Below are 288,358 nucleotides of genomic sequence, written 5' to 3' on the forward strand. Positions count from 1 at the left end.
TCCCATACCCAGCAGAGTAGAATACACGAATTGGCCAGACCAAGGTCACAGGCCCACCCTTGGAGCCAAAGATCAAGGTCAGCTCCATCAGAGTCATGTGAACTGGGCAGTGGGGAGCAGATGGGTCCTGGGCCCTTCATATGCCTTTTTTGTGGAACTATATCTCCTTAATGCCTTTGCCTCTGGTTCCCAGGTAGATTAAATTGGAGACACTGACGGAAGGATGGGAGGAGCAAGAAGCCAATAAATTGATCCTTCTCTCTGCTTCTGGCAGGTGTCACAATGGCTGTGTCTCTTCTGGAGCCCTACCTTCATCGTCCCAGCTTCTGCTGATCAGACTCACCATAGTTCTGGCATCCACCAGTTGGCCCTGGGCTCTGATGGCATTGCCTCCTTTCCTGGCCCCCAGCCCTAGTTGCAAAAGAGAGTGCCTGCTGTCACTAACTACTGGGCAGCCTCATCATCTATCTTTGGCCTCTCGGCCTTTCCATCATCTGTATAATCAGCTCCCAATATATATTTCACTCTATTTAAAATATGTGGAGTGGTTTCATTGTGCCAAACAGATCCGGAATCTTACAGCTCCGTGAAGGAAAATCCACAAGACAGAATGAATGACAGGCAGACAAAATTAATAGATGGCCACCGTGGATTAAATCCTGGTTTGTTCTTGTGAGTTCCTCTCCCAGGAACTGAAGTTTGGCCTTTCATTCCAGCCTGTCCCTGCTTTATTGTTACTTTTGAATATAACTCTTCTGTGCTGCTTTGAGGGAGATTCAAAATAACAGCAGCAGCAGCAGCCACAAGCAGTTACATGCCACGCACTGTCCAGGAAGTAACTTACATGCTTTACATGTGTTAACTCAGCTCTCATAACGATACTATGAAGCAGTACCACCGTATCTCTGCTTTACAGATGAGTACACCAAGGCACAAAGAAGTAACTTCCTCAAAGTCGAAGAACTGAAGGGAGGTCAAGCTAACACTTGAATCTGACCTTGTAGCTTCAGAGCCATCTACTTTTTTTTTTTTTTTCTCTTTGAGACAGGGTCTCACTCTGTGGCCCAGGCTGGAGTACAGGGGGCACCATGTTGGCTCACTACAGCCTCCACCTTCCAAGTTCAAGCAATTCTCCTGCCCCAGCCTCCTGAGTAGCTGAAATTACAGGTACATGCCATGATACTTGGCTAATTTTTGTATTTTTAGTAAAGACAGCATTTTGCCATATTGGTCAGGCTGGTTTTGAACTCCTGACCTCAAGTCATCCACCTGCCTTGGCCTCCCAAAGTGCTGGGATTGCAGGCATGAGCCACCATGCCTGTCCTGGAGCCTACTTCTTAACCAGGAGGCTCGACTGTCTCTAGAAAAGGGAGGGGTCCAAGGTCTGCAAAGATCCACTTTCCACAGCATTATTTGCATAAAGGTGGAAATCCCTCTGTGCAGAGTTAACGGGCACACCCTACCCAAAACAGCCAGTGTCCAGTCCCCACCACAGGCGCCCACCACCTGGAGGGCTCAGAGGAGGCAGAGACACCATGCAATTTTGTTTTGGGTTTTCCTCTCAGCACCAGTTGCCAGCGATGGAGCATAGCCTGACGATCCCTAATAAACTCTGAGTTATAAAAGGGGATTAAAGCTCTATCTGCAAAAATCATTTGTGGTTTAAAACAATCACCATGCTTGCAAGAAATGTGGTGGCGAATTCTGTGAAAATTGCATGAAAACTATGCCAAACCCTCGCTCAGCATTCCAGTTACTAGAATCCGAATGAAATGAGGAAATAATCACTGGGCTAAGATGATGCCTAATTAAAGCTAAATTTAGCCAACTCTGGTTTTTCAGAGTTGTCACGAAATCTATTTCAACTCAGACAATAGTAAAGGGAAACCAAGATAATGAGGAAAGGGATTTAATCTGAAAGGTGAATGCCATCAATATAATAATTAATATTAAAGCACACAGACACACACACTGGCCAAATGAAATGGCAGCTTTTGCTTGACACTTTCAGTGATTTCACTGTGGCTTTGTGACTTTTTTTACTTAAAAAAATAAAAAGAGCAAGCGAAAAGAGTATAACGCAATACGGTGATTTTCTTGCCATTTTGCGGCTCTCAGTGACCTGGTGGGTATCTCGTTGCAACACAGTGAGGGAGACAGTGGAGGACCCAACTCTAATTACAAGGCAGGGCAGATTCCGGCTCTGCCCTTCCTGACAACTCCATCGCAGGCCTGGGAGTGATGCCACAGGTCTGGCTCTAAATTAGATTGGGAGGAAAGGAGAGACAGTCTGCTCAGGGCACTGGCAGGCCACACCAAGTGAGGGCTTTAGCTCTGGGCTGCCTTCCCCGTGAGGCTTTGATTCCTCCTCGCTTAATATGCAACCCTGAGAAGTAATCAGGAAACGTCTGTGAAGCTTCCAGTCTCATGAAACAGACACAGAGAGGAGAGTGAGATGAGAGGTGAGAGGAATGGTTGATATGAGAAGCATCATTCACAGCTGGGATTCTGACACCCGCTGCCACACACGAGTATAACAAGAATGCCTTCGGCTTCAGCTGATTTTCTGCCTTTTCTCAGCCCTTGCAGGAAGGAAAGGGACATAAAAATCTGAAGAATGATTATGTGAATACTGACCTGCCCTGTATCTCCAGTGAGAACTGAGTGAGCACGGACTTGAATTTCTCTTAGAATTCCCCAATATTCAGTTACAATTTCCTAGCTGCCAAGCACTTTAATTGTCTTATTTACTGTGTAGCGCAATACTAAAAAGTAAGTTTCATTACCCCCATTTTACAGATTAAGAAACCAGGACAGCAGGAAGTTGAATAACTTCCCCAAAACCCACAGAACAGTTAAATGGCACATTTCGGATTGAAGCCAAAGACTGCCAGACTATAGTACAATACTGCCTCCTAGCTACTTCCTTCAGCCAGCTGTCAAAATGCCACCGTGTGTATACCCTGATTATGAGATGTCAGTTTTGAAGATGTGTTTAATGTGGTTTTTAAAATGCAAACTATTAACTTTCCGCTTAAAAAGTCCAAGTAACGAACAAAGGAGACATTCTCAAACGGCCCTGAGCCTCGTCACAATTACTCAAAAAGGAGAATAAATTAGAATGCTCGAAAGAAGTAATAATGCCACACATGAAATGAATCTGTTTTTCAATACTCCCAAGAATAAGATACGGGGAGGAAAAAAAAAGGGTACTAAGCATGTATATGCATATGTGTGTTTATAATCAACTTTAATATTAAGGTGAAAATATTCATAGCCAGGCATGATGGCACATGCCTGTGGTCCCAGCTACTCAGGAAGCTGAGGTGGGAGGATTGTTTAAACCTAGGAAGTGGAGCTTGCACTGAGCCCAGATCGTGCCACTGCACTCCAGCCTGCGTGACAGAGTGAGACCCCATCTCAAAAAAAAAAAAAAAAGAATATTCACAGTCTTTGCCCTTCCCTGACCTCTAAAGAGAATCCACTGTGCTAATCTGACACTCATCTGTCTCAGTCTGGTTCTAAAAGTGGGGTCCACAGAGAAAGGCTGTATGGGCAGAGCAGGGGTGCAAAAAATCAACTAATAAATCGCTCTCTTCAACTTTTTATGAGGGGGGAAGTTTAAGTAATTTAAAATAATATCTATCAAAAATAAAGTGACTCAGGAAAGATACTATTAAATACCAGATGCTCATCACAATTTGATCACTTCAGTACTAAATACGGTATTTTCCAAAACTGGTTGCAATAATTTCTCCCTTCCTATATCCCCTTCTTGCAGTGTAACTTTGACATTCCTCTCATTGAGAGGTGGGCCTAAGTTCTCTTCCACTGAGTTTTGGCAGGCTTGTGATCATGGTAGAGGTGACACTGTGTGACTTCCACAGCTTGTCCACAAAAAGTAACACAGCTTCTACCAGGTTGTCTTCAGACACCAGCTCTTAGATTGGCCACCATGTTGTGAGGAAGCTCAAGCAGCTTCATGGAGAGGCCAAGTATAGATGTTTCAGTTGGCAACCCCAGCTGGGTTCATCACAAGTATCAGTGTGAACTGCCAGATAAGTGTGTTAGTGAGCCTTTCTATGATTCCACACAAAAGCCCCTGAGTCACCCCTAGCCTTCATAATGAGGTTCTAGACATTATGGTGGAGACAAACTGAGCCCTCTGGACCTCCTTTCATGACCCACAGAATCATGAGCATAATAAAATTGTTGCTGTTTTATGCCATAAGTTTGGGGTGGTTTGCTAGGCTGTAATAGCAACGAGAATAAGGTTCCTTCCTCTCATTCTTCTGATACAGACAGGAGACAGGGAAATACTGGGTAAGAGGGTGGTTTCTGGCAAAGGCCCCACCCTCAAGCTTGGAAACCCATGGCCCTAAATGAGAACAGGCATTTCTGTTTTCATGCCCAAAAGTTGTTTTTGGCCCTCCACGTTACCCTATCTTGTACCCATATAAACCCCAAATTCCCTGCTCCACGAGGAGACAAACAGAACAGCAGAACAATGCAGCAAAGAGAAGAGAATGAGTATCTGAATGCCAAGAGGAGTTCAGTTGGGGATGGTCGGAGAAGAGATTGGCCGCTGGATGGCCAAACTCCAGGGGAAGATAATCTTCCCACTCCATCCTCCATCCATCCTGCTGAGAGCCACCTCCACCACTCAAGAAAACTCCTGCATTCATCCTTCAAGTCTATGTGCTACCTGATTCTTCCTGGATGCCAAATAAGAACCTAGCTACCAAGAGGGCACTAAGCTGGTTAACACTTAAGTCGTCCACAGACAGCAAGACTAAAAGAGTGCACTGGAACATGTACCCACTTGGGCTCTGAGAGTTGCAGACACTTACCCCTCAATGCTGCTATGGGGCGGAGCCCAGGTGCACTTGCTTCAGCTCCTGTACCTGCCTGTCTGTGTGCTCACCCTCCCATAAGGGGTTTGAGCATACATGGCAGCTGGACAAATGAGCCACACTCCTGTTGCATGTCCTGCGAGGGGGTTCAGGGAAATCTTCTGTTTCCATTTCTTACCTTTTATGATGCAAACACTGCCTTCGTCATTCTACCTGTGCTCTAATGTAGTTTATATCCACCTTTATTAAAGCAAATCTTATTTTATTCCACCAGTAATTACAGTCGTGTCTACCTGACATCAGCTTCTGAGTTTTGCAAGGTCAAGGACTTTGGCTTATCAATTTCTGTTCCTCCAAAGTATTTGTTATATGAATGAATAAATGAATGACTGAAATAGGCTGCAAAACATCACCACTTTTGACGTCAATCTCATCTTTTCAAATGTGGAGAAAGCTTGATAAGTTTTAAAGCCACTGTGTTTCTGAAGAGTCATTACTTATGAAGCAACATACATGCAATCAATATACCTTCTTAGTCACTATATGAAAAGAGGCTTAGCCAGAAGCCTGGGAATTGAGACAAGAACACTCACAGTTTCTGCTGCAGGTACTGTCTGGGTGCCTGCCACATCCTTTTGTATTCTGAGGGTCTCCCAAGCCCATGTCTATCATGTCCTGCTGCATGTACTTGCAACTCTTCACCTAAAGGCTTGTTCTGAGCTCCTGAGCAGGGCTGGCTGAAGCGCTAAGGGAGTTAAAGTTTTGGAAACAGTCCTAAGCCAATGATGGATGTGAGTTGGAAGATGAATAGCTCTCATTCCCTCATTTCTGGAGTGGATAATTCTGCGGCTCATTCTATATTGTCTCCAAGAGTTTCCCAGCTAGAATGGGCTGTGGCCTTCTGTAGTAACCTTCTCAATAACTCATCTTTCTTTTTCTACTTCTATTCCCCCAATTCCCTACTGATGCTTTTGGGACCACGTCTGAAATAAACTATGGGCACTCAAACCTCTCCTCGGGGTCTGCTTCTGGGAAAAACAAGCTAAGTGGCACAGAAGTCTCATTGACAAGAACTACAAGAAGAAGAAGATATAGAGAGATAAAATTCATCCAGTAAGTTACAATTCCTCCCAACAGATTTTGACAAGGGACGCCAATACACATCTCCATGTGTTGTTGATTAAAGATAATCAACTCAAGATTCAGGCCACAATAAAGTATAATAGACAAAGAGTTCCTTTGTGCATTAGTCAGGACGTTTTTAGCTACAGGTGACAGAAAATGAATATAGACTGGCTCAAGCAAAAAAGAAATTTATCAGTTTGTGCAACTGAAGTGCCAAAGGAAAAGGAAAGACTTCAGGCGTTGGCAGAAACATATCAGTATTATCAAGAAATCTGTTTATCTCCATTGTTCAGCTTTGCTTTTCTCGATTGTTTTTAACACATAAGCTCTTCAAAAGCAATGGGAAGATGCAGCTTCAGATTTCCATTCAACTCAGTAACACCAGCAGAAATAGAAAGGCTCTTTCCAACAGTTCTGTGTGAAGTCTTGGGCATGGCTCTCACTTCCAAACTGAGGACGGCAGCCAGGGTTTTGCAATATACTGATAGGACAGTCTAGGATATGACCTGTCTGCAGTGGGGGGCAATGGTGGAGGTGACTTCCACCTAAATCATACAGCCTAGCAGTGGTCAAGAATGGTACCTTGAAGGATGCAGAGTTGAAGAGGAAGGTATACTATCAGGGAAGCACAACAGACACCCACTACAACATTAAAATAGACTTTCATTTTTTAAAAAATGAGAAAGTAAAGATAAGCAAAGCCAACCAAACAAACAAATAAACTGAACTTTTCAGATACTCAAGGCAAGGAAAATTTCTTCTTCCAGGTAAGTCTCTTAGACCATTTGGGCTGCTATAATAAAATATCATTAACAGGGTAGCTTCTAAACAACAGAAATTTATTTCTTATAATTCTTGAGGCTGGGAAGTTCAAGATCAAGGCACCAAAAGATTGGGTGTCTAGTGGGAATCCACTTCCTGATTTATAGATGGTGACCTCTTGCTGTGTCCTCACATGGCAGAAGGGGCAAAGTAGGTCTTTGGCCACTAACCCCATTCATAAGAATGTCACTCTCATGATCTAATCATCTCCCAAAGCCCTCCCCTCCTATGCCATCACCTTGGCAGAGTTGGGATTTATTTGTTTATTTATTTATTTAACTTTAGGTTCTGGGGTACATGTGCAGATCGTGCAGGTTACATAGGTATACACATGCCATGGTGGTGGTTTGCTGCCTCCATCGCCCTGTCATCTACATTAGGTATTTCTCCTAATGCTATCCATCCTCAATCCCCCCACCTCCTGCTATTCCCCACCTGTGTCTATGTGTTCTCATTGTTCAACACCCACTTATGAGTGAGAACATGTGGTGTTTGGTTTTCTGTTCTTATGTCAGTTTGGTGAGAATGATGGTTTCCAGTTTCATCCATGTCCTTGCAAAGGACATGAACTCATCCCTTTTTTGTGGCTGCATAGTATTCCATGGTGTATATGTGCCACATTTTCTTTATCCAGTCTATCACTGATGGGCATTTGGAATGGTTCCAAATCTTTGCTATTGTGAACAGTGCCACAATAAACATACGTGTGCATGTGTTTTTATAATAGAATGATTTATAATCCTTTGGGTATATATCCAGTAATGGGATTGCTGGGTCAAATGGTATTTCTATTTCTAGATCCTTGAGGAATCACTACATGGTCTTCCACAATGGTTGAACTAATTTACACTCCCACCAACAGTGTTAAAGTGTTCTTATTTCTCCACGTCCTCCCCAGCATCTGTTGTCTCCTGATTTTTTAGTGATCACCATTCTAACTGGCGTGAGGTGGTATCTCATTGTGGTTTTGATTTGCATTTCTCTAATGACCAGTGATGATGAGCTTTTTTTCATGTTTGTTGGCTGCATAAATGTCTTCTTTTGAGAAGTGTCTGTTCATATCCTTTGCCCACTTTCTGATGGGTTGTTTTTTTTTTCTTGTAAATTTGTTTAAGTCTTCCATAGATTCTGGATATTAGCCCTTTGTCAGATGGGTAGATTGCAAAAATTTTGTCCCATTCCGTTGGTTGCTGGTTCACTCCATTGATAATTTCTTTTGCTGTGCAGAAGCTCTTAAGTATGATTAGATCCCATTTGTCTACTTTGGCTTTTGTTGCCATCGCTTTTGGTGTTTTAGTCATGAAGTCTTTGCCCATGCCTATATGGTATTGCATAGGTTTTCTTCTAGAGTTTTTATGGTGTTAGTTAGGCCTCATGTTTAAATCTATAATCCATCTAGAGTTAATTTTTGTGTAATGTGTAAGGAAGGGATCCAGTTTTAGCTTTCTGCATATAGCTAGCCAGTTTTCCCAACACCATTTATTAAATAGGGAATCCTTTCCCCATTGCTTGTATTTGTCAGGTTTGTCAAATATCAGATGGTTGTCATTGTGTGGTGTTCTTTCTGAGGCCTCTGTTCTGTTCCATTGGTCTATGTCTCTGTTTTGGTACCAGTAACATATCATGCTGTTTTGATTATAGTAGCCTTGTAATATAGTTTGAAATCAGGTAGCATGATGCCTCCAGCTTTTTTTTTTTTTTTTTTTTTTTGGTTAGGATTGTCTTGGCTATGCAGGCTCTTGTTTGGTTCCATATGAAGTTTAAGGTATTTTTTTCTGATTCTGTGAAGAAAGTCATTGGTAGCTTCATGGGGATAGCATTGAATCTATAAATTACTTTGGGCAGTGTGGCCATTTTCATGATATTGATTCTTCCTGGGGGTTAGGATTTTACCATATGAATTTTAGAGGGACACCAACATTCAGACCATAGCAATAAGCCAGTTTCTCTGATTTGTAATTGATGAAGCCCTGGCTGATAAACTTACATTATTGAAAACAATGAGGATTCCAGGTGAGATGAAGTAGCACATTCCACCCTGTCTTTCTGTTTTAAAATGTAGCTTTCATTATTACTCAGGCATTGTGGGGCCAACAGATTATGAGGGGACTGCCATGGAATGATAGTTTGTTACTCACAGTTCCCCAAGAGGAGGGGGCACCCTGCCCCACAGGGAGCCACACAGTGGAGCACCAGGGTCATCAGAAGGCAGAGGGAAGAGCCTTCACAGTGGTTTTCATGGAAAAGAACGAGCAAGGTAGGGTCAGGAGGCATAGGATTGACTAGTTCAACAACAGCAGGCTAGGGGTAGAAGGGCTGTCCTGAGTTGTCTGGCATCTGGCCCTGGGGTGATGAGAACAGGTGGATGATGACCTGGAGAGTAAGGGCCCAATATAAGGGATGGTTTGTGGGTATGAGTTTTGGATTAGTTGGTTTACATATAAAAGGTGTGCTCCCAGGGGAGGTGTTTGCTACCCTAGGAATTAGCTACCCTGGAGAGGGGTAGTCCTTCCCCCTCAAATCATCAAGGCCCCAGATGCCAAAGTATCAAGAATAAAGAAAATAAGAAAATATAACTAATATATTCTGTCATTGAAAGCAGCTACACCACCTGGAGAGATTTCAGGTATCAGCTATTTGAGGACTCTGAAAGTAAACAGCAGCAGATGGTTAGGGAAGAAGAGCCAAATTTGAAGCCCTCTCTGGTATCCACTGGTCTGAACTCAATGCAGCCTGAAACCTGGGATAGGCATCAATATGAACAGAGACAGCTCCAGGAGAAGCCTCTAGTATCAGCTTCAGGAGAGGGAGAGGGGCCTCCAAATATTAAGAGAGGGTGGGAAACGACAATTCTCTTTCTATTTTTTAATCTTTCCTATCCTTTTTCCTTCTGTTGCTCCTCAGCCCACAGGCCATCTTGAGGTACTAATGGCAGTGGTTTCAGAGGCAGACACGGAGGCTCCCAGACACCCAGACGTGGAGGCTCCTTGTTGATAGGAGGAGTTGTGGTCCCCAGAGCGTGAGACAAACTTCTGTTGTTTCTTTACTGTCTCTGTCCCCGAATTGTTCCCAGGCATCAACACAGCTGTGGAATATATGGCAGAGGGCAGATAAATAGAGCCCCAGATTTCTGTCTAAACAAGCACACAGGGGAGCTCAGGGAGCTGAGAAGTGTTGAGGACATTCAGGAGAGAGGGAAAAAATTGCTTACAAACTCCTGGACTCATCCCTGGGCTACTCACACCTGGATATGATCCCACACAACACATACAGACCTTAGCACTGAGCTACAGAAGACACGATTGCCCAGGCTCTAGGCTGGGCCCTGGGTGGTGAACACAGGGGACAGATCTGAACAGCACTGCACTGCCAAGGAGTCAAAACCCGAGCTTACCCTAAGACCACAATCTCCAGAGAGCGGGTTGGAAATTGACAACTGAACCTGACTGGGTTGATTACCTGCTAAAATAAAAACGGCAACATTTCCATGGGATTTAAGCAAAACCCAGAGTTTTATAACGTAATATTTAACATGTCCAGGACACAAACCAAAATTACTCAGCATACCAAAAAAACAGAGAAATCTTGATACACTCGAGAAAAGATGCCACCACTGAGCTAACACAGATATTGGAATTATTTGACGAAGACTTTAAAGCAGCTGTTCAAGAAATGCTTCAGCAAGAAATCCTAAACACTCTTGAAATACATGGAAAAAATGGAAAGTCTAAGGAAAGGAATGGAAAATGTAAAGAATGAAATAAGTATTTTAAAACAGAAAACACAATAATAGAAATAAAAGCTCACTTAATGGGCTCATCAGCTGAAGGAAGATGTAGTGGAAAAAGTCCATGACCTGGAAGATAGATTAATAGAATGTATACAGTCTGAACAACAGAGGAAGAAAAAGATAATAAAAAATAAACAGAGCTTGAGCGACAATACCAAAAAGTTTATCATTCCTCTCACTGGAGTCTGAGAGGAAGATAAAGAATGAAGCACGCAAAATATTTTGAAGAAATTATGACTTTAAAATTTCCCAAATTTGGCAAAAGGAATAAACCTACTGAATTAGGAAGCTCGGCAAACTTCAAACAATATAAACCTATAGGAAACCTATGCCCAGACATATAATAAAACTTCTGAAAACCAAAGAAAAAGAAAAAAAGTCTTGAAAGCAACAAGGAACAATGGACACATTACTTACAGGAGAACAATTGAAGTGACTGCAGATTACTCATGAGAAACCACAGAGTTCATATTTCTGCACAATATATAGTTAACGTGCTGAAAGAAAACAAATGTCAAGCCAGAATTCTATTTTAGCAAGAATGTCCTTCAGGAATGAGTTGAAATAAGGACATTCTCAGGTGAATGACAACTAAGAGAATTCACTGCCAGCAGCAGACCTGCTCTGAATGAATTGCCAAAGAAATTCTTCAGGCGAAAGGAAAATGATACCAGAAGAAAACTTGGAACATCAGGAATAAAGAAAGAGAAGAGAAAATGGTAAACTTATCAGAATGGCACATTTCTGAATAAATATAACAGACTACTCTTCTCTTATTGAGTTAAAAAATATTACTCATGGTTGAAAGTCAAAATTATAACATTGTCTAATGGAGTTTTCAGTGTATATAAATGTAGTAAATAAAATAACAACCTCAAAAAGCCTATATATGCAAAAGGTTTCTGTATTCAACTTGAGATGCTAAAATATTTGAAAGTGAAAAATGAAAAGTAGTGGGCAAAGGACATGAAAGACATTTTTCAAAAGAAGACATACAAGTATCCAACAAGCATATGAAAAAATGCTTAATATCATTAATCATTAGAGAAATGCAAATTAAAACCACAATAAGATACAATCTCATATCAGTCAGAATGTCTATTTGTTAAAAAGTCAGAAAATAACAGAGGCTGATGAGACTGTGGAGAAAAGGGAATGCTTATATACACTGCTGGTGGGAATGTCATTTAGTTCAGTCATCGGGGAAAGCAGCGTGGCAATTCCTCGAAGAACTAAAAATAGAACTACCATTCAGCCCAGCAATCTCACTACTGGGTGTATACCCCCAAAAATATAAATTGTGCTACCATAAAGACACATGGATGTGTACATTCACTGTAGCACTATTCACAGTAGCAAAGACATGGAATCAACCTAAATGCCCATTAGTGACAGAATGGATAAAGAAAATGTTGTACATGTATACCATGAAATACTATACTGCCACAGAAAAGAATGAGATCATGTCCTTTGCAGGAACATGAATGGAACTGGAGTCCATTATCCTCAGCAAACTAATGCAGAAACAGAAAAGCAAATACCACATGTTCTCACTTATAAGTGGCAGCTAAATGATGAGAACAGCTGGATAACACACACTGGGGCCTATTGGAGGGTAGAGGGTGGAAGGAGGGAGAGGTTCAGAAAAAAACCCAAAACTCTCGGGTATTATGTTTAGTACCCAGATAATGAAATAATCTATACACCAAACACACAAGTCATGAGTTTACCTACATAACAAATCTCCACGTATACCCTGGAACCTAAAATAAAAGTTAAAATTTTCTAATAAATAAATTGAAAAAAAAAAGAAGTGAAATGTTCTGTATATTGTAATCCCCAGAAGTATTTTTTAAATACTATTTCAAGATACTATTCAAAGGAATATGGTAATAAAAGAGAATATATACATACAAGCTGTGTTTTCAGATCATAATGAAATTCAATTAGAAATCAGTAACAGTAAGGCAGCTGGAAAAATACTTGGGGAAAAATAGAGTAGACAACTAAAATAAAATACCAAAAACAAGTTCAAATAACCAATAAAAAGACAGGAAAGGGGAAACAAGAACAGAAAACCCAGGGAACAAATAGAAAACAAATAATAAAATGATTGACTTAAATCAAACATATTAATATTTGCACTAAAATATACATAATCTGAATTAAAAGATGGATATTGTCATAATGGATTTAAAAAATGACCCAACTATATATTGTTTATATAAAACTCATCTCAAATATAAGGAGGAAAAGGATATATTATGTAAAAACAAATAAAACATAAGCTGAAATGGCTATATCAATGCCATATAACAACCATAAAACAATGAACATGGATGAAGAGGGAGACTATATAATAAGACAAGATGGCACAAAGAAATAATAATTCCAAATGTTTGTACATCTAATGACAGAGCTTTAAAACACACAAAGCAAAAGCTGAGAGAACTAAAAGTAAAAATAGATAAATCCACAATTATAATGGGAAAACTCAACATTTTTTCCCAGTAACTGACAGAACAGATAGATAGAAAATCAGCAAGAAAATAAAAGAACTGAGCAACACCATTAAACATTTGGGTCTAATTGATATGTACACAACATTCTATCTAGCAACAGCAAAATAAATATACAATCTTTTCAAGTGCTTGTGAAACATTCACCAAGACAGACAATATTCTGGGTAATAAAACAAAACTTAACAAATACGAAGGAATTAAAATTATATGAAGTATATTTTCTGACTATAATGGAATATGATTTGAAATCAATAAGAAAAAGTTAGGAAAAATCTCCAAACATGACAATTATTAATACACTGCTAAATAATTTATGTGTCAAAGAAGAAGTTTCAAGGAAAATTATAAAATATTGTGCAGTGAATGAAAATGAAGAAAAATATATCAAAATTTGTGGGCTATAGCTAAAGCTGTGTTTAGAGAAAAATTCTTAGCATTAAATGCTTATATTAGAAAAGAAAGTCTTAATAAATCATGTTTCCACTTTAACAAACTAAAAAAAGGAAAATAAAAACCGCAAATCAATTAAAAGAAAGATGAAAAGAGAAATCAATTCAGTTGAAAATAGAGAGATAATAAAATCAATGAACTAAAAGAGTTGGTTCTCTGAAAAGATCAGTAAAATTTATAAATGTCTAAAAAGACTTACAAAGAAAAAAAAGAGAATGAATATCAGGAATTTCAGAAATGAAATAGGCCATGTCACCTCAGAGCCCAGAGAGTATTAGAAATTATCCAACATGAAATAGAAAATGTGAATAAGTGGAGGAGGATCCAAGATGGCCAAATAAGAACAGCTCCGGAGTACAGTTCCCAGCAAGAACAACTCAGGGTGAGTACCCACTGCATTTCCAAACCAGTTTTCACTGCCCTCAGACCAGGAGATTCCTGGGCTGAAAAGCACCATGGGTTTTCAGCATGGCAGGTTTCAGCTGGTGCTGGGTTGGCACACAGAAACACACAAATCTGGGTGGCCATTTCAACTGGTGCTTGGAACGCCTGGGAGACAGAACCATGCATTCAACTGAAAGGGAGGGGGCTGAGGCAGGGAGCCAGGTGATCTGGCTTGGCGGGTACCACCCCACAAAACAAGCAATCTGAAATGCTCTGGATTGAGAGTTTCCCAGCAAGTGCAACTGGACCCGGGACAGTCCAGCTCAGTGCGGGGAAGGGCGAAGACCACTACCAAGGCAGTCCGCCACTACTGAGGCAGTTCACACAGCAGCTGGGCAGAGCCTGCAGCAGCTCAGCAACACCTCTGCTGGCAGACTGTGAGTAGACTACTCTGTGTGGTGCAGGGCATCTATGAAAAAAAGCAGCAACACAACAGGAACTTATAAATAAAGCCAACCTTCCTAGGAGAGAGCATCTGGGAAAAGAGGTGGTTATGAGTTCTATTGCAGGAGACTTAAAAGTACATGCCCAGAAGGTTTGTATGGAACAATGGAGCTCCCAGCACAGCACTTGAGCTGCTATAAGGGACACACTGTCTCCTCAAGCAGCTCCCTGACCCCTGTATACCTAAAGAGACACCTCATAAAGGAGAGCTCAGAAGGTACCCTTCTGGGACAAAGGTAACAGAAGAAGAAACTGGCAGCAACCCTTACTGTTCTGCAGCTCCTGTGGGTGATCCCCAGGCAGGTAGGGTCTGGAGTGGACCTCCGGCAGTCCTGCAGCAGAGGGTGCTGACTGTTAGAAGAAAAACCAAGAAACAGAAGACATAACTTTATCATCAACAAAAAGGACATCTACTCAGACACCCCATCCAAAAGTCACCAACTACAAAGACCAAAGGTAGACAAAACCACTAAGATAGGAAGAAACCAGTACAAAAAGGATGCAAACACCAAAAACCAGAATGCCTCATCTCCTCCAAAGGGTCACAACTCCTCACCAGCTAGGGATCAAAGATGAATAGAGAATGAATCTGATGAATTGAAAGAAACAGGCTTCAGAAGGTGTGTCATAACAAACTTCTCTGAGCTAAAAGAACATGTGCTAACCCAATGCAAAGAAACTAAGAACCTAGAAAAAGGATTAGATGAGATGCTAACTAGAATAAACAGCTTACCGAAGAATATAAATGACTTGATAGAGCTAAAAAACACAACAAGAGAATTTTGCGAGGCATACACAAGTTTCAAAAGCTGAATCGACCAAGCAGAAGGAAGGATATCAGAGATTGAAGATCAACAATGAAATAAAACAAAAAGGAAAGAATAGAGAAAAAAAGAGAGAAAAGAAGTGAACAAAGCCTCCAAGAAATATGAGATTCTGTGAAAATGCCTAATCTACGTTTGATAGGTGTACCTGAATGTGATGAAGAGAATGAATCCATGCTGGAAAACACTCTTCAGGATATTATCCAGGAGAACTTCCCCAACCAAGCAAGGCAGACCACCATTCAAGTCCAGGAAATACAGAGAACATCACCAAGATATTCCTCAAGAAGAGCAACCCCAAGGCACATAATCGTCAGATTCACCAGGGTTGAAATGAAGGAAAAAGTGCTAAGGGCAGCCAGAGAGAAAGGGCAGGTTGCCCACAAAGGGAAGCCTATCAGACTCAGCGGATCTCTTGGCAGAAACCCTACAAGCCAGAAGAGAGTGGGGGCCAATATTCAACATCCCTAAAGAAAAGAACTTTCAACCTAGAATTTCATATCCAGCCAAACTAAGCTTCATAAGCAAAGGAGAAAGAAAATCCTTTATGGACAAGCAATTGCTGAGAGATTTCATCACCACCAGGCCTGACTTACAAGAGCTCCTGAAAGAAGCACTAAACAAGGAAAGGAACAACCAGTACCAGCCACTCCGAAAACGTACCAAATGGTAAAGACCATTGACACAATTTTTTAAAAAATGCATCAACTAATGGACAAAACATCCAGCTAGCATTCAAAATGGCAGGATCAAATTCACACATAACAATATTAACCTTAAATGTAAATGGGCTAACTGCCTCAATCAAAAGACACAGACTGGCAAACTGGATAAAAAGTCAAGACCCATCAGTGTGCTGCATTCAGGAAACCCATCTCACATGCAAGGACAGACATAGGCTCAAAATAAAGGGATGGAGGAAGATTTATCAAGCAAATGGAGAGAAAAAAAAAAAAAAACAGGAGTTGCAATCCTAGTCTCTGATAAAATGGACTTTAAACCAACAAAGATCAAAAGAGACAAAGAAGGGCATTACATAATGGTAAAAGGATCAATGCATCGAGAAGAGCTAATGATCCTAAATATAGACTCATCCAATACAGGAGCACCCAGGTATATAAAGCAAGTTCTTAATGACCTCTGAAGAGACTTAGACTCCCACACAATAATAGTGGGAGATTTTAACACTCAACTGTCAATATTAGATCAATGAGACAGAAAATTAACAAGGATATCCAGGACTTGAACTCAGATCTGGACCAAGCAGACCTAATAGACACCTACAGAAATTTCCACCCCAAATCCGCAGAATACACATTCTTCTCAGCACTGCATTGCACCTACTCTAAAACTGACCACATAATTGGAAGTAAATCACTCCTCAGCAAATACAAAAGAATGGAAATCATAACAAACAGTCTCTCAGACCACAGGACAATCACATTAGAACTCAGAATTAAGAAACTAACTCAGAACCACACCACACAGTTTCATGGAAACTGAACAATTGGCTCCTGAATGTTGACTGGATAAACAATGAAATGAAGGCAGAAATAAAGATGTTATTTGAAACCAATGAGAATGAAGACACAATGTACCAGAATCTCTGGGACACATTTAAAGCAGTGTCTAGAGGGAAATTTATAGTAATAAATGCCCACATGAGAAGCAAGGAAAGATCTAAAATTGACTATCATCAAATTTGAAAGAACTAGAGGAGCAAGATTAAAAAAACTCAAAAGCTAGCAGAAGACAAGATATAACTAAGATCAGAGCAGAACTGAAGGAGATAGAGACACAAAAAAAACCTTAAAAAAATCAATAAATCCAGGAGCTGTTTTTTTGAAAAAATAAAAAAAATTGACTGGTTTTTTGAAAAAATCAAAAAAATAGTCTCAATCTGACAAGCAAGTCAGATTAATAAAATCAAAGAGAGAAGAATCAAATAGATGCAATAAAAAATGATACAGGGGATATCACCACTGATTCCCCAGAAATACAAACTACAATCAGAGATTGCTACAAACAACTCTGTGCACTCAAACCAGTAAACCTGAAAGAAATGTATAAATTCCTGGACACTTGCACCCTCCCAAGCCTAAACCAGGAAGAAGTTGAAACCTTGAATAGAACAATAACAAGGGCTGAAGTTGAGGCAGCAATTAATAGCCTACCAACCAAAAACAGTCCGAGTCCAGATGGGTTCACAGCCGAATTCTACCAGACATACAAAGAGGAGCTGGTACCATTCCTTCTGAAACTATTCCAGACAATACAAAAAGAGGGAATCCTTCCCAAGTCATTTTATGAGACCAACATCATCCTGATACCAAAACCCGGCAGAGACTCCATGAAAAAAGAAAACTTTAGGCCAATATCCATGATGAACATAGATGCAAAAGTCTTCAATAAAATACTGGCAAACCAATTGCAACAGCACAGCAAAAAGCTTATCCATTACGATCAAGTAGACTTCATTCCAGGGATGCAAAGCTGGTTCAACATACACAAGTCTATAAATGTAATCCACCACATAAACAGAACCAAAGATAAAAACCACATGATTGTCTCAATAGATGCAGAGAAGGCCTTCAACAAAATTCAACAGTGCTTTATGCTAAAAATTCTCAATAAACTAGGTATCGAAGGAACATAAAACAATAAAAGCTATTTACAACAAACCTACGGCCAATATCATACCAAATGGGCAAAACCTAGAAGCATTCCCTTTGAAATCCAGCACTAGATAAGGATGCCCTCTCTCACCACTCCTATTCAATATAGTATTGGAAGTTCTAGCCAGAGCAATTAGGCAAGAAAAAAAAATAAATAAAGGGTATTCAATTAGGAAAAGAGAAAGCCAAATTGTCTCTGTTTGCAGATGACATGTTTGTATATTTAGAAGACCCTATCGTCTCAGTCCAAAATCTCCTTAAACTGATAAGCAACTTCAGCAAAGTCTCAGGATACAAAAATCAATGTGCAAAAATCACAAGCATTCCTATACACCAATAACAGACTTAAAGAGAGACAAATCATAAGCAAACTCCCAATCACAATTGCTACAAAGAGAATAAAATACCTAGGAATACAACTAACAAAGGATGTAAAGGACCTCTTCAAGGAGAACTACAAACCACTGCTCAATGAAATAACAGAGGACACAAACAGATGGAGAAACATTCCATGTTCATGGTTAGGAAGAATCAATATTGTGAAAATGGCCATACTGCCCAAAGTAATTTATAGATTCAATGCTATCCCCATCAAGCTACCAATGACCTTCTTCACAGAACTGGAAAAAACCACCTTAAACTTTGTATGGAACCAAAAGAGCCTGCATAGCCAAGACAATCCTAAGCAAAAAGAACAAAGCCAGAGGCATCACACAACCTGATTTCAAACTATACTAGAAGGCTACAGTAATCAAAACAGCATGGTACTGGTACCAAAAGAGATATAGACCAATGGAACAGAACAGAGGCCCTGGAGGCAATGCCACACATCTACAACCATCCGATTTTGACAAACCTGACAAAAACAAGCAATGGGGAAAGGATCCCCTGTTTAATAACTGATGTTTGGAAAACTAGCTAGCAGTGTGCAGAAAGCAGAAACTGGACCCCTTCCTGATACCTTACACTAAAATTAACTCCAAATGGATTAAAGACTTAAACATAAGACTTAACACCATAAAAACCCTAGAAGAAAACCTAGACAAAACCATTCAGGACATAGGCATAGGCAAGGACTTCATGACTAAAACACCAAAAGCATTGTCCAGCAAAAGCCAAAATAGACAAATGGGACCTAATTAAACTCCAGAGCTTCTGTACAGCAAAAGAAACAATCATTAGAGTGAACCAGCAACCAACAGAATGGGAAAACATTTTTGCAATCTACCCATCTGACAAAGGGCTAATATCCAGAATCTACAAAGAACTAAAACAGATTTACAAGAAAAAAACAAACTCTTCCAAAAGTGGGCAAAGGATATGAACAGACACTTTCCAGAAGAAGACACATTTGAGGCCAACGAACACATAAAAAAATGCTCATCATCACTGATTATTAGAGAAATGCAAATCAAAACCACATCAAGATACCACCTCATACCAGTTAGAATGGTGATCACTAAAAAATCTGGAGACAACAGATGCTGGAGAGGATGTGGAGAAATAGGAACACTTTTACACTGTTGGTGGGAGTGTAAACTAGTTCGACCATTGTGGAAGACCATGTGGTGCTTCCTCAGGGACCTAGAAATAGAAATTCCATTTGACCCAGCAATCCCATATATACTGGGTATATACCCAAAGGATTACAAATCATTCTATTATAAAGACATGTATGTTCATAGTGGCACTGTTTACAATAGCAAAGACCTGGAACCAACCCAAATGCCCATCAGTGGTAGACTGAATAAGGAAAATGTGGCACAGATACATCATGGAATACTATGCAGCCATAAAAAATGATAACTTTGTGTCCTTTGTAGGGACACAGATGAATCTGGAAACCATAATTCTCAGGAAACTGATACAAGAACAGAAAATCAAACACCATATGTTCTCACTCATAGGCAGGTGTTGAACAGTGAGAACACATGGACACAGGGAGGGGAGAATCACACACTGGGGTCTGTTGTGAGGGGCCGAGGGAGGGACAGTGGGAGGGGTAACACGGGGAGAAATGCCAGATGTAGGTGACCCAGGATGGAGGCAGCAAACTGCATTGCCATGTGTGTACCCATGCAACAATCCTGCATGATCTGCACGTGTACCCCAGAACCTAAAGTACAATTAAAAAAAACAAAGAAAATGTCAATAGTGCTGTAACTATTATATAAATTGAATTCATAATTTAAACTTTCCAAAAAACAGAAATCTGCAATTCCAGATAGTTTCACAGAAAAATTCTAGCAAATATTTAATGATTAAATAATGACAATTCTATACAATATTTCCCTGAAGACAGAAAAGGAGGGAATACTTCCCAACTAATTTATCATGATGCTGAAACCAAAGACAGTACAAGAAAAAAAACACTACACACTAATATTCTTCATGGACATAGGATATGGTTTGGCTGTGTTCCCACCCAAATCTCATCTTGAGTTGTAGTTCCCATAATCCTCACGTGTCCTGGGAGGGACCCTGTGGGAGATAATTGAGTCATGGAGGTGGTTACCCCCATGGTGCTGTTCTCATGATATTGAGTGAATTTTCACAAGATCTGATGGGTTTATAAAGGGCTTTTCCTCCTTTTACTTGGCACGCCTTCCTGCTATCATGTGATGAAGGACATGTTTGCTTCCCCTTCCACCACGATTATATGTTTCCTGAGGCCTCCCCAGCCATGCAGAACTGTGAGTTAATTAAACCTCTTTCCTCTATAAATTTCCAGTCTCAGGAAGTCCTTTATAGCCATGGAAGAATGGACTGATATAACATAGATGCAAAAATTGTTAACAGAATTTTAGGCATTTGAAGCTAGCAACGTACAAAAAGAATAATAAATTACAACCAAGTGGAGTTTCTCCGGGGCTGTGCCAGGTTAGTTTAGTATTTGAAAATCAGTCACTGTAACAGGAAAAGTCAAAAGGAAAAAAAGCCATATGATCATATCACTTAATACAGTAAAAACATTGCACAAAATTCGGTATTAATTTATGATTTAAAGAAATTATGAAAACCTCTTAGCAAACTACAAAAAGAAACTTTTGTCAACCTAGTAAAGGACATCATTGAAAAACCAACAAAAATCACACTTAATGGTGAAAGATTGAATGCTTTTGTCCTATGAATAAGAATAAAGCAGAGTTCCTCTACCTCCATTCCTACCCTAGCTGGTGCAGTTAGGCAAGAAAAAGAAAGGAATCCATATTGGAAGAGAAGAAATAGAACTATCCCTGTTGACAGATGAAATGATTGTTTACATGTGTCAAAAAAATAGACACACTAGACACACACACACAGACCCCTCCTAAAACTAATAAGTGAATTTAGCAATGTTGCAGAGAACAAGTAAAAAAAAAAAGTTGATCATATTTCTATATACTTATTTTTAATATGGAACTGGAAATCATGTATTTTTCAAATGCTGTTTAAAATAACTCCAAACATTGAAATACTTATGTATAAATTTGATACATGTAAAGGGTCAATAAAATGTGGATGAAATAAATCAAAGAAGACCTAAATAATTGAAAATACATACTGCACTCAAAAATTGGAAGATTACAGTGTAAAGATGTTAATCAACCCCCAAATTCATCTATAGATTTAATATCAACGAAATCAAAATTCTAACAGGATTTTTTGTAGACAGAAATAAGTGGATTCTAAACGTATATGGAAAGGCAAAGAAAGAATAGCTAGTGTGATTTTGAAAGGAATAGAGTTGGAGAAATCACACTTTTCCATTTTAAGGCTTCTGTAAAGCTGCAGTAATTGAGATCAAGATAGCATGGTATTGGCAGAAAGATAAACATGCAGATCAACTGAACAGAATACACTTCCAGAAATAGACCTACACAAAGATGGCCAACTGATGTTATTTTAATCAAAGTATAATTCACATACAGTACAATGCAGCGACTTGAAGTGTGTAAATTGATGTGTTTTGACTAGTGCACATACCCATGTAACCCACACCCTGTAAAGGATATTCCCATTTCCATTACTTCAGAAAGTTCCCGTGTTGCTACCCTCATAAGCAACTACTGTTTCACCAGTTGAGTTTGTCACCAATGTGCAGAGGCAATTCAATAGGGAAAGGATAATCTTCTCAGTAAGTGTTGTTTAAAGCATTTGGCGATCCAAATACAACAAAATGAACCTTAACCTAAATCTCATACCTTATACCAAATTAACTCAAGTTATACATTTAAATGTAAAATACAAAATTATAAAACGTTTGGAATTAAACATAGGGAAACATCATGATCCATAACCAAAAAAACTGATAAATTGGACTTCATCAGAATTAAAAACTTGTTCTGGGAAAGACACTGGTAAAAGAATGAAAAGACAAACTACAGACAGAGAAAATAACTTACCGATCACATATCCAACGAAAGACTTGTACTCAGAATGTGTTAAGAACTCTTGCAACTCAACATTAAGAGAACAAACAGTGCAATATTTAAAATGAGCAAAAGACTTGAACAGACACTTCACTAAAGGGGATACACAGATGGCAAATAAGCACACGAGAAGATGTTCAACATCATCAGCCATTAGGGAAAGGCAAATTAAAACCACGATGAGATACCCTCCACACCTATTAGAATGGCTGAAAATTTAAAAATATTCTGGCAAACACCATGACCGTTTCTCATAAAGTTACAGGCACATCTACCAGTTGACTCAGCAACCCCACTCCTAGGAATTACCTAGGTGTTACAACATGAAAACTGATCTTCACCCCCAAACCCATACAGGAATGATTATAGCAGCTCTATTTATAAGACATACTGCACTCATAAATGGGAAAACAACAATGTAAAATGTGAATCCTCCCCTAAATTCATCTATAGATTTCACACAAACCCAGCTCTCTTTATAATGATTGTAGCAGCCAAAACCTGGAAACAGCTGAATGCTCTACAACAGCGGAAGAAAGAGTTAAGTCCACACAGTAGAATTCTGCTCAGTGGTAACAAGAATAATAATTTTAAAAAGGACTATGGATACGTGCAACAGCATGGATGACTCTCAAAGACATTATGTCAAGTGAAAGAAGCCAGTCTCAAAAAGTTAGATACTATTTGATTCCATCTATGTGAACTTGTGGAAGAGACAAAATTTTGTTGATGGCTAACGGCAGTGTTTGCTAAGGATCAGGGTTGGGGCAGGGGGTCCTGACTGCAAAAGGATGGCATGAGGAAGTTATCTGGGTGGTGGAATGGTTTTGTATTCTGATTGTGGGAGTGGTTACTTGAATATGTACATGCGTTAGAATTCACAGAACTATGCTCACATACAAAGTCAATTTTACTGTATGTTCATTTAAAAAGTAAAGTTTTAAGAATTTTTTAAAAAGAGTAAAAATGTTTTCAATGAGACAAACGTAACAGGAAGAAAATACTTGTCCAGAATATGTTATTTATTTATTTTCAGTGTTCAAATATTCAGGAAAAATATATTGTGTTTTTTTGTAGGTAAAGATGAAAAGGAAAAAAAATTAAAAAGGGAAAAAGGAAGTATTGCCTTAAGCAGGGGTTCCCAAGCTTCAGTTTCTGTAAGAATCATCTGGAGAGATTTCTAACATTTTTTTTTCCTAGACTTCACCCCATCCTCATTCTCTGAGAAATTACTTGGCTGGAATAGAAAAGGTAAGTTTTCTCAGCTGCATAGGTAGAGACACCACGTGTTCTACAATGCCAGATTAAGACCACACCAGGCTTGTTCCAGTAAATCAAAGAGAGATGCTTCTGGATTCAGTTAAGTCATTAGGATAAAATCTTCCTTCAGAGAGTTTACATTTGCAGTGGTTAGGCTTGTAAAATGAGACACATAAATAAACCCTCCTCCTACCAGCAAAATGAAAGCATTTTTTTCCTCTTCACAGATTGAAGGAGTTCAAGTGAACGTCTTTGAGTTTTCCCAGGCAGTCACCAACCAACATTATCCTTAAAAAATCAGTTGATGATTCAAATGACTGCTCCAAGTTATTGGTGGAACATAAAGTTTTTTTTATTTTGTTGGTTTTTGGTTTTTTTTGGTGGGAGGCAGGGAGAGGAGAGGTTATTGTATAGAAACAACCACATGCGGCATTTTGGAGTCTGGAAAATAATGTCAAAACACAACTAAGAAGGTCGTCTCTTTCCTATAGTTTCAGTTTGATATTAGCCTAACCTTAAAATTCTGTTTTAAAGTAATGTTGAAGGGGTTGTATCTGATTTTTCATATCCTTTTTTTTTCTTTTAAAGAGAGAAGTAAAACAAACTCCTAACAGGCTTATAGTTTCGTTATCTCCCCAATTACCCAAAGTTTTAGAATAATCCTAAGTTTTAACATTCTAATTACTCTAAATTTTGGAATAATGCAAATTAAACTGTTATCTAACTTGTTGACCTTGTAGAAAGAGTGGAAAGGGAACAAGAGCTGGATATTTTGATTCCAGAGGCACTGGTTTCATGACAGTTTTGGGTATGACCCAAAAGTTCGACCCATCAAAACAGTAGCTGTTTTCTCCAACCCACACAGCCACACTCAGGTCAGGTATTGTGAACCAAAGGCACAGGTTGACCCCCAGCCCTGGGCCCTTTCATCAGCCTAAGAGGATGACTTGGGAATTTCAAACATCCAGGGTTGCCACAGCATCGTACCTCTTCTAAAGTGGGTCCCTCTTTGAAGGATGAAAAGAAAAGCTTTTGTTGTACCTTTCAGCAAAGGAAGAGGACTGGCTCAGCAAAAGGGCGGGATGCAGATGGAACCGAAGGACTCACAGGTCTAACCTCTGTTGGCCGTGCCAACCTTGAGAATGGGAATACCCTGGTCAGCAGGCCTGATCCTAAGAGCTATGTTCAAAAGTGCAACACAAGGATGCCACTTTGAAAAACCATCTGGCAGTTTCTTACAAAACTTAACATGCGATCCAGCAATTGGGTTCTTAAGTATTTACCCAGTGAGTTGAAAACTTATGTCTACACAAAAACACGCACACAGATGTTTATCAAAGCTTTATTTGTAATTATAAAACTTAGAAGCAACCAAGATGTGGCCAGGTGCAGTGGCTCAAGCCTGTAATCCTAGCACTTTGGGAGGCCGAGGTAGGCAGAACATTTGAGATCAGAAGTTTAAGAACATCCCGGCCAACATGGTGAAACCTTGTCTCTGCTGAAAACTCAAAAATTAACTAGGTGTGGTGGCAGGCACCTGTAATCCCAGCTACTCAGCGGGGCTGAGATAGGAAAATTGCTTGAACCCGGGTGGCGGAGGTTGCAGTGAGCTGAGATCATGCCACTTCGCTCCAGCCTGAATAAGAGTAAGACTCCATCTACCCAAAAAATAAAAAAAGCAACCAAGATGTCCTTTAATTGGTGAATGGCACATCCATTCAATGAGGTATTGTTCAGTGATAAAAAGAAATGAGCTATTAAGCCATGGAAAGATATGGAAAACCTTAAATGCCTATTACTATATTAAAGCAGCCAATCTAAAAGGCTGTACACTGTATGAGTCTAAGTATATAACGTTCTAGAAAAGGCAAAACTACAGAAATAGTAAAAAGATCAGTGATGGCCAGGGGCTGGAGGAGAGGGAGGGATAAATAGGTGGGGCAGGGGCTGGGCACAGTGGTTCATGTCTGTAATACCAGCACTTTGGGAGGCCGAGGCAGGTGGATCACTTGAGGTCAGGAGTTTGAGACCAGCCTGGCCAACATGGTGAAACCCCATCTCTACTAAAAATATAAAAAATTAGCCAGGCATGGTGGCGGGCACCTGTAATCCCAGCTACTCAGGAGGCTAAGGCAGGAGAATCACTTGAACTCAGGAAGCGGAGGTTGCAGTGAGCCGAGATCATACCATTGCACCCCAGCCTGGGCAACAAGAGCAAAGCTCTGTCTCAAAATAAATAAATAAATAAAAGGTGGACAGTGGAGCACAGGGGATTTTTTAGGAAAGAAGCTATTCTGCATGATTCTGCAACGGTGGATATAGGACATCATGCATTTTTCAAAACACAGAATGTTCAACACCAAGTGAGCCCTAATGTAATCTATGAACTTTAGTTAAAAATCATGTAGCAGGGCTAGGTGTGGTGGCTCACGCCTATAATCCCAGTACTTTGGGAGGCCAAGGTGGGCAGATCACGAGGTCAGGAGTCTGAAACCAGTCTGGCCAGCATGGTGAAACCCCATGTCTACTAAAAATACAAAAATTAGCTGGGCATGGTGATGCATGCCTGTAATCCCAGCTGTTCTGAAGGCTGAGGCAGGAGAATTGCTTGAACCAGGACCTGGGAGGCGGAGATTGCATTGAGCCAAGATTGCACCACTGCACTCCAGCCTGGGCAACAGAGTGAGACTCTGTCTCAAAAAAAACAAAACAGAAAAGACAAATCATGTATCAATATTGGCTCATCAATTGTAACACATGTGCTGTGCTAATGCAAGATGTTGGTAATACTGGAAATAGCTGTGTGCGTTATGTGTAGGTAGGCGTGAGAGCATATATGGAAACTCCCTGTACTTTCCACTCAACTGTTCTGTAAATTTAAAACTGTTTAAAAAAATAAAGTTTCCTAATTAAAAAAACATACACAAAACACATGTGGAGGGCCTCTTGCCCTGGGCAGGTCCCCAGGCCACATTGCAACATCTCGTGGATTTGCTTTAGTTTCCTTGATGCTTTGCACCCTGGGTTTTCTGAACTTCAAAGGTCCCTGGCCACCTGAGGTGTTCATTCGTACGTGTTGACTGTCTTGGCCACCTTCAAAATCACCTGCAGTACTCAACAAGCTCTGCCCACGCCAAGAATGTTTTGGCTTCCCCGACAGGTTTACCCGTAGTACCTTGAGTCTTTATGTCTCTGAGTGACAATTTCCTCATCCATCAAATGGACATAATGACACAATCTGTCTTTACACTTATTCTCATGCAACCCACATGTACCAAGTTCCTTCCTTGTACCAGGCACTGTTCCAGGCACGAGGGCTGCTAATGTGAAGAAGAGAGACAAAATTCCCTGTCCGTGTGGGCTTCCATTCTGGAATGGATTAGTAGGAAAACTCATGGAATTTCTAAAATAGTGTTTGGCTCATAGCAGATGCTTGATAAATAGCAATAACTAGCGGTGAGCGCACTGCCTCTACTGGGACAAGAGCTATCATTTGGGGCTTGGCAGGAAACACCTGTGCAAACCCTATAAATGCCAGCCCCAGGGAGGCTGCAGCAATGTTATGCCCCAGCAGATGGCAGCAGCTGAAGACACATCCCGCGGTGGCCCTGAATGCCCGATAACGGAGGAAGGAGGGATGGTCTGATGAATGAGAGGCTCAGACTGTTATCCTCTGGATCACAACAAAATCCTGTTCTTTCTTCCTGAAAACAGAGCTCCTTATCTTACTGAGTCATCTCTAGCTTTGTCCTTTCAAAGGCAGCCACTTAACCCCCTACAGCAGTGAGACAAACCCTTCCCAGCCCTGCAAGTCAGACCTGAGGTTTCAACTGCTGAATTTCAGAGGAAACATCCTGAGAATTCGGTGGGTTCAGAGGGTCTAAAGTCAAAGCCCTCTAGGGGGCAGGTGGGAATTGATTGTATGAGGAGGAAAGAGGAGAATTGGCTGAAAGGCTAAAGATGCCTCTTAGAGTTCTTCCTGGCTCCACCAGATAGGGCAGTACAGATGCCCCAAATGCTGGGAGGAGCCAGATATCTGGACTGTGATGTGATGTCACCCCATTTTCTTTTTTCTTGAGACAAGGCCTTACTCTGTCCATCATGGCTCACCACAACCTCCACCTCCAGGGCTCAGGTGATCCTCCCACCTCAAGCCGCCAGAGAATCTGGAATTTCAGGCACACACCACCATGCCTGGTTAATATATTTTTCCTTTTTTTTTTTTTTTTTGTAGAGATGAGGGTTCCTTATGTTGCCCAGCCTGATCTCAAACTCATGAGCTCAAACAATCCGCCCACTTTGGCCTCCCAAAGTGTTGGGATTACAGGCATGAGCCATGGCACCTGGCCTGTTGCCTCATTTTCACAGCACAGTGTTGCCCCAAAAACTTGTCTGCCAACTAGATTTGGGCTGAGCCCTCTAAGTTGTGACCCCTGACACTTCACTTGAGCTATTTCCAGATAAATTACATGTCCTGATGCAAGTTGGAGAGGAGTGGTAATTTGCTGAAGGACACCCTGTTGGGCCCAGGCCAGAGTTGAACTGAGTTCCCTTTACTGGTTCTGCTTGTAAAGCTGCATCCCTTTGCCATTAAGTGGGGGGTGTGTGTGTGACTGAAAAGAAAAAGTGGTTAAAATATGGAGTGTAGCCTGAGTTAACTACAACTGGTATTATTACTACTCAACTATAGATAATGACAGCACTGAGAATGTTGAACAATTGGTTGAGCATTTACTATGTGCCGGACACTGGGCTGAGCACTTTCCATGGATTAACTCATTGTATCCTCACACCCAGCCCAGGAAAGCAATGTCATTATCCCCATGTCACACAGGTGGGAAGGAGGGCATGGAGTGATCTGCTGAGAGTTGGTGAGCTGGAAGTGGTAGGATCTTAATTCTGTTGCTTTGACAAGGGAGTGATCAAAGGAGGGCTGTCTTCCTGGCCTCTTGGCCCAGGGGCCTCCCAAGGGAGGATGCTGGAGGGATGCTCTCCTGAGATGGGGCTGTTATAGGAAAGGGGTCCCAATCCAGACCAGAAGTCGCTCTCATCACAACCTTGGTTTTGGTGGAATTTAACTGGCTTCTTTACTGCAACCTGTTTTATCAGCAAGGTCTTTATGACCTGTATCTTGTGCCTACCTCCTGTCTCATCCTGTGACTAAGAATGCCTTAAACATCTGGGAATGCAGCTCAGTAGGTCTCAACGTCATTTTACCCAGCTCCTATTCAAGATGGAGTTGTTCTGGTTCACGCACCTCTGACAGGAGAAGCCAGAACCCAGGCCTGCTGGGAAGGGGTTTGGAGAGAGCATTTCCTCCCCACCTGGCCTGCAGGCATCACAGCTGACAACTTTCGACCTGTCTGCATCCTCAGATAACCTTCCTGGGGAAGGTGACAAATTACACAGGAAAGAGACAGACAGACCAGGAAAACTGGGAGGCAGTGTCAGAAATTGGCTCTGGCTTCCTGGCAGAAGGAAGGGTCCTCTGGGGAGCTGCAGAGCCTGCTGGAAGTGAGTGAACGGCTGCTGGTTCTGCCAGGACACTGGTGACACAGCATGAGGACTTGGAGCAGGAGGGTAAGGGCAGCCAGCGCCCAGTCTCTCCCCACTCCTCTCTGTTCAACATTCTTTCAATGTCCTCTTACAATAACTCGCTCTCCCGTCTCCTACCACACACTCAGACACACACTCAATATTCAGTGATTTTCTAGTATTTTCCAGCTTGCCAGAACCCTCAGCTGTATCTGGACTCTCCCTTCTCAGCATTTACTAGTTTTTTGCTTAGTTAAGTCTCTTGACATCCCCGAGCTCAGTTTTCTCATCTGTAAAATGGGATACTACTACTTACCTTACAGGGTATGGTTCTTGTGAACTTTAGAGATAACAGTACAGTTTCTGATATGTTGATACTCAATACACTGTATTAGTTAAACTTATGCTTCCTCAAGACAGGGTCTCACGCCCTGACCTTCCCATTCCCCCCAAATAACAGCAGCAACAGCAGCTCTGGTTCTGCACTCTGGGTGGGCTTTCTCAAGGAATCAAAAACCAATCAAAAAAACTAATTCCCCAAAAAAGTTTAAATGGAAAACAGTGGTTTAATGTGCTTCCCCTCCAGGGTAGGATTTGCATTTTAACAGAATTTTTCAATGCCTTAAGTTGAATGAGTGATGAATAGAAACCAGGCTGCCAGTGCACACGTGCAGCTCAGAGGTGCTGTAGTGCTGACGAAAACTAGGACAGAGAACATGAGACACTGGCATCTGGAATCACTCCTCCTCTACCTTCTATACACAACCCCAACCAAACCACTGGAGTTAGAGATGCCTTGAGTCAGGGCTGTGCTTTTCCTCTCTGTATTTTTATTTCCCAACGTGTAAAATGAAATCATAACCACCCTCATACCCACGTGCTAGGGTTATGATTGTGAGGATTGAATGAGTCGATGCACATACACCTCTCACTACAATGCTTGACACCTAGGAAGCACTGTACGTGGGTTAGCTGCATAATTACTGGGTTGGCCTTAAGTCTCAGTTCCTACAAATGTGAACTATTAGTGAATATTATTCCTTCCGTTCAAACTTGTATTTGAAGATATATATGTGTCACATTTCCTGAAATCTTGAAGGTCTCTCAAACGCCATTTATATTTAGATTCAGAGGAAGCTACACTTAATCTATACTCTATCGTTAGCATAAAGCAGCTTGCTGCATTGGGAAAGACACGGGGCAGATGATTCAGACCTTGCTGACTGGAGCTGTATGACCTTGGACAAGGTGAGAAACAGGAATAATTTACGGAGTCTTTTAAGGATCAAATGGCATCATGGATGTGAAAGGTAAAAGTCTTAGAAAAAAGTAGAACGCTATTACTAATAACACTGCCGAGTGGACTTCTAGGAAGTGGAGCCAGGAAATTCTTCCTGCTTCTGCTCCCCAAACTTAGCATCTCATACCTCAATAGATGTGGATAGGGTGACTGGCCTGGGGTAGCACACAGGGCTGCTTAAAGCTGGCCCATGGATATGTTTTGGCTTAAGGATCAGAGTATAGAAGGGAAGACACACAGCCTTTTCTTGCTGAGAAAGGAAGATGATAAGCCTTATTCTTGTTATCACATCCAGCCACAGTATGGTGCAGTGGGTCACCAGGATCTTTTAATAGGAGCAGGGTAACTCTTAGCAAACCATGTCTTTGCTTCATTCCATGGAATTTCTTAAACTCTCCGCACTGAAGTTTTCTCATCCAGACTTCTCCCTTTGCCAATGAAAGCTTTTTGCATTTTTTCACATTTGTGAAATATACCACCTGCCATGTGTCTTTTCACATGACATTCTGCTGCCTAAACACTACCCACTCCTTGTTCCTCTTTATTATTGAGATCTTAACTCAGACATAGGTTTTTAAGGGTGAGCTGAGCTTTTGGTCAAGTTAGATTCCTCTAGGCCCTGAGATTTCTTCCACTCCTCTGACATTCCCATAGAACCCTGCTCCTTGTCCTCAGGGCGATTTCCCTTAGTTGGTAATTATACATTCATACCCAGGGTGTGCTAGCTGAAGTATGAGCATAAAGTCTTTGCAGCTTTTACCATCAAATTTATTTCCCCATTCCTTGAATGACTGGGGCTGGCCTTGTAACACGCTCTGACCCATGGAATGTGGAGGCCCTACCCCTCCTGACACACTGCCCTGTGACCTCCATGCTGATCAGCCCAGAAACAGTGGAGAGAAAAGGAGAGAGAAGAACTGAGGTCATGCTAGGTTTTGAACATGAAAAAACAGCTCGTGAAGGGAGACGTAGCCTTGGGAGCTAGACCATCCTTATGAGAGGAACCTTCCTGGATTATTTTGATACCCTTTATTACATCCAGCACCTGATCCAGATTTTAGATTTTTCTCATGCCAGCTCCGTATATGGTAAGATGTATGGGAAGTTTAAATAGCCCCACACAGGCAGTGTGGGATTCCGTATGTTAGCTTGGGCTGCATTCTAGGGGCAGACTGCTACCCAAATAAGGAATTTATACACCAGGGCAATCAGCTTGCTTTTAATCAGAAAGGATTTCAGAAACATTGATTCCAAAAGCATTGTTAATCCTTACATGAAATCCAGAGTCTTTGGTCATTCACAAAATGAACCTTAGAAATATGTTCTTACTGTTAAAGTTAGAGGTTTTGAATTAACATATTAGATGCTGTAAGTGGATTTTCCTTGGGCAATTCAGCGGTAGTCAGGATACATAGGTTGGCCAGAGCATTGTGGAGCCAGTTGTCTGCCCTTATAGGAAGAGGGTAGAAAGTCCAGGGAGGCCTGCAGTGGGTTCTCTTAGGGATGACACTTGCAACTTTGTCTCCCGGTCTCCTGATGCTGCCTCGAGGTTAGTGCCATGCCTACTGCATGCGAACCTTTTAGGAAAGGTGAGGTTAAAAGGGCAAAGACCTGGGACTTCATCCAGCTTACAGAAACATTTTCTATAAGCCATTTTATGCCTTGTATTGAATAAGTATGTTTAAATAATATGTCTGTAATGTATGGGCAACAACTTGGTTGGAGACTTGCTTCCATCACAGCTTGGCTTTCATGAGCAAATAGTGAAAACCTTGATTGTTCTTTTTTTGAAGCTCTTTTCAGATCATGGAACATGGAAGGAAAAGAAGGAAAACTGAAACAATGGCAGTCTTACTGCAGAGATGTGATGAGATTGGCGTTAGGTCTGATAACATGGCTGGAATTTACAGGGCAGAGTTCTAGAGAAGTAGAAGTCATACAGAGAAGAAGCTTCTGAAATCTGCTCAGAAAAAAAAAAGCTTCAGGAATTCTAGACTCTTTGGGAGCCAAGTGACATGTATACAGGACAAGAATCCAGGTGGCTAGGTGAAGAACAAAGCTATGAGCTGAATTGAGATTTGTAACTTGTGTAAAACTGATATATAGATGTATTTTTGACAGGGCTTTTACTCTTTTGCCCAGGCTGAAGTGCAGTAGTGTGACCTCAGCTCACTGCAGCCTTGACCTCCTGGGCTCAAGTGATCCTCCCACCTCAGCCTGCTGAGTAGCTGGGACTACGGATGCACGCCACTACACCTAGCAAATTTTCATACTTTTTGTAGGTCAGGGTTTTGCAATAGTTCTAGGCTGGTCTCCAACTGAATAGGCTGCTTTGAAAATTCTGGGTACTCAGTTTACCCTCAAGAAAGGCCATGTGTTAGGAGAAGGTTACTATTGTCTCGGAGTTAAAGATATTTTAGGTCCTCCCTAACAAATATTAAAAACAAACCTCAAAGGGATCAAGCTGATCCATAAGGAAATTAACTGTCTGCCAGACAAAATCTAATATTATTTAAAGGAAGACAACAAAATCCAGACACTCAACAATGCATCATCCAAAATGCCCAGAACACAATAAAATATGCACAGACACCTGAAGAAGCAGGACAATGGGAAGGACAGAAAATCAATCAATAATTGAAACACTCACACCTGTAATCCCAGCACTTTGGCAGGCCGAGGCAGGTGGATCATGAGGTCAAGATATCGAGGCCATCCTGGTCAACATGGTGAAACCCCGTCTCTACTAAAAATACAAAAATTAGCTGGGCACAGTGGCGTGTGCCTGTAATCCCAGCTACTCAGGAGGCTGAGGCAGGAGAATTGCCTGAACCCAGGAGGTGGAGGTTGCGGTGAGCCGAGATCGTGCCATTGCACTCCAGCCTGGGCAACAAGAGTGAAACTCCGTCTCAAAAAAAAATTTAATTAATTAATTTAAAAAAATAATTGAAACAGATCAGAAAATACAAGATGAAGGAATTAGGAGAAAAGGCTTTTAAACAGCTACTAAAAAAAACCATTATGAGGAATCTCAATAGAGAAATGGAAATGATAAAAAAGAACCAAATTAAAATCTAAAAACTGAAAAATACAAGATTTGACATAAAAATTCACTGGATAGGATTAGTAAGACACTGCAGAAGAAAATATTAGTGAACTCAAAGACAAAGTAATAGTAAGCAGTCAACTTGAAGCATGCAGAGAATAAAAGATTTAAAAAAAAACAAAACTGAATAGAGTTTGAGCGACCTATGGGATCATATCAGATGGTCTAACCTATATTTCAGAATCCTTGAAGGAGAGAAGAGTGAGAGAAGGACAGACAGAAATATTTGTCCCAGCAATTTGGGAGGCTGAGGCAGGTGAATCACTGGAGGTCAGGAGATTGAAACTAGCTGGGTCAACATGAAGAAACCCTGTCTCTACTAAAAATACAAAAATTTAGCCAGGCATGGTGGCATGCATCTGTAATCAGGAGAATCGCTTGAACCAGGGAGGCAGAGGTTGCAGTGAGCCAAGATCACACCACTGCACTCCAGCCTGGGCGACAGAGAAACCCTGTCTCAAAAAATAAAATTGGGGAAATGTTTGTCAAATATTTCCAAATTAGATGAAAATTTTAAACCCATGGATTCACGAAGTTCAGCAAATCTTGGATAAAGTAAAAACACAAAAAAATCCACACTAAGGCATATTATGAAAAAACTGCTGAAAACCAAAAATAAAAAAATTAGGTTACAGAAAAAATCCATTACACACAGATGGACAACCATACAAATGATGCCTGACTTCTTATAAAAAACAACGTGAGCCAAAGACAGTGGAATGACATCTCCAACGTACTGGAAGGAAAAATGCCCACCTGGAGTTCTATGTCCAGTTTAAATACTGTTCAAAAAGTCATTTCCAGGTGAAGAAAAACTAACATTTATCACCAGCAGAAGAAATACTAATGGAAGTTCTTTAGGAGAAGGAAAATAATAATGAAAATCTAAATCTAAAGCAAACAATGAATACTTTAAATGGTAAGTAGCATTAAATGTAAAAGGTCCTTCCCCCATTTATAACTTCTGTAAAAGGTAATTACTGTTTAAGGCCAAAAATAACAAACATCAATCTATTGTGCATGTTATAATGTGTGTATAAACAGAATGTATGTTAACAATAGCACAAAGGGGTCTGGGCATAGTGGCTCATGCCTATAACCCCAGTGTTTTGGGAGGCTGAGGTAAAAGGATCACTTGAGCCCAGGGGTTTGAGACCAGCCTGGGCAATACAGTGAGATCCTAGCTCTACAAAAAATACAAAAGAATCATTAGCCACATGTGGTGGGGTGCACATGTAATCCCAGGTTCTCGAGAGGCTGAGAGGATCGGACTGCTTGAGCCCAGGGGTCAGAGCCTACAGTGAACTATGATTGCCACTGCACTTCAGCCTGGGTGACAGAGTGAGACTCTGTACACAAAAACAAAAGGAAAAAAAAAGCAAACAAAAAACCCCACAACAACAATAAAACCAATAGCACAAAGAATAGAAGAAACAGAAGCATATTGTTTAAAGTTTTTATAAATATTTGTGAAATGGCATAATGCTATTTGAAGGCAGACTGTAATAAGTTAACAGTGCATATTTTAAACCCTAAAGCTACCACTAAATCAAACTATTTGTTGAATGAATGAAAGATTTATTCTGGATATTAAAAACTTACCTTTTATGGAACTGCTGATTAAATTAGATGTGACATTTGTCTTCTCTTGAGCACTTCTATTCAGTGGGATAAGACAGTGGGCAGTTTTCACAAGGGCAAAGAAAGGATGAATGGGGAGCAGGACAGGGTGAATTTTCTGCTTCACTGTGCCTAATACAATGCTCCAATTGTTAGAATGTCAAACAGATTCAACCAGACAGTACTGTAAATTCCAGAGGAAACATATTCCAGGAAGGTCTTCCAGCCAAGACCTTAGCTGGCCTCCTGTGGTGACATTCCATTGAGAAATATTCCAACTTACATTTAGGAAAGGATTAGAATTGACAAAGTGTCTTGGCTGCTAATGTAAACACTTGAAAGAAAATTTCCAAATTCTTAGAACATGACTTTTCCTTCACTTTTAATGCCAGTGTGAGGGTCCACTTCTTGTATTTTATCTTAAGATTTAGGTCTTGATGTTTACGCTGCACGTTTTTCAAGTGCTGTGCAGTGGATTAAGGGGAATTACATTTTGGGTGCAGGGTATGGATATTTTCGGGCAAAAACCAAGCTTTCTTGGTTGTGGATAGGATAAAGTCTGTTACTAGGAGAAGTTTCTATTCATGGTGCAGCCAGCAAAGGGTATATAATCAAAGAATGGATAGATTTCCACAAAGCATTTTCCACTCCTCCTCTTCACAGGAGGATAGATTAGCTGGGTCATAGAGAGGACTAGGAATGGGGGTGGATACCCATTAGAATAATATGGAAAGGCATGGGGTGAGTGCACCCTCCCTTCTTCCCTGAAGCTTCTCCGCCCTTTCTCTAGTCTTCTCAATAGAACCCCCGTGGTGGGCTGTTTGGAATCAGTATAATAGTGTGGATAATTATAATAATTATTTTGCATGCATGTAGCTCCTTTTTCCAAAAAAATTCAAAGGCAACATAAAAAGAAAAGCACAACTCTCAGAACCTTGGTCAGCTTGTAAATCAGGATTCCTTAACATGGGGTTTGAGGCCAAGCATGGCTTTCAGGGTGTTGGTAAATTATTTGAAACGGTTTGGAGAACAAACATGCATGCCTTTTTCCCAAGAAGGGAGTCCTTAGACTTACTGGGGTTTAGCGGGGAGTCCAAAAAAAAAAAGTAAAATCCATTGTTATAAAACATGCATTCCTCTTACAAAAATTAAGAAGACTAAAATATTTAAGTATTTTATGTAATTACTGAGTTACTGAAGCCAAGAGGGAGAAGAACTAGTGTATTGAGGACACATTGTCTTGGTCTCACAATTTATGGGTTAAACATTGTGTACCTATTTTATGGAAATAATTTAAACTTTTCCTGCCCATCATATGGGGCAAAAAAGAAAAAGAAAACAAAAGAGAAAAAAGTAATATTTAGAACTTGAAGAATATATATTCTTTTCTGAAAGCAAATAGCACTAAAATTTCTAAGAGAATTCAAACCAAAATATTTTAGTCCAAGTCCTAATTTTTTCCACCCCTTTTTCCCGCTGTCATAGATAACAGTCCCTGCTTTAATATAAAGCCAGTTCTTCCACCTGCACAGTGGATTCCTCCCAGACTCACCTACCCAACCGCATTGTTCCAGCCATCTCCCCATCAGAAGCTGGTCAACTGTGGCCTACAGGCCAAACTAGCTGGCCTCTGTTTTCCTATGGCCCACAAACTAAAAATAATTTTTATACTTTTAAATGGTTGGGGAGAATGTTTTAAAAATAATGTTTGGTGATACCTAAAAATGATACAAAACTCAAATTTCACTGCCTATGAATAGTTTGATTGGTCCCCAACATGCTCATTCATTTATTTATTATCTATGTTTACTCTCACACTATATCAGTAGAGTTGAGAAGTTGTAATAAAAGCCATATCACCCACAGAGCCTAAAATATTTGTGGCCGGGCGCTGTGGCTCATGCCTTTATTCCCGGGACTTTGGGAGGCTGAGGCTGGTGGATCACTTGAGGTCAGAAGTTTGAGACCAGCCTGGCCAACTTGACAAGACCCCATCTCTACTAAAATTACAAAAATTAGCTGGGTGTGGTGGCGCATGCCTGTGATCCCAGCTACTTGAGAGACTGAGCTCCTACCTTCTCTATCTGAGGCAGGAGAATCACTTGAACCCAGGAGGCAGAGGTTGTAGTGAGCCGAGATCATGCTTTAGACTGGGCAACAGAGAGAGACCGGGTCTCAAACCAAAAAAAAAATGGCAACTTTCCTTTTTACAGAAAAATCCTGCCAACCCTTACCTTACATCATCATTTACGGCTGGAAGGTGATCCCCAAAGATATGCCATGTCCTAATCACAGAGCCCGTAAATGTAAATGTGACCTTAAATGGATAAAGGATCTTTGTAGATTAGGTGAAGGATTTTGAGAAGAGGAGATCATCCTGGATGACCTGGGTGAGCTCTAATTGCTATCACAACTGTCCTTACAAGACAGGCCTAGGGAGACTAGAGAGAGACACACCATGGAGAAGATAATGTGTAAGTGGAAGCAGACATTGAAGAGATGTGGCTACAAAGCCCAGGAAAGCTGGCAGCCACCAGCAGTTAGAAGAGGCAAAGAATGGATTTTCTCCTGGAGGAAGTACAGCCCTGTCAACGCCTTGATTTCAGCTGAGTGGAACTGATACTAAACTTCCAGGCATCAGAAGTGTGGAAGAAAAAAAATTGTTTATTTAAGCCACCAACTTTGTAGTAATTTCTAGCAGCAGCCTCAGGAAACCAATACACTACTGGATTGTTTCTACTCTATCAGAATAGAAACATGCTGTTATGTCTCCCATTAAGGAAGTTCTCTGATTCCACCTCCCCGGCTGGCTACTGTCCCATTTCTTTGATCCTGTTATGGTAAAACTTCTTAGGTGAGTTGCCAATGTGTATCCTTTCCAATTCCTCTTCTCCCATTCCTCTCAACCCCATGCCAGTAAGGCACTGGTCCCCACCACTCTACCCAAACTGCCCTCATCAAGTTACCAATGACGGCCACATGGCTAGATTTAATGGTCAACATGCAGGCCTCATCCTGATCTATCCACCCAGCAGCACTGGACACATCTGACCCTCCTTCTGCCATGACACAATTTGGTCTTTTCACTTCCGGACATCAACCCACACTCTTGGTTTTTTCCGGCCTCACCAGCTGCAGCTTCTTAGTCTCCTTTGCTGTTCTCCTCCTCTTCTCCTCAATGTCACAGCTCCTACCTTCTCTATCTAAGCTTCCTCTACTGGAGATCTTAGCCTTACAGCTTTAAGTACTGTCTGTGGGTCCTAGACTCCCAAATGAATATTTCCAGCTATCCAGACCTCTCTGTCAAACTCCAGACTCATTTATCCACTTCCTGGATGAGATCTCCACTTAAAACAGTGAAGAGACATCTCAGATGCAGCACGCTTGATCTACCAATCTCAGATCAGCCTTATTCATAGCCTCCCCCATCTCTGTTGATGTCTTCTGTGTCCTTCCAGTTTCTCAGGCCAAAAATCTTGGAGTGATCTCTGACACCTATCTGGCTCTCATACCACATAGCCAACCCATAAGCAGATCTTGCTGACTCTCACCTGGATCAAAATCTTACCCCTGCTCACCTCCATCACTGCCACTGTGGTCCCTGCTATGTCATGACATGTTTGGATAACTGCAATACCTCTTGATAGGTCTCCTCATTACACCCTTGCTCCCTTCTGTCTCTTCTCGCTATTGCCCCAGAGTGTTCCTTTTCACTGGAAATGAGATAACACAGCTCTTTGTTAAAAACCAGGCAGTAGCACCCTGTTGTTTTCAGCACAGAAGCTGAAGTGCTGAGCTTTCTCAGATCCTGGACAAGAGGGGCCCCTGTTCTGAGCCCCACACACTTGAGAGTCGTACTTCTGCAACTATCTGTGGTGGTGGACTGGGGCTTTTAAAAATATTAATTTCAGTCCATGTGGATAGGGATATAGCCTCACTCCACAGAACTAGGATACAGCTGTGTTGCATGAAACTCAAGTTCATCGATACCGGGCAAGTTCAACAATACTTGACTGGTCCATAGCTCAGGACCAGTTTGGGCCACAACAAGCCCGGGTGAAGATCTTCCAATTCTGAAACTGCTACGAGAGTATCTCAGTGTTTACTCGCAATGTCTTTTAATCCCCTGTCACAGCTGGGAAACAGACTGCTCTCGGACTGGCACTGGGTTTTAGGCTACGCTGGGGAGCCCTGCTGAAGGGAGCCCTGCTCTTGTCTTTTCTGGCCCCTTGCTGTGGAGTGAGTCTTCAGCAGCACAAGGAACGGTACCCACTGGAGCCCAGGACCACCTGGGAATCATACTCTGGGTATCCTGAATCTTGGAGTCTCCTGCTTCCTGTCTCCAAGTCTATATCTAGAGCCCACACAGGCCTCTTCCACAGGTCCATCCGCCTTACCTCCAGGCCTGAGAGTTGACAAAGGGTCACCTGTCTGTGGTGCGTGCAGACAAAGCTTGGGTGCTCAAGCATCAACCACTAGCTGGATGGCTCTTCTGGTCTAGGTTTTCTTGGATGTATTCAGAAGTGAGAAGATGGTGGCTTGGCTGGGGCTAGATGGAATATTAGTCAGGTTCTCCAGAGAAGTAGAATTAACAGGAGATACATACGTACATATATATATATATATATATATATATATATATGTGTGTGTGTGTGTGTGTGTGTGTGTGTGTGTGTGTGTGTGTGTATGTATATCTCTATGTTTATCTATATGTATCTCATTATATATTTTATATATGTATACCCTATATAGATAAATAAAGAGGTTTGTAAGTAATTGGCTCATGTGATTATGGAGGTGGAGAAGTCCCACAGTCTGGCGTCTGCAAGCTGGAAAGCTAGGAAAGCCGGTGGTGTTCGAAGGCCAGAGAGCCAGAGGGCCAGTGGTACAGATTCCAGACTGAATCTGAAGGCTTCAGGGCTAGGAGTGCTGAGGGCAGAAGAAAATTCCAATGTCTCAGTTCAAGCAGCCAAGCAAAGAGAGCAAATTCTCTCTTCCTTCACCTTTTTGCTCTATTCAGGCCCTGAACAGACTGGATGATGCCCTATCTGTTGGATGACTAACAGTCCATCCAGCACGTTGAGTATGCTATCTCCTTTACTCAATATCAATTCAAGTGCTATCTCATCCAGAAACGCCTTCACAGACACATTCAGAAATAACAGTTAACCAAGTATCTGGGGACCTTGTGGCATAAGCAAACGGATGCATACAATCAGCCATCACAGATGGTCTATGATAGCCCTGTTTACAGGTCTGGTGACTGTGACCAGCATGCTGGTTGACCTAGGAACCCTCAGCTGAGGGAGAAAAGGCCATCATGTGGTCCTTGTCCTTCAGGAGACTACCTTGGACATCTTCACATGGCAGTTTCAGAGTTTCAGAGAGCAGAAAGAGAGGGCAAGGCCAATACATAGGTTAGTTGTCTCTCTCAAGTTAGTTATTGTCTCCTTGGCCGAAGAAAGTCTCATAGCCCAGCCCAGACTCGGTCGGGGAGGGTCTACCAGAAGGTGCGAATACAGAAGGTATGAAAAATGGTAGGCCATTTGTTACGATGTCAGTGTCCGTGTCCTCCTCCAAAACTCATGTTGAAACTTAATCCCCAGGGTCTTTAGGAGGGGATTAGACCATGAGAGCTGTGTTCTCTGGATGGCATCAGTTCCTTATAACACAGCTAGAGGGAGCTAGCAAGGCCCTTTTGCCCATCCTCCTTCCCTACCACATGAGGACACAGCATTCATCCCCTCCGGAGAAAGCAGTGCTCAAGGTGCCATCTTTGAAGCAGAGACCAGATCCTCACCAGACAATAAAGCTGCCTGTACCTTCATTTTGGACTTCCTAGCTATACCCGTGAGAGATGAATTTGTTTAAAAATTATCCAGTCTGAGGCTGGGCACGGTGGCTCACACCTGTAACCCCAGCACTTTGGGAGGCCAAGGTAGATGGATCACTTAATGTCAGAAGTACAAGACCAGCCTGGCCAACATGACGAAACCCCAACTCTACTAAAAATACAAAAAACTAGCTGTGTGGTGGCACGTGCCTGTAATCCCAGCTACTCGGGAGGCTGAAGCATGAGAACGGCTTGAGACCTGAGGCAGAGGTTGCAGTGAGCCAAGGTTGTACACCACTGCACTCCAGCCTGGGAAACAGAGTGAGACTACCTCAAAAAAAAAAAAAATCCAGTTTTAGATATTTTGTTATAGCAGCTCAAATGGACTAAGACAGTATTACTGCAACCATCTGCCTCATACAGATGGACTAAGACAGTACTACTGCAACTTATAGCCCCCTAGACACCTATTTCATTGTGTGGTACTGATGTGGGATGGTTACAGGCATGATAGGTACATTTGTATTTTGGAGATTTGGGTCCTGAGTGTCTCCTAGCCTCTTTTCACTTTGGACTGTTGATAAACAAAGAGCATGAAGTGAGATGTGGGCACTGAAGGGAGCCCCCTACTGAGTATGTTCTGCTTTGACTACTGACACTTACTTCTATGAGCACTTGACTTGGTATGTTTTACATTATAGACCTGTCCTGTACTGCTGTTAAACAGAAAAACTGACAATAAAAATAATTTAGAGAGTGTCTTTTGTGGCAACCTTTAGTATATCCCTCCCTCACCCCCATACTCAGCAATCTCCACCCAGAGAGTGGTGCTGGGGAAGGAGGTGAGTTGCAAAGCTTGCGGGCAGTAGGATAGAACCTGAACTTGGGCATTTCAGGCCACTCTCAGCCCAGCCCTTTAGGTCCTCCTGTAAGGGTCCTGCCCCAAGGGGCTGCTAATTGGATTTCTTCTCTCTGGGTAGTGATTCTTCTCTCTGGCTGCACATGAGAATCACCCGGAGAGCTTTTCAAAAGATAGTTACCTGGACCTTATGCCAGAGAAAGGGAACAGGAATCCTTGGGGGGAGGAGCCCAGACTCTTTTTTAACCTAGAAGCTCCCCGAAATGAGCCTTGCCTGCTGCCATTGGAAGTGTGGAATTAAGGGTCTTCCCCTCTCTCAGAGTTAGGAGGCTGCTTTTTCTCACTCATCCAGAACAGTTTGATGGCTCAGCAGGTAGTGAGAAACAGAAGTGGCAGAAGCAGTGATGGAGAAGATCCTGGAACCCCCAGGCCCTCTAAGTAGACTGGTGGAGACCCTCTGGGGAACCAACAGAGGCGCCATGGCCATACTAAATTACAGACAGTTCTTTTTATCTACCTAACCAGAAATATGCCAGTCTTGGGTCACTGCCAGTAATGTGGAAGCCAGGAGAGAAAGATTCTCAGCTCTCAGCATATCCAAATGAGCAAGGGTGCTCTTTAAGAGAAAAGAAAAGGGGGTCTAGCTTGGGTGCCAATGGAGGAGGGGAAATCAAATAAACCAAATGGGAATACACTGCCAAGAGCAGCGAGCAGCAGCTGGGCACCCACTGCCCCCAGTGCTGTATGGCTCTGGATACAATAGCAGGGCTGGAAGCCGTGGCCAACCCACAGTGGCGTCTGTAGACCTGAGCCAAGGTGGAAGGCAGGGCGCCTGGCTGTAATGCTCTCCATCTGTCCTGGCTCAGTGTGGCTTGATGCACATACCCAGTCCTCAGGGCTGCTTCCCTTAGCCCCAGTCTCAGGCCTGCCCACTCCAGGCCTTCCCACCCTTCACCCAGAATCTCCTTCCTCTCACTCTTGCACGGCAAAACTTATCAGCTCTGTGTTTCTTTCGCTAAGGGACCAGCTAGCAATCTGGAAAGAAAAAGCCTTTGGAGTCAATTCTTCCTACACTTAAATCCCAGCAAGGCTACTTCCTGAACTGAGACTTCAGACACGTTATTTAACCTCACTGAGCACTCATTTCCTCCTCTGTCACCCACGGACCAGGTCTTTGTAACAGATCCTGCTAGACAAACACTAGGTGCCATGATGTATGAAAAACATCATGGGGCCAGGCACAGTGGCTCATGCCTGTAATCCCAGCATTCTGAGAGGCCAAGGGCGGTGAAGCACTTGAGGCCAGGAGTTCGAGACCAGCCTGACCAACATGGTAAAACCCTGTCTCTACTAAAAACACAAAAATTAGCTGGGTGTGGGGGCACATGCCTGTAATCCCACTTACTTGGGAGGCTGAGGCAGAAGAATCACTTGAACCCAGGAGGCAGAGGTTGTAGTGAGCCAAGATGGACCCTCTACACTCCAGCCTGGGTGACAGAGTGAGATCTTGTCTCAAACAAACAAAAAACAAACAAACAAAACAACATCATGGACACACTGCAACATGTGGGAGCTTGGATTTAATCTAAGAACTTGATGATTAAGCCGAAGAAGTTTCTTCTCCAAAACACTTGTATTTTTAAAAGAAAACTATGAGATCACATGAGATCTTTACAGATTGGGCCACTGGAGGTAGTTGAAGAATTAGCTTGGGATGGCTGCTGGCAGGTAGATGGGATCTTATCCAAGGGAGGGCTATCTCTGGAGCCCCTCAAATCCCACCTGTGGACAGGATTTCTCCAAGTGCAGCCTGCCTGCCACCTGTTTTAGACTCGCCCAGGGAGCCTACCCAGGGAGTCGTGGGGAGCCGGGAAAGCTCACTTCTATCCAGCTCTGGCCAGGGTGCTGACACAGTGTGTGTCTGAGAATGTTCCCTACCATTCCTAGGCATGACAGGTCCTGCTAAGGGGAGTTCTGCTTCTACGAGTCACTTTTTTTTGAAACAAGGTTCACTCCTGTCACCCAGGCTGGAGTGCCATGGCGTGATCTCAGCTCACTGCAACCTCTGCCTCCTGGGCTCAAGTGATTCAAAAAGACTCAGTCTTTGCTTCCTGAATCCTCTTGGCCAAAGAAAACCAAAATGATTTCTCAAAAGTTTTTCCCACGTGCGAAACATTCTTGATGACAGGCCAGCCCTGTCACAGCTGCTCTCTCACACCCTGAGGAAACTTTCATAGCCACACTGCCTCACTTTGAATGCAGAGGACAGAAAATGTTCCTCAGCATCATTCTTCCCAAAATAGCCCTTTATTTCCTTCTTATCCAGTGATGAAAAAGGTTAACCAGAGTCTGAAAACGAAGTTGAGAGACTCGTGCTTTAAAAACAGGGGTACAGAGAAAAGGGAAGACTCTTGTTTCTGGTTGTTCTCTCCTCTCTCTCTGGGTACTGCAGGGAGATCCTCTCAAAGCAAGCTCATGGTTCTGGGCAGACTTTGCCTGGGGCATGTACTTCACTGTGACTGAAGTGTCAGGTTACTCTGAGCCAGCCTTGACAGGGGAGTTTGGTTCACTGGAAATCTTGGGTCAGGGGAATTCTGGGGTTCTCGAGGTTCCTTTTATATAGATCCCCCTTTTCTTCATGGGGAAGCTTAGAAAGAGGAATTGGCAGTCACTGCCAAGTCCCATGGATGCCTGAGTTTGAACTCTGTCTGGAAGAAATTACATTCTCCAGTGGGCAACTTCTAAGAATGGCACTTTGAGGGGTCTAACAGTCAAAGCTTTCTGAACAAGAAACTGAACTCTACTTCAAACTGTGTAGGCAAAAAGGGAAGGTGCTGGCTCAGACAGCTGGGAAGGATCCTGGGATAGTCCCTAGAATCCAAGGCAGATGTGCAGAAGGCAGGCCCTCAGAGTTAGAGCTGGTGTTCTCTGCCTCTGGGCTCTTTCTCTCTGCTAACTGGCTGCTTCTGCTTTCTTCATTCTCCCAGGCTGGCATATAAAAGGCTTCCTCCATGCTGTGGGGAGACAGCCATTGTTGCTCCCAGCTCACACAGTAGCTGCTTGTCATCCTGAATCTCACAGCATCTGCATTTTTTTTCTCAGGAAAGGACTCTGATTGATCCTTCCTAGTTTCTGTCATACTAAACGGACCAATCACCATTGCTGGTTGGGTAGTGTCCTGGGATGGGCCAGGCCTGAGTCACGTGCCCACCTCTGGCCTAGGAGATTGGGCTGAATTTCAGAGGTAGGGCATTTGCAGCACTTGCTGGACAGGAAAGTGGATAAAACTGTAACTGTCTACTTCAGGGGCAGGAGAGTTTACTCATAACCAAGTGAACCTGCCCCAGGACACAGAAGGGGGCAGCGAGGGGCAGCCAGAAGTGGGTACAGTGAACTTCCATCTATAATAGTGCTGAGCTTTTAGGAATTTTTTTTTTTTTTTTTTGCTGGAACTGCCCATGGCAAGGCTGCCTAAGAGGGCTTGAAACAGTCTTAAAAAGAAGGCAAGCAGGAAGATCTATGATTGAGCCCTGTGTGCTATTTTTAATGGAAAAAAATATGAAAAGAAACACCCAATAATGGAGGAATGGTTAAGTATATTACAATGCATACTCACAACAGACCATGGTCAGGAGGTTTTAGTGTCAGAGTAAAATAGTTACATGATAATGTTAAAAGCGAGAGGTAGGAACCAAAAATTCAAATGCTCTGTGGGCTTAACCATGTGCCTCCTTCTACAAAAAGGTAAACTGAGAAGCATACCTGTTATACACAATTACCTTTGGGTTGTAACAGTATGCCCCCTCTATGTCCTTATTTCTTCATGCATCATTTTCTTTTATTTTATTTGAAACAGGATATTACTCTGTCACCCACGCTGGAGTGCAGTCGTGTGACCACAGCTCACTGCAGACTCAGCTTCCTAGGTTCAAGCAATCCTGCCTTAGCCTGCTCGGTAGCTGGAACTACAGGTGCATGCCACCAAGTCCAGCTAACTGCTTTATTTTTTGTAGAGACAGGGGTCTCAGTATATTGCCCAGGCTGGTCTTGCACTCCTGGGCTGAAGCGATTCTCCCACTTTAGCCTCCCAAAGTGCTGGGATTCATTAGGAAAAAAAGATAACTGTAATGGCATCAGTAACAAAACGGAACAGTAAATGTTTAAGGAGATTAAAAGGGGACCAACTCCTAAGAGCTGGTGTGCTAAGCAGGGATGGAGGTTGAGGAGAGAGGAAAAGAGCCGTAAGAAACTCAAATCCTTTTTTTTCCTGAAAAAAATATTTCTTGAATAGTTTTACATGGGTCACCTCATTGAAATGTTTAAGTACAATTATTTAACACGTGTTTCCAATGAGGAAATGAAGTCTCAGTGAAGTCAGTTGACTTGTCCAAAGTTATACAGTCAGCAATGTGATCGGGCTGGGACTGGACCCTTGCCTTTTACACTGCACTGCAGCAAAACGAAGCCTGGGGGTAATCTCATTTCTTAGCTTTCACAGGGGCAATCCTAAGGGGGAAGGATGGACAAGGTGGATCTTCCCACAGTTTTCTCCCAGCAGGAGTCCTTGAACCATAAACTAGAGTTTATATTCTTAGAGAAGGTTGTGACCTAACATGGAACAGCATAACAGTCACACAGAATTTGTTTTAGATTAAGAGGGACACTTGTAAGGGCATCGCATCCAGCTTACTGCTTTTACAGATGAGGCCACTGAGGCCCAGAGAGGGTAAGCAACATGACCAGGGTCACACAGCATTTGTGCATTGTTGCCGAAGACAGGCAAGGCTTGTAACTGGCAATGCAGTGCTCTCTGGGGACCATGATGTTGTAGTGCGTCATTTGCTATAAAAAGAAGCAGACACCTCAGCGGGGAGGAAGCATCAGCGCCTGTCTCCTAGATACGCACATCGCTGAGATGATCTAGAGCTGCAAGGGACTGATTTGATAGGGACTGTGATACAGACCTGGAAAACTGGTTACATTTAAACACTGTTCAAAAACCATATTTAACTTAAAGGCACTTTTATCAAAAAATAAGAAGAGCCTTTACATATTTTTCATATATATATATATATATATATATATATATATATATAAATGTATTTAATTTCTGTTACACTGGGCTTTAGGTTGCCAAGGAGACAGTTATCAGCAGAACTAAGCTATGGTAAATAATTGTCCTCAGCAAGGCTGGGAAAGAGAACTTCTCAGAGAGCCTCTGCAGGGTTTAGACAAGGTCTGCCTCTGTCAATTGCAAAAACAGACTTGAAGGAGCCAGTGACACAGGCTCATGAGAAGTGAGTGTACGGGATGGAGTCTCCCACCCCGTTCCCCTGGACAGAGCCAGTAGCAGCCACTGCCATTGTCAACCCGTGTCCCTAACACTTGGTCATTGCAGGGAAACTGCAGGCCACCCACTGCCACTGTTTGCCTTTTTTTGCTTGGGAGTTTTATCTGGAAGCTAGAGGTCCTGCCTGCTCATGGCAGGCCAGAAGTTCCTAAAACAAGTATTTTTGCAGAGGAGTTGCCCTCCACCAGCGAGTGATGGAAGGATGACTCCAAGATGTGTTATACACTGGTACCCCATATCCCAGAGGGACTCAGCTCCACTTGCCCACGGTGCTGGAGTGCTAATGCCTTCTTTGTGGGCTTCTTTCCTTTCCTGGGCTTGCTTCTACACTTCTCTGTAGGTGCTTCCTGGGTTTTCCTCCCAAATAAACTCCTTGTGCTTAGATCCTGGCCTCAGGTCTGCTCCAGGGGCAACCTAAACTAGGATGGTCCCACAGTGCAGCAAGACCTGGGTGAGTAAACAGGGGCTAGGGGCAGGATTCCTGTCTACTGTTTCATTCTACCCTAATTTTCTGCAAAATGAAATTGTCCTGTAAATGTATAATGGCATTTCTCAAGCTCTCTTTCTCTCTTTTCTGGTTAAATGTGTTACAGATCATATTAGCCTAAGTTCAAATAGTGGCATGCTCTGAGTCTGTAATAATTTATGCCCCAAGTATTTAAGTTATACCTTTCCCCAAAGCATACTGGGCTACCTGGGCAAAGGCCCCAGATGGAATTGAAGTTTTCTTTGTGATTGGCATTAAAACTTAATGGTGACAACCTTCTATTTTGTAAATTAAGTTTCCAGGCTAAACACTCAACATAAAAACAGTCAATTCAAGGAAGTCCTATGGTAACTAATTTCTTGATGTCATTACATTGTCCATTTACCTCTTTAACTGAAATGAGCATCCCCTTTATTGATCTGTTTGTTTGCTTTATAAGGTTACTACCGCCACTCCAGGAAGGTTTAAAGAACAGAAGATGATATTTTTCCCACACTCAGGTTCTTACTAGAGAAACCATTTTAAATACCCAAATACTACATTATCAGGCGGGATTGGGAGGGAATGGGGTGCTAACACTCAACTCACTAGAGCTAGCCTCTCCCACAAAATTGTTAACAGGATGAACTCAGGTGACAAGTGTAAAATGCAGCTCTCTGAAATGACCTATGATCACTGAGATGGTTTGGCTGTGTCCAATTCAAATCTCATCTCCAATTGTAGTTCCCCTAATTCCCATGCGTTGTGGGAGGGACTCAGTGGGGGGTAATTGCCGGTGGTTACCCTCATACTGTTGTGCTTGTGATCGTGAGTTCTTAATGAGATCTGATGGTTTTATAAGGGGCTTTTCCCACTTTGCTCAATACTTCTCCTTCCAGCCATCATGTGAAGAAGGACATGTTTGCTTCCCCTTCTGCCATGACTGTAAGTTTCCTGAGGCCTCCGCAGACCTACAGACTGTGAGTTAATTAAACCTATTTCCTTTACAAATTACGCTGTCTCATGCAGTTCTCTATAGCAGTGTGAGAATGGACGAATACAATCGCGAAGAGGTGTGTTAGCTGAAAACACTATGTCTAAGTTGGGTGTGAGATGAGAAAACATTACGGACCATTTTCCCTGGGCCATGAGTAGGATCCAACTGTCAAGGCAGAAAACTGAGAGTAGAGAGAAGATGGGTAGCGTAAGGTCTCCACAGCTGGGGCTGACGGCCATCATTTTAACATCATAGCTACATCCAGATGGCTGTCTTACCACTCTGAGCAAGCTGTTCCAAGATGGAGCAACTTCCTGGGTTCTCAATCCTTCCCAGGTTTTCTTATCAAATTTTCATGATAAGAAATTCCTACTCTCTATGCCCCTGAACCCAGAGAGCTACTCAGATCTGTTGTGTGTCCCTGGAAGTACATATTCTTCAAAGTGGTAGATTTCCATCTTACTTGTTCCATCTCTAACTTTCTTCTTTTTGACCACCTTGTAAATGGCTAGAGTGAGTGTAGCTGAGTAGGGAGAAGAGAAAGAATAAGTATCTCCCCAAATCCAACCATCTCTTTCTGCCTTTGTTACCTGGCAACAATAAATGGCATTGGAGGAAAATTGTCTGCTATGCAGGAAAGGTAAGGACCAGTAATCAGGACTTGATACTCAAACCTATGGCCCAAGTCTTTCTACCAAGAAAGGTATAAACCAATGGATAGTGGGGATGTCTAGGACGCATGCAACTCAGTTTCTGTTTGAACTTGCTTGGCTTCTTCAGCTAAATGTTCATAGGACAATTGAGTAAAGAAGAAAAACCTCCTAACTTTCTAGCATCTTCTATCTGAACCTGCCCAGTTCAACTTCTTCAGGGCTGACAGTTGCAAATTCTAGCTGGACATCTGACAGTCAAACATCCATTCGATGCATTGGTTGGGCACACTTTTCATATGCCCAACCAATGTTCCTGGTTGTACAGAAAGGAACTTCAAGTCGCTGTCATCTCTCTGTTCCTCTGCCATGCAAAAAAATGGATCTTAAGGCTCCCAAAAGAGACTGGGTCCTCTGGAAACTTCAGTGGTGAATTGATGCATGAACCACCCTTCACTCTTCCTCACACACACAAATTGTCCACCTTCTCCCTAAACCCTCATTCAATTCTACTTTATGAAATATACACTGTTAGAACTAAAACCTTTATTCTTTGTCAGTCCATTTCAAATCTGTTAATCAGGAAACAGTATGAAAGATTTCTCCATGGCCACAATAGGTTGCATATCGTAGACACTTAATAATGCAGTGATGTTACAAACACACTCAGGTAACATTAAGTTTCTTTGCCAGAATCTAAACATGCCCCAACTTTCCAGGATTGTTAAAAAGAAAACTCTTCCACCTACTTCACCCCAAAGTCCCCTAATATAAAAGTTGTCTTACCAAGCATTGATGAATATTACACAGCAGCTATTCATGAATTCTCCACTGGCAGCATCATTCACTTCTGCAGGGAGGGAGAAAGAAGCAGTTTTCTTAGCTTACTGATCAATTTGTACAAAATTGCCAAGATAAGGCAAATCCAACAGAGTGAGAATGTGTGTTTATCATTAAGCTTAATACAAATCTGGTGTTATGGGCGAGCTTCTTGAGTCACTAGCTGAAGGAACTTGGCCAGGTTATGGTACCTTTCTGGGCTTCAGTTTTGTCATCAATTTATTGTGGGAATTAAAAAGAGATAATATACCAGAAGTACTAAGTTCAGTGCCTTGACATAGTGACCACTTCTTGCAAATTGATTACATCTCATTTGAGTAAATGCAGCACCACTAGAATAAGAAAGCGGGAAGAGTGTTGTGGTTATCTGCTTTTGCCTGTCACTCTTTCTCCTCCTTTCAGGAACCCAGTTCTTTTCCCCCGGTGGATAGCCTTCCATATGTGTTAAATGGCGCTGACCTCCCTTCTCCCAGCTACAAAGGTGGGAATGAGTCTTGGGCTTGGCCGAACCTCCCAACCTGCCCTGATCACAGTAAGTACAGGAATGATATATGATTTAAGCTGCCTCCATTATGAGTCCTCCCAGGGACATTTTTCTGACTAGAGATATATCATAAAAGGCTCTTTCAGCACTCAACTTGTAAAGTGTGAATTTCATGCATATGGCAACTACCTTTCTTGTTGTATGGGTCAGAATTTGCTCAGAAAAGCAGAAGCTTTAGAAGATCTAAATTATAGGGGATTTATTACAGGAATATGGTCGTCTGTGATTTTAAGAGCTAATTCCACAGTCTATGGGAAGCTGCTGTTTCTGTGTCAGGTACAGGAATACAAGGTCTATGGAGCAGGCTGTTGAGAAGGGCAGACAGACATGAAATGGCCTGATCATGAATAAACTGAAATCTGTGAGAATGGGCTGGGACTCAGGATGAGAGACTGGGACCAACATTGGTCTTTCCCCAGCTTCAAGCCACCCACTTCAATGATGGAAGTAAGCTGGAGGAGAAGCTGGCATCCTTTATCGTGAAGATAAACACACACCTGGCCCAGGAGATCTGGCCCAGGAGTTTTGGCCCAGGAGCTGGAGAGGGCGGAGGAGGATCAAGGAGAAGGTGGGGATGCTGTGAGCCCAACCTGACAAGGTGGGCAGCCACAACAGCATCTCCTGCCCTGCCCTGCCCTGGTCTTCCAGGCATAAAATGAAATATGACTGCTGCTTTACTTCTACTTCCCAGTGGCACATAGAATGTCTCTGTGGCCCATTCAAACCAAAACTGTAAAGAAAAGAATCCTGGGAAATGTAGTTCCAGCTTAACTAAGTGTACATTAGCTGTACGAAAAGAACCCTTTCAAGGGATGGGTAGAGGGCAACAGCCCTGATGACAGCCTTTGAGCCTCTGGATCCAACCAGCTCTGAAGCTGTAACTATCACTGGAATTGTCAGTCATGTGAACTATTTGCCTTATACTGGTTTGCTAGTTTTGTTTTTCTTTTTTTGAGATGGGATCTCGCTCTGTTGCCCAGGCTAGAGTACAGTGGCACAATCTCTGTCTCTTGAAAATAAAAGTTGTCTGACTTGTATGTGGAGCTAGTTTAGCATCCAAGGGTAATTCAGTTAAGGAGTTGTAATAGAATTCCAATAAAGGCGTAATTTTGGCAGGACAGTTGGAACACACTGAAAATCTCTTGGGTAATAAGGAATAACTAGTACATAGCCTGTTCCATTTCGGTGAGTAAAAGAGTGATGGGTAAAGAGTGTGCTAAGTAATGGCCAAAAAAGTCTTACGTACAAACTGCTATTAATCTGTGCTGTTAACTTACTAGCAAGTGGCAAGTGTAATCTTTGCAGGAGGTAAGATGACACACAGTGGGAAATAGAGGGACACCCAGACAGGACCTCTCTGGTGGTCCCCGAGTTAGGACTCCATCCATCAAAATTTTATTCTTAATTCTGCAAGTCAAGTAATCTTCTCTGGTCAGTGTGCATATAATTGTTCAGCTTTCCGCTTTCCTTCTCCCTCTCTTTCCAACCCTCTTATTAAGCAGTACATGTTTATTATGTGCGTACAAATAGATGTATGAGGCCAGGCACAGTCCTACCCTTACCCCCTTACCATACCCTCAAGAGACTGAAAAATTAACCAGTATAAATTTATGTATGTATATATGGGAGTATATTTTCCAGGGACTGGAATCTTTGTACCCTTCACCCAGGACACATTTTTCCCAGAGACAGCTCACCTCGTGTTATCAAATGTAGACCCAGAAGGCTTTTTTGGAACTCATGGAATGGTTTGAAGAGGGGAAATTTACCCAAGCTCTGGCCAGCCTGGTACATGACCCTTCTTACTCCACAACCAAGGGGACAAGACAAAATATTTAGTGAGTATCCACAATCCCCAGAAAGTTCTTTTCTTAGTGGTTGTTTGGATTCTATCCTAGTCTCAAAAACATTCTCTGATTTTTATGATTGACTCTTGAGAATTTCCCAGGTCACCTACTTGTCCCAGTTACAGATGACCAAGTAGAGTATCATCTATGTAGATATTAAACTTCATCATTAATAATATACTTTTTAGAAATCAGGCTTTTAAAAAATCCCTTCCTTCTCCCTCTCTTTCCAGCCCTCTTAAGGTATTAGTACATGTTTATTATACATGGGGTACAAATAGATGTATGAGGCCCAGCCACAGTCCTTCTCTTAAGGAGCTCAAAGAGTCACCTTCCTTATTCTAGATACTATATCTCTAATTATGCAACCCAAAATTCCATTAGCTTTCTGGAAAGCCATCTCTCACTATGTATTGAGCCTACCATTTGCCAAAGCCCCCTAAATATTTTCCCTCTTCCAGATGGATTAACTACCCTCTTCCCCTTCTTCAGTGGATTTTTTTAAAGTTTTTTTTTTCCCTCCAATTTCAAAATACATGCAACATGCAGAAAATATAGGACACTATGCAAAAAAAAATTTTTTTAACCACTACTTATATGCTCTCTCAAAGCCTGGGAGGCCTCTGTCTACCAACTGGAGGAAGAAGAGCATGGTGGGTAGGCAGGACAGATCTCAACTCCATCCTCTCTTCCCTGTCTGGGCTCCTCCTACCTAGTGCAAGCCACCCTCCACTCGTACTGCTACAATGGCTTGGGAACTGGTCTCACTGCTTCTGCTTTTGTGTGTCTCCTTCACAGTAGCCACGGTGTTCTATTAGAATGTATATCAGACCCCACCACTTCCTTGCTTAAAGCTCCCAATCATTCCGCATCACAACTAGAATACAGTTGACTCTTGAACAACACAGGTCTGAACTGCAGGGGTCCACTTATACTAGAACTGTTTTCCTCCTCTGCCCCCCCCACCCGCCCCACACACAGCGAGACCAAACCCTCTCTTCCTCCTCCTCCAAAGCCTATTCAACCTGAACACAAGGATGATTCACTTCCACTTAATGGATAGTAAATATATTTTCTCTTCCTTATGTTTTTTCTTAACATTTTTTTCTCTCGCTTACTTTATTATGAGAATAAAGTAAAAATAATACATACAACATATAAAATATGCATTAATCAACAGTTTATATTGTAGGTAAGGCTTCTCATCAACAGTTGATTAAGTTGCTGTGGAGTCAAAAGTCATATGCAAAATTTCAGCTGTGCAGGGTCGGTACCCCTAACCCGGTGCTGTTCACGGCTCACCCATCTGACCCCAATGCCTCATGGGGTCTGCAAGGCCTTGCCCTTATCTTCCTCACCTTCTCGGGTAACCACATTCTAGCCCATGGGGCTTCCTTCTACCCCTCAGGCACTCCTGGCTGTTCCCAGTGCCCATTCTGGGCACCTCCTGGCTAGCTCTGACTCAGTGTTAGCGCCAGAAGTGCCTCATACCCCCACCCCTAATATCTACTTTCAGATATATTGAAGTCCTGGTGCCCAGCACCTCTACCTAACTCAAGGAATCTCCCCCATCTTTTCCCCACTCTTTTATGCCTCCCACTTCTTTTTCTTTAGAGCACTTAATATCTGAAAATATCTTGTTTCTGAGTTTACCGTTTATACCCCCCCCCCAAAGAATGGAAACTCCTTCAGGGTGGGTTGAGAGGAGACCCCTAGCGCAGTGGTTGTATGGTTCCATTCAGGCCTGGAGGCACTGAGGGCCCCCAGTGCTTCCCCGTCCTTTCTCAGGCTTCTTCAGTCCTGCTCTCACCTTTGTAAAGAGTCATCTTCTTTAAACTCTCTTTAATTACCCCTTCTGATGGGCCATCTCTTCCTCCCCTGGTACCTCAGACTTGAACTTTTGTGACAAGGAAGGTGGTGGCTGTGCTGATGACATGCTGAATCATCAAAGGCCAGTCCTGGGCTCTGGTCTGAGTATCTGGGTAGTCACCGCCCGCCTGATCAACGAGCGCCTTGTCATTTCCCTCCGCCGCTGGCACAATGTAGGCGCAGGCACTATGAATTAATGCATCTCTAAAAATTAAGCACTGAATCCGACCCTTTATTTATAGCTCATTTTACAAATGTGAATTAAAGTGGGCCAGTCATATGACATACTCAAATTTATTATCCCCACTTGATGGCTGGGATAGTTAAATACTTCAGTGAATAAACTTAGAATTCATTAAGTCTCATTTTCTCATATTTCATATATTTGTAATCTACTCTCTTCCCTGGCAGTTTTCAAACAGGAAAATTAAGCCCAGCTCAGGAATTTATGAATGTATTCTTTTAACATTCCTTTAATGAGAAACTCATGGGCGGCTTCCTAAGTGAGCCCCCCATGGAGCTTACTTATGTAATGTGAACTACCTTATTGTGTGAATGCTTCTTAATTCCAATTTTTTTTTCTTAAGCTCTCATTAGTTCTGGAACACTACCTAGGAGAAGCTCTGTAGAAATGCAGCGAGGGCGGCTTTTCATCTCCAGGTTGATATTAAGAAGGTTTGGCCATAGTTTATGGGCTTAGTATTCCCTGTTGATTATTAAATAGAGTAGAATTAGAGCTTTTGAGCTCCTAGGCAATGTGGCACCCTCTGAGATAGTTTGGAAATCAGTGAATTTTTCTGTGGGGAAAGGGAATCTACCTTTCTAGATGCAGAGATCCTTCTAAAGTCATCCTGTTGCCACTTGTACTGTGTCAGGTGCCACTTTGAGATCCTGTTAACTACTGCAGGAAGAGGGAAGGGGGGAGGGGGAGGAGGGGAGGGGGGAGAAGGGGGGAGAGTATATGGCACATACTCAGCTGGCATTTGAAGAGAGCTTAGGTTATCCAAGTAGCCCTGTTAAGTGTGCCTAAAATTAGACATCACTTCAGGATCAGCCGTTTATGTTAGGAACGGTTTGTGTGATAGGACTGAAGAGATAGAGATTTCTAAAACTGTTAGAGTCAATTTTGCCCTGAAACTTCATAGAATTAGAGGAAGTAGAGCCAGTTAACAAATATTTATTCATCTTCTATTCTATGCAATCCCAGTCTCAGAAGCTAAAGATACAGCCCTGATCAGGCAGTTAATTCTTACGTAGGGCTTATTATGGGCCAGAGATGGTTCTCCATGTTTTATATTAACTCCACTTAATCCCCATGATACCCGGAGAAGCAGGTACTAACATTATTCCTAGTCTACAGATAGGGAGACCGAGGCTCTGAGAAGTTAACATGCTCAGGGTCACACAGCCAGTCAATGGGAGAAGAGAGAAGCGACTCCAGAGTTCATGTTCCTGACTACTCTATTAGTCACGGTTCTCTGGAAACAGAGCAAACAGGATGTGTATATACAGAAAGACAGATTTATTTTAAGGAATTGGCTAATGCAATTGGGGAGATTTCAGCCCAAAACCTGCAGGGTAAGTAAGCTGGCAGTCTGAAGAGCCAGGAAGACCTGCAGTCTGAGTCCAAAGGCAGTTGGCTGTCTGAGTTCCTTCTTACGCAGGGGAGGTCAGACTTTTTTTCTGTTAAGTCCTTCAACTGATTGGATGAGGCCCACCCACAATATGGAGGGTAAATTAACATTTAAATGTTAATCTTGGCCAGGCATGGTGGCACGCCTATAATCCCAGCACTTTGGGAGGCCACAGTGGGTGGATCACTTGAGGTTGGGATTTGGAGACCAGCCTGGCCAAGATAGTGAAACCCTGTCTCTACCAAAACATACAAAAAATTATCCACCTGTAGTCCCAGCTACTTGGGAGACTGAAGCAGGAGAATTGCTTCAACCCGAAAGGCAGAGGTTGCAGTGAGTGCAGTAGCGCCACTTACTCCAGCCTGGGTGACAGAAGAGAGACTGTCTCAAAAAAGAAAAAAAAGTTAATCTCATCCAAAAAACACCTTCACCTTCTTCACCAAAAAACATCTTAGAATGTTTGACCAAATATCGAGGCACTGTCACTCAGCCAAGCTGATGTAGACTATCAACCATCACAACCCCTGTTGTAGACTGAATTACGTTCTTTGGAGAATACATGGTGAACTCCCAATTCCCAGTATGCCAGCGCCTCGGAATGTGGCCTTGCTTAGGTACAGGGTTGCTGTGGACACATTTAGTTAAGATGAAGTCAGATTGGAGTAGGGTGGGCCCTTAATCCAAGGTGACTCGTGTTCTTAACAGCAGAGGAGACACAGAGCAGAAACCACCAAATGAAGACACACAGACAAGGGAGAAGGCCGTGTGAGGACAGAGGTGGGATTGGGTTATGCTGCCACAGGTCGAGGGGAAGAAGCAAGGAAAGATCCTCCCTGGAGGCTTCAGAGGTGGCATGGCCCTGCTAGCACCTTGATCCCAGGCTTCTCGCCTCCGGAACTGTGAGAGAATAAGTTTGTTGTGTTAAGCCACCCAGGGTGGGGTACTTTGTTACGGCAGCCGTGGGAAACTGATGCAAGTGCTAGGCTATGGGGATGTCTCAACAACCCAACCCTTAGGGAGTTTATACTCTTGGAGGGGTAGACAATCAATCATCAGGAGCCTCATATAATTCACAAGAGACCCCTTCAGTGCCAAGCTTGCAGGGTGCAATTTTTATGCATATGGAAACCATCATTCCTGCCGTCAGGGTCAGGGCTCAGAGAAGCCACAGCTTTAGAAGATCTATACTACTGGGGCTTTATGATAGGAATTTGGCCTTTCACAATTGTAAGAGCTGGTTCCATAGTCCCAGCTGTGAGGCAGCTGTATCTGTACCTGGTGTGGGAACCTCAAGTCTACAGGCCAGGCCTTTGACTAAGGGAAGATGGGCAGAAAAATGGGGAAAGAAAGATACACTGAAATCCTCGCAGTGAATGTCCTGGTGGAGGTCAGACCCTGAGGCGGCGGCAGAATAGACCACCTGACTTCTCATTGAGGGGCGTTCCATTATGCCATGGTACCTCCTTAGAAACCTGAAACTTTTTTTCTTCCAAAATAAATCTTGAGGGCTTCACTAGATCTGTAGGAACTAGAAAGTGCCAATACTCAATGAACTTTAAAAAGCAATTTTTCCAGAATGAAATACAGCAAAGTGCATATATTAGTTATTAGGAAGTTTAAGGACTTAGAGTAATAAAAGATTTTCCTACTCTGCTATGTTTTCTAAATTTCCTATGATTGCGAATGCTTTTTAAAATGAAACATAAAACAACACTATTTTTTATATTATTATTATTATTTTTGAGACGGAGTTTCACTCTTGTTACCCAGGCTGGAGTGCAATGGCATGATCTCGGCTCACCGCAACCTCCGCCTCCTGGGTTCAGGTAATTCTCCTGCCTCAGCCTCCCGAGTAGCTGGGATTACAGGCACGTGCCACCATGCCCAGCTAATTTTTTATATTTTTAGTAGAGACGGGGTTTCACCATGTTGACCAGGATGGTCTCGATCTCTTGACCTCATGATCCACTCGCCTCGGCCTCCCAAAGTGCTGGGATTACAGACTTGATTTTTATATTATTTTAAAAATATTTTATTGCACTTTAGTTTCTGGGGTACATGTACAGAACATGCAGGATTGATGCATAGGTACATACATGGCAATGTGGTTTGCTGCCTCCATCCCCATCACCTATATCCGGCATTTCTCCCCGTGTTATCCCTAAACTCCCTATCCCCCACTGTCCCTCTGCTAGTCCCCCTCAACAGACCCCAGAGTCTGATGCTCCCCTCCCTGTGTCCATGTGTTCTCATTGTTCAACACCCGCCTATGATTGAGAACATGTGATGTTTGATTTCCTGTTCTCGAACAACAGTATTATTAAAAGAAAAAAGAAAAACTTTGATGTGCATATAAACTGGGTATCCTTCTTAAGTAGGACCTACATGAATTTGCAGGTGAGCTGGTCTTGGCCGACAGTTATTTTGAGACAAGATCTTGCTTTGTCACCCAGGCTGGAGTGCAGTGGCAGCCTCAACCTCCTGGGTTCAAGCGATCCTCCTACCTCAGTCCCCCTAGGTAGTAGGGATTACAGATGGGTGCCACCACATCCAGCTAATTTTTGTATTTTTTTGTAGAGATGGGGTTTTGCTATGTTTCTCAGGCTGGTCTCAAACCCTTGGACTCAAGTGATCTTCCTGCCCGAAGTATGGGGATTACAGGTGTGAGCCACTGGTCCTGGCCCTGGCTGGCATTTAAAACAAGTAGGAAGCTTGTGGTTTTAGAATTTGAGGAAGTTCAGAACCCACATTTTGAAATTACATGTCTGACTTCTGGTCTTATTTAAATGTCAACTTCCTTCCCCCTCACCTTTCAACCTCTGTTTTACATGAGGATACAGCAAGTTTAGGACCACATTAACCCTAACCAAGGAAGTGTAGGAGTCCTTGGAATCATAATTTGGTTGGTTTAACTTTAGGTTAGTAGCTGCTGGCTTCTGAGTCAGTCATGTATTGTTCTAGTAAGTAAGTTACTAAGTAACAGATTCCATAGTCCCCTCTACTTCCCCATCCTTTCCTGAAATTAGCCCAATTTATTCCTCCGAAGCTGCATTTTTCTTGATTCAGTCATTTATTCAATTAACATTTACTGAACTCTTACTATGTTCCAGAGACTGTGACAGGCATTGGGATGCAAAGATGAAAATGGGGTGATCCTGGTCCTCAAGGGGCTCACAGACATTCCATCAACTCTCCTCTGTAACACAGGCTACATTTGAGGGCACAGTAAAGCCTATTTGTTAAGTCTGGGCTTAGGTATCAGACTGCTTGGATTCAAATCCTGACTTCACTTCTTTCTGGCTACATGACTTTGATGAATTTTTCTAGTCCTCCTCTGTACATTTTAGGCAATGAGGATGGCAGTACAAGTAGCTAATCTTTGTTAGCTACTCGGCCTTACTAGGTTCTAGACCGTGGGCTATCTCATGTGGATTATTACCTCCTTTAATCCTAACAAGACTCTTGAGAATATTTTTATTATCCCCCTCTTCTATGCAACAGGTTTAAGAGGGTTAAGTTACTTACAAGCAAAGTGGTTGGTGGGAATGAGGACACCTACCCGCTGTATGTGACAAGCTCTGGGCCTGTCCAACTCTATCCCATGGGGCAGCACCCAATTAGCCCTTGGCTCTGAACTCCAGGGGTCAATGACAACATGAACTACAGAAATCCAAGGGGAACCACAAAACCCAAGGTCTAGAGTATGTAAGTTAAATGCACGCCTCCTGCCTGGGAGAATGACTTCCCTGTGATGACTGCACTGTGAACTTGGTTGGCCTTCAGAAAGGATTCCTCTCTTCCTATCCTGTTCACACTCACACAGAAAATTACTGCCTGTCGGGCCTGTGGGCAAGCCCATAAGAAGAACCCACCCCCCCAGAGTGCTGGCCATGGTTTTAGCTCCAGGCTGCTGGCGCATGCCACCTGCCCAGGTACCCAGCTGCAGGATTTACTGTGCTGGGTGTGTCAGCTCCCAAAACCACCCTGAGATGCTAACACTGACAAGTGTCATATATATGGTGCTACACATGGGCAAGGAGACAGGGAACAGAGAGGAGTGAGTGAGCAGGGAGGAGGGAGGGAAGGAAAGGAGAGGAGTGAGCAAGCAGGGAGGAGGGAGGGAAGGAAAGGAAGGGAAGGCAGCAGAGAAAAAGAGGAGGGAGAGGAAGGAAGCGGAGAAGAGGAAGGGAGGAGAGAGAGGCAGAAGCAGATCAGAAAGGAGAGGACTGCAAAAGAGTCTGCCCCATCCCTGGGCCTTTAAAAGTAGGAAGGAGTGAGCTGCTGCATGGTATTAAAAATTCAGTTTTGGAACAGATATTTTCCCTGTAGTCAAAGGAGTATAGTGAGCTTGCAGACAGTGTCTCAGTTCCTGCAGGGGTTATGATGGGGGCAAAAGGAAGTGGAGACAGTGTTATAGGAAAAAACCAAATTCCACCCAGTAGGGCCAAACTCCCCTCCCTCTGGCTGCAGAAATAATTCCTCCATAACCACACCCCTACTCAGGGAGGTACTCCAGCGTCCACTGGACAAGTGCCACACAAATGTGGGCTGCTGGCTGGTGCTGGTCTAATTGTTGGTTACCAAGGGAAGTACAGAACTGAGAGGATGGGATTGGAAACTTTTATCGCAATTTAATGGTATTGAAATAGCGGTGATCATGGGACTTATTGGCTGTGGCACAAACCAGCTAGGGCGGTGGCGAACTTGAATTTGCAGGGTCTGAGCTGTGTGCTACTTTTCCACAGACATACCATATCCTGGGCTGCAATAGTTTGAGCAGCACTGTTGTAGAGGTTTTGCAAATACCTCTGTGGTCACTAAGCTGCTGCACCTCTCTGAGCCTCGGTTTCCCTGTTTGTACACTGGTGATACATTGCCTATGTCCTAGGGATTCCTGGGACATTAAATGGGGCAGTGCATATCAAGTGGTTAGCACAGTAGCTAGTGCAGAGTGTGCACTCAATTACAGTCAGCTGTCACTTGGTCATGGCAAATACAGCCTTCAACTTGGCTTGGAGCAGTGTCTCAGCACTCCAGATGTCTGAGGAAATGAGCCCAGTCTTCCAGGCTTGACCCAACGCCAGCCAGGGATCCCCAAGTACAAGACAGAGGGGCTGGTCAGAAGCCAGGGGAAAAAGATGGCAAAGCTCATCCCCTTGGCTGGGAACAAGTGAATCAATGGTGAAGGAAAGCCTCAGGTCCTTGAGTGCTCTAAAAGCCAATAATAAAATTTAAAAATCAATGAGGAAGCTGACAGCAAGCCGATGGCGGGGCCAGAGGCCAGGAATGATGTGTCTCCAAGTGGGGAGCAGGCAGACAGCCCGGGCGGCAGGGCTTCCAACCAGCAGAACCCCAGAACCGATGCCCTGAGCATCCTGGCGCGGGCGCCTGGGAGCCTGGGATTTGGCAGATATCCTGCATACCTGGCTGGCGCCTCGCCACGGATGCGGGAAGCACGCGTGGGAAATGCGGCTGTCCAAGGATTAAGACCCAGACCCCCTGTGTCATCCTGTTCGATTCATCCTGCCTTTGGAGGAGTGCAGCCAAAGCCTGGGAAATCATATTTTACAGCATTGATCCCAGCTGCACTTTTTTTCTTTTTATTGGACAGGCACTGTGGTCTGGCACAGAGAGATTCAAAGTATTTCTCAGCTGAGGGGTTACACATATTCATTTATCTGTGCAAACATTTCTTGAGCCCCGTCAATCTGCCAGGGACTATGATGAAATAGGACAGTAGAGAAAATAAGTTTCTGTCTGTGAGTTCGTGATTGGCAAGGGAGACAGTGGATGAATGAACACTTACCATCCAGTGTGGCAGGTATAGTAACTGCTTTAGTGAGGCCCTGGGGAGGTGTGGGCAACTCTACTGGGGGCAGAGGTAGGTGGAGACGCTGCTGAAGACAGGCCAGTCCTTGCCTGTTCACACTCATTCTTGGGAGGTGGTGGGCAATGGGCTCCCAGCAGCTGTTCACAGCCGAAGAGGGAAGTGGGCTAAGTGGACTATTTCAGGAATTTTAGTAGTAAGTACGGGAATGAAACACTCAATGGGCCATGAAAGCTGAAGGAGGAGAAGAGGGGAGATGCCTAGGATATAGGAGAAAGGAAGAGAGGGAAAGTCCTTAGTCCCAGTTTTGTAGTTCTGCTCCCTTGGCTATATTTGGCTTCTATTTTTGAATTTCCGTAAGTTTCTACCAGGATTCCTGAGGATAAGCAACCTCAGCTAGAACTAGTGGGAGAGGCTCTCTGATCCTCACAACCCAAGCAGTCCTCACAAAACTCTAGGAGTGATTCTGGAAGGCAACATTAACTCACACCAATTCAATGTACTCTCTCACCAAAACAGAACAAAGAATAGAGAGAAATAACAATTTGAGTACTGTGGCTGACGTCACCCTTCTGCTTGAGTAAAAACGCTGGTGTGAGTGTGTACCTGGCAAAGTGACCTTGCCTGTCCCTCGGTAGGCCCATGAACTTCTCTTGGTTTGGGGGCAGAAGAAAGAGAGAAAGTGAGAGAATAATTAGCAAGAGAACAAATGAGCATCCCTCGCTTTCATTTCTATTGCCAAAGCTAATCATTTATTCCAACTGAGGGTCTTGGTAAATTAAAGCCACATGTAAGTTGAGTGTGTGTTTGATTTTATGCTCTAACTCTTTAGAGCAAAAACACCCAGGCTCAGCCTATGGTTTGAGGAACTGAAGCCAGTAATTAACTCATAAGGTCTTAAACTAACAAATGACTTCCTTTACAAGTGAAGTGTCAATTGAATCTTGATTCATGAAGTCAGTAATTGGTCTTCTTGGCTTCACATTTAGTCCAGAGCCTTTGGATATATAAATACATTACAGCATGTCCCTGAATTGCCTCGTTTTCAAAGATAAATGTCAGATGAGCAGATCAAAACCCAAACCCAATATAGTAGACCTAGACTGTGGGAGAATGGGTAAAAAGACAAGAACAACATTCAGAGATCAGAAAGGTCTCAGATTTTCTGAATGAATTCATTTACTGGTATTAAAAATGTTTTCTCTAAGCTGTACAGGGAGAGGGGACAGCCAGGTGGCCAGGTGCATCCTTTTACTAATTTTAAATGTGCTAAGTGAAAGCCGTGAGAATGATTGCTTTGTGGGCCAGGCAAAGTTCACAATTTAACAGCTGGCAAGGTGTGAGCCCAGTGCTAATGTGCACAATATCATCCCCCGTATAAGTGCTCAGATTGCGCCCCTGCAGAAGCTTCTCTGGAACAGATGGACATTCAGGCTCTGACCTAGGCTCAGCAACTTTCAAAAAAGGACTATAGAAGACTCTGCCCCCAGAAGTAAAAGCTAAGCAGCCCCCAGCAACTTACACATTTATCCCAAACTGCAAGATTTAAGTCAAGCCTGCTATAGCTTAGATGTTTGTTCCCACAAACCTTGTGTTGAAATTTGATTGCCAACGTTGGAGGTGGGGCCTAATGGAAAATGTCTGGTTCATGTGGATTCCTCACAAAGGGCCCAGTGCTGTCCTTGCAATAATAAGTCTTGCTCTTATTTAACAACCACAAGAGCTGGTTGTTCAAAAGAGCCTGTACTGTAGTAAGACTATTTAAATTAAAAACAAACAAACAAAAAAGAGAGAGACTGGCACCTTCTTCTCCTCTCTGTGGCCAGATCTCTCCCCATGTGATCTCTGCATCTGCTGGCTCCCCTTTGCCTTCTGCCATGAGTGGAAGCAGCCTGAGGCCCCCACCAGAAGCTGAGCAGATGCCGGCACCATGCTGCAGAATCATGAGCCAAATAAACTTCTTTTCTTTAAAAATTACCCAATCTCGGTTATTTCTTTATAGCAACACCAACAGACTAAGACAAAGTCTAACCCTGAATGAAGCTCATTTGTGAAATTAACAGACAGTAAATACTAATTTTCCTACTTCAGGGATCTAGAATATGTCACTTCAAATGATGCCACTGTGACACAAGGATGTTTTTGAGTTGAAGACAATTGAGAATCAAGAGATGCAGGAAGAGAGCTCATATTTTGATTTCAAAACTTACCACAAGGTCAGACACAGAAGCCAATGGAATAAAAGAGTCCAGAAATAAATCCTTACATTTATGGTTTTATTTGACTCAGGGTCTCATTCTGTTGCCCAGGCTGGAGTATAGTGGTATGACTTAAGCTCACTGCACCCACAGCCTCCTGGGCTCAAGCAATCCTCCTACCTCAGACTCCCAAGTAGCTGGCACTACTGCTACATGCCACCACGCATGGCCAATTTTTTTTTGTAGAGATGGGGTTTTGCCATGTTGCCCAGGTTGGTCCTGAACTCCTGGGCTGAAGCAATCTACCTGCCTTGGCCCCCCAAAGTGCTAGGATTACAGGCTTGAGCTGCCACACCTGTCCCAGATTGATTTTTTTGACATATTAAATGGAGAAAGAATCATTAATTTTCAACAAATAGTGCAAAAGAATAAAGTTGCACCCTTTCATTACATCATCTACAAAAATTAACTGCAAATTGATCATAGATCTAAATCTAAGAGCCAATGCAGAGCTCTGAAGTCATTTCCTCTGGGAGGAAGGGAAAACCAGAGCACTGGGAAAGGGGTGTTTGGTCATTTTTGTTTACTTCCACATTATTTCACTGTATTCAACAAGCATGTTATCCCATATTACCATAAAGTTTCAGAGGGGAAAAAAACTCCCAACAGGAAGCATATAAGTAATTGGCTGCATGGATACTTGTGGCATGGATATTTGGAGAAGGGGATCATCATCATGGTCTGACAAGATGAGGGCAGAAAGTTGGCGGAAAGGTTATTTGATTTGGAGCTGGAAGGTTAGATGGCACTTTGCCAGGCAAGAAGATGAGGATGTGGAACTTTAGATAGGAATGGAGTAGCATTGTGGTGAGTCCAGTACTGCCTAGGTCTCAGCATTCTAAGCAGTGGTCCTCAACCATCTTGACACCAGGGACTGGTTTTGTGGAAGATAATTTTTCCACAGACCAGCAGGGCTTGGGAATGGTTTTGGAATGATTCAAGCGCATTACATTTATTGTGCACTTTATTTCTACAATTCTTACATTGTAATATATAATTCTTGTATGACTCACCATCATGTAGAATTACTAGGAGGCTTGAACTTGTTTTCCTGCAACTAGACAGTCCCATGTAGGGGTGACGGGAGACAGTGACAGATCATCAGACATTAGATTCTCATAAGGAGCATGCAATCTAGAGCCTTCAAATGTGCCATTTACAATAGGGTAGGATTCTCCTGGAGAATGTAATGCTTCAGCTAATCTGATGGGAGGTGGAGCTCAGGTTGTAATGTGAACCATGGGGAAGCAGCTGTAAATACAGATGAAACTTTGCTTGCTCACTAGTCACTCACCTCCTGCTGTGTGGCCCAGTTCTTAACAGGCCTTGAACCAGTATCTGTCTGTGGCTGTGGGAGTTGGGAACCCCTGTTCTAAAGTACATTTATTAACCAGCTTATACTCATTATTAATCTATTCTTATGAGGAAACTGCAGGCAGATCTGTCAGTATCAGATAAGATTTATTTCACAGAAGAATAAAAAGGAAGGAAGGGAGGAGGAAGGGAAGAAGGGAGAAGGAAGATAGGCAGGCAGGAAGAAAGACCAAAAGCCAAAAGGTGAAACTCCAGGGTCATTTTAATGACCAGACCTGTTAAATAGTAAAGAAAATAGTTCAAAGTTTTAGAATTCCCTGGATTTTATGCAATTCAATTCTTTCCCCTGAGAGGGGAAAACTCTCACAGCAACCACAATAGTATCATTTTCCTTGCTAATTCTGTTTTTGGCATCACTGTCTAGTCGGACTTCATAATTGGGTAAAAGTAGCTTTCAGAACAGTCTGTAGCCTGGAGTCGTGGCTTCCTCCACAAGGAAGTGTTGCATAAAGACAGAAGAACACGTCTGACCTTACCACCTGGGTCGTCTTTAGCTTGATTTTTAGGATAGTTCAGGCTCAAGTTTCTAATTAGTTTTGGCCTTGGGCAGTTCATGAAGAGCCCAGCTTTGCTTTTAAAGTATCCAGATGCAGAAGAATCCGCCAAGTCTGTTGTGCATGTACACTAAGTGCAGGTATAACCCAAGTTATAAGAATTCCCATCTGTGGATTCTGGCAACTTTTGTCACTTCACTTGTACTCCTGGAGTGGCAGTGAAATAAATGACAAGTTAAGAGAAAGTCCTTGGAGGAACAGTATTGAGAATTACTCCCTGAAACCCTCAATTTCAAAGCAGGGAAAACAGTAAAGGAGAGTCAGGCCTGTGGTAACAAAACATTACACACACACACATACACACACACACACACACATATACACACAGACACACACATATATACACACACATATATACATATACACACACACATATACAGACACACACATATACACACACATATATACACACATACACACACACACACATATACACATACACACACATATACACACACACATATATACACACACATATATACATATATACACACACATATACACACAGACATATATACACACACATATACACACAGACATATATACACACACAGACACACATATATACACACACATATACACATATACACACACATATACACAGACACACATATATACACACACATATATACACACACACATATATACACACAGACACACATATACACACATATACACACACATATATACACACAGACACATATACACACACATACAGATATATACACACACATGTACACACAGACACACACAGACACACACATATACACATATATACACACACATATACACACAGACACATATATACACACACATATACACATATACACACACATATATACACACACATATACACATATACACACACATATATACACACACATATACACACAGACACACATATACACACAGACACACACATATATACACACACATACACACATATATACACACACACACACATATATACACACACACACACATCTATTTCAATAGCTTTTGGGGATACAAATTTTTTTGTTTACAGGGATGAACTGTATAGTGGTGAAATTTGAAGGTGAGTAGTGTACACTGTACCTAATACGTAGGTTTTTTTCCTTCACCCTCCCCATTCTGAGTCTCTAAAATCTATATTCTGTATGCCTTTGTGCACCCATAGCTTAGCTCCCTCTTATAAGCAAGAGCATATTATATTAAGACTTTTTAAAAAAACACACTTGGTCTATACCATGGCTCATGCCTGTAATCCCAGCACCCTGGGAGGCCAAGGTGGGAGGATTGCTTGAGCCCAAGAGTTGGAGGCTGCAGTGAGCTATGATCATGCTATTGCTCTCCAGCCTGGGTGACCCTGAGTGAGACCTTGTCTATAAAAATGAAAGTGAAAGAAACAAAACAACAACAAAATAACTTGGTCCACCTCCCAATAGGGACTTGCTGGAGGCACAATATTGTCTAAACTAATTGGTGGCGTCCCAAACTCCACCAAGCTAAATGAATTCAAACAGACAGCATGAATATTCACCTCTTTGAATTAAAGTGAAATCTTTGGTTGTTTTTCAACAAGCAAACAAGGAAAAAAAAAACCCAAAAACTCAATCAAACCTATGTTGTAAGTAGTTTCAGCTGTGGGGTATGCTTTTATTGGAAGCAGAGAAAAATTACTTTAAAATGCAAACATTTTGTAAATGAGACTGAGAGATGCTTCCTTTCTGAGATGAAAGCATTTCTAAATAGTTGTCCTTGAACCTGGATTACATTTCTTCTTCCTTGAAACCTACTGACATTGGTGAAGACAATATAAACAGGTTGCAATCTACTGCAAGGACATCACTCCCAACCTTGAATGTATTTTAAGGGCCTTTAATCAAAGGAGAAAATAAGCAAACTATTCAATGTAATACCCACTACTTGATTTATCCCAGTGGGGAGCCACAGTGATCAACAATCTGATACTACTCTCTAACATACCTGTAGTAGTACCTCAGCGGCTGACAAGGTCAAATTAAGTCAATGTGATTGCAGAAATTAATTTTTCCAATTCTTGGCTGTTGTCACTTTCCCCTTCCATGAAACTACAAAAAAATCCTTTCAAGTTGTTAATATGAAAGAATAGCTTAACTTTTATGACTGAAGAGCTTCCATCATATCCCTAAGAATAATGATACAACTTAAATATTGGGAGTTGAGTGGGAACTACTATCCTTCATAAATATGGCCTGAACGAGATGGTTAAACCACCAGTTAATCTTTATATTTAAGGCAAATGAAAGGAGAAGGAAAGACTTGCAGATAAATTATTTTCTCTATAGCCAGAAGCAAAGTGTATACAATAAAGCACATACTCCTCAAATAACAAGAATAAATCTATTTCATTTTTTCCCTTGTATACCATGCTTATTAAACCAGAGCCTTGTTTGACAAGCACTCTATTCTGATATAAACAGTGCAAAGAGGAACACAATTCTTTTGCTCATGATTAATATATTTCAGGAATCAAGTTGAATCACTTAGGTAAATCATTTCAGTATATTCATGGTAAAGACAAATTTTCATCCTCTTATCTCAATTACAGTCTTTCACTTCTATTACCCTAAATAACTACAGGGACTTTTACCTCAAAGTTATTCCTAACAACAGAAAATTATACAGTGATGTATTTATCTTTGTAATCCCTAAAGGCAGAAGATACAAAATACACATTTGGGATGCTAACAGGACATAGAGAATCTACCGACCAACCATGAAAAATGGTACAGGCTTGTGGGCCCAAGATGCTGAGGGAACTGGGGCCATGCACGCCTGTTTAGGCGTGATAAATAAAGCCCATGTTTGGAATGCAGCTGAGTTCCCATTTGTAACATGTGGGGTCAGGGCTAGGCTTTTAATTATTTTTATTTTAGAGACAAGGTCTTGCTCTATTTCCCAGGCTGGAGTATAGTGGCATGATCATAGCTCACTGCAGCCTCCTGGGCTCAAGTGATCCTCCCACCTCAGCCCCCCAAGTAGCTGGGACCACAGGCACACATCACCCATGCTTAGCTAATTTTTGTAGGGAAAGGATCTCACTATGTTGCCCAGGCTGGTCTTGAACTCCTGACTTGAAGGGATCCTCCTGCCTTGACCTTCCTCTGAAGTTCCTCTGAGATTATGGACATGAGCAATTGTACCTGGCCCAGGCTTAACTGTAGATATTTACTAGCTGTAAAGGAAGAATTTGCTAAACAAACAATCAGTATAAACAAGACTCTGGAATATTTACCTGTATCAAAGAACAAGGTGGAACCTGAGCCGGCATCATGCAGAATTCAGAAGACTCTGAACTTCTAAGTAAGAGCCATGGCTAGGAATAGTGAACATGTGCACAGCACTTTTCAGATGCAAAGAGCTTCCCCATAAGGAATCTTGTTTGATTCAGCTCCCATGTCAACCTTGGGAGAAAAGATTTTTTTTTTAAAGAACTAGGTTGGGAGTGGTGACTCATGCCTGCAATCTCAGCAGTTTGAGAGACTCAGGTAGGATGATCGTTTGAGGCCAGGAGTTCAAGACCATGCTGGACAACATAGTGAGACTCTGCCTCTACCAAAACTAAAAATTAACTGTTGTGCACCTGCAGTCCCAGCTATTCATGGGGGGCTGAGGTGGGAGGATCACTTGAGCCTGGGAGGTTGAGGCTGCAGTGAGCCATGTGTACTCAAGTCTGGGCAACAGAGCTGTCTCAAAAAATAAAAGAACAGAACTATATTCGTTTTACAGATGAGGAAACATAGCCATACATAACAGACCTAAGATAGGAACCCAACATCCTTGAAACCCAAATCTACTGTACCAAACTTTGTTCCAAAATAGCTCCACAGCAGATCAACCATCCGGAGTGTGTCTCCATTTGTAATGTGGGAATAAAAGCATCTTATAACAGGTTGTCACGGAGATAGGATAACTTATCTAATGGGTATCAGTTAAGATGTTTTGAGCTATAAAGTAAAAGAAAAATCAGTTTAGCATGGTATTAAAATAAAGCAATTTATTGGATCCTGGACCTGAAGAGTTTACAGTGAAGGAGGGGGAATTTCAGAATTGGGTTGGTTTAGAGGTAGCTGGTGAGCCAGGATGGGGCTTCATTTCTCAGGCAGTCTCCTGGCTCTGTCTTCCTCTGTGTATTGGCCTTGTGCCCAGGCTGGCTGTCTTCATGGCAGAGAGATGACTGTTGCAGCTCCTTGGCTGCATGACTTCTCCACAGCACAGCAAAGAGGATGCTTCCTTTTTCCCAACCATCTAGCTGAGTCCTGAGCTCTGCTGTATTGCATGAACAGCCTCGTTGCAACAAGTAACTGGCACGGAACATGGCAAGGAGTGTGGCTGCTACCCCGGGTGATAGCAGAGGAATAGTTGCCATGCAGGCAGCCAGATTGACAGCCACGGTGTATGAAACACACCATTCAGCCCTTTGAAAGCACTTCAGGTGTCCCAGCATTTGATGTTTTATTTCTGTCACCCTTTTTTTCACATATGAAGCAGATTTTTTGGTAGGCAGCACTTACAAGCCTCCTTCCAGTTATTAAACGTTAATGTTAATTATCTTATTAGGTAACATTTAGAGAACTTACTGTGTGCCTGGCACTGCATTAAGCATTTTGTTCATTCTTCATTAATCCTCACACTGGCCATTGTGGTGGAAAGTATAATTGTTCCTATTTTTTACAGATGAGGAAGCTGAGGCAGAGAAAGGCCAAGAAATTGCCCAAAGTCATACAGAGTCAATTGAGGAATTGACACTAGCCCTGCCATCTGATTTAGAAATCCCATTTTTTTTTTTTTCTTGAGATGGAATCTCCCTATGTCACCCAGGCTGGAGTGCATTGGCGTGATCTCAGCTCACTGCAACCTCCACCTACCAGGTTCGAGTGATTCTGCCTCAGCCAACTAGCTCGAACTATAAGCATGTGTCACCACACCTGGCTAATTCTCTGTATTTTTAGTAGAGACAGACTTTTACCGTATAGACCAGGCTGGTCTTGAACTCCTGACCTTAAGTGATCTGCCTGACTCGGCCTGCCAAAATGCGGAGATTATGGGCATGAGCCACTGTGCCCAGCCTAGGTCCCATTCTTAAATCACAATCTAGTCTCTATTTTTTAAAAAGCAGAATAGCATTCCTCAAGAGATCTTGTAACTTATACTTTTCACTTTTCTCCACTGGTTAGTTTACAGCATCATTTCATTACCCACTTCATATCATTAGTGTTGTACTTAGAAACTGTCTATTCCAGTGGGATGTTAATCCTGAGAATTACATCATCATTGAAGAAAAAAAAAAAATAGCCGGGCGTGGTGGCTCACGCCTGTAATCCCTGCACTTTGGGAGGCCGAGGTGGGTGGATCACGAGGTCAAGAGATCGAGACCACCCTGGTCAACATGGTGAAACCCCATCTCTACCAAAAATACAAAAAAAAAAAAAAATTAGCTGGGCATGGTGGCATGTGCCTATAATCCCAGCTACTCAGGAGGCTGAGGCAGGAGAATTGCCTGAATCCAGGAGGCAGAGGTTGCAGTGAGCCAAGATCGCGCCATTGCACTCCAGCCTGGGTAACAAGAGCGAAACTCCATCTCAAAAAAAAAAAGATAGTCTCCTGTCTGAGGACATTAGTGTGGAAAACATGCTCTACCTCTCTATCAGTGGATGCCAAGAGGGAAGTTTCCACACAACCTTGCCCCCTCCTCTCCCACATTGTTTCACCACTGTCCTCATATCTGCTGCATTTCCCCATTGATGTTCTGTGACCAGGAGAAATGTACTGCCACCTCCCATTTACAGCTCCTCCCTTCCTTCCTTCGGGTCTCTGCTCAAACATACGCTTATGAGAGAAGAAAGCCTCATCTCTGCTATGTAGAGTACCAGTTTCCGTCTCCTGGGCTGTTATTATTACTTTTTTGTACAGGATTTAGCTCCGTTTGTCATTAGAGCTATCATTGTTGATTGTCTCTTTGTATTCCCTCACTAGAAAGCAAATACCTTGACAGAGGAGCTGAAGCCTTTTGTTCGCCAGTAGGTCCCCAGCACTAGAATACTGCCTGGCATATGCTTGGTGCTAATGTAGGTCAAATAAATAAATGAATACTGTATCACGTTTCTTAGAGATTTACAATATCCAGCATACCAAAATCTCCAAGGATTCCTGCTTGTTTAAAATGAGTGTTGCCCATATCTGACCATTTAACACTTTTGGTTAAAAAAAAAAAAAACTCTACTAACATTGCATAGAATTAAAAAAAAAAATACCAACATTGCAAAGAATTAAAGATTGCTGGAAATTACTTTGGGAAACACTGAACTGCCATCCTCTCATTTTACAAGTGAGGAACCCATGCCTCTGAGAAGTCTGGGGTGCTTCCAGGCTACGCAGGGAACCAGTGGCTCAGAACAGAGCCAGGCTCTCCACTCCCTGTTCTGGATACATTGGCTCCATCTGTTCCCAAAGCTGCATTGATTGAAGATCAGTGGGGCTAATTATACTGGACACACAAATCAATAAACCCATCAATGAGTATTAATGGGCCATCTATTCTGTGCTAAGCCATTGGCACCTGCATCATGACACCGTGAAAGCTCTGATGACACTTTTACAGGAGATACAATTTTTCAACAGCTGCCGATTGATTCCTTGAAGACAGGGTTTCATGGGTAGATACATTTTCCTGGACAGTTTTGGCTTCATTGATTGTCGCAGCTTGCTCATCCCGTTCCTGTCATTCCATTTTTTATATTTTATTCCCGTTTTCACCTCCTTGGTACAATTATTGACCGAATGAGACAAGACCTTCTTTGTGACCCAAAGAAAATGCTCTACAGCATAGATGGGGAAAAAAATGAAGCTGCTGTGTGGAGAGAGCAGGAGAGAATGCCAGCGACCATGGCCCTCACAGCTCAGTTGCTGGATTTTTCTTTAAGAGTATCACCACCCCAACACAACTTTCTCCCCTTCCGCTCTACCACAATTGGACTTTGTCCCCTCTCCTCCAAAGCAGCTGCTCTTGTCAAGAGCACAGTGCCTTCCTCCCTGCAAAAGCAGTTCTCGGACGTTATCTTACTCAGCTGTCCGGCAGCTCCAGACACAACGGGCCGCCGCCTGGTCTTTGGAACGCTTCCCTTTCTTGGCTTCTGCAACACCTCACTGTTAAAGATTTCTTCTTACCTCACGACTCCCTTTCTCCAGTTCCCAGCAGTGGCTCCTACCCCTCTATATTCCCATCTCTAAATTTGGGAGTGCTTAGGGCTTGGTCTGGACACTCCTTTTCCCAGGCTAGGTGCTTTCCCAGGAAAATTGATGGGATCAATGACTCTAAATATCATCTTATTGGCTGTTGACCCCCGAATTTGTATTTACAGGTTTGTTCTCACTTCCTCCGAGTACATGCGTGCACACACACCCACACACGCGCCTTCAAAATTGTGTCACCAAATGACTACTTGCCTTTTTTGTTATGTTCCCTTAACAATTACTTAACTTCTTCAGTTTCCTAAATGGGAAAGGGAGTGGTAAGTACCAACCTCATAGGGTCATTGTGAGGATTAAATGACTTAATCCATGGGAAGCACCTAGGCCAGTGAGCATGAAGCAAGGGATACCAACTGCAGTCACTCCACCTCTCCACTGGAGTAGTGATGGATAGACCCAAACACAACTTTGGATTTCCCCACCCTGCACCGCACTCCACCTTCCAGTGTCTTGTCACTGTCATGCGGGACCCATAATAACTCCAACAGGGATGACATGAGGTTCAAAAGGCTAAAGGAGAGACCTGGAGGCAGCCAATGAGACCTAGGGTTTTACTAGCGGGAAACTTACATACAGCCATGGTCCAGCAACAACAGGCAGGCGGGGCAGGAAAACTGCAACTGCTTATGGGAAAACATGCAGTTCACACAGCACCCCAACAACCTGCATCTGGCAACCTTCATTTCACTGAAAACAAAGGCCTCCATCCCCTACATGGCCACGTTCTGCAGGCTGGGAGTGCAGGTGTTCCTCATAGACAAGGAACGAGTCTTCCAGCTGGCCATGCACAGAACTCCAAACACACATTCAGGTGTGTCTGCCATACAGGATCATTCTCACGGCATGTGTAAGTTACATTATTGCTATCAGATGCTGTCAGACAGTTGCCATTGTCATAACCACCACAAACTAAAAACCTCAAATGGTTAGAAAGGTTCGAAAGCTATCGCTTGTGAAGAACATCTCAGGGTGGGGGTGAGAGTTCGCCCCCTTCACCTGTCAATGCATCCAGCAAGGGTCCTGCCCCTCTTTGGGCTCTACTGGGATGAGGCATAAATGCTACAACTCAGTGAACCCAAACCCCTTGATTCCCCAGGCCCAGGAAATCTAAGCCTCCCACCTTGCATAGTCTCCCCTATTTAGGTAGGTCCGTCCTTTGCCAACCAGAGCTTGGATTTTCCTCCTCTAAAGGATTTGTTTTGTTAACCAGTCCTCTGGGATGAGGGAACTTTGAGGTTCCATGTTACAAAGACTTGCTTGTCCTCTTCAGAGGGTGAGGGAGAAAAACACCTTGTTCTTTTGGGCTAAGCCTACAGGAAAATAAGCTTGTGAATTTCTCAGTTTATTTTGAGATATTCTTGCCAAGAAGGCAGGCTCAACTATATGAAGGGCTCAGGAGGGAAGCAGGTTTTAGGAGGATTGGTCAGGAAGGGTTTTTGGAGGCCTTGGACATTCTTGCCTTCTCCCACTGTCCACAAAGGAAGTCAAGAGTATGTGGCCAGGACAGTGAGCTGTGAGCACATTCTCTGTCTGCCAGGACTTAGAAACCTCCCAAGCTCTCTCTAGGAGGGCAGAGATGAGTCTCCAAGCCTGTTACACCCACCAATGAAATAAGTAAGACACAGTTTCTTCACAAGAACCCCTAGCCAATAAGGCTCACGTGTGCCTGGCTGAACTGGATGTGGTTACAACTGAGTTGATTCGTGGCTCCTGCCCTGCACGCCCCACATCAGCTGCAGGTGGACCTCCACAGCTGTCTGGAGTTTGTGCTTGGCCCTCCCACCCTAGCCTCCTGCTCTGCTTTCCAGCACTTTCTTGTGGCCCTGAATCTGCAAGGGCCACCTGTCCCAACACCTCTGTACAGCCTGTTCTTTCAGACTGTGATGCGGCTCTGGAAGGTCCTGAAAACGACAACCCACCTTCCTATGTGTATTCAGACATTTATTGGAGAGAACCAATGTGGCAGCTGCCATGCTAAGCACCGGCAGAAAGACATTTCTGCACACACATTTGATGCCCTCAAGATGCTCATCAGCTGAATCCCTGGCCTTCAACCTTAGCTGCACATTGAAATCACTTGGATTCATCAAGTGAGAACTCCTGATGCCCGAGTCTCACCCTAGACAGTGATTTCATTGGTTTGACATGTGGCCAGAACACGGGGAGTTTAAACAGCTTCCAGCTGATTCTAGCAAGAACAGCTGAGAACCACTAATGCAGAGGTCAGATTCATGAGCAGTTAGAATAGGCTGGGAAAGTGCTGAGAGATCTCCCAGGGGACACTGCAGAGGGTCCTCCCCCAACTTGGATGGAGGAAGGAGGTCAGAAAGGCTTCCTAGCAGAGTTGACAACTGGGCTGCTTTAAAGGATGAGAAGTGTATTAAGTAACCCCGGGTGGGGTTATTGTGGTGGATGGAGAATGAACTGTAGGTAAAGGAAGGAAAAATATAGGTAGGTAGGTAGGTGGGAAGTGGGTTAGACACTGTGCAGTATGAGAGTTCAAAGGTTCTGAGTGATGGGATAAGGAGCTGGAGAGGTCAGTAGGGGCAAAAGCATGTAGAGCCTTGTATGACTTTAATATGAAGGCAATAGGGAGCTGTCATGCCAAATCCCTATCAACTCCAGTGGGAGTGGCACCATGTTCATGAGATGAAAGAGACCCAGACATGAGGTTTTACTGGGGGCTTAATATCCAAGGGAAAGAGTCCAGTGGTGGTGGCCTGGACAGGAAAGCTGCAACTGCTTGCAAAAGGCATGCTGTTTATATAGCATTGCTTGGCACCCTTTCCCTAGCAATCTCCACTTAATCCAAAACAAAGGGCCTCCATCCCCTGTACAGCCTGTGTTCCATGGGAAGGAATAGGGGCTCAGATGTTCCTCACAGAGAAGGAACGATTCCCTGGGTTGACCACTCTTGGGTTCTCTAGCTCAGAACACACACTCAGGTGCCTCAGCCATGCAGGATCATTCTCAGGGTATGCTTAAGTATTGTTCTCAGGGGCATTTACCCTACAGGAGCCATTGAGGGATTGTAAGGTGGGGTGGAGCAGGTTGAGATATGGATTTTGGAGACATCTCAGGCAGCTGTGTGGAGGATGAATTGCCTGGTAGGAGGGAAGGGAGTGATGGGGGATCTGTTAACATTAATAGATCCTCTAGCACTTGGATCCCTCTACCAATACCCCGTAACAAGTGACTACCATTTTACCCCCATGTATGGTAGGCAGTCACACCTGACAGCAACAGCAAGCATCACCTCAGAATGACCCTTTACGGCCGACTCACCTGTATGTGTGTTCAGAGTTCTGAGCTTGGCCAACCCCGAGATTCGTTCCTTATCTATGAGGAACATCTGAGCCTCCGGCCTGTCTGGCGAAAGGCGGGCTGTGCAGAGGATTGAGGCCTTTTGTTTTGGGTTAAATGAAATTTGCTAGGTGGAGGTGTAAAGGGGAGGGGGCTAAGTGAGGGTGCTATAAAAACTGCATGCTTTTTGCAAGCAGTTGCAGTTTTCCTGCTCAGCCCACCATCACCGGCCCCTCCCTGTAAGATTTCCCCTGATGAAACCCTGAATCTCGGTTGTGGGCTCCGGGTGTCTCAGTTGGCCTCTGGAGCCTGGTGCCATCCCTGTAGGGGTCTCACATGACACCAGGGCACAGCCTGGGCCATATACAGAGGTCAGCCCTTTCAATGCATCATCCCTGTGAGGTTGTCATCATCCCCATTTAATGGATGGACAATCTAGGTTAAAGAACTTGCCTGAGGCTCACAGGGCTAGTCAGGTGACTGAATGGACCCCAACTCAGCAAAGCCAGCACTCCTAACCTTTAAGCGTTTGCCCCTTCCTACTGCTGACTGCAGAGTGTCCTAAGCACTGCTAGCATCACTCATGGCTCAGCTCATGTTTGCATTTTAATGAGGGCCTTCTGTTACCTTCAAGTAAAGCAATGACTTTTCCTAATTGATCCAGATGTCTGATGCCCCAGTGGCACAATCTAAGGATATAAAACCCACTTGCCCCCAGTAAATCATTCTGACTTGCCCAGAAAATTCAAAGGCTTTTAGCCACATGTGTTCATAAGTTCTAAACTCAAAGCAGATCACCAGGATAAGAGGCAAGGACTCGAGCTAGGTTCCTGCATCTCCTGGTCCTAAATCACAAGGAAGAGTGGCTTATTAAAAGATACAGATGCTCCAGGCCTGCTGTATCAGGACCTCTGGGTGTGGCACCTGGGAATATACCCCGCATAAGCTCCCCCTCATATCAGCCTAGAGCAGACACAGCTGCTTCAGCTCCTGCATCTTCAGGAGGTGGTCTCCTGAGATAATTGCTTTTTTTTCCCCCTTCTGCAGATCTTAAAGGATCCCATGTGCACACGATTTTTGAAACCCAACATCTCTTAATCACCTGAAAATCTGCAGGTCTTGGTACATAGCCTTTCTCTCTCCCATGACTGCTCCTGTCCAGCAGATCAAGTGACACATGCAGGCCCAGGTAGAAGCAATGGGGGATTGCAAAGCAGACAATCAAGAAGTTAGGGACGGGGCGAAGGTGATTTGTAGCTGACAGGTAAGTGATCCTTTATCCTTCAGGCAAAATGGACTGCAGCCTGAGTCTGGCCTAATTTCCTTACTCGAGTGTGTAAGGGCAAAAATCTGTATCTGCAGCACACAAGGTTGCTCTCTGATGGTAAATGCTCGGTGGGATGCCCTAACGAGGGAGTGATCAGCAAAGCCTCTGAAGATTGCTTTGGTTTTAGCAACCTGGTCACATAAGGATTTACTTTGAAAACTAGAATAATATAAATTGCCTGCCTCAGCAGAAAACTCTTTTATGTAGCAAAGCTAACGAGGAAAACATTGCCTGCAGCCGACCCACCAAATACCCAGCCATATGCCCCTGGTGACTCGCCTTTAAGAAATGAGACACTTTGATCCCCAGCCAATTTCTGCGGCTCTAAACTTGAATGGAGTTTTGCTGGCCAAGCTCTTCATTCAGGATTGTAATTTAGTACCGTGAGGATGAAACAGCTCCTTAGAACTCACTGAGAGATACTAAAGTTTCCAGAATAAGGGCAGAGGAGCGGCCTTTGTCCCAGAAACAGGCAATGACCTGCTCACGGTCCTGTCCACTCCAGTGCAGATCTGGGCGTAGACATCTCACAGTGCCAACCTGTTGCCTCTCCAGTTGGCCACATTCCACAACTGCCCTCTTTCTGGGAGAGGCCCAAGGAGTGGTTAATAGACCTTTTTCATATGAAACCTGAAAAAGCTAACCAAATGTTCAAAGACTAAAACATATGTAACTAAGTTTGATTTGAGGTAAGAATCAAGCAAGAGAAATCACTCCCTAGAGTAAGTATTGGGAGAGATTTCCTTGCAGAGAATTAGAGGAGGGCAGACTCCCATGTTTGGGGTAAAATAATGACTTTGTTGTTTTTTACGATCTTAAGATATTTTATTAACCTCATAGTGCCTGACCTCTGTCACCAAGTGAATAGTCTGCTTTATTTCCCAAACTTAATTCAAACAGGTAAACTTACTAAAATTACATTTGGTCATTACTCCAGTGTTTTCTCTAACCATTTCCCAAATCTGCCCTTTTTATTAATCATATAGCAACCTATATTGTATAGTACACAGCTTATGACTTGTCTTTTTGGTCCTGTGAGTGGCCATACCTATCCCCAGGGAAAGAAGACATATAGTTAGGTGGAATGTTCGGTTCAGTGTCGACCTGGCTGTTCAGCCTACAGATATATCCAGGTCTAAGTGTCCAAACCACTTCCTAAATGGTCCGGGCGGTTCCCATGGCAACACCACCTCATTGACACCACCGGGTTCTCATTCACTAGCCTACAGTCCAGGTGAGCTTTCCTGCCACCAGGTGGAGACTGACTCAAATCTATAAACTGGGATATTCTCTGCATATCCAAGAGGCAGATCATTTGAGAGGGAAAAACCACGCAAGGGTGGGCTATTCTAGTGATTCCCAAACGTAACTGCTCAGAGGTGCCAAAGGGGCACTTGAAACATACAGATGGCTGGTGACATTAAAGAATTATTGTCTTGCTGAATGTGATCATGGCATTTGTGATGCATAGTGACTTGCTTTATTCAGGCACAAATAAAAAGAAGGTTGGTCCCCATAGAAAATAGTGTCATATGCAAATTAGGTAATTAGGGAGCATTTGTGGTTTCTAAAGATGTGGGTAGGGCTTAGGGAAATAAAAAGAGGTGGAATAACCAACACTAGGGAAGCCATAATCTTGAGACCTGAAGTGGCAAGGGGAGGAAATGGTTAAGACACTACAGACAGATGCAGGCTGCCAGGGAAGGCTGGCTGCCTGGAGCTGTGCCCTGGGGTGGAGGGATGCAACCATCGCCAACACCCCAGGAGGGAGGGAGCCAGGGAAATGCATGGCCCAGCCTTGCTCTCCTCCTAATTTCCAGTTCCTGCTGGAGCCAAAAGGCAAGGGAACCTGGTAAAAACAGTTGTTGAGTTCACCCTTCCTGAGGCTCAGAGCAGGGTGGAGTGGACCTGCTCTGGGGGTGGTGAATGGAGAACAGCCTGCAGAGGCTAGATCAAACAAATACAACAAAGTGAATATTGAAGCTGGGCAATGTATACTTAACGGGGTCATTGTCTTCCTTAGTGTTGAGTCTATTTGTACTTTTTCATGATTAAGTTAAAAGCAATACAGATTCCCAGCCTGACTCCAGACCTAGCCAATCTCAATCTTTAGGGCATGGAGCCTAAGAATCTGGGTTAAAAAAAAAAAAAAAAGATCCTCAGGTTTTAGCCATTTTTTTTTTTTTAACAGAGCAAACTCTGTAAAAAGAAAAACTGAGTCCCTGTAGAAGTGAGTTGTTCAAAAATCACAGAGAACCAATGGTAGAGATTGGACAGAAGGTAAGAATTCAGTCCCAGAAGAGTTCTTAGTAACAATGTCAGCGGCAGCAAGAATACTAGGGCTGTTACCACCACATTCAGAGCACTCACGGTAAGAGTTTAAAACAAGGCCCAGTGCATGAAACTACTCAACCAATCATAGCTACGATTCCTACCAGTTGTTTTAAAGGCTGGACAATCTTCTGAGGTCGCTATCATTTCATTTTCTCTTCTTTTTCAAACAGATGAAAAAACTGAACTCTAGATAAGCTAAGCCCCCTCCTGGGTGTCACTCCAGTTACTAGGTTTTGGACACAAGCCTGTGAAATTCCAAAGCCCAAGCTCTTAACATCGTTTGCAGGAGAGCACATTCTCTCCTGAAGTCCACGCTGTGTTGGTAGCACCATCTTCACTTTGCTTCTCTAAGTCCCTCTTTGGGCTTGTGGGTCTCTGGTATTACTGCATCACACATCACTTTTCCTACATAACTAGAGCAGCAATGAGACTTTCCTAAGTTTCCCAAGGGCAGGAACTGAGCCTTCACAGAGGCTGGCTGCCTCTATGAAGGCTCAGTAAACACCTAAGGCATGTTTTTTTTCATGGCTAAATGAAACAAAATAAAGTCAACCCTTAAACATGCAACATGCTAGGAGGCCCAGGCACAATGGCTAATCCCTATAATCCCAGCACTTTGGGGAGCTGAGGTGGTAGCATTGCTTAAGGCCAGGAGTTTGAAACCAACCTGGGTGGCAGCAGCATAGCAAGATCCCATCTCTCCAAAAAAATAAAAGTATAATGAAAAAAGCATAGCAATCCACCCATTTGCCATGCTTCCATTTGTACCTTAGTAATCAAGGCTAATAGATTGCCAGAGTCCTTGTTAGGCCTGGAAAGTTTTGAAATGCTCAACTGAGCATGTCATTCAGACACAATTTACAGTTGGACGGAGCTTGTCAGATGATTTTTATTGTGCTGGCCCTTTGTTGCAGGCTTTTAAGTTTGCTACTTTTCATCCAAGAATGTTATTGTTTGTTGAAACTAAGATCACCGATATCAGATTCAGATGAACCTAGTTCAGGCCCTATGTGTAAATGTTGGCTGAATGCCTTTGAACAAATTACCTGCCTTCTCTGAGTTTGAAGCCCTTGGCTGTAGATTGGGAATACCAACATCCATTCATCATGGTTCTTACAAGAATTAGAGGAGAAAGCATTCTTAATACCTGATACAATCTGAAGCATCATATAAATATACGTTTGTTATCAGAAACAATAATGCCACTGGCCTTATGGGAGTAGATGCTAGTTATTCTCTATGATATTAACTTCATAAATGTAGTGGATGCATCCTGGGTAGCCCTGAGTCTTTCTTATTAACCTCTTGTTGACTTATCATCCATGAAGATAGGAAAATGTTCTTTGAGCCTATTTATACATCCTATGAGCCATTAAAATATGAGGTCCATACATTTACTGTCTTTTGCATCAAGTGGATTCTCCTTTTATCTGCTAAAACAATCCCTGGTTAGAGCAAATTCTCCTGCTGTTTCACACCTTCTTGTTCATATATAGGAACTGTGATCCTTTATCTGAAACTCTCGGTCCAGATGTATTATGAAATTTAGGATATTTTGAATGTTAGGAAGGCAATACTCTGTACCGCTGATTATTTAACACTGATCATCGGACTCATTAATACTTCCACACAGGAAAACATAAATGTTCACATTAAGTGAACTAAATAGATGAAGTCACATTATGCCGGACGAAGTTGGGATGAATGAGGTTAATTTGGGCCCAGGTTTGGTCATCAAATGAATTACCGAAAAAAGAAGTATTATTTTTTCAGAGCTTTCTGGATTTCAGATAAGGGAATGTAGGTCTCAGCTTCTGTATTTCACAGGGAGGAGTAGTCCGAGTAGGTGTCTGCCAACAAGAATAAAATTAGCCAGGATCCCAACAGGCAGAAGTTCAAGTGCACACCTCCTCTTTTCAGTAACTCTGCATTCCTTCCTCCTCCGCATTCCTGCATGCTGCTGCCAATGCTGATGTGCTACAACATAGCTTGCATCACGTCATTCCCTGACTCAACACCCTTCTGTGGCTCCGGCTCCCCATCATTCAGCTCCTTAGCCTGACACGCAAGACCTTTAGTGATCTAAACCCTGACTTTAAGTCTCAGCTCTTGGCCTTCCTCCCGAACTAACCTGTTATTGGCAGATCCTCAACACTGGACACTTCTAGCCCCTGGGCCAGCTCTGCCTGGCACGTCCTTGGCCTCCCCTTCATCTTGCTGAAATTGCATTCAACTACCAACAGGCGGTTCTCAGGTTAACTTCTTTGCCGACACCCACACTGCCCTGCACACAGCTGGGCACATGGTTCCCTGAGGTCTAATCCAGACGGTGGCTGCTCTTCCCACAAACCAGGCTCTACCAGCGAGGGGACGATACACCTCTGTATCACCAGTACCCAGCACCATGCACATTGCAGGTGCTCAGAACACAGAGATGATCAGACCACCTGTTAAAGGCTATTATCTCCTACTTGATACCCTTTATTCTAAGTTCGACTGCACTTAGAATAACACCCCAAATCTTAACAAGGCCCCAGTTCATCGAACCTCTGCCCTCCTTGCCCTGTTTTCTCTCTCAGTCCCTCATCATCTCATCTGTGGTTCAGCACATTAGCCTGTTTAGTTTATGGGGAGCCCCACATCCCTCCCCCTTTCACATGGTTAGCCCCTCCTCATCCTGTATCTCTCAACATAGACATCACTTCCTCAGAGAATGGCGTTCCTTTGTTTCATGTGATAGAGGCATCCGCCTCCCCACCCAATATCCATTCTACCCTTTGTCCTTGGTTTTAGAATCATGATTTTATTTTAGGGTGACATAAGCCCAGTTAAAGTCTATTTTTCCCAGCCTCTCTTGGAGCTAGGTGGCCATGTAACTGGGTTCTGATGAGGACATGTAGGTGGAATTTGGTTAATACTTACAGGAAAGCTCTTTAAATGGGTATGGTATTTTGTTCTTTAGCCTTCCTGGAATATGTACCCGACCCCTGGAGCTCCTGCAGCCATTTAGCACCATGAGATATGCTAAAAATTATGGGCCAGAGGACAAAAGGGGCCCAAGCTCCTGATGACTGTGGGTCACCATACCAGACATTTCTGAATTTTATGAGAGAAAAAAAAACAATAAACCACTGTGATTTTTAAAAATGGGAAAAAATCCTGTAAATCTAATCCTACCATTATGTTATTATCTGAATTTGTAATTAAACATTTATTTGAAGGATTATTTGATTACTGTCTCTCTCCCAGTAGACAGATTGTTAATAGCCTGGAGGATAGGCACGATGTTGAGTTTTGCTTACACTGCTACATGGCCAGTGTGTAGTAGGTACTCACTGATGAAACAAATGTCCTCTTATACTATATCAGCTCTGGAAGCTTGCCACCAGGTCCTTCTGTTGAGATCTCCAGGCTTGCATGTTTTAGTCTGCCCTCAAGCTGCTGATAAAGATATACGTAAGACTGGAAAATTTCTAAAGGAAAGAGGTTTAATTGATTCACGTTCCACATGGCTGGGGAGGCCTCGCAATCATGTTGGAAAGCAAAGGGGAAGCAGGACACGTCTCACAGGGCAGCAGGGAAGAGTTTGTGCAGGGGAACTCTCAAAAACACATCGGATCTCGTGAAACTTACTACCATGGGAGCAGCATGAAGGAACTGCGCCCATGATTCAATTATCTCCACCTGGCCCCACCCTTGACACGTGGGGAGTATTAAATTCAAGGTGAGCTCTGGGAGGGGACACAGCCAAACCATGTCATTGCAATTTGCATTGCATATAGAAATGATGACCCTCAGACACTGGAGGTAAGAGAAAGAATTCCTACAAATCAAGATTCTTCTGAGAATCCCTCTTCTTTCCCTAGTGTCTGCTCTTCAGAAAAGTTCCAGCTGGCATAGTCCCCTCTCTCTCTCCTCATGCTCCTCTTGTGCCATTATTCTCTCATTCTTTATGCCCTAACCAGGCTGAACTGCTTATCCTGTAATGTACCATGCGTTTCCCTTTCTCCTGGTCTGTGCATGTGCTGTTCCTTCCTAGACCTCATTTTACCTTTCTAATGCCTAGTCATCCACAGGGTCTCCCTTTGATGGGGCCTCCTCCAGGAAGGCTTTTCAGTCCCTGTAAGCCCAGGCCCTTCCTCACAGTGCCCCCAAGCCTCCCCACTCTTCATTACAGCATTAACAATGCTGTATTATTTCCTGCATCCTCGATATTATGAGCTGAATTGTATTCTCCAAAAAGATGTTGATGTTCCAACCCCTGAACCTGTAAATGTGACCTAAAAATTGGGTCTTTGTAGATGTAATCAAGTTAAGATGACATCATTAGGGTGGGCCCTAATCCAATTCAAAGTGTGTCCTTTTATGAAAAGGCGAATTTGAATACAGACAGACACAGGGAGAAAACACCGTGTAAAGAAAGAGGCAGAGATTGGAGTGCTGCATCTAGGAATCAAGTCACAGCAAGAACTGCTGGTTCCTAGCAGAAACGAGGAAAATGCACAGAGCACATTCTCTCCAGGGGGATCCAACCCGCCAACGCCTTGATTTTGGACTTGTACCTATTAGTGTGAGAATACATTTCTGTTGTTTTAAGCTTCTCAATTTGTAGTACTTTGTTATGGCAGCCCAAGTTAACTAATGCACCCTATAAGGCTAAAAACTGCAGGGATGGAGACGAGGCTGCTTTTGGCACGGAAAGCCCTGTGTCCATCTCCTCTGAATTCTAAGCAACCCATCTTGGCCATGCTGGGCACCATGTAGGCCTTTGACCTATTATTGCCATCTCTATGGTGCCCTCATGAGAGACACTGAAGGAATGACACTTTCCCACTGGGGCCCCTGTGTGTCTTTGTCCTCCCAGCTGTTCCTCCCACCCACACTCCAGCACAACACATAAGCCTCTGAGGGCATCTCCTCATTCCTCTTGGCAAGATCCATACTGTTCAAACAGTGTCCACTAAACCACAACAATTCATTTTTCTTCTAGAATCATCCTTGACTCTTCCAGAAACTTAAACATTGGCTGACTCCTCCTCCCAAAGCCCCATAAAACCATCAGCATGTGCTCCTGGCACCTCTTTGGAGCCTTCTCGTACAGTGTTGTGGTTTGAATTGTGTCCCCCAAAAGCTATGTTCAAGTCCCAATCCCTGATTCCTGCGAATGTGATTTTATTTGGAATTAGGGTCTTTGCAGGTGCAATCAATTTATGATTAATTCATAATGAATCTGGGTGAGTCCTTAATCCAACATGATTGGAGTCTTCATGAGGGGAGCATAGGAACTGAAACAGACACATGGAGGGGGAGGCAGCCCTGTGAAAACACGGATGCTCAGGAGGAAGAGAAACACATGACCACAGAGGCAGCTATGGGAGTCATGCAGCTACTAACCAAGAAACGCCACTGATTGTAGCAACCAGAAGTTAGGAAGAAAGCATGTGGCCCTCCTGATCACTTGATTTTAGACTCCTAGTTTCTAGCCCTGAGAGAGAATAAATTTCTCTTTTTTTAGGTCACCCAATTTGTGAGGCTTTGCTACAGCAGCCCTATGAGACTGAACATACAAATGGACTGTGGCCGGACAATATATAAAGCTGACCTCTGATCCACAACCAGAAGCAACCAGCCCAGGAAGCCAACCTACTGCCTACAGCAACTAGTATAGAAAGTTAGGCTCCAGTCTTTAGCAATCTGTCCAGGATGCCACACCACAACCTCTATAGCCATCAGCCCCAAGTGGCCAGGACATCATTAATAACCAATAGCTTCCCCAACTTGTGTCCCCATGTTCAACTTAGAACCAACCAGAGGAAGCCAAAGATGCACTCTAGCCCATCACATAGGATTGCCTCCACTTCTCGTTAGCCCATCTCCCATGCCAACAACCTCAATCAGGGCTGACATCTTCCCTTTCTTCCCTTTACCAAGCTTTCTGGCTCCTCTGCCTGCTTCTGAGTCTCTGTCAAACACACAAGATCGTGGCCGCCTCCCTCCTGTAGCAAGCTTGGGTTGGTCTCATTTGGGTGGAGGGCAACTAATGAGACCTGGGAAATGAATACACTTGCCTTTTTGAATAAAGTCTTAGGCTAACAGTGCCCAGGTCTCTTCTCATCCACACCTCTCTCTGACAGCATTAGAGAGGTAAGCTTATTTTGAACTATTTTCTGATTCATTAAAATATCTCATTCACCGTAATCTCCCCAGCCCCTAGCTGAATGCCAAGCAGATAGTAAGTGCTCAATTAATATCTTGTTTAATGTAATTGATGGTTCTTTTGCCTGCCTGGGTAGAGATCACCTGGCCAGAGCATCATACTTCACAGGGGAGAGCTGTTGTACAGAACAGGCACAGCCTCATGCTTATCTAATACTCTAATAAAGGAGTTTTCCCACTAGATAATGTGATCCGGAGTGGACAGTTAATCACAGCTGGTCAATATTTATGAGGCCAGAGACCCAGCTGTGCCGTGTGAGTTATTTACAAGCCCATTCTGGAGCCCATACGCCTCCCTGTGAGGCCCACCTGTTCCTAGGAACTGGTGCTAGTGAGACTGCCAAGGCGCAAAGGAGACACCATGTCCTCATCCCAGCAATTCAAATGACAACTCAGACGCTCCCCTGCTGTCTTCCTGGAGCAGTAGGCATTTCTTTTGAATAAAAAGGTAACTTGGCTTTTCTTCTCTGCAAGCTTCAACACTCCCTCCACCAACCCCCTCCAGGTAATCACAGCAAAAACAGAAAAATCAGACAGGCACCAGGTACCCTAAGGCATTGGTTTTCCAATCTGCCTGCTCATTAAGCCTGAAAATACTAGAGTCTCACCTAGCCCTACAAGTGGGGCTGGGTACTGGAGCTTTTAAACATGCTCCCTGGGTGCCTGAGATTTGGGGTACCTGAAATCAATCTACAGATTTGCTCTGAGAACCTCTGCTTCTAAGACCCTTGGATTTAAAAGCGAAATGCCACACACGTGGACATTCAGACTAATTGTGGAGATTCTCCAGATCTTGAAATGAGACATCTCTGATCTACATGAGAAGCAGCATGGACTCATAAAAAGCTCATGCTTTGGGGTCTGAGAGACGCCTTGCCTGGCTCTGCATCTTCCCAGCTGTGTGGCTTTAGCTGTGCTGAACTCCTATTAACCTCAGTGGATTCGAGAGGCTGAAGAAAAGGCCCAGAGCCAGCAAAGGAGACATGAGATTTCATTTGAAGCTTCCATACAGGGAAGAGAGTCCAGCAGCAGCGGGCTGGGCAGGAGAACCACACCCCCCTGCAAATAGCATGCAATTTATGCAGTATTTTCATTAACACCCTTCCCCTAATGACCTCCACCTGGCAACCTTCATTTGGCCCCAAACTCAGGGACTTGATCACCTGTACAGCCAGGGGCTCAGATATTTATAGATCAGGAATGGATCTCCGGACTGGTCACTCCCGGATTCCCTATCTCAGAACACACATTCAGGTGCATCTGCCACACAGGGTCATTCTAAGGGTGTGCTCAAGCTATTGCTGTTAGGTGTGTTTACCCCATAGCACATCACTTGCACTCTCTGAGCCTGTGTCTTTATAATAAAAAGGGAGGTAATAAAGATTTTGAGGAGTCATGAATTTAGCTGAATGATGATGGAAAATATAGCGAGCATCTACCTTTTCCCAGCAAAATGCCAGACAACTGAGATAAATTGGTAAATAGGAAACAGCCCTTGCCCTCTCAGAGCCTGTAGCCTAGTCTAAGGGACAGACATGAGATAATTACACAAACCAACAGGTCATTACTCAGTGATAAACTCAGTGAAGGAAAAGCACAGCATAGGAGTGGAGTGCGAAACTGAGGACTGTGAGCTCCTCTGAGGGTTGGTGACAGGACATCCGATTAGAGAGCTGCAGATGAGGAGGAGTGCCAGGCCATGGAAGGGATCGGAGGTTAGAAGGAGCTTTCCAGGCAGAGGGAGCAGTGTTCAAAAATCCTGGGGCAGGATTGGGCAGTCATGAAGCTAAAGGATATTCTAGAAAATGCTTTGCAAATAAAGTTTAAAGCTTCCCCAACTTAAACAGAAATGGAGCCATAGCTGAAGAAAATTCTCAGAGATGGATGCAGACAACTGGGCAGAACCCCAAGGCTTATCTACCACAATAAGCAAGTTCTACTTTAGGGCTCTATTTCTATACCTTTCAGTACCCTGGTGACTCATCCTTTTAATCGAAGCTTCAGGGAGGTGAGGTAAGGTAAGGGCTCTGGAACTATTGCAGACAAAGGGGCTGCATAACAGACTTCCAGAGACATGAGGAAAACAAGAAGGGGGATGTTTCCACCCCATATCCCTAGAGGAACTTATGGGCAGACTTCTGCTGTGTGTTTTTTTTTTAGGGGATAATTAAAAAGAAAAAACATATTGTATCAATCTGTTCTGGTGCTGCTATGGAGAAACACCTGGGACTGCATAATTTATGAAGAAGAGAGTTTAATTGACTTACAGTTCCACATGGCTGGGAGGCCTCAAGACTCTTGTAATCGTGATGGAAGGCACCTCCTCCCAGGGCAGCAGGAGAGAGAATGAGTGCCCAGTGAAGGGGAAAGCTCCTTATAAAACCATCAGATCTCACGAGAGCTAACTCACTATCGTGAGAACAGGGGAAACCACGCCCATGAATCAATGATCTCTGCCTGGTCCTCCCATGACACGTGGGGATTACAGGAGCTGTAATTTGTAGTGAGATTTGGATGGGAACACAGTCAAACCATATCATATATATAGCTGCATATCTATTAATCATCTATAATCTATCTGACCTCAGAGATTTCAATTTCTGACTGTTCAGGCGAAGGTAGAGAATACATAATGCAGGGCTTTGAGTGATTCTGAATGGGCAGTGTGCCTTTTAAAGTGGTTGAGGGTGCACTGGTTTCTTTGTATTAAGTTGGAAAGGTAGCAGGCTGTGCAATGCCATATCAAGAGCCCCAGACTGAAGCAGAAGCCCTGGGTTCCACTTCTCATCTTGCTGTTTCCTAGCTGTGTGACCTTGAGCAAGTTCTTATCTTCTCTGATCCTCAATTTCTACCTTTGTAAAATTGTGATAATAATGACACCCTTCGAAGCTTTTCAGGAGGGTTATTCCCCTCAGTTTTGCAAGTGAGGAAACTGAGGCTCAGACATTTATTCATTCTTCCCACAGACATCTCTTATTTTTGAGATGCAGTATTGCTCTGTTGCCCAGGATGGAGTGTAGTGGCACGATCAACAGTTCACTGCAACCTTGAACTCCAGGGCTCAAGCAATCCTTCCACCTTGACCTCCCAAGTAGCTGAGACCACAGACATGTGCCACCACACATGGCTAATTTTATTATCTTTTATATTTTGTAGAGATCGGGTCTTTGTAGAGATGTTCTCCAGGCTGGTCCTGCACTCCTGGACTCAAGGAATCCTCCCACCTCAGCCTCCCAAAGTGCCAGGTTTCCAGGCATGAGCCACTGCATCTGGCCACAGACATTTATTGAAGAATGACAGGAGGGGAGGGACACAGAAGAGACAGATAAAGTAGGTCTTTGAGTGATTCTGAAAGGGCAGCGTGCCTTTTAAAATGCTTGAGAAACATTGTTCTAAAGATCAAAGATAAAATGGAGAGAAAGCAGAGAAGAGCCCAGAGTGCTGAGCTTCAGGGACCTCAATGTAGACCTCCAAGGACAAAGACTTACAGAGTCTCTCTGCTTCCTGGCCTTTCAGGAATCTTGGGAGATCCTGGGTGAAGCTATTTCATTCTGGACAATAGGTTAGGGGTGTGTGCCAGTCAGGGTTCTGGCAGAAAAAGCTCAAAGGGTGACTAAGAAGATGTTCATAAAGATTCAGCTCATAAATGGAGGTATACGGAAACCACAGAGGAATAAGGAAGCATGGCCCAGTGAATGCCAGAGAGGAGCTGCTTCCTTTTCCACAGACCCAAGCCTGAAGGACTAAGGAAAAGGAACGATTCCTGGAACTAACAAGAGCCGTGACTCCAACAATGGAGCTGAGAGGAACTGTGGTCTTCATAAAGGGGCGCAGCCTCTGCCCTTAGCTAGGGACTGAGGGAGTCAGGAGGAGGAAACACCCCAATCTCTTTCTGTCCCCCGCCCCCGTCATTCTCCTATTGGTGCATACCATTGAACCCGAAGAGAAGCTCACTGAGGCAGCCATGGAGATCAGCCCCACCTAAGGCACAGAATGGAGTGGGAAAAGTGGGAGAATGCCCAGCACAACTCCCTACAAAGAAAACAGAGACAGAAGTCCATTTTTAGAAGGCAACATGTATGTATGTCGGGGAAAAAAAACTGAGAGGCCCTTTAGCTAATTGAAAGGAGAAAATGGCTCTACTAGTAGAGCAATCTGGCATTCCCTAATGGCCACACGTCAAAGGGAGGCTTTGATTTGGCATCTCTCCACACATGTGCCCGTTTGGTATTGAAAGGTCAGTTCCAGAAAGCAAGACGTGCATCAACTCCCCAAATCAGTAAAGAGTCAGATTGGATTGCCACCTGATATTCTAAGAGGTCAAGTAATGGAATGTTTATCTCCTTGAAACTTGTGGAATGTTACTGTGTGGACACTGTGGTGCATCACCTAGTCCCCCTTCAGGAATGAAGGACTTACTCCCTGACGGCTGGTAGCCAGATGCATGGACTGGCTCTGATGAGTCCAGTAGATGGGCGTTGTATCTAATGACTGATCAAGGTGCAGAGGTAAAGGCTCATTCCCTTCACCCCAACTAGGAATGAGACTGAATGGCCAGCCCAGCTCCAGAGTGCCCCTTGGGTGAGCCTTAACCCTTGAGGGTGCATTGCAACCTAGCTTCTCCCTCCGCCCAGTCCAGCTTCCTCCTCCTTTCCTTGCATGTAGACCTCAAAAGCACACTGGGCACACCCTGCATCCCAGAGTCTACTTTCTGACACTTCCCCGACCAGAGTTATTAGAAGCTCCCTTATTAGCAATCCTTAGAAACAAAACCACAATTGAGAGCTGACAAGCAGTAACAATAGCAGACATCTGTGAGGCTTCGTACTTCGCTCAGCACTCAGATACTCAGTCTTCCCAGCAATCTGGAAAGGTTGGCAGGCACTCAGAGGACAGTGGCCTTGCCTGTTTAATTATCTCACAAACAGGATGCCCAGCCTGAATGGGTATCAGCAAAATCCTGTTGTAGGCAGTGATTAGAAAATTTAGGACAACGATTGCCAAACTGTTTGATGGAACGTGAGTGCTCTACCAGATGTTAACAGGTGTTCCACTTTAAAAAGTGCGAGGGATGGGTAGTCATATATTTTTGAAAAAGACTGGACTAAAATTTGTTTCTTGGCTGGGTGTGATGGCTCACGCCTGTAATCCCAGCACTTTAGGAGGATCACTTGAGCCCTGGAGTTTGAGACCAGCCTGGGCAAAAGTCTTGCTCTTTCTATCTCTACACACACACAAAATAAAACAATTAGCTGTTATGGTGGTGCACACCTATAGTCCCAGTTACCCAGGAGGCTGAGGCAGGAGGATGGCTTAAGCCTGGGAGGTCAAGGCTACAGTGAGCTGTGATCATGTCACTGCACACCAGCCTGGGTAACAAAGTAAGACCCTGTCCCAAAAAACTAATATTAGTTTACTGGCTGTGGGACTTGTCTGAGCTCTTACTATGCTAATATGCTTATTGATTGTCAAAAAGGGGTTTCACGTGCAGTATTTCCCAAACTTGTTCGGCTATAGAACTCCTATCACCGTCTCTCCAGGCACAAGGGGCCAGTGGATGATGGTACTGGAAATGCTAATTTAGACAAAGATTGCCTGAGATAGATCCCTCTTCCACTGTTCCTCTCCTTTCTACTCAATTCTTTTCATTTTTAAGAGAAAGGGAAAGACCTCCCCAGGTTAGCTCTGAATATGGCATTAGGAGAGAGGTTTTGGACCTCGCGGGCAAGGAGAGATACAGACAGACAGTGGTAGTGTCTGTGAGTTGGGAGAGTGTTCCCGGATTAGGAAGGCGAAGCCTGAGTTCAACTGGGGGAAGCTTTCTCTAGAGCCAGGTGGATTTCTGGAGCTTCTGGCTGCCTGGTCAACTCCACTGAGGCTTCTGAAGGCATTAATGCTTTCAAAAGAATAAATGAGGAGAAAAATGAGCCTAGGTAGTTGTGTTCCAGCTATGGCAAAGGCTCCTGCTGGTCTCCAGGGCTTTGGTCTGCTCCTGCTCACGACCCTCCATGACAGAAGGAGTCCCTGACTGAAACCCAGAGAAGCCAACTCTTTTCTTGAAGCTGGCTCCACCTCATTGGCCCTGAAAATATGAAGCCAGCATTTAAGAATGAGCTTGGCTATCTGACACCAGGGCGGAAAATGCAAACCAACATTGAATAATATTCCCCTGCCTCATATTTACTTAGGTAATTCTCAATGATTTCCATGAATAGAGAGATCAGAAATGTGGCCAATCACAAACAGCAGATCATTCCTAAGTCTGATTAGGTGTGGGGTATATTTGCATTTGAAAACGAGTCACGAATACTCCAGAGTTTGACTTGCATAAGGCTCAATGGCATCATGGTGCAGAGAGCTGACTTGGGAGTCAGTGTCTGGTTCAAATCTCAGTTCTGCCATTTTTCTTTCCTCTCTCCCTCCTTCCCTCCCTTCCTCCCTTTGTTCCTCCCTCCCTTCCTTTCTTCCTTCCTTCCTTTCCTCTTTCCCTCCTTCCTTGTTTTTAGAGTGAGTCTTGCTCTGTCACCCTGGTTGGAGTGCAGTGGCACAATCTTAGCTCACCACAACCTCTGCCTCCTGGCTGCTAGTGATTCTCCTGCCTTAGCCTCCCAACTAGCTGGAATTACAGGTATGCACTACAACACCCAGTGAATTTTTGTATTCTTTAGTAGAGATGAGGTTTGACCATGTTGGCCAGGCTGGTCTCGAACTCCTGGCCTCAAGTGATCCACCCACCTTGGCCTCCCAAAGTGCTGGGATTACAGGCATGGGCCACTGTTCCTGGCCTCCAGTTCCATCATTTCTTACATGTCTTAGGTTGGGTGCCTCTAGAAATTGGCCCTGAGACAAGGATTTGAATGTAAGTAGTTCATTGGTAGGTGATCCCAAGAGTCATTGTCTGGAAATGAAGAGTCTAATGGTGAAGGAAGGCAGCTGAAAAAGGGTGTGTTGTTGATCAGCTTCCCACTAAGGGCAACTGAGGCTGCGTCTTACTGGACAGAACTTAGGAGACTGTGTAAAGCAGGACTCAGAGTGATCCCACCCAAAAGGAAAGGAAGCTGGGGTGCTTATCGTACAACTCATGTGTGTCCTTCAGTAGCTGAGGGCTGCTCCTGGAAGCATTCACTCTCCAGGAGTTCTGGCCTGCCCCATGTGGGGGTGGAGAGAAATGCTTCCAGATGGAGAACTGTAGGTACCTGCAGTGGGATGGTAGGCTGTGGCAAGGACTGGGGGGGTGAAGATGGAGGCAATATGGATGAACCACCAATGGATCTGGTGATTAGCTATGTGGAGTAGGCAAGAAAGAAAACTTCCTGTGCCTCTGTTTTCTCACGTGTGAAATGTGGATGGCTAATAGCATCTATCTTGTAAGCTGTTGTGAGGATTACAGGAAATAATGCTGTAAAGCAAAGGTCCCTAACCCAAACCGCTAATAGCAGTCTGTGGCCTGTTAGGAACCAGGTCGCACAGCAGGAGGTGAGGAGCGGGAGAGGGAGCAAAGCTTCATCTGTATTTACGGCTGCTCCCCCTTGCTCACATTACTGCCTGAGCTCTGCCTCCTGTCAGATCAATTGTGGCATTAGATTCTCATAGGAGTACAAACTCTATGTGAACTGCACATGCGAGGGATCTAGGTTGCATGCTCCTTATGAGAATCCAATGCCTGCTGATCTGTCACTTTCTCCTATCATCCCCAGATAGGACCATCTAGTTGCAGGAAAACAAGCTCAGGGATCTCACAGATTCTACATTACGGTGAATTATATAATTATTTCATTATATATTAAAATGTAGCAATAATAGAAATAAAGTGTACAATAAATATAATGTTCTTGAACCATCCCAGAACCATCCCCACACCCCCATTGGTGGAAAAATTGTCTTCCATGAAACCAGTCCCTGGTGCCAAAGAGGTTGGGGACCACTGCTGTAAAGCACATATTGAGCTTCTTAGTGGTCTATTACAGCTGACCCTGAACAACATGGAGGCTAGAGGTGCACAGTTGAAAAATTTGTGTGTAACTTGATTCCCCAAAATCTTAACTACTAATAATCTACTGTTGACCAAAAGCCTTACCAATAACATAAACAGTCAATTCAAACATATTTTGTATTCTTATGTATTGGAGCATATACATGATTATATTCTTACAACAGAGTCAGCTGAAGAAAAGAAAATGTTACTAAAATCTTAAAGAAGAGAGAATATATTCACTCTTCATTAATCATAAAGGTCTTCATCCTCATTGTCTTCAAGTTGAGTAGGTTGAGGAGGAGGAGGAGGAGGAGTTGGCCTTTCTGTATCCAGGTGGCAGAGGCAGAAGAGGTGGAGGAGCTGGAAGCGGGGAGCAGGAGAGGCAGGCATGTTCAATGGAGATTTTATTGAGAAAAACCTGCATATAAGTAAACCTGGACAGTTTAAACCCATGTTGTACAAGGGTTGTCTGTGCTGTGTAACAAACCACCCGAAACTTAATGACTTGAAACAACAGCAATCATTTATTGTATCTCACAGTTTGCATGGATAATTCAGATGAAGTATAGTTGGGCAGCTTAGCTCTGTTCTACTCTCTGGGGCTGCAGCTGGAAGACTTGGAAGCTAGGGGCTGGGATCATTTGAAGGCTTAATAGGGGTGGGAGCATCTACTTCCAAGGTCACTCACATACATGGCTGGCAAGTTGGTGCTAGATATTGGCCAAAAGCATCAGTTCTTCTCCACACAGTCCTTTCCTGAAGTCTGCTTGAGTGCCCTCACAATATGGCGGCTGCCTTCCACCAGAGCAGGCTATCCAAGAGGCAAAGGCAGGTGCCTCAATGTCTTTTATGGCATAACATCAGAAGTCATATACTGTTCCTTCTGTAGTATTCTTCTCATCACACAGGTCAGCTCTGGTTCATTGTGGGAAGGGACTACCCAAGGGCATGAATACCAGAAGGTAAGAATGACAGAGGGCCATCTTGGAGGCTGGCCACCAAACAAAGTGATAAGCGCATAATAGGAACTCAGTAATATGAGCTATTATTTTACATTCTAAGAACAAAAGAGGTAAAGACTTGGTAAGGACTTGACTCTGGAGACGCAGGAAACTGAGAGCCAAGTTTCCCACCTGGTGTTCACCCAGCTCCTCCCAGCCCTGCTCCCTGGGGGCAGACAGCTTATTCTCTGCTTGATGAAAGGTCTGCCTCTCTAACCTTCCCTGGAGCCAGGCAGGTGGAGGTTGGCTTTCAGCACGCATCTCAGCAGGCAAAGTAAACAGAGGGTGCAGAGATATCTATAATGCTGTAATTAAGCAGAGAAAGGTGCTAACTGCAAATCCCGAGCTCCAAATGTCCTCCAAGGGGTAGTTAGGGCTGTGTAGAATCTGTTAACTGGCAATAACTTTGAAAGGAGGGTTTGCCAGAGAGAAGCCAGCTTCAGCATAGATCACCTGCAGACAACCATGGGCTGACTGTACATCTAAGCTCATTTGTTTTAAACTGAAAGCTCTGAGCCAAAGAGTCCAGCCTGGGATTGAATTAATGATGAGCATGAATGAAGCTTGGCATTGCTTCCCTCACAGACAGGCAGGCAGTCAATGAATTTTTCATGTCTTGCTCACGGTGCCATTTTCTCTGCCAGGTTCTCAGACCACCCTTGGTACATGGGCTGTGAGGGGCGGGTTTGGCTGGAGAGGGGGATGACTTTATTCTCTACTTGCTCCAGAGTCACCCACAGCAGACACTTTGAGAATGCCTGCCCTGTTGACAACAATCTGCTCTTAATGACACCCCCTCAGTTCAGCAGGCATTTGGTGACACAGGATAATATGTGGCCTCTCCCATGGCTATAGATGACTGCTTTTCATTGGGCTCTTGAATCACATTGGGCCAAGCAGAGTCCCTTCCCTGGGGATGTGGAAGTGGAACCCAGTGAGACAGTCGTTCCCATGGCGTGCCTGGATCTTCACCATGCGTTCCTGATAGCCATGAGGGGGAGTATTTTTCACCAAGAAGCAGAAGACAATCTTCTAGAAGGAGCTAGAGGGAGAGGGAAAGCATGAAGCAGAAACATCACAGCAGAGATAAGAGATGGAAAGATAATCTGGACTTTCGAAGTGCCAGCTCTGGTCCCTTCCTGAGGAACTTGTGTGTTTCCTCCCCTAGTTCTCAGAGACATCTCTATATCCTTATAAATTTCCATCTTCTACTTAAACTATTATGTTGGTCAAATGTAAGTGCGGTTTCAGACTGTGAATTTTAAATCATTGTAACTAGGTTCAAACACATCTTTACTAATCAACATAGGAACCATTACAATCAGCACATTTTTGCCAAGGAGAAATAAGTTTGTTTATTCCTGTAGCATAAAAATCTGTGTTTTGGGATTCAATGAACTCTTGGAAAGCATTTTCTGTTTCCTGCTGGTTGTGGAAGCTGTTTCCCTGTAAAAAGCTGTCAAGATGCTTGAAGAAGTGGTAGTTGGTTGGTGAGAGGTCATGTGAATATGGTGGATGAGGCAATATTTCATAGCCCAATTCTTTAAACTTTTGAAGGATGGGCTGTGCCAACGTGCGGGTGAGCATTGCCGTGGAGAAGAATTGGGCCCTTTCTGTTGATCAAGGCCAGTGGTGGGGGTTGCAGTTTTCAGTGCATCTCCTCAATCTTCTGAGCATACTTCTCAGATGTAATGGTTTCACCAGATTCAGAAAGCTGTAGTGGGTCAGACTGGCAGCTGTAGTAACCATGACCTTTTTTTTTGGTGCAGTTTGGTTTTGGGAAGTGCTTTGGAGCTTCTTCTTGGTCCAACCACTGAGCCGGTCATCACCAATTGTTGTAGAAAATCCACCGCTGTGGCTCATCACAATCCGATTGAGAAATGGTTCATCATTGTTGCATAGAATAAGAGAAGTGACACTTCAAAATGATGATATTTTTGACTTTCAGCCCATGAGGTTTTTCGTTTTATTGAGCTTTTTCATTTTATGAGGTTTTTCATTTTATTGGGCTTTTTCAACTTTCCAATTTGCTTCAGATGCTGAACAACCATCGAATGGTCGATGCTGAGTTCTTTGACAACTTCTCAAGTGGTTGTAAGAGGATCAGTTTCGATGATTGCTCTCCATTGGTCATTGTTGACTCCCAGTGGCCAGCCATGACGCTGCTCATCTTCAAGCCTCTCGTTTCCTTCACATAACTTCTTGAACCACCACTGCACTGTACGTTCACTAACAGTTCCTGGGCCAAATGTGTTGCTGCTGTTGTGAGTTGTCTCTGCTGCTTTATGACCTGTTTTGAACTCAAATAAGAAAATCACTCAAATTTTCTTGTCTAACATCATTTCCATAGTCTAAAATAAACATAACATAAATGCAAGTGATAAGTCATTAGCAAAAATACATAAAGCGAGACATGCTCATTAAAATGATATATAACATAACCACATTTATTTAAGAATGTATTCCAATATCAAATGGCAAATTCCAACAGTGCAAACACCGCAATTACTTTTGCACTCACCTAATAGGAGAGCTGTGGTTTTCCGTTACTTGCCTAATGGGCTCACCAGTTTGAGAAATTATTTTGTTCTGTTCTCCCTCCTTCTGAGACCAGATGAACTTTAGGGTGTGAGAGCACAGCACCGGGAAATAATGATACAGGCCTCTGTTCTCAAGGGCTGAACTGGGGCTGACATACCTGGTGCCTGGGCAGGCAGGTTGGGCCCCTTTAACGAACCCAGCCTAGAGAGAGCACCCCTCCTGCAGACACACTCACTGCTACTCAGCTCTACCCCATCCTCAGCATCAGGATATGTGAGATCACTGTGGCTGGATTTTGCTGATATTTCAATAGCATAAGGAAGTTTGGACTATTGTGTAAAACTTACTGATTTTAGAATGTTGCAAATAATTTTTAAAATGTTAAATATACTCTGAGAGGCAAAGTGAATATATCTATGGGCACTGTCCAGTCTGCAGCCCTCAGTGGAGGGCTCTGCCAGGGCCATGGTGAGGGTGTGGAGCCAGACATGTGTTTGGTGGAAGGACTCGGCATGGCTTAGCTTTGGGATACTGATGGAGTGAGGGGTAGTGGCTTCCACTACAGCTGTGGTGGTCCCATGCAGTACCTGAGAAGGAGCTGTTCCTCTGAGGACATGCTGGGGAGGCTGGACACTAAACACCGTGGCCTTGAGAGCACCAACAACGGTCCCCTGTGGTCAAGGCTGTGATGGGAAGAGGAGACCACTGGGACGGACATTTCTGTGGCCCACCCAGAAAAGAAGTCTCTGATAAGTGATAGAGAACCTGAAATTGACAGCATGGTAATAAAATAGAAGGAATGATGATAATGGGAAATCCTGTGCATCAAGGACCAGCTCCTTGCCTGCTCCCTAAAGATTGCATGAGCCTAAAATTCTTATACAGAGAACGAAGGGTGAGGCCTGGTGTATAGCTTAGTCATTTAGCGGCACTGGTGAGATACTAGAGAGTGAAAGGACAAACCAGGGCACTGTACTCTTCTCTCTGCTCAGGGGACATCTTTGAGGTCAGCTGCATCCTCCTTTCTCACATGGCTCCAGCCCCCACCTGCATGGCTGGCTGGATGTTTTAAGTTGATTAGAGGAAAATACAAAAATAGGACATTTCTTAACCTGAGATTTGTGGAGCAAATTCACATTGGTTATACTAGCCACCAGAAAATCTTTTTTTTTTTTTTTTTTTGAGACAGAGTTTCACTCTTGTTACCCAGGCTGGAGTGCAATGGCGCGATCTCGGCTCACTGCAACCTCTGCCTCCTGGGTTCAGGCAATTCTCCTGCCTCAGCCTCCTGAGTAGCTGGGATTACAGGCACACGCCACCAGGCCCAGCTAATGTTTTATATTTTTAGTAGAGATGGGGTTTCACTATGTTGACCAGGATGGTCTCGATTTCTTGAGCTCGTGATCCACCCGCCTCGGCCTCCCAAAGTGCTGGGATCACAGGCATGAGCCACTGCGCCCGGCCCACCAGAAAATCTTAATAGAGATATTGCACTAGAGTCTTCCTAGTCAGGCTGTATCAGTCAGGGTTCTACCAGGGGAACAAATCTCACTCTAGGTGTTTAAAACAGAGGCAATTTAGTACAAGATCTTGGTCCCCAGGGGATGGAAGAGACTGAGAAGGCACCGGGACTTGGTGAGAAAGTGCAGGGAGCCTCCACCATTCCTAGGCTGGGGGCACCTAGCAGAAGCTGGAACCTTGCTGGGCCTATTGGTGGGAGCTGGAGCCATGTGAGAAAGGAGGATGCAGCTGACCTCAAAGATGTCCCCTGAGCAGAGAGTACAGTGCCCTGGTTTGTCCTTTCACTCTCTAGTATCTCACCAGTGCCGCTAAATGACTAAGCTTCAGTGGAAACCAGCTAGAATGTGAGCCTGGGAAACAGACTCCAAGTGTTGGCCTCCCTGAGCTGCAGAGCAGAACAGGGGAAGGATGAGGAATGGACCAGAGAAAATCAGGGAGGATGGGCAGATGCACCAGAGAACATAAAGAGTGGAGCACATTCTAGAAGCATGAGTGCATGAACTAGACTCCTATTTCTAGAGATCTCTCCTAACCTGTAGCTATCCCCTGCTCTTAGCTGGCATGTACAGGTTCCTAGCCAGAGATGGCCAGATTACCATGCTAGTGAAGAGAAGGAGCGGAAAGAACAGCTACTTATGGCCACTCCAGAACTGTCACTTTTATGACAGGAACTATATCAAGAGCCTTACACTACTAATCTCATTTATTACTTTTTAATTTTTTTGGAGACGGGGTCTCACTCTATCACCCACGCTGGAGTGCAGTGGTGCAATTATGGCTCACTGCAGCCTCGACCTCATGGGCTCAAATGATCTGGCCTCAGTCTCCCAAGCAGCTGGGACTACATACAGGTGTATGCCACCATGCCTAGCTACTTATTTTTTTTTTCTTTTCCTAGAGATGGGGTCTTCTTGCTATGTTGCTTAGGCTGGTCTTGAACTCCTGGGCTCAAGCTATCCTGCCATGGCCTCTCAAAATGCTGGGGTTTCAGGTGTGAGCCACTGCACTCAGCCATGCTTATCTGATTTAGGGTGAGAGTTAGTTTCTTCTTCAGAAACAGGCTAACTGAGGACTAAAATGGACAAGATTTAGGCATACATTTTTGGGTATCAAACCACAGAAGTTACTCACCAGGACATTGGGTTCCTTGGTTTCAAGGACAATTTGCTTTCTTTAGGACTTAATCTGGTCCCCAAATGCTTTTAATTTTGGCAGTCAGGATCCTGACCAGTTCATCTAATATTACCGCTCATATTTGTGTCACGAAAAATTGGTATGACAGAGTACAAGCTTGTGATGGTATCAGAGGTATACGTATGGCTAAAGGGCTGATTAGAGTTTGTAAAACATGCCATGCTCTGTCTCCCCCTTACCGCCTCCTCCCCAGCCCCATGCACTCCCACATAGCCTGAAATATTAGATGGATAGTGGTTGGCAGTTTTAATTACAGGATGTCTTTTATGGCTATTGGTCTTCCCAAGTTCTTCGAGTTGAAGAACACTGATGGTTGTTCATGTCATCGGTTGTGGTTGGAGTCCCTGGGGAACTGTGATGGATTGGTTTTGTGGCCTTGCTTCAAATTTCTCTCTGTAAACAGAGGTCTGGGTTAATTGCATATGGTGGAGCTGGATGTGGGATTGGGATTAATTTCAGTCAGTCTTATTTCCAACCACTCCCCCGACACATATCTGCTCTCCTACTTGAGCCGACCTCCTCACTGTCACTTTTAAACCCACCATGCCCTTCCTTCTTTCTTGCATTTCTGTTGGCTGTTCCCTCAGCTTAGGATACCCTTCTCATTTATCTCTGGAGAGGTTTCTCTTCAAGGCTCAGTCAGGATCCTCCATGGAGCTTTCTCAAAGGAACTCCATGATGCAACAGTACAAATTCTGCCAGCACTTGTAGTATACAATCAGCCTCATTATTAAAAAGATATATTTGCTGATATATCAAATACACAGTATCAGGGATCAAGGTGTCAAAGGGATGGAAACCACTGTCCCTGATTGTTATATGATTTACCATCTATTTGAGGAAACAGCACATTCATTTATTCATTCTGTAGGTACTTACTGAGCAGCCACAAAGTGTAGGCGCAGCACCAGGCACTAAGAAATATCCATAAATATACACAGATAGATATGAAACATTAAGCAACAACATGAAAACATCTAAATTCTAAGTAACAAGTATGTTGGAGTATTATCCAGCAGTACAGTACAGTTGTTTGAAATGAGACAGAGAGGGAATAAAGAACTGGGACTAGAGCATATCCCTACCACTTGGAACTGTGTAAGCTTGGGTGAGACATTTAACTAAGGCTACCATGGCCAGTTGTGTCCTGTCCTTTGTGCTTATTCTATAGGATGTGTGAGCTAGAAATCCATCCCCAGCTCTGCTCATCATGCTGTGCTCTCTGGTGCTGGGACCACATCAGCCCAGAGGAAGGGGTGCCTTTTGTAATTCTCCCACTCATAGTGGGTGCCATTTTGAAATTCACTCTCCAGGAACAGATATTTTCTTCTTATTCACAGAAGATAACACAGAGCTGGCAGAACCCTCCACTTAACCTCTCTGAGCCTCATTTTTCTTATTTACAAAATAGGGTTAATAAAATCTAATCTAAAAGCTTGTTGGGAGGCTTAAATGAGATAACATACATGACTGATCATGAGTCTTTAGTTGCAAAAGAAAGAAGAGAGAAACATAACTTAAACTGGAAAAACAAAAAAAAAGATGCTTTGGTGTATACTGTTGGGAAAATCACAGAGGAAGAAGACCCAGGATCTTAGGGACCAGAAGTAGGGCATATCCGTCAGGATTTAGGAAACCAGACCATTCCAGGCATTTCAAATAGAAACCAACTGAATGCAAAAATTAGGAGCGTATACAATGAGTGGATGAGCTAGAAGAGCAGAAGTCAGGGGCCATAGTTGGACTATAGATTTCAAGGGCATTACCAAGGCTGCGTCTGGTTCAGGGATCAGTGAGCGTCAGTGATAGCCACCCTTGCTGCTACCACAAGGGCCATGCAGGCCTGTGAAACTTGGGACTAGACTTAGAACACTGAATATCTAATTAAATAATTGACACAAAAGTCCCCCTACGGAGGGCTCTAAAGATAGGAGAGTTCATTACAGGCAGATCCACATGCAAGTTCTATCCTCTGGGAGGTCACAGAAATTCTCCAGCCCACACCTGCAGAATGCCAGAGGCAGTCTTTCATGGCAGTCTCAAGGGTAAGGCAGTGAAATGGAGATTGCACCTGCATTTTTCCTCACATCTTGGAAGTCACCCAAAGCCTTCAGGGGTGCTACAGGCAGAGCCCGTGAATGATGATAGGGATAGTGGGATGAAGTGTCAGTCCTGGCTGGCAGGAGGGCAGGAATTAGCAGTACAGGGTGATGTTAAGAGCTCAGGCTGGGCAGTCAGATGGATCTCTGTCAAGTTCCTGTTTCGCTGTGTCCCAGTTCTTTAACCTTAAGAAGCTCTTTGAAAACCTCTCTGACCTCAGTGAACTCAGGTGTAAAACGGGATGATGATAACAATGGCAGCCACTAGGCTGTTAAGAGGCTGAAACAAAATTGTGTCCGAGCAGACCCAGCAGGAAGTTTCTGTATGAGGGTGCCTGGCACACAGTAAGTACCCTCTGTATGTCAGTGGTGATTACAAGAGTTCTCATATAATGTATAGCCCTGCTTCAGGGTTATAGCAATGGCCCAGTATTCCTAACCCCCCAGGCACCCCCCAATAAGCACAGCTTATCCACAGTGATGATCTGGTCACAGCCTAAACTGGAGAGTCTATTTGGATGAACAGCAAAAGGTAATGGGGGCAGAGATAGAGAGAGAGAAGAAAGAGAGAAAGAGAGAGAGAGAGAGAGAGAGAGAAAGAAAGAAACCAACTCAGGCCATCTCTTTCTGATCGGCCTTACAACCAAACCTCCTAGGAGCATCTCTCAGACAGTCTGGTTGCTAAATCACCACCACCACAGTAATTGAAATAGAAAATCATGCTCGACAGAACAACCTAGCAACACCACCATTAGCAGCTGTGGTTTTTCATTGCAAACTGGGGAGCTAGTATGCCTCTTTATGTGTGTCCTGGCACAGTTAGATATATATCTTCACCAATATTTCAATAGGGACGGGCCCTTCCTGCTCTTTCCTTCCACCCAGTGATATGTGGGGCTGTTCATTCAGGGGGCCCAAAAGGAATAGTAAACTTCTCCATGTTATCGGAGGCTGCTCAGCTCTATGGCTAATGCAAGAGTCTCATATCCTCCCTCCCTCCCTTCCTTCTTTCCTCTACCATCACTGAGCTTACCTTTGTACAAGGAAACAGAAATTAAACAAATAATCACACAGGTCTATAAATAAAAACTGCAATTTGTGCTTGAATTGGGAAAACTGTGCTTTCCAGGGGAATCTGGTATCTTTGGAAAGAAGAAGGAAGATTTATCTAAAGAAATGCTAAGAGTGAAAAGGTGTGGGCATAAGGGAGAAAGAGGAGAATGTTCTAGAGATCTACAATAGGTGCAAAGGCCCTGAGCCACAAGGGAGCTTAGCGTATATGAGGAACCTAAAGGGCACTGGTGCCAGGGGAGGCTGGGGGAGATGGCAGAGGGTGATGCATGGATCTTACAAGTAATTGGAAGACGTTCCTGCATGCTGCTGCTGGAGTAAACGTAACACCTGGCTCTGATTTTGTTGCTTCCTTGTCCCAAATTTTTAGTTATTCTTATGATCCATTACAGTGGTTCCCAAGGAGAGAGAATTATGAAAGTGTGGGGAGTGTTTTTGGATTTCACACTGGCATTAGGTGGAGTAGGGATGGGGTTACAGAGCATCAGATATTCTGTAATATGTGGGATTGTCCCAAATTATGGATTTTGATCCTATATCCCATGTAATTTTTTTTTTTTTTTTTTGGTTTTTATGTTTTGAGACAGAATCTCACTCTGTCATACAGGCTGGAGGGCAGCGGCATGATCTCAGCTAACTACAACCTCTGCTTCCTGGTTCAAGTGATTCTCCTGCCTCAGCCTCCCAAGTAGCTGGGATTACAGGTGCATACCACTATGCCCAGATAGTTTTGTATTTTCAGTAGAGATGGGGCTTTGCCATTTTGGCCAGACTGGTCTTGAACTCCTGATCTCATGTGATCCCCCTGCCTTGGCCTCCCAAAGTGCTGGGATTACAGGTGTGAGTTACCACGCCCAACCCATCCCTTGTCATTTTGAGCAGACTGAATGTTGCTGAAAACCCTGTTGCGAGTTTTCTGAGCTATCGTGGTTTTAGTATATGTCTGCGAGTTTGTTAATACCTCTTCCTTCAAAGCATGGAGCCTAATACTCCTCACCTTGAATGCAGACCAAACTTAAGGACTGTCTTCTAAGGAAAAGAATGTGATAGAAGTGATGCTATGTGACTTTTGAGGCTGGGTTGTTAAAGAAGAGCTTCAGTTTGCCCCTCTCTCTGGGATTGCTCACTCTGGAGGAAGCCAGCTGCCCTGGTGTGAGGACACTCAAGCAGCCCTGTGGGGAAATTTGCACAGGGAGAGAGGCATCCTACCGACGGCCAGCACCAACTTGACAGTTGTGTGGTGAGCCACCTAGAAAGTAGGTCTTGCAGCCCCAGTCAAGCCATCGGATGATTCTAGACTTCAGCTACGGCTCTGGACATCACAGAGACAAGCCCTGCCTCCTGTGCCCTGTCTGAATTCTTCAGACATACTAGCACAACAATTTTTTTTTTTTGCGCGGGGTCTTAATATGTATTATAGATTCTAGAAACACAACTACTGTGTAAATCAATGGATCGTTGTACTTAGTTATGTTTGAACCTTTGCCAAAAGTTGTTTTCCACTTCAAAAATAACATTGCCAATAGCAAGTCTCCTTAAGGTACTGAAGCAACACACCTGTTAACAGTCTAAAGCTGCAGCTCTCACCACCACAGTGATTCCTCATGTGCGAATATTCAGCTGAATATTGTCTTACATTTCTTATATTCAAATTTGTCTATATTGAGTTGCGAACATCTGACTACTTCATTACATTGCCTAATAAATACAGACCTATGCATATGATATTATAAATGACAATTCTTTTATTTCTCCTTTAGACTTGAGTTGGACTATTATACTTATTTTTAAAAATTCTGTAAGTGGGTGGGTTATATTGAAAAGATGAATTTCATTTCAGGGTGGTAAAGAGACATTATAAGATAGTCATCAAGAAAAAGAAGGTGAGACATGAACAATCGCTAGTGAATATTTTATGGACTTAGGAAATTAAGATCAGTTGTTCTCTTACCCCTCAATACCCTCAGCAACCTTCCAGCATGACTCCTCGCTGTTTCATTTTATGAGCCATCTTCTCTAGTTCAAAATGGGCCTTCTCACTATTCCCCAAACGGACTCAGCACATTTCTGTCAGGGCATATCATTTCCTTAAGTGAATTCCATCTCTTTTCTTTTGGTCTTTCAAAATCCTACTGATCTCTGACTTCAGCATTCCTTTGACAAATAAAGACAGTGTGCCTCTGGAGGCCAGACCCTGTGCTGTGCCCTTGTCCTGTAATGAGACAGGGGCCTTGGCGTTTCCCCAGAGCCTCCAGTCTGTCCAGGAAGCTGACCCTATGCAATTACAGTGAAGTGTGATCGTGGAAAATACTGAATACCCACAGAGAGTTAGCATTGAGGCAACTTCATGCATGTGAAAATCCTGTTTTGAGTTCTCTGTGCTATAATGGTTTCGAAATATGCCTGCAGAGAGCAGAGTGGTCCCCGCCTAGTCCTGAAGAGGGTGAGTGACAGGTGGGCTGGAAGACCACCCTGTGCTCAAAGCCTCTCATCGTTCCAGCCTGAATAGCTCCTTAGCTTTTAATGTTCATTTTGTATGCACTTTGCCTACTTCCTACAAATTATATTGCAGGGCTTTGCGATTAGGCACTTCCGTCATCTCCCCATTCCCGGAAGCATTCCTCTAGGAGAGGCACTCTCGGGAACTGAAGCAGGCCTGGAAAACTTTAGAATTAGACCTGGTTTCTCTCGGGTGGCTGCCACATGCTGAAAATGGTGAATCAAGAGAGAACACAGAGTCTGTGTGACCTGGTTGCAGGTAACTGAGGCCACTTAGATCAAGACTGAGGTCTCTTTCCCAGAGGTCTCCCTGCAGCCCACCTGTTGTGACAGCTGACAGGGCCTGACTGCCCTCTGCCAGCACACAGGGATCATGTATGCATGCCCAGCTCAGCGGTGTGGCCTGCAGCCCCTTCTCTGAGCACTGACTTCCTTTGCTTTCCTCATGACTGACCACACTTTGAAATTCACACACATTCATACACATGCACACACAGCCCACCTCTCAGGATGCACTCAAAAACGTGTTCCAAGAAGCAGCCTGAAGGAGACACTGCTGAATTTTCCTCACTTTGTGAGAAAACAGATTTTCTAGAAGTACCAAGCAAGGGGAAGGTCCCTGCCCCCAACAGCTCTTTCCAGAGCAGCCTGGAATTTGGAGGGGAGCCAAAGAGGATGGCGGTTTCTGGCCACTTGAGGGCACTCTGGAATTCTGAGACCAGCAGGGAGCTGATGCGTTGGGTTCTTTTTTCTTTCTTTTTTTTTTTTTTAAACGCAATCTCAGTTAACCATCAGCAGACAATCTGGAAATTAATCCTCAAAAAGGGAGCGGCGACAAATGGGTTTTATAATGAGGACTTGAAGCCAGGCAGAGCAGAGGGCAGGCACGGCAGAGGTAAAGCAAAGGACCGCAAGTTTTACAGCAGGTGAGAAACAGCCTGGGTTTTGTTTGCGGTAGTAGCTCAGAAGAAAGAGTTCAGTTAACCCGGTGGTTCTCAACTGGGGGTGATTTGTGCCCCCAGGGGACATTTGGCAATGTCTGGAAACATATTTGGTTATCACAACAGTATGTGTGTGTGAGCTGCATCTAGTGAGCAAGAGCCAGAGATGCTACTAAACATCCAACAGTGCACAGAGCAGCACCCCCGACTCTGGGAGCAAAGATTTAAAACTGGTCCTGATGCCCCGGTTGAGAAACCCTGAGTTAACACAACGGCAGTTTGAAGCCCTGCCTGCTCAGTGAGCAGGAGGTCCGCATTCCAGTCCTCTCCGCATTTCTAGCCTGTGCTGAGCTGAATGGTTCCCCAGAAAGTGGTCTCGTTCTGCAGATGCTGTCACGATTCGTGGAGGAAGAAAAATTAAAAAGCAGCCTGGGATTTTCACTGCAACTCTCCCACCTCCACCCCAAATCCTAGGTGGGGGTTTCCCTTCTAGCAGACCCTGGGATGAGGATTGTAGTCCAAGTAGTTTATTTGGAAAGGAATCCCAGGAAATACTCATGAGGGATTGGGGGAAGTGAGGCAGGGAAGGGAAGGATGCCAGCATGAGAGGTGCCCTTCAGTAAGTAACCACTGTGGGCAACAGGGGCACAATCCAGCTGAAGTGTCCTGGGAGCCAGTGTGGAACATGCACCTGTGCTGCAACGCTCATCAGCCATTGGCTGAGGGCTGCAGGGTGGGATGGGATGGGGAGAGGACCCTCGGGCATTCGTTCTCTGGTATTGAAACCCACTTTGTTAGCAGAGGGAGGGGTTCTAGCAGCTCAAGAATGTCCTCAGATGTGGACAAGTGCTGGCCAAGGCTGTAATACTAAGGCCTGAGAAAATATGAGGGGACAGATGGCCTCTGCTCTATTCCCCCACCACCTCAAGGAGTGTCCCAAGTCCTAAAAGACTGACTCGTCCTCTATTTCAGTACAGCAACTCCCTCTTTTGACTGTGCTAGGATGAACCACGGTCATGTGATAAAGGACAAGTGGACAGTAGCAATGCCTCAGTGAGGACTCCAGTGTTTTAGTCCCTCAGATGGACATCCTGTAGCATTAGCCAATGACAGATCTGACTACATTGAGTATGTATCACAGGAGGAAATGTCAACATCAGGGCTCCTAGCAGGAGCTAAGGCGACAAATTGGGATTTGATAAGACTACAAAGTCTATGTCAACCCACCTTAAATGTGTATAGGAATCAATCCCCCAGGGCCTTATGAAAAGGCAGACTTGCAGCCTGGCCAACATGGTGAGACCCTGTCTCTACTAAAAATGCAAAAATTAGCTGGGCATAGAGACCTGCACCTGTAATCCCAGCTACTCAGAAGGCTGAGGCAGGAGAATCACTTTAACCTGGGAGATGGAGGTTGCAGTGAGCAGAGATTGTGCCATTGCACTCCAGCCCGGGTGACAGAGCAAGACCCTGTCTCAAAAAAAAAAGAAAGAAAGAAAGAAAAGGCAGACTTGGATTCAGTGGGTCTAGGGTGACTGTGTTGGGCTGCTCTTGCGTTGCAATAAGGAAATACCTGAGAGTGGGTAATTTGTAAAGAGAAGAGGTTTAATTAGCTCATGGCTCTGCAGGCTGTGCAGGAAGCATGGTGCAGGCATTTACTTCTGGTGAGGTCTTAGGGAGTTTTTACTCACGGTGGAAGGCAAAGCTGGAGCAGGCACGTCACATGGTGAGAATGAGAGCAAGAGAGGGAGGTGGGCTGGTGCTACATGCTTTTTAAACAATCGGATCTGTGTGAACACAGAGCAAAAACTCACTCATCATCATCACCAAGGGGATGGCGCTAAGCCATACATGAGGGATCTGCCCCCATGTTCCAAACACCTCTGTATTAATCCATCCTCATGCTGCTGATAAAGACATACCTGAGACTGGGTATTTTACAAAGAAAAAGAAGTTTAATGAACTCATATGTCCACATAGCTGGGGAGGCTTTATAATCATGGCAGAAGGTGAAAGGTACGTCTTACATGGTGGCAGGCAAGAGAAAATGAATGCCTAAGCAAAAGGAGTTTCCCCTTATAAAACCATCAGATCTGGTAAGACTTATTCCCACCACCATGAGAACAGTATGGGGGAAACCGCCTCCACGGTACAATTATCTCCCAATGGGTCCCTCCCACAATAGTAGGAATTATGGAAGCTACAGTTCAAGATGAGATTTGGGTGGGGACACAGCCAAACCATATCAACATTTTACCAGGCCCTAACCTCCAACACTGGGAATTACATGTCAACTTGAGATTTGGAGAGGGACACAGGTCCAAACCATGTCAACAGGGCTTGAGATCCTGTATTTCTAACTGATTTCCAGGTGCTGTCCTTGCTTCCATCCACTGAACCAGGAGAGGAGGCCGTGGTACAGCCAGCAAGCCCAACTATGTCAGCATCCCTGAGAAACTGTCTAAGGAGATCTCAGAAGAAAGGGATTGGCAACTCGAAGACTCTAGTAAGAGACATGATGTGATTTCTTTTTCACTCTACCCAGACTGTGATACCTAATTTCCTTTTGTTTTTCCTTAAAGGACCCTCCTTCTCCTCCCCAATTTATTTGCTGTGGGTCTCATGAAACCTGGAGCTTGCGTGTCTGAAATAATTTGAGAGGGCTGAGATTTAGCTCTGTGTCTGGGCCCAAACAGTTTGATTTGTGTATCAGGAGTTCTGCAACCTTCAGCTTCCATTTCCTGCTTCCTGATCACAGGCAGCTTTCATAGTCAGAGGCTAAGTGAAACAGTATAGGAAAGAAGAAAGCTGAAGAGGGGCACATCACAGGTTGGATCACAGGCAGCATGAAACCTGGTGTACAGGACAGCAAGTCAAGTGTGGAAGGATGTCAGATGTCAGTGTCCAGACCATTTCCATTCATGTCCTCAGCAAATCTTTATTGAACCTCTATATGTCAAGCATTGTTCTAGGTGGTGGGGTTGAGATATTGAACAAAAGAAACAAAAATCTCTGCCTACATAGAGTTGACATCTGAGAAATAAGATTAAATTCTAAGTCCCCTCAACTGACTGAATAGACCCCTCTTGGCCAAAGGGACCTCCAAGGAACCTTGAAAACTGAATTCCCAGCATGATAGGAGGTTGAACATGACTTATTATACCCCCGCCCCCCGCCCTTGCTAACCACCATTCCACCATTAGGCTTGCTTTCCTAAGAGTTATCCAGAGAGGGGTGGGGGGCAAGGAGAGGGAGAGCATTAGGACAAACACCTAATGCGCGTGGGGCTTAAAGCCTAGATGACAGGTTGGTAAGTACAGCAAACCACCATGGCACATGTATACCTGTGTAACAAACCTGCAGGTTCTGCACATGTATCCCAGAACTTAAAGTAGAAGGAAAAAAGTGATTTCTAGACCGCCACGATAGTAACACAGTATTCTGAATTTGACTGTGTATTTACTTTTACTAAGAAGATTTATACTTTCATGTGTTTTCATGTTGTTACTTTAGCATCCTTTTATTTCCACTCAGAACAACTCCTTTTAGCATTTCTTTTAAAGCAGGTTTAGTGGTGATAAACTCCCTCAGCCATTTTAAAAATAAATGTTAGCATTTATACTTGAGATCTACAACATACATGTAGATAGGAAAATGGTTACTATAGTGAAGCAAATTAACATGTCTATCATTTCACATAGTTACACTTTCTGTGACAAGAACAGCTAAAATCGACTTATTTAGCAAAAATTACTAATTCAATGCAATTTTATTAACTACAGTCCTCACATTGGTCATTAGGCCTCTAGACTTGTTTATTCCGCATATCTGCTACTTTGTATCTTTTGACTTATATCTCCCCCTTTCCACTGTTTTATTCTCTATGTCTATACATTTGACCATTTTTGCTTTTAGATTCCACATTAAAGTGAGAGGCAATTAAAAAAAAAAAGAATTAACCAGAAACCAGCCCTTTCAAAAGACTTACTCTACCTTGAATTTAAACCACTGACCAGCTTCTCTTCCTGATAAGAGACCACCAACCATGGACCGGTTCTGGCCGGGTTACAGGGACTATGTACAGGATGCCTCTGTGTCCTGTTTACACCTTTTGACATATAGAGCTGAATTTTCATGCACTTAAATGTCAAGTCTCTATCTCAAAGTGAACATGGGATGTTTATAACATGCATGTCTGCTTACTACACATGCTAGTGCTCCCTGTCATGCACACTCATAGCTCCTCCTGTAGTCTGTTAAATATGTATCCTTAGCCAACCCGTTGGCATAAGTTCCAAATTCTGTACCCTGCTTTCGGTTTCTGCTCAAGGCTCTACTTCCCAGCCTGCAGGCTGCAACCCTTTATAAGGAATAAAGCTGAGTAGGGGCTACAAGATGAGTGGGATTGTGGAGTTGCCATTTAAAATAATATGGTCAGGGAAGACCTCCTTAGGAAGGTAACATTTGAAGCAAGCCTTGGATAGGATGTTAATATGGAATTCTAATTTACTTAATTTTATTTAATTAAATTTTAATTTAATGCAGAAAAATAATTTTGTTTGTTTTTTTTCTTTGCTGTCCTTTCCTTTCCTTCCCTGAAGGATGGAGGGCAAAGAATTTCTCTCTCCTCACAAAATTTGAGGGTTTAAGCTCATGCTGCCCTGGAGGAAAGAGAAAGCAGTTTTTCAGTTGCTAATGAGTTAGCCATCAAGGTTTACTGTCAAAAGAAAAGAGAAGTATCTCAGAGGGAAAGAAAAATAGGGGTAGATTTTTCTCTAGAAATAAAGGGGGTCTATAACCCGGGGAAGGAGGGGAGAAAAAGGGGGGAAGTCTGGGATGAGGTTTAAGGAATAGGAAAATAATTCCTGCTGCAGGCTTCTTCCTTCAACTGTTAGGCACTGCAAACTTGGACAACGGCATGGTGGCAACCATGTGAATTACAGCCTATAAACGTATGGACAATTGCAATCATGATTTTCAAGAATAACTCGAAAAGCTTTTGATATGGGCACAAGAGATCATTGGATAGCCTTTCAGTGGAATAGTAGGTGCACCCTCTGCATGGCTTATCTGATTCTACCAGGGTCTGTCCTTTTCATGTTTTTAAATGAGCTCATTCAAACTCTTTTGTGAGAAACTGATAATAATGCAAATAAGCTTGGTCCAGTGGCAATGCCACTGAGTCCCCCTTGGAAGAAGACAATATTGCATCTGTAGGGAAGGAAAAGATAATTTTCTCTCTTCCCTTCATAGTTCTTAGCTGGGACAGACTTCTATAACAAAAGGCAGATTAACAAGAGCAAGAGAAGTATATTAACATGAATGCTTCATATATATATGGGAGATACCCATAGAAATGAGTCAATCTCAGAGGTTACTCTGTCTGCACAGATTTACTAGTACAGTTTCTATTGATATTGCCCATATCACAGCTTACTAGAGTAAATGGCCCAGCAATGCACAGCTAGGAAGAAGTACAGTCGGACGCCAAAGCCCATGCCCTTGACCCTGGGCTATTCTGCTGCTAGTGCACAGAGAAGTGGGGATTCCTAGGCCTTGGGACTTAGCAAGGTCCCAGCACCCTTGGAGATCAAACACCAGCTGCTAATAGGAAGAGAAAATGGAAGAAGTCATCTCTCCCACAATTTTCAGGACTCCCAAAGGGAGACTGGGATGAGGGGGTGAAGGTGCACACAGGCGGACCATGGTAGATGGAAAGATTTTCTAACAGGTAAAGGCATGACTCACACATAAAATGAACACAGGTCAAAGATTTCACTTAACTCAATTAACGGGAAAAAAAGTTGTTAGGTTTTATCAACCAGTACAAAGGAGAATGAAAAGGCAGACACTTACATAGGTAGTCAGAAATGCCCAAATGGATTTGCTAATAGGTGTGTAGGAGATCAGGATACGCCACCCCAAAAGATGCCACTATCATTTTGAGCTGAAGGTAATTGAGAAGAAGCAGGTACAAGAAAACTCTTTGTACTTGCCTAAAAGCAGGATATAAATTTACAAAGGTAACATTTTCCTCCTTCCCTCTTTACCAGGAAGGACAAAACAAGACACTGAAGAAACCTTAGGCCCTTATCAGCCAGGAGAAGACAGCAGAAGCATCTACCTGACAAGCTGTATTCTCTAGCCTTTATCTGCCATTTGCCTTCCCACAAGTTTGCCACCCCTAGAGACCTAGAGTCCTTTTCCTTTGTCTTATCACTTTCTAAAAATTTACTGGGTTTGTTTTTTTGTGATAGATGCTACATAAGCCTAATTTCAAAGCTGCCTCTGAGATTTACTCATTCTGTGGGTATCTCCCACATATACACGAAGCATACATGTTAATAAACTTTGTTTTTCTTTTGTTCATCTGTGTTTTGTTATAGGAGTCTGTCCCATCTATGAACTATGAAAGGTAGAGAGAAGACAATTTTTTCCTCCCCTACAGATACAATACTGACCGCTTCCAAGGGGGACTTATTGGCATTATTGTCAGTTACCTACAAGAGAGTTTTGAAAGAGCTCATTAAAGACAATGAAAAGGACAGACCCCAGTGGTACCACTTCCAAGCTGTGCAGTGCTGGACAATATAGTAAACTGTGATCTGGGCAATATGAATAGAAACTGTGCTGATAAATTTGTGAAGATTCAATCAGTGAATGCCTGTGAAATGCTCAGCACCAGGTAGGTCTGGAGTTCAGTGCATGCTTGCTTGGTAGTGGTTGCTGATGTTCCACTCTACTGTCACCATGCTGGGTATTTTCCATCATCTCACTCTATTCTCTGCCATTCTCCACCATGCTCTGTGGCTCAGGAGGCACCTTTCCTGCGGTTTCTGGTTGGGTTTTACCAGTTCATTCTCCCCCTCTGCAATTGCCTGGGACTGGTGGCATCCCTCAAAGGTCACAGCTCCTCCTGGGAAGCCCATGCCACCTCCAGGTCCCTATAACTATCCTTTTCTGTCCCTTGAAGGCCTCGGGGTGATAATAGCTCTCTATTACGAGCCCTGGGTTTTTGCATCTCCACTATGGTGTCCCATACCCTGCCCACCTTTACTAAACACACCTCCAATTACCCACACTGAGAGCACCATCTATGTCCTGGCAGGACCTTGACTGGGGCAGCCACCAGCTTTTTTTTTTTTTGAGATGGGGTCTAGCTCTGTGGCCCAGGCTGGAGTGCAGTGGTGTGATCTTGGCTCACTGCAAACTTTGCCTCCTGGGTTCAAGTGATTCTCCTGCCTCAGCCTCCCAAGAAGCTAGTCAGCAGCATTTTGAACACTGCACTGTGTCCATTTCTGTTCCTTAAGTGAGTGATGCCAATACTCCTCTTGAGTCTCATGAAATCCGAAAGCTGGATCCTTTGCTCCTGTTTTATCTTAGATGTAACTTCTCCGCAATGCTTGCAACACAGGTAGGGAATGCCACCAAAGTCCCACACCAGAAGGGAGCATTCCTTTTTGTGACTGATCCCAAACACACATACGAGAAAAAGAAGAGTGAAGAGATGAAGGGTCCATACAAAGATGAGTTTATGTAAACAGACTTTACTAAAATAATCCTTATCTTCCATTAGTTCCCCCATATGCATTCTAGTTACTGCCCCATAATTTGTGATCCCTGGAAACCAAATCCTCTTGTCTTTGTTAAAAGGGTATATAGGCCCTCAAGTCTAACTGGTTGAGTTTCATTTCTTTTCTGTAAACTCACATGCAGATAAATATGAGTAAAAATTGTGTGCTTTTTCTTCTGTCAATTTGTCTTTTTGTCATTTTAATTCACAGGCCCCCAGTTATATCACCTAAGAGGGTAGGGGAAAAGATTTTCCTCTCCAATACCAGTGTCCCTGCTTCATCTCAAAGAAAAGATGATGGGCTTTACAATGGGTCATTTAGAAGAGATTTAAGTCCTGTACTTTTTTCAGGAAGGAGCATCTTCAAATCTTACAAATCTCTCTCTTACTAACTGTGTACCACTCATGTGTCATCATGAAAACATTACCAGGTTACTGAAAAATCTAAATTCAGTAAAGATACAAACAACTGTTTCATTTCTTTAATTACTGACTTTAATTGTGTTATGTCTACTCTCCCTTAACCAGAGTTCAGCACATACCCTAGATTTCCAGTCATTTTGGGGTTTTAAGAGTCCAGTCCAGGCTAATTTAAAGTTTGGAGATTCAATCTCATATCCCAATTTAACTCTCATCTCCCAAACCCCAAAGCACACCTGGTTTTGACCCAAAGCATCTTGAGGAGGAAGGGATGTGGTCTGCTTTTTAGCTCTTCCTCCTCTAGTGCTTCAAGGGTTGAGGAGCAGGCTGGGGAAATGAGGACAAATGCCTCTCAACAGGTGTTATTATTTATTTTTGAGACTTTCCTGGCCTCCCTGGCAGTGGCTTCTGCTGGGCTGGCAGCCAACACCTGCCTTCTCATGGGGCAGATAACTAAGTTATATAAAAGGCCCTGGGAGGGAAGCTTTCCCTGCCCTGAGACATACATTCTGGCTAGACATATGCCAAATGCCTCCAGGATAGATAGAGATAGCTGTGGAATCTGTTACTCTTTCCATAGAGAGGAGGAGGAGTCTCTTTCCCCTCCCGTTGAAAGTGGGCTCACCTTAGTGCTTGCTTAGTACTTGCTTGAATGCAACTGAAGGGACAGTCTCAAACTTCTGATGCTAGATCATAAGAAACCTTGCAGCTGCCATCAGGGCTTCTTGGACAGCTGAGCCACCATATAAGAAATCTGACTGCCATACTGGGAAGGCAATTGTAGGTGTGTCAATCAATAGTCCCTGCTGAACCCAGCCTTCCAGTCAAGGCAACAGACCAGCCCTTCTACCAGGCGCACACCACCAGAGGCCCTCACCTGATTCTGTGTGGAGCAGAAGAATTCTCAGCAGAGCCCTGCCTGAATTCTTGATCCACAAAATTATGACATACAATAAAATGGCTGGTGTTTTAAGCTGCTCAGCTTTGGGGTGGCTTGTCATACAGTAATAAACTAGAACACCCCCCTCAACTTATATCCTTGGTTCTGGAGAGCTCTCCCTTGGATGGGTCAGTGACAAGATGGCCCTAATGAGGTCACATTCTTGGTGTCTTTGTGACCTACTCTTGCACGTTGGTCTCCCCTCTCTCTTCCCATCTCTCTCCCATTCTTGTCCCTACGCCCAATACCACAGTGATCCTTTTGAAATTGCCTTTGCTTGGCTTCAGGAATGAAGCACCACCTCTTCCATCCTCTATGGAGGGTGAGGGGGAAGATGAGAGGTGCAACAACTGTATTCTGTAGGCACCCAGCACTTAAGGGACAACTTCAAACACCTCCCTCCCAGAGCCTTCTGCGTGTTTAGGCCAGTGGGGGTGGGGAGGGGGCTGGAGGATGGGCGCTGCTGCACAGAGGGATGTCAGTTCATCTGCTTCTTCATACACCCCAGGGATGTGTCTGTTTGGGGTTTGACACTCTGTCCTCAACTTTGAATCTTAGTTGCCAATTCTGAGATTAAAGAAATATAGCTTTGACCGGGCATGGTGGCTCACAACAGTAATCTCAGCACTTTGGTAGCCGAGGTGGGTGGATTACTTGAGGTCAGGAGTTCGAGACCACCCTGGCCAACATGGTGAAACCATGTCCCTACTAAAAATACAAAACTTAGCTAGGTGTGGTGGCACACATCTGTAATCCCAGCTACTCTGGAGGCTGAGGCAGGAGAATTGCTTGAACCCTGGAGGCAGAGGCTGCAGTGAGTCAAGATTGAGCCACTGCACTCCAGCCTGGGCAACAGAGAGAGACACTGTCTCAAAAAAAAAAAAAAAAAGAAAAGAAAAGAAAAAAAGAAATACAGCTTTTTCTTTACCATTTTAGGTCAGGCACTGAGCAATGACAAAGGAAAGGAGAAAGGCTGATGGGGATCAGAAGACCAGTTATTTCTGGTAAAACTGGATGAAAAGATGTATTTAGATCTGGCCAAAGGACTCATGAACACTGCATCCCAAAATGTGGTGTAATTATCTAGCCAGTCTAAAGCAATACTGGAAGGTCATCAGCCTTTCTTCTCAGAAGCAGGGGTTTCTTGCCAAAATATCTGCAGTGCTGACAATGGACTGGAACATATACTTTCAGTAGTCAGGCTGGTCCCCAAGGGGGACAGATGGGAAGGGGCTGGGCTACTTTGCCTCTTCTGACCCAAAGTCACCATTCAATTAAGTTCTTTCTCTTCAAACAAATAAATGAAGGGGCAGAAAGAAGCCAAGATTCTTCTGATCTAAAAACAAGTGAAGAACAAATAGGGGAATAAGTATTTTCTCCCCAATAGCCAAATCTCAGGCAACAAATTTGTCCCACTGAGTATCAGGCTGCACACATTTCTATGTTGTCATTCTGTTGTGCTGGATATTTTCTATTTCTTATTCTAGACTCAGCTTCTTTCTGGCCCACCTATGGCATGCCCAGAAACACGGCTGCTATGAATGCTGCCCCCAGTGAATGTGGCTTCATTGCTCTTTGGATTTGGGTTGGGTGTAGCTGAAAACAGGCACTGGCAGGAGAGAAGGCAAGAGGAGAATGAGGCTGGATACCCTCTTTGCCAGTTTACTTGCTGTGTTCCTCTAGGGAAGCCACAGTCCCTGTCACACAGCCACCCCCATGCAGCTATCTTCTCTAGGTCCCCGAAATCAGTCAGCCCCCAATCTTCGTTTCCTTATATCTTAGGACTAGTAGCTCTAGCTTTTGCCTGACTTGGAATTTCTCCCCATCCCTTCCTGGGTTTCTTAAACCTTGCTCTCAGCTCTGTAGAGTACTTGTATTAAACAGTCCACAAGCTGCCCTGATTGAGTGAGCCATCTGTTTCCTGTCAGAACCCTTACTCTCATGTCCCTATTCCTAAGGGCAGGCAGTCTCTGACGGGGAAAAGCACTGCTCTACACAAGCCTCATCTCCAAGCCCTCAGTCCAACCCACATGCTTTGACTTAAGCATTATTTCATGCTCCCAAACTGGCAGTGGTCAAAATGAGAATTGAGGATTCTTTCATAGGATATACTTTTTTAAACAGGTACAGAAATGAGTTGCCTCCAAATTTTGAAAAGCGAATGAAAGAAGGATAGGTGTTTTGGCCAGCGTTCTCCAGAGAGACAGAACCAATAGGACATGCAGAGAGAGACACACGCAAAGGATTTATTAGGGGAACTGGCTCACTTGATTATGGAGCTGAGAGGCCCATGCTTGCAAGCTTGGAGACCCAGGGAAACTGGTAACTTGGCTCAGCCCAAGTCAGAAAACCTCAGAACCAGGGAGGCAATGGTGTTGCTCTCAGTCTGAGGCCACCGATGTGAGTCCCAAGGCCAGAGTACTTGGAATGCTGATGTTCAAGGGCAGGAGAAGGGCTTCCAGGCTTGGCAGAGAGAGGATGAGGATTCTGTCTTCATCCTCCTTTTTGTTCCATCTGGACCCATAGCTGATTGGATGGTGTTCACCCATTTTCAGGGTGGATATTCCCCACTCAGTCCACCAACTCACATGCCAATCTCTGGAAACACCTTCACAGACACATCTGGGGATGCCCAATCATTCTAATCAAAAGCAAAGCCACCTGGGTTTCCTTTTCAGCAGAAAAGAGATAGGCTTAGTACCTACTGCAGTGTAGAGAATAAATTATGCCAGCTATCTGGGTATCCCTTAATCCAGTCAAGTTGATATTCCACAGCAACCATCACAATAGGGTAGTGGTAAAAGCCTTGAGCTCTGCAAATAAACAGCTTGAGCTCGAGCTCCAATTTCAGAGTGACCTTATATAAGCCACGTTCCCTCTCTCAACCTCAGCTTCCTTCTCTGTACACTAACTGTTTTAACAATAGTTGTGAAGATAGAGTGAGTTAATGCTTGGGTGCATAATAAATGTGCATTAAAAAATAGCAACAGGCACAACAGCTCATGTCCGTAATTCTAGCACTTTGGGAGACAAAAGTGGGCAGATCGCTTGAGCCCAGAAGTTCAAGACCAGCCTTGGCAACATGGTGAAATTTTGTCTAAACAAAAAAATACAAAAATTACCCAAGCATTGTGGCATGCACCTGTAGTCCCAGCTACTCGGGAGGCTGAGGTGGGAGGATCCCTTGAGCCCAGGAGGTTGAGGCTGTAGTGAGCCAAGATTATACCACTGCACTACAGCCTGGGCAATAGAGTGAGACTGTGACTCAAACAACAACAGCAGTAACAACAAAAACAATGAAACATTAGCAAGGACCAGCACATCTAATTGTGTGGATACCAGATGCCCGGTGAAGGGGGTGAAGGGAGATTAAAGCAGAGCCCCAGCCCTAATCACCAAGCCAAGGAATACCATGCACCCTGCATCTGGCATCTGTGAACTGTAAATAAATAGTGGATGCATTGAATCAAAATGCCCTTCTGAAATGCAGCTTCTGTAAGTTGATGCCAGAAGAGTCAGTTAAGGATGATGCCTTCTATCACCCATGGTTCTCACAGTTCTCTCCTGAGCCCAGCCCTCGTGCAAGAGAAGACAGAAGAATGGCAGTGACAGATGGAGGTGCAACTGCTCTTCAGTGTCTTTTGCATGTGTGTGTTTGAATGGGAAAAGCCATTTGATCATTAGAGTTCCAATTTAGTGGTTTGCGAGAATTGGGCACCCCCAGAAGCCCTGCTGCAAGCATGGGATAGATTCTGAGACCAAGACTGATGGGTGAGCAACTTTAATTACCCAAGAACTGTGTTAATGGCCCTTGGGGTATCTTATTGTTATTCTGACACTTGGGAACACAGCATTTTCCCATTAAAATGCCAATTATCCTTGAGCACTTCTGCAAATCCATCAGCTGGAGGCTGCCGGATTGTTGAGTGATGCAGTCTGATGGTTTGAAACAAACCTATCTGATCAAGGGCATTTTATCTGGCAGTTTATGACTGCTCGGGGTGCTGCCCCACCCCTGCCTGCTGTCCCACCCCTGCCTGCTGCCCCCAGCCTCCAAGACACACACACACACTCCACTAAGCAGAAAGATTAGAATCTCTGGTCCTAGGTAGCTGCTAGGGAAGAGGAAGTGTTAAGAGTTGGGAATAAGGAAGAAAATGGGATTTGGAAAAGAGCCTCCGAAATAGAATTTTTCTTCATCTGGATAATTGAAAGCACAAGCTCAACAGAAAACATATCTCACTGGGGAAATTAGTTGATTTACCTCATCTAACTACCAGGAGAGAGGGTCTGCTTGCAGAATTTGCACTGCCCTGCAGAGCGTCTCTGTTGCAGATTAATTACACCTGAAGGGTTTGCTAATGCTGGAGCCTCAATTTGGAGGTGCTCTTCCAGGACAACTCTACCTTGCCCAGGCAGCCTCAGATTTGGCTTATCCCAGGCTCTTGCTTCTGGAAGAAAAGCTTATACCTCAGTATAACAGTCCTCTTGGGAAAGCGGCTGTAGACCTGTTGGTCCTTAATTTCTTGGGGCTATGTTTAAAATCAATTATAAATCAAAATGATTACATAACAGAAGATCTAGTTTGGTTTGCTTTTTTCTTACTGGATTCTATTTCAGAGCAGCAGGGCAGTAGTGACACTAAGAGCACAATGAATCCAGATGCTGAGTTTCCAACTTCAGCTCTGCCTCTGAGCAGCCATCTGAACTTGGAGAAGCTCCGTAACCCTCTCTGGGTCTCAGTTTCCTCATCTGTAAAATAGGGATGATAATGGAACCAACCTCCTATAATTGTCAGGTTTAAATCTGTTAATGGTTGGAACAGTATCTGGCCGGTTGTTAATGTTCTCATTGGGCAAGTATTATTATCTAGCTGTCTAAACAGTATCCAATAATGTGATTATTCAAAAAAAAATTTTAATGTTTAAAGCAGTGGTGCTATTTTTACGATTGAAGAATAGTTTGCTGTAGCGTGCCATTGAAGGGGATGAGCTGATCCGCTGGTCAAGGACAGGTTGGTCATGTCCCTGTAGCAGGTGTCACTGGTGCTGCTCCCAAATGCCTGGTACCAGGCCAGTGTGCCCAGCTGTGGCAGTGCTGGTTTAATGGCTCACACCTGCACCATCTCTGAAGGCTGGCCACAGCTGGCAGGAGACACGGCTCCTGAGATGCCTGGGAGGTTACATGCTTCCTGCAAATTCTTTGACATTCTTCTCATCAACAGGCAGATTCCTTCTCCTCGAAGGTGGGCCAGTCTTAAAGCCTTCATGGATCTAAGGACGAGGATCAGGTGGAAGTGGCTGCATGCCTTCTGTTGTAGGTTGAATGTGTCTTCCAAAAAGATAGATTCAAATCTCAACCCCCGATACCTATGCATGTGATCTTACTTGGAAATAGTGTCTTTGCAGATGTAATCAAGTTTTAACAAGGTCATACTGGATTGTGGTGGGCTTTAATGCAGCCACTAGTGTCTTTATAAGGAGAAGGAGGAGGAAATTTGTCTTTATATGGAGAAAGAGGGAGACGGGGTTTTGCCATGTCACCCAGGCTGGTCTTGAACTCTTGGGCTCAAGTGATCCATCCGCCTTTGTATCCCAAAGTTACAGGTATGAGCTGTCTCGCTGGACTGTTGCTAATGTTTAATGCATATTTATTATGCACCCAAGCATTAACTCACTCCATCTTCACAACTGTTGTTAAAACAGTTGTTTTATACATAGAGGCATGCATGTACCCGTGAATGCCACGTGAAGATGGAGGCAGAGACTGCAGGGATGCATCTACAAGCAAGAGTGCCAAGGATTGCTGGCAACACTGGAGGCTGGAGGAAGCAAGGAAGGATTCTCCACTGGAGCTCTGAGAGGGAGTGTGGCTCTGCCAACACCTGGATTTCAGATTTCTAGCCTTCAGAACTGTGAGAGACCAAATTTCTGTTGGTTTAAATCACCCAGTTTGCAGTCCTTTCTTACAATAGTCCTAGGAGACTAATGTACCTTTCAAACTAGATTGTAAGAAATGATATGGCTTCCACCTGCCTCTTTGTCTCTGTCTGTCTCTCAGGACATGTGCCTTGGAGTGTGAGCCGTGAGGTAAGAAGCTCAGTGACTGGGAAGCCACCACACTGAGATAGAGATAGAAACAGCCCAAGGAACCCCAGCTGTTTGAGTCTTCTCAGCCCAGCTACCAGACATGAGTGTGAAGAAGCTTTCAAGACGGCCTAGGCCCTAACTCCCATCTGCCTGCATCCTCGTGAAAGACCCTGACTGAGAACAGCTGGGCCCAGCCCAGCTGAGCTACTCTCGAATTTGTGACCCACAGAGACAGTGACAGACAATAAATGATTACCGTTGTTTTAAATTTTAGTTTTTACTTTAACTGTGGTAAAACACACATAACAAGGCTGGGCGCAGTGGCTCATACCTGTAATCCTAGCACTTTGGGAGGCCAAAGTAAGCAGATCCCTTGAGCCTGGGAGTTTGAGACTTGCCTGAGCAACATAGGGAGATTCCCATCTCTACAAGAAAAAAAAATTAGCCAGGCATGATGGTGCATGCCTATAGTCCTAGCTACTGACAAGGCTCAGACTGGAGAATCGCTTGAGCCCAGGAGTTCAAAGCTATAGTGAGCCATGATCCTGCCACTACACTCCAGCTTGGGCGACAGAACAAGACCCTGTCTCTAAAACAAAAACGAAAGTCCCAAGTAACAGGAACGTTATTGTCATAACCATTTTAAGTGTACAGTTAAGTAGATGGACAGTGTTAAGTATATTTACATTGTTGTCTAACCAATCAACGTTTTCATCTTGTAAAACTGAGATTTCATGCCATTAAAATCTCCCCATTTCCTCCTTCCAGTCAACCATCATTCTACTTTTCATCTCCATGAATGTGATTACTCTACATAACTCGTATAAGTAGACTCATACCATATTTGCCTTCTTGTGACTGGCTTATTGACTTAACATAATGCTTTCCAAGTTCATCCACGCTGTAGCATGTCAGAATTTCCTCCCTTTTTAAGGCTAAAGTATATTCCATAGTATGTATATACCACATTTTGATTATCCTTTCACCTGGCAATGAATACCTGCATTGCTTTCACCTTCCAGTTATTGTGAATAATAATGCTATGAGCATCTGTGTACAAGCAGATCACTGTTGTTTTAAGCCACTAGTTTTTGCGATGACGTGTTAAACCACAAGAGATCATTCCAATGATGGGAAGAGGATGTTGTATGCCAGCCAAACCTTCTTGCTTCTGGGCAGGATAACCTCTACACCACAAATCATGCTTCATGCTCCAGAGCTCCCCAGAGGATCATGCTCAGGCCAGTCTCCTCCCAAAACCACATCTGCCCACTCGCTCTCCTGCCTGATCCTGCTTCCCTCACTCTGCTGCAGGTTACCTTTGAAGCGCCACCTCCATAGACCACCTGCACAAAAATCCCCACTTTAGGCTCTGCCTCCAGGACACTAACATAAGCCAGGTCATGCCATGTGGCCAGGTGGTGTGAGCTGTCATGAATGATTGTAGGGATGTGGCAGTGATCTCACGGCATTACCCCCAACCATGTGATGGTTCTTTGTCATTTAAATACTTAGGAGGGCATCAACTCTGTTGAAGTGTTGAGTAGCAATTGTACCAATAGATACATTGAAGTTAAAATGGGTTTCTCCAGATGACTGTGCTCTTTTGGAGTTAAAATACCTAATTCTGGAAGTGGTACTAATCCAGAGCAAGTCAGGCAAAAGCCCTCTGGCTGCACTGCAGAACAGTTTGCCTTTTCCAGTGTGTCTCTACACGCATTCTCATCGTGTGTCCCGCAGTGGCCCAGGGAAGTGTGCAAGAAATAGTCACCTCATTTTACAGTGGATGAAAGAGGTTCAGAAAGGTTACAAGAATTAATCAAATAAACAACACAGCTTGAACGAGAACAGGCATGCTGTTTTGATGCCCCTTCTGGGCTCCCTGCATCTACTCTATCCTCCTCCCCTCCAATCCACTCCCCATAAAGCAGCCACAGCAATACCTCAAAAACGCAAACCAGACTGTGTCCCTCTTCTTGTGACCTCATCATGGCTTCTCGTTGCACTTGGAATAAAGCACAAATTGCTCATCCCAATAGAGGAGACCCAGCCGCATGGTAGGCGGCTTTCCCTGGGGGCTGGCTCATGAGGCTGTAGCCACATAGAGCTTAAGAGGAGGCGCCTACACACATCAAACCCTTCAGGGTCTCTTGCTGTCACCTCTGCCCCCAAAACACTCTTCTCTGGCTCTTCAAATTGCTGCCTTCCCCATAGCTTAAATACTGTCCTCTGGTTTTCAATACTCCCATAAATCTTTGACCCTCCTCTCTTCAAAAGGTGGAGCCTAATTGTCCTCCCCTTGCTTGTGTTCTGAACTCAGTGACCCATTTGTAATGAATAGAATACGGCAGAAGTGACAATAAGCGACTTCCAAGACTAAGCTATCAAAGGCATTGCAGGCTTCTCCTCATTCTCTCTCTGGGCCATTCACTCTGGGGGCAGCCAGCTGTTGTGTCATGAGCACACTCAAGCAGCCCTAATGAGAGGCCAATGTGATGGGGGACTGGGCCCCCTGCCAACAGCCAGCGAGGAGCTGAGGCCTTTAAGAGCCACTGGAGTGAGTGTTATGATGTGATGAGTTTGCAGTGTATCAGCTTAGCTAGGCTGAACTACAGAATCCCCTTTTTTATATGTTTCCAGTTAAGGTTGGCCATGAGGGAGATTCTCAGTGACTTGGAGTAGGGTGTGGCGTTAGTGGGGGCAAGAAGAATTTTGTATCACAAATACATTGTTGCTCACCTGCTGACTCACCTTGTTGATGTGATGCAGGAGCTGGGCCAGGTGTATGTGTTCAGATCTGGAACAAAGGCCTGACTTCTGTAGGATGCCCTCATCACCAAGAACATGGGCTTCAGTCTGTCCTTGTGGGGCTCTAGCTTGTCCTGGTAGGCTTTCCACCTGTTTCTGGCCTTTCCTTCTTGACTGCTTGCTCTGTGGATTTCAAGGTCTTGTATCAGATGTAAGGAGAGTTTATATCTGAAAAGAGCCTTATAAGCAGCATCCCCAATTCTGTGATCTGTATCTTTCCTACTGGTTCTGCTTGTCTGAGAAAATCCCGTCTGATATAATGAATCATTTTGGAAACAGATCCACTAGCCCCAGTCGAGCCTTTGGATGACTGCAGGCCCAGGCAACATCTTGACTCCAATCTGGTGGGAGTCCAAGCTGGGACTCCTCAGATGAGCCTCTCTCAAATTCCTCACCCACAGAAACTGGGAGACAGTAAATGTCCATTACTTTAAGCACTATATTTTTGGGGTAGTTTATTATCCGGCAATAGATAAGCTAATGTGGCCACTCCCAGATGCCGTGTGGGACCACGCTCCCATGTCTCTTGCATTATTTTCTGTTACAGCACACTGTTTATTCTTTTCAGAACACTTATCACAGCCTACAATCATTTTGTAGATTCATGTGCTTATTTGTTTCTTATCTGGACTTTCCACAAAAATGTCAACCTCCTGAGGGTAAATGCCTTCTCTGTCTTGTCCTCCTATAGGTCTGGGACCTGATTAGTCTAACTCCACTTCTCAGTAGCTCTAAGCCTTGGGAAAGTTGCCTTCTGTGCCTCAGTTTCTTCAGCCTTTGGACTGATGACAACAGCCCCTAACTAATTGGATTGTTGTGAGTGTAACATAAATTAACACTTATAAAATGCTTCAAATATTACCTAGCCTGTGGTAAATATTCAGCACATATAAGCTGCTAGTATTTTTAATATTATGGTAGAAACTCAATAAACATCTACCAAGAGACTAAATGAAGGAATTCATTGATCTCTTTGTCCTATAATCTTAAGTATCCAAGACAAAACTGAGAAAATCCCAAAGGCCTCCAGACAGCTAAAATGGATGTCCCACAGGCTAGTAGCAAGCCCATCTAATTAACTTATAGGCAAGCTCTTGGGCCATTACTCAGAACCTAATTACTTAATAGTCTTAGCAGATATTTATTAGTCACCTAACATATGCAAAGCATTGTGCTGGGTGTTGGGGGAAGGGGACAGAGAGACACAAAGGTGAATTGAGCTCATTACCTTCCCTCAAAAGAGCATGTTGTCTAGAGGGGAAGATGCAAGAGCCACCAATCACACAGTTACAAGAGTGTGAGCAAGGTAGGTGGAGGTGGAATAGAGCAATGTTGACTATCAAGGTGGCCAGGCTCAATTAGTCATAATTATAACGTGCATAACAAGCTTAATTATCTGGTTTCCTAGTCCGTAATGGATTAGAAACAGCGTATTAGAAGAGAAAAAAGAAGGAGTTATGGCCAGCGGCAGGTATGATGACAAAGGCAAAATGTGACAATCGACAGGAACAAAGAATCAAAATTGTTAACAACACTGAAAGCAGAAATTAGATAACTGAAGCATAGTAGTTTAAAGTCAGTTAGCTTAGAAGCACCTGCTACATAAAACTCAAGAGGCAGTACAGCATTGTAGTTAATATATGGCTCTGGAGCCAGACTGCCTGGGTTTAAATCCTAGCACCATCACTGTTGTCACTTGAATGAGCAACTTAACCTTGTTGTTCCTCAGTTTTCTCATCTATACAATGAGGACAGATGATGGTAGCACCTGCTTCAAAAAGTTATTGTAAGAATTAAATGAGTTAATATTGTTAAGGACTTAAGAGTTCCTGGCATACAGCAATTCTGAAAGCCTGTATTTGTCAGGACCAGCTGGGTTTGCTGCAGTAACAGTGCCCCTATCTCAGTGACTTAACATAATGAAGGTTTATTTTTCACCTATACTCATGTTCATCACTGAGAGGCAGAAGGTTCTACTCTGAATTATCACTGTCTTCCCTCTAGGACCCAGGCTCATGGAGCAGCTGCTGTTATAATGTCTCCTGTTGTGGCCAAGAAAAAAGAGTTCCTTTGTGGATTGTTTACTGACAATTCATTGTTCATCACAGAAGGGGCATGTTCTCTGGCTCACAGCTCACTGCCCAGTGCTGCTCACATTGCTCCTACCCTTCTGTGTGTCCAGAATGGGGATGATCAGAATGTTTGCCTAGCAGCACAAATCACAAGCAGAGAACCTCTCTGTACCAAGATATCACACAGTTGTGGTTAGGCCGCAGCATTTAAAAACTGTAGTGGCCCCAAGAGCTAAAGCTACTCCTTCGGGAAAGTGAAATGAAGCTCCCCGGGATTCTGTGTTTCTTAGTATGAATACTATTGGCATTTGGTGGGTTGAGTGAGGGAGGCATGTGAGGTGAGAACAATTCATTTGTGGGACTGTTGCATACAGTGGAGGACATTAAGTGCCCCTGGCTCCTACTCACTAAATATCAGTAGTAGCCCTCCTCCAAGCCACTGCGACAATCAATGATTCCCTGATCTATGTCCTAGGTAGAACTTCCTCATCCTCTCCTAAGAACCACTGACAAGTGTTTAATTCTGCCGTGTTGGCTCGAGCCAGAGCTGGTGCCCAAACACTGCTTCCTGCCTTACAAATGACGGATTAGGACCCTGAATTGTGTCTATTGTGGTTTGTTAACCAAGAATCAGAGGCTGGGCAGGGCGCAGTGGCTCACACCTGTAATCCCAGCACTTTGAGAGGCCGAGGCAGGTGGATCACTTGAGTTCAGGAGTTCAAGGCCAGCCTGGCCAACATCATGAAACCCCATCTCTACTAAAAACACAAAACTTAGCTGGGTGTGGTGGTGGGTAATCCTAGCTACCCGGGAGACTCACTTGAACCCAGGAGGCAGAGGTTGCAGTGAACCAAGATTGTGCCACTGCACTCCAGCCTGGGTGACAGAGAGAGGCTCCATATTTTTTGTTTGTTTGTTTGCTTGTTTCCGAGATGGAGTCTTTCTCTGTCACCCAGGCTGGAGTGCAGTGGTGCAATCTCTGCTCACTGCAACCTCTGCCTCCCAGGTTCAAGCAATTCTCTTGCCTCAGCCTCCCGAGTAGCTGGGATTACAGGTGCACGCCACCACATCCAGCTCATTTTTTGTATTTTTAGTAGAGACGAGGTTTCACCATGTTGGCCAGGCTGGTCTTGAACTCCTGCCCTTGTGATCCACCCGCCTTGGCTTCCCAAAGTGCTGGGATTACAGATATAAGCTACCATTCCCGAATGACTCCATCTTAAAAAAGAAAAAAAAAGAATCGGAGGCCAGGTGTGGTGGTTTATGCCTGTAATCCAAGCATTTTGGGAGGCTTAGGTTTGACTACTGGCTCTAGCACCTGGTACCAGCTGTGTGAACCTAGGGACATAACAACATTTCTGAGCTCCTGTTTCTATACCTGGAATATGGAAGATGACGAAATCGAACTCATAGAGTTCTTAAAAAGGGGAAAATGAGGGCTGGGCATGGTGGCTTATGCCTGTAATCTCAGCATTTTGGGTGGCCAAGGTGGAAGGATTCTTGAGCCCAGGTGTTTGAAACCAGCCTGGGCAACATGGCAAAACCCTGCCTCTGCAAAATATACAAAATTAGCTGGCATAGTGGCACACACAGGTACTTGGGAAACTGAATTGGGAGGATCACTTGAGCCTGAGAGGTTGAGGCTGCCATGAGCTGTGATCATGCCACTGCACTCCAGCCAAGGTGACAGTGCGTCCCCAAGAGTACCATTGGACCAGTGAGTGTGTGATGACTTTCCCACTTCTTGGAAACCTTGGTCACTTTCTGTCCTCGGATTCCATGAGACATCCCTCTATTTGCTTCATAAATTCCCCATTTTGCTTAAGCTAGTCTGAGTAGGCTTTTGTCATTCATAACCAAATTATTTCTGACTCACGTATGTACCTCCTAGCAACATTTCTTTCAAACAAAAATTTTAAATGTGTTGCTTACAACAATAAGCTCCATTTAGTGGAACAATTTACTTTTGTGAAACTCCTTTTTCCACTCAGCCAATCAATGAACTATTGATGTGTGGCTATGCAAAAATCAGCTACCATGGACAGAGGAGAGGAGGGCAGCGATGTGTATTCTGATGAGAAACATTCTGGAGATAGCCTCGTGGAGGTGGGGGGCGGTTTCAAGAGGTGGCAGGGCTGAGGGTCGGCTGTGGGATTAATATCTCCTTGTCCCACACCCAAAGAAGCACACGAACAAACCCCAGGTGAGCGTTTCCCTGTGATGTGACAGGACGACCGACAGAACTGCTTAACAGCTTTTCCTTCTGTTAATGGATAGCAGTTCTTTCAAACTCCAGAGAAAAACTGACATGATTCATAAAACAGAAAAATAAGATGATATTAAACCTAATACAAGCGTTCAAACCAAATTTACAAGACATTTTTTAAGTCTGAAGATTTCGTTTAAGCATTATGATAATCCAGTATAAGGATGAGTTCTCCTTCAAAGGTTTATTTTATTCCTGTGAATGATCAGCAATTATCCAAACATCTTTCTTCTGTCCCTGGGCGTCTCAGCTCACTCAATTTGGATTTCACAGGAAGGAGACAGAGTGGCTGCATGCTCCATGGCTAATCATTACAGTACTCTATATATGTGTGTGCGGCTCGGGAGCCAAAGGTGAGGAAAATTAAAACTTGAAAGAGCTCATTGTGATTCTTTGTGCCAACAAGTTGCATTGAATTCAATGAGCACCATTTCAGGTAAAAGAAAACACTTAAAAGTGATTGGTAATAATGATAATAAGAACAACACATAAAATAGAGCATGTGTTTATTCGGAGCCAGGCACTGAATCAAGCATGTTCTGTGACTTGTTTCAAAATGTTTGTGCTCATAAAATTCCAATGTATGCTCATTTGCATTGAACAGATAGATGCATGAGCCCAGGCCACAGAGATTACTGTCTTTGCCCTGGATCCTGTGGCTGGTAAGGGCCTGAACTAGGGTGTCCTGTATGCTGCTACATTGTTCTGCGTCTATTAAGTGCAATGGGTTAGACTATAGGCTGTGGAGCTGATCCACCAGGGTTGAGATTCAGGCTCCAGTAGTTACTCGCTGAGCTATGTTGCGTTAGTTAACTTAAATTCTTGATGCCTGGATTTCCTCTTCTGAAAATGGTACTAAAGAAGCTAATAGGATAAAGAGCCTAGAAAAGTGTCTGGTTGCATAGTAAATGCTCAAAAACAGTTAGCCTTTAATTATTACTCTGAGTCCAGTATTTCCCATGGAGATAGGTCTCAGGGTAGTGTATCAGGCACCTCTCCTGCACATTGGACTCACTGGACTCTCACTGGACTCACCTGACCTGCACGTTGGACTCACCACCGTGTGGTCTGATCACTGTTAAAGAAATTACTCTGACACTCATGAAAGACGAGAAGGCACACTTCATTCAGGTGACTGCTACAGCGGGGTTTTTCAGTAGGGGAGAGAGATTGGGCGCAACCCTGTCTACCTAAAGAAAGAAACAGAAGCAAAATTAATACAGTGAGTTTATTTGGAACAAGGTTGAGGACTGCAGTCTGGGAAACGCTGGGAAATCTCCAGAGAATAAAGGAGAGACTCGAGTTTTCAAAGAAAGAGGGCAAATTCAAAGAGGGAAGGATTACAAAGGTTGTTCCTCAGGAATTCTCACTGGTTTGCAGAAATAACATTGATGAGTAATTGGCACTACATTGTTGAACTGTAGAGTATGGGTCATGGTGTCCAGTGTGTGGCATTGTTAGATTAATTTATAGCTGCTTGGTGAGGACACTCAGTCTAGAGTCCACGTAGCAGGTAGATTACTTAATTCAAGGGGGATGGGTGATATGAGCCTTCTGTCACATTTCAATGCCTTTCTGGGCCGGGTTATTTAAAGGGACTGGCATTCCTCAGATGAAAAGTTTCTTTTCTTTCTCAGCTCCGAAAATACAACAAGGAATGGTGGGGATTTATAGCCAGTGAAAAGTTGGTGGTTGGAAAATCACTGAGGGTAAGGGAATTCTTCACTTAACTGACATAATAGGATTCTTGCTAAAGGCAAGCCAGGGTGATCAGTCATCACCTCGGTATGGTGCAAGATGAGGGGGATGATTGGATAGGGAGAGTGGGAGATTCTGGTCAACCTGACTTTGTAGGTGTATTGGTCATGGTTCTCTAGAGGGACAGAACTAATGGAATAGATATACATACATATGCATATACATATACATATACATACATATATATATATATATATACATGGAAGTTCATTTAGTATTAACTCACACAAGGTATGTATACATATACATATACATATACATATACATATACATATACATATACATATACATACAAATATATATATATATATATACATGGAAGTTTAGTATTAACTCACACAAGGTATGTATACATATACACATACACATACATATACATATACATATACATACATGGAAGTTTATTTAGTATTAACTCACACAAGGTATGTATACATATACATATACATATACATATACATATACATATACATATACATATACATACATGGAAGTTTATTTAGTATTAACTCACACAAGGTATGTATACATATACATATACATATACATATACATATACATATACATATACATATACACATACATATACATATACATATACATATACATATACATATACATATACATACATGGAAGTTTATTTAGTATTAACTCACACAAGGTATGTATACATATACATATACATATACATATACATATACATATACATATACATACATGGAAGTTTATTTAGTATTAACTCACACAAGGTATGTATACATATACATATACATATACATATACATATACATATACATATACATATACATATACATACATGGAAGTTTATTTAGTATTAACTCACACAAGGTCCCATAACAGGCTGTCTGCAGGCTGAGAAGAAAGGACAGCCAGTCTGAGTTCCAAAACTGAAGAACTTGGAGTCTGATGTTCAAGGGTAGGAAGCATCCAGCATGGGAGAAAGATGTAGGCTAGGAGGCTAGGCCAGTCTCTCTTTTCACATTTTTCTGCCTGCTTTTTATTCTAGCTGTGCTGGCAGCTGATTAGATGGTGCCCACCCAGATCAAAAGTGGGCCTGCCTTTCCCAGCCCACTGACTCAAATGTTAATCTCCTTTGGCAACACCTCACAGACACACCCAGGATTAATAATTTGTCTCCTTCAATTCAGTCAAGTTGATACTCAGTATTAACCATCTCAAGTGGTCCATCTACCACTTGTCAATTTGAATCCATACACATCTCCTGAGATCATACATAATCTTCAAATAAAGACAATAATGTCATAATTACACCTAACACAATACAACTATCCTTCGTACAACCAGAAACTCACCAATCCCCAACCGAATACTATTACGTAAAGTTAACAATACTTAAATGCTGATGTGAAGTCAATAAATCTTGTCACATGATAAAGGAGAAAGGAAATAAAATGAAGATATTTTCTTAGTACAAGTATATACATGCACAAACATATTTAACAACGAAGGAGGAAATACTCCTGACAATTACAGTCCCCATTTCTGCAGCCTGTCACGTGGTCGTAGCTGGTATTGATGACTAGCTTCTTCTGCTACACATTCTGTATTCCTTTTGCCTTCAGCAAGCACCTCAGCAGGTGGTGCTTTTTTTTCCTGGTGGAATGACCCAAACCTTCATTCCTGAAGGGTCTGGGTCAGTTGTAGTCCTGTCTGGATTGGGCTGTTGTAGTTTCCCATTGACTTTAATCACAGGACATGGTAATACTAAGAGTGCCCAATCGATCCCCTGTGTTCCATGTATACTCTTCCTTACCTCTGTTGTGGAGTAGTAAATTGATTTCATCTTGATAGGCTGGGTCAACACCCTAGCCAACACTGTAACTCCCTTCTTAGCTTGTTGACTTAAAGGAAGGAGGAGCCCAAAGTGTCCTGGTGGCACTCTTAACTTCCAGTTTAATGAGATTGTTGTTGTGTCTCCTGGTGGCAGTGTTCTTCCCTCTGGAACCAAGACCTGTAGGCCAGCAGAACATAATGTCATGGAATCAGGAAGCGCAAATCTTGCTAGTGAATCACTAGGGAGATGGTGAGTTGTGCTATTTCCACTTCTACCCCTTGATTCCTGGATGTGTAAATCTAACTATGGAAGAAACTGTGCCATACATTGGATACTGGTTCAGAGCATACACAGCCTTCTGGAGCACTTTGCTCCAGCCCTGCAAAGTATTGTCACCTAGCTGGTATTGGAATTGTAACTTCAAAAGACCATGCCACCATTCTATCAACTCAGCTGCTTCAGGATAATGGGGAACATGGTAAAACCAGTGAATTCCATGAGCACAAGCCCACTACCACACTTCTTAGCTGTAAACTGAGTGCCTTATTCAGTGGCAATGCTGTGTGAAATACCATGATGGTGGATAAGGCATTTCGTGAGTCTATGGATGGTAGTCTTGGCAGAAGCATTGCATGCAGGATAGGCAAACCCATATCCAGAGTAAGTGCTTGTTCCAGTGAGGACAAACCTCTGCCCTTTCCATGATGGAAGAGGTCCAGTATAGTCAACCTGCCACCAGGTAGCTGGCTGATCACCCCGAGGAATGGTGCCGTATCGATGGCTCGGTGTTGGTCTCTGCTGCTGGCAAATTGGGCACTCAGCAATGCCCATAGCCAGGTCAGCCTTGGTGAGTAGAAGTCCATGTTGCTGAACCCATGAATAACCTCCATCCCCGCCACTATGGACTCTGTTCATGGGCCCATTGGGTGATGAGAGGAGTGGCTGGGGAAAGAGGCTGAATAGTGTCCACAGATTGGGTCATCCTATCCACTTGATTATTAAAATCATCCTCTGCTGAGGTCATACATTAGTGAGCACTCACATGATACAAATATCTTCACAGTTTTTGACCACTCAGAGAAGTCCATTCACATACCTCTTCCCCTGATTTCTTTGTCACCAATTTTCCAATCATGCTTCTTCCAATTCCCTGACTATCCAGCCAAACTATTGGCTACAAACCATGAATCAGCATATAATCACACATCTGGCCATTTCTCCTTCCATGCAAAGTGCACAAGCAGGTGCACTGTTCAAAGTTCTTCCCACTGGTAAGAGTTCCCTTCACCGCTGTCCTTCAGGGATGTCCTAGAAAGGGGCTGTAGAACTACAGCTATCCACTTTTGGGTGGTGCCTGCATATAGTGAAGAACCATCTGTGAACCAAGCCCTAGTCTTCCTCTGTGAACTGATCATAGGGAACTCCCCATGAAGACATCAGTACAGGCTGGGGGAAAGAAGGCAAGGTGGCAGGAGTGGAGACTGTGGGCATTTGAGGCACTTCCTCATGTAACTTACTTGTGCCTTCAGGACCTGTTTGAGTCTGATCACATATATGCCACTTCTATTTGATGATGGACTGCTGCTGTGCATGACCCACTTCATGGCTAGATGGGTCAGAAAGCACCCAGTTTGTGATAGGCAGTTCAGGTCACATGATGACTGGATGACCCATAGTCAAACATTCAGTTTCTACTAAAGCCCAGTAATAGGCCAAAAGCTGTCTCTCAAAAGGATAGTAGTTATCTGCAGAAGATGGCAGGGCCTCGATCCCAAATCCTAGAGGCCTCCACTGTGATTCACCTATGGGGAGCCTGCCAAAGGCTCCAAACAGCACCCTGTCTGCCACTGACACCTCAGTCACCATTGGGATCTGCTGGGTCATATGGCCCATGTGGCAGAGCAGCTTGCACAGCAGCCTGGACCTGTGGCAGAGCCTTCTCCTGTTCTGGATCCCACTCAAAATTGGTAGCCTTTTGGGTCACTCAATAAATGGGCCATAGTAACACAGTAGGATTCTGGATAAAATTGGGCTCTTGGCTGGGTGCAGCACTTTGTAATCCCTGTAATCCCAGTACTTTGGAAGGCTGGGGCAGGTGGATCACTTGAGGTCAAGAGTTTGAGACCAGCCTGGCCAACATGGTGAAGCCCCATCTCTACTAAAAAAATCAAAAAAATTAGCTGGGCATGGTGGTGCATGCCTGTAAGCCCAGCTACTCAGGAGGCTGAGGCAGGAGAATCGCTTAAATCCAGGAGGCAGAAGTTGCAGTGAGCCAATATTGCACCATTGCACTCCAGCCTGGGTGACAGAGCACGACCCTGTCTCAAAAAAAAAAAAAAAAAAAAAAAAGAAAAGAAAAGAAAAAGGGCTCTTGAGGACATGCCCAAAGATGATGCCTTATTGAGGAAGAACTCAAAGGAGCCTGGCTAGAGTTTGGTCAAGGAGAGAGTTGCTTGAAAATGACCTGACAGCTCTTACCCCACAGCTGACTTTGCCTCCTATCCTCAGGACTCTCCCCTTCCCTCCTGTCCTAAGGCATCTGTGTTGCTGCTGAGACACCCAATGACCTGGAACTGAGCAGGGTGGTTAGCACTTTGATCAGTGAGACGGGAGCTGGTCAAATGATAAATTGGGAGAACTTATTGGAAAGGATAAACTCTTCTGCTGTCCTTCTGATGAGTGCACACTGTCCTGTGACGTATATAGAGCCTGTCGGAGGACGGTAATGGATTGGAGCAATCGGTTGCTTTCCGTGCCAACTTGGCATGCACCTTCTCATATTTGCTATCATTCATTTCTGACCTCATTCCTATTTCCACTCACTCTAGCATCCCTGGGACTGTGCTTCCCGATAAAATATTCATGTATAATCATTTGCTTCCAGCTCTGTTTTCTAGAGAATCTAGGCTGAGACAACCAGCATTATGATGCCTAAAGGAGACTGGGATTCAAAGAATAACACATTTGAAGACCTTCATGCTCAGTAGAATCCTTATGTGACGCAAGATTAAGTTAGGATTAATATCCGGATCATGCTTGAGGCTAGCTCTGTTTTAAGAAGCCTTTCACAGGGAGCACCTCTCTTGCTCTTGACATTTAGAAGGGTGGGAAGGTGCATTCCTTTTTCTGAGCTGTCTGACTGGCTGCCAAACACACCTGCAGCAGCCACCAGATGATGCAGGCTCTTCCTCCTTAGTAACCATCAGTCTACAATGACGGGCAGCCTCAAGTGAGGGTCTCTTCTATGATTTTCCTCTCTTTTCTTCTTGGTCTCTCAACCCCTCTGAATAGCTGAATGCCTCCCCTCTTTATATCTTAGTTTTCTGTGGATAGAAACCCAGAAAGACAAGGGACTGTGCACCCAAGCACATAGTTACAATCTGACACCCAATAGGTACTTATGTTCCAGGATGTATCAAAAGCAGGTGGCAGTGGGCCTGGTGGCTCATGCCTATAATCCCAGCACTTTGGGAGGCCGAGGTGGGCAGATCACTTGAGGTCAGGAGTTTGAGACAAGCCTGGCCAACAGAGTGAAACTCCATCTCTACTAAAAATACAAAAATTAGCTGGGCCTGGTGGTGGGTGCCTATAATCCCCAGCTACTCCCGAGGCTGAGGCAAGGAGAACTGCTTGAACCTGGGAGGTGGAGGTTGCAGTGAGCTGAGATGGCACCACTGCACTCCAGCCTAAGCAACAGAGCGAGAATCTGTCTCAAAAACAAAAACAGGTGGCAAATAAGCTCACGAGAACAGTTTTGACATCATTAGTTATTAGGGAGACACAAGTTAAAACCACAATGAGCTACCTAAAAAAAAAAAGCAGGTGGTCTATCAAATTCATCAAAATCATGACATGAAAATGTGTACACACCGTAACGTGCTGTGCCAGCATTCACTGAGATTTCAAAGTCAATTCAAACAATAGCTATCAGCACTGGTTCTGTGCTAATCTTAAAATGGCACAAGGCAGTTACTGGTCACAGGTGCTTCCCACACACCAGGCATGTACTGAACATTTCATGTAAGTGTTTCATTTTGAATCAAAACCTTGTGAGACAGACTATTCTTATCCCTAATTTACAGAGGAGGCAAATGAGCTTTAGAGAGATAAAGAACTTGCCAGAATCTCATAACTGGCCAAACCAGATTCAGATCCATGACTTTCTAACTGCAAAGCCCACAATCATAAGCCTCATACTCCCCCAATTTCCTGTTGGCCCTGACTTCCTCACACGCCTACGAATTCCTCTGTGATCCTCTGCCTGAGGGCTTTCTTCTCTGCACACATGTTGGGCTGCAAGTGCTCAGGAGCCGATACTCCCAAGAGCAGCCCCAGCCAATGATGAGTGAGCATTGGAGGGTAACCATCAGCTTCCTTGCCTCCTGTGGGGCTTAACCCTGGCAGGTTCTGCCCAGTCTTCTGAAGGTACCTAGCTGTCTGCAGTGCAAACCCGCTCAGCAACACACATAATTGGCTTCCTTCTCTTCCTTGCCTCATTTCCCAACTCCCCTAGTGGGATCACTTTCCAAATCAACAGTGTGTACTTAGACTCCTGCATCAGAGTCTGCTGCTGGGGAGTGGGCGGGGTGGAAGATAGACTCAGTGGGAGGTAGGGTTCCTAATTCTGGAAGAACTTATAATATTCTTGCAGAGAAAACACACACACACATGTGCACAGAGAAGTAGAGAAACAACCAAGACTGTTTCCTGAAGGTAGAACTGTGTGGTACCATGTATCAAAGATAGAATGGGCCCAATGGTACAAAGTAAAGGCAGCTGCATCTGATGATCCCTCACTTTTTTTCTTTTCTTTTTTTTTTAAGACCGGGTTTCACTCTGTCACCCAGGCTGGAGTGACACTCTGTCACCCAGGCTGGAATCTCGGCTCACTGCAACCTCCATCTCCCTGGTTCAAGTGTTTCTCCTGCCTCAGCCTCCTAAGTAGCTGAGTTTACAGGTGTGCACCACCAGACCTGGCGAATTTTTGTATTTTTAGTAGAGACAGCATTTAACCATGTTGCCCAGGCTGGTCTTGAACTCCCGACCTCAGGTGATCTGTCCACCTCAGCCTCCCAAAGTGATGAAATTACAGGTGTGAGCCACCATGCCTAGTTGACTCCTGACGTTGTCACTGAAAGCCCTCAGATTCTCTCCCTTGTGCCACTATCCAGGAGGGGACAAACAGAACAAAATCTGGGCCTTAGGCCTTTCCTTCCCCCCTCCCTCCCAGGCACTCGCAGGGAAATCATAACTGGCCAACACACAGGCCTGGATTTACACAACAGTAAAGTTTATCACCGCATGAGAGGGCTCAGGGTGCTAACATTCTACCACTGAGAATATCTCAGAAGTTATAAACTCAGGTCTTTCAATTGTCTTAGCTATGGATGAAAAATCTTCCATCACCCAGTTGCTTGGGTCTTAAGGTAGGAAATGGCAGCGAGGGTACTAAGGTAGGAAGCAGTATGTTTGGGAGTGATCTGTCATTTCTCCACATTTGGTTCACTAGAATCTTTCCTACTTCAACACTAAAACATCCTTCTAACCTCTGGTCAAAAGAGTGTTGATGAAAAAGCTTCATGTGCCTGACTTAGGCCATGCAAATCACCCCACCCCCAACTCCCAATTCCCTCAAGGATTATCGGTAGATCATAAATAAAAGGGCTACTGGCTCCATTATCCAGCATTCAACTCTTTTTTTCAATTTGGGGACAAAAGCTGACAGTTGTGTAGTCAGTTGAAAGATAGCCCTAACAATAAACATTGATGGACATAAAAATATGTCCACCTAGTACTTGTGAATGTGACCTTATTTGGAGAAAGGTTCCTGGCAGATGCAATTAAGTGAGGCTCTCAAGATGAGGTCATCTTGGATCATCTGGGTAAGCCTTCAATGGAACGCACGTGTTCTTATAAGAGATGGAAGATAAGAAGACAGGAGGAGAAGGCCACATGAAGGCAGAGGCTGAGACTGGAGTGATGTGGCCACAAGCCAAGCAATGCCAGGGTCCCTCAGAAACTGGAAGCAGTGGGGAACAGAATCCCCACTAGAGCCTGCAGAGGGAGTGCAGCCCTGCAGACACCTTGACTTCAAATTTCTAGCTGCCAGACAGTGACAGAGTGAATTTCTGTTTTCCTAACCCATCCAGTTTGTGTGGTATGTGTTACAGCAGCCACAGGAAACTAACACAAATTTAGTTTCTTCAAGTTTAGCTTGACTTCAATTGTTAGCAAAAATGCTAACAATTTTTGGCCCTAACAATATTTTGAAGGCTTGAATCCTTAATCTTCATAATGATGTTAAAAAAAATTTTTTTTTTTTTAGATGGAGTCTCGCTTTGTTACCCAGGCTGGAAGACAATGGCACGATCTGAGCTCACTGCAACCTCTGCCTCCCAGGTTCAAGTGATTCTCCTCCCTCTGCCTCCCAAGTAGCTGGGATTATAGCCATGCACCTCCACACCTGGCTAATTTTTGTATTTTTAATAAACACAGGGTTTCACCATGTTGGCCAGGCTGATCTCCAACTCCTGATCTCAGGTGATCCACCCACCTCAGCTTCCCCAAGTGCTAGGATTACAGGCATAAGCCACTGCACCCGGCCTACATTTCTTTGATTAAATTTTTTCTTCTTATAATGAAGCTTTTGCATTTTTTTAGAAACCAGGTCTTGCTCCATTGCTCAGGCTAGGGTGCAGTGGCATGATTGTAGCTCACTGTAACTTCAAACTTCTGGCCTCAAGCAATTCTCCCACTTCTGCCTCCCAAAGAGTTGGGATTATAGGAGTAAGCCACTGCACCCAGCCCATAATGATACTTTAAGGTAACGATTGGTTTTACTTCATTTCACAGGCAAGAGAACTGAAAAGCAGAGAGTTAAAGTGACTTCTCCAAGCACACTAAGCAAGAAAATCTCCAAGACTGACTTCAAATCCAGGCTATCTGATCCCAGATCTAGTACCTTTAATGACTATGGTCTCTTGCTTCTCCAAGCGGAATTACAAGCAGAATTCACCCCGTCCCACCCCATGTATGTAGTATTTGTTGGAACGCAGTTCCTCACCTCTCGCGAAAGTTCCCTGTGCTCCCCTGGCAGGCAGGATGCATACACATCTGACTGGGTTGAGCTAAGTGGATTTTAAATCTGCAGGGAGTGAGGCAAAGGTGCAGGGTGGTTAATTTCTTCCTGGTGGTGGTAGTGGTGGCATCCGAGGCAGATGCTTCCTGTTAAAATTCATTGTGGGTCTTCCTGTTGATTGACCTGCTGCAACTGCCTTGGTTCCTGCCCTATCCAGTCCCCAATATACTTTCTCAATTCCTTCTCCACTGAAGAAAGCCAGAGTTAATTTCTTTTGTTTGAAATCAATAATCTGTCTAATGCAGAGGAAAAGCTGGCACCTGGTGAACCCAGGCAAAGCAAACGTCTCAATGTAATCCTCAGCTTACCCCGTGCCTTCTTGAGGCTGAGCTCAGCACTTGGGCCAGTGCCCCCACCCCAGATAGATCAATTTTGCAAAATATTAGGAGGTAATACAGATGGGGCTGATGATCTCAAAGAAATGAGAAAGGGTATTTACAGCACTGCCCAGACTGAACTTCATAAAACTCTAAAAACCTGTTTTCCCCCTCTCTTTATCTTAAGGAGTTGGCTAGCTCATCTCCCCTGGCCCTTGGCCTCTGCACATTTCCATTCTGACCATCAGCTCACATTCCCTACTCAACAGATAAGAGCCCTGGGTTTCTCCCTTAAAAATCAGTTCAGGCCAGAGGTGGTGGCCCACTCCTATAAACCCAACACTTTGGGAGGCCAAGACAAGAGGATCACTTGAGCCTAGGAATTTGAGACAAGCCTGGACAATATAGTGAGACCCTGTCTCTACAAAAAATTTAAAAATTTAAAAAATAGCTGGGCATGGTGTCATGCACCTATAGTCCCAGCTACGCAGGAGGCTGAAGAGGGAGGACTATTGAGCCTGGGAGGTTGAGACTGTAGTGAGCCATGATCGTGCCACTGCATTCCAGCTTGGGTAACAGAGGAAGATCCTGTTTGCTTAAACAACAACAAACTAGTTTAATGAACATATACTGTTTCTCAAACGTCCTTAGATAATCAAACTGCACAGGATCCAACTTATGGCCTCTGCATATTCGTTCAGCTTCACTATTCTCAACTTTAATCTTCAGGCAATGTGAGCTAAAACATCTCAATAAAAATAGATGTTTCTTGGGTGGCTGGGCATACACTGCCCTGGAGAAAATAAAATTTTCCTCTCATTATTCTATCGGGGAGAGGCTCACATCTGTATCCTAGGTCCCCGTATTCTAATCCCTGCAGCAGCCTCAGTCTTCCCTGGAGTAAAGGTGAAAACTTCCCGTGGCGCCCGTCATGCTGGCTCTGAGGCCCAGGACTGACCTGACTCATCAGGGCCCTTGCTCCTCCCTCTGCTTCCAGGCCCAGGAGAAGCATCATGCTTTGGGGTGTGGAATTTGGCTTCCTCAGTAATGCTTAGATGGGGACAACACAACCTGGAAATGGCATGTGTCAGTGCCCCGTGAAACTAATGTTGACCTGGGAGAGACCTGGCAGTGAAGGAGCCACAGTTAAATTCCTTGTACTTTGTTCCCCTGCTGGACTCTTCTGAGGCTCAGGAGTACCTCTTTACTTCTCTACAGATATCCTGTGTGAACAAGCAACCTGCTGTGTTTCACAGTGGAGCTGTGGCCAACTTGATAACGCACCACCTAGGTTTGCTTTCCTTCCTTCTCCATCTCATTTCTCCATTCCCTCATTGTTGTGGCCTGGGATTGCACCCCTAATAAGCATTGTCAGGTAAGCGTCATCTCAGGCTCTATTTTCTATGGAATGTGGGCTAAAATATCTCCCAAGTAAATAGCTCCTTCTTGTGTGGCAGGGTAGATTTTGCTCTGAAGAAAATAACACTTTTATTATTTGATTATACCACAGAAGAATCCTAAAGCAATATACCAGAAACTTAAAGACCTTCTGCAAAATGTCAGCCGGCACAGTGGCTCACACCTGTAATCCCAGCACTTTGAGAGGCTGATCACCTGAGGTCAGGAGTTTGAAACCAGCCTGACCAACATGGAGAAACCCCATCTCTACTAAAAATACAAACTTAGCCCAGCTAACTTTTTGTATTTTTAGTAGAGACGGGGTTTCACCATGTTGACCAGGATGGTCTCCATCTCTTGACCTCATGATCCACCCGTCTCGGCCTCCCAAAGTGCTGGGATTACAGGCTTGAGCCACCATGCCCAGCCATGTTTATCTTTCCAGATAAATTTGCTTGTTTTCAGATTGGCCCCTTTCCATTGCTGCTTCATCTCCTATAACCTTGGGCCACCTGAATTCACCTGCAATTGCAGGCAAAGGCATTTTCCAGCATGCAAATAATTCTCAAGTACCGGTGCCTCTCTCTTCTCTGCTGGAAGGCTTTATTTTTGGTGCTAGGTGAGCTTTCTCAAAGACCTGGAGACCTAATTGGAGCTGGGGGGAACATTAACTTCAACCAGCAGGGAATAGAGTCAGGTGGGTAAATGTGCCAGTGTCCCTGTGAGTGGATTCTGAGGTGTGCTCCACGCTGTTTCACAGCATGCGTCCATGAGATTGAGTTCCGCGTGTCCACGTTAGTGACCTGCTTATTAAGGCACACTTTATTGGCTTTATCTTGTTTAGTTCTTACTTTGGATTTGCTGGTGCCAGCTTACATTGGTTTCTGAGATCAATGTGTGCATCTCTTCCCTCTCTGTTCAGTGATGTCGTGATGATCACCTAAAATCAGCCATGGTGTCATAGTTACACCAGGGAAATCACCAGGTGCTATAAATGAGGTTGTTGTTAATTTTTTTTTTTTTTTTTTGAGAAAGAGTCTCCCTTTGTTGCCCAGGCTGGAGTGCAGTGGCATAATCTTGGCTCATTGCAACCTCCACCTCCTGGGTTGAAGTGATTCTCCTGCTTTAGCCTCCTCAGTAGCTAAGGATTACAGGCACCTGCCACCACACCCAGCTAATTTTTGTAGTTTTAGTAGAGATGACCATGTTGGCCAGGCTGGGTCTCGAATTCCTGACCTAAGGTGATCCACCCACCTCGGCCTTCCGAAGTTCTGGGGTTACCGGCATGAGCCATCGTGCCCGGCCTGTTGTAACTGTTGGACAGCCAGATGTTAGACATTTATCAACATACCATTTCCTCTTGTCCTTTCTGGCCCAAATAAACTACATGCATCCAGGTCCTTGTCTCAGGGTCTGCTTTGGGTAGAACCCATACTAGGAGAAGTACCTACTTGCCTTATAGTTTTGATGTTCTGGCACCAAAATCACACAAGATCACATCTGAGAATCATTAGCACAAGACTTAGTATGTGACAGGCAGTTAAATATCTGTTCCTTTCTCTTTCCTCTTTCCCTTAGGAAAGGGAGACTTCCTGGGCCACCTGGTCACCTTACTGGAGGTTACAGAATGACTTCCTTGTGTGTTCACACACAGACCACCATGCACAATGGTCAACAGGAGACGGGCTGAAACTTGAACTGGCGTGTGGAAAGAAGCATATCCATTGCAACCAGGTGAAACTGAAAACGTGGGCAAGACAACCATGATGGCACCGGCGTGCTCTGCCAACTCCCACCAATGGGATGCAAACGACGCCCCTTTGTGCAGAGGTGACAGACATGAGGCTGGTGGCTCCTGCAGGTGCTGTAAACTGAGGTTGGAACTCAGAGCAAGAGAGGAAGGGGTGAGGTCCAGAAAAGTGGGAAGGAGAAGAGAGAAAGAAAATGTAGAGACAGAAAAGGCACAACTTGAAGGAGACTGCCAGGCCGGAAGTGGTGGCTCACTCCTGTAATCCCAGCACTTTGGGAGGCTGAGGCAGGAAGGTCACTTGAGCCCAGGAGTTCAATATTAGCCTGGGCAATATGGCAAAACCCCATCTCTACCCAAAATACAAAATACTAGCCAGGTGTGGTGGGGTGTGCCTGTGGTCCCAGCTACTCTGGAGGCTGAGGTGGGAGGATCCCTTGAGCCTGAGAGGCTGAAGCTGCAGTGATCTGAGATCTCACCACTGCATTCCAGCCTGGGTGACAGAGCAAGACCCTCTCTCTAAATAAATAAATGAGAGAAAAAAAAAAGAAAGAGACAGTTAGGTGCCACTGCACATCCATTTTCCCCTTCCTATCTAGTAGCAATCCCAATTTTTAATTCAGTGCTCAGCCAAAAGACCACATGACCCTGCTTCCCTTGTAGCTGGGTGTGGCTCTCATTCTGGTCAATGAGATAAAAAGTAGAAGTTGTGTGTGGGACTTCCAGGAAGGCCCCGTAAATGATACTGACTCATCTGACAAAGAGGCTGTTTTGCCCTCCCCTGCTTTTTCCTTATGGCAGCTGTTTTGGGTGATGAGTTACCCTGGGATGGAAGTCAGCACTGAGGATGATGTGTGCAGATTGCAGTGTGGTCCTCTCTCCCACTCTGCCTTGGATCTGTAGACATGCCTCATTTTCTCTTCCTGCCAACTGCTGTATGTTCTTCATCACGTCTAGCCACAGTGCCTTTCAGCATGCCAGCTGTCTGTGCTATGACTGTGCCTCTTCCATGAATTGCTCAGGTCTATGCTAAGCTTTGGGTCCTTGCAACTTCCATGAATTCTCCCTGGAATGAGAGTACAAGCCCCTGTTTTCAGATTTCCCAGTATGAAGGTCTTGCACTCCACACCAGGGCTCAGGTCTGTAGCAGTGTCTGGATCGACCAGCATCTAAGCCTTCTCTCCTTCCTTGCTGGTTCTTACACTTCCTCCCCAGATTGTAGAAACTTTATAGGTGGCAAAAGATACAAGGAACAAGATAATGTCTCTCTTTTGTTTTATATGACTCTAAATTTCAAAAAATCTATGACTTTTGAAACACAAAACTGTCGGAATTACTTCCCCTATTCTCCCCATTCTGTGATAACATCCTTTCCCTGAGATAATAAAAGCAGTTGGCCCAGCTGCCCAGAGTAAGGAAGTGTTGTCACTTATAGGAAGTGCTACCGGGCCCGAGCAGCAGTGTGTATCTTGCAATATCCTACCACATTGAGAAGTGGGGGAAGAAAGACTAGGAGAAGAGCTGAACAGCATCAGAGCCAGAGATGGATCTGCTCAGTATTGGGAATGTAGTTAAGAGTGGCGTGATGCTATGGCTGAAGAACCCCAAATATCAGAGTCCTGTAGGCCTTCTGTGTCTCCCATCAAAGTCCCACAGTGGAGACCTCATCACTCTTCAGAGGGGAAGCTGCCCCCTGACCCACCTTGCATCATGGAGGAAAGGAGCCCACATGTGAGGATGCCCAGGATGGCCTGGGCCCCTTGAACAACGGGGTCACATCCAAGGATTCTCACCCCTCCAATGTAGCAGAGGGGCCCCACTCTGGGGAACATGGCCTGCTCAGAGTCACAGTGGGTGGAACAGCTGTTGAGGCACCCAGCATTTAATAATTGATCCCGTCAGAAATCATCAATGGGTGCTAAAACAAGTGGGCCTAGGTTTGCTGAGGAATAGGCATTCACAGAGTCTCCACGTATGATATTCAAAGTCTCTTCCAAAGCCACCAAACTTAATGTCACCAGTTATGGGACAAATTGGCATTGTGTGCCTTCTGATAGGATGCACTGAGAAAAACACTCTGCTTTTCTGACATTTCTGCCCAAAATGTCTAACCTGAAACTAATCATAGAGAAATATCAGACAAACCCAAACTGAGGGACAGTCTACAAGAGCAACTGGGCTGTATTACTGAAAACACCACGATCATGAAAATTCAAGCGAAGGCTAAGGAGCCATTTCCAATGGAAAGAGACTGAAAAGAAGAGACGCCCAAAAGCAACATGGATTTGATCCTAGACCAGAGAAAAAAGGGTGTCATGAGGGGCGTCTTTGAGGCAGGCAGTTGCTTTGGAAAGGGCTCCTGAATTGGATGGTGGCATGTCTCTCCATGTTAATTTCCTGATTTAGGTGATTGTATTACCTTTATGTCACGATGCTTGTTCTTAGGAAACAAATGCTGAAATGTTTTAGGATGAAGGAGCATTCTTTCTCCATCCCATTTTTTCCCGGCCCCTTCTCTTCCTATTTCCCTCTCCCACCCCCAAGCAAATACGGTAAAATGTTCATCAGTGGGGGATCTGGGTAAAAGGTACTGGGGAGTTGTTTTTGGTGCTATTCCTCTAAGTTTTCTATACAGCTGAAGTTATTTCCAAATAAAAAGTTACCACCCCAGCTCCCACCCTCTAAAAGATTTGAGGAACATGAGATCAGGGAGAGGAGGAGCCCCGAGTGCCCCAGAAAGGGGCTTTGAAAAGCCGGAAGTCAACCCTCTCCTTTCGCCTCTGAAGGCTGAGAGCCAGTGCAGGCACTTAGTCCCATGAGCCCAGCGCACATGCGTGTAAGCCCCTTGCCGCACCGTCTCCCTGCTTCTGAATCCCAGACCTGCCGTTAGGTAGCTAACAGAACTTGAGCAAGCTACTGACAGGCTCCAGGACCTGCCACCCCCAAATATGATACCTTGGCATATTGACTATTTCAAGCTGAAGGAACCTGTGAAACTGCAAGTGCAGGAGGATCTCTCTGACCTTTCCCTGAGGCAGGTCATTAACCCTTCAGTGAGAGGTTCCCTTCCTATGCCTGGAGAAGAGGCGCATCCTTATCTCCAAGTCACAAGGACAGGTTGCGGAACCCAGATGAACAGGCTTGCTGTCTCCGGAAGCTGACCACTCTTACTTCATACCTTTCTTTTGTCTTGTCACATTTTCCCTGGAATCTCCATTTTCATCAAACCTAGCATAAGAGCATTCCGGTTTAACATCTTCTTTGGGTCTTCACTTTCTTATAATCTCCTGTGTCATGTAAAATACATATATTAAATAAATTTGTATGTGTTTCTCTTGTTAGTCTGACTTCTGTTACAGGGGCCCCAGATGAGTCTTAGAAGAGTAGAAGGAAAGATCTTTTTCCTGCACTGTACTGCATATGCTTTCTAGTCCCTAGTTTCCTCATCTGGAAAATGAAAGGATAAGAGCACTTCCTGGGGAAGGGAGTGAGCTAAAAGTTCATGCACAGCACTTAGCGCAGATCATGCTCCATCCATGATTGATCAATGTCAGTGTGTACTATTACTGTTGTTACCACTGTCATTCATACCCTGACTCACTAGCCTGGATTTACAAAAGAAGGAACTGACTAATGTATCTGTAAGAATGTTTCCAGCTGAGAAAGAGAAAGAAAGAGAGAAGAAGAGAGAGAAAGAGCGATAATACAAGGGTAACTATGTGTTAAAACATAAATATGTTATTTCCTATAACAAGAAGTCTGGATATGAAATGGCTCCCCAAGGGATTCGTTAGGTGGCTCAGTGCTGTCACCAAGGAGACAGGTTCTTCCCTACTAGCTGTCCTGCCAGACTCTGCTCAGCCTTGGATCCTTCCAACATCCCAAATTTGCTGTTGAAGTTTCAGCATCATATGCAAGCAAAAAACAAAGAACAAAAACAAAAAAATCAAAAGCAAAAAATCCACAACCCCTGGAGACAGACAAGGGAAAGATTTCTGTTTTGTCTCAGTCTTTAAGATCAAGGGAAAATTCCTAGCATCTCATTAAATGTCCCTTTATATTTCCTTGTTCAGAACCACTTCACATGCTAAATCAAACTGTATGAGGACATGGGTTGAGCTTGTGTATAGGTAAGAATTACATTTGCCAGATGGGAACAGGAAAACCTCATATAACAGTGTCTAAACAAGACAGAGTTGTTCTCTTTCACATTTTGGAAGTCTGGCTATGTTGCTGGGCACCTCCCGCTTCAGGAACCCAAGCTCTTTTTAATCTCATGCTCCTCTGTGCATGGTTCCACTCCAAGTTGCTTCATAGCCCAAAACGACTGCTCCAGCTCCAGTCCTCTGTACTCATTCCAGCACCAGCAGAAAGAAAAAAAGGAGAGGAAAAGCAAAGTTCCTTTCTACAAAGGACACTTTTAGAATTGTACATACCACATATACTGACTCCACCTGGACAAATCTCAATCATGTGGCCTTAACTGGCTGTAACAAAGGCTGAGAAATGTCTGTTATGCACAGCCATGGGCACAGATAAAAATGGGAAATTCTGTTACTATTTAAAGGGGAGAAGGATATTGGGTGATAACCAGCAGCCTATGCCACCCATGATTCCAGCAGCACTGGGGATGGGCTGGCCTACCTGAAGCCATGGCTGCCTCATACCCGTGCAAAATCAGGTTCAGCTAATCTGGTGGTAAGATTGTAAATGGTTGTTGGACAGGCAATCACAGGTTACAGAGGCTAGCAAACTCCCATTACTTCTTACCATGTTTCCCACTGGTAGAAACGAGCAAGCCCAGCTATAAAATGAAAGCCAGCTTTTCTTTTGGTCTTTTCAATGTACTTCCTCCTATATTCTCTCTCCTCTTTCTCCTGTAGAATAAAATCTATAAAGCACACAGTTGCATTATTCATGTGCTGGTCACCCAACTCTTGTGCTCAGTAAGTGCCTGAATCACTTGTGAGACCTGGAGCACAGAAAATTCCATCTCCACCAGATCCACTTAGGGGAGGAGGTGCTATTACCCTGAAAGTCATTTGTATGGTACAAATTCACCCTCCTTTGCAAAATGATTCATTTTTAGTGCCCACAAATCATTCTTCCAAGAATATCACTACATGTGTGGGGGAGATTCTTTCTCTCCCAAAAGCTCAGCAGTTGTGGATCTGATGACGTTATTTCCGGAATTCAGAATGAACAGGGTTACTGGGATAATAAAGGATGTGACTACGAGATGACACGTGGAGGAGATGCACACAGTCAACTAAGCTGTGCAGATATATTTAAGTATGATTTATCATGGGGTTTCATGAAGACGGCTCCATGTTTAAACATCTGGCTATTCCATCTTTACTGGAGACATTGGTTGCTTTTCCTCTGTCCAACATCCAATTCCTTGACTTTTATTGACAGAATCCATATTTCCCTTGGGAAACTGGCCCTGCAGTGGTCTAGGTTCATGCTGAGACTAACACCACCTTTGTCTTTTGGGGTTAACATGCTACCCATGCTGTTATAGCAGTATTGAGTTCCCTCATCCACAGCAACTTGTTCATAATTGGAAAAATGATCTGTCACTCAATATGGCCCATTACCTGGCTTTTTATCAAAACTCTAGCAAAGACAGAGGCTCTATGTTCAGCTTGACTTGGGATTAGGAGAATGTAACTCTAGAGTTGCTGGGTGCCATGATGTGAAGAGAGGCCACCTAAAAATGGGAGGTTTTACTTGTCTCAATAACCTATTAACTCCCAGTCCAGCAGCCATTCTCCACCTTGCCATATTAGCAAAACCCTAATTTTGTACAAAAGGAAGCAGAACCAAGAGGTTTAGAGAGTTTGAATTTTCACATCATATGTTAAGTGCCTGGGTCCACCATACCTGAAGGAATCTCACTTAAATTTTTCCATTAATGAACCAATCTTTTTGCTTAAGCCAATTTTACTTGGACACTATTACTTGCAACCAAAACTCCTGATTAATATAACGATGTCAGTCATTGAGCTTCTCCTTCATTTGACACTGGTATGCAGTCCGTGCTTCTTCTTCCTCCCCTTCTCCTCCTCCTCCTCCTTCTTCTTCTTTTTTGAGACAGGGTCTTGCTCTGTTGTCCAGGCTGGGGTACAGAGGTTCAATCTCAGCTCAGTGCCTCTTCAACCTCCCAGGCTTAAGCAATCCTCTCACCTCAACCTCCCAAGTAGCTGGGACTATAGGTGCAAACCACCACACCTGGTTAATTTTTGTACTTTTTGTAGAGACAGCATTTCACCATGTTGCCCAGGCTGGCCTCCTGGGCTCAAGCCATCCTCTTGCCTCAGCCTCCCAAAGTGCTGGAATTATAGGCGTGAGCCACAGTGTCTGGCCTAGTCTATGCTTCTTAAAATGGTTTTTTCTACTTGAATATCCTATGATGAACTTAACCATAAGCATTTTCCAAGGCTTGGGCTGTGGTCTTCTCTTTGAGGGACACATAGTTCAACCCATAAACCTGGGAAACAATGTGAGATGGAGTTTGGCATGCAGGATGGTTATCAGAGAGTGTGCATGTTAATACCTGTGAAAGAAAGATGAGGAAGCAGGACGGGGAATGGGGGGAATTCAGCTGTTGAGGCAGGACCAATGACTATCTTGGCCAACCCCACTGACGGACCTGGATCTAGAATAGCACTTCAGAGTCATATGGTGTTGGGACAAGAGGAACAGGCCTTTATATTCCCACATCTATCAGTCACTGGATATGAGGCTGTACCAGGAAGGGGTACTACTTTGGCAAGACAGTGGCATGCAGCTGAGGCAATCTCTGAGGAGCTGAAGCTGGAGGCTCTCTGCAGACATCACTGTCAGTGGCTGGGCAGTGAATCCTTCACTGAAGGGTGTCTGGGGATAGGCATACCAGCATCCCCCATGTAAGTCGGTCCATCTGCTTGTAGAAACCTGCTTCCTTTCATCATTCCTTCAAGCCTAATGCTGTTGACAGCCCCTCAGTTACCAGCCCTTTGGCACTGTACCATGCCTTGTGGGATTTCTCTTTCCTACTCACACATTTGCAAATGGTTCCTTTATTAAACTCTCCTCCAACTGTTGTCAAGTCCAAAGCTTGTATTGCTCATTGTATGACAACTCATAAGTTGAGAGACAAGGTGTTGGGGCAAGGAAAGAGATTTTATTTTGGAAGGCCCACAAACTGAGAAGATGGCAGACTAGTGTCTTAAAGAACCATCTTGGCTGGTTGTGGTGGCTCATGCCTATAATCCCAGCGCTTTGGGAGTCTTGAGACAGATGTATCACAAGGTCAGGAGTTCAAGACCAGCCTGGCCAACATAGTGAAACACTGTTTCTACTAAAAATACAAAGTTAGCCAGGTGTGGTGGCACACATCTGCAGTCCCAGCTACTCAGGAGGCTGAGACAGAAGAATTGCTTATATCCAGGAGATGGAGGTTGCAGTGAGCGGAGATGGTGCCACTGAACTCCAGCCTGGGTGACCGAGAGAGATTCCATCTCAAAAAAAAAAAAAAAATCTTAAGCTAATGCAAATTTGGGGCTTCTTCTCCTAAGTTAGGGAAATGGGGAAGATGCAGGGGGTTAAGGCCAATAGCTGACAGATGACCACAGACATCTGAGTGGCAGTGAGGGTCAACTTCTTTTTCCTCGGTCAGGTCACAATACTCATAAAATTTTAACATAACATTGTTACTTCCGTGTACACCCTCCTTTTTCTCCTTGGGGTGTTAGTTTTGGAGAGGGGCTATTATCATCTTTGCTTTAGAGTTAAACTATAAGCTAAATTCCTTCCATAGTTAGATTGGCCTATGTGCAGAGATAAGCAAAAACAGTTAATATAAAAGATACTGATACAGGAGATAGAAAGAAATTATTTAGGCAAACAGCGAGGGTAAAAGAGAACTTGGTGGAATTTCCCTTTTAACAAAAAGCAGCCCCAGAATTATTTCTTTTCTAACAAAATGCAGCCTGAAAAATTGAGCTGCACCCATTGCATGGGTGAATGCCGGCAGCTGTGCCAATAGAAAAAGGCTACCTGAGGTCCAGGTATGTTCAACTCTGAGGCTCCATCTTCCCTTTTCTTTGTCACCACATATAAAGTAAAGAAACAGGCAACACAGCACTGGCCAGGTAGAGAACACATTTGCATAATGAAAGATTAGGGTGAGGGTAACCAGTTTTTCACGAGCTATGCAAATGGCTCACCTGTTCCTAACCAGTTTTCGTGCATTATGCAAATGATGCAGCCATCTTTTGTGCCCTATGCTAATCAGACACTACCTTTTCAAGCTCATCTATAAAACCCTCTGCATTTTGTTGTGGGATGGAAACCTGCTCAGGACCCCTCTCTCTGCAATAGAGAGCTCTTCTTTTTCCTTCGCCTATTTAACCTCCACCCTTAACCTCACTCCTTGTGTGTCCATGTCCTTGATTTCCTTGGCATGAGACAACAAACCTTGGGTATTACCCCAGACAGATGACGTAGCTTCAGTACCATCATGGGAGGCCAGACAGAGGCTCTGTGCGTGGCGGGAGTTAGCTGTGCTAGGCTTCCTTTTTATGTTATGTGGCTATCATATTGACTGTGCTGTCTGCTTCCTGATGGGACCCTGACAGATGTGCGTAAACCAACAGGTCCAGAGTACTCCACCCCAAAACATGCCACTGTGGCATATTGAGTATTTTGAGGTAAAGGTGATGGAGAATCTGCAGCAGATGCAGGAAGAGCTGTCTTCCCTTGACCTGCCTAAGAGCTGGGCATAAGTTTCCCTTCTTTTGTGAAGATGACTCCCCCCAGCACTAAAAAGGGAAGAGTGACTTTCATTAAAAGAGATAAGGAGTTGACACAGAGATGACTTTGCATAAACAGATCTTATTAAAATAATGCTTACTGTAGAAACTAGGGGAATTTTTCCATTTACTTTCTGAAGATTCAATCCTTTAAGTCCACTGAAATAAACTGGCAACAGACAGAGTAACAGGAGAAAAAGCATCCAAATTCATTTATGTGCATGGTGTCGTCACAGGAAACTGAATACCCTATAACCCAATGAGGTCTAGATATTCAAATAACACTTTAAGTTTTAAAAAAAGGAGGGAATGGAGAGTTCCTGGAGGGTAGTAGTGACAGCCTATGGGAGGTGGAGGGGAGGAACTACACTGTGAACAAAGGCTGTTTTATTATGCAGATAAGATCTCTCCGGTAACAGCCCTCAGAAAAACGGGTGATTGCCTGTGGTAAGCTCTGTCTTGAGGAGGTGTCAGACCTTTATCCATCTTTAGGCAGATAAAGGGGTCTCAGAGACAAACCTCTGCTTCTATCTGCAGTTTACCATACTAAGGTAGATCCATGTAAGGTAGATCATTTCCTTTAAGAAAGGACAGCTTTTCAGATCTATTCCTTCCTGCAGTTCCCTGAATAACCAGTTTGAAATATATCAAGAAAGTGTGTTCTGAGGTGGCACATTCTTGCCTTCCACATTACCTTCCACTTGGTCCTCCACGAATTTCCTAGTCACTTCCCTGCACTGTCCTTCAGAGTCCAAAGCCCCTTTCATTCATTAAAATGGTATATTAGCCCCAAGTCTAACCATTCTTTAGTTCTACTTCTTTTCTATGAACTCTCATGCATGTAAATATTAATAAAAAATGTGTACCTTTTTCCCTGTTCATCTATCATTTGTCAGGTTAATTCATAGGCCCCCATTTACAGAACCTAAGAGGGTAGAGGAAAAGTTTTTCCTCCTAGACAAAACGTTAGGTTCACCTCAGCAGGTGTGGAGAAGATCACACAGCAAATTAGGAGAAGGACAAATCTTGATTTTATTCCCTCTCCCTAGGCCCTGACCAATGGTACTGAACAAAAGCATGAGGAAGGCCACTGTGGATAGGGAGTGTTGGAAATAAAGTAAAAAAAAAAAAAAAAAATCTCCTGACCAACACGGTGAAAGCCTGTTTCTAGTAAAAACATAAAAATTAGCCAGCCATGGTGGTGTGTGCCTATAATCCCAAGTGCTTAGGAGGCTGAGGCAGGAGAATTGCTTGAACCCAGAAGGCTCAGGTTGGAGTGGTTGCCATTGCATTGCAGGCTGGGTGACAGAGCGAGACTCAGTCTCAAAGAAAAACCAAAACCAAAACCAAAATATCTTCCCAATCCAGAAAACCTCTCCACAAAGCTAAAATAAAAAGGAAACAATTTGATTATTGAATAAGCATTAAACCAGATGTGATGCACATCACAGGCAATGCTGCTAAAAGGATTGCAAAGACAGAAAGAAATGTCTCTCTTTTATGTAACTAAGTGGATGCAACTCATTCAATACATCAGGGAGGTTTTGCAATTTGGAGTAAGGTGACATGTTAAGCCTGTGTCCTCCCAGGAAACCGGGAGCTGGGATTTATCTTCCTTGGTGATTACATTTCAAAGAGAAAGAGGTGGCTCCCAGGTCCTTGAGGAAATATTCTTGAGTTGTGAGCCTGATCAGAGGCTATTTAGCCATTCAGAAGATTTACATACATTTGGAAGGGACAGAAAAGAAATTCTGAAAGAAAAGGAAGACAGGGAGAGAAGGCTCTTTCCTTATTTTCAACAGGGAGAAAAACTGCTATTTGCTTTACGGGAGCCAAAACCATGCTCCAGCTGTGACACCAGGGAAAATAGGCACAGCAAGGGAGAGTCCAAGGAGGTGAGTGTCCCTGCGTGGGTCTCTTGGGCACTGGCTCCTCCAGCCACCTGCAACCGGGACAACCGTTGGCCCCTTGTTCAGCAATTTCAAAGGCAAAGAGAGGGCTTCCCTGCACCCAAGACTCTCTCTCTTACCTATTCAGCCATTTCTCAAAATATCTCTGTTGGGTTCAGGACTTGCTACTCCAAAATATGACTGTAGAAGACCAGAATAAGCTGGCCAGGTATATTGATTACTTTGAACTAAAAGAAATCAAGAACCAGCCAAAACAGTAAAAGCTCTTCATCTTCCCCTCCACTGTGTAAAATATAACTTGAAACTGCCTTTGCAGAATTATGACTGAGACAGTGAAAGAGATCTAACTTAACAGACCCTATTTTGCTTACCCTCCGTACAGTCCTTCTTCATTCCCGGGTGTAGACTGAACTGACTTTGGGAGAAACTTACAGTTTTGTAACAGCCCTTTCCGAAAGCAGACCTCCTTCTTGCCTGGGGACTAGATTGCCTTTGTAGGACTAACATTAGCCACAGGATTAAAAATGATGGTTTAGGAGTCATGCAGCTGGAGGCTACAAGATTCTGACCCTCCCCAAATTGCTCCTAAAATCAATGCTTCAGATATTTTGTAGACCTTGCACTTGATGGATCAGCTGGCACCACCCAGATCAATAAACTGGCTAATCTGATCTTGTGGCCCCCACCTGGGAACTGACTCATTGCAAGAAGACAGCTTCAACTCCCTATGACTTCATCCCTGACCAATCAGCACTCCTGCCTCTCTGGCTTTCCCCCCACCCACCCAGTTATCCTTAAAAACTCTGCTCCCCGAATGTTTTGGGAGACTGATTTGAGTAATAACAAAACTATGGTCTCTGCACAGCCGGCTCTGCATTTATTACTTTCGCTATTGCAATTCTCCTGTCTTGATGAATCAGCTCTGTCTAGGCGATGGGCAAGGTGAACCCCTTGGGCAGTTACAAACTCCTCTCTTGTAGAGAGAAATGTATAAAGAAAATTTTCATTAGTAAAGATATCTATACCAGGAAGAAAGCTGCTTTGAGCCAACCTTCATTACCTGAGAGGCTCTTACCTGCATAACAAGGTAACCTTTATTTTCACCATACATTTCCTCCCTCACCTTCCTGTCATCTGTCTGCACCATTCCCTAGAAGAAGCTCCAAACCCCTATACCGTAGCTCAGATTAAGCGTCAATCATCTGGCCTATTTAAAAAAAATTTTTTTTTAGAGAGAAAGATGGGGTCTTGCTATGTTGCGCAGGTTGGTCTCAAACTCCTGGGCTCAAGCAGTCCTCCTGCCTCAGCCTCCCAAGTAGCTGGAATTATAGGCATGAGCCACTGTGCCCATACTGGCCCTTCTTTGAGTCTTATGATTTTGTGGGGCTCCTGTGTGTGTGTGTATGTACATAATTAAAATGGTTTTCTCCTGTTAACCTGCCTTATGCCAATTTGATTTGTAGACTAGACTACTAAAAGAACTGAGGAGAGTAGACGGAAGCCATTTTCATTTCCCCTAAACTTCCAACAGGAGCAGGGGCTGTGATAGCTAAAGAGTGGGCTCTGGGGTCAGATGGTATTATGGGCTAAATTGTGTCCCCCTGAAAAGGTAGGTTGAAATCCTGAGTCCTACTACCTCAGAATGTGACCTTGTGACAGGCCAGGTCCTACTGATGCAGGCCTCCATTACAATTGTTCCAGCACTGATTGAGTAGCTAGGTTAGACGTTAAAAGCTGATTGAGCCGGTGCCCTTACACAAAGGCTGGAATGTAACAGAGAGCCCACCAAGAGTTTTGCCTTGGGCTTCTCTTGGGCCCTGAAGCATGACAACATAATGAAGGAATTCTTAGCAGGACATTTTTAGGATTAAACAAATTTTATTGGGAGTCTGAAATAACTCCCCAGGCTTCCACTAACAAGTTTATTGGCATCTAAAGAAACTCCCCAAATCTTTATGAGTTAGCTGGACACAAGATAAGGGTAATCACCCCAGCATCTAGACCCATTTAGATTAAGTAAATTTACTGAGGCTCCAGAGGAAGGTCTTCAGGACTCAGGCCTTAGTTGTAGATTAAAAGAAATAAATCACTTGCATCTTTGGATAAATGCACACTTAAACACGTACACATATAGCTCAGAAGTTATATAAGCTCTGGAAAACTGTAATTTTGAGTCGATCTGGCAATAATTTCCAGGCCTTCTCCCTGTAACCAGTTATGGAAATAAAAACTCTCTTCCTTTCCAGTTCATCTGCATCTCATTATTGGGCCACAAGAAATAGCAGCCTGACCCTCTGTTTGGTCCAGGAACACATTTTCGGCAAAAATCAGGAGCAACATTGCATCATCAGCTAAAGCTGGGTGAGCTGCACTGCCAGCTCCTGGAATGTCTAGAAGAACAACAATTTGACACCAAGAACCCGGACACCCTCCACTGGTGACAATGTTATTTGGAAATAGAGTCTTTGTAGATTTAACTTCCCTCCACAGGTGTCGAGCCGTGATAACACCGTCAGTTATGATGAAGTCATTAGGGCGGGTCCTAATTCAATATGACTAGTGTCCTTTGACAAAGAATGTTTGGCCTTCAAGTTTGCTTCCCACACATCAGCAATGCTTATGAAACTTCTCCTGGGTCCATCTGTGTACATCCTTGTAAAATCCAGTTTTAGCAAAAACAAACAAACAAGTGTGAAAGGAAAATATCTTAGGCCCCCAAATCACTAAGCTAAAGGGAAAAGTCAGGCTGGGAACTGCTTAGGGCAAATCTGACCTCCATTCTCTTAAAAGTCACCCTTCTGCTCACTGAGATAAATGCATGTCTGATTGCCTCCTTTGGAGAGGCTAATCAGAAACTCAAAGGAATGCAACCATTTGTCTCTTACCTACCTACGATCTGGAAGCCCCCGCCTTTCCAGACTTTCCGCCTTTCCAAAGTTCATCTCATATATGTTGATTCATGTTTCATGTCTCCCTAAAATGTATAAAATCAAACTGTGCTCTGACCACCTTGGGCACATGTCATCAGGACTTCCTAAGGCTGTCATGGCCATGTGTCCTCAAACTTGGCAAAATAAACTTTCCAAACTAACTGAAATCTGTCTCAAATTCTCTGAATTCACACAAACAAACAACGACAAAAAAAGTTCACACAAACAAATCTGCTAAAGCAGCTTTGGAGGAAGCTCCCCATCCTCGATATCTGATCATCCTTGATATCTGATCATCCTCCATCATCCCCCAGGTGATGTCTAATCACTCCAGCCTGTCTTCAGCAAGAATCCTAGTGGGTTGGTTTAACCAGGATCCCCCTTACCACTGATGTTTTCCTCTTGGTAATTTTCCACCCACTGACCCCCGCTGGCTCATGCTGTATTCAGAGTTGAGCCCAAACTCTCTCCCCCACTGCAAGACCCTGTTGCAGTGTTCCCGGCACCTACTGCAATGGTCCTGGATAAAGTCTTCTTTGCTGCGTTTTAACAAGTGTCATTGAATAGTTTTTTCTTTAACACCAAATTAAAAAAAAATTTTTGAACACAGTCACAGAGGACAATGGGCAGACACAGGGAGAACACTGTGTGATGAGGCACACAGAGATGAGACTGATGCAGCTGCAAGCCAGGGAACGCCAAGGACTGCTGGCCACCACCAGAAGGTGGAGGAGGCAAGGAAGGATTCTACCCAGAGTTTCAGAGGGAGCATGGCCCTGCTGGGACCTTGGTTTGGGACATTTCATCTTCAGAATTGGGAGACAACAAATTTCTGTTGTTTTGAGCCACCCAGATTGTGGTACTTTGTTATGGTAGCTCTAGCAAACTCATACAGATGGAATCCAGGCTGAGTCACACAGATCCAAGTTCAAATCTTGGCTTTGGCATCTATTGGCTGTGAAATTTGAAGGAAATGTACTTAATTGCCCTGGGTTTCCATTTCCTCTTATATAAAATGGGGGAAATAATATTAATAGCACCATCATTTCCAAGTTCTGAAGATACAATGTCTGTAAGGGCTTGTGCCAGTCAGCCCCAAAGATGGCTCCCAAGGGTTCCTGCCTCCTGCTTGTCACTCCTCTGTGTGGTCTGTTCACACACTGAATGGCGATAATCTGTGTGACCAAAAGATATTGCAGAAATACAAGAATGTCACTTCCAAGGTTGAGTCATAAATGACATTGCAATTTCTGCCTAGCTCTGTCTTGAATCACCACACTGGATAACACTGGCTGTCATGTCATGAGGACTCAAGTAGCCCTGTGGAGAACTGAAGCCCCCTGCACACTGCTAGGCAGCCATGTCAGTGAGCTATCTGGAAGTGGCTCCTCCAGCCCCCATCTAGCCTTCAGATGACTGCAGCCCTTACCGACATCTTAACTGAAACCTCATGAAGGACCTTGAGCTAGAATCACACAGCTAAGCTGCTCCTGATTACCTAACCTGCTGAAACATTATGAAATAATAAACATTCCTTGTCATTTTAAGCTGCTAGGTTTGGGGCTTATTTTTGAACACAGTCATAGGTAAGGAATCCAAGGCTAACAGTTGCTAAGTAATCACTCCAGAAATGTTAGTGGTTGGTTGTTTTCCACATGACTACTTAGAAATATGCTTTCGCAGGGACTCTGCTCCTAAATCCAAATTTCCAACTGATCTTGAGTCAATGTTCAGTTCCAACTGTTAATTAGACATTTATACTGGGGGACTCTACTTGCAAGTAAGACTGGCAATGTGCATCGTTTCCACTTTCCTTGTGCCATTTCCCAATCCTGGAATCACATTACCCTCTGCCTCACCCAACTAATGTCTGCCCCTTCTTTAAGGTCGATCAAGAGCCTGCCTCTGAGAACAGGTCTCACCATGGCTCTCACCTTCTATAACTCTGAACTTACCTCTGTATCGACTCCCATAGGATTTACTGCTTAAACTTCCAGAAGGTGTTTCTCTTTCCCTGCTTTATGTAGCTTACTTAAGTGACTCTTTTATTTTCTAAAGGGGTACACATACCACAACTTCAGTTAGAATGATATTTGAGGTCACCTTTCTGAATTTGCCTTCCAATCCTGCTAGCAGAGAACCTTGCATGTGTGCAGGTTTTGAGGAACAAATTATGGAATGAATTAGTGTAAAATTTGGAAGTGAAAACTTCTGGCTAACTGGCTGACTTTCCTACCCCTCACCCTCTTCTTCTGGCTCTTTTTAACTTACTTGTACTTGGAAGCTAGAAACAAATTAGCATTCACCATTAATATATGTAATGAAGCCGTTTTCCACGTGCCTGGCTCTATCTGTGAATTTGTCCCCTGTGTAGGAAGTGATACATGGTATTTCTCTCTCTCATTCTAACTCAGAGGGCCTGTAACATGAGCTGAAAATATGAGGCAATTAACCATGTAATTCAGACAAAATCGCCTGGAAATGTACTTCATGAGTAGGTACACAGCCCAGTAATGGAAGACTTGAAATTCATTCATGATAGATATGGAATCATTTATTAGCAGAAGCGTGGGCTGTGCCGGGAACATTTCTAATCTGTTAAAGTCAGCATCTTAGAGCAAAGCAGGCTTGATGACACAATCTCCCTTAATTCCTCCACTTGAGACAGAATCTGCAACTGTGAAGAGAGGAAGCAGAACTGGTTTGTGTGGGAATGGTTTCGCTCTCTCATTTCTGTGCTGGCAAGCGTTCTAGGATGGCAAGTGACAGAAACTGAGTCACATTATTAGGCCAAATTAACAAACAATAAAGAATTTATTGTAAGCTATGGTATAGCTATCAGAATGGAAGGAAAAGCTGGAAAAAGAGCCTTTGGAAAAAACTAGAACCAGAGAAGCTCTACATTTATGGGTAGCAAGAACTAACGCTGGGACTTTTTCACTTGGGAGCCCCAGTGGGGTCTGCCAGTACCCCTCCTCACAGGGTGCCACTGGCAGTATGAATGCACTCCAACTGCTTTCTCCCCATGTCACCTGCCCTCTGCCGTGTGCCTTAAATGGGCATCTATTGTTACAGATTTGCACTACATTTTAGTGAGTCTTTTCAGTACCCATTCATTCATCTACCCAGTATTTCTTGAAAATTGTATAAACTTTGTGACAGGTATTATGGAGGACTCAAAAGTAAATTCATTACAGGTTCTGCCCCCTATGGAGGTAAGTGCTCAGATATTTTTAAGATGGGGTAAAAAGCTGTGCACATCATGATCTTTTCATTACACAAGACAGAAACCAGTTTCCAATCATCCTCAGGGAGGAAGAGAGATATTAGTCCCAGACAATGGAAAGTCCAGTGACAGAGCCAGCTGAGACATGGCCGGATGCAGGGGCCAGCCACTGGGACTGGGACTCTGTTCTTTCCCATCTCTCTCTCTCTGCTGCTCTGTACTCAGAGATGGTCTCTGCAGCAGGTCATGATGGTGCCCTTTCTGCACTTGGCATTTCTGGACACACACCCAGAGCTCCTCAATGCAGCTCGGGTGATTCTCAGCCTGGGGGCTTTCTCTTGCTATAGGAGCTCGATCAGTCTGCTGTGGACGGGCAAAAGTACCAGGGAGTTAACGGCCCTGGTAGCAGCCCTCAGCCAAAGACAGACTGATTTAGTAGATTCAACAATGAATTACCACTGTCTTTGGTTGGGAAGACTCCTGGACATGTTCTATATTTCTCCAGATGTTTCCAGCAGTGCTAAGCCTCAGTTGCCCATAGTGGCAGCCTGCTCACCAATACACTCTTATTTAGCCGCCCTCTCTTTTCTGTCTCACTTTCCTACTCTGCTTCCCATGCTTCCTGGGAGTCTCCAAAATGAAACTCTTACACAGGAATCCTTTCCTCAGAGTCTTCTTAGGGAGACCAGCCTCAGACACCCTGATGGCGTGGTGGTAAGGCAGCTGCGAACAGTTGTAGGCTTGTACCCTGCCAGTGTCTGATCTGGCGGAGACAGAGTTTTCTTACAAACACTTCCATTAAAATCCTGAGGCTGACTCTCATTGTTCAGAATTGGCCACATTCCCATCCCTGGGTTGAAATATACCCATTGACTAGTTCCAGCCACCTACTCACCAGGGAGCTGAGAAAGATAGAGTGAATTCCACTCAATCCTCATGGTCTGGGAAAGGAGGAGGGATGGTTTCCTCATGAGTATTGAGAATACTGTTGCCAGTTTAGTGCTGAAGGGATGGTAAACAGGTCAACCCATCAGGTGTCCACTGCATGTGGGGGTCCCCCAAAGGGGAAAAACACAGTTCAGAGGAACATGATGCAGGTTCTAATTTGCTGGGGAAGTTTGTAGGAGATTAAAGATCAAGGAACCTGAGATATCACCTTCTCAGATATCACGTGAATTACCTACCAACCCTCCTTTTTAAAGCCATCGAGACTGGCTTTAAAAAGCCTGTAATCCTAGTGCTTTGCGGACTGAGGCAAAAGGATGACTCCAGGTCAGAGTTCAAGACCAGCCTGGACAACATAGTGAGACCTCCAACTTTATTAAGATAAATAAATAAGTCAGTCACCAAGAAGATGGCCAATATTCTTCCTCTTAATGATGGCATGTTTTGAAATATCATGTCATCCAAACAAAACAACATGCCATCAGCAGTAATTAATTCATTCTCATATTTTAAAACTAATAAATGGCATTATTGAGCCCATGTCCCTAGTAATAGAGAAACATCATTTCCAAGTGGTTATTGGAAATATTAAAAAGACCCTCCAGTCCCTTCTGTTCTTCTTAGCCCTTAGGAGCTGGGGGATGCCCTCATTTGATAGTTGAGGCCCTCTGGTTATACACAAAACTCTAATCAGGAGATTGGCTAGCAAACTGGACAATTTTCATTTCTATTAATAGTCTTTATGGCCTGGTAAATTGCCGTTCAGGTCACATCTCCCAAGGAAATCCCCTGGCTTCATCATCACAGCATTTATGTGCTAGAAAGGATCCTTGAAAGATTACACATTTCATGCCTAGCTAAGGAAATTGACATGATGGGATGAACCCAGGTTCTCACATTAATTCCCAAGCCCTGAATCTCGGGCCCCTTCTTTGTGCCAGGCTGTGCTCCAGCATCTTGCAGAAACAGAGTGAAAAAAATGGAGAAGGTCTCTTCCTAGCAGAGGAGGCAGACAAAATATAACAATAAAAACCACAGTTGCTTTCCATCTACAATGTAAAGAGCTTGGAATTATCCTCACAACAAGAAAAATGCTGAACACACTGGAAATCAGCTGCTCTTAGATCCATTGGAGAATTCTGCTTACAGAGCAAGCTGCTGCCCCAAAAACCCTGAAGAGACAGACGGATGGCTACAGAGAATCCCAGCTTCCTGAGAGCAGTCGCCTTGCCAAGCCAGGATTGGAATCAATGTGTTCAGTTGTAATTGATGAATTACTGGAAGCTCAGTGTGGACCGGATTGAGATGTAAAAATTCTGAGGGGGCCTCGTCTTAGGGGCCCCACACACTTTTGTGGGTTTACCTTCAGGAACCCTACCAAGTTATCACAGTGAAGATCAGAGAAAAAAATCCCTCATGCCTTTGGCAAGAAAAAAGAAAAGGGAGCCATTTTAAAGAATTTGCAGTGCTAAGTGCTATGGAGGGAATAAAACACGAATGCTGAACAGCAGTGAATAAGGAACCCATTGGAGCAGGCAACACAGAGGCCTGAGTGAGCAAGAACTCAGTCTGTCCAAGGAACTGAAAGGAGTCCCTGGTGGCTCCAACATGGGGAGGGAGGGAAGGTGGAATTGACAAGACTGGAAAGGAAGCAGGGGACAGATCACCCAGGTTCATGGGAGTTTGGTCTTTATTTTTCCTCTAACAAGCTTCATTCTTTATTTTTACTACTCATTGTTATCAAGGTATTTAGAAATAAGCTGCTTCTTCTTTTTGTTTTTTTTTTTTTTGAGATGGACAACACTGTGAGACCCCCATCTATTGCCCAGGCTGGAGTATAGTGGTACGATCTCAGCTCACTGCAACCTCTGTCTCCCAGGTTCAAGCAATTCTCCTGTCTCAGCCTCCCGAGTATCTGGGACTATAGGTGCATGCCACCATGCCTAGCTAATTTTCATATTTTTAGTAGAGACAGAGTTTCACCATATTAGTCAGGGCTGGTTTTGAACTCCTGACCTCAGGTGATCCACCCCCCTCGGCCTCCTAAAGTGCTGGGATTACAGGTGTGAGCCACCACACCCAGCCAAGCTTCATTCTTTATATACAAGCTTGTTAGCAGATGACCTGGGGCATAAGTCCAGATCTCCCTGCTTTCAATCTAATGCCTGCTTCCTATTGCACAAACACCTAAATTACTAATTTTACAGTGTATGGTCTGGAAAAACATATATTCAGAAGCAGGTAAGATTTTCAGCAGCCCCAAGCCATGTAGGGTCTCCTACAGGGGCAGAGAAGAGGTAAAACAATCATATGCAGTTAGGTAGTCTCTATAGAATGTAGACTATATTCAAATCCTGCCTCTGCCACTGGCCAGCACTAGGATCTGGGACAAGTTACTCTACTTTTCTGAGTCCCTGTTTCCTCTTTTAAGGAAAGGAGAAAATAAAAATGCCTCTAGATCGGGTTATTGGCACAACTAAATTAAATGAGATAAAGATTGATTTTCCCCAGACACGTTCATTCCCTAGTCATCCATCTCAGTAAATGGTACCACCTCCCATCTAGTGCAGAGGCTCAAGACAAAGCTATTAGAGTCATTTTTGATTTTTTTCCTTTTCTTGAATCCCAGATCTATCAATCTACTTCAATGATTCTATTTCTGAAAAATATCCTAAGTTTGTATGCTGTGCCCACATCTTCGTCCATGACACTATTGTACCTTACCTGGTCTACTGCAATGGTGTCCTAACTGGTCTCCCCGCCTTCTTTTTGGGTGCTACAACCCATGTTTTTTCACAAAGCAGTTGCTTATAATTGTTAAATGTAATTTGATTATGGTTAACTCCTTCGATTAAGCCATCCAATGGCTTTTTGGTGTGTTTAGAATAAAATCCTCAGTCCTTTGTACACATCTCTCTGATCTTGCACCTGCCTGTGTCTCCATTCCTATCGCCCTCTCTGCCATACCCTGTGAGAAAAAGTGGATCATTCCGTGTGATCCTTAACCTTCTAGAATAACCCTGCCATGGCTTTACATGGTAGAGGAGACCTCCTCGTCCCTGGACGGGGCTTGGCCACGAGGCTTCTTTTGGCCAGTGGTATATTAGTGGTCATGACATGGAGAGTGGGGATGTCTCCCCTGTTCTTCTGAGATCCACCAGGGGAAGGGTGTGCCTAGCCAGCTGCTTGTTCAAGGAGAGCAAAAGATTTGCATATTTTAACCTAACCCACAGTCTGGAACCAAGCCTGGCCAAGCTGCAGATGGAAGAAGAGCCATCCCAGAAGATCCCAGAGCTGTGAACAATACTAAATGCTCATTGTTCTAAGCCATAGGGTTTTGTGGTAATGTTTAGCATCCTCAGACCCTTAGTTTTGTTTCTTTTCCTGAAATTTTCATGCTGTTCCCTCTGTTTGAAGTGGCTCTCTTTGGAACAGTTGACACTGTTGGCACTATTGACATTTGGGGTTTGCTGATTCTGCATTGTATATGTATGTGGGGGAGTTTGGGGGAGTGTCCTGTACATTGTAGGAGGTTTAGCACATCCCTGGCCTCTGCTCACTAGAGGCTGTAGCACACCCTCTGGTTGTGATAACCCACCTTGTCACTAGACATTGCCAAATGTCCCCTGAAAGGCAGAACTGTCCCCAGTTGAGAATCACTGGTTTAGAACATCCCAGATCTTCACAGAGCGGGCTCTCTCTTGTCATTGAGGTGTCACCTCTGATGCACTTATTCAGCAAGTCCATACCTGATCATCCTGTTGGGGCCCAGAACACAATACTCCAAAGTATGGAGCTGTGGCATGCTGAGTAGTTTGAACTAAAGGAGACTGGATGGACCTCAGAAGCAAGCAAGGTCTCTCTGACCTTCTCCTGCCTCCCGCACCCTGTCTCCATGTCTTTCTCCCCTGAAATGACTCATAGAAGCCAGAGTTCTTCTTCCCCAAGGTGGGTCTTAGCAATTAGAACTCTCCCGCAAAGCAACCCATAAAACCTAGGAAGGCCTCTCTCCCTTCCTACTTAAAGACCTTCATCTCAGAAGGGTCCTGCCTTGTACCAGGGTAGGGTGAAAGTGGGGAGGAATGCTACACAGAGAGCCAAGAATCAAAGCTGACAGGCCTTGATGGGTGTGCTATTACCATGTATTTTTTGGTCCATCCTGATTCCTGGCTCTCAGTTCCTGTAAGCCTTGTTATTTCCTAAGTGACTGGAGCAATAAGAGTATCTTCCATTAAAATATTTGCCCTTTTGTCTTTGGTTCCTGAAGTAGCTCCTAAATGATAAAGGCGAAAGACAGTCTTTTGTTAATTACAACAAGCTCTTTCAGACACACCTGGGCTTATGTTAATTAGGCAGTTTCTGGAAGGTCCTTAGATACTACAGGATGGTGGTCTGGTTGCCAGGAGAATCAGCCTTGTGATCAGAGGGTTGGAACTTTTGGACCCACTCCCTAACCTCCAGGGAGGAGAGAGGGGCTGGAGGTTAACTTGATAGCTAGTGGCTAACAGTTAAATCAATCATGCTTTCATAATAAAGCTTCTATAAAAACCCATAATGGACAGAGTTCAGAGAGCTTGGGGAGGGCTGAACACATAAGGACTTACACATTCCCAACTTCATGTGGACAGAAGCTCCTGCATCCCGGACCCTTCTAGACCCTTCTGTCCTATATTTCTCTCCATCTGGCTGTGTATCTGTAGCCTTTGTAATATCCTTCATAATAAACTAATAGACATAAGTAAGTGTTTCCTTGAGTTCTGTGTGTTACTCTAGCAAATTAATCACACCCAAGGAGGGGGCTGTGGGAACCCTAATTTATAGCTGGTTGGTCAGAAGCATAGGTAAGACAACCCGGGGCTTGCAACTGGCATCAGAAGTCAGGGGCAGTCTTGTGGGACTCAGCCCTCAATGTGTGGGGTGTGATGCTACCTCCAGGTGGATAGTGTCAGAAATGAACTGCATTAAAGTCAGGTGGTTTCTGCTGGAGACTCGGCTGCAGAATTGACTGACTGGTTGGTTGGTGATGAGAAGGAATTCCTACATGTGTCTTGGTGACCAGAGGTCACTGAAGGCTTCTGCATTGATTTTTGAGTGACAGTGTGGTAGGAGGAACTGAGCTTGTTTTTTCTCCTCACTGGATTCTCCCCCTCAGTCTACTACTGTTAGATTATACCCTTCTGTCTAATCACACTTCTACATGGCTATCTATTCTTCATGCAGCCTAAGCATAAAAATAGTTTTCCTTGGGTCTCTGGGTCTAAATTTCTGAAGGCTCCTATGTCATATAAAACTTTGATAAATAAATGCGTTATATTTTTCTCTTGTTAACCTGTCTTTTGTTATCGGAGTGTGGGACATGACCCTTACGATGGGTAAGGAAGGATATCATGCCTTTCATCGCTACAGTCCATTATCTTGCTCATTTATTTCTTGACTTGTTTTTCTTCCTCTCCCTCTTGCCATCACAGTGTGAGATCCACAGAAGCAGGACCCTTGTCTGTTTTGTTTGCCATGAAAATCTCTACTCTTAGAATGGTTCCTGGCACATAACAGGCATTCCATAAACTTATTCCAACAAATGAAAGGTCAGAAAACACCCTGTCAACTGTGTTGATGTTAAAGCATTATATGAATTAATTCTAAAAAATAATAAAAGAAAGAAAAGTCATCAGAAGCAGGTCCACAGGGAGCAGAGCAGCTGGGAAATTTCTGATGCTATAATTTCCCCTTCTGCAGTTGTTGTCCTTCAAGTTTTGGACAGAACTACCATCAGAATGAATGTTCTGGAGCCCTAGCTGGATTGTTTGAAAGCCCTCATTGCTCCTAGGATATCTTTAGAATGGATTTAAACATCAAAATAGTTCAGTGGATGTGATTTAATTTATTCCCCCAAAGCAGCTGTGTCTCCCAACCCTCCCCCACCCCACTGACAGCTCTATTTGCATATGTATCCTTCAAATAGCCACAAGTTAATAGATGGGGGTGAAGGAGGCATGTTAAAGCAGATGAGTAGGGGTACCAACCTGTTCTTAATAACTCATTATGCATGGGATTTATCACCAGCCCCCATACATCCTCTAACTTAATAACAATTGACAATGCCAGTATACCATCAGTATCAGCCCTTCAGAGTGAGATTATTTTTGTCCAAGTGAAGACATCACCTTAAATACAGAATCAGCAACATCAAAGGATTTGCTGGGACTTTCAGTGGGTCAACGGGAAGGTAAGGGGAGGGGAGCTGTGACTGGGTCCCACTGCTCAAATCACACTTTGATCTGCAAGCTGGTGAGATTAGAAATAGCCCATGCTCTTCTGGGGGAAGGCAGTGAATGTGTTGCATATGAACTGGGATTTAGGGGCTGGAAAGAGGGAGTGGAGACAAAGGCAGATGCTTGACAAGGTCTTCCCAGAGACCAGCCATGACAAATATGTTTTGACTCAATCTGATAGGACATGAGACCCCATGGTAAATTCTCAGAGCCTTACAACTCCCTTTGAAAGTTTCTCCAAATGTCTGATTTAAATTCCTTTTGTTTCAGTTTAAGCCTACTTCACTTTATTCTTTCTTTTTCATAAGCTGCAAGTTGCTTCCCACTGGTGATATAGTTAGTTCCCATTGACACTGAAAAGTTATAAACAGCTTTACCTTGACCCCTCACTCCCTCCAGAGGATCCTGCAGTTTCAGACTCTCTTCTTTAGGAACCACTCTATCACTCCACCCACTCAGTAGCCACATGCTCACTGAGTCATCCCTCCTGGTGACCCCCTGGCCCTAGCTGGGCAATCAGGACCTCTCGTCTCATAACTGAGCCACAGAAAAGGAAGCTGAGTCACATCACAGCGAAGCTCTGAAAGGGTTGGGATCATGCTACCCCCAAAATTTGCGCATTTGATACATTGATTGTTTCGATTTGAAGGCACTTAAAAATCAGCAAGGCAGAGAGAAGTTCTCTCTGAACTTCTCTTACCTGCCTAAAGACAGATCCTGCAAAAGAATCCCAGTTGTCATCAATCTCATCACTAGGAATTTTATCAACCAGGGAAGATCGACTCATCACAGAGACTAGAAGTTGACACCACCCCCAAACAGACTTTATCACAACCTAGCATATCTCCGTCTTATTTTCTACAAGCTCATTCATCTTTCCTAAAAATCATCTACTCTCCTAAGTGACCTGCATCCCCACCCCCTTTTTGTATTAAGATAGAATGGAAGCTTTCAAATCTCACTCCTTTTTTGAGGTATTGTTTTTTTATCTGTGATGCGTTCATGCATGCTATATTAAGAATTTATAAATTTATATATCTTTTTTCCCTGTTAATCTCCCTGTTGTCAGTGAATTTCATAGACCCAGCTATCAAACCTAGGAGGGCAAAGGGAAAATCTTTCCTCCCCTACAGCTCTCAAGAAGAAACCACAAACTGGACAGAGATCTAGCTGGCAGACATGCTGTATTTGGCCTGCACAGTTTTAAAAAATATTGTAAACTTTACTAAAAACGCAGACTTTTGGATTCTGTTAGAAAACTAGACCATCTAACCATACCAGGCCTGGGATTCTGAAAGGCACCAATTGTCTGGAGGTAAGTAGCACCCTCTTTAGTTGGGTCCCAGACTCTCCAGTTCCCCACAGTCCCTGCCAATCCATTTTGTTTACCCTGCCCTCATTAATCCTATCTCCTAGTGCTTGGAAGCATTTTGGCTTGGGATTCTTGCTCTAGAAGGAAAAATCTCAGCTGGCTGCAGTGGCTAATGCCCGTAATCCCAACACTTTGGGAGGCCAAGGCAAGCAGATCACTTGAGGTTAGGAGTTCAAGATCAGCCTGGCCAACAAGGTGAAATCTCATCTCTACTAAAATACAAAAATTAGCCAGGTGTGGTATTGGGTACCTGTAATCTCAGCTACTCAGGAGGCTGAGGGAGGAGAATCGCTTGCACCCAGGAGGCAGAGGTTGCAGTGAGCCAAGATCTCACTCTGGATGATAGTAAGACTCCATATCAATAAAATAAAATAAAGGAAAAATCTCAAATACCTGTTGGAACAACTCTGGTATCTGCTCTCTGTTTTTTTTTTTTAAGATGGAGTCTTGCTCTGTTGCCAGGCTGGAGTACAGGGGCCTCAGCTCGGCTCACTGCAACCTCTGCCTCCCAGTTCAAGCGATTCTGTTGCCTCAGACACCTAAGTAGCTGGAACTACAGGCAATATGCCATCATGCCCAGCTTATTTTTGTATTTTTAGTAGAGATGGTGTTTCACCATATTGGCCAAGCTGGTCTTGAACTCCCGACCTCAAGTGGTCCACCTGCCTTCCAAAATGTTGGGATTACGGGTGTGAGCCACCACACCCAGCCTGGTATCTGCTCTTTTAAGGCCTGTTTGTTCAACCGCTTCATGGAGTCCATGAGATACCTCTGAAACTCTTGTGAAAGGAAAATAAATCTTGCGACCCTAAATTCACTAAGCCAAAGGGATAAGTCAAGCTGGAAAATGGATCACACATACCTACGTCTGATTTTGGTTCCTAAATAAGACCGCTACAAAGATGAAAAGCTACACCCCTTCCTCACATTTGCCTACAAAGAAATTCCTGTGGTCCCCAAGATCTTTACCCTAAAGCAGTTCTGTTAAAATTCACCATGATAATGTAAACTGATAGCTTATCCTTGCAGCTGCACAGGGACAGAGGACAGAACTCAGTCATCCCTGAGACAAAGTCATCCCACCTGAGACATGCCCACCTGAGACAAAGTCATCCCTCTGCATATTTGATTGTTTCCTCTGACCTGTTATCTGCATTACCTTTCTTTTTTTTCTGAGCAGAATTTTGCTCGTTGCCCAGGCTGGAGTGCAGTGGTACAATCTCAGCTCACTGTAACCTCAGCCTCCCTGGTTCAAGCAATTTTCCTGCCTCAACCTCCTGAGTAGCTGGGATTACAGGCATCTGCCACCACTTCAGGCTAATTTTTTTTTATTTTTAGTAGAAACTGGGTTTCACCATGTTGGCCAGGCTGGTCTTGAACTCCTGACCTTAGATGATCCACCCACCTGGGCCTTCCAAAGTGCTACGATTACAGTTGTGAACCACCACACCTCGCTGCATGTTAAATACAGTGAGTTTCAAGTTTCTCTTCAAGGAATCAGTATGTCAGTATGTTCAGCTCTCTTGTTCTTGTTCTCCATTTTAAAGCTTGATTTCCTTGTTCTCTTTGCTACCTTGTCCCTAGTTTCAGTAAACAACTTTCTTGCCAATTCTAATCAGTAGTTCCCCTGGTTACCTGCACCTATTCCTGTTCCCCTGGTTACCTACACCTATTCCTCTCACCAAAACTGCATATCTCACTGGTACATCCCCCTCCTAATCCACATATTTAGAGTCCTCACTCATGCTGGTCACCTGCTCTGACACGATTTACCTTTAGTTACCTGTTCCATAACTGTTTTGTCTGCCAACACTGCTCACCCCACCACTCTGGCTTGTACACCTGCTCTCTATAAAATAGCCAGTTGGAATTAGCTTAAACTGTGTGGTCCAACCCTAGCCGATAGGGGAACAACAAAGCAGTAGGGGTGACCTGGATCAGGGATAAGAACTCCTTCCTCTCTCCTGTTCAGGTGTGCTCTCGCCATTGCTCCATCCACTAGACATACTTTTCTATAGTAGTAAATTTGCCTTGCTGAGAAAATTTATGTTTGAGTGCTATTTCTTTTGTGGCACCAAAAATTTGCTTCAAACATGCACTATTTTACATAAAAATGCAGATTCACTGAGCCAAAGACATGAATGACTATTTTCGCCTATCCCCCTTCGTGTGAAAATTGTGTATTTTTCAATATCCTGCCCTTTAAACATGGAAGTCCTCAAAATCATCTTTGGAGAAAGGCATAGACCTGTGTCCTTAACTTTGGCAAATAAACCTCCTAAAATGATTGAGACTTGCCAAGGTCATATTCTCTGATTTACTCTATCTGATTTTTTTTTCTCTTGCCTAAATTCTTATCTAAGGGGTCTGGGGAATCATGCCCTTCAAACCATAAATTCTCATCAGATGGGTTTTATTTGACCCTATATATTATGACTTGCTTTCCAATCTGACTGTAGCATAACATTATGTGACAAAGAAGAAAATAAAAATATTTTACCCCAAAGCATTTTTCTTTGCCATGTTTTAAAATGGCTGTGCAAAGCCATCCTTTGTGGGGGAAATTTGCATCTGTAAAGAATCTCTATTAACATAGCCAGATCTTTTTCTTCCAGGCTCTCCAAATTCTGAAGAGATTAACCGAGAGTCTAGCACCTTTTAATGGTCTCAATAGGAAACATTTATCACCTATTGTCTGTAAGGGCAGCCACTAGGAGAGTTCAAAAGACCTTGTCTCCACAATCTTCTCTTAACCTGAATATTTCCTTTCTATTAATCCCACGTCTTTAAACAAACTTGACCAATTGTCAACCACAAAATGTTCAAATTTACCTATAACCTGAAAGTTCTACTCCTCGCCTTCCACCACCCCCCTAGTCCCCTCTTCGAATTGTCCCACCCTTTTGGACCAAACCAGTATATTTCCCAGATGTATTTGATTGCTGTCTCATGCCTCCCTAAAATGTATAAAACCAAGCTGCATCCCAACCACCTTGGGCACATGTTCTCAGGACCTCCTGAGGGCTGTGTCATGGGCCATGGTCATTTATATTTGGCTCAGAACAAATCTCTTCAAGTATTTTACAGATTTTGCCTCTTTTCATCAACAACCCTAATCTAATATGACTGGTGTCCTTACAAGAAAAGAAAGAGATACCAGGGAGGCACAGGCCCAGAGGAAAGGCCATGTGAGGACACAGAGAGAAGGTGGCTATCTACAAGTTAGGGAGAGAGGTCTCAGAAAAAAGCCAGCCCTGCTGACTTCTTGGTCTCAGACTTCCAGCCTCTAAACCTGTAAGACAACAGATTTCTGGTGTTTCAAGCACTGCCCAGTTTGTGGTGCTTGTTAAGGCAGCCCTGGATGGTGAATACAGTATCCCATCAGTAATAGTCCCTCTCCCAGCCCACCTCATCATTTAAAGTAGCTCAAGTTTCTTTCCGGTACCTGCAACCTGACTCCCAACTAAGAATCATGCTTTCTCCTGCAGTCATGTTATGTTTTCTTCATTTTGCCCAGTTTCCTTGCTGTAGCTTTTATTTATATTTCTTATAAGTCCCATATGTGAAGGTTTGTAAACTCACGTGTCTGAGTCAAGGTCTTCGGTGTAAGTGGAGATGCTGTGTCAGAAATGGAGGCAAATACTATCCCTTCCTCTACACCTCTGCTCAAATAGCTGTGTTACTGGGAAGGGGTCCCAATCCAGACCCCAAGAGAGGGTTCTCAGATCTCACGAAGAAAGAATTCCAGGCCAGTCCACACAATAAAGTGAAAGAAAGCTTATTAAGAAAGTAGCAGAATAAAAGAATGGCTACTCCAGAGACAGATCAGTGCCAAGGACTGCTGGTTGCCCATTTTAATGGTTATTTCTTGATTATGTGCTAAACAAAGGGTGAATTATTCACGCCTTTCCTTTTTAGACCATACAGGGTAACTTCCTGATGTTGCGTGGCATTTGTAAGCTGTTCTGGCACTGGTAGGAGTGCAGCAGGGAAGACGACCAGAGGTCACTCTCATAGCCATCTTGGTTTTGGTGGGATTTAGCTGGCAAAGTCTTTATGACCTGTATCTTGTGTCAACTGCCTATCTCATCCTGTGACTAAGAATGCCTAACCTCCTGAGAATGCAGCCCAGTGGGTCTCAGCCTCATTTTACTCAGCCCCTGTTCAAGATGGAGTTGCTCTGGTTTGAATGCCTCTGGCAGCTATGCAGCCTTGCAGGGCTTGCTGATACATCTGGATATTGTGATTGAACAAGTATCAACCTTCACATCACTGAAAAATAGGAATACCTGTCTGAAAGAGCTCAAGGTTACATCTAGACCATGCCTTCTTAATGGGGACCATAAGGCAGTTAAGAAGAAAAAATTGAGTTTCGAGGGAGGTTAAAAAAGAAAACATAAGTTTTTAAATGTGTAAAGCACAGATAGACATAAAGCTGTGGTCTATCTGTGCTTTACACATTTTTTTTTTTTTTTTTTTTTTTGAGACAGGGTCTCGCTCTGTTGTCCAGGCTGGAGTGCAGTGGTGCAATCTCAGCTCATTGCAACCATCACCTCCTGGGTTCAAGCGACTCTCCTGCTGGGAGAGTATCCTGAGTGGCTGGGACTACAGGCACCCACCACCGCACTGATATATGGAATAGCTATGATTTTAAAGTTTCATGAGTGGCAAATCAAGGAAAAAAATGCCTAAAAAGCCTCCTTAGGGGGCTGAAGCATTTTAAAAATGGTTGAGAAACACTGAACTGTATGTTTGGTGTAGTGCTACTACTCCTTTCTTGAAAGATATTGCACTGTGGGGTCTATTTGCTTTCTCGGCTTTTGCATAGTGATGCTAATCTGAAAAATGTTACAAATTCTCAAGTAGAAAATTATCCTTCAGCCAGATGCAGGGGCTCATTCCTGTAATCCCAGCACTTTGGGAGGCTGAGGTGGGTGGATCACTTGAGGTCAGGAGTTCGAGCCCAGCCTGGTCAAAATCGTGAAATCCTGTCTTTATTAAAATACTAATATTAGCTCAGTGTGGTGATGTGTGCCTGTAATCCCAGCTACTCAGAAGGCTGAGGTGGGAGAACCGCTTAAACCCAGGAGGCGATGGCTGCAAAGAGCTGAGATTGCACCACTGCACTTCAGCCTGGGCAACAGAGCAAGACCCTTTCTCAAAAAAAGAAAGGAAAGAAAAGAGAGTCTATCCTTCTACACAAAGTATAATCAAGCAGACAAAGCCATCTAGTCTTCATGACCAAAGGGTAACGTTAAAGAAGAACTTACAAGGGTGTGGCAAATGAACGCCCATGTCATAGCATTCCCTCTACCTTTCTTTTTCTTCTCACTCTTTCACCCAGACTGGAGTTCAGTAGCACAATCACGGCTCACTGCAGCCTTGACCTCCTGGGCCCAAAGGATCTTCCCACCTCAGCCCCTTGCCTTACCTCTCCCAGTAGTGGAGACCACAGATGCACGCCATTATGCCTGGCTAATTTTTGTATTTTTTGCAAAGACATGGTTTCGCCATGTTGCCCAGGCTGGTCTCAAACTCCTGGGCTCAAATTATCTGCCCATATTGGCCTCCAAAAGTGCAGAGATTACAGGTGTGAGCCACCGTACCTGGCCTACCTTTTTTTCTTTACTTGCTGGCAAAGTTACTTTGAAAGATGGAGGTGGAACACACTAGATACAGATGTGATTTCCAGCCTCCTGTGCAGCTAGGGCATGAGCATGCAGCCCAGAGACAGGAGCTTCTGGAAAAGGGATTCCTAGCCAATAAAAAGAGTCTCAAGAGATAAAGACTCTCTGTTGAGAAATATTAAGTTTACCCTGTCCCCATGGTTCCCAGTGGAGAATACCTTTTGGTTTGTGATTAGTGGTAGGAAGGTAACAGCTGCCTACTTGGTATATTTGTGAGTTATGAGTAAATACAGAACACCTGTTTATTAGCAAGACTCACCTGTTAAGAGAGACTAATTACATGGATGAGCATCTGCTCATCTGCTGCCTTCAGCCTGGAGAGCGGTCAGCCCCTGAGGCTCTCAGGCTGTTGGCCCCCCAGATAGACCCTCTCTGTCGTTCCATCTGAGTGTCTGCCTTTCATGGCCTTCAGCGCTGCCTGGGTGGGGGTTTCCCAGCTGAGTTGGTATTCAGTAACTCTCCTTTGGCTGGTTGTTGTCATGCTACTCAGCTACTCAGCCATGTGTTGCCTGGCACTGCAGCAGCCATCTTGTGGCCATGAGGCCACAAAACTGAGTAGTTAAGGATGGTGAAGTAGGAGGAGCAAGAGACGGGGTCACTGATAACACAGTCAGTGAAAAGGAAGGTGAACGAGATAAAAGAGGAATGAATAAAATCAACCAGATTTTATATTAGAAACAAAGCTAAATTTGGGGAACGAGTAGCCAAGTATATAGAAAAAGGACTAAGTAGAAGTAAGAAGTGCTGACTGATTCTTAGTCCTGATTCTAGTACTCATCAGATGGATAATTTTGAGCAAGTTATTTAGCTTCTCTAAATGTTGGGAACTATTCTATTTCTCTCAGAGATTTCTTGGTCTGCATTGTCAGCTTGGCCAAGCTTGAAGTATACTTCCCCAAATTGTCTTCCCTATGAATTAATATGTCTAGGTTGAGTTGACCAAAATAAAAAAAATTTTTTTGGCCAGGTGAGGTGTCTCATGCCTGTAATCCCAGCACTTTGGGAGGCTGAAGTAGGTGGCTCACCTGTGGTCAGGAGTTCAAGACCAGCATGAGCAACATGGAGAAACCCTGTCTCTACTAAAAATACAGAATTAGCTGGGTGTGATGGCACATGCCTGTAATCCCAGCTACTCTGGAGGCTGAGGCAGGAGAATCGCCTGAACCCAGGAGGCAGAGGTTGCAGTGAGCCGAGATCAAGCCATTGTATTCCAGCCTGGGGAACAGAGCAAGAGTCCGTCTCAAAAAAAAATTTGCATGAAGTTTGGAAGGTAAAAGTCAATCAAAAGTCCTACTCTCTGAAGATCATTATGCTTGGATACAGGAAGGGACACATGCAGAGGTACAAGCAGATTCTAGCTTATCTTTACTTTTTCCCATGCCACTTCTTTCCAACTGCCAGGTTTGTTACCAACAGTGCCCCAGGCCCCCCACCAGTCTCTGAGACATGAGTCTTCTGCAGACTGGCTTACTGGGTTCCCCTTTGCTGTCCCACCGTAGCCGCAGGACGTGCCTGCCCTCCCGTACTCGCTGGCAAACTCCTACTTCCTCACTTACACGAATGATTCAGGAGGACTGGCTGGTGGCTTTACTCAGATCCTCCTCCTTTCCTTTTTGTCCCTTGGTTCTCAGCATCTCCCACAATTGTATAAGGTCTTCTTAAACCACAGCTCTATTGCATAATATTCACAGTGGTTCTGCTTTCTCGATTTAACCCTGAGCGATACAAGAATCAAATGAAGTCACGGATCTAAAGCCATTAGGACAGCATCAGGCACATAAATTATTATTTTGTTACCATTATCATTGCTTTCATTGCTATTAATGCAACAGAACTTAGAGACCCTGCTTGTCTGATTGCCTCATTCTGCAGAAGAGTAAACTGAGATTCTGCCAGGTGAAATGACTTGCCAGGGTAGGGCAGCTCCAGGTTTCAGGCCTTCTGATTCCCAGTCTCACCCTTTTTCACAGACTATGCCCTGTGCACAAATGAGCCTAGCATTCTGGTTATTACCTAATAGTTATGATGCTGTTGGCTGTAAATACAAAACCCAAGTCAAACTAAACAACATGTTGGCTCATGTAATCAAAAAGTTGAGAGAGAGGACGGATTTCAGATTTATTATCATAATGTATAAACGGCTAAGCTTCATTTCTCTAGAGTTCTCTCAACACTCCTTTCTGTTGTGTCCTAGCCATGCCTCAACTCATAGAAGCAAAAATGGTTACAGTAGTTCTAGGACTTACACTTGTAAGCTACAGCTATCCCGAGGAAGAGAGAGTCTTTGTAAGCCAAAGCACTGTGATTCAATATGATGGGGCCTGTTTAGTTCACACATCCACCTTCACCCCATATTCTGGTGGGAGGTGGTGTGGTGGGATGAAAGTCAGTGATTGGCCTATTCTGAGTCAGGTGCTACAAACCTAGAGCTGGCAGGATGGGAGGCAGGGGTAGGAAGAGTTTGCTTCTTTAGAATTACACAGAGCCCTAAATAGAAACTGGGGGTGGGGGAGGAGGAGGAAAACTGGAAGTGAATGCTGGGGAAGCAACATTTGCAGAGTGAGTGTTACATTTCTTGCCCTAGTATCTTTTCCAAGGCTCTTAGTTGGTATCTGGATGAAGACAGAAGGGCACCATTTCCAAAAGGAATAGACAGTGGTAGGTGATATATTTAAAAGTACTGGTCACGTGACTAAATATTTATGGCTGCTTAGTTTAATGTAAAACATCCATCGACCACTTCTGCTGAGTTTGTCCCTGTCCATGAATCATGAGGGTGGTGGGGACATTAGGGTTGTGTGTTACTCCTGGTCTATGTCACATTAATTAGCCTAAAAAACTGAGTGCCATCTACCTGCTTGTGGGTAGTATCCCATCGTGTAGAAATGTGCAGTAAGAAATCTACCAGGATGTAATAATGTTGTCTTCTTGATAGTGCAGGCCAAGTAGAGAATTAGGAAATTTGTCCTTTACCTTGAAAATGGGTTATTTTTTGTAGGTTTTTTATCATTACAACTAATTGACATTGTAGGGGAGTAAAAAAATAATTTCCCCTCTAATCTTCTAAGCTCTCAGCTGGGAACCCCTGTAACAAAAGACAGACCAATAAGGGTAAAACCACAGAGTGTTTTAACATTTATAAATGTTAAAACATGAACACATGGGAAATGCCCTGGAAAAAAACCAAGTAATTCTCAAAGAAGTGGCCTAGAACCCTGCCTTACATAGCATCTTAAACTAGAACAAGAAAAAAAGGATGTTGGGGAAGGCAAGTTATGGGGAAGGTGACCAGGAAATGCATGGTAAAAAAGAAGTTTTGTTTTGCAGAATTTAAGTTGGTTCTTCTCCACTGACAAGAGCTTCTTTGCCAGGTGCAGTAGCTCATGCCTGTAATCCCAGCATTTTGGAAGGCAGAGGCAGACGGATTGCTTCAACCCAGGAGTTTGAGACCAACCAGGCTGGGCAACCCACTGAGACACCCATCTCTACAAAAAATGAACAAAATTACCCAAATACTGTGGTATGCACCTGTAGTTCCACCCAGGAGGTTGAGGTGGGAGGATCTCTTGAGCTCAGGAGGTTGAGGGTGCATTGAGCTGTGATAGTATAGCACTCCAGCCTGGAGTGAAATGCTGTCTCAAGAAAGAAAAAAATTTTCTTGAGATTTAGTCATCCTTTTTCTGGTACAGAGTGAGAGACATTACAAATGGAAATTTCCTTTATAGATGCAAATTTCCCTTACAAAAAGATAACTTCTATTTCATTTTCAAAATAATCCTTATGCCAAAGAGGCAGATATTTGGGTGGCATATTCTAGTCCCCTACAACAAATAAAGAACACACACTAACGTGCACAAAGCTCAGGTTTTTAGTTGAATGAGTATTGATAATTGAATACACCTGGGTAACCACCAGCCAAAATAAGATACAGAACATTTGCTTCAGAGCTGAAAGTTCCCTGATTTCCCTTCTTAGTTGATCTCCAACCCCCATACTAAGAACCACTATGATTTTTCTCACTGTAAATTCGATTTTTATGTCTTCTTGGATTCTCCTTAAATGGAATGAGATAGTGTGTACTCTTATGTCTGGCTTCTTGTAATCTTTTTGAGATTCACTCATATTGCTGTGTGTAGAAGTAGCACACTCCTTTTAATTGCTGAGTAGTATTCCATTTTATGAGTCTGCCATAATTTTGTTTATCCACTCCTCAGAGGATGGACATTTAAATTGTTCCCAATTTTGGCTGTTATAGAAAAAAAGCTGTACACATTCTTATATAATTCTTTTTGTGCAATGTTTTTATTGCTCTTGAGAAAATATCTAAGGGTGGAATTGCTGGGTCTTAGGATGGATGTATGTTTAATTGATCAGAAACTGCTAAATAGTTTTTGAAAGTGGTTGTGCCATTTTACACTCCCACCACCAGCAGAGTATTAACGTCTTGGAACTTGATTCTAATTTCTGATAGAGGCTCAGTGATAGCATCTTTGGATCTCACAGGGCCATTTCCTCTCAGGCGAGATACAACGTGCTGCATGTGGGAATCCAGAGATGGCAGCTTCTGGGGAACAGCAGTGTACAGTTCTGGTATCTTTGATCCATTCCCACCTCTGATCCAAGCCCATCCACCCCTGCTCTGCTCTGTATCCCAGTAGGCTGACTCCTGCAGGCTTTGCTTCTGAGGATCCTCGGTTTGTGGCTCCTGGTTTGGTGACCAATGCGAGATGCTGAATTGTATGTGTCCATTGGGAAGTGCTAAGTTGGGTGTAACCAATGGGAGGTACTGGGTTGGGTGTGGCCAATGGGAAGTGCTGGGTTGGGTGTGACCAATGGGAGGTGCTGGGTTGGCTGTGGCCAATGGGAAGTGCTAGGTTGGGTGTGACCAATGGGAGGTGCTGGGTTGGGTGTGACCTATGGGAGGTGCTGAATTGGGAATGGCCAATGGGAAGTACTGGGTTGGGTCTGACCAATGTGGGTGCCGGGTTGGGTGTGGCCAATGAGAAGTGTTGGGTTGGGTTTGGCCAATGGGAAGTGCTGGGTTGGGTGTGACCAATGAGAAGTGCTGGGTTGGGTTTGGCCAAAGGGAGGTGCTCAGTTGGATGCGGCCAAAGGCAATCTCTACTGTTAGATTGAGAGGTGAGGGGAAGGGAAAAAGAAGAACCTTTCTACTCTACACTTTCTGTCTCTGGCAGCTTTTCTTGCAGGCATGGTATATCTTCCTTGGCACCAGCTTCTACCACACAGACCTACCTTGGCTTCAGCCTCTACGGGATGACTCTAGCTCCTGAATACAAGTAACAACACCTCTTTTTTTTTTTTTCTTTTTGCCTCTCTAGCCTGGTAGTGTCCCTGTCATCCTACTATGGCAAATCCCTGGGTTATCTCAGTTCCTTATTGTTTGCCTTCCACTCCCTTCCTTCATCTGTGCAATCAGTTCCTTGCATTAAATTCCCTTTGTTCAGATACTTAGAGCAGGTTCTGTTTTTCCTGGTTGGACCTTGAAAGATACACGCAGCATCAAGGATTAGCAGAGACGATTTCGAGGCCAAATCACATCTGAGGCCTGCCAGGCAGATTTATTATCAAATCCTTAAACTGCAAAAATAGGACAACCTTCTTCAGAAACACCATCTGGTACCACAGTATTCATCTAATGTCTAGCCCAAATCCCTGCTGTGATGAAGTTTGCATTTGATAACCAGATAGAACCAAGCCACTGGGCCTCAGGAGCTAATGTGAGCATGGGTGTTAGTGGGTCCATGGGCCATGCCTTAGTACTGGCAGGAGCCATAATTATGTTTATGGGAAAAGGAAAGGAAAAGGTTGGGAGGAAAAGGGATATTTCTAAGCAGCCACCGTAATTGCATGGATTGACCCAAACTCTAGGTTGTCAGGACACATGCTTGGCTCTCAAGGGAGGCAGTCATTTCTGCCGATCCTCTGCCTCTTTCTTTGGGACTTAAAACAGTGCCTGTCATACAGGAGATGATAAATACTTACAGAATTGAATTTGATCATTCACTCTTTCTTTACGTACTAAGTACCTGGTCAATTGTTGATGGCAAGTGATAGAAACCCAACTCAAGTTAGCGTTAACAAAAAAGGAATTATAGTAACTTACATGGTTGAAAAGTCCAAGGATATAATAGTTTCAGGCATGGCTAAATCCAGGTGCTCAAATGATGCATCAGGAGTTGTCTGTTCATTTCTCAGCTCTGCTCTCCACTGTGTTGGCTCCATTGCAGGCAAAGTCTTCCAAGGGAGAGTAATGAGGAGTCCTCAGTAGCTTCCAGTGGATATCCTATCAGAACAATAATTGTAGAGAAAAGAGAGAGCATGTCTTTTAAAATATTTTTAGCAAAAATCTAGTGCTTAGCATTTACCAATTCTGATTGCCTTGGGTATCCTGCTTCCCCTTAGCCAGGGCAGGAACTAGGGCACTTTGAATTAAACTCCCCCTGCCCCCCAGACTGTCTGCAGGAGGGGTGGCTCCCCAAAGAAAAAACAAGTTGCTATTATCAGCAGAACAATAAATGGATGTTGAACAGGTAGAAACTGCGAATGGCCACACCGATGTAATAGGCACTGTGGACCAAGTGCAACAGCAGGGAACCCACCAGTATTTCTGTTCTCGTGGTGCTTATGTTCCAGCAAGGAAGCCTGGTGAGGACCAAGTGATTAGAATCAAGGATGTGAACCCTTCTGTGGTGGAAGTCCAGGCTGCAAGAGAAACAGTCTCCTTGAAATGTGAATCCACAGGCTGCCATTTGAACAATGTAATATCCTCAGATTTGGACAGGCTGGAAGCTAGAAAACTGGCTTCATGCCCACATTGGACACTCAAAATTACAGTGATGTCTTCCAGAAATCTTTGCTGGAGCTACAGTCTGCAACAGATTATGTGGTTTACAAGAGATGGCAGGAGCCTCTGGGAGAATGGACTGTAAACAATTTGGTCACATTGTGGCGGGGAAAGGGGTGAGACAAGGAACGGAATCTGTGGGATTGAAGTGGTTCAGCTTCCAACTTTCAACTACATTGAAAGTTGTGGAATTTTTTTTTTTTTTCTAAAACGCGTTTAAATTTTGGGATACGTAGTTTTACCTCAAATTGTAAGAAGCAATACAGAGAGACCCATGTTTCCCCAATTTCCCACAGTGCTAACAGAAGATGGTAACTTGGTATTAATTGGTAACACTGTTGGTTGAATGGTAACATTTCAACCAATCAGAGCAAGCTGACATTGATCACTTCATTATATCTTTACAAAATTCTGGTTGAAGGAATTGATTCCCCTCCTCTCCCCTCTCTTCTCCTCCCCTCCCCTCCCCTCTCCTCCCCTCCCTCCCTCCCTTCCTCCTCCCCTCCCCTCCCCTCTCCTCCCCTCCCTCCCTCCCTTCCTTCCTTCCTTCCTTTTCTCTTTATGTGTTTTTGCTTCTTTCATTTGGCTCGAGTTTGATTCCTCCTTCTGGGTAGGTCTTATCTCCCTAATCGGATGTTGGTCTTTGCCAAGTGGCCTGTATCTTCTGTGTTTTGCATGATGCCATGCATTGAGTTCAGGGATGGCAAGGCCCTGATGCCTTTATTCACGCATTCAATACGTGCTTAATGAACACCTACTTTGTGTGTAGAGTGAGGGAGACAGTGGTAAATCAAGGAGACACAGCCCTACCTTCATGGAGCTTATAGTTAGCAAGGTGAAAAAGACCAGAGAAAGAAACAAGTGAGCAAATAAATAAACGAGAGGGCTACAGATTGTAATAAAGGCTGTGATGGAAATGACATGGAGATAGCGAGGGAGGTGCTACTTCAGGTGGTCTAGAAGGCTGCTCTGAGGGCTGACTTCTCAGCTAAGATATATCTAGCTGGAGACTTGATGTTTCACCACCTCCTATTCAATCCTTGTGACAGATATCTGTAGTCAGTCAATGCAGTAGTCCCCCATATGCACTAGAAATACGTTCCCAGACCCCCAGTGGGTGCCTGGAACTGTGGATGTATGGAACCGTGTATATACTTTGCAATAATTTCCTTTCCCTTCTTCACAATTTCATAGATAGAAAATTCATTCTTACCATAGATCTTAGCAACCTCAGAATAGGATTCTTTTTTTCTTTCCACAAATTGAGAACTTTCATCATTTCACTTAAAAGAAGCACTTATGGCTTCTCTTTGGCAATCTGAATCACCGGCATCACTACTCCTGCACTTCGGGGCCATTACTGAGTAAAGTAAGGGGTCCTTGAACACAAGCACTGTTACACATGACAGTTGACCTGAGAGCTGAGATACTCCTAAATGACTAGTGTGCTAGTAGTATATACAGTGTGGATACGCTGGGCAAAGGGAGGATTCAGGTCCCAGATGGGACAGGGTTGGGGAGGGGCAGCATGAGATTTCATCATATTACTCAGAACGGCATGCAATTGAAAACTTATGAATTATTTAATTCTGGAATTTTCCACTGGATATTTTCAGACTAGTTGACTGCAGGTAAGTGAAACAGAGGATAAACAGGGGGACTGCTGTATACAGTTTTAGCAGCCACTCCTAAGGAAGTGGATGTGACACACAAGATGAAACTTCTTTGCCTCCTTGACGGAGTCATTCCTCAAGGAACACTGGGCAAGAATGAACAAATCATCGGGCCAGACGCAGTGGCTGATGCCTGTAATGCCAGCACTTTGGGAGGCCGAGGCGGATGGATCACTTGAGGTCAGGAGTTTGAGCCAAGCCAACATGAGAAACCTCATCTCTATTAGAATTACAAAAAAATTAGCCGGGTGTCCTGGCACATGCCTGTAATCCCAGCTACTCAGGAGGCTGAGGCAAGAGAATCACATGAACCTAGGAGGCAGTGGTTGGAGTGAGCTGAGATTGCACCACTGCACTCCAGCCCGGATGACAGAGTGAGACTCCTTTTCAAAACAAACAAAAACAGCACAAATCAACCTCTCATAAGAAAGGGCACAGGCTGGGTGATGTGGCAAAAGCCCATCTCCACAAACAAAAAAAGAATTAACTGGGCATGGTAGCACATGCCTGTAGTCCCAGCTACTCAGGAGGCTGAAGTGGGAGGATAACTTGAGCCCAGGAAGTTGAAACTGCAGTGAGCAGAGATCCTACCACTGCACTGCAGCCTGGGCAACAGCGTGAGACCCTATTTAAAAAAAAAAAAAAAAAAAGAGGTTGGGGGGCAGATATTATGGAACTCATCAGATAAATAAAGAAACAAATCCAAGGAAAGCCTTGAACTTGCCTAAAGTCTCATAGCTAGCAAGGGCAGAATAAGGATCAGAAGGTACTTGAATGGACATAGCATAACCCAGCCATTCTGAAACTTGGGTTGCAACAACGTTACATGGCACATATGGTAAAATGCAGATTCCTGTCCTTGCCCAGGGAGTCAGCTGTGGTAGGTCTTGTAGGGGACTCAGGAGGCTGCATTTGCAACATGCATCCTAGGGGCTTCTGATGTGGGTGATTCACAAACCAGACTCTTATAATCATTAGTCTGACTTTGGGACACCAATTTTGCCTTGTTTCCATACTAACCAAAGCCTCCTTCTCATGGCTGCATCTAATTTATGCACTTATTCCTGTCCAGAGGCCCAGGGGCCCCAGGTGTTCAGCGCCACTGGAAACTCTAAGTAGGGAAGTGAAATGCTGACTTAGCCCTGTGTGAGCTAGCTCCTGCCACCTTCTGCAGCCTCATTGTGTACCGTGCTCCCCATTCTATACTTGCTGCAGCTTCTCTGGCTGCTTTTCAGTCTCTGGGATACAATGACCTCAATAAGCATCTGTTGTTTCCTGCATCCAGGACATCCTTTCTTCTGTCTCTTTACCCTCTGAACTCCTACCCACTCTTCATACCCAGAGCTTGTCCCTTACTTGGGGAAGACTTTCGTTTTCTCCCTGGTAGGAGCTCTACTAGGCCATATAATTAATTTTGTGCAATTTAAGGAATGGTATCTCTTCTTAAGACATTTTGGATGGCACATTCCAGAAAATTTGTCATAATAAATCTTTAAATTTATAATGTCTGTGATGTTACTGGCTCCCCCTAGAGTTGTGCAGTGTACAGCCTGCCCAACCATATGGGAGAGTCCTGTCTTAGTCAATTTCCATCTCATTGCATCTGTTTGCATTAATAACTTCCCCCTGGGGTACTACTGTCAACTGCAACCTTAAAGTTCAGTATTGATGATTGTCTCTTTACCCTTCCAGGGTATAAACAGGGACTCTGTCTGGCTTTATCTATGTTTGGATCCCCAGGACCTAGAATAGTGCTTGGTTCATACGAGTCATTTAGTCAATGCTTGCAAAGCTTTTGCTTCTACACTGTTCTCAAAGGCTTCCTCAAAGAACTCTTTCCCTCTGTCTTTCCTGACCTCCCCATGTCCCTGGCACCCAGGATGCTCCAATGGTAACACACATCACAAAGTATGGCCATTGCCTGTTTTCTTGACTCTATTTTATATTAAGCCACCCATCCCCTAACACACCAGTAAACTCTAAGCTCCTTCACAGCAGGGACCATGCCAACTTTGTTCATCTTTTGTCTTCCTCTAACTAGCCTGGTACCTGGCGGTTGCTGAACTGGGTGCTGAACGCCTGGAGGGGAGAATGCTGCCAGTCTGCCCTGAGACTGGGAGGTATAGAGGGTGATGGTTCTGTTTAGAGGCACCTCTTGGGGTGCCCCTCACTATAAGGACAGCTCCTGGCTCACCCCACAGGGCACAGGCCCCTGTTGTGCCAGTGATTACTATAATACAAGCCACTTCTCATTCCAACCTTATTGCCTGATATGAGAATGAATTTAGGACATTGTCGTTCAAAGAATGTCTTTATTCAGTCTCTGCCAGTTTCCTATTCAGTTCCTGCCAATTTCCTACAATACATGGCACCTAACAAGCTTCCAGACCCAGAAGCCAGAGGCAAACAGGTGCCCCAGAATGGGTCGAACTTGCAATCCTGGGTAGCCCTTGAACCCACTTTCCCAGCCTTCACAGTCAGATCCCTGCAGAATAATAAGGCCCACAAATCTTTTGTCTGGAAAATTATCTTCCTGTAACACTGGAAGCTGTTACCATGGAAATAAAATAGCCCATTAGCCCAAATCTACCAAAACAAGGGAGAGGCCCGGCTGCATTTCCGAGGCCCTTCATTAATATGGAGAAAAGCAGATTAACCTTTAAGAGAATTGACAAGAATGGCCATGACTTGCCGGATTATGATTTTCCTGTTGAGTTTATCTGGGCTAATATCTCACCCGGAGCAGCCATGCTGAGTGGAAAAGAAAGACAAGACTCCATTTGGAGATTCAAATGCCTGCCAGGTTTGGCTGGGCTTAGGTGCATTTTTGTCTTTCGGTCTTGGCCACCCTGGACTCCTTCCCTCCCATGGATTCCTGGGGACGCCTCCTCCCTAGACCAGTCCACCGCAGGGAGAGCAATTTTCCTGTCTCCTGTTGAGCAGCTGCTGAGAGAGGCAAAGAACTGCAGAGGGCTCCTACAGCACAGCCAAGATGCCAAACAGAAGCCAGAGACAGATGGAGCTGAACTCAGCCTGTCCTGGTCTGCCTCCTCCTCCCTAAGGGTCCCCAGTGCCAAATCCCAGACATGAAGGCTGCTGGGAGAGGCAGTAAGGACTTGCCTCTTCCTGTGGCTGGGCACAGAGGTTGGTAGCCCGAGCAGGGATGCTTCATGGTCTCCACAATACCCAGTAGCACCAGGTGCGCAGCAACCCAGCACCAGGTGGCCAGCAGAGACCTGGGCCTGCACAGTTCACTGCTCCCACACCTGGCCAGCAAGAGCTGTCAGCATCTTAACTACTGGCCGGTGGGATGTACCAGTCTCTTGACAGGTATCAAGAGAGACTCTATCCCAGGGAAACTGACAATGTCCATCAGAAGCTTGGGCTGTGCTTGACAAGAGGGCCAAGATTACTGGGGGTTTTTTTTCTTCTCTTTTGATACCTTCTCTTTTTGAAGAAAGGTAGGAGAATGGTTCTCTGAGCATCAGTCATCATATTAAAGGCTCTGCTGCCTTGGAGACAGTGTTATGTCCTCTTCAGGTGGCTTTCATTGCCTCTAGTTACTGACACTGGGAAACACAAGGCACCTGATCATGTGAGCAGTGGCTTTGTGGTCTGAGACATGAGGTGTGGAAAACAAAAGAGGTCACCTATTCATTTTCCCGTTGTTTAACAGGCTTGTGGTAGGGGCTGAGTGGGACTCAGTTTTCTCTGGATAAGCCCCAGAGTTCAGCCTGGGCTAACTGCCATCACGAATGAGTCCCAGATCTCAGCAGCTTCATGCAGGAGCAGGCTTGCTTCTTGCTCCTGTCTCTGTCCAGTCAGGGGGTGGGGCAGATTTCAGAGGTCTAGATTCTTTCCACCTGGTGGCTCATTGTTCCCAAGGCTTTGGAATGCCTCACTGGATCTTAGCATCTTACTGACAGTTGGGAAAGGAGAGTGTGGACAACCTAGAGGGGAGGTTCCCAGGGGCAGGCCACTTACTCTTCTCCCATTGGCTGGGCACATGTCTCTCTCCCAGGGATAGGGGGATGAGACATGCGGTTGAGCAAAGGCAGAAGAGGAGACTTCAGCAAGAGTATCTGGACCCAAATGCCAGCTGCAGAGCTGAGAACAGCAGATGCCCACCACCCTGAAGTCACAGTAGAGATTCTGAGTATCAGAGTGAAGGTGGCCATTGTGCCAGGCAGCATTGCCCAAGGTATGTGAGCAACTCAAATCCTTCAATGTGCTTCACAGAAATTAATTTCCTTGAGCAGATTTGTTTGGAAAACAATGAAAAGGACGTATTTCCTCCTGGGCATTCACATTGTGTGGGAGCATATGAAGGCTCTGACAAGTCCTGTGTTAAAGAAAATCTATTATTATTTAAAACATTTCCCACAAGCACTTGACCAGGGACGTGCCACCATTTTTCTGCTTGAAAATCTAGTAACATTGCTTAGAATCAATGTTCTAAGGGACATAGGTTAAACAGCAGACCTAGGACAATTCTACTTTTTAGAAAATATGTGTATGTTTGGAAGACAAGTGTATTGAGGCTCAGAATGAGGATTTGACTTACCCAAGATCAGTTTGTCTTGGGAAGAAGCTGCAGGCCTGTACTGGGTCCCAAGTAGAATGCTTATTTCCCTACACATCTCAAATGAGGTCATGACCCCCAGGAATATAAAACCGGTCAGTATACAAGCTGCATGTAAGGTACAGCACGAATACGGCACATATTCTGAGGCAAGGGATGGGGGCTGATAGTTCTTCATTCATTTGCCAAATTATGAATGAACTCTGCCTCAGTTTTCTTACCTGTAAAATGGGGATCATAGAAAGATCATGCATTTAAAGCTTTTAGCCCAGAGCTGGGGACTGTGTTTACAAATAGACAAGCCTGGGCGCTCCCCTCAGAGAAACTGCAGACCATCAAGGAGACAGATAGTGAACTAAAATGATCACAAATTATATAAGCACCAAGTTGAAATTGCTCAAGAGACTTACAGTGACAAGTTAGGTAGTGGCTGCTGCGGATGGGATTGTCCCAGGGAAGGTTCTCTGAGGACCAACACCTGAATAATAAAGGACACGTATTATAACAAAGCCAAAGAAAAGCCCAGGACAGGCATGGCACATAATAGATGCTCAGTAACTACTAATTGAGTGAGTGAATGAACAAATGAATGAAATATGGATTGGGGTATAATGTAATATTTTGAAGTTTTCAGATAAAACACTTTGAAGTAATATCATCTTTATAACCTCAAAACACCGAGGTGTATGTTTTCTCTTTCCACTGCTCTCTGCTGACAGGGTTAATTCAGTAGGAAAGCTCAAGATGTCTTAGAGTAGGTGATCTCAACCTTAGCATGATTGGCATTTGGCTGGGCAATGCACCCCAGGCATTGTAGGATGTGGAGCAGCATCCTAGCCTGCACCCATTAGATGCCAGTAGCCTTCTCCTTACCCCCTAGTTACAACAACTAAAAACATCACTGGTTACGGGCAAAATCACCCGTAGGTGAGAACCATTGTGCCACTGTGGTTGGATCTACTCATTTTAAACATGGGAAATACGGACCATAAAATCAAACTTCCTCTCCTCCTCCTCCTCCTATCTATGGCCTCCCAGAATTTGTGGCCCAATATCACAGGAATGGCCCAAGTCCACATGTCATCATTCAGTGAAGTAGCAGCTTTCCAAGCCGAGTGGTCCCAATGGGCCATATTTGTGCTTCTCTCTCTTCTTTCCCATGCCCCGGAAAAGTCCAAGTTAATTTCCAGCCATCCCATTACGACCTCTCCAGAGAAGAAAGGAAGTTTCCTGGTTTTGCATTCCAGTAGCATTGCAACCTGAGCTCTTTGTATTTTTTGACATCCTGTTTCTGATTTCCATGCTGGGCTTAAAGTAGGGAATAAATACTTTTTTGAAAACTGTGCATTCCAGAGAAAATCACCCAGCAGGCTCTGAAGAAGAGAACAGATGCAGGGACATGCTGGTGGAACGTTTTGTGCTTGCCACTGGGTGTAGAAAGAGAAAGAGCCCCAAGGTGAGCTACATGCAGGGAGTTGGGGGAAAATAATGTGTTCAAACTAGAGGGGAGGGTCCAGGGGGCAGGCCACCTGCTCACCTCCCATTGGCTAGGCACATGCAGAGACATTTACATATATAATTTCTATTATATATAATAGAAATTATTTATATTTAAATATATATTATATATATCAAATATATATATTTAAAAGTAGGATTATACTAGGTGGTTTTTTTTTCTGTCAAGTTGTTTTTTTTTTTAATGGAAGGTATGATCTTTGAAGACGAGACATTTATGCCAAGATCTGAATGACAGGAAGGACTGGTCACTTGAAGATTTGGAAACAGAATTTTTGAGGCTGAAGGAAAGGTAGTTCTAAGGCATAAGAAAGAGAGAGGTAGAAAAGGACAGAAGTGATGAGAGTGGGATCTTAATTATGCAGAGCTGTAAACCAAGGTATGGAATTTAAAATTTATTCTAATTTCACTGGGAAGCCAATGAACAGTTGAAGTTTTTTTTTTTTTAAGAGAGAAAGAAAGAAAAAGGAATGAAAAAGAGGAAAAAAGAGGAAGAGAAGCGGGGAGAGAGAATGGGAGTGTTGTTTAGTTGCCCAGGCTAGAATGCAGTCTAAAAATGGGTATTGAAAACCTCCCTTATACCATCAATTGTGCTTAATAATGGCCAACCAATATTTCATTTAAACCTGTGAGTAGGTGTGATGTGGTACTGATAAGAGTGCCTATCTGTGTGTTTAAAGTGGAGAGTTCTATAAATGTTTATTAGGTTTACTTGTTCTGGATCTGAGTTCAAGTCCTGGATATGCTTATTAATTTTCTGTCTCATTGATCTATCTAATATTGAGGTTGAAATCTCCCACTACTACTGTATGGGAGTCCAAGTCTCTTTACAAGTCTATGTATCCTGTATTGGGTGCATACACATCCAGGATCATCAGCTCTTCCTGCTGCTTTGATCCTTTTACCATTATGTCCTCTTTTGATCTTTGTTGCTTTAAAATCCATTCCATCAGAGGCGAGAATTGCAACCTCTGCTTTTTATTTATTTATTTATTTTTGCTCTCCATTTGGTTGACAAATCTTTCTCCATCCCTTTGTTTTGACTCTATGTATCCTTGCAAGTAAGATGGGTCTGAATGCAGCATACTGATCGGTTTTGGCTGTATCTTTTGATTGGGGGATTTAGTCAGTTTAAATTTAAGATTATTGCCATTTGGTGTCAGCTGGCTATTTTGCCCATTAGTTGATATAAATTCTTCATTATGTTGATACTCTTTACTTTTTGGTATATTTTTAGAAAGGCTAATACTGGTTGTTCCTTTCTATGTGTAATGCTTCTTTCAGAAGCTCTTGTAAAGCAGGTCTGGTGGTAATGAAAAATAAAATCTTTTGCTTATTCACAAAAGATTTTATTTTTCCTTTGATTGTAAAGCTTAGTTTGGCTGGATGTGAAATTCTGGGTTGAAAGTTCTTTTCTTTAAGGATGTTAAATATTGGCCCCCACTCTCTTCTGGCTTGTAGGGTTTCTGCTGAGAGATCTGCTGTGAGTCTGATAGGCTTCCCATTGTGGGTAACCTGACCTTTCTCTCTGCTGCCCTTAGTATTTTCTCCTTCATTTCAACCCTGGTGAATCTAACAATTATGTGCCTTGGGGTAGCTCTTCTTGAGGAATATCTTTGTGGTGTTCTCTGTATTACCTGGGGTTGAATATTGTCCTGCCTTGCTAGGTTGGGAAAGTTTTCCTGAACAATATCCTGAAGAGTCTTTTCCAGCTTGGATTCATTCTCTTTGTCGCATTCAGGTATACCTATCAAATGTAGATTAGGTCTTTTCACATAGTCCCATATTTCTTGGAGACTTTGCTCATTCCTTTTTATCCTTTTTACTCTATTCTTGTTTTCTCATTTTATTTCATTAAGTTTGTCTTCAACCTCTGATATCCTTTCTTCTGCTTGATCAATTCGGCGTTAAAACTTGTGCATACTTCACGAAGTTCTCGTGTTGTATTTTCCAACTCCGTTAATTCACTTATATTCCTCTCTATATTGTCTATTCTTGTTAGCATTTCATCAAACCTTTTTTCAAAGGTCTTAGTTTCTTTGCATTGGGTTAGAACAAGTTCCTTCGACTCCCAGAAGTTTCTTATCATCCACCTTCTGAAGCCTGCCTCTGTTAATGGAACACAGTCTTTCTCCATCAGACCTTGTTCCATTGCTGATGAGGAACTGTAATCCCCTGTAGAGGGAGAGGCATTCTGATTTTGGGTGTTCTCAGCCTTTTTAGGCTGGTTTCTTCCTTTCATTATAAATTTATCCATCTGTCGTGTTTGTAACTACTGCCTTTCTAATTAAGTTTCTGAGTGGATGTCCAATTTTTTGATTCGCCAGCACCAGAATCTGAGCAACCCACTGCGCCGGCTAAAACAGCAGTGTTAAGATTGATGGTGCTTTTCTGACTGCACCAAAAACTTCCATGCCAAGGCGCTGGCAAAACCGCCGGCAAAACTGCCGCCCCAGCCATAAGAGTCGCGGTGGCGACCTGTGGGGCTCCTCCGCTGGGAATCTCCTGGTCCGTGAACAACAAATATTCGTCTAAAAGTGTGGCATCCTCTCATTTTCTGCGCTTTCACTGGGAGCCACAATCCTGAGCTGCTAACAATCAGCCAACTTGGATCTCTCTCCCCTTTTCTGTCAAGCTGTTTATTTTTCACGGAGAGGGCAGGGGACGGGCTCAGTCTTTCTTGGCCATGACTTTCCTCCTAGCGGCCAGGACATTGCTCAGCTCCTCCCGCTTCCCCTTGGCATGCATGTGTATCCCCACCCTTTTCTTGATGAACTTGAGGGTCCTTTTGTCCTTAGAGACCTTTAGTAACTCCATGGTGCGTGGTTCACACTGGGCGAAGCCACATGCCTCCCGGATCATGTGCGCACGAACTTGGAGTGTTTGGTCAGATGCCCTTGGCAGCGGCTGCACCTGGACTTGCCCATGTTCTTGGTCACCTTGTAGCCCTCGTTGAGGCCCACAGACATGGGTACCAAAGAGCCATGGGTGCTGCTCTCCAACAGCCGCTGTGGTGGAAGGGCTGGCACCGAGCAGAACTCTACTAGGTGTGTTTTTTAAACTGTCTAGATTTTTAATCAGAAAAATGATGACACGTTCCTAATCAAGTATAGGGGGATGAGAAAGAAACGTGGTCTAGCGAAGGTATGAGAGAAGCCTTCAGCAAGTCTCTTAAGAAAAATGCCAGGTACAAAGGTGAGACTAGCAGATTCCCACTACCCTGAAGTCACAGTAGAGATTCTGAGTATCAGAGTGAAGATGGTCCTAGCCATTGTGCCATCCAGCATTGCCCAAGAAAGCATGGACAACCTAGAGAGGATGTGATGGCCAAAGCAGGAGAGGGAACGTGTTGACAAGATACAGCTCGTCACTTGCTCTGGGGGTGTCTGGCAAGTCACTGAGACAGAGACTCAGTTTCCTCATTTGTGAAAGGTGAGAGATGCTACTGTTACTCGTGGCTACCATTCATGTACTGTGCTAAGCACTATGTCTTCATAATTCTTGCCCCATAGGGCTCAAAGAGTTATGGTGAGGGTGGTATTATATAATGTAGATGTAAGGGCTTTGTAAACTGTAAAGTGGTATAAAAATCCAAGGTCTAATTAGGATCATTACCTACTTCAGATAGTAATATCCACAACCCCCCCTCCCCCCACCAAAAAAAACCACCCAGGAAACAAATTTACAGAGTGGTTAAGAGCCCAAGATTCAGAGGCAACTAATCTGGAAGTCCAATTCCAGGTGGGCTACACTGGCTGTGTGACTTTGGGCCTATTATTCAACCTTCCTGTGCTTCAGTTTTCTTATCTGTGAAGTGGAGCAAAGTAGGATTTTAAAGAGAATTTAGGTCAGGTGTGGTGTGGTGGCTTATGTCTATAATTCCAGGGTATTGGAAGCCCAAGGTGAGAGGATTGCTTGAGGCCAGGAGCTTGAAACCAGCCTGGGCACCTTAGCAAGACCACATCTTTACAAAAATAATAAGAATAAATATGTAATTAGCTGGGGGTGGTGGTACACCACCTGTAGTCCTAGCTATTCCAGAGCCTGAGGAGTAGCTTGAGCCCAGGAGGTCGAGGCTACAGTGAGACATGATTCTGACACTGCACTCTAGCCTGGGTAACAAAGAGAGACTCTGTCTCTTTTCGAGTGAGTGAGTGAGTGAATGAATGAATGAATGAATGAACAAATAAATAGAATTTAATGTGATCATGCATTTAAAGCACTCAGCACATGGTCTGCCATTTCGTGAGCCTCCACCAATAATTGCGCTTGAAGGTTTGGGTGCCAAGGGCCTTCCCCAGATGAATCTTTAACTAGAAAAGCAGAAAAAGAAGGCTGATAGCAAATTGAGTTGTAGAAATGGGGGTGCTGAACCTGTGGAATGAAGGGAAAAAAACCCAGCTCATGGCGTTGATTCTGGCTCAGAAGGAAAGGAATAGTAAGACAGGGGCCTTGTGTCTGCTGTGCCAAGTGCGCTCGGGTGGGATAATCCTGCCAGCAACTCTTCTCAAAGCCCATGTCTGTCTCCGCTGCCAGGATGCGCTAATCGCCTGCCTTTCTTCATTTCTTCACACGTGCAGTCTGGGAGAGGCTTAGCCTTAACCTTCAAGTTCTTCTTGTGTTCTAGGTCATTCTCCAACACACACACACACACACACACACACACACACACACACACCAGCAATGACCCCAGGAAGGCAGGATACCTCAACCACAGCCAGCCCCACTTCCTGGAAGTGTTGCCTATTCCTGTCTCTGGGAGATGCCCTCAAGCTTATGATGATGCGAGAGCAGAGACAGTAGTTTTAGCAAACACCTGGCCCTCTGAATCAGGGATCCTCTAGGTTGGTGTTTCTGGGTGAGTCTTTCTGAATCTTCTTTTTCTGGCATTATTGACACAACTCTTTGCCGGGTTTCTGATCCTTTCTGGATTTTTTTTTTTTTTTTTTTTTTGAGATAAAGTCTTGCTCTATTGCCCAGGCTAGAGTGTAGTGGTGCAATCTCGGCTCACTGCAACCTCCACCTCCTGGGTTCAAGTGATTCTCTTGTCTCAGCCTCTCGAGTAGCTGGGATTACAGGCATGTACCACCACACCTGGCTAATTTTTGTATTTTTAGTAGAGATGGGGTTTTTACCATGTTGGCCAGACTGGTCTCGAACTCCTGAACTCAAGTGATCCACCCTCCCTGGCCTCCTAAAGTGCTGGGATTACAGGCATGAGCCACCATGCCCAGCCCAATCCTTGCTGTTAACCTGAATTTCCTGGCAGCCCCCTCTGCTTGCAACTAGGTTGCATTCTCCCCAACAGTCAGACCCCGAGGTGAAGATATGAGTGCAAGTGGTTTATTTGGGCAGAAGGACAAATGAGGGAGTGAGGACGTGAGATGGGGAAGGAAAACAGGCCAGGAGGGGCTCTGTCAGGTAAGTGCTCTTGGGCAGTTGAGCTCATTCTTTCTGGAGAGCTCTGGGGCACAGTGTGGAAGGTACCCCCAAGTTCTCCTACCTCAGGGCATGGGCTGGGTGTTGGGCCACCCATCCATACTGCCTGGGGGCTCTGAGGCCAAGGGAAATGCCCAGAAGCAGAGAGACCCAGCAGTGTGCAGTAGCTGCTTTCTCAGGTGGAGCTGAGAGCTGAGGGCCTGTGGCAGGGCCCAATACTGCCTGCTCCTCTTCCCAACACAGTTTCTCAAATCTCAGAGCCCTAGACACAAGCCCAGCCTCTGCTGTGTCGGGGAGGTGGGTATGTCAGGGGACTGTGACTCTACCACAGCTTCCCAGAGGGGGAACCAGGTTGCAACTGTTGAAATATTGATGGAACTCTAAAAAATACGTGAAATCAGCTAAGGAAATTGGAAAACATCGGTCACAGTTCTGTTTATTCAGTGCCTCTCTAACCATGGCAAATTTTTCATCAGGAGAGAAAATTAAAACTAAGTAAAAGCATGAGCACTCTCTCTCGGGAGAGGCCCAGAACTCATTTCTCTATCTGTTCCCAGCCAGCCCCTCAATGCTAATATTGAAATTTAAAAAATAATTTAAAATGCTTGTTTTTTTTCAGTCTCAAAGACCTTCCTCCCTCTCTTGTTACATGGGCAGGCTGGGCTGGGAAAGGTGCTGGACGTTGCTTCATCCTGTTCTCCCTGCATGATCTCTGCCAGCTGGTATGAACCGATGCCCTCTGACTCCCCAAGGTGCATCTGGGTTCTCTCCCACCTTGCTGTCTGCATTACCCTGTGCAGATGCACAAGTCCTAGACACCCTCGTTTTTTCATCTTTAAGGTGCTGATAATAGAATCCATCTCTTAGGGTTATTATGTGATCTAAGCTCACACTAAGCACAGTGCATGCACAGAGGGAGTTTCCAATAAGTAAATCTTACTATTAATCTCTGGAGCTCCATCTTCGGGGTGGAGGGGTGGGCTTTAAACCCCCAACTCCTTTTTAAAAAAATAGTTTTAGTCCTGCGGGTCCCACTCAACATTCTTTATTGATTCTCCCAATAGGTCCATTAAACATTTGTGCAGATAAAACCCTGGTGGCCTGCCCGTGATCTTTGGACCTGCTGGAGTTGCAGGACAGGACCCTACAGAAGGCTGGCAACATTTTCCCAGGTATCCAGAGAAGGGAGATAGTTCTCAGTCAAGTGCAATGACACCGCAGGGTCAGGTTTGATCTCCATGCTAATCCTAGCATTTGGGAGTCAGTGTTAAGAGGGACATGGAGAAGGGAGAGATTAATTACAACCAAGGGAGTCACTGCTTAAACCACATCTACATTATTCTGTTTCTCCTGATGTCACACTTTGCTGTGTCTTGGCAAATAGACATATTTTTAAAATACACAGATCCATTTCTGGGCCATATGGGATGCTCTGTGTAGGTGAAGTGTGGGCTGAGAAGAGGGCTGGGAAGAGGTGAGGAAACCACTTAAATTCCTAAAGCATCAAATGCAAGGGGCTCAGGAAATACTAATGAAATTGAATTAATGAGAATATTAGACCATAAGTCTGTGCATATTGGATCAGGCCATTTGGCTGTGCATAATCATATTTTAGCAGCAGGTAACATCTCAAGCTCTCAGGAATTTTAAACCCCAAAGGGAGGTGGAAATGCCATCCTTTTAGGAGGCTACTGTGAGTGAGAAGAGGATGCCTGAAATCTCAAACCACAGGATTCACAAAAATTGGCATTCGGGAAATCACCGCATCTCTTCCTGCCCTCCCAGTGCCAGTCCACATCTGGCATCCTGTGTTGGGGACTTCAGGTTGCCCTGTCGATGGCAGCTGTCTCCTGGGACTGGGAATTTAGCAGCCTCCTGTTCATTCGTAATTCTATTTGCTTTGGCCAAAACATCAGAACAGCGATGTTAGATGTGGTCCCTGTTTAATGTAACTCACATGGGAGACTGAGTAGGAAATCAGAGAAATTCGTGGTTATGAATATTCAGGGTGGAGGAAAAAACAAACAAGGTTTGTGGGGCATGTAACTGAAGACAAATAAAAACTCAACCAGAGTATCAGGGATGGGGCCAGGGATCATGACTGCCTTAGCCATATGCTATCTGGAAGATCAGGGGTGGGAGACTTGACTGCCATGTAAAATGCTGTATTCTCAGTGCCTAGCACAACGCTGTCACCCAGTTGGTGCTACGTAAAGATTTATCAAATAAACAAAAGAACAGGCCCACAGGTTAGAAACCCCTGTCCTGCAGACGTGTTTATCATAAACAAGATTTTTTTAAAGTGTTATGGTATGCAGAATTCTAAACGTGGATGCCCCCACCCCACACACAAATTCCCATCCCCTGACTATTTAATGAGACATGACTCTGTACACTGCTGGGAAGGGTCTTTGCAGATGGAATTAAAGTGGCAAGTTAGTTAACCTTAAATTACAAACATTATTCAAGTGGGCCTGACCCAAATCAGGCAAAACCTTTAAAAGCAGAGTTTTTTTCTGTCTGGTAGCAGAAAGAAAGTCAAAGAGAGTCAAGGCACAAGAAAGCTTGCACATGCCTCTGCTGCCTTTGAAGACTGGATCATGTGGGAGGGTCTTTTCTGGCCAGCAGTAGATAGAGCATGGTGGTTAGGAACATGGAATTGGAGCCACACTGCCTAGATTCAAATGCCAGCTCTGCCGCTTTGCCAGCCGAAAGACCTTGGGCAACTTATTTCATCTCCCTGTGCCGTGGTTTCCTCATCTGTGAAATGGAGAAAATCATTTCACTTCATCACGAGGTCATGGTGAGAAGCAAATAAGGTAAAACATGTAAAGTGCTTAGAACAGAGTCTAGCACATAGTACATGCTTTATAAATTTTATTATTATTTTAAGAAATCAATTTCTTAGACTGTCCCCCCAAACCAAGGATCTGGGAAGGCTGTGTCCATAAACCCACAGGGCAACAATCAGCTGAAGCTGCCCCTTTGACGCCACCATTCTCGGTTTCCTCAGATCCAGCCCTCCTGGCTCATTGCATTTCCCGCCTACCCCTTGGAGGCATTTGGGCTTGCAGTCCTTGACCCTAGATTGTTGCCTAGGCAGGCAAGCCAAGACATCATTCATTAGCTGAGTGGGTATAGTCTTCTCCTAAGCCCTCCTCCATTTTTCTTTGGAAGGATTTAAAGGGCTGGCTAGAGTTTGGGTTGAAAGGAATTGGGCAAAGACACCTGTGGGCCTTTGAACTGAAGAATGGATGAAGGAAAAGTGGCCCAGGAGGGCTCTTGAGCATCAAATCCGTTTGGGGCTGTCATTGCCTCTCTGCTTTGTAAAATAAAGGATAACAGAACCCCGTGAAAGATGCCATCATCCTTCTGGTGGCCCCAAAGCCCAAGCCCACTAGACACTTTGAATTGTGAATGTTGGCTGCTCAAGGGCCTTCTTTCCTCTCTCTCTGTGGTCCTCAATGATCCCTTGGTCCTGGATCCTTGCCAAGAAGGAAGAGAAAAATGCCACTCCAAGCCTGAAGCCGTCTCCCTACCCCAGGTCCAGTTAGCTCAGAGCACTGGGGAAGCTGTGTGCATGAGAGCAGCCAGAGCAGAGAGTGCCTTCCAGCCCAGGGGCAGGTGGACCAGGAGGAGGCCAGCATTTGTTTTCAGTCTAAAGGAGAGCCCAGGGTGGGGACCACAGGCAGCTCCCATCCTGTCTCTCAAGGGTAATCTGAAGGGGCTGAAAAAATGCTGCGCAGCTACCTCACTTTCCCTCCCTTCTTAGACTATGACCTCCCCAGGCTGTGAAGATGAACTGCTGAAAACAAACCAACCACCATCTGGTTTTCAGCCTCAATTTGGAGCAAAAGCAGAGGAGTAGACCAGTTGGCTGCACATCTCCCCGACACCCGCCCACCCTTTTCCCTTTTTCTCTCGGACTTGTTCCTAGAACTCAAGCCTGTGTGTAGTACAAGAATGTTTTGAAATATTTAGTGATGTGCCTATTCTTCCTTGCTCTCCCCTTTTAGGACTCTCTCTCTCTTTTCCACAAAGCCTTGCTTTTCAAAGTGAGATTGTGAGGATGGGCATGGTGGTTCATGCCTGTAATCCTAGCACTTTGGGAGGCTGAGGCAGACAGATCACTTGAAGTCCAGAATGTGAGACCAGCCTGGCCACAATGGTGAAACCCAAATCTCTACCAAAAATACAAAAAATTAGCCGGCATGGTGGCGCAGGTCTGTAATCCCTGCTACTTGGGAGGCTGAGGCAGGAGAATTCTTGAACCCAGGAAGCAGAGGCTGCAATGAGGTGAAATCATGCCACCCACCACACTCCAACCTGGGTGGCAGAGTGAGACTCCATCTCAAAAAAAAAACCAAAGTTGGCTTAAGAGCTTCCTGGGCCATCAGCATTGGCATCACCTGGGCATTTGTTAGAAATGTGGAACCTTAGACCTTGCTCCACACCTCTTGAGTCAGAAACTGCAGTTGAATACAGTCATGCACTGAATAATGATGTTTGGTCAATAACAGGCCAGATCTATGACGGTGAGCTCCTAAGATTATAGGAGAGCTGAAAACTTCTACCATCTAGTGACGTAGGCACCTTAACATCATAGCATTACTTGTATATTTTTGGTGATGCTGGTGTAAACAAACTGATATGTTTGGGCTGTGCCCTCACTCAAATCTCATTTTGAATTCCCACGTGTTATGGGAGGGACCCAGTGGGAGGTGATTAAATCATGGGGACAGGTCTTTCCCGTGCTGTTCTCATGATAGTAAGTCTTGTGAGATCTGATGGTTTTGAAAAGCAGGAGTCTCCCTGTACATGCTGTCTTTTTTGCCTGCTGCCATCCTTGTAAGGCATGATTTGCTGCTCCTTGCCTTCCACCATGATTGTGAGGCCTCCCCAGACATGTGGAACTGTAAGTCGATAAACCTCTTTCTTTTGTAAATCACCCAGTCTCAGGTATGTCTTTATCAGCAGCATGAAAATGGACTAATAGGTGAAGCCCACACGGCCAGTCGTATAAAAGGATAGTGTATACCACTATGCTAGGTATAGAATACCCGGTAACAGATGACTATATTACTGATTCATTAATTTACTATACCACATTTATCATTATTTGGATTATACTCCTTCTACTTATTAAAAAAATTAACGGTAAAACAGCCTCAGGCATGCCCTTCAGGAGGTATTCCAGAAGAAGGCATTGTCACCGTAGGAGATGACAGCTCAGTGTGTATTATTGCTCCTGAAGACCTTCCAGTGGGACAAGATGTGGAAATCAAGACAGTGATGGGAATGCTCCTGACCCTGTGTAGGCCTAGGCTAATGTATGTTTGTGCCTTAGTTTTTTTTTTTCTTTTTAGCTGGAGTCTTGCTGTCATCAGGCTGGAGTGTAGTGGTGCGATCGCGACCCTCTGCAACCTTCGCCTCCAGGGTTCAAGCGATTCCCCTGCCTCAGCCTCCCAAGTAGCTGGGACTACAGACATGTGCCACCAGGCCCAGCCAATTTTTGTATTTTTAGTAGAGATGGGTTTTCACCATGTTGGCCAGGGTCTCAATCTCTTGACCTTGTGATCCACCCACCTTGCTCAGCCTCTCAAAGTGCTGGGATTATAGGCATGAGCCACCTCTCCCTGCCCTGTATTTTTTTTTTTTTTTTTTTTTTTTGAGATGGAGTCTTGCTCTGTTTCCTAGGCTGGGATGCAGTGAAAAATCTCAGCTCACTGCAGCCTCCACCCCCCAGGTTCAAGTGATTCTCGTGCCTCAGCCTCCCAAGTAGTTGGGATTACAGACACACACTACCATACCTGGCTAATTTTTGTATTTTTAGTAGAGACAGGGTTTTGCTATTTTGGCCAGGCTGGTCTTGAACTCCTAACCTCAGGTGATCTACCCACCTGGGCCTCCCAAAGTGCTAGGATTATAGGCGTGAGCCACCATACCTGCCCTGTGCCTTAGTTTTTTAAAAAACTATTTTAAAAGTTAAAGAATAAGAATACATAAAGAAAGAATTTTTTTTTTGGTATTTTTAGTAGAGCCAGGGCTTCCCCATATTGTTCAGGCTGCTTTTGAACCCCTAACCTCAAATGATCTGCCTGCCTCTGCCTCCCAAAGTACTGGGATTACAGGTGTGAGCCACCATGCTTTTCCAAGAAAGAAAATATTTTTGTATACCTGTCCAATGTGTTGTGTTGTAAGCTAAGTGTTATTACAGAATAGTCAAAAAGTTTATAAAATAGTAATAAAAAATATATAGTAAGCTAAGGGTAATTTGTTATTGAAGAAAGAAAAATATTCTTTTATAGATTTAGTGTAGCCTAAGTGTCCTGTGTTTATAAAGTCTACAGTAGTGTATAATAATGTCCTAGGTCTTCACATTCACTCACCACTCACTGACTCCCTCAGAGTGACTTCCGGTCCTGCAAATGCCATTCATGGTAAGAGCTCTATACAGGTATATCATTTTAAAATCTTGTTTTTTTTTCTTTTGAGACAGAGTTTTGCTCCTGTTGCCCAGGCTAGAGTGCAATGGCATGATCTTAGCTCACTGCAACCTCTGCCTCCCGGGTTCAAGTGATTCTCCTGTCTCAGCTTCCCCTGTAGCTGGAATTAAAGGTGTGTGCCACCAGGCCCAAATATTTTGTATTTTTAGTGGAGACAGGGTTTCTCCATGTTGGTGAGGCTGGTCTGGAACTCCTGACCTGAGGTGATCTGCCCACCTCAGCCTCCCAAAGTGCTGGGATTACAGGCATGAGCCACTGTGCCAAGCCTTAAAATATTTTAAATTATATATTTACTGTTCCTTTTCTGTGTTTAGATGCACAAATACTTACGATTGTGTTACAATATTCTGCAGTATTCAGTACAGTCACATGCTATAGAGGTTTGTAGCACAGGAGCAATAGGCCATACCATACAGCCTAGGTATATAAGTTTTGCCATCTAGGTTTGTTTAAGAGTTTGGACTCTGCTCTGTGATATTTGCACAATGACAATATCACCTGATGACACGTATCTCAGAGCTTATTCCCTCACTGAGCCATGTTTAACTGTATTACCACTAGGGAATTGATGTGAGCATTAAAATTTGAGAAGCAGTCTTTAGACTTAGATCTTTCTCCCTATCCCAGACAGACAGTCACCCGCTGCTTTAGGGGAAAAAAGGAAACAAAGCAGGAAAAAGGATGCAAATTCCTGACTACTGAGTTTTTTAAAGATCCACTTGTTTAAACTGAAGGCAGAAATCATTGTGCATATACCTGCAGAACACATTTTTTCTCTGCTCTCAGATAAACCCAGACTCTACCCCTGAGGGAGAGAGAGAGAAGAGGGAGCATGAAAACAGGAGCTAAGTGAGATCAAGAGGCTCCAGGTCTTGGCAGTGATGCCATCCATCCCAGTGCCAGGGAGCCACATGGCTGCCCAGTTTGTGCCCAGTTGTCCTCCTCATGGCCATCTGCTAGGGAACACTCATGGTCATGTTGCCAGCCAATCAGACAGAAGGACTGAGGCTCTTCTGCAACCAGACAATTTGCTTTAGCCACTATCTGACTATGCAGAACTTATGTGGGCTACAGCCCCTGCAGAATAGAATATGGGGCCCTACATACCTACAAAGGTAATGTGACCAAGAGGAAAAGCTCTGTTAGAAACAAGACCTCACATGTCAAAGACATCCACCAACCCACCCTACACTTTCGATTTGTTTTCCTTCTTGCAAGTTCCATTATCTGAAGAGAAGCCTCTGGAACTTCCAGCTTCATCCTTCATGGGAAAAAGTGGAAATAATGAAAGTGACTTAATAGCATAATGGCTTGTCAGAGCTGGGAATGATCTTAGAGTCATTCAAACCATAAAAAAAAAAAATCTTCCTTCCATCTGCTCATCCTTTATTCTATCTCTTCCTTCCATCTTTCCATCCATCCATCCATCCATCCATCCATCCATCCATCCATCCATCCATCCTTCCATTAATTGGACAAGGATTTATTGACTATGTCCTACTGGTCAGGAATCAGGCTAGGCATTGGGGGATCTACTGCTTGGCAAAAGCAGATATAGACCCTGCCATGGAACCCCTGGCCTATTATTGCTTTGTCTCGTTCAGCCACTCACCGCCTATTGGAAGAAGGGAAACAGAGGTTCTCTGAGCTCAGAAAAGTGTGATGCATTTGTTTTCCAAAGGATAAATTGGGAGAAGCATGACTCCTTTAAAAACTCACTTTGCTAGCAATAGCTAACAGTTTTTGAGGTCTTGCTTTATGCTATATGAAGAGAATGCATTGAAGCATCACGATAAGCCCTATTACATAATCTCTTTTAATCCTCGCAACAACTTTTAAGAGTTGGGTTATGTCATTAGTCCCATTTTACAGATACAGACACTGAGTCTTGGGATGTTAAAAGACTTGCCCAGTATGACTGAAACTAGTGAGTGGTAGAGCTGGGGTCTGAATCCCAGGTTCTACTTGAGACAAGAAACATGGTGTTGAAATACTGCAAGACAGCCACGTCCCCCCAGACAGCCTGCTTCATAGGCACACAGCAATGAAGTGGCACAGAACTTGGCTCAGAGGCCCACATTTGGGGTTTAATGCTCCAAGGTTGTCACCTTGAAGTTCCTAATAATTGTACCTGTGATTTTGGGTTTCTTAAGCCAATTTTGATGGGGCAGTGGAGCTGTCTTGCTGCTGCCTTTCCATCTCATCATCTCCCCAGGATGAGTTCTCTGTCACTCACCCCTGTGCCCCCATAATACCCTGATACTGCTTGGCCTCTCTCCCTCTCTCTCTCCCCCGCTTTCACTTTCCAGTGACTACAGCCACCCCCACAACCAGCTGTCCCCAAGCATTGCCCAGTGATTGATGCTGCCCTCCAGCCCCAACAGAGGCCTAGGCACTGGCATGGAAAGAGTGAATTTGGGAGCATGTACTTAGTGGCATGTAGGAGCAAGATATGGCTGCACCTTGGCATGGCTGGACAGGTTGGCAGGAGCAAGCCTCTGCCCACCTGATCCATACCAGTGTGCCCAGCATGCAGGTTGCAGTCCTTAAGGGTTGCCTAGCCACTGTGGGTTGGGGTAGCCGGCCAGTGGGAAGCGGAGGTTGGCTTCTCTACCCTTGGCTGGGGTGTGGGCACCAGTCTGGTGGCTGCTGGGAGGGGAAGCCTGGCAGGTGGGGCTGAGGGCTGGCATATGCTGAATCACAGGATTCCCAGTATCTGTGACAGTCACACTGTCCATGTGAATATTCCTTTGCCTGAGGAGATGGCATATTAAATAGCAAATACAAACACAGAAGTAGGGGAGAGAAAAGGAATGAGAAAAAAAAAAGTCACTAGAAGAGTAGAAGAGTAGAGAACATTTTCTATTTCAGTACCTTTGATGGTACTTTTTCCTGATTTATGAGCAAGGGGTTCTGTATTTTTATTTTGCACTGGACTTACTAATGATGTCACGGGGCCCCAAACTGCACCGCAGACTGCTGTGCCAGCAGCGAGGGTCCTACAGGCACTAAGCCTCCAAGGGAACCTTTTCTCACTCCCCTTCCAGAAAGGAGAGACTGCCCCTTTAAAAGGAGCCCAACCCCTGACCCGTCTAAATCTCAGTGCTCCGATTTGGAAGCTTCTGTCAGGCTAGGTCTACATACATTCCATCTGTCTAGCTACTTCAGGTTCAACCCCTTATATGTTACTTTACTTAGCTTTTAATGCTCATATTTGGTGAGTGCTTGCCATGTTAAACCCTTTACACAGAATGTCATTTGATTCTCACAACAGCCCTATGAAGTACATGTTACTATTATGCCCGTGTTGCGTATGGGAAAACCAAAGGTTGAGAGGCTAAAAGTTTAGCCCAATGAAAGTGAGGATCTTTCTGCAGTCTCTTTGCACATCCTTCGTCCGTTCAGCCCAGCATGACTTGCACTTGCTACAACCTGTCTTTGCGGACAGTTCCTAATTGATAAAGTAGCCTTTCTTCTCATTCCCTGCTAGGGCCACAGTAGCTTCATGGAAGCTAAAATTCATGGATTTTCTAGCATTATTCTTAACACATTTCAGAGTTGCCTGGGATGTGACCCGGACAAGCTTCCTGGAGTTAGAAGGACTGGCTGCTGGTCCCGGGAAATTCTTTCTGGGAAAGAGGAGATACTGGGAACATGTTAAAAAAAAAAAACAAAAAAAAAAAAACAAGAACAAAAACAAAAAGACATTTGGAATTTATGGCTTGGGCGAGATGTTTCAAATATCACCCCTCCATGCCACCAACAGGCAATGACTTATACCCAGCTGCCCAGTTATTTACCAAGGGAAGTCTGCAGCAGGTAGGCACACTGGAGACTTCTGTGGGCCTTTCATTGCCAGGAGCCACCCAGAGAATGTGCAGGTTACAAGCCCCATCATCCCAAGCCAACTTGCAGAGGGAGAGCTGAATAGAGCTCTCTTTGGAGGCCAAGCCAGGATTACAGTAATTGCAGGCCGGCTGCCGGCTCTCTGGCAGCAGTGCCCGGTGGAGGCTGCCAGCTGGCCCTGCTAATTACCTGTCGCCCAGGATAGGGAGGGGAACATGAGAAAGGACTGACGCCCAGACAGAAGGCACTGGAGCATGGCAGGCTGGCATCTCCAGGATCCAGGCCTCCCAGCCGGCCCCATGGCGATGGCTCTGCTGTTGCAGAGAATGACTTGGCATGTTTCTACTGTGTTCCTCCCAAACAGCTCCTTCCTGCAGGCCTGCCTGTCTCCCCTTCAGAGCAATAAACTTCTTCAATCTAGAGTTTTCCCCAGGACACTACAGGAATTGCTGAGAATGGGGTATGGGGCAGAAGCTCAGAGAAGGCAAGAGAAAGAAACTCTTTCTACACTAGTGGTGTTCAACAGAAATTTAACATAAGCCACAAATGTAATTTTAATTTTTTTAGTAGCTATATTGAAAAGGTAAAGGAAGCAGGTGATGTTCATTTCAATCAGACAGGTATATTATGTTTAGCCCAATATAGCCAAAATATTATTTCAACATGTCATAATGTTTTTAAAGTACTGAGCTATTTTATATTATTTTATTGGTACCAAGTATTGAAAATCCAGTGTGTATTTTACATGTTACAGCACATGTCCATGAGGGCTAGCCCGTAGCCACAGAGGGCCAGTGACTACCATGTCGGCCAGCACAGCTTGAGATGTGATGCAAAATACAACGCAAAACATACCTGCTAGCTTTGTTTAACCATATCTGTGCTTCATCCCCAGACTTCCGGTCTTTCTTTCGAGCTTAATGTTTGCTTTCTAAGCCTTAGATCCTTGCTTCTCCCGGTGTGGGCCAAGGACCAACAGCACTGACATTCACCTTGGAGCTTGGTCAAAATGCAGAATCTCAAGTTCCTGCCAGGACCTACTGCATCAGAGTCTGCATTTCACCAAGAACCCCAGGCAACTTGAATAGTAAATTTGAGAAGTGCTGCAGTAGACCTCTCCCTCTTCCCCCTGTCCCTCCTGATTGCATTGGAATTGGTGGACCTGGTAATTCACGTCGATCTTGGGCTCCTTGTTGCCTAGATTCCTTTGTCCATCTCCCAAATCTTTGGCTTTTGCCAGATGTAGGTGACACTTGCATTATGTGTTTCTGCCTCTGCACTGCAGAAAGGCAAAAGTGGACATTATCAACCATGAGTGAAAACAACAATTTGTCGACCACTTATTTGATACTTGCTGTCAGCCAGGCTCTGTGCTTGGCACTTCACATGCATAATCTCACAGAATCCTAACTGGGTTTTAGGACCTGGTGCATTATTGCATACATTTTACAAACAAGGCCCAGAGACTAATATCCACACACAGCTAATTTCGGGTGGAGTAAGAATGAAACTGAGGTTTCCTGGTTGGAAAGCCCATCCACTTTGACTAGGTTCAAATTAAAATTGTTTTAATGTGAGTGATAGCAAAGGCGGGTGTATTAGTCTGTTTTCACGCTGCTGATAAAGACATACCCAAGACTGGGTAATTTATAAAGAAAAAGAGGTTTCATGGACTCACAGTTCCACATGGCTAAAGAGGCCTCACAGCCATGGTGGAAGGCAAAAGGCACGTCTCACATGGCAACAGGCAGGAGGGAACTTGTGCAGTGAAACTCCCCTTAATAAAACAATCAGATCTCTTGAAACTTACTCACTATCATGAGAACAGCATGGGAAAGTCCCATCCCCATGATTCAATTACTTCCCACCAAGTCCCTCCCACAACACGTGGGAAACACATGGGAACTGTGGGAGCAACAATTCAAGATGAGATTTGGTTGGGGATACACCAAGCCCTATCAGTGGGGTACTTGTTCAGAAAGAATTTCATTTTGATTTATTTATTTTCCATGATCTTCCTCACAATAGTTGCTACATACTTCATTGTTCTTGAACTCCCACCTCACCAACCTGACCTTCTGAAGATAACTTCTCCTTCTAAGGGAAGTTTGAAACTATCTCACATGAGTGTCCTCAGTTTCCCTCTTCTCAGCTCAAAATCTCCATGTGTCTGCTTTGCCTTGATTTGGCTTCATTTCATGGCTTCCCAGGCAACCTTCTGACTGTGGATTGCAAGCTGGCTTCCCCCAGGCACTTTCCTGTGGGGGAGGAGAAATGCTGCTAAGGCTATATTAGTATTCCTGAGGCTGCCTGGCAGCTGGCATAAATTCACTTACTGTAAATTCACAATTCACATTCTGATTTATATCCCAGACTGTTGGGGATACGGTTAATGTGAGTCACTCTCCATGCTGGGTCAGCTTAGAGAGTTGTGTCTTCTCCAGAGAGATTTTGGATGTAGATAAAGACTCAGGTGAAGACCCTGCCACGAGGCTCCAGCTGAGAAGCTGGCTGGACAACTTTGCTCTCATTGCTCTTTCTCTCTGTATATGACACAGGGGCTCTCTGACAGGGCTCCTACACATAGAGCCTTGTATTGTCATTGGATGGATTAACTGGTATTGCCAGATAGATTTTAAAGCCCCTAAGGTATGGGCCACAGCCTTTGCTATATAAGAGGAATTGGAGGAATGCTTGTGAATGAATATCTAGCTGTCTTAGTTTGGTTTTTCCCAGAAATGGTCTCTAAAACAAGGATTAGAGTGGAGACGGTTTGGGATTTAGGAAGGAAGGGGACATTAGTAGGCAGGTTGAGGCAAAGAGAAGGAAGGGATGAAAGTTAATAAAAGGTATATCTTCAAGCTAGCTACTCCTGTGGGTGACTAGAGCTTAGTCCCACTGAAGAAACTCTAGGAGTTAGTGTAGAAATGTGCCTCTGAGCTATCTTGCTCCAAGGGTGAGGAGACTAGGGTATTTATACACCAACTCCCATTAGTAATTTGTTGGGGGCTGTTCTCAGGGGGTTCCCCCAGGAAGAGAAAGCTCCCAGGCAATGAAATAGAGGTGCTAGCAGTTGGAAGTCAGGCCAGTATGCACAAAAGGGTAAGGATGGGGGGTACAGGCGGGGCCTGGCAATGTCTGCCATGGCAAGCTAGATCAATAAACCTCTTGCCATAACCAAGTCAAGAGGGAACAAGCTAGCTCTTGCCCTTTGACACCTAGCTCTTGAATTCCTTTCAGTCATTTCTGGTGTTCATTTTTAACCAGGTGTCACTCATATTAAAATGTTGGAATGAGCTGAGTCACAGGCAGTTGGCCTAGATGACAACTTGTTTCAGACCCTGACCTACAGATGCCTCTGGATAGATCCCTGGAACAGCATGGCTCCAAATCCTCTCTTGGTTTCTGTTGGCTGGCTGGTGGGCATAGCAGTGAAATCAGGCTCTATGTGAATGCTGGGATCCTGTCCCCTTCCTGTACCATGTATTCCAACTTGACCAGTCAAGACTGGCTGGCAGACACATAATACAACTCAAAAATACCCGCATCAATCAGTTTCTTGGTGTCTCTGTTTTGGGGGGCAGAAATGACTTTTGGGGAAAGGAATCTATCCTGGGGGAAGGAGGGTGGAAGAAATTTCTATTCTCTGTCTATACCTACTTAGGTATATATCTAGTTACACTCTCTATCTGTCTGTATTATGATGCTTCTGATAAAGACATACCTGAGGCTGAGCAATTTACAAAAGAAAGAGGTTTAATTGGAATTCAACTTCCATGTGGCTGAGGAAGCCTTAACATCATGGTGGAAGGCAAGGAGGAACAAGTCACATATTATGTGGATAGTGGCAGGCAGAAAATGAAAGAGCTTGTGCAGAGGAATGCCTCTTTTAAAACCATCAGATCTTGTGTGACTTATTCACTATCATGAGAACAGCACAGGAAACACTTGCTCCCATGATTCAATTTCCAGGTCCCCCTCCAAGAACACATGGGAATTCAAGATGAGATTTGAGTGGGGACACAGCCAAACCATATCATTCCTCCCCTGACCCCTCAAAAATCTGATGTCCTCACATTTAAAACCAATCAGGCTTTCCCAACAGTCCCCCAAAGTCTTAACTCATTTCAGCATTAACTCAAAAAGTCCATAGTCCGATGTCTCATCTGAGACAAGGCAAGTCCCTTCTGCCTATGAGCCTGTAAATCAAAAGCAAATTAGTTACTTCCTAGATACGATGGGGATACAGGCATTGGGTAAATACAGGCATTCCAAATGGGAGAAATTAGCTAATACCACTATTCAAAATGAAAGGAATTGGACAAAAGAAAGGGGCTACAGGCCCCATGCAAATCCAAAATCCAGCGGGGCAGTCAAATCTTTTTTTTTTTTTTTGAGACAGAGTCTCACTCTTGTTACCCAGGCTGGAGTGCAATGGCGTGATCTCGGCTCACTGCAACCTCCGCCTCCTGGGTTCAAGCAATTATCCTGCCTCAGCCTCCTGAGTAGCTGGGACTACAGGCGTGTGCCACCATGCCCAGCTAATTTTTGTATTTTTAGTAGAGACGGGGTTTCACCATGTTGACCAGGATGGTCTCGATCTCTTGACCTCATGATCCACCCACCTCAGCCTCCCAAAGTGCTGGGGTTGTAGGCGTGAGCCACCGCGCCCGGCCAGCAGTCAAATCTTAAAGCCTCAAAATGATCTCCTTTGACTCCATGTCTCACATCCAAGTCACATTGATGCAAGATGTGAGTTCTCGTAGTCTTGGGCAGCTCCACCCCTTTGGCTTTGCAGGGTACAGCCTCCCTCCCAGCTGCCTTCATGGGCTGGTGTTGAGTGTCTGTGGTTTTTCCAAGAACACAGTGCAAGAAGTTGGTGGGTCTATCATTCTGGGGTCTGGAGGACAGTAGCCCTCTTCTCACAGCTCCACTAGGCAATGCCTGAGTGGGGACTTATTGTGGGGGCTCTAAGCCCACATTTCCCTTCTGCACTGCCCTAGCAGAGGTTCTCCATGAGGGCCCTGCCCCTGCAGCAAACTTCTGCCTGGGCATCCAGGCATTTCCATACTTCCTCTGCAATCTAGGGAGAGGTTCCCCAACCCCAATTCTTGACTTCTGTGCACTTGCAGCTTCAAAACCACATGGAAGCTGCCAAAGCTTGGGGCTTGCACCCTCTGAAGCCATGGCCCAAGCTCTACGTTGGCCCCTTTTAGCCACAGCTGGAGTAGGGAATGCAGTGCACCAAGTCCTTAGGCTGCACACAGCACAGGGACTCTGGGCCCACCCCAAGAAACCAGTTTTTCCTCCTTGGCCTCTGGGCTTGTAATGGGAGGGGCTGCCCTGAAGACTTCTGACATGACCTGGAGATGTTTTCCCCACTGTCTTGGTAATTAACATTTGGCTCCTTTTTACTTATGCAAATTTCTATAGCCAGCTTGAATTTCTCCTCAGAAAATGGGGTTTTCTTTTGTATCCCATTGTTAGGCTGCCAATTCTCTGAACTTTCATGCTCTGCTTCCTTTATAAAACTGAATGCCTTTAACAGCACCCAAGTCACCTCTTGAATGCTTTGTTGCTTAGAAATTTCTTCTGCCGTATACCCTAAATCATCTCTCTCAAGCTCAAAGTTCCACAAATCTCTAGGGCAGGGGCAAAATGCCACCAGTCTCTTTGCTAAAACATAAGAGTCACCTTTGCTCCAGTTCCCAACAGGTTCCTCATCTCCATCTGAGACCACCTCAGCCTGGATTTCATTGTTCATATTATCAGTATTTTGGTCAAAACCATTCAACAGGTCTCTAGCAAGTTCCAAACTTTCCCACATTTTCCTTCTTCTTCTGAGCTGTTTCAACCTCTGCTGTTACCCGGTTCCAAAGTTGCTTCCACATTTTCAGGTATCTTTTCAACAGTGCCTCACTCTACTGGTACCAATTTACTATATTAGTATGTTTTCATGCTGCTGATAAAGACACACCTGAGGCTGAGCAATTTACAAGAAAAAGGTTTAACTGGAATTACAGTTTCATGTGGTTGGAGAAGCCTCACAATCATGGCAGAAGGCAAGGAGGAACAAATCACATCTGACATGGATGGTGGGAGGCAAAAAATGAGAGAGCTTATTCAGGGGAATGCCTCTTTTTACAACCATTAGATCTTGTGAGACTTATTCACTATCACGAGAACAGCATAGGAAAGACTTGCCCCCATGATTCAATTGCCTCCCACCAGGTCCTTCCCACAACATGTGGGAATTAAAGATGAGATTTGGGTGGGGACCAGCCAAATTATCTATCTATCTATCTATCTATCTATCTATCTATCTATCTATCATCTATCTCGTTGTAGAAGAGATATTGTAGGACAAGGTTAGGAGAAATATGTGTCCTGTCAGTGGTGCAGAAATCCCACAGGAGCAGAGGATTTGATAGTTTCAAAACTTGGCACCTCATTTTGCCAAAATCCACCTAGATGGGTCTGCATTTGGGTCTTTTTTCTTTCTAGAATATTGATATTAATATCACCCTGTGGATACATTCAATACACTCCAAGGCATTTTAATCTTTTTAGTATTCTATGCATTCAAAGGGAGAGAGAGAAAGAGAAAAGAGGGAAAGAAAAGATAAGATATAGAGAGGGTAACATTGAAGTTCTGATGAAAATGCAAACATGGCACATCCTTTAAAGGAGAATGAGACAGCAGGTTCATTGGTTTTCTACAGTGCCACAGAGCTCCAGGCCTTTGTTCATTCATAGCTCTTCAGAAACAAGATTCCTTTCTTGGAGTGAACTATTCCTCACTGGACAGATCTCAAGATCCAAGCCAAGTGAATGTGAATATAGGGAAAAGAGTGTTCACTGCAGTAGAATGAAGAGTCCAGTGCAAACCAAGGAGGCTCAGGACATCATTAATTCAATATTCTGTCAACTGTATTGATTTAACTAGGCAGGAGAGGCCCCTTCCCTTATCCTTCTGAATCAAGGGCTTAAAGCAAGCTTATTAATTCACTTTTTCACTCCTTCATTTATTAATTCATTCAGTATTTATTGAGCATCTACTCTATTATGGATTTAGTGATGAATAAGAAAGGTAGGTTACCTGCTTTCGTGGAGTTTATATTCTAATGGTGGTGGGAAATAGGAAACAAGGAAGTTAAATAAATGTGGTAATTTCAGATTGTGGCAGGTGCTATGAAGGGAATAAAACAATGATGTAGTAGATGTTAATCAGTCAGGGTGGTATGTTATATAAAGTGGTGTTCTTATGATCTGTTGCTGTGTAACAGATCACTTCAAAACTTAATGGTCAAAACAAACACCTCTGCTCTATGGAGTGTTAGCTTGGGAGGCTCAGCTAGAGATGGCTCATTCAGGTGGCAGGCAAGTTGGTACTGGTTGTGAATTGAGAATTCAGCCTGGACTGTCTGATACCCATGGATTTTAGGACTTTCCATGTGGCTGCTTGAGCATCTTCACAGTGTGATGGTTGGGTTCTAAGAGTTAGAATTCCAAGAGAGAAAGTGGAGGCTGTAAAACTTGTTATAATCTAGATTTGAAATCCTCCAAACTTTACTTTTGCTGCATGTGACTGTTCAAACAAGTCACTGAGGCCAGCCTAGATTCGTGGAGAGGGGAACAGGCTCCACAGATGGTCTGGAGGATCTCTCTGAGGAGGTGATTTTGAAACTATTAATATATCTTGAAGAATTATTTAAGTACCAATAGGTAAAAAGCATTGGGTAGGGCTTCTAGGCAGAAAAAATAGCAAATGCCAAGGTCATGTGGAAGAAAAGAACATGGTATAATTGCAGGACAGTTTGTTAAAAGGCCACTGTGACTGTAGCACTGTGAGCTGGAGAAGCTTAGTGGGAGATGCAGTTGAGAAGGTAAGCAGTGGCCAGGTGACACAGCCTGCATTAAGAAGTGCAGATTTTATTGTAAGCTCCGTAAGAAGCCCTTCAAGGATTTTTAAACAGGAGTGACATGATCTGATTTACTTTTGAGAGTTTACATTGACAGCTACATTAGCTTGCCAGGGCTTCCATAAAAAAATACTACATATTGGTTGGTTTAAATAACAGAAATGTATTTTCTCATAGTCTGGAAGCTGGAAGTCCAAGATCGAGGTGTCGGCAAGTATGTTTCCTTGGGGCCTCTCTCCTTGACTTGCAGATGGCCACCTTCTCACTGTGTCCTCACATGACCTTTTATCTGTGTGCATGCATTATGGATGTTTTCTGTCTGTCAGAATCTCTCCAATTACATATGCTGGCTGCTATTTGAGAAGGCCATCCTCTGGCCAGCCTGGCTCTGGAATATTTCTGCACAATCTATCAGTGCATGTAATGGTGCATAAAGTGGTTCATCTGTCTAAGGAGGTGTATTAGTTGGTTTTCATGTTGCTGATAAAGACATACCTGGGACTGGGCAATTGACAAAATTAAGAGGTTTAATTGGACTCACAGTTCCATGTGGCTGGGGAGGCCACAAAATCATGGCGGAAGGCAAGGAGGAGCAAGTCACATCTTACATGGATGGCGGCAGGTAAAGAGAGCTTGCAGGGAAATTCCTCTTTTTAAAAACCATCAGAGCTCATAAGACTTAGTCACTATCACAAGAACAGCACAGGAAAGACCTGCCTCCATGATTCAATTACCTCCTACCAGGCCCCTTTCATAACACATGGGAATTCAAGATGAGATTCAGGTGGGGACACAGCCAAACCATATCAGGAGGCTAAAGAAGAAAATATCTCTTATTTCACCCTCCACATTCTTTTTTCCCTATCTTCATGCAGTGGACTACCTAAGAGTTGGAGAAGGGAAGATTTGCCAATTACTACCAAGGGAGTTAAGGAAAAGTTGAAAGCAGCAAAAGAGGAGTATTTTTGATGTTTAGGCTTTCTTAAGCAAGGCCACATTGTGCTCAGAATAAATTATACAAGATGGAGAGAAAAGTTATAGGTTAGAGGAACAATATCATCAGGATCCTAGGCAGTGAAGTTTCTCTGGCATACACACGAGACAAAACTTTGGTGGTTTAAAATATGTCCAAAAATATTTGGCAGTCCTCCTAATTTCCACCTCCGACTTGAGTGTGGGGCTGGACTTAGTGATTTACTTCTAACCAGTGCATATGATGGGACTGATCATGTATGACTTCCAAGACTAGATCATAAAACACATTTAAGCTTCCTTCTTTCTTAGGTCACTCATTCTGGGGAAAGCCAGGTGCCATGTCAGGAGGATACACCAAGCAATCTATGGAGAGCCCACATGTGCTCCTCCTACCCCAGTCAAACCTTCAGCTGACCATACACCCAGCTGGCCTCTTGACTGCAACTATGAGAGACCCTAAGCCAGAGCCCAGCTACGTCTCAAATTCCTAATTCATAGAAATTGGGATAAATACTATTATTTTTTGTGTTAAGCCACTAAATTTTAGGGGTAATTTTTGTGCTACAATAGACAATTATTAGATTATTAGTGGGGGGTGGGGAGATAGGACATGAAAAATCCATCATGAAGATTTTAGGAAGCAAAATTCCTCTAGCACATGACATAACAGGGATCAACATTTCTTGCCGCTACTGTCTACTGAATTGAGACACAATAACAGAATACTGGGGATAATCTACAGTATTATTGAGGGACTGTGTTAACTTCTGTTCCTGGGTCCACAAGGGGCGTGGTTTCAAAGGCAAGAACCTCCCAGTGCCATACCTCTATCCACCCCCAAACCCCATCCGGGAGCCTAGCGTTCTTTGTCTAACTTTCCCCAGAGCAGGAAGGTAGACAGCCTAGGTGATCTTCCTTTGTTTAAAAAGGCCAACAAAAGCCTTGGAAGGAGGGGCTCTATTGTGAACCAGGCAGCCAATCCAGCATCAGAGTCAACCATCAATCACTCCAGAGGAAGCTTGGAAAAGCTCCTCTCACTGGATGAGAACTTGAATGGGGCGGGAGTAACTCCAGGGTTAAAATTCCCCTATTCCCTTACCTACCTATACAGACTCTATCTCTGGGTCCCCACCTACGACAGAGTGGGAGCTCTCTGACAGAGTGGGAGCTCTCTCTTGCTCTCTCTCTCTCTCTCTTTCTCTCTCTCTCTGCCTAATAACTCGCTTTTCTGCAAAGCTCTTTGGGTCCAATATTTACTTGAACTTGCTCACTGCACCACCAGCGCCCTCTCCCATTCTTGGGAGTGAGGCCCAAGGACCTGGGAAAACACAGCTGATAGGGAACAGTGAGCATCTTTGGGACTCCCACAGCCCAGCTCCTGTCACCCGGTTGCATTATCCACACAATTCTCATGGAACCAGAATTTCTGGGTCAAAAGATAACTCAGGGCCTGAAAAATCTTCATTTTTTCCCCCAGTAGACAGGGAAACTTAGGTTGAGAGAAAACAAATAATTTTCCTGAAGTTCTTGTACCCAGTTTGGAGGAACACTGGTTTAACTTGGAGGCAACGGGCAAATTCCGAAAAGTTTTGACATCAGGAATTTCCAGTTGGCCTAGGTAATAATGTTTTCTGCACAACACCAATATTGAGGGTTCACAAATATATTTACAATACCCAGAAGACAAAGCTGCCTGTGGAATTACAATTCAATATCAATATGTAAAACTGATTTATTGTTTGTTTAAGGAAAATTCTTGCAATCTTTCCTTAAGCAAGTTGTAAGTGCCCCAGAATTAGAAAGTGTTGACTCATATTCAGTGGCTTTGTGTAAACAATTGGCTTGCCATCTGATGGTTCTAGCCTTCAAAAGGAAGGCCCTAGAATGCAAAGACTAGTTAAGGAAAATCTCATTACTTTTAATGGCAAAAACTGCAATTACTTTTATCCCAACCTAATAAGGGTTGGTCTGACTTTATGGAGTCCTGAATCATTTCAATTTGGTGATGTTCAGACTTTCTTAAGTTCCATGCCTTAAGCACTTTTTTTTGAGCAAGCAGATAGACACCTTTATACCAATTCAATACCCAGAAATACTCAGGTAGAAGCTTCTTTAAAGACTTGCTCTACTTTCTCTATCCATCACCATCTTTTTATAAGTAGCAATAATCCTGGAGTTCTACAAACTTGACCTTTGTACATCACTGTGCACAACCCAGCTTCTGTCTTCCTCTCCATCCAATCAAGTACCACTGTGCCCTTTGATTATTCCACTCCAGACATAGTGACCTTCGTTTTGTTCCTAAAATAAGACAGGTTCTTTCCCAACCGAGATCCTTTCCATCTGCTTTTCTTTCCATCTGGAATACTCTCACCTCATGGCTCTTAAAATGGCAGTTAATGCTCAGTGTCTCAATGTTCATGTCTCAATTCAAATGCCCCCACCTCTTAGAGAAGCCTTCCCTGTGTGAGCACCCCTCCCCTTCCCATCTGTGACAGTCAGTTGTATGTGTCAGCATGGCTACACTATAGTCCCCAGTTATTCAATGGAGCACTAGTCTAGGTGTTGCCGGGACGGTATTTTGTAGGTATGATTAAAGTCAATAGTCTTTCAGTAAGAAAAATTATTCTCCACAGTCTGGGTGGGCCTGACCCAGTGAGTTGAAAGGTCTTAAAAATAGAGTTGAGGTTTCTCTGAGAAAAATGAAATTCTGTCTTTCAACAGCAGATTCCGTTGGGATCAAGATTTCCAGCCCATCCTTCCCGATGGCCAGCCCTACAAATTTTAGACTGGCCTAGCCAGCCACTATAACTGCTCAAGATAATTCTCTGCAATAAATCTCTTAATATATTCTACTGTTTTTTCCCCCTCTGGTGGAGCCCTGTGTGATATAGCATTCCAGTTATTCCATTTATTTTCTTAGTGCTTGGATTGCCTGCGTTGGTGAAAATACAGTACTGCAGCTAGGGTGTAATACTTGGGATGTACATATACTAAAAACAAATTGATGTTTATTTGAAATTCAGATTTAACTGGACAGCCTGTATTTCAGGGGTTCCCAACTCCCAATTAGGAACTGGGCCACACAGAATGAAGTGAGCAGCTGGTGAGAGAGTGAAGCTTCATCTGCATTTACAGCCACTCCCCATCACTCACATTACTGCCTGAGCTCTGCCTCCTGTCAGATCAGCAGTAGCATTAGATTCCCACAGGAGTGCAAACCCTACTGTGAACTGTGCATGTGAGGGATCTAGGTTGTTGGCTCCTTATGAGAATCTAATGCCTGATGATCTGTCACTGTCTTCCATCACCCCCAGACAGGACTGTCTAGTTGCAGGAAAACAAGCTCAGGGCTTCCACTGATTTTACATTACGGTGAGTTGTAGAATTATTTCATTATATATTATAATGTAATAATAATAGAAATAAAAGTGCACTATAAATGTAATGCTCTTGAATCATTCCAAAACCATCTGCCTATGCTTGGTCTGTGAAAAAATTATCTTCCACAACACTGCTACCTAGTGCCAAAAATTTTGGGGGCTGCTGTATTTGATCTGGTGATCCTACTTGGTATTTATCACAATTTTAACTTACCTGATGATGATGATTTTTTTTTGAGACAGAGTCTCATTCTGCTTCCCAGGCTGAAGTGCTGTGGTATGATCTCAGCTTACTGCAACCTCTGCCTCCTGGGTTTAAACAATTCTCATGCCTCAGCCTCCCAAGTAGCTGGGAATACAGGTATGCACCACCACACTGGCTAATTTTTTGTATTTTTGGTAGAGGATGGGGTTTCACCACATCGGCCAGGCTGGTCTCAAACTCCTGTCCTCAAATGATCCACCCTTCTCAGCCTCCCAAAGTACTGGGAGTACAGGTGTGACCCACCATGCCCAGCCTGCATTTACCTTATTTCTTGATATGCTTACTTATGTATTGTCCATCTTCCCATCTAGTCTGGAGGTTCCATGAGGATGGAGACCGTATATGTCAATTTCATGACTATATCCCCTTTCCTGAAACAATGCCTGGAAAAGCATAGGTCTTCAGTAGATATTTACTATGTGAATTAATAAATGAATATATTATGCCACCTGTACAGTTATGCTTTCTGCCTTGAGAGCCCCGAATCATCCTTCTCATGTAGAAATTGAGTTTCTGTTTTTCAACAGTTGAATTGGTGGTCCAAAGAATGGCATCCAAGTGTGTGGTTGTTGGCTAAGGGTTTCATTTTTCACATTGCTGTTGTTGTCTGCCCAACAGAGTGTTGGTTTGTGTGATTATCTGACTATTTTAGGAGCTCGTTGCTCTTACTTTATAAAAATGAACAGAAAATGGAAAAACAAAAGTGCTGATAGTGGTGATAAGATTCTTGTCTTATAAACTTAGTATAACCACACACAATATAAATCACAAGACAAGTCAAGTGCAGCAAATCTTCAACACTGATCAGAAGCGCAGCGAACTCAGGCTGCCTGGCTGTCGAATCATGCAAGGAGAAAAAGGAGCAATAATAAGAACATGTACGAAGTCCTAAGGCTCTGTTGCTGAGGACTGGTTAGAGTTGAATTAGGAATTTTTTCCTTTTAGCATCTGGAAGCAGAAATTGCTTTTAACAAGTGAATCTATTGTTTGCCTGGTGCATTGGCTTTTTGTTCTACCTGCAATTTAAGTCTCAGCTCAAGTGTCACTCCTTCCCTGAAGACTTTGCAGTTCCTTTTCACCCAGCCCCACCCCTGAGAACCATCTTTTTTTTGTTCTCTTCCCTGTGCTCCCAGGAGTGTGTTGTTTGAAACCACTTTAAGTATGTGTTTTCACTCTCCTTTTAATTTTAATCACCTACCATAATTGTGTCCTCCACTAAATAGCAAATTCCTTAAAAATAGGAAATGCTTTATACCCCCTTCCTGCAAAGATCCCAAACTCCTTTCTAGGGAGCTTGATACTAGCATGGAAGTTAATGTGGACTTGATATTAAAAGCCAGGGTTTGGAACCTAGCTCTGCCCTTTGAAAACTGTGTGCCCTTTGATATATAATTGCATTCCTCTCCAAGGTTTAGTTTCCTCATCTGTCAAATGGGAACACAACTATTTACTGAGAGGTTTATATGGGTTACTATTGGGGAACAGTTGTGGGAACTGTAAAATGCCGGCTCTGTGGAAGGTCTTAATGATGTCAGTCTAAGCAGAAATAATGATCAATACTGTTGGTTGAATGAATGTCTTTGTTAGCTTGAAATCTCAAGAGTTGAAAAAGAATATCAAGAATTCTCTATATAAGAATAGTTTTCACATAGGTAAGAATGTCTCTGGATTCTGATGGAATAGGCCCCTCCACTCTACTTTCATTCACCCTTCTACCAAGTGGGACTGAATATATCTGCTCTGGAACAAATTCTGCCCCAACCTGGTCCAATGCCTTAAGTCTTCACCATTACTCACGTAGGCTGACACATTGTGTTCATTGTCTCTGGGCTGAAATCAGTGGGCCTCCAGACAGGCTTAGTAGGTAAAGTTGGAGTAAAGAAAAAGCAATGCATTTGGGGCCTGGCGGAAAGTGTCCTCTGGCTCTGCCATATACCACCTACTTGACCCTCCACCCCAACACTATAATTCAACCTTTCTTAACTTCAGTTTTCTCATCTAGGAGTCATACATAATAAGCACGTCCTCCCTCATAAGATTATTAAGGCACAGTTTCTCAACCTCAGCACTATCAACATTCTGGTCAGATAATTCTCTCTCTCTCTCTCTCTCTCTCTCTCTCTCTCTCTCTCTGTGTGTGTGTGTGTGTGTGTGTGTGTGTGTGTGTGTGTAGGGGGCATATCCTGTGCATTGCAAGATGTTTATTAGCATCTCTTTTCTCCAGCTACTAGATGCCAGTAGCACCTTCTACCAGTTGTGACAACCAAAAACCCCTTCAAATATTCCCTGGGAAACAAAATAACAAAACTGCCCATAGTCAGAAAACACCACAGTAAGGACTAAACTCAATAATTCCTGCGCGAGCTTTTGTAAATTTGAGAGCCCACTACAAGTGTTAGTTTTAATTATTTTGCTCTGATTTCAGAGAACATAAAATTTCCCTCTTCTGTGATTCCTTAGCATAATAACAGCTAGCAATAACTGAATACGTGTTATGTGGTGGGCTCTGGTATTGTCTTATTTTGCACATAAGAAAACTAAGCCTCTGAGTGGTATGCCCAAGATCACGGGAATAAGCATTCAAGGCAAAATTTGAACCCACAATGTATGTCCAATGAGTCTAAACCCATGTTCTCAACCTATATTAGTTATTTATTGCTGTATAACAGATTATCACATCTTAGTAGCTTAAAGCAGTATACATTTGTTTTCTTACTGTATCTGTAGGTGAGGAATCTTGGCACAGCTTAGGAGGTCCTCTGAATAACTACAACCAAGGTTTTGGCCAGGACTGAGGTCTCATTTGAATGCTTGACTGGGGAAAGAACTACTTTCCAGTTCACATGGCTGTTGGCAGGAGCTAGTTCTTTTTAGGTTGCCAGACAGAGATTCAGGTCCCTACTTGCTGTCGGCTGGAGGTCACTGTAGGATAGCTCACAACATGGCCATTTGCTTCATCAAATTCAGCAAAGGAGAGAGCCTATTAGCAATATGGAACATTGCAATAAGCCTCACTGTAGGATAGCTCACAACATGGCCATTTGCTTCATCAAATTCAGCAAAGGAGAGAGCCTATTAGCAATATGGGACATTGCAATTTTATATAACATAATCATGGAAGTGACAGCTTATCACCTTTGCTATATTCTATTGGTTGAAAGCAAGTTGCTTGACCAACCTACTATCACAGAGTGGGATCACAAGGGCATACATACCATGTGGTGAGGATCTCTGAGGCCAGCTAAGGGTCGCCCACAGCTCCATGCTGTCCTGCTTCCTGCTTAGCCCACTGATTACAAATGTGAAACTTGTTTCAGCTACTAGTCCAAGTGCTATTTTTAGGGTTTTGCTTTTGCTTTGTATATTGCCTCCATCTTCTCAGGCTGCAATAACCAAATACCATAGACTGAATAGCTTAAACAACAGACAATTCTTTCTCACATTTCTGGAGACTGGGAGATCCAGGATCAAGGTGCCTACTGATTAATTTTTCTGGTGAGAGCTGTCTTCCTGGCTGGCAGATAGATGCTTTCTTGCTATGTCTTCAGAGAGATCTCACCCTTCTTCCTCTTATAAAGCCATGAATCCTGTTATGAGGTTTCTGCCCTCATGACATCATCTATATCTAATTATCTCTGAAAAGCCCCATCCCAAAGTACCAAAGAGAAAAATGTTAATTCTTCTAGAATAGGCTATATATATATATATATATTATATATATATATATATACACACATACACACACACATACATATAAATACACACACACACATATATATACACACATATGTATATACACAAATATATATATAAATACACACACACACACACACACACACACACACACACACACATATATATATATTTGAGACAGGGTTTTGCTCTGTCACCCAGGCTGGAGTACAGTGGCATGATCACTGCTCACTGCAACCTCAACCTTCCTGGCTCAGGTAACCCTTCCCACTTCAGCCTCCTAAGTAGCTGGGACTACAGATATATGCCACCATGCCTGGCTAATTTTTATATTTTTTGTAGAGATGGGATTTTTGCCATGTTGCCTAGGCTGGCCTCAAACTTTTGAGCTGAAGTGATCTGTTTACCTTAGCATCTAAAAGTGCTGAGATTACAAAGTGTGAGCCACCTTGCCCAGCCTGGAATAAACATCTTTATTATACACTTTTCTTGAAACCTAAACCAAGGCTTGGTACTTGGTAGGTCTCAGAAACTGTAGGCTGAGTGAATGAAAAACACATGCATAGGAACAGAGAAAAAGTTCCAAGAGATTGGGACCCACGACTGGTAAACATTAATGGGGATTGGGGAGGCACTCTGAAATAAGGAAAATGGAAGTCTGCCTGAGTAGAGCAATATGACAGAAACACAGGCCTTGAAGTTCAATAAACTACACTGTTGAATCAATCTCTGCAAGCAGCATTTTCTCTCTTGCAAGTGGGAATATTATTGATACCTGCCCAAAGCGTTGTTGTGAGGACTAGAGAAGGTAATGCATAAAAGCCCCTAACATAATTTACATTTAGATCAGTGGTTGGCAAAAGCTATATTAGTTTCCTTTGCTGCTATAACAAATGACCACCTCGTGGGCTTAAAACAATGTGAATTTATTATTCTATAGTGCTTGAATCAAAATACTGGGCTAAAATAAAGGTGTCAGCCTGCCTTCCTTCAGGGGGCTCTAGGGGAAAATCTCCCTTGCTTTGTCCAGCTTCTAGAGACTGCCTGCATTCCTTGGCTGTGAACCCTTCTTTCAGCTTCATAGCAAGAAGTGCGGCATCTTCTCTTTTTTCTGATCTCAGCTTCTGGCCTTAAATATTTTCTCTCTGATTCTGTTGCTCCTGCTTATCTTTCATGAGGACTCTTCTGATTACATTGGGCTCACCAGGATAATCTCCCCATCTCAGGATCCTTAACATAATCACATTTGCAGAATTCCTTTTACAGTGGAAAGTAATATATTAACAGGTGCTAGGGATTAGGATACGGACATCTTTGGAGGGCCATTGTTGTTATTATATTTAATTTAAAAAGAGACAGTGTCTCACTATGTTTACTAGGCTGGTCTTGAATTACTGGGATCAAGTGATCCTCTTGCCTTAGCCTCCCAAAGTGTTGGGATTACAGGTGTGAGCCACCACACCAGCCTGGTGGTTCATTCGTTCAACCTGCAGGCCATTATTCAACTTGCAACAATCTGCTGTCTGTCTCCAAAGCTGCATGCCTATCTCAACTGCATTGACCCCACTCTTCAAAACTCTCAACCCATTACCGCAATGAACCCCAATCCAAAATCTCATCTAAGACTTATCAGATCAAAAGTTTTATTTCTCATCATATAAATCATCTAATTTAGGCATGGGCGAAGCTCTGGGTACAGTCTAGCATGTGACATAATTTCTCTCTATCTGTGGACCTATAAAGCTAGCCAACAAATTATCTGCTCCCCAAATACAAAATGAAACACACTCTGCCAGGGTAACAGTTAAAGACATTCCCATTCAAAACAGTAGAAGAATGAAAGAAAAAAGGAGTCCCTAGTCCCAAACGTTTTCTAAATCCAACTAGAAAAACTCCATTAGGTTTCAAGGCATAGCTCTAGACTCTGCCTTCTGAGCCTACAAGGTCTGCGCTCAAAGTCATCTTTCCTTTTTCATAAAGGGTAATCCTCGTTTGCAGCTGTAGTTTCATCAGCCTGTTTCCTGTCTGTAGAATTTTGGGAACATGACAGCCCCAAATTCTTTCATTTTGTTTTCTTTGTCCCTTTCAGTTCAACCTGGCAGTGTTTTGGGGGACATAACATTCTTAAAAGCCTTGTGAGTTTCCTGTGTACGTCACATGGACTCACCTCATTTGACCATCAGGCCAAATTAAGCCTATTGCCTCTTTTTGTAAATGAAATTTTATTGCAACACACACACACACACACACACCTACCTGTTCCTTTACACATGGTTGATGGCTATTTACATGATATAAGAAAGTGAAGTGGTTGCAACAGACAGCGCGGCTCACAAGCTGAGACTATTTACTGTCTAGCCCTCTGCAGAAAATGTTTGCTGATGACTGGCCCCAAGCCAAAACCCAAATAAGTAGTAGTCATTAAACAAAATGACAGGTGTGGGTGGGTTGCAAAAGTAGGACCACTTGGAAGTAGTGAAGATTTCAGACATCGTGTGGGAGGTGTGAGGAGAAAAGTGAGAAGAGGTGAGGGATGAAGGAAGAGGAAGTGAGAAGCCATAGACTTCAAAAGTAAACTTGATCTTCTTGGCAAGTTGTCTTGGAAGCCCAGGGCCAGGGTCATTAAGCAGCACGATTTCCACGAAGGAAAAGAGCGAACCAAAAGAAAGTCGGGGAAGAAACTCAAACTGGGCTCAACTGTGACAGAAAAGAAAAATCACACCTGGAGCAGTAGCAAGAACCATACTGCCTCCTGCTCATCCTCCCTCTGAAAAGAAGCCCACCACACCTGTGGGACAGCATTTGCTTGATTCTATGTGCCAGCGTCAACTTCCCAAGAAGTCTTCTCCTCTTCGCTTTTGCTCAGTGGAAATGAGAACACACCGAGGGTGACGTTTGTGTGTGGGTTTTGGCACTTTCACAAAAAGACAGCTTGATTAGCCTTATTTAAAATACAATAACTCCTTCAATCCCTGTGAGTGAACGGGTTTCAGGAACTGTGCCTGTCACTGGCCCTTGCTCGCCTGGTTACCGGCTTGAGGTGTTCTTTGGTCTAAACAAAGCAGGACAAATAAAAAGCAAAGACCCACATGGGGCCCTGGACGTTCACAGAAACTGATTTCCCCTTAAAAACAGCTCACTTTGGGAGTTGTAAATAGGAAGAAATGAGCCATTTAAGAGAGTCTTTGAGACTACTGCCTATTGGAATGGAACCAGTTTGGGGTTTGGGTGGAGGTGGCATGTCAAATTTGCGGTTACTCCTTAAACACACACAAACTGTTTCAATATCAGATTTGAATACGCTGCAACTGCCCCCCCAACCCCACCCAGTCATCTTTTCCCCCACAAACAGCTAAGCCAAGAACCCCAGGACAATTTGCTCTCTGTGCTGATAGACTATCTGGGGTTTCTAAAGCAGCCGATGTATTCTATTTCAGGAAATCAGACCAAATAAAAATCATTCCAATTAAAAAGCGCCACTGGGCAAATAGAACAGCAAGTGCCCACCTCGCACAAAACAGACCGACCACGAAGTGCAGCCTTTCATATATGTTGTTGACGGCAGAGTCACTGCCTTCGAGCCTCGAGTTTATTCAGTGGAATAAAAGTTGCCTGGTAAATTGGGCTGAGAGGATTTTTTTTCCCAGATGGCCATCACAAGGCATTTTGATACTTATCATTTACAACAGCCCAGAGGACTAGAGGAATCTAAAAGTGATTTTGATTTCAAATACTACAGAACACAGTTATTATATGGCTTATGAATACTGAGCTTCAAATAACCATCGGATATATTCTGAGACACACACACACACACACACACACATACCCTCTGTACAGACTTGTCATATGAGGCCTATGATGGTGCTGTATCATTTAGGGAGTTAGGTTCTCAATTTTTACAAAGATGAAAATTGTGTACGGTTAAAGTTGCATTTAGAAAATCCTCTCAAATGCCCACTAGCACAGCGAGGTGCTTGCACAGTGGGGTAGGAAGCAAAACTGATTACTTCAGCTCTCATGTGCCCCTTGTGGGTGAGGATGGGTAGAACCAACACCCTGCCAGTCCCCTTTCTCACGCATCTTGCTGAGGGCATAGAGACATGAATTCACTTTAGTCAACTGCATAGGTTATAGGACTTCACCTCGATCAGCTCACCCCCAGGACAGTTAGTCCTCTCTACAAATACAAAAGCCACTTGCCTCTTTTGTAGGAAAAGTTCCTCACTACCTGGTAACGAAAACCCTCCATTGTCTCATCCACTAGAAACACTCCCAGCGTCTTCCATCCCTTTTCCTTCCTCCTTCTCTCCTAAAAGACAGACTTGGGCTTTTGAAAATTGGTTAAGCCTTCTCTCCCTCTCTCTTTTCTCTCTTTCTCATTAGCATTTCCAAGTGTAATGTTCAAAGCTTCCAATGGGGACAATGCCCTGAAATTTCAGAGTGCTCCAAAGGACTACTTCCCACGCTGATGTAGGCACTTGAGTGTGGAATTAGCAATTTCCCAGCACAACCTGAATTCTAGAAGTAGACGTTACAAGTGGATTGACAAACTTTATTATTCACACCCTTTTAGTTAAAAGTGAAAGTGCCAGAAGCCAACTCAAAGTTTAAGTAAAATGGGGAAGTTTTTTTTTTGGCTCAAGCAAGTGAAAATTTGCATGTGGTATTAGCTTTGGGATTCTAGTGAATCGAATGACAAGGATCTCTTTTGCCTCCTCCTCCCTTCCTGTTTTCCACTCTCCCTTCCTCCCTCTCCATCTCTTCTTCCTTCTTTTCCTCCTTTTTCCCTCCCCTGCCCAGTCTCGGCTTCTCTTTTCTCTGAGGGTTGGGCTGATTCCCTCTTACAAGAGGACTCCATTTACTTATGGGGTTGGGTGAACTGCATGCTTCACTCACATCATCACAGCTTAGGGCTGTCTGAGGAAAGAGTGATTTCTCTCTTCTGACATCCAACAGAAAAAGTCAAACTCTGTAAAATATTTCAAGAGATTTAGTCTGAGCCAAACATGAGTGACCAATGGCCTGTGACACAACCCTCAGGAGATCCTGAGAACATGTGCCCAAGGTGGCTGAGCTACAACTTGCTTTTCTACATTTTAGGGAGACATAAGGCATCAATCAATACATGTAAGATATCTATTGGTTTGCTCTGGAATGGCAAGACAACTGGAAGTGGGGGGCTCACAGGTCATAGGCAGATTCAGAGAAGGTCTGATTGGCAACTGGTTGAAAGAGTTATTATCTAAAGACCTGGAATCAACAGAAAGGAATGTCTGGGTTGTGATAAGGCATTGTATAGATCAAGGTTTTATCATGTACATGAAGCTTCCAGGTAGCAGGCTGCAGAGAGAATAGATTGCATTTCTTATCAGACTTAAAAACATCTGTTCTATCAGCCTTAAGGTTGAGTTGATGTTAATGCTGGTCAGCTGAGCCTGAATTCCAAAAGGGGAGGAGGGTAGATGAAGCATGTCTGATTCCCTCTTTCCATCACACCTGAACTAGTTTTTCAGGTTAACTTTGGAATGCCTTGGCTAAGAGGAGGGATCCATTAAGACGGTTGGGGGACTTATAATTTTATTTTGCATTTACAGATGAATCCCAGACAAGGATTCTGATAGGCTGGTCTGGTCACAACCTTCCTTAGCCCAGTCACAGGGGCTAATGGGATGGGACACTAGGAATGGCCAGACCTTGACCCCCTTGCCCACCCTTGTGGCTTAAAGGAATACTGAGGAATTTAGCAGCCTGATGGACACCACATAGCAGTATGTAGTATGACAGGCATGGTAGCTCATGCCTGTAATCCCAACACTTTGGGAGGCTGAGGTGAGTGGATCACCTGAAGTCAGGAGTTTGAAACCAGCCTGGCCAACTAAGGCGAGACCCTGTCTCTGCTAAAAATACAAAAATTAGCCAGGTGTGGTGGTGCGTGTCTGTAATCCCAGCTACTCAGGAGGCTGAGGCAAGAGAATCACTTGAACCCTGGCAGCAGAGGTTGCAGTGAGCTGAGATCACACGACCACACACCAGCCTGGGCAATGGAGTGAAACTCTGTCTCAAAAAAAAAAAAAAAAGTATGCAGTGACAAGCATTTTCCCAAAGAAAGATGAGGGGAGAGTGCAGGTACAAATATAATGAAGAAATAAGCACTGAGTGGAAGAAACCACAAATGTTCACCTCAGGGTCCTAAGAAAAATCAGATAAAAAACAGACCATCTCACTCCTACCATCAATACATTCAACCCAACATCCTAATGGACCTGTAGCTAGAGCTGACCTTACCAGCATTGTGGATGATACTACCTTGCAACTAGTATCAGTCATCTTTGCAACCGACCCCAAGTAGTCATCTCTGCGCAGAGATCTACAACTTGGAGAAGGCATGAAAACTATGTTTTCTGATTTGAAAATCTGCTCACTTTGTAAGTCAGGATTTTGCAAGTTTTCTAATTATAGTGGTTTACCCTTAAAGCAAAGCAAAACCAAAAAACCAATGCCATAATAGCATGCCATGCTTAAAGCAATTACTTCTGGCAGCTCCAGGCACCACCTCCATTCTCTGTCATCCATCATATTGTGGACTGACTATCCGCGGAGCAAGCATTCCGCTACCATTCCAGACCATAGGTCATGCTAATCTGTTTTTTCTCTATCTTTCTTCCTCCCCTTCTTTTAAAATCTGGTCCCTAGACCAGCAGCATCTCCTGGGAACTTACTTGAAATGCAAATTCTTGAACCCCATCCCAGACCTGCTGAATCTGAAAAAGAAAGTAGGGGTGGCAGCAACCTATGTTTTCACAAGCCCTCCAAGTGATCCTGATGTACCCTCACGTTTGCTGAATACTGCCTTATATAATCCCTATTGTCACACTGACCTCAGAACTATGCACACATATGCTTTCTCTTTTTGTTTCCTGCTCACAAACCCCCCACCATGGTCCAGATAATAAATTACACACTCAGTTTAGCCATTCAGAGACCTTGGCAATCTAATTTTCCTAACTTATTGCTTATTAATGTATTCATTGTTATGAATCTTATTTATTTATTGAGCATTTAGAGTGAGCCAAGCACTATTCAAGGTCCCTAATATACCTGTGTGTTAGCCAGCTCAGGCTGCCATAGCCTGGGTGGTTTAAACAACAGGCATTTATTTTCTCAGTGTTCTGGAGGCTGGAAGTCTCATATCAAGGTGCTGGCTGATTCTGTTTCTGGTGAAGGCCCTCTTTCTGGCTTGTAAATAGCTACCTTCTTGTGGTATCCTTGTATGGTAGAGAGAGAGAACTCTCTGTTTTTTCATCTTCTTATAAAGCCACCAATCCTATCATGGGGGCTCATCTCCCATGACCTCATCTAGCCATAATTATTTCCCGAGAGTCTTTTCTCTAAATTCATCACACTGGGGGTTAAGGCTTCAACATATGAATTTGGGGGAGTTTCTTTTTGACTCATGCAAGTGAAAATTTTCATGTAGCATTACCCTTGGGTTTCTAGTGAATTGAATGACAAGGATTTCTTTTCCATCCGCCTCCCTTCCTCTTTTCCACTGTCCCTTCCTCCCTGTCCATCACCCATCATGGTGTGGATGGATGACAACTATTCCTTCTCTGCAGATGCCCCTAGGGGGTATGGAGTTCAAATCATAGTACGTTGATTTATGTATATCTTCCAACAAGATGTGAGATAAGAATCATTAAGCCCATTGGCTGTTGAGAAAACTGAAGTTTAGAGATGCTCGGGAGGCTGTCTAAGACCAAAGTTAGTAGGCGGTGGTGCCAGAGTCCAGTCCTGCAGAGGGGTTCTTCCTCCCGCACAGTGTTACTCTCATGGCCCATTCTCTCCTCCTGTACAGTGTTCTCTCATTGCCCATTCTCTCCATTATCCATGGCTGCCCAGGTGTCCAGACATGCCCCTGCCTTCCCTCCTGGAAGCCTTGCTCAAACCACCCCCAAATCTGGACCTCCTCCTTGGGCTCCTTTGTCTAAATGCATTGAGTTCCAGAAAACAAATCCATCTTCACCGGCTTCCCTGATGAGAATAATTTTCTTTTTCTTTTCTTTATTTCCTTCTTTTCTCCTTTTTGCAGCAAGTTTTGCATTCCTTCTTTTTTCCTAACATTATTGTCAGGGCTCCTCTGCCCCTCCAGATTCTCTCTGCTCAACCCAAACAGTACACACCTCTCTAAGTTCCTTGCTAACTTCACTTCCAATAGCTTAAGGGAGATCTCTATGGAGCATTATTGATAACAGTGATTATTAGCATTTCTAAATATTTTTGAGATGTCCACCACATTCTAGCTACTACAGGGCTCTGCAGACACCCCAAGTCTTATTTGGAAAGAGCTGATGATCCAGAGTCAGCAGACGGAAACTCAAGGCAAAAGGTTTATTTGGCCAACAGTTTTCAAATCCTTTCTTTCCTTTTTAATTTTCTTTGTCTTATTTTTTTGTTTGTTTTAGGGAAAGCAAAATCAAATGAAGCAATGATGGAAAAAGGTAAGTTGGAAGGAATAATGAGTGGTGCCCTCACTCCCTGTGGTCAGTTCTGATGTCAGCATGACAATAGAGTAGTATATAAAGCAGAGGTTACCAAACTACAGCAAGGATTACAATGACCTGGAGGGCTTGTGAAAGCACGATTGCTCCTGTACCCACTCCTCCTTTCAGATTGTTGAGAACTGGATGAGGCTCAAGAATATACATTTCTAGTAAGTTTTGAGGTGATGTCAATGCTTCTGGTCTAGGGACACTTTGAGAACTACTGATCTAAAAGGCTTCCTTACCGTTGTTGGAGATTTAGAGGTAGATGAGCACAAATATTACTGAGATGATTTGGCTATGGTATGAGCAAACCCACCTGAATGTAGTTTAGGCAGTAAGGCAGCAAAAGAAGTCTAGAGGATAGGGTTTCACCATGTTGGCCAGGCTGGTCTTGAACTCCTGACCTCAAGTGTTCCACCCGCCTCAGTCTCCCAAAGTACTGGGATTACAGGCATGAGCCATGGTGCCTACCCCATGTGTCTTTTTATTCAGGAGGAATGACTCTCCCAGAGGTGCCCAGAGGATATCCCATTAAAACCCATTGGCTACAATAGTTACATACCCACAGTTGCTGGCAAGGGTAATGGAATTAACCATTATCTGGTGAGTCCAAGTGATATTCTTCTGGGGCTGGGGAGGAGTCCTGTACCCCGGTACATGAGATGGTCAGCTGTTGAAATTTAGCCAGCTAAAAGAAGGTGGGAAAGGTCCTTAGGGGAGGCAATTGACTATGTCAGCCACATTCACCTACTCCTTCCACTGCAGATGCCACCAGGGGAGAAAACACACACAATGGGGTGACGGGAAGAAAGTACAGGTGAGGGCTTCCTGGCACACTGCATTGAAGGATGTCTGCAGTGGACATCTGCAGTTTTCCTACCCTATGTCCGCCCCCTCCTTTCTCCTAACAGCATACAATTTTCCTGTGGGGAACCACTCCACCCTCATTTGGGTGGTCTTGGTGGGTCAAGCAAGGTGTACTGACTTTACCTGGCCTTTCCCATCACCCAAGCTTGGCCAATCTGATGTTTCTTTCCTGGGGATTTCAACCTTGAGCAAAGCAACACAAGAGCACAAAACATTTGGGGTGTTCTCCTCTCTCTGGAAACAGGAAATAAGCACCCACCACTTACAATAATCCTCCTCCTTCTCTCCCTCCCCCTCCCCCCCTCCTACCTGCCTCCTCCTTTTAGCTAGCATGAGCAGGTGCTCTGTGGGATACTTTACATGCACGGTCTCAACTAATCCTGGCAACAGTCTTATGGGTGACTACCATTACCTCCATTTTATACATGAAAAACTGAAGCTTCAAGAACTTAAAGGATCACAGAGCTAGTAACTGGTAGATCTTAGATTTGAACGTATACCTATCAGATGATGAAGCCCTGTTTTCCTTTTTCTAGAATATCAAGAGAAAACGGGCCCTTCCCAGGCAGCACTATAAAATGGCTGAAGGTCTTTTGTCTTCTCTGTCCATATACCCAGGAGTCTTAGTGCCTACACTGCTGTCTAATCCAGGCTTGTTAGCACTGGGCAGTGCCTTGCAATCCTCCCAGATAGCTGGCAGTAAGATGCAAATGACACTCATAGGGGCGCTCACAGACAGCTTCTTGGAGATAGTGTATATAATATGAATAGAAAAAGCCCTGCTGATAGTATTGGAACCCCCGGATCTGGCAATACCTGAAGTCCAGACTCCCAAACTTCATTTTTGCTCAAGTCAGTTTGAATTGGATCATATTGCTTACAACTGAAAAAGTTTGAGCCACGTGTTTCCTAATCATTTAAAAAAATGATACCCCCAAGATTTTTTAGACAATTTTTTTCTTTATTGTCTGCTCCCCTCACCATGAAATTTTAGTACCACAGATATACTCTGTATCTGTTTATGTAGTATGTATGTCTTTGCTCATATATAAAAAGAGTAATGTTTTTTTCATTCCTTCCAAGAATGAATTTTTTGCCTTGTTGGGATGGTATTACCCCTGCTGAGATTGCATGGCCTTGACTAATGAAGTTGGCCCTCAGTGATCTTCATGGTAATCATGATCTCCTGGTATTCATGCCTTCCCACATTTAATCAGGGCTGGCCTGTGTAGATGGTATGCCATGGTGGAAATAATGATTTGTGACTTTCAAAGCTAAGTCATGAAGGCTTTGTAGCTTCTGCCTTGCTCTCTGCTTGGATGGTTCAGCCTGGGGGAAGCCAACCAGCATGCCATCAGGACACTCAAGCAGCCTCCTAAGGGGAACTGAGACCTCCTGCCAATAGCCAGCACCACGCTGCCAGCTGGGTGAGTGGGCCACCTTGAAAGTGGATCCTCCAGCCCCAGTTAAGCCTTCCGATTACTGCAACCTACAACTTCAGATGACCTCCCAGCCAAGCTGCTGCACAGGAACTGTGAAATGTAATACACGATTTTTGTTTTAAGCCAGTAAGCTTTGCCATGATTTGTTATACAGCATTAAGTAACTATTAGGTTGGTGTAAGCTCTCTTCTCCATCAGATATATATATATATATGGAATTGCTGGGCACTGCAGCTCATGCCTGTAATCCCAGCACTTTGGGAGGCCAGGAAAGGAGGATTGCTTAAGTCCAGGAGTTCGAGACCAGCCTGGGCAGCATGCTGAGACCCTGTCTCTACCAAAAGTAAGACAGAAAGGGAGAGAGGGAGGGAGGGAGGGAGGGAGGGAGGAAGGGAGGAAGGAAGGAAGGAAGGAAGGAAGGAAGGAAGGCAGGCAGGCAGGCAGGCAGGCAAAGAAAATAGTACATATGGAAGACACAAGTGAAGGCAGTAGGTGGGGAATGGATAGTGTATAGGTATAGAATAACAACAAAAGATTGAGAAAATCTGAGAGATTCCATCCACACAGTGCAAGGCATGTTACAATGAACATTAAATAGCTTGTTTAAAAAAAGCTAGTGAGAGAAATATTCCACCTCCACGTGAATTCAACAAGCCTTTGCCATTACTTTGTGGAAGGCACTGTGTGAGATACTTAATATATTAGTGTCCTAGGGCTGCTGTGACAAAGGACCATCAACTGGGTGGCTTAGAACAACAGACACTTAATGTCTCACAGTTCCTTTCAGGAGGCTGGAAGTCTGGAATTAGGGTGTCAGCAGGGCCATGCTCTCTCTGAGGGCTCTAGGGGAGATCTGCTCCACGCCTTTTTCTGAGCTTCCAGTTTTGGTCCTTGGCTCATGGGTGCATTGTCACTGCATCTCTGCCTCTCTGTTCTCCCTGTGTGTCTTCACGTCATCTTCCTTCTCTGCCCTTCTGTTTCTCTCTCTTCTTCTCTTGGATTAGGGCTCACCCTAACGACCTCATTTAACTTGATTACATCTGCAATGACCCCGTTTCCAAATAAAGTCATGCTCACAGGTATTAAGGGTTAGGACTTCAATATCCTTTGATGGGTACACATTTGAACACTTAACTAGAGATAGCTGAGAGAATCTGATTCCTTCCTGACCTTTTAGAACACAAACCGTGCTGACTAGAAATACATGTATAACTAGTAATAACCCACATTGCAAGGGCAAGCACAATTTGGGAAAGCCTCATGGGCAGAAGCGTAGTGTCACGGGCCTTCAAAGGATACGCAGAATTTTGAAAGTTGGAAGCCCTGCTGACACCCTGATTCCAGACTTCCAGCCTCCAGAAAGGAACTGTGAGAAAATAAATGTCCAACCCCAGAGCCCCACTTCTCAACTAACCCTGGTCACCTTTTTGAGTAAGGACTTTGTATCTCTCAAATATCCCCTATTAAAATGAACCTCAGCCATATGGGAGCAGTGTGACATTTTTCTTCCTGTCCTTAAGGCATGTTGAAGATTTCGGGGCACGTTTTATTAAAACTCCCCGAGGCACTAGCTTTCACTCTTCGTGGTGATTATCTAGTGACTACAGATGCCAAATTAAAAGAGTTCAGGCACACTGATCTCCTTAATTCAGGTTCTTCCAACCCCCATCTTCATTCTGCCCTTGTCTTTGAACTCTGTATGCTTTGTCTTAGTGATCGCCTCCGCTCCCAGCTGTTAACATCCTCTATATTGGGATGAATTGGGAGCCATAAAGTCATGGCTCCAAATCTCCATTTCTTTCATTCCACCTGCTCCAAGAACTAGACACCTGGATATTCCCTATTGTAGCTGAGGCTGGCGTGCCCTGCCCAGATGCCATGGGGTCTTTTTTCTCCCGTCTCCAAGCTGCTGCCTGCATTGCTGCAGCTAAAGGCTCACACCTGCAACCTTCTCCTGAGGCTTGCCCTTGAGCAATGGGAGTTGCCTCACCCAGACTCTTACTCCCCACCTTCATCTGACCTCAGATACTGATAGCATCTGTTCCAAGAATCTAGTGCAACTTTCTTTCCAAGAATCTAGCAATCAATACCTCCTGCACCTGGCCACCACCTCGCTGTCAAATCTTCACTCCTGCTCAGATGCAGAGCAGCTCCTCAGCCATTAAGAGTTCCTCTGCTCTCTGACCTTCTTGCCTTTGCTCGCTGTGTTCCTGTTTGAAATGCCATGTGCCCCATGAAAACAGAGACATTACAGAAGCATCCCCAGGGCTGGGCACTTCGTAGGGTTCTCAGTAAATAGTTACGAATGAACAAATAATGGAATGGGTTGCTTTACATCTTCAACTCACAAGTAACTGCATGACTTTGGAAAACTCACTTAACTACTCTGGGCTTTACTCACGTCTAAAGGGATGGCGAAATTTACCCTGACTTCCTCCAGAGGTGGTCATGAGGATCAGCCCCATAAGGCAACCACAAAATACCTCAAAATGCAAAAAGCTTTACTATGTAAAAGTATTTGCTGAGTCTTAAAAACTGAAAGTTCGTAAAGATGTATGTAAACAACACTGAATGGTGCCTGTTGCTGTGTAGTAGGGTACATTTGTTGGTGCATTCTCTTGTTTTGAGTTTATACCCTCCTTGGCCCATGGTATTTCGGAAGGAGCACACCCAAGGGGTAGAGTGAAAGTAGGAAAATGATCTGCCGCTAATTGCTACCTCTCGCCTCCTGTCAGCTGCCCAAGTGGCTGTCTACGTGGAGAGCAGCTTTCTTTCCCAGGAAAATATATATCACTCTCTACTGCTGGTCTGGCTTGTCATTATCATATCGTTTACTCTAGCTGCATTATACATCCCGCTGTCTGCAACCAAACGGTCTACAAGAGGGAGCCTCTCCTGGCCTTCCCAGAAAACAGGCCAGGTTTTGCAGAAGGGTGGAACTCTCTGCCACCACCCTCACGCTAAAGCAGAAGAAAATCAACCTAAGCCCCCAGCCTCGTCACACAACAGCTTGGCTATTATTTAGCTAACTAAATGCCCTCTTTTCTTATTTGCACCTGCTTGCTGAGCGCTCTCCTGCCTTGTGATTAGCGGGCAGTACTGAGACTGACAGGGAGGTGTGGGGGCCCGGGCTAACCCTTTTGCATCCTGTTCTAGCACCTGAAATTGATCTTCTTGCATTTCTTCTTTCCTTTCTTCCCCATTCATCTATTCCCCACCCTATAAATTGCACGTATTTAGGGCTTGGGAAGACATGGCCATGTCCTTGATTTATTTCAAATGAGCGGAAAATCAATGATCTAGATACATCCCCTGTGTGCCTGGTTGAATGTATCTTAATTTTGTCGCATCCAGGGAGGGTAGCACTGTCTGTATGCCTGCAGCATCCACAGGAAAAAAGACTGTGGATTACCACCACTCCAGAATGTTCTGGAGCAGTGCTGTCCATAACCTTCCGGCAACGATCAGGCTATTCTGTATCTGTAGTGTCCAATATGGTGGCCACCAGCCAGTGATTTGTGGTATTGAGCAGTTGAAATCTATGTAGCCAGTACAACTAAGGAGCTGAATTTTTAATTTAAATCTAAATAACCTTTGGTTAGTGGCTATGGTAGTAGATCATGCAATTCTGGAGCAGGGCTTCTCAAACTTATGTGGATAGGAATTTCCACGTTAAAATGCCAATTCTTAAAGAATCCACACAAGTTTGAAAAGCTCTGCTCCAGAACTGCATGGTCCACCACCATGGCCACTGACCACATGAGGTTATGTAAAAAGGTTATGTCCCTTTGCAGGGACATGGAAGAAGCTGGAAGCCATCATCCTTAGCAAACTAACACAGGAACAGAAAACCAAACACTGCATGTTCTCACTCATAAGTGGGAGTTGAACACTGTGAACACATGGACACAGAGAGAGGAACAGCACACACCAGGGCCTGTTGGGGATTGGGGGTTCGGGGTGGGGGTGAGGGGAGGGAGCTTAGAGGATGGGTCAATATTTGCAGCAAACCACCATGATACACATAACCTATATAATAAAAATGGACATTTTGCACATGTATCTCCGTTTTTAGAAGAAATAAAACAAAAATTAAATAAAATGCAGATTCTGAATCAGTAGGTCTGGGAAAGGGCCTGAGATTCTGCATTTTTAAGAAGCTTCTCAAGGATGCTGATGCCACTGATCCCTGCTCCAGCCTTTGAGTAGCTGTGGACTGGACTGTTGATTCTCAAACTTGATTGCTCATTGGGCATCCTCAGGGAGCTTTAAAAAAAATACTGATGCCTGGGGCCCACCCAAGAGACTCTGATGTAATTGGTGAGGGTGCAGCCTGGGCATCTGAATATTTTAAAAGTCCCAAGGGGATTCTAGTCAGCAGCCTCGGCCACTCACAAAGCATTGCAAATGACCTAATTAATGTTTTTTTAAATAACCCATCATCTCAGAGAACAGAGCACTAGCTTTATACTCATCTCTGAAGGGATCTTATTGGTTCATGGCCAAATCTTCAGGGAATTTAGACTGATTTTGCCCATCCTGACTAGAATGGAAGCAAGCTTTTTAAGGTCAATACAATCAGAGCATGTGCAGCTCTGGAGATGGGGTGGGGTGGCATGGGGTGTGGTGGGGTTGGGTGGGGAGTGGGGAGTTGGGAGGTCTGTAAGAACCATCCCAGGAGATATCCAGCCTGTTTATACCGGCTCTATCCTAGCCCCAACCTGGGATTCTATGTCACTACAAAGCCCTACCTGTGCCAACCCGCCCCCCTCCTCCTCCTGGAGACTGAAAGCCACATGGATTTCAGAACTTAGGCTTCTGGAGTCAAAGTTCCTGCATTGGAACTCTAATTCTGCTGCTCATTAGGTTTGTAACTTGTGCAAGTTACCTGTATTACCTGGGCCTTGATTTCCTCATCTGTAAAATGGGAATAGGTCCAGTACCTTTCTCCCAGACTTGTGTGAAGGTTGGCCTAGTTCCCAGCACTGTGTGACAGTCCTAAGTGTGAGCTTTCTTATTAATCCCTCATCACATCTCTTTCCCATCCTCTGTGCTTGAATCCCCTGAATTTCTGGTTTCTTAAGCCCACCATACTCCTGCTCACCCAGGACCTTGACACATGCTAGTGTTTCCTGCACGGAGTCATTTCCCTCTCCTTCAGGCCTACTTAATGCTTCCCAGTTTTCCTTAGATCAGCCCAACCATCACTTCCCTTGGGAAGCCTCTTGTCGCTAATCCTTCTCAGCCCACACTTATTAGCACTTAGTGTGGTCAATGTTTATTCATTCAATAAACAGTGTTTGAGTACCTACTATATCCCATGCGCTGTTCTCTGCTCTGGGAATTTTGTTCTCTGCAGAGAACAAGAAAAGATTTTGTGAAAAGGAAATCTTGATTCTTATGAAGCTTACATTCTGGGACAGACTGTCCATAAACAGAGAAGTATGCTAGAGAGAAAAAAAGAGCAGGAATGTTAACAGAATGTGAGGCCAAGAAGGCCATCAGTGAAGAGTAATGATTGTGAAAAGGCCTAGGGGAGGCAGGGAGGAAGCCAGGCAGATACCTTGCAGGGACAAGCATTCCGGCCAGAGGGAACAGCAAGTGCAAAGGCAAAATTGCAACTTCACATTTTGTGTAATCATTGGCTTACTCTCTAATGCATCGACACAGATCACAAACTCTGGCAGAGGGCAGGAATCATACTTTTTGTTCTTAGCACCCAGCTCCTTGGCATGTAGTTAGGTACTAAATATGAGTGGAATGAACGCACTCACTGGGCATTCTGGAATTTCTTGAATATGTGTGTTGGGGATGGGGGTGGGGAGTGGTTTATATTCACCCAAGAATTTTTCCTCAGTATTGATGCCTGTCACCTGTTGAAAATAACTGTCAGGAGAAATATCTCTTGAAATGGCATACTACTCTTTTCTTTTTCACATTTCCTTTAAATGATCTCCCTTCTACCCAGCCAGAGGGATCCATCACACTGGAGAGGATTAGAATTGTGTGGCAGGAATGAAGAGAGGAAGAAAGAGCTGACGTTCAGATTTCAACTTCTGAAACGGGCACTCGAAGCTGATTTCCGAGAATACAATAGGCATGAAAGGCAGTGCTTCTGATGTACAAAACTGGTGTTTGTGAAAGGAAAACATTTAATAGCTTTACACAAATGAGTGTTTTTCTTCCTCCAAACCAAAAGGTAAGGCTGTGAGAGAGGAGGACACACATTTATCTACAAGAAGTAGATTCAAAAGTAAGTAGATGCCATAGGGAACCCAGACCGGCTGGGAGGGAGAAGAGTTGGAGGAGTTGGAGAGTGGGGAGCTTGCAGGGCCCTGGAAGGTCACTCTGATGCCAGGCTTTAAGCAGTGAGCTGTGGCCTAGACCATTGTATCAGTCAGCATCCCCACTAACTGCTCAACCAAAGAGACTTCAGTGGGGGGACCATTGACAAAGGTGTGGGCAGGGGAAAGGAGCCAGCAAGGGAGGTTGAGGCACTCAGACACCAGCAACCATGGGAAGCCCGTATGTTTCTCAGCCTGAAGGGACGAGGGGAGCAGGGCCGTGTTTCTGCTGAGGAAGAGCTGGCAGCACTTCTGCCTGAGCCCTGGTGCTGAGGCAGGGAGGGGACAGGGAAGGATTCACCCCACCTACCTCTTCTTCTGTCCTCAGAACTCCCATGGGCTCCTCCCCAAGGCCAGGCACCTAATGCCAGGCACTTTGGGATGCCCCACACCACACCCCCCAGGTCTGCTTCTCACAAAGCTCAGACTCTCACAACAGCAGGCCACCCCTAGGACACCCACTTTCTGTTCAGGATCATCTTTGAAGATAGGGCGCCCTCTCAGCCAGTGCGTATGTGAAGCCCAGAAATGCAGGGCAGTGAAAGCCCCCACAGGCAGCTCTGGTTCTGTGGGGCCTGGGAGCTGATGGACAGATGCTGCCCAGTGAATGGCTCTACGAATCTCGTACCCATCTCAGAGGCCCTAGCCTCTGTCTTAGACAACACACCCTGAAATTGACTCTCCCCCTGTCCTGTCCTCTTTCCCTGCTCCCTCGCTCTGAGTCCTGCGACCAAATCTGACACAGGTTGGATTCTCCCTAAGCAGACTCTGAGATGGGAATATGAGGGGCAAGGTGTTTATCAGGGAATCAACACCTGTGAAAGGAATGGGGAGGAAATAGCTCTGGGCAGAGGGAGAACCTTGGGGAGCCCAGCAAGTTGCTGGGAACATGTCCTGAGTCTCTCATGGGCTGAATGGCCGGACTTCTGTACCCCCATGCAGATGATGTGAGCAGCCCAGGAGGGCATGTCCATGGCTGTCTCTGCAGTTAAGGCAGATCCTGAGGGAGCCAACAAGGGGCAATCAGTCCCTCCTGGAAGGGGAACCTTTACGTTCACCATAACCTCCCCAAGAAACAGGCTGCCCTTACATCTTTATTCTGCTTTTGGGAGAGCCAGAGAAAGACACCGGGTGAAGTACTGCCAGGGTCAGTATCCTATGGCACAGAGTGGATAGAGAAGGGCAGAGAACAGATTTGGGGGTTGAGGGCAGCACATCCATTCAATAAGCACAGCTGGTATCCAGTGCTGGGGACCCACAAGTGCCCTGTGTGTGCAAGGCTGCCCTCCTGCCTCCTCGCTGAGTTCACCCACCATAACGTTGCCTACGTGAGCCTCAAGGCGCACCTGTGGATATTCTCCTTCTCTTCCAGCACTCAGAGGACCCCGCCCAGGAAAGCCTTTCTGCTTTTACTAGGGAGGAACAGAACCTGCTTGATCTCCCCAACAAGTGCCACCTGAGCTAGAGGGGAAGTAAAATTTACCCTCGTTTGGGGACCACTCGTTTATATCTTTTACAACATTAAACAGAAGAAAGCACCATTTAGCAGGTGCCCACCCTGATATCCAGCATCGCCCTTTGCATTTGCCATGACTACCTCCTTTAACACAGGTGGAGAATGTGACTCAGAGAGGTTAAGTAACTTACCCAAAGTCACACAGCCAAAACCCAACGGAGCCAGGATTTAGAGACATTCTGACTTCACATTCCATGTAGATAGCACTATGAGTCTCAGGAAGTATTCTGCACACATATTCCCTATCCTACTCCGCAAGGCAGAGCAGAAGGCTTCGCCCGGGGCTCTTCTGGCTTGGGATGCTGGAATCAGACCTCCAACCCAAGTCAATTTCCAGCGGCTTCTCCCGAGTTCCCAGCCTGTCTTCAATCACGCAGCAGCAGCCCCTGCCTTGTTCATCACGGGCTTTCCTTCTCGTGCCTCCTCTAATTTCGCTCCATATCCTTTATGATGAGCCATTGCATAGAGGGTAATTTACAGCCTCCACTCTCATCTGCCTAGGGTTTAAAAAAAAATAGAAGAATTAAATTGGATCAAGCGCTCCAAGAACCTGTCTCTAACTTCAGCCTCTCTCGTTTACCCAGTGATGCATCACGCTGTGTTTTAATGGTTTCCTAATGGGCAGCTTAATCTGCCATTAAACCCACTCACCAAGCGCCCCTTGCCAGACTCCTCGGCCATTGATCTGCCTGCTGAGCCACAGCGTCTGTGGGGTGGCCCTGTCCTCAGATTGGCGGGGGTCCTAAGAGGAAAGGCATCCCTTCGTCAGGGGTCCCAGGCTCAAATGCCAAAGGGGCCAGAGAGGTGAGAAAGGGGAGCAGGGCTGGTGGCCGGGACTCTGGACCTCTAAAAGGGGACTTATGGGGATCTGGGCCCAGATCTTCCCATTTCTTGACACAAACCGGAAATGTAGAAGTGTATGAATAATCTTCCCTTTTTAAAAATGTCAGCATCTATTCAAGAACTTTTTAATCTATTTTTTTTTTATCTATTTCTTTTTAAAAATGTCAGCATCTATTTAAGAACTTTTTAAAAAATATATTTTTAAACACTGGGCAGGCCAAATAAAACATGGCAGCCGGCAGCTTTGGTCCCCACTGTCAACTCCTTCGGAGAGAGACCCCCGAGACACCCCACTGTGCTGCTCCAGCCCGGAGATTTCCTACAGCTCTACTCAGCACGGATAAAAGAATAATAAATCGGTCACTTCACTATATCCAATTAGCAGCCTTTGCTCCCCGCTGGAAGAAAACAAACACGAAGACCCTGCCCTGTTTTGTTTAGGATCAAACTCGCCCCTGTACCACCTACTGGAGGGGAGGGGGGACAAGCGCGTACCCCTGCCTCAGAATGAGCTCCTTTTACGTGTGGGTCCCGAGCACCAAACCACAGCCACCATAAGCCGCCGGTGCTTCCCCAGCAGGCCCCAGGAAGGGAAGCTCCGTGGAGGGACGAGGTTGTTTTGCAACCAGTGAGCGGGAGCCCGGGGGTGTGGCCAGGCTGAGGGGGGCGTGGCCAGGGTGAGGAGGGTGCGTTGTCCTGGTAACTCATAACTTCCAGAACTATACATCATTTGGGGACTTCCTCTATGGAGCTGAAGGGCTTTCTTTCTGTCTCTCCTCTAGCCTTGTCAACATCACAGCAACATATTCCCTTAAAATCCTGAAAAGATGCCACACTTGAGAGGCAGTGGAGTGTGTGAACCCTGGGGCCAGAGTGCGTGGGATTAGAAGACAGGCACTTGGCTTCCGCGGGAGCTAGAGCAAGATATTTAACCCCGCTAGCCTCAGTTTCCCTATCTGTCAAGTGATCATAGTTGTGCTGACCCTGAAGGTGAAGATTAAATCAGTTAACGTAGGTAGCACATCCCCTGTAGTTCCTAAGGCAGGGTAAGTGCTATGTGTTAGGAACGGTAATAATTTGGGGGGAGAATCTGCTGTCCCCTTGGCTCTGAGAGATAGAGGCTCATCAATCATGGGATCACACATTAAGATACTGTTGAGTCGTCTCTGGGATGCCAGAATCCTAGAGGGCATCACTTTCCCCTTTCTATGTATTGTATCCTCTCCCCTCCATCTCTTCTGCTGCAGTTCCACCCCTTCCCAAACCCAACTCCTCCAATACTCCTTCATACCACACACAGTTTCCTTCACCCTTCTCTGAGCTCACTTTATGCTCTATTGGCACACACAAGAGCACTTATCACAATTTGCCTTAGACCGTAGCTGTGTGTGGATACGTCTTATCTCCCTGGAGACCGTGACCTCATTTTTTATATCCACCGTCGTACTGTGTCTTCGACATAATAGGTGTTAAGTCAATATTTGCTAAAGATACCTTAAGTGAATAAATAAATTAGATTCCCTGAAACAACCAGGGAGAGTCACCCCGTGGAAGTCTGAAGTTTGAGAGCTTAGAACTCTCAGAATGGACTTGGACTTGGCCAAGGAAATCTCAGGGGCTATCAATAATAAGCAATGATTATAATAAATAATAAAAACAAAGCTAGCATTTATTGTGTGTCTGCTGAATGCCCGATGCTGCTCTAAACTATTGACACCTGTCTGGTGAGGCTTGTTCTACTTCTGTCATCTCACAGTCCCAGCCAAGGATGCTGCAGTTCAGGGGAGTGGAGTAATGTTCCTAAGACGCAGCTGGCCAGTGGCAGAGTTCGGATTTGAACCAGGTAATCTGGTTCCCATGGAGGCAAATGAGCACACACAGTTAATAAGGGAAGTGGGCCCAGGGAACACTGGTCGGGGGATAGGGAAGTGAAATGGAGAGAAGGAAGTGGAGCGAGAGTGTGTTCACGAGCAGGTCATCTCTGTGCAATGAAGCTCATTCCCACTGGGAACTCCGGGGAGTCGGTAGAATAGAACCTGCCTCAGAGCCATCCTCCCAGAGGCTAGGGAGCATGAGCTTTACCCAATTCCCTTCATCTTTGGTTGGGGCTGCTCTTGGGGACAACCCTGGGCACTTCCAGCCTGGCCATGGACTGAGCATGCTCCTGTGGCCAGAGGCAGCCCCACACAGAGTTGCAGGTTTCTATGGTAAGAAGCTGGTGTTGCATACAGCAATGGTGAATGCCACAGTCAGGAGATAGGGGGCCAACACCATCTTCTACACCAGGGGGCTGGTTCCAGAGGCATTCCTCTTTCCACCGGCCCACAGTCCAGCTATGGAAAGCCCACACTTTCTTTTCTTTTTTTTTGAGACAGAGTCTCACTGTCACCCAGGCTGGAGTACAGTAGCATGATCTTGGCTACCTCCCATGTTCAAGCAATTCTCGTGCCTCAGCCTCCTGAGTAGCTAGGATTTCAGGTGCCCACCACCATGCCTGGCTAATTTTTGTATTTTTATTAGAGATGAGGTTTTGCCATGTTTGCCAGGCTGGTCTGGAACTCCTGAGTGCAAGCAATCCACCCATCTCAGCTCCCAAACTGCTAGGATTACCAGCATGAGCCACCGCGCTCAGCCCAGAAAGCCCACACTTTCTGAAGTTCTTGTCTGGGCAGCAGATGCCTCCTCTAGGGGCATTTTAGCCTATTTTCAGTCTCATTATTGTTCCACAGCCTTGGTGTCCTACTTTGTACTTCATAACACACACACATATGTCACAAACATAAACCTTTAGGGGGCAAGACTTCCCTTCTGGAGAAAGTAAGCAAAGCTTGGAAGGTTGAAGCACCTTGATGAGAACCACCTGGATGGCTCATGGCAGCACAGTCACCAGGCCTTAGCATCCAGAATGTCAGAAATGAGTTTTGTTTTATTTTTAGGTATTTGTTTATTTGGGGGGTAAATATATTGGCCTCTTGACCAGCCTGATGAATATTAGAAATGAGCTCTTATTGGTGAAATTTTAAAAATTCCCAAGGCACATGGAAGGGCTTAAACCTTTTGGAGATGTGCCACATAGACATCCAGGTAAGTAGGCCACCTCCCTAATACACTGTTCTTTTCTTTTTTTTAGATGGAGTCTTGATCTGTCACCCAGAGCAAGAGGCATGATCTCTGCTCATTGAATCTCTGCCTTCTGGGTTTAAGCAATTCTCATGCCTCCACTTCCCAAGTAGCTGGGATTACAGGCACACACCACCACACTCAGCTAATTTTTATATTTTTAGTAGAGATGGAGTTTCACCAAGTTGGCCAGGCTGGTCTTAAACTCCTGACCTCAGATGATCCGCCCACCTCAGTCTCCCAAAGTGCTGGGATTATAGGCATCAACAACCATGACCAGCTCCTAATACCATTCTGGTACATGGTCATGTAAGAATTGAGAATAGCCAACCAGGAAGACCTGTGCCCATTTCATTTCCCCTCCTGACTTCCTACACAGCCCTCGTGCAGGCAGTATTGGCCGGAAGTAAAGAACTTGGAGAACAAACAGACCTGGGTCCAAATCCTGGTTGGATCTACTACGAAGACCTTGGGTGAGTTATTAAATCACTCTGAGGTTTAGGCTTCTCATTCATAAAATGGGTATAAACAACACTATCTACTTGATAGTGTTGTTGTGGGCATTAAATGAAATACATTCACATACCACCAGGTACTGTGCCCAGATGCAAACTGACCAGAGACAATTTGGTAGAGGACAACCCCAGGTTCTTTTGTGGTGTACCACAAAAGCAGCCAGTGAAGAGGTTTGAGGTGCTGAGGGTTTGCCACTCTCTACATGGCTTTGTTTCTGAGTTTTAAAGAAAGGGAATCTCTACCACACACGGGAGGGCTTATCAATTATTACTGTTTCAGCAAGCAGGCACAAAAACAGCTCATACAGCCTATTTTATTGCAGCCACCACCTAGCATGAAAAGACTCATTCATGAGAGCATTAAATGGTTAGGGTAAAGTCTACAGATTTCCCCGGATTCTATCATGTTCATGAAAACAAGTGGCATGTCTCTCCATGATTTAAGCCAATCCATATATTGTGAATGCCTTAATTTCACCAGTGAGAACCCATTTCTAATATGCATTAAGCTGGTTAAGAGGCCATTACTTAAACAGACACGCACACTCTCATTTCTGACATTATGGGTGCTAGTTAACAAAGCTTTCGTTGTTACCCGAGATGTAAAAAACAAGGGCTTGCAGCAGTCAGCTTCTAGAATGAGCTTTCTGGCCTTCCTTGAACCATTGATTCTTTCATTCTTTTTTTTTTCTCTTTTGAGATGAAATCTTTCTCTGTTGCCTAGGCTGGGGTGCAGTGGTGCAATCTAAGCTCACTCTGCCCCCTGGGTTCAAGCGATTCTCCTGCCTCGGCCTCCTGAGTACTTGGTACTACAGGCAGGCATCACCCCACCTAGCTAATTTTTTTTTTGTATATTCGTAGAGATGGGGTTTCACCATGTTGTCCAGGCTGGTCTCGAACTCCTGACCTCAAGTGATCTGCCTGCCTCCACTTCCCAACGTACTGGGAGTGTTCGCTGAACCATTCATTCTTGACTGGGCTGCTCATCATTACCAGGTTATATATTCAGCAAGCTTGTAATATCACACTACCTATGCTGAAGGATTTTAAAGGAAAGCAGAATCATCCTAAGACCAGAAGACAAATTCAGTAACTGATAGCTTTTACTGTCGGGTCAGGGCCATCCCACATCACCACCTCAACTCCACCCTTTGCCCAGCCCTAACTCTCCAAACTGGATCTACTTTTATAAGGCACAGGGTAAATTGGAGAAAAATCAAGCAATTGTATAATCTTCTCTCAATTAGCACTTGCTGAGGCTGAGATGAAGAAGGTTTGTATTTCCCAAGAAGCATGATTAGGAAGAAGGAGGAGTGGTGGGTGGAGGCTGTGATAAGCTACTAAGATCATCCTTAAAAAGAGAGGCATTGAGGCAGCTGCTAGGAGAGCTGCCTGCTAACAGCCCTCAGTTGTCAGCACCCTAGGGGGTTGCCTTGGTGGAAGAGAGCTGCCTCCTTGCCACTGTCATGCCCCCTTCTGTGGAGGGCTGCATCTAATGACTGATTGACAAGGGGGTGTAGAGTACCGAGCTCTCTGCCTCAACTTGGATGACTCAGAAAGACATTCCCAGCAAAGAATTCCCTGTCCAGCGGGCTGAGACCTTCTTTGTGACTACATTGTAGCTCAGTTTCTCCCTCTGCCCAATTTGACTTCCTTCCCTTCCCTTCTCCAGATGTTGATCCCATGAGAACTCCCTAACAAACCTGCTCGCTAATCTCCATCTTAGAGGGTGCTTTCTGGGTAATCTACCCTGCAAGAAGGAGGGAAGGGAAAAGGTGAGCTTGCAGGGGAGACACATCTTTTTCTCAGCCCTCATTGGATCCCTGGCTTCTGCTGAAAATTAAGTTGACCAAAGTTAAAAGAAGAAGAGCATGTAATTTATTTCATGTAAGTTTTATGTGAAACATAAAACATAAATACAGCATCCTTTATAGAAAAATGAAGACCCAAGGAAACAGTTAAACTGGAGCGTTCTTATACCAGGTTTGGGAAGAATGGAAAATGGAAAAACATGATAGGACAAAAAGATATGGGCTCCACGTAGTGAGGTGGGGACACCGAGCAAGACCTGTTCGTGTGGGTTCCTCTATCTTCGGAGAGAAGGATGCTCCTTGCTCCCAGTATAGGGAGGGGACCTCTCACATGAGGGGCTTATGACCTGCTTCAGGGAAGGTCAGAGAGTCCTTCCTGCACCTGCTGTTTCTCAAATTCCTTCAGCTTTAAATATTCAATATGCTAAGGTGCTGTATGTTGGAGTAGCGTGTTCTGAAGCTCCTGGAGCTGCAGCACAACGTATGTTTTTCAGAATTCAGATCTGGGGCTCATGGAGGGTCTGGGATTCTGATTGTCTTAATGGCAGTGTGAGGACCACCTTTGAAGCCAGGTCCCCAAGGGTCAGCACATAGAGGATTTTATATTTCCAGGCTTCTTTTTGTTAATAGCTAGCAGATACCAGATTCAAACCTCAAGTCAACGTGCCCCTGAAATCTCTCCATTCTGAGACTTCTTTCAAATATCTTCCAGTAAACCAAGTGCTCAGGAATGAGGCTTCCAATGCAAATGGATTCTTCCATGCTCAGAGTAGAGCAGGGCCTCGGAGAGCTTTACAGGTCAATTATTCAGACCTGATACTGACAGATGAGGACACCAAGGCCTGCAATGGATTATGGACAAATCCACGGTCTAAATGACTTAGTGGGGGAGCTGGAACAGAACTCCAGATCTTTGAGCTCTGTCCTGAATTTTTAATTTATTCAGCTCCATCATGTGGGAGGGGTGGGGCAAGGATACTCAAAATTCCGCCAGCCTGGGCGAAGTCCAGTTCAACAGTAATAGCACTTACTCTGTGACAGGAGTCAGATTACACTCTTTGGCTTGTTTAAACTATAATCTCATTGAATTTTAATGATGATCCAATAAAAATAGATATTACATCCATTTTATAGAAGAGAAATCAGACTCAGAGACTTAATTTGCTCAGGGAGGCCCAGCAAACTGCTGCCTAGATGACTGTGAGGTCAATTTCACTTTATCTTATTTTTTAAGACAAGATCTCCCTCTGATGCCCAGGCTGGAGTACAGTGGCACAATTATAGCCCACTACAGCCTTGACCTCCAGGTTCAAGCAATTCTCCCACTTCAGCCTCCCAAGAAGCTGGGACTACAGGTGCACACCATCACGCTTACCTCATTTTTAAAATTTTTTATAGAGACAGGGTCTCACTATGTTGTCCAGGCTGATCTTGAACTTCTGGGCTCAAGCCATCCTCCAGCCTTGGCCTCCCAAAGTGCTGGGATTATAGGCATGAGCCACCACACTCACCCAGCCTGACCTCACCTTAGAGTTCCTCCTCTTCTCCAGTGTAATTTACAGTCCTTAGCCTTTTTTTCTAGCCCACTAAAGTCTTCAGCTTCCTTGCTGGTCTTTCTCCCCTCTGCTCCCTCTCAAAACTACAAAAGAGAGGGAAACGATGTGTCTTGAAATGAGTGTTCAGGACTTGTGGCAGCCCTTGAGATCAACATGTCTTGGATTCAGTTCTTGACTCTGCTGCTTGCTAGCTCTGTCCCCTGTCTGAACCTCTGATTCTTCTTTGGCACAATAAGCAGAAAACCTATGAGTATAAACCCTTTTATCCTGCTGCATAAAAGGTACGGTTTCCAGTTAGAGACCTTTCAGGCAATTCTGTTCCAGTAAGTCCTCACCCATGGAGTTAGGAGTAAGGATGGCCTCAGGGCTGATAATGGCAGCAGGAGGAAGGGTGAAAGAGCAGGCAGAAAGGTGATATTCGAAATATTCAACCAACTAATGACCATTGGCCTTGGCTCAGTTTTCCCATCTATACAATGCAAATGAAGGTAACAGACCTGACTCCTGGGGGTGTTATGAGACTGGAGTGAGATAATGCCTGGGAAGTGCCAAGGCCAGTGCCTGGTACATCACACATGATCAATGAATGCTTCTATTATTATCATCATCCCAGAGCCAGTGGGTCATAAGTCCTGAGTGTCACCCTCGGATCATGCCAGAAAGCAGAATCACAAGCTATGAGAATCTAGACTCCAGGTTCTCAGATTTTAGCATGCAAATCTGCATTCAAGTGCATGCCTTCATGGGTGCATGTCCAGTGTAGTCACACAGGGCTCCCTGCTCAAAGGGCTCTCTGCTTGGTTCAATGCCACGCAGTCACTGTCTTAAAAGCCTGAATTTCTGAACAAGGGATCATGTGTTTCCATTTTGCAGTAGTCCCTAAAAATTCTGTAGCCAGTGCTGTCTGGAGAACTTATTACAGCATAGATAACTGGCCTGTCTCCAGATTTCTGATGCCGTATTCTGGAGGGTGGACCCCTCAAATCTGTATTTCTGTCAAGTTCCCAGGTTGTGTTGGCACTGCTGGTCCACAGGCCATGTTTTGGGAGTCATGGATTGAGACTGTTGTTGTGAACACTGCTTATACATTAGAATTACCTGGGGAACCTAAAAAAAGGCAAAATGCCTGGGCTCTACCTTCGCCCAATCAAATGGAATTGCTTCGAATGCATTCTCAGCTTGAGTTGGTTTAAAAGTTCACCAGGTGGTTCCAAAGCACAGGGGGGACTGCGAACCAGAGGGTGAGAGCAGAGAATCCTGAACTTCCCTCAGGAAAAGAGTCTCCTGTGGGCATTACTTACCCACACAAACACCCTACCCTGTCCTAGACAGTGCTTTGGGCAATCTCTAGAGATGGAGCAAGGAGGCTGTAAGTTCAACAAGCACCTCAGATGATCCTTATCCTGCCACAATTTAGGAAAACCTGGTGCCTTCCACCATCTGGGCTAGCACAAGCCCTAAACGCTCATTTACAAGACACATAATTTTCCCTGCTTTTGTAGTTTTGAGAGGGAGAGGTGGGGCAAAAGACCAGCAAGGAAACTAAGGACCCCAGTGGGATAGAAAAAGACACCAAAGGACTGTAAATTACACTGGGGAAGAGGGGGAACTCTAAAGTGAAGTCAGGGTGGGTGTGGTGGCTCACGCCTGTAATCCCAGCACTTTGGGAGACCAAGGCAGGAGGTTGGCTTGAGCCCGGGAGTTTGACAGAGAACAGAGCTAACAACTGGCGCCTGTACTTCTCAATCATCCATGCACATAGGAAACACCTTGGATCTTGGTAGGCAGATTCTGGTTCTGGAGGCCTGGGGCGGGGCCTAAGAATTGAGATTTCTCACCTGCTCCCAGAAATGTTGATACCATGGCGCAGGGTCCAGAATTTGAGAAACAAGAAGGTGATGGAGTTACTAAAATTTTGGTGAAGCAATTGCTGATTATCCTGTGGGAAAGGAAACTGGCCAAAATAAAGGCCATGTGCCCCAGCTTCTGTTGGTGTGGGAAGTATACATTTCACCTTGAGGAAGCTGGATGTTAGGGCACATTCTCAAAGTGGAATGTGAGAGGCTCCTGTCACTCTATGGATAAGGACCTTGGCACGTGGCTGATACTCATCCCCAGAGGAATTCTTTTTTTTTTTTTTTTTTTTTCTAATTTTTAAATATATTTATTTATATTTTGAGACTGGGTTATGAGACTGGCCAATTTTTGTATTTTTGGTAGACAGGGTTTTCACCACGTTACCAAGGCTGCTCTTGAACTCCTGGGTTCAAGCGATACACCTGCCTCAGCCTCTCAAAGTGCTGGGATTATAGGCGTGAACCACTGCACCCTGCCCTAGAGAAGTTCTTTTGCTCAGCCATCAGAACATGGACCAGAGCTGTGGTTTCTGTTCCTGGCCCTGACACTGGCTGATGGAGAAACTCTGGACAAGGCCAATCCTCCTCTCTGAGCCTCCATCTGTGTACTGGTGAGGTTGGCAGGATGTCTACTGGTCTACTTCATAGTTGCTTCTGGATGTCTCACTGTAAAGGTCCTTTGGATAACAAGACTTCACACCAAATATTGTTCTTGTTATTTCTGCATATTGGCAGTTTCCTTCTTCCCCTCTCCCCAATTTTCCTTTATCTTCCTGGTGAGCCTCATGCCCTTGGAATGTTTACCCTCAGTCAATCCACATACCTCTATAAGCACTCCAAAAACTAATTTCTTTTTTGAGATGGAGTCTGACTCTTGTCACCCAGGCTGGAGTACAGTTGCATGATCTCAGTTCACTGCAACCTCTGCCTCCCGGGTTCAAGCGATTCTCGTGCTTCTGCCTTCTGAGTAGCTGGGATTACAGCTGTGTGCCACCACGCCTGGCTAATTTTTGTATTTTTATAGAGATGGGGTTTCGCCATGTTGGTCAGGTTGGTCTTGAACTCCTGGTCTCAGGTGATCTGCATGCCTCAGCCTCCCAAAGTGCAGGGATTACATGTGGGAGCCACTGTACCAGGCCTCCACTCCAGAAAATTTTATAAGCTTGTTGAATGAAAAGTGTAAACAGGGAAGAGGTGGCAAGGATGGATGGCAAGCGAGGGGTGCAGAGACGGGTTTCTTTTGAGAATTCTCCAGATTGTGGAAACCAAGACAGCCTCCGCCCCACCTTGAGTAGGTGGAGGGCAGAGCACTCAGGTGAAGGGACGGGCACATGGACAGGTGAGCTCTATTTAGGGGACAGCGGAAACCCAGGTCGGTAAGACAGGACATTGGAATGGATCATTCTAGGGTCTTCTAGAACTGCAAGTCCCCTAAAACAACCCATTTGTGCAGGGAAACTGAGGCTCTAAGTGAGAACATGTAACAGTGAAGCATCTTCAGTTACAAGTAATAGAAACAATAGTCCCAAGGAAGCCTGAAGCCCCGCCTAAGCTGGAGGTTGTTTTTGGCAATTGCAATGACAAGCGCCTCTCCCACCTGTAGGCAGAGCAGTCGCCAGAAAACCTCCTTTGCCAGAGCACTGTCATAAATTAATCTTTAATTTCCACCGCTGGGTCTGTGGCGCAGCTAATCACGACCGCTAATTGCCATGACAAGCTTCTCCCTTTTCTTTTTATGTTTCCATATTAGCCTGTTTAGTATGCTTTGTGTCTGTTTATTTTATAGCCAGAAATACTTTTAATAGCCTAGTAAATTGAAAATGGACTTTACTACCATCTGACTTTACCAGACTTTTACAACCACTCAATTAATGGTATCAGTAATCTTCCTTCATAATTAGATGGTTAGTAGCTTTGTCAGGCACTGCTGTTAGCTAAATTAGTACTCAGCATCCACCTAATCGTATTTTGGGGGGCTCCAAATGGGAAACTTGCCAGCTTGGGGGCTGCCAGGATAGAGTGCCACGATTAGCTGGCTGTAAATACAGCCTGCAAATATATGGTTTATGATGGTGATAACGGGCATTTGTAGCTTACATAAATCTGAGCATTCCTGCTGACAGAGGAGAAATGGTTTTCCTTGGTTGCTAGGAAATAGAGTTAGTTCCTGGGTCTCGCATGCTTCATTGGCTTCTCCCGGCAGCTGATGGATTCTCTACATGAGGGGAGAACAGCCCTTAGCCACCCAGAGTGAAGGTAGAAAGTATCAAATCCAGTTTCCCCGGTGCACACACCAAGTGAGTCTACTCTGTGCGAGGTGGTGCCAGCGTGCTAGATCTGTAGGGTAGAGGCAGACGGAGGATGAAGTTAGATCTGTGCAGCATTGATGGTCTGAAGGCTGATTTTTAATGTCTGAAAACAATCACAATCTCTCATATGCCCAGGAATTTCTGCCAACTGTCATACTTTGAAAGGAGACAGATTGTTTAAATGCATGAGAAATTGGCAACTGGTAACATATAACCCAAGTGGTCCTATTTCCATATATTTACAGTACTTACATCCCCCAAATATATTTCAGTATTTAACAAAAATTTAAGTTCCCTTAAAAAAATAGATAAATGTTCCTTGTTAGAAATAGTTTAACAACCCAAATATTTTCCATAATTAAAATGCAAAGAAGACTGTATTTTCACAATGCAGGCACATTTGAATGAAACTTCAGTAATTATCCAATTAGATTTGTGACACGCTCCTTAGTGTCCAGAGAGTGGATCCCAAACGCTGACTAATGCTGCCATTCTATTTTTAAAACCTGTGTATCTGCCAGCTTTCTAAAACTTCTGAATTCTGACAACACTTGAAATTTGATTGGGTAGTGGGTTCTTGAGACATCAAGAGATGCTCAGAGGAGGTTTGAAAAAAAGGGTCTTGTGGAAACAAGGAAAAACATGTAGACCTATTTGGGCTGAAGCTGAGCAATGGTTTAATCGAGAAGTCAGTATTCTAGAAGGAAAATGACACCGAGTTAAGATACTGCTGCTGCTCATCTCTAGCTGTGTGACCCTAAGCAACTTGCTTAACCTCTCTGGGCCTGTTTCCTTCCTTGTAAAATGGAGATACTCTTTCTTCATAGAACTGATGTGAGGATTGAAGGAAATGACAGAATGTAAAACACTTGGCAAACTGAGGGTTTGCTGTAGAACTGCAATAAATATTAGCTTCATTTCTTCCTTCTTTCTCATTCCCTAAAACCCCCTACCCAGACTCCTTTTCCTTTTGTTCAGTTCAGCAAATGCCAAGCCCTACAGAAGACCCCCAAAATAAGGTCCTATCTCAAGAGGCTTTCAGTCTCCTAGACTTTTAACTCCCTGTCCACCTCCTCTCCCGCCAAATACCATAGTTGGAGGAGGTAAGGTCATTTCTAAAGCCTGTTTAAGGAGTCTATGAAGCTTCTGTTATGTGGACCTTCCTAAAATTTCCTCCGAAAGGCCTCCACACAATACCACTCGAGTAAACATAAAAGCAGAAATCAATTCTATGGCTGAGGAGACTGAAAGTGATTTGAATTGTGAGCGGTTGGCTGGTGTTTATCCAGTCCCAGCAAAGTGAGAATTATATTGGTGGACACAACCTTTTCCATCAGCAAAGGACTGATCTCTAATATTTAAGAAAAAAGTAACTCTCTGGTCTTTACAGCAGTGTGGATGAGAGAGGCCACAAAACATCCTGCGATTTGTAAGACACTAAGGAAGGTCAGGAAGGTGTGAGGCTGGCTGGGAGGTAGCCTGGAGAGGTGGGCTCTGTGTGTCACTTTATCCTAAAGTCAATGGATAGCATTAAAGGGTGTGAAGCATGAGGTCAGAAATGTGACACAGTGACAGAGTGGGACACAGGACTAAGTTGGGCAGAGTCCAGAACGAAGGCTATTGACAGGGAAAGAATGCATGAGGGACATTTTTTATAAGGTGCCTGCTGTGTGGGGTGAGGGTAACAGCTGATAGCACCCTGACACGACCAGATAGCTTAGGACTCGGAGTAAATATCCTGTAAAACTCTGAGGGGTACACCATTGTGTCAGGCTCAGCTGAGGAATGAGGCTGTATATGTGTAATTTATGTACCTGTTTGAACCCTGGGCTCTCAAATAAATTTAGCTCCTGGCCAACAGCCTGAGCACATGTGTTGGGCTGGAGGACTGCCATGGAGGACAACCAGAGTGGAAATTGAGAACAGATGACACGCGGTGCAATTGCTCTTTGGAGAAAAGCCACCGCCTACCTCCACCTCCACTCATCTCCCACCCAGCCAGGTTTGGGGAGGTGACACCAGACAAGAGTTCTTGGGAAACATGGTTTCCTTCTCATGTTACTTGGTTGTTTCCCAGGTCACATCTACAAACTGTGTGAACTTGGGCAAACTCATCTCTCTGTAGCCTCAGTGTCCTTATTATAGAATGGCAGTGATAAAACTACCTACCTTGTAGGTTGTCCTAAGAATTAAATAATAGATATGTGAAACACTTAGAACATAGTCTGGTACTTAGTAAACACTTGTTCGGGATTAGCTGCTGTTATTACTATCACAATTACTTCACGTAGCCATTGGACACTGTTTGTTCAACAACCATTAAGTGCCCATCTTCTAATGGGTTAGATTCCAGGGTTACGAACGTAAACCACGTGGAATCTTGATTCTCTAGGAGCTCCCTCATATTTGCATTTTAAACTGGAGCCTTAAATAATTTAGCCCAAAATGAAGGAGAAACTTGAGAATTTCTTGCATTTTGGTAAAGCCAAGGAATGTATTGTGAGAGAAGACTTTTAGACAGGCAATTGCCGCTTTTTTGTCCCTGAGTCCCGGGAATTTCACTTTATCCTCCCATCAACCCAATGAGAGAGGAGCTGCTATTGCTGCCCCTGTTTAATAGACCAAAAAATAATATATTGCTTTTAGTTACACAACCAATAGTTATGCAGCTAATAAGAGGCAGAGGTAGGATTTGAACTTATTATCCAACTCTGGTGCTCAATCTCTAAACCACTATATGTGATATTGTCTCTTAGGGTAATAAATGTGGGTGCAAGGGAAGTAGAAGCTGATGTAAATTGCAGCAAGACTAATGAAGGAAGGTATTTTTGAGAGCAGGGACCAAGACAAATGGGAGAGGGTCAGCCGAGGAAAATGGCGATATCCTTCATAAGCTGAATGTATTTTGTCTGGAGGCAAGAATTCAATTAAATAATTTCTCAAGATACAATACTGAGTGAAAACCCACTGGACACATGCCATTCTGCTTCTGCAGGGCCTGGAGTTAACACATGTTACTTGCTATGTTTGACCCGCCCTGGAAATCTTACAGTGCAAGGACACCTTCTTGCCAAATACTAAAGGAATGAAATGCTCTTCCTACAACTCACTGGACAACTCTGGTCACTGGGCGAGCTTTAAAATGCCAGCCATCAGAATGGTAATGAAGTAAGGTGGTTAAAAGCTTAGATCCTGAGAGTTCCGGTTGGTTGCAACTAGGGATAGTACCCCCTTTCCTGCCAGGGTGATTGGAAATGTATGAAGGTAGTTCTGGTTGTCCCAGTGACTGAGAGTCTCCATGGGCATTTAGTGGGCAGCAGCCAAGGTTGCAGAATATCCCATCATTCCCATGACAGTCCCACCTCAAATAAACTTAGCAACTCCATTGAGACTTTTCCAGATTCCAAATTCCCCCCATAGTTGCTACCTGGCCTGTGTTAATCAGTTGCACCTCACTCTGATGAGGATGGAGACATAAAGCTACCTTTTTACCACTCCTGGACTTTCCAGAGAGAGCGAGATCAACCTCTTAGCCTCTATATCAGTCTGCCGGGGCTGCAACAACAAAGTATCACAGGCTGGGTGGATTAAACAAGGAACATTGATTTTCTCACAGTTCTGGAGGCAGGGAAGTTCAAGTTCAAGGCTGGTTCCTGGTAAGGGCTCTCTGGCTCACTTCCTGGCTTGTAGGTGGTCATTATCTCTCTGTGTGCTCACGAAACCTCTTTGTGCATGCATAGTAGGACAGGAAGAGAGAGAAAGAGAGGTGTGTCACTCTCTGGTGTCTCTTCTTTTAAGGACACTAGTCCTTAAGTGAAGCCCCTGTCCTCATGAACTCATCTAACCCCAGTTACCTCCCAGAGGCCCCACCTCCAAATGCCATCACATTGGGGGTTGAAACCTCAACATGCGAATGATGGGGAATACATTTAAGTCCCTAGAAGCCTCACTGGGAAGTCTGCATAATGGCTGTTTGAACCCTGGAGAAAGAGCAAACAAATTATTCTTCACTTTCTTCATAAAAAGTCAAGAGCTCAGGCTAAAATGCATTGAACCTTAGGCCTCAGCCATAGAAGCAAGTCAAGACCTTTTAGGAGAGAGGTATTGACAGCAAAAAGTCAGGCTCAGAGAATTCTTCAGAAACAACGAAAATGAAATGTCATTGCTGTAAACTCTGATGGCCTTTCAGCATGCAGTTGCAGCGGGGCCACCTGAAATTCTATCCCTGAAGTGCTGCTCATTTGCTTTGCAATTATCAAGAAACTTCAAATGATGAATTGAAGAGCTTTTATCCTGCAATTATGGAATTTCATGAAGTTTTTATTTGAGAAGAATGGGGTTTGGGTGGAGGTTTTCCAAAATCTGTGGCTTGTGATGTCTTTTGAAGACTGCTGCTGTGCTCTCAAAACTGAGGGCAGGGACCACTTCTCTTTCCCTAGTTGGCCATTGTATCCTGTGGATGAGTCTAGTCAATGAAACACAAGATTCTGCATGAAGAGAAGGAGCTCTTTTCTTTCTGAAACCCATAATCTTACATTAACTTGGGTGTCTGCCCACATCTGTCAGAATTCTTTTGTTTTCAAATGGCAGAGCTTCCATTCACGTTTGCATCAGCAGGAAATAGAATGAATTGGCATATGTCACAGAAAACCCAGAGGTACTTTGGCTTTGGGCACACCTGAATCCAGACATTTCAGCAGTGCTAACAGTGGGTACTAGTGCCTCTCTGCTTCTCTCCATCCCTCAGCTTTAATTTCATCTACACTGGGTTCATCCTCAGGGCAGGAGGACTCCCAGGTGTCCAGCTTGGCAGTTCTTAGTTTTTGTGATCACAAGAGCAACTGCATCCTCCTAGATAGTGCTAACAAACGTTCCAGGGAAAAATGTGGTTGATCCAGCTTGCAGTGGAGCCTGAACTGATCGCAGTGGTTGGAAGTGACAGTGCTTATGTCAGGTGTAAACTCCTAGGTGTTTTCTGCCTAGCCCTTACAACCTGAAATGGGGCTTGGGGAAGATGCTGTTAGGCCCCACCCATTAGCCCTGACATTCACTATTCCCACATGCCTGTCTTTCTAGTGGAAGTACATGTGACTCAGTGCAGGGGCTTCCACTGGACAGAGGAGTAGGTGGGACTCATGCACAGGGCAGGGCAAAAGCATCAGGAAACAGCTGTCAACTGGTAACATGTAGGAATTGATGGAAAAAGACCCCAACTTCCTCAAAACTACCTCCCAGCTAAAAGAACTCAAATATCTGCTCTACCCTGCCTTCCAGAGGTCCCCAGCACAACTGAGCTCTAGGTGCCCATAGTGGTGACCTGCTCCCTAACACACCCTCTCCTTGGCTTCTGTCTCTTCCCTGTTTCATTCTCCCACTCCTCTGCTGTGCATCCTGCAATTGTCTTCCAGATAAACTACTTGCAGTCAAATCCTTGTCTTTGGTGTCTTCTGAAGGAATCCAAACTAAGTCAGGGGTGCTGGAGGCTCAAGAAGCTTATGTCCACCAAATTGTCTGCAGGCAGGCCCTGCCATCATAGAGGTGCAATTCTTAGCTTAGCGTTGGGGTCCACATTATTTTTTAAAGTGTATATCTGAGAAGCATATGCCAAGATGGGGATTAAATGTATACATATTTTGTTATAAAAAACACTCATACGAGAAAATCAAGAAGGGGCTGGAAGAGGTTGGGAGAGCTGTCAGATCACAATACAGGTTTAACTCTGTATAAAGGAGAGGGTAAGGAAGTCCGAGTAGATGTGTTCTAGAATGTGCGTAGTCTAAAGTTCAACAAGATGGATCACTAACGTCAGCCATAGAAAGAGTTCACATCTCCCAGAAATGGACCTGCCTCAGTTTCCCCACTTGGTTGTTGGCTGGGGGCAGCCTGTGGGGAGTGTGGCTTTGGTGCAAATTTGGGAATCAGTCCAAAAGTGTAGCAGCCAGAGCAGCTGGCCAGTCATGCTCCCTGTAGTTTGCAGGGTACATTCTCATGGGCCACATATATTATAAGAATTCCCACACGTTCTCAGGTTAAGGTGTTTGCCTCACCTTTCTGAGCCTCAGAAAGCTTGGTGTGGGGCTCAAATAAGAACATATCTGTGAAAGCCGGTATTTTAAAAATGGAACATGTGGCTGAGCATGGTGGCTCGCTCTTGTGATCCCAGAGCCTTGAGAGACCAGGCAAGAAGATCACTCAAGGCCAGGGTTTGAGACCAGCCGGCAACACAGCAAGACCCTGGCTCTACAAAAATAAAAAAAACAGCAGGGTGTGGTGGCATGTGCCTATAGTCCCAGCTACTCAGGAGGCTGAGGCAGGAGGATCAGTTGAGCCCAGGAGTTTGAGGCTACAGTGAGTTATGATGGTGTCACTGCACTCCAACCTGCTTGACAGAGCAAAATCCTGTCTCTCTCTCATATATATATATATATACACATATATACATATATATATGTAATGAGAGCCATGTGATTCAGGCCCCAGGGACCACAGAAGCTTGTGGCATTAATGCTCCTATAACAGAGGATTCTGGTCTGTGGGCAAAAAGGCAGTGAGCAAAGCCCTGTTTGGATTCAGTGTCTCTCCTGCCCTCTTTATGCCATAAAAGGGAATATATTCTAAATGTGGCAAAAATTCCTCATGCATTTTTTTTTAACCAGCACTAATGTACATTTGAAAGTAAATCTGATCAGATGAATCTCAGAACCATTAAAAGTGCTTAAAATCTCATCTTCTAGAAGCTGCTTCAGAAATCTCCAGTGTCCTTTTGTGCATTTCTTTAGAGACAGAGTTGCCATTGTTTGCTAAAGGTATGTGGAGGACATTTGGAATCCCCTCCCCTATCAGGAAGTTGTGCTTCCTGCCTGCACAGCATTTCTCATCCCCAAGTCTGCCAGAGAGGCCCTCATAACTGCTCAGATAGACTAGATGAGGGGTTGGAAACTATGGCCTGTGAGCCAAATCCCACCTGCTGCCTAGTTTTATAAATAAAGTTTTATTGGAATGGAGCTACACTCATTTGCTTATACATTGTCCATAGCTTTATGTATAGGTTTATGCATATGTTTATGTATGTCTATACATATATCTATGGCTTATACTACAGCAGAGTTGAGTAGCTACAATACAGACCGTATCATCTACAAAGTCTAAAATGTTTACTGCCTAGTCCTTTAAGAAGCAGTTTGCTGAACCCCAGGCTAGATAAATTCCAAAAGACAATAGGAGGGAAAGAAAACGAATATAGGACAGAACAGGAGGAAAAAAAAGAATATACAGTTAAAACATTTCTTAACCCTCATAGCAATGTAATAAGGCTGACATGAAATATGAGGAAATTGACACAAAGAAAGCTAAATGGCTGGCTCAAGGTCATACAGTCAGCAGATAATGAAGCTGGGATTTGAACCCATTTCTCTTTGACGCCAAAGCTCAGGCTTTCAACTTAGTCTGTTTGTAGAAGTCACCGTGTGAACAAGGAGTAGCCCCAACATGATTTCTCACCCCAATTGTGATATTGAATTTTGTGCCAACTTGACTGGGGCATGGAATGCCCAAACAGCTGGTCAAACATTTCTGTGGGTATCTGTGAGGGTGTATCTGGATGAGATGAGCATTTGAATTGGTTGACTGAGTAAAGGAGATCATCTTCACCAATGTCGGTGGCACCTTCCAGTCACTCGAGGCAGAAGAAGGGTGAATTTGTTCTGTCTATGTGAGCTGGGACATACATCTTCACCACTCATCCATCAGTGCTCCTGGTTTGGGAATTTCTGGCCTTTGGGACTCGGATGGGGACTTACACCATCAACTCTCTGGTTCTAGGGCCTTCCAACTTCACCACCAGCTCTCCTAGGTGCCTAACTTCCAGACAGCAGATGTTGGGACTTCCTAGCCTCCGTGATGGCATGAGCCAATACCTTATAATAAATCTATCTCCCTATATCACCTATTAGTTCTATTTCTCTAGAGAACCCAGAATAATACACCAGTCAAATAAAAATATTCTTTAATATGAAGATTTTCTCAGTATTATATAAAATTTGGATGACAGCACCTTTAAGAAAAACTGTCTGCTTGCTGTATGAACAAGGCTCGAAGATAAGCCCATCACTGCTGTGATCCAGTAAGTCAACACTGTAAACTGCTTACAAAGGTGTTGGAACTGTGATTAATAAAGACTACATCACCTGTAACTAGGGCCATTCTCCAAAAAACATCATGAAATGAATATACTTTGCCTCAGAGGTCTTCATCCCTTCTTTTGCCAGGTCTCACAAATTACTTAACATTCCTAGGTCTCAGCTTTCTCATCTGTTAAATGGGAATAATTAGAGTACCTTGTTCATAGGGTTGTTTTGAGGATTAAATGAGATCATCTACATAGATTCTTGTGTGGGCCTGGGACATAGCAGATGCTCAATAAATGTTGTCACCGTCAGTCCCGAGCTGTCCCAGGTAATGTCCACCAGGACTCTTTATCATAACATTCTCACATTTAGCGTTTTATCTTCTGAACCAAGACTTCCCAATCGTATGTTCTGTTCTCCCAAAGCTTTGATCTGTTTTCCGTAAGGTATCCCAGGGAATGTGGGGAGGGAGAAGAATGTATAGTCATTATTTCTGAAGGCATATTATTCTCCCAGGGAAGACATTTAATAAGGTACATGGGCCTGAAAATTCACCAGTGCTTCACAACCAAGAATTCTCCTTGGTTCTTCAGAACCGAGATGATGGCACCCCCAGCCAAAGACAAAAGCCTCACCACTGTCCACCTGCAGGAGGGGTGCCGACTGACCTCAAAGAAGATGGTTCTCACTTCTCTCTCTTTTGCCTTCACTGAGAAATTTAGCCACAGCTCGACACAGGGATAGACAAGGATGCCAAGAACGGGATGTGGCAAGCATCTCTGTCATTCCAACGCTGGCCTTTCTAGCCAAGTCAACTGCTTGGCACTCCAAGAAGAATTCCTACTCTTTCCCCTTAACCTGCTGTCCCCACCCCACCCCTAGGTACCCAGTGATGTCACCACTCACCTAGGCTTGGACTGGGGAAGTGGCCCTCAACCATGCCCTCACTTATTCACCAGGTTCAGCCCCTCCCCAAGCCCTGCCTCTTCTCTTTCTGTGCCCCAGTTCCTGCCATTTTCTTGTACATACTCTCATTTGTCATTTTCTAACTAGTATCCTCTAGTTTCCTCCTTTTTCCAATTAACGTGACCCAGACCTGTCAGGTCCAATTCTGGCCAAGTCACTTCCTGTGCAGAAATCTTCCATGGCTCTCCAGGGTACAAGTTCATACATCTCGACCTGGCACCCAGGGTTCCCGCAATGTGGCCCCAGCTTCCCTGGCTGGCCTTAACTTCATTACCTGTACTATGGTCAAGGGTGTTTAAATACAGTCGCGCATTGCTGTAGGGATACGGTCTAAGAAATGTGTTGTTACGCAATTTTGACACTGCAGTCAATTGTAACACAATGGTATGTATTTGTGTATCTAAACATAGAAAAGGTACAGTAAAAGTATGGCATAAAAGACGACAAATAGGGGAGGCTGAGGTGGGTGGATCACAAGGTCAAGAGATCGAGACCATCCTGGTCAACATGGTGAAACCCCATCTCTACTAAAAATACGAACAATTAGCTGGGCATGGTGGTGTGTGCCTGTAATCCCAGCTACTCAGGAGGCTGAGGCAGGAGAATTGCCTGAACCCAGGAGGTGGAGGTTGCGGTGAGCCGAGATCGTGCCATTGCACCCCAGCCTGGGTAACAAGAGCGAAACTCCGTCTCAAAAAAAAAAAAAAGATGACAAATAGTCCACCTGTATACGGCACTTACCATAAACAGAGCTTGCAGTACTCGAAGTTGCTGTGGGTCAGTGAGTGAATGTGAAAGTCTAGAACATGGGCCGGGTGTTGGAGGCTCACGCCTGTAATCCCAGCACTTTGGGAGGCCGAGGTGGAAGGATCACGGGGTCAGGAGATCGAGACCATCCTGGCCATAGTGAAACCCCATCTCTACTAAAATACACAAAAAACTTAGCTGGGCATGGTGGCGCATGACTGTAGTCCCAGCTACTCAGGAGACTGAGGCAGAGGAATCACTTGAACCTGGGAGACAGAGGTTGCAGTGAGCCAAGATGACACCACTGCACTCCAGCCTGGTGATGGAGCCAGACTCTGTCTCAAAAAAACAACAAAAAAAGTCTAGAATATTATTGTACACTACAGTAGACTTTATAAACATTGTACACATGGATTACACTAAGTTTATAAAGTAATTGCACTGATACTGTAACAGCTGTGACGTCATTAGACAATAGAAATTTTCAGTTCCATTCTAATCTTACGGGACCACTGCTGTATACACAATCTGCTGTTGACCTAGATGTCCCTATGCAGTGCTTGGCCGTATTTGAGAACAGCCACAGGCACTGACCAATCAGACAGGAAGTCAGCGAGGTCAGGCAGTACCCTTTCAGTTCCTGGTTCAGGAGAAGGTCTGATGGAGGACTCCTGGGGGAACAACAGTCTCTACCAACTCTACAGCACATTTCACCACCTGATGAATATCAGACCTCCCTATGGACAAACAGAAGAACTGGATACTTCCTTACCATGCCCTTTTCACTCCTCTCTGTGTTTAGAAGCCTTCATAGACCATCTTAATCGCCACTTTTCTCACACAATGCCATATAGACGTCACCTTTCTGTTACTGTGAATTCCCATAGCTTGTCCCTAATGTGCCTCTCTTAGGACACAGAACTTTTACATCACATTAGAGCTATTAGCATACATGTTATATCTGTTCCTAAGACGATAACTTAGATCTACAAACTGACAACCCACAGACTCAACTCAGCTTGCAGTGACTGGCTAAACCTGAAAGTATATACTTTTTAATGATACATTTCAAACTTCGGACTTCAAAACTCTGTCTTTCTGGCTTCTCTTGAAGCATTGGCAAGCCTGGCCCCATGGGGCCTGTCTACTCTAGTAGTTACAGTGGGCTGGGTCTGCGAAGCGGCTACCCTCACCCCCACTCCCAGAAGGGGAGCCAGCTCTTGGTTTCCCCACAATTCCCTTGTGGCCTGTTTCCCTCCTCCCCACTTCCTGCCAGGTCCCGGCAGCAGTGGAGTTTGCAGCCCTGCTGTAACAACTCTGAGGGCAGAAAGCATTTCTTACTCACCTTGGTTTGGTGTGATGGTTAAAAGCACAGACATGGGGCCCAAACTAGTTAGGGTCCTATTCAGTGCTGATGCTCACTAGCTTGTGCGCCTCGGCAAGGTACTTATTCTTTCTGTGATCCGGCTTTCTCTTCTGTAAAATGGGGGTAACAACATGGTAATGCCTACTTGATAGGATTCTTGTGACGATTAAATGAGCTAATGCATTATGAGGTGCTTAAAACAGTGCCTGGTAGGTAGCTATCCCAAGCCAGCTTTATCTGCCAGTTGCAGCAGAGATTATAGAATATTCCTCACAGAACCTAGCATGCTTAGTAGGTATACAAACACATTTAGTAAACAAATGAACAAATTACATATCATTCACAAGGTCCTCACAGAAACTTTGGGTTAACCCAGATGGCAGCCTGAGATGATGGAATTCCAATCGGTGTGTCTATCCTGGATCAGTGAGTTGAGGGACAATAGGACATGACTGAGTTGTTTCAACTTTAGCTGGAAGCAGTGGCTCACGCCTGTAATCCTAGCATTTTGGGAGGCCAAGGTGGGTAGATCACTTGAGCTCAAGTGTTCAAGACCAGCCTGGGCAACATGGCAAAAGCCTGTCCCTACAAAATAAATAGATAAATAAAATTAGCTGGGTGCAGTGGTGCACTTGTAGTCCCAGCTACTCAGGAGGCTGAGGAAAGAGGACTGCTTTGGTGCAGGAGGTTGAGGCTGCAGTGATCTGTGACTGCACCACTGCACTCCAGCCTGGGTGACAAAGCAAGATCCTGTTTGGAAAAAAAATCAAAAAACTTTAGCCTGTGAAAAGATATCTATATATGTATCCAAGTGAAAACATCAAAACAATATATCAGGTTGAATGGTGGAGATGGTATGCTAATTATCCAAGTACATAAATCTCAAAGTCCCAATAAGATTGTCTGAATTCCAGTCAGGCTTCCTCCAAAATTTCTAACCAGAGGTGCTTGGGGACAATATGGCAGAAGAAAGGAGATGGCCTGGAGCCTTAGTGTGGAATGAAGTGCACCTACAGAGAAGCTCATTACTTCCACTGAGGTTGTATGTTCATTGGAACAGCTAGAGGAGGTTCGTTGATGGAAATTATGGGAGAATTAACTTTTTCCTCCCTTACAAAACCTCTTCCAGATACAACTCTGTCTACATCAGTGACCAGATACCAGTTGAAGGGACTAAGCAGTGATGAAGATAATAGCCACATTCAAATGCAGAGGAAACATTCACTTCTAGAAGCATCTAGCTCTTTGCAACGTCTCTTGAAAAGAAGATGCCATGGAGAATAGCTGAATATTCTCGGCCCTTATCCCTGAACCTATGGTGAGGGATTCTAATTAAAAAGTGATTTGTATCCCTATGGTGGATACCTTATGGATGACGTTTAGCTGAGCCTAACCAGAGGAAAGGTACTTGGTAAAAGAAACTTTATCACCCTTGCCAAAGGCCAACAGCTGGAAGGGATTTTATACCCATTCTAATTAAGGTAGATGTTTTGCTTTTCTTCTGGAATTCCTGCAGGAAGGACCTTGGGGAGAATGATGTCAGTGGATCATCATCCCCAGGCCAAGAGTTCTTTCTTCCAAAAACAAGACCCCAGAACCCCATCTAGAAGGGATCAGCCAAGACTTGAGTGCCTTCGCCTGCAGGCCACAGTTCAGTTGTGTGAGAGGAAAGGTAAGCTGTGGTGCTTTTGAAAGCTGAGGTCTGACGTAGCCTTCAATTCATGTGATAACAAGTTTCCAGCCCTGGATTTGGAAGATCTCCAAGGAAACTTCTTTCCAGAGCATCAAAGGAAGCCAAGAGAGATTACAGCATCTGGGACCAGCGCTGAACATGTGAAGGTGATGATTGTTTAGGCAAGTGATTTACTGGTGACCTATAGGGAAAACAAAGTCAAGCAGAGAAGGGGACTGACGTGGCGGGGAGAAGCAGCCAGGGAGAGCTGATAGTATGAATCATCACTGGCTCTGAGCCAAGACAAGTACCTGAGAGTGAAGTAGAAGAGATTGGTGGAAGGGACAGGAGACCTGTATTCTGGTCCCAACGTGGCCTCTTATTTTTGTGACATTATATGAGAGGCTTTACTGCTGAACTCTTTTGCCTTCCTCTACAGTATAGAAGGGGGAGATTAGGTCAGCAGTCAAATCTCAAAAGCCTTTAGGGACCAGGCTGGAAATGTCTATCATGAAGGAGATTGGGTGAGACAATAAAGAAGCCGGCAATGTGGGTATTTGTGGCTAACCAAAGAATGTCCACTGCTGGGTATGGTGGCTCGCACTTGTAGTCCCAGTCACTTGGGAGACTGAGGTGGGAGGCTCACTTAAGGCCAGGACTTCAATACTAGTCTGAACAACATGGCAAGACCGTGTCTTTAAAAAAAAAAAATTAGCAGGGTGTGGCAGCATGCGTCTGGAGTCCCAGCTACTCGGGAGGCTGAAGTCTGGGGGAATCACTTGAGCCTGGGAGTTTGAGGCTGCAGTGAGCTGTGATTGTGCCACTGCACTTCTAGCCTGGGTGACAGAGCAAGACCCTGTCTCTGATAATAGATAAAAATGTAAAAAAGAGGGTCCACTCCTGGCTAAACTCTTCCAGGTGCATTGTTGCTGAAGTGCGGCCTGATGAATGTGCCTCTGTTCTGAGTTGGCCTGCAGACTGCCGTCTTACTCATCCATGCGAACTGACTGATGCCCAGGGCCACAGACTGCCCTAAGCTTTTGGGTGCCTGTGACCCTAAAATGAGTCCATCTCATACTCTTAAATACGCAGGACATGGGGCTGTAGCTTGTTTAGATTAAGAGCATGGGCTCTGCAGTAATGTGGGGTTGAGTCCTCTGCTCTGTCACTACCAGGGGCCTATGTTCCATTGTTTGTGCTTCCAAAATTCAACAACTTTAAAAACCAAAAGATTTTCTGTAGGTTTACGGAATACTCGTTTGGTGGCAAAACTGATCTGAATTATTTAGAAAGATCATTTATACCAAAGGTTGGCATTTTTTTTCCCCATAAAGGCCCAGATAGTATTTTTGGCTTTGCAGGTCATCTGATCTCTGTCACAGGCACTCAGCTCTACTCTTGTAGCAGGGAAGCAGCAATAAGAAGTGGGCACAGCTGTGTTTCCATAAAACCCGATCTACATAAACAGGTGGGATTTGGCCCACAGGGTGTAGTTTGGTGACTCCTGATGTGTATTATTTAGCACAAACAATTCAGACATTTTGCTATAGAAATATTAATGATTCTGATTGTTGGGTGCTGTCCCAGATACCTCTGGGGTTACCGGAGACAGACTAGATAACTGGGTCATAATCCCTAGAATCTATGACTGTGTTACCTTCCATGGCAACAGGAGCTTTACAGATGTGATTAAATTGAGGACCTTGAAGATGCAGAGGTGACTTACTTCCTCCAGTGATCACACTTTCCCCAGCGTAATCACATAGGTCCTTATTGGAGGGGATGCAGAGTCAGAAACACAGAAAGTTCAGATGCACAGGAGATGTGAGGACAGTGGCAGAGGTCAGAGAAATGGAGGTTTCAAGATGCTGTGCTTCTGGCTTTGAAGATGGAGGGAGGAGTGTGAGCCAGGGGACACATGCAGCCTCCAGAAGCTGGAGAAGGCAAGGAAACAGATCTTCCCCTGGGGCCTTCAGGAGGAACACAGTCCTGCTGACCTTGAGTTGAGACCTTCTGACCTTCAGAACTGTAAGAGAATAAATCTGTGTTAAGTCATTAAGTTGGTGGTAATTTGAACGGCAGTAATAGAAACTAACACAGAGGTGTAGTGACATATGTGATATATGCACTAAATTTCCTTTCTAAAATCTAAGATTTATAAATGAAAACTTGCATGCTGAAAGCTTTGGATTGGATATTGGCTTGTGGATTTGTAGCGGCATGATCTTGAGCAAGATCATTCAGCTTCTTAAATGTCAGTTTCCCCGTCTGTAAAGTGGGTATAAAATCCTGTCTTCCCCTCTAAAGGCATTGAGGAGAAGGTGGTGATGTTCCTTCCAGATCTCCCTTCAAGAAAGGGGTCCCCAAACTGCCCCCCTGGTAGGGAGTCCACCTTTGGTATCAGCCCAGCAGGGGTTATCTCAGCTACAAAAAGCCCTGAGGGGGAACATATCTATGTCTAGGCAAAGTTGAGGGTTCCTGCCATTTCCAAAACGCTGAGAACCAAGAGTCAGAATTTCCAGTTTCCAGCAAATACTTCAGTCTAAACTTTAAAAATTGGGGAAGCACAGTGGGCATTTAAAAATCGTTTGCTAAAGTCGTAGGAAATACCAGTCTTCCAGTATTTGGGTGGAGTGGTCCCTCTTACTGTCCTTAAAGCCTTCTCACACTTAGTAAATGATCTCTTTATTAAGATTCCCCCAAGTTCCCCAATTTGTCTGTCATTTGCTTCCTGCTGCAACCCCACTAATGTTAGTAACAATGAACTTTATTAAATATTTGCTGTAAGCCCTGCAAGCACAGTGTCGTTTAACCCCCTCAAGAATTCCATGAAGTGACTGTTACTAGTCCACCTTATGGAAGATGAATCTGAAGCTTAAAGAAATTACAGTTACAGAGCTAGAAAATAACAAACCAGGAACTGAATCCCTACTGGCCCCCTACACTGGCTGTTTGACTGCAAACTGATTTTAACCACTATGCCATGCTGCTGTGATGATCATAAAACCTCCATTTCCGCAAAACTTGGCAGATCACTGACATATTTTTAGAAACTTGTTTTCTCCTCCCAGCACCAAATAATGACACAAACAGATTAGTATCTGGTCTTCTCCAGATAAAAATGATCAGCATTATTGCTGACAATTTTCAGAAGTACTCACCCCAAGCAGCCTTTCTTCATCTTTTTCTGAGAGGCTAAAAAAAGTTTTGAATCTGTGAGGTCGGTCTGTAAGTGGTGGAGTGTGAGTGGGAGGGTGGGAGCAAGAGAGAGAGAGAATGAAAAAGGTCTAGACAGGCAGGTCATGCTTAAATATCAAATCACTCCCAGCCACGCTTTGGTCTTCAATAAGAGGGTGGCAGATGCACACGTTGTGAGTGCTGACCTTTGAAATCGAGAGCAAGCTTTTATAGACAGGATCTCAGCTCAGTCCAGCAGAGTGAGAGGCTATGTGCACTAGGGAATGAAATTTTTGTCTGCCAAATTAGACCAGCCAGAGACCCTTTATCTTTAAACTGGTGGTTCTATAAAACATAGTCCCCACTTAGTGTAGTCATAGATCTTTGTGGCCTCACATTTCCTTTTCAAAACCTTCTTGAATATCTTGCACATACAGATGACCTTTAGACTCCATTTAGCAAGTTCTTAAATCTACCCCATCCCACTGGGATCTGAGCTGGAAAAGCGTGAACTTTCCTGTTAATTTCAATGCAAACCATTGTCTGGTGAGGCTTCTTTGTTGCAGGTAACAGAATCCAACTCTGAGTAACCTAAGCCAAGAGAAACTTATTGAAACGATATTAAGGTCCTGTCAAATTTGTGGGAGACTTGCACAATTTTTAGGGACTAGGTTTGACATGGGTAGGAACTAAGGAGGCTTCACAGCATCAAGGAAGCAGGGAAGAGGGCTCCTCTCTGGAACCTGAAAGAGTCTGATTCAAATGCCTCAAGACTCCACCATGAAAGGCTTCTAACCAGTCCCTCCTTTTGCACTGAGCATGATGCAAAAAGTGTATAAAGAAAGTTCCTGGGTGACTCACCTGTGCCCTTCCACCTCTTCCGAACTCCTTTCACCAACTAGAGTGGAGAGTGGGGCATCTGGCTTTCCCAGTTCAAAGTGGTAACCAAGAATTGCCCTCTGTAGAAGATGCTGTCAGTACCCACATGTATTTCCTCGGCCTCCTCCAGAAGTTGCCTCTAAGCCTCTACATACGTTGCTCATTTTTGTGGCCAGTGGGCTACCCTCAGACCACGAGGGCCAGGAATTGGAAGATCAATAGCCCAGCTTCCTTGACTCTCAAGAAAAGGTTCTCAAGTGTGTTCCACACAGTCTCTCAGTGCAACTGAGTCAAGTTACCCACGGCAGTAATCTGTGCATTAATGCCAATAGGGATATTGGCTTCCTCCATTTCACATTGTAATTCTCAGTGCTTCATGACACCTTCTCCCAAATAAACCATTTGCACCTAAATCCCTGTCCCAAGATCTGCTTTAGGGGAACCCATACTAAAATGTCTTAACCAGCCTTTGTGCAAAAGGGCAGAGTCAAGCTCCTAATAAGAAACTGGGCTACTATGAGGTAAAGGGAATTGATGATGAATAACCACAAATGTCAAATAATCACACGTCCATTAAAATGACAGTGACTGAAAAATTTAAAAAGATTTGTAAAAGGGGGAAAACTTCAGATTTTGTTTTTATTTTGCTACCTTGTTTTGAGATTAAATAGAACAAGATCCTTCAGTTGTACATCATGTTTTTTAGAACTACACCTGTATTAGTTATCTATTGCTGTATAAAATATTGTTCCAAAACATGGTGGTTTAAAACCATAAGCACTTATTATCTCACAGTTTTTGTGGGTCAGGCATTTGGGAAAAGCTTTGTAGGGAGGTTCTAGCGTGAGGGCTCTTATGAAATTAGAGAGGAGATATCAGCAGGGCTGCAGTCACCTGAAGGCTGGAAGGTCTGCTTTCAAGATGGTGTTCTCACATGGCTGTTGGCAGAAGGCCTCAGTTTCTCACCACATGGGCCTCCCTAAAGGACTGCTTGAGTGTCCTCCTGACGTGGCAGATGGTGGCCTGAGTGAGTGATCCAGCAAGAGCAGGAGGATGAAAGCTGTCTTTTGAGATCTAGCTTCTGAAGTCACATTATTCATTTCTGCAGAATCCAATTGTTTACACAAGTCAGCCCTATTCCAACTGGAAGAGGACTCCATACAAATGTTAGTATCAGGAGGTGGGGAGTACTGGGGACCATGCAGAGGCTGGCACAGTACTCACCTTCTAAGCCAGTCAACTATTTTTGATGTCTTTATGAAACTGACTGACGAACAATTCTACTGTGGAGTAGAGTCAGGGACCCCTATCCACATCTACTAGGTCCACAGCTAGAGGCTTAGGGTAACAGTTTACTATGTAGCCAACATGTTCTATGTTGGGAAAGTAGGGACATCCGTGCAGCTTATTTAACTTGTGCTTGTGATTCTGGCCTTGAATCTGAGAATAACCAAGTTGCCAGAGTTGGAACCAAAATGTAACTTGTGCTGGATACACTTGTGTCTGGACAGACAGTCTCTCCCCTGCCAATTCTTTACCTCCTCCTCCACAGTGAACAGATCCTAAACTCTAGCGTGAAGTAAACAAAAGAGAGAAAATTCCTTTGTAAGCCCACCAGAACCTAATAAAAACAGAGCCATATGCTGCAGAACCCAATCCGGAAATTCCAGCTTAACATAAAAAATATAAAATACCATCCTCAATGTGCCAAGCTTTTATAAAGAAGATGAGTGACTCTGCCAACCCAAATAAGAGGGAAGGCCAAATGAGTTAAAGTTCCAAGCACATTTTAGAACTGCTTTGCCCCCTCCAAATCATAAATCCAATGTTAGTCGGGCCTGTGGAGAAGGGCCTGGGAGTTTATCTTTCATGGCGTTCTTTTTATTCATCAGGGCTGGTATGTGTGTGTCTTAGATTGTACTGACCTGGAGCTCAAAGGGAGAATAAAACTGTTACCTGAGAAATCAGCCCCTAAAAAAAATAGACTCTAACGAGAGCATTTCTCTTCATGAGAAATGGAAATTACAGGGATATTTTACAAAGCATTGAAATTTATACAATAGCAGTATCCTACGCATTGATTTAAAGAGTGGGTCATTTCGCTGCAAATTTGAGACATAAATACACTGATTCAGATGAAAAAATGCCAGACTTAAACAGCATTACGCAGCTCTTTTGCAGAAATGTTAATTGTGTGTGCTTCCTGGTTCCCTAACTCAGTCACTGCACTTGCAACCATGTGGTTGCTTGAGCCAAAAAAACTGGGAGGCACCTTGACATTTCTCATTCACAACTCACGCTCTATTTCTAATTTATTATCAAGGTTTCTATATGCCATACCTTTCTCCATTTCTTCTACATCTCTCTGTCTCTACCACCCCACTCAGGCCTACTGCTGGAGAGCTGCAGACACCCCCATATTCTTACTCCTGCTTCTATTCTTGCCACACCCCTCCTCTGCAGGAGTTTTCGATAGTTTCTGCTCTAAATGACACACTCAAAATAAAAGTGTAAGGAGTGTGGAGGTTAGAAATGCAGGGCTGGCGTGGCGTGCTTCCACATCACCAGAGACCCAGCCTTCTTCATTCTTGTGTTCTACTGTGAGGCTTCTGTGCCAAGGTCACGCTATGTATCAGAATGGCTGCTAGAGCTCTGGCCATTACATTTGCATTGCAGTTAGTAGGAATGAAAAAACGGGCTGAAGAAGATCATGCCCCCTTTTTGAAAGGACACTTCCCAGAATCGTACACACAAACCTTCACATTGTGTTGGCTATAACAGCTGCATGACCACACCCGGTGGCAAGGGAGGGTAAGAAATTTAGTGTTTATTCCAGTCATGAGCCCAGTGAAAATCAGGGCTGCTGTTACTAAAGAAAAGCATAGAGCGGATATTAGGTTGCTATGAACAGTTTCTGCTTCACCTCTTCCATATCCCCTCAGTCAGAACGTGTTCTTTATATGCCCTATGAGGACATGCTCATAGAGGCCCTATAGGCCATGATAAAAAGTTTACTTTTATTGGATGATGGGAAGCCATTATGGAGTTTTATGTATGAGAATGTTGAGATCCAATGTGTGTCTTTAAAAGTTCACCTCGGCTACTCTGCAGCACCAGAAACAGCCAGGCAGGCATAAGGCAGGAAGAACATCCAGGAGCCCAGTACTGTGCTCCCAGGGAGAAGTGATAAAAGTGGTAGCAATAGCAGCGCTGAGAAGGGGTTGAGCTTGAGCCATGCTGTGGTTATGGAGTCAACAGAACTTGTTGGTAATTTGGATGTGGGTATGATCAAATGAAGCATGGTCAGGAAAGTCCCTGAATTTTAGACAGGGATGCCAGACCATCCATTGAGGGTGAGCTGGCTGGGAGAGGAGCACACTGAGGAACAGAGAAATCAGAAGTTCATCTCTGGTGGAGTTAGCAGTGCCTAGCAAGTATCTGAGTGGAGACATCAGGCACACAGTTGGTAGAGGAGTCTGGTGTGCAAGGGCAGATCCAGGGCTGGAGGTATATGTATTTTTGGATTCCTGAGCACATGGATGATATGGAAAGCCACAGAACTGGGTGAGATCACCTATGGAGAATATCGATGGAAGAAAGGGAGGGGAGGAAAGGAAAGAAGAGAGGCTAAGGACAAAAACCTGGGTGTATTCTAATATGTTCAACTCCGGGACACAGGACAGGGTCCCTCAAAAACTCAGTTCCCTGAGCTGTAAAATGGGAATGTGTCCCCAGATGGAAGATAGTCTTTGTTCTTTCATCAAAATACAAGCAGTATACTTTGAAACAACCAGTTACTTCTACCCAGTCAACTGGAATGTTTTAGAGCCAGCTGTTACAAAAATAAGGTGTGGTCTCGTTGTGTTTCACTTAACTCTGCTTGTCTTTGCTTCCGTTTTCCGTATCAGTTTATGTGTTTCGGCATAGCCCATGAAATACCATATAAATGTAAAATTTGTTATTAAAAGTGTACATAAAACCTCCTTCATAGTTCTCTTGTTTTATGTGACAAATAACATCCCAAAACACCCTTGGGAAAAGGATTTGGAGGATAAACATCTAAAAGTAGAAAAAAATGTTTTTTTTTTTTTACATTGAGAGCTAGCCACCATATTAAATTTGTTCATGTATATCATAATAAAAATAATAAAAAGGAAAATGGCTAACATTTCTTAAACACCTACCATGTATGGGTATGCTTATTATTATGTACATCATCTTATTTGATTTTTTTCCAGCTATGGTAAGAGGTGGGTATTACTGCATGCAGGTTACAGTGGGAGAAACTGAGGGCCAGAGATCTTGAGCAACTTTTCAAACTAGAAGGTGTCTGAGCCGGTTTGTAAATCCAGGTTAAGTTGGTCCTGAAATGCATGCACTTAACTTTCATTCTACTGTCTCATAGTGATGATCGTTATTGCTTCTCTATGATGTCAGTTTCCCTTTTTGGCTGTAACACATTATTACAAACTTAGTGACTTAATACCAATTTGTATCTTACAGTGCTGTAGTTCGGAAGTCCACACATGGTTCTTATGGGCTAAAATTAAGGTATGACCAGGCTGCATCCCTTCTGGAGGCTCTGGGAGAGAATCCATTCCTTGTCTTTTCCAGCTTTAAGGGCATGCCCACATTCCTTCCAACAATTACATCACTCCAGCCTCATAGTATCCCCTTGTCTAACTCTGGCCCTACTGCCTCCATTGGATAAGATAGCAGTGACTGCACTGAGTCTACTGCAATAATCCAGGCTCCTCTCCCCACCTCAACACCCTTAACTTAGTCACATCTGCAAAGTCCCTTTTGCCATGGAAGGAAATATATTCACAAGTCCCAGGGAAAGGATGTGAACATCTTTGGGGCAACGTCATTCTGTCTACCATACCCACCTGACTTCTCTTCCATGTTCCCATCTTTTCCGTTAACAAGGAAATGGTGATAGAGCATTTGAGGTCTCCACGAGGTGGTGAGTCTCCTTTTGGGGCCTTTGCCCACCTGTACATGTCAGACAGTTTTCTGACCTGGGAAACATGGGCCCTGAGCAGAGAGGGGTCCTCTGCCTCCCCGTGAACTGGCTTCTCCCATTCATTTATCTTCTTTAGGTTGGGCACTAAGACTTGCGAGGAATGTGGGGGAAATGGGTACCCCCCATTCTACAGACTGGAGACTGAGTTGCTTCTGTTTTCAAACAGCTCCTCCCATTCTCATGCCTTTTCCCCAAGGTCATGAGCCCCAAGGGGGAGAAGAAAGCTGAGAGGAGTCTGATGGATGAACGGCAGCTTTTAGGGGCAGCAGTCAGCCCTCTGTGATCTCTGACTTTTCCAGCCATAGCCCCATTCCCAATAACATGGCCCAGCTCCAACCACAGCCAGCTCCTCACCAGCCCTGAGCAAACCCTGCCCTTTCCCTTAACACTGCATCCGCACACTCACCTCACGCTAAATGCCCTGGACTCCTTTGCTGAGTGAGAACTGATTTATCTTTGAGACAGTCCACATATCACGTCCTTCAGAAAACCTAAGCTGATTCCCCTGGTCAGTGGGACTTCCCTCTGGGCTCCTAGTTACTTTGCTCATATCCATTTTTAGACAGAAATCCTGCATCTTCAAGTGCCCATGCCCAACAGGAACTTACTGACTTGCGTAGCTGACATTCAAGAGTGGATCTCACTTCAGGTATAGCTGGATCCAGGGTCTCAGCCAATCTTGTCAGATTCCTAAGTTTGCTCTCTCCTTCTCTGTACATTTCCCTACATCTTAGCTCTGTCCTTTTCCATATGCCCACCTATGCAGCTTGAGACAGTGACTGCCATCTGCACCTAATTCCAGTTTCACAAACCCAGTAGAAAACAGGACCCTCTCTCCCTCACACAAATGCTAGTTCTAAGGAGGAATCATTTGCCCTGTGGCTCCCCTGCCCATCACTAAACACATCACTTTGGCCAGAGAGGATACAATTCTCTGTCACTGGCCACTCTGGGTCATAGTTCTAACCTTGCATGGAGAAGACAGGGCACTTCAGGTCAGCTCCAGTGGGACCCGCAATGTTGGGGGAAGGGATTCCCAAAGAACCATCCTAAACAGATCGAATCACAGCACTTTGTCCTCCCCAGCTGGGGTAGCACCTACCACTCGTATTTCCTTTATCTGTTTAAACCATTAGCTATTAGTTATCATCACTTCAATTCTGTAACGTGAATTCATACGTTTCATTCATTTGACAAATATTGACCAAATGCCTACTATGGTGCTAGACTGAGGGGCACTGAATTAGGCTGCATCTTACTCCTCATGACAACACTGTGGGCTGGGCATTTTCATCACCCCCACACAGGGGTGACACAGTGTTTTGGGTTCAATGGTGTATCCCCAAATTCATATGTCAAAATCCTAGCCTCCAGTATCTCAGAATGTGACTGTTTTTGCAAACAGAATCTTTATAGAGGTAATCAAGTCAACACGAGGTTGTTAACGTGCGCCCTAATCCAATATGACTGGGGTTCCTATAAAAAGGGGAAATTTGAACACAGAGACATGCGCAAAGGAAGACAACGTGAAGACATCCATCTACAAGCCAAGGAGAGAGGCTGCAAGTAAATCCTTCCCTTACAGACCTCAGACGGACCAACCGTGTACACACTTTGTCACAGACTCGCAACCGCCAGAACTGTGAGAGAAGAACTTGTAGTTGCGTAAGTCACCCAGTTTGTAGTACTTTGTTAGGAAAGCCCCAGAAAACTAATATACATAGATTTACTATGTATTTGCCTGTGTGCATTCCACACACACACACACACACACACATATACAGGCACACACACACACATGCACAGGCACACACATGTTCTTTCACATTTAAAGAAAAACCCCTATAAAACAATAAAATGATCACAAATGCTTAGCAAAGAAATCAACCAAATTTCAATTACAGTCATCACCGCACAACCCACCCTCCACCAGTAGAATAAAAGGGCTTCATTAAAGGAAGTAAGAAAGAAAAACTTTCTTGTCTCCCACCTTCTACATAAAAGGTTTACTCAGGGGAAACCACCACTCGAAAGCCAGTTTTATCTGGGTCTTACTTAGAAACAGCCTTACCAGAATGCAGAGTGGAGCAAGAGAAGAGAAGAAAGGCCATCTTGAAGCCACACGTCTGTTGCTGCTCACAAGGGAGCCTGTTGGGAGAGCCAGGAGCTGAAGAGGCAGAGGGACCTGCGAGGGTTGCCAAGCATCTCATTCTGCCTGGGACTAAGGGATTCCTGGGATCTGGAACTTTCAGTGCTAAAACTTGCACATTCCTGGGCACACCAGAATGGCTGATCTCCCTCCAGTCCTTTGCCCCACAGGGTGGCAGGTTCCAAAGAGAGCTGTGGAGCTGGACAGCCTGTGCTAAGACTCCTGCCCCTGCCTCCTCGCTGGACAGACTATTCACCTGTCTGAGCCTCAGTCTCCTTAGCTTGAAGATGGGGATAGAAATAAGAAGACCTATCCTGTAAAGGTATTGAGAGGTGTGGCAGTAGCCCCTGGATGTCCCTGAGGTGAGCAGTTCTGGCTGAACTCAGACTCACCTGCTTTGCCTGGAAACAGCTTTCTGTATTTTGCTCTAGGGCTTTCTGTGCTGAGGAAGCCTGCTTGGCCAGTGCAGAAAGCTCAGGCCAGGACAGCAGAGGAGTTAATGCCCCCGAGTGCAACCTTTTACCAACTAGGCTTAGAAGCAGTCAATCAGGGCTCAGAGACATTGCTTCTCCAAGGACCCACTGCAGCTGGCTCTGGGGCCTGGAGCAGCAATTTTGAGAAACCTCCTTATATGAACCAGACAGTCACTCACTCCACACTGCTGCTTCCTAGAATCACCCCTCAAGTAAATCCCCTGCATCCAAGGGGGCTGCAGGCTCAGGCTCTTCATGGGAACCCAAACTTAGAATAATTAAAAGTCACTACCAGGTTTAGCAAATGTCAAGCAGGCATTTCAAAAATGCCCATTGTGGTTATTTGACTAAGGTTTAGAGTTCATGGGTGCTGGAAACCCTGCTTTTAAAGTGGGCCATCTCAGGGACCCAATGGGCATCAATTCATTTTCAGTAATGGCCCTAAAAGTGAATTGAGTCCACCTGTAGATGGATGTCACTTCACTAAGCTGAAATTTGTTTAAAATGGAAAATGCCTGGAAGGGTTTGGGGTATTTCTTCCAGTTGGATGAAAGCATTTCACCCTCCCAACTGTATAAAATTGTGGGTGTCTAAAATTATAACCATTCCCCCGCCCCATTGGTATTTATGTCCTCAAAGCAAAGAGAGAAAGGAACAAAAAACTCTGTACAATAGCCAGACACAATGGTGTGACATTTCCAGGGCACTAAAGGGTGGTTAGGGTACCTTCCCAATGCTCACTTAGCTTGTAAACAAATAGCTATAGGCAAGCGACCTTGTCACAGAAATGCTTCTGAGATTTACAATGAGACAGGTCTTTTGACATCAGCTAAAGCCCGAAGTACACAGGGAGATGAAAATGACTGCAGGGTGTTAGGAAACCTTCCTATAGGTGTCCCAGAATCAGACTGGATTCAAAAGAAATGTCAACGGTGTTCCACAGCATGCCACCTGAATAGAAGCCATTTCCCATAAGGATTTCCACCCAGCATTTCTCCAGAGTTGGATCAGGAGTATTTGAGATCCAAGTGCTGGAAGTGGGGCTTGACTCTTGCCAGGTATTGGTTGAAGGTGAGCTATGCCTAGGCATGGATGGAGAGCCAGCTCTAAAGGGGTTGTCAGGGACCCAGAGGGGTCGGAAATGCAGGGGAGTCAACCACAGGGGACCATGTACTTCAGGATGTCTTGAGAAAGGCAAAGAAGAATAGTAGAGGTGAGGAATTGGGATCCTTAAACAGCCCTTCTCAAACTCTCATGTTTACTTGAATTTGGCTCCTGTTAAGATGTTGATTCTGATTTGCTGGGGCCAGGATCAGGCCTGAGATTCAGCATTTCCCATAGGTTCCCAGGTGACGCTGGTGGTTCGCAGACCACACTTTGAGTAGCAAACCTTGAAAGACAGGGGCTGTAAGATGGACTTGAATAGTACAGACACAGGGCAGAAGCTCGGTGCTCTGCTGGAAGCTTCTTAAAGTCTCTCCTCAAGTCACCACTCTGAGTGTGTATGAGACAGAGATTGAGAAAGGCTGAGGGAGGACCTGAGGGAAGAAGGAAGACAGAAGGGGAGGGAGAGGGAGAGAAGAGAGGCTGGGAAAGATCATACGTGAATACTTCCACTTCAGTGAAATCAGAGAACAGAGCTAATTTCTCCAGATACTACTATGATTTCTGTACTGAAAGATTCTTTAATTAAATCAACACATTCTTAGAGGCCATTTCCGTCGTAAGCTGTCAGCGCCCAGTCCTTGTTAGCAAGATAATCAGGGACTGTGAGTCCTGGAGGGACCCCTAGAGATCGTTTATCCAATTCTTCCAATTTTCCCCAAATTTAGGGCTTGAAAAGCAAACTGCAGAAGGATCAGACTACTGATGAAGGCCTTGAAATGAAGCCATTTGGAGAGATGTCTCAACCTATCCACATTGGGGTATAAATCTGAGCAATTTCTGCTTTTGCAATTGCTGCTATGAACAGCACAGTGTGGACATCCACCATCATCTGTCCCTGCTTCTCCAAATGGTAAATGATTCCTTAACTGACTTTTAATCCCATTCTGTAACTTTCCACCACTGCTGATCATTAACATGGTCTTACTTTGGATCTTAAGGCTCTGCTCTATTCATTTTAAAGCTCCAATCTCATATTTGATTGAAAACTTGCCCACTTTTTCCCAGGGAGGGACGGCAAGTGGCCCCAGAGGTTGTTCTCCCTGCTAAGCCCCAGCCCCCGGGTGATGGGGAGAGAGACAGAAAACTGACTTCCTCTTCTCTTCTGCAGCCCAGGGCTGACGTGCATGTCTCCTTCTTCTTTATCATCATTGCCAGGCTCTCTGTAGGGCAATTCCCAAAGGCTCATTCTTGGTGAAGCATATTTGTGGAGCTTTTAAAACAGACTCATAGACTCTTCAGTTTCCCTCTCCTTGAATATAAGCCAGGCTTGCTGATTCATTCGTAACAAACAGAATGTGGCAGAAGTTATGCAGTGTGACTTCTGACTTAGGTTACAAAATGTGATCCAAATTCCACCTGGCTCTGTCTCCTGGAATCTTTGCCTTTGGGACCAGTCACCATGCTGTGCAGATGCCAAGCATGGAAAGGCCATGTGTAGGTATTTTAGGCAACAGCTCCAGCCAAGGTCCCCACAGAAGGGCCAGCACTCGCCACCAGGGTTGTGAATGAGAGGGCCCAGCTCTTGGCCTTGGGGCCACTCAAGCTGATACTGAGTGATCAGGGAGGAGCTGTCTTGCTGAGAACTTCCCTATCTGCATATTCATGAGCAGAATGCTGAGTTGTTTTGTTAAGCTACCAAGTTTTGGGTTGGTGTGGGACTCGGGATTAAATAACCACAACAAAAAATGGCTGGTTCTTTGGAAAACCCACGGGGGATCTCCCTGCTGCATAGAGCCTAGACACAGACAATCTGGTTCTGGCTCAAGTTCCTCTTCCCCCACCCCCGGGTTCTGCTCTGGGCCATCAACTTCACAGCAGACATTAGTGGCAAAGTCCCTGTGCTCAGAGAGTGGCGCTCCTGGTGGGAAAAGCCCAGCTACCTTCACTGGGATCTGCAGACCTGTGGAAGACTGATGTATCCTTGCTAGGCCCTTAGGTGGGCCTACAGGCAACTCCACCCCTCCTAGAGTCACTGTCTCATATCCTTCTTGTCCCTTTCTCCATACCCAGGAGCTCCTGGGCTGGAGTTTGACAACTTTGGGCCAAAGAGACTATCACCATTCTCTGACATGCTCCACATGCACCATCTTCTAAGATCTTCTAAGAGGTGGGTATGCAAAGGAGAGAGGAGTTTGCTGCCCCACACGCTGCAGTGGGCCCACAATGTTACTGCCCTTCTCTACCCAGCTTCTCTTCCATTCATGGGCGGGAAGAGAGGGGGCTGATGGTATTGGGGCTTCTGACAAAGTGTCACTACCCACAAACCCTGCAGGGAAGTGGCTGGTCCAGGCAGTTGATGGTTCTCAGAATCTGGATTGAGGAACACTTAACACCGCGGTTGCAACATGTCTTGTGCAGGTTGGGCACTGCCCAACTCCCAAGGCAGAGGTCTGCAACTTTTTGCCATACTGGGTCAGACAGTAAATATTTTGGGCTTTCAGCCCACACAAGATCTGCCTCACTTATACAACTCTATTGTTTTAACAAGAAAGCAGCTATCGACAATACACAAATGGATGAGTATAGCTGTGTTTCAATAAATCTTTATTCACTAAAACAGATAGAATATTTGGCCCCAGGATTGTAGAATGCCATCTTTCATTCTAGGGGATTCCGTTCACAAAGCACAATGCACACAGTCTTAAGCTGTGGCTCTGCTTTGCGCGGTGTGCTCTTTGGGCGTCGGTCCTGGGAAAACAGGAACAATCCAGGTGAGTGCCTGACACCATCCTGGAGGAGGTTTCCAAGGAGGCAGTAGAATCCTCTGGGATGAGTGTAGAATATTCCTTTCACCTTAGGGAAACCTTTTGGGCATTCTACTCTTTCATTCATGAAAAGCATCATTTTGAGCAGGTGCTCTGGGTCAAGCATCGGGCCCAGTGCTGAGAATGTAACAGAGAACAAGACAGACACAGTTCTGGTCTTTAAGCAACCTGCAGAATTGCAGAGAAGAGAGACTTTGAACAAGTAATTACAAATGGAATAAATCTTACGAAAGGGGAGGCTCAGGGGCTGTGGGAGTGCTTGTGGAAAGCTAAGCCCATCTGAGGAGTCAGGAGATAGCTGTGGTCAAAAGTGTAGTCCCCAACCCTTTTGGCACCAGGGACCAGTTCATGGAAGAAAATTTTTGCACAGACAAAGGTGGGAGGAATGGTTTTGGGATGATTCAAGCAGATTGCATTTATTGTGTACTTTATATTATTATTACACTGCAATGTATAATGAAATAATTGTACAGCTCACTACAATGTAGCATCAGTGGGAGCCTGGAGTTTGTTTTCTTGCAACTAGATGGCCCCATCTGGGGGTGATAGGGTGTTGGGAGTCAGTGACAGATCATCAAGCATTAGATTCTTATAAGGAATGTGCAACCTAGATCCCCTGTAAGCACAGTGCACCATAGGGTTCACGCTCCTATGAGAATCCAATGTGGCCACTGATCTGACCGGAGGTGGAGCTCAGGTGGTAACATGGGTGGTGGGGAGTGACGGTAAATATAGAGGAAGCTTCACTCTCTGGCCTGCCGTTCACCTCCTGCTGTGCAGCCCAGTTCCTAACACGCCACAGACCTAACAGATCAGAGTTTGTGGACCCCAGTCTAAAGGATGAAAAGGAGGTAACCAGGCAAACAGTAGGCAGATGGGCCAGCATGTGCAAAGGGAGAGAACAGCACTGTGAGGGAGTGTGAGCTTGCCACCCATTAAAAAAAAAAAAAAGAGTGAATCTCTCCTCTCACTGTACTTTTGACCTTCTGTAGATCACCAAGACCAAGATCACAACCTGGCATCTCTCATCAAGCTGGTGAATCTATACTGCTTGGTTGCACAGTTAAAAAACTTTAAGAACTATTTGCCAATCTTAGAAAGCCAAGATATTTCAAATAAAATCTGTATCTCTGGCTTCTCTTATTAAAAAAAAATCCTAGCACCTGTGTTTAATCCCTGCCTAGTGACAATTGGCTTGGGGCTGCTGGCGGCTGCCCCCTTAGATGGATCAGGTGCTTCCCATTTTGTCCCAGTCCCCATCACTCCCAATTGCTTTACACCGGGTCTGATTCACTCATTTGCATTACTTGTCTGGCCAATGCAGGCATTTGAATTTGTGATTTTCTGATCCAGGCAAGTCTCATAATGCCCAGAAGTGGATTCAAGACAGTAGGAAAGGGGGCTGTGACCATGTTCTCCAAAAACAAACATGCACTGTGGTGAAGATAAATTATGCTTTCCTGAAAAATCCAGTCACCAAATTGACTGAATTCCCAAAGGCGTGCTCCTGAAATCCCAATGCAAGCTGGGCACTGACAAAGGACATCTCTTTTCAGCCCTGTCAGAGTCTGTTTCGTGTTGCTATAACAATACCTGAGAATGGATGATTTATAAAGAAAATAGTTTTATTTAGCTCATGATTCTGGAGTCTGGGAACCTCAAGAAGCATGGTGCCAGCATCTGATTGGCTTTTGGTGAGGACCTTGTGCTATGTCGTAACACAGCCGGGAAGCCGAGGGGAAGTGGTGTGCAAAAGAGAGCAAATACAAGAGGCAGCCTTGCTTTAAAACAATCCACTCTGGCAGTAACTAATTCAGTCCCTCCAGAGAGAGTACATTCCCTTCATGCAAACGTACTTCTCATGACCCAAAGCCTCTTAAAGGTCCCACCACCTCTCAACACCGTCACATTGGGGACCAGGCCTCATTGTGAGTTTTGTTGGGGACAAGCCATACTCAGAGCATAGCAGGCCTCTTGCAGAAACCCTGAGAGTGTTTGAGGACAGCACTGACAGGCTCCAGAGAGAGAGCTGAGCCAGCGATAGGCTCCACAGGAGGCTTTCCCCGCTCCCAGGCTCTTCCTCTCCAGAAAATCAATTCAGGGGATGAGGTTTTTCTCCAAGGAGGAGTTTTTCAAAGTATGTGCCAAAGAATACTAGATCTAAATAAAACTGAAAGACGTTTCAGACACAAACAGCCTGAACATTGGAGAAAGCAGGTGTTTTAGGTCTTGTTCCCCAGAGGCTGATCCTGAGCTGAGGACTCGTGTGCAAAGGAAGAACTGATCCTGGGCAATGTCCCATAGAGGACAGGGTTAGGCTGGTCCCACAGGGAAACTCTCAGCTCTGAATGATGTCTCAGAGCTGCCCCACCTAGGATGACATATTGGTCACTAGTGGAGGGTTGTCCCTAGGGTAAGTAAATTCCAGAGCACTTTTGTGAAAGCACCCAGAAACCAGGGGTGGGGCAGAAACAGGAATTAGAGATCTGGTGCTATCTGAGTGGAATCCTGCCATTGTCTGCTACCTCCAGCAATTCTAAATGATTTACAGACTTGCAAGGGTTTTTGTCTGCAGAACTTTTCAGAGCTTTTAACTCGATCCTTGCAATCTCTATAGAAAGGACAGCACATGTAGCAACTCCCCAACTCAATGGACTGTGAAGCTGTCATTTATTGCAGAATGCTTACAGATCTCAGGTTGGGGAACCCCTGCTCTTAGGGGCCCATATGATGGAGAGCAGAGAGCAGAAAAGGCTTTCTTGTGGCCTCAGCTGAACACTGCCCTGAGGTCCTTTGGATGCCAAGAGGAATCCGGCCAGACTGTGCTCCAGGCCTTTCAGGGGCATTCCCAGCTCGCTGTTACCTCTTGACCCCTGCCCCCAGGTGCTCAGTGTAGGCTGCCAACAGAACTGACCCACAGCACCATGCCAACATAGCTGGGCTCTTCCAGGACCCCCAAGGGCTTCCCAAGCATGGCCCTTTTAAACTTATTTTCACTCTTTTAGCCTTCCCTGACTTCTGGAGTCAGCCATCCTGGCCAGCCTTTCAACGTGATTCAGCTTAACTCCCCATTTCATCTCTCGCCACTTCTTTCTGAGCCTCCTACCCCTTCACAAGAGTTGCCTACTCTCTCCCAAACTAAATACGTTTTGTAATATATTTTTTTCCTTTTTCTTAATGATTCTTCATCATTCAACTTGAACCTAACTAAATATGTTTATGAGTTAAATTTCTTAGAAGAGATAGTGGGTGGTTTTCTTGGTTGACTCCTGTCGGGTTTCTAATTTTTCAGGTTGATTTTTTTTTTTTTTTTTTTGGAGATGGAGTTTCGCTGTTGTTACCCAGACTGGAGTGCAATGGCGCGATCTCAGCTCACCGCAACCTCTGCCTTCTGGGTTCAAGCAATTCTCCTGCCTCAGCCTCCCGTGTAGCTTGGACTACAGGCGCGCACCACCATGCCCAGCTAATTTTTGTATTTTTAGTAGAGACGGGGTTTCACCTTGTTGACCAGGATGGTCTCGATCTCTTGACCTTGTGATCCACCCACCTTGGCCTCCCAAAGTGCTGGGATTATAGGCGTGAGCCACCGCGCCCAGCCCCAGGTTGATTTTTGTATTAATTTGCCAGACTAGGTTGGGAGCTCCTGATCACCACCATCTTACTTTTCTTTCTGACCGACATGGGTTGAGTGCAGGCATTTGGCCCAGCCAAGGAACTGAGGGATGAGCCAGTGAGGAGCTGTGTGATAAGAGCCCCTTGCTCTCTGAACCTCAGTGTGAGACATCTCTCAGATGCTGACCCCTGGATGTGCTGTCTGCATTGTACACATCTGGAGATGAGCTACATTTCTTCTTGCTTCTGTGAGACAGTTAATGGCATTCAAGAAATCATCATGAGTTTAAAACTCATTCCAGAGAAAACATGGCTCTGACAGGGTGGCACCCTTGGGATAAGACCACCCCCCAATGTTTACCAAGGCCCTTCCATGTGCCGGCCACTAGAGCTAGCTCAGCCCACTACTCCTATGGTTTGAAATTTGCCTCCAACTCCTGCTGAGCGTGGATGTTGGTCAATGCACTTTAGCCTGAGCTTCAGTTTCCTCACCCTTAAAATGGGAACAATAAATAACTTTTATATCAAGGTGATATAGGAATGAAACATACATTTAAGGCACTTAGCATTGTGCCTGAACCATAGTGGGTGTTTAACAGATGTCTCTCTCAATACAATAATAATGAGTGTAGATGGTGGAATTCAACCTTCACACACTTTAAAATTGCCCTATGGTTGGCTAGTCCTGGGAAAAGTTATTTTGGGAACTCTTTCTTCTGCCTCCTATTTTCTTTCCTTCCACATTTCTCCTTCCCTCTCTCATTCCCTTCTACCTTCTTTCCTCTCTTATTCCCTTCCAATATCCCAGCGTTTTTGGTGTGCTTATGAATCTCACAGGAAGCTCTCCAAATGTAGATTGTTGGGCCCGAAACCCAGACGTTTTGATTCAGTGTGTCTAGAGAGAGGCTCTGGGGTCTGTATTTGTAATAGACCACCCAGATACCTCTGTTGTGGGTGGTGCGGGGTAAATGTTTAGCAAGGGTTTGGGGCCTGGAAGAGGGCTGGCTGGTTTGTAGCATTTGCCAGTTTCTGGGGTGAAAATACTCCCACCATGGACAATTTCAAGCTCTCCATGTGGTGTCACTGAACATCAAGTTGGGAAGAGATGTTTCGTAACATACCATTATGTAGTATTACAGATACAAGAGCATAGGTAAAAGGAATGAGAAATAGAATAATTAGAAAATGATGAGTATTTTTAGTATAATTTATTTAATTGTAATTTTCTGTAATTTAGTATTTAATGTTGTATTTCACACTGGCTCACAGAATTTCTAAATATTTAACAATAGGCTCTTGAAAGTTGGTACAGACAGATGCCAGCACACTACGACAGGGCTGCTGCTTGAAGAACCCTGCCCATCAGAATTGAATGAATACTCTGGTCTCTCTCACCCTAGTGAAATACATGTACTTGTACATTTTTACTCAAATTCTTGGAGACTTTAAAAATATCCCAAAGCTCATGATGGATTTGGGAAATCCCCCGTCTCCCTGATCCCCTCCTGTGCTGTGAGAGTGTCTTGAGGGCTGATGGAAAGGAGTGATGGAAGGATTAATAATTTGGTGGGGGAAAGGAATTTTGCAGATCCTTCCCTTTTCCTCCTTGTCAAGCTCTGCCACCTTTGCCCCATGCCGCAAACTGATCAAGGGTGCCACCCCTGCGGGCTTAGAAAGCACCCTGTCCCTGTCAACCCCAAGCTCTTAATCTCCCACTGGAGCTGTGGGCCCACCCGGCTGGTGCTATCTTATCAGAAGCTGGTGACAGCCACAGGAGTCAAGAGAGGAAACGGAGGCGTCTTATCTGCCTTGTTCGTATCCGGCTGGAAGACGAGCTGTTCTTTATCAGTGAAGGGCACAGTCTTGTGTCACTGCCCTTGGTTGGGAACAAGAGAGAACAAAGATCATTGCCCTTTGCAGACTCAGAGGCTTAGAGGGTCACAAAGCAGACAAGGGCACTGGGACAAAGAAAGCCTCCATGCTTTAGAATCATTAGCAAATTAAATCCCTTTGAACTGGATACATCTATTACCCTCATTGTACAGAAGAAGAAACAGAGGCTCATAAAATTAACTTGCCTGAAGTGGTGCAGTGAGACATCAGGATTTAAATACAAGTCTGTCCAGTTCAGGGATCAAGCTCTTAATGCTTTGGCTATTGCCCTTACTTAATCTTTCCAACAGCCCTTGTCCCCATTTTACAGATGAGAAGATGGGGATCAACATTGAAACACTCACAGCCCCAGGAGGGGCCAGGCAGCACTCTACAGGCCTCTCTCCAGGGCATAGCAGCACACCAGCAAAGGACTACATCCTTTATGAGACAGTGCATTTCTGTGGGAGCATATGGAAGAGACGGAGGAAGGGAGAGAGGTAAGATGGGGGTCTAGAATAATCATTGTACCTGAGAGGCTCAGGCATGAACAGCAGCATGTGGACCAGCAGGCAGGCTCCTCCCTACGCTGTGGCTAGGGAAACTTGGAAGGGGAGGGAAGACAGCAGAGCACTGATAACTCCCAGGCGCAGCCGCCAAGCTCCCAGGATTTCTAGAGATGAGGTCATGAAAAGCTGTTCTCTTTTGTTCTCACAGCAACCAGGCCTAGCCCCTTCCCACTCTCCAGCCCATTGTACTAGAAATTGGGGTTTGGGGGGGGTGGGTGGGTAGGAATGTCAAACAGAGGCAGTGACAGTGGCTGCGGTTACCATCACTGTCCTTCATTATTCAGATGGTACCCAGAGGTAACCATGGCAACTGGCCGTGGAAGCTGTCGTTGAGGAAGATGTTTATCCCACCCAGTGGGCAGGGCTGAGGAATGGCCTGGCCACACCAGGGTACCCACCCCCAAGGAGACAGCTCCGTATCCATCGCAACCTTGCTTGTGGAGGTTTTCACCTCTTACTCTAGGCTTTGGGGGTGCAAATCCCCATTCTAATATATGGGCAAAACTTGGCCAAGTTCTTAACTCCTCTGAGCCATGGACTCCTCATCTGTTCACAGTAAGCATTCGATGATGATGCTGACACAACTGTGAATATTCAAAGAATGAGCTTCAGGACTCATCAATGAATGAGTCAGACAGATCTGGCTAGGAACCTGTGTAACGGAGACAAGCAGCTCTCCTCTCTGGGGCCCAGTTCTTTACCTGTAAAAGGTGAAGCCCACAGGCATTTTACAGGCTGTCATGCTACCTACATAACTATGTGTCTTGCTTTGTGTTTCCCTGAAAACAGAACTGGAAATGGGTTTGGGTGCAGGTGGTTTACTTGGGAAGTGATTCCCACAGTGGGAGAATGGGAGAGTGAGGTGGGGGGCACGGATAAAGGAAGCCAATAATGAGCAGGTGACCACCGTGGGCACGTGGGGCCCAAGCTGACTGTGGCCCCTGGGTGAATTGTGTAGAACATGCCTTTGGATTGTCCCACCAGGGGTGGGGATGTTGGGGGATTTAGCAACTACCATCTACCATCCCACAGTAGGAAGACAGCCCAGTGCTTAGGGAGAGACAGGCACTGTCGCAGATCAGTTCAGAGGTGGGCAAGGGAAGATGGTGTGGGGTGCAAGAGAAGCCACTGTAGAAGGAAACCCTGGATATCCTTTCCATAAAACAGTGTCTGGGTCTGCCTCAAACTCCTGCTGCTCACACACATACGTGCTTGCTTTCTGGAGGCCACTCCTGTTTCCATGAGGCTACTGCATTCAAGAGAGCTTGGCCACTGGCCTCCTTTTTATTAATTTATGTTTTTAACATATTTTTAAACTTCTAGGTTCAAGGGGACATGTGCAGGTTTCTTATATAGGTAAACTGCAAGTCACAGGGGTTTGGAATACAGATTACTTCATCACCCAGGTAATGTGCATGGAACTCACTAGGGAGTTTTTCGATCCTCACCCTCCTCCTGCCCTCCATCCTCATGTAGGCCTCCATGTCTGTTGTTCCCTTCTTTGTGTCCATGTGTACTCAATGTTTAGCTCCCACTT

The 288,358-nt window shown here is 44.3% G+C and overlaps 3 long non-coding RNA genes across 4 annotated transcripts; 2 read left to right on the forward strand and 1 right to left on the reverse strand.

Annotated features, from left to right (window-relative positions):
- Positions 1–94,645: 94,645 nt before the first annotated feature.
- On the reverse strand, positions 94,646–241,711 carry LOC108588461 (uncharacterized). 2 transcript variants are annotated; one of them, XR_013527428.1, is made up of 8 exons: positions 241,584–241,711; positions 240,377–240,742; positions 188,394–188,461; positions 180,988–181,167; positions 133,103–133,300; positions 130,585–130,739; positions 125,155–125,334; positions 94,646–97,805 (listed from the first exon to the last, which is right to left on the reverse strand). It is a non-coding gene; the product is annotated as an uncharacterized LOC108588461 (long non-coding RNA). The 2 variants fall into 2 exon arrangements; XR_013527427.1 differs by lacking the exon at positions 130,585–130,739.
- Positions 107,211–115,137, forward strand: LOC118148005 (uncharacterized). The gene is made up of 3 exons (XR_004734744.3): positions 107,211–107,366; positions 109,753–109,887; positions 113,768–115,137. It is a non-coding gene; the product is annotated as an uncharacterized LOC118148005 (long non-coding RNA).
- A 25,100-nt stretch (positions 241,712–266,811) lies between the features above and the next one.
- LOC118148008 (uncharacterized) lies at positions 266,812–283,860 on the forward strand. The gene is made up of 3 exons (XR_004734749.3): positions 266,812–267,160; positions 278,669–278,853; positions 280,014–283,860. It is a non-coding gene; the product is annotated as an uncharacterized LOC118148008 (long non-coding RNA).
- Positions 283,861–288,358: the final 4,498 nt, after the last annotated feature.

The sequence above is a fragment of the Callithrix jacchus genome, chromosome 15 (genome assembly GCF_049354715.1).
Source record: "Callithrix jacchus isolate 240 chromosome 15, calJac240_pri, whole genome shotgun sequence".
Taxonomy (NCBI): Eukaryota; Metazoa; Chordata; class Mammalia; order Primates; family Cebidae; genus Callithrix; species Callithrix jacchus.